This window comes from Heptranchias perlo, chromosome 18 (assembly GCF_035084215.1).
Source record: "Heptranchias perlo isolate sHepPer1 chromosome 18, sHepPer1.hap1, whole genome shotgun sequence".
NCBI lineage: Eukaryota > Metazoa > Chordata > Chondrichthyes > Hexanchiformes > Hexanchidae > Heptranchias > Heptranchias perlo.
In genome coordinates, this window is record NC_090342.1 from 52,535,879 (window position 1) to 52,824,236 (window position 288,358).

A 288,358-nucleotide genomic window follows, 5' to 3' on the forward strand; every position below is an offset into this window, starting at 1 on the left:
TACCCGCAGGAATCGTGTGCATCAAAACAATCTCACAAGCACCCAATAAATCGTTAACTAAATCCTTTCTGTTGGCAATTCTGTTAGGGATTTGGATCCAGGTTGGATTTCCCACCTTTCCCCAAAAGGTGAACTTTCCCTTTTCTAGATACTGCCCAGCATCTTCTGTTTTTTTTCTTACAGATTTTTCAACATTTGCAATTTGTTTCAATCTACTTTAATATCAGTTTTCAGCAAGTTAATACATAAATGCCAGTTTGCAGGTGTTTATATTTCTTGCGCATTATGCAATAGCCCCGCACTTTGGGCAGTGATTGACAGCGCGCAATGTTTTGCGGGAGATGTAGTTTCTTCTTCCGGCTGCGCCCAACGCGCGCGAGCAGTTGGGGGCGGGAGGACTACAACTCCCAGAGGGCCATGCGGGCACGGCGGCGGGCGGACTCTTCTGGCAGGCGGACGAGGCCGCGGCATTGAGGTAAGGATTTAGGGGGGCCGGCAGAAGAAGGGGGTGTGAAGACAAGCGGGGTGGGACATCACTACTTGTCATTAAACACTGGGCCCCCTCCCCCGCCCTCAAGAGGAGGAGTGGAGCCCCGCTGTTAATTCCTTGTTGCTAGGCTACAGTTCAGGTGAGTGATTCCCATTCCCACTCCTCTCCTCAAGGCACAGACCCTTGCTGGGCAATCAGGTTCCCCAGGCTCCGCTCCCTCACGCAGGTCAGTGTGATTCACATGGAAGCATCGGCAGTGAGTGAGGCTGGGCTATTCGACCACATAAGGCATCGCACCCAAACCCCACCTCACCCTGCCCTCACCGGGGCATCTACACCGGCGCACACTGCTAGTGGGGCTATTGGATTTGTGGTCAGGAACAGGGACCCTGGCTGACTGACTTTGCCCAGCTCTGTGCACCCAGGGACGTTGAGGCCAGTTGTTCAGAGGTGTTTGTCTTTGGGATGAGACTTCAAACCAAGGGTTTGTTCAGGGGGATGTTAAAGATCCCATAGCAGTACTCAAAGGGAGTTCTCCCAACATTCTGCCCTCAACTAAAACCACCAAAAACAAAATTTAACTGGTCCTGCATCTTATTTATGGGATCTTACTGTGTGCAACTAGTTCTTGATATGATAGTGCCTGCAATTCACATGGTAAAACTCTTTGAAATGTCTTGAAGATGTGGCCATGTCCTGTAATAAATACAGGTTTTCTTTTTTTTTCTTTCCATTTTTGTGCCTCAGCTGCTCTCCTGGTTGAGATCAGCTAACTCAATACGGACTGACGTGAACTGGGATCTTTGTGGTATGATTGTTCAGTTACAACACTTGGTGGTGCTTATCTCCATAGAGCTATCAAAAGAATATAGAAAATTGTTTCAGCCCGCATTTTCTCTGGGAATAGTGGAAATCTAAGGAAAGGAGAACATAGTGAAAGAAAAGAAATAACTTGGATTTTTATAGTGCTTTTTACATTCTCAGTACATCCCAAAATAATTTAACTTTGCTGTGTACTTAATGCTATTATACAGGTAAATGCAGAAGCCAATTTGAACGCAGCAATGTCCCACAAATAGCATTGAAATAAATGACCAGGTCATCTCTTCTTGGTGGTATTGGTTGAGGGATAAATATTGTCCAAGACACCAGGGAAAACTCCCTGCTCTTCTTTGAACAGTGCCAGGGCATCTTTTGCGTCCTGAGAATACGTCTCATCCGAAAGACGGCTACTCTGACAGTGCAGCACTCCCTCAGAACGGCACTGGAGTGTTAGCCTGGATTATGTGCTCGAGTCTCTGGAGTGGGGCTCGAACCCAAGACTTTCTGACTCAGAGTGCTACCACTGAGCAATACTTTAATAATTTAGGAAGTAATTTTTCTTTAAAAAAAAATAATTTTCTTTGCATCTCCCTGATAAAATAATACAATATAACATAATTCATTATGGAAAAGGCTGTTAGATATTTATAATAACAGGATAAGACGAACCTTGTACCAGCTAGACCACGTTGCTCATTAACTTTCCGTCCAAAGCTATAATCCCAATTGGCAGTGATGGGATGTGGGTCAGTGCCTGCGAATTCCCTGTACAGTGAACTTCTGATTTCAGTATGTCACTGCGAGCAGTTTTGTAGTGTAGGCCAGGCACATTTCCCACAGGAAAAAAAGGGATCAATAGTTCTATTAAATAGTTCCAAATTGATTAAAAAAAAATCTTTTTAAACGCTGTATGGAAGCTGGATTAAACTAGCTTTCTCCTATTATTCCACTGCTGGAGAGCATGGAAAGAAGAGGAAACAGCTTTGAATGCCAGCTGTGCCAACATCCCAAAGCCAGGCAGGCTGTGAATAGAAACCCAGAGGCACGTGGAATAGTGAGTCTGCCAGGGGCTACAGGTGAAGGAGAGGTGGGCCATAAACAGCCTCCAGAGTCCTATTATAACCATCAATGAGTTCAACTTTTAACAGATACATGAACGGTGAATATCATAAACATGACAGAGAAATGGAATGCAACGCAACTCAACACAGCACATAGAAGAAAAATTGACACAATTAACAGAAATTAGATCAAAAGCAAAATACTGCGGATGCTGGGAATCTGAAATAAAAACAGAAAATGCTGGAAAAGCTCAGCAAGTCAGGCAGCATCTGTGGAGAAACAGTTAACGTTTCAGGTCAAAGACCTTTCGTCAGAACTGGAAGATGTTAAAGAGTTAAAGTTTTTAAGCAAGTTCAGAGCAAGGGAAAGGTGTCGGGGGGAGGAAAGAACAAAAGGGAAGGTCAGTGATAGTGTGGAGGGCAGGAGTGATTAAATGACAAAAGGGATGATGATGCAAGACAAGGAGGGTGGTAATGGGACAAGTAAAGAAACAAAAGATGGGTCTAGAGGAGCTGTAAATGGCAACAGCAGCTGCCGTCCCACAAAAAAAAGAGAATAATTGCAGATTGGTTGATCGCTTTGCTGAACACCTCCGCTCAGTCCGCATGCATGACCCTGACCTGCCGGTCGCTTGCCATTTTAATTCTCTGTCCCACTCCCTCTCTGACCCCTCTGTCCTTGGCCTCTTACACTGTTCCAATGAAGCTCGAGGAACAGCACCTCATCTTTCGTTTAGCCACTTTACAACCTTCTGGACTCAACATTGATTTCAATAACTTCAGATCATAACCACTGTTCCCATTTTCCAATTTTTTTGTGACACAGCAGCTGCTGGTAATGGTTCTGGGAGGGGAGGGGGAGGAAAGTAGCCTGGGTTCTTGCTTCTGATCACTTCTGTTGTCCAATAGAAATTGCTGACTAACCACAGGTGAGGCGACGGTCACATCATTTTAGCCACATGCACTAATTTTAGTAAAAATATGCCTTACACACACACAATACTGGTCACCTGTCCCAATGAATTAGATAAAGAAGCAGTCTGTGCCTGCATGCAGCAAGACCTGGACAACATCCAGGCTTGGGCTGATAAGTGGCAAGTAACATTCATGCCAGATAAGTGCCAGGCAATGACCATCTCCAACAAGAGAGGGTCTAACCACCTCCCCATGACATTCAACGGCATTACTATCGCCGAATCCCCCACCATCAACATCCAGGGAGTCACCATTGACCAGAAACTTAACTGGACCAGCCACGTGAATACTGTGGCTACAAGAGCAGGTCAGAGGCTGGGTATTCTGCGGCGAATGACTCACCTCCTGACTCCCTAAAGCCTTTCCACCGTCTATAAGGCACAAGTCAGGAGTGTGATGGAATACTCTCCACTTGCCTGGATGAGTGCAGCTCCAACAACACTCGAGAAGCTCGACACCATCCAGGACAAAGCAGCCCGCTTGATTGGCACCCCATCCACCACCCTAAACATTCACTCCCTTCACCACCGGCGCACTGTGGCTGCAGTGTGTACCATCCACAGGATGCACTGCAGCAACTCGCCAAGGCTTCTTCGACAGCACCTCCCAAACCCGCGACCTCTACCACCTAGAAGGACAAGGGCAGCACTCACATGGGAACAACACCACCTGCATGTTCCCCTCCAAGTCACACACCATCCCGACTTGGAAATATATCATCGTTCCTTCATCGTCGCTGGCTCAAAATCCTGGAACTCCCTACCTAACAGCACTGTGGGAGAACCTTCACCACACTGACTGCAGCGGTTCAAGAAGGCGGCTCACCACCACCTTCTCAAGGGCAATTAGGGATGGGCAATAAATGCTGGCCTTGCCAGCGACGCCCACATCCCATGAACGAATTAAAAAAAAGTCTCCTTCTTTGGCTTGGAGTCAGTTTTTTTTTTCCGATTACGCTCCTATGAAGCACCTTGGGACATTTTAGTACATTAAAGGCACTATATAAATGCAAGTTGTTGTTGTAAATGGACTTTAAATGAGGATATTTACTTAACAAACATCTACCACCATTCAGTAAACAAGGAAGTAAAGCACACACAACGATCAATAAACACTCACATACTGCTTTTCATCTTACCAACGAAAGTACAAAAAGGTTAAAGTTCGCATGCATACACCATGTGAATATGAGTATTCAGATCACATGTCCAACGACGGTATCTATTACTCTTTATTTATTAATCAGAAATGCAATTAGCCACATCTGGATTCCTGATTAGTCACATGTGGCTAGTGGCAAATGTAGTTGACAACACTGGTCTTGGCTCATGCACACAGAAAGTGGCTGCTTGGTGGGATCCTGGAGGGACGCTGGTGTCTATGAAACTGTACCCCAGCGATAGCTGGTGCTGTCAACAGAGGGAGCGGAAAAATGGTAAAGAAAAACGAGAATTATTGTTGCTGAATCTGAGTAGCTTGCAAGTCAGCATAAGAGTAAAAGAATATACCTTGGTTAGACCACACATGGAGTACTGTGCACAGTTCTGGTCTCCATATTACAAAAAGGATATAGAAGCATTGGAGAAGGTGCAAAAGAGATTTACAAGAATGATACCAGAACTGAGCGGGTACAACTATCAGGAAAGACTGAACAGGCTAAGGTTCTTTTCTGTAGAAAAGAGAAGACTGAGAGGTGACCTGATAGAGGTCTTTAAAATTATGAAGGGGTTTGATTGGGTAGATGTAGAGAAGGTGTTTCCACTTGTGGGGGTGTCCAAAACAAGGGTCCATAAATATAAGATAGTCACTAATAAATTCAAAAAGGAATTTAGGAGAAACTTCTTTACCCAGAGAGTGGTGAGGATGTGGAACTCACTAACACATGGAGTGGTTGAGGTGAATAGCATTGATGGATTTAATGGGAAGCTATATAAGTACATGAGGGGGAAAGGATTAGAAGGATATGCATATAGGGTGAGATGAAGTAAGGTGAGATGAGGCTCGTTTGGAGCATAAACACCGGCGTAGACCATTTGGGCCGAATGGTCTGTTTATGTCCTGTTAATTCTATGTGAGATAATCCAGGTCCTCCAAAAACCCAGAGGGAGAAAACTAAACAAAATGGCTGAAACTCCAGAGGTGCATTTTGCATTCCATATAATATGTCTTTGTTGCTTCTTCATGCTTTTGGTCCCCTTCCTAGGATGGAGGGCCAGAAGTTGCACAAGAGAACCTTTGGATGACTCGTCCAACAACAACAACTTGCATTTATATAGCGCCTTTAAAGTAGTAAAACGTCCCAAAGCACTTCACAGGAGCATAATCAGACAAAAATTGACACTGAGCCAAAGAAGGAGACATTAAGGCAAGTCTTGGTCACAGATGTAGATTTAAAGGAGTGTCTTAAAGGAGGAGAGAGAGGTGGAGAGGAGTGGAGGTTTAAGGAGGGTATTCCAGAGTTAGGGCCTAGGCAGCTGAAAGCACAACCATCAATGATGGGGTGAAGGAAGAAGGAGGGGGATGGACAAGAGGCTGGAGTTGGAGGAACGCAGCGTTCTCGGAGGGGTGTAGGGCTGCAGGTGGTTACAGAGATAGGGAGGGGCGAGGCGTTGAAGAGATTTGAACACAAAGATGAGAATTTTAAAATTGAGGCATTCAGGGACCAGGAGCCAAAATAGGTCAGTGAGCACATGGTTGAACGGGACTTGGTGCGAGTTAGGATATGAGCTGCAGACTTTTGGATGAACTTAAGTTTATGGAGGGTGGAAGATGGGAGGCTGGCCAGGAGAACATTGGAAACTAGTCCACCCAGCTTTCCCCTTCACCAGGCAGCAGGACAGAAATAAGGAACATAAGAAATAGGAGCAGGAGTAGACCATACGGTCCCTCAAGTCTGCTTCGGCAATTATTAAGATCGTGGCTGATCTTCTACCTCAACTCTACTTTCCTGCCCTATCCCCATATCCCTTGATTCCCTTAGTGTCCAAAAGTCTGTCGATCTCAGTCTTGAATATACTCAACGACTGAGCATCCAGAGCCCTCTGGGGTAGAGAATTCCAAAGAGTCTCAACCCTCTGAGTGAAGACGTTTTTCCTCATCTCGGTCCTAAATGGCTGACCCCTTATCTTGAGATTATGACCCCTGGTTCTAGACTCTCTAGCCAGGAGAAACAGCCTCTCAGCATCTATCCAGTCAAGCCCTCTAAGAATTTTATACATTTCAATGAGATCACCTCTCATTCTTCTAAACTCCAGAGAATATAAGCCAATCTCTACTCAATCTCTCCTCATAGTACAACCCTGTCATCCCAGGAATCAATCTAGTGAACCTTTGTCGCACCTCCTCTAAGGCAAGTATATCCTTCCTTAGGTAAGGAGTCCAAAACTGTATACAATACTCCAGATGTGATCTCACCAGAGCTCTATATAATTGCAGCTCACCCTATAAAGACTCATCAGCACGAGTCTGTGTGCCACGGCAAATTGCGTAGGAACGTGCAGCTCATTGCAGTAAACTGTAACCTCCATGAGTAAGGCCACAGGTTCTGACGCAGGTTCTGTTCCAGTCAGTCACGTGTATCTGAATTCTGTGCTAAATTATCACATCTGCCTCAGCGGTTAACAGATGTGTTTTCACTAGGTGGAACAGCCAATTTCACCTTTTTAAATCAGTGTCTTCAGTTACAGGTGAATAACTAATCTCAGTGTAAATGCTTCAGATAGTGTGTAAAATTCTGAAGTGATTCAGCTAAAGTAATCGCACATCATTATTTCAAAGCAAACCTTGGGATACAGGCAACCCTTTCAAGGCCGCGTTTATTATTCAGCCCTAATTGTCCTGAGAAGTTGGTGGTGGACCTTCAAGTCATGATTGCTTGTACAACTAAAAGGGGCTTGCTAGGCTACCAAGAGTCAACCAGCAATGGGGACTAGAATCATGTTTAGGCTTCTTTCATTTCTGGTTCCAGCCTACAAACAACCAGATTTATTGAATTCAGATTCATAATTTACAGTGGTGGGATTTGAACTCTCAGTCCAGTATCATAACCTCTAGGCTGCCATACAAATACTGATGGTAGCTAAAGAAAACCCAGATTTAAAGTAAATCAAGGGAACAGGAATCCTCATTCACTGATTCTTCATTACAGCAGAGGGCACTCCACCCCCCAAAATATCAGTGTGGCTCTGTTGCCTTTGTGTCAGAAGGTTGTAGGTTCAAGCCCCACACTAGTCTGATGCCCCAGGGCAGTACTGAGGGACTGCTATTAGAGGTGACATCCTCTCGATGAGCCCTTAAGGCCCCATCTGCCAGTTCTGGTGGATGTTAAAGATTCCATTGCACTGCTCAAAGAATAGCAGGCAGTTCATGTGTCCTGGTCAATATTCCTTTCTCGATCAATAGCTGCAAAAAAAATAATAACTAGTCATTCATCTCCTCACTGTTCCTGGGACATCGCTGGCACAGAATTGCTGCTGTGTTTGCCTACATAGCAATCATAATGTTTCAAAAGTAGTTCATTGTGTGAAGCGCTCTGAGATAATTCAACCTGAAAAGGTGCCGGGTAAATGCAAGCATGTTATTTATTATAAATAGCAAAGTCCATGGAGCTCGCAGAGTGTGTTGCAGATGTGATGTCTAGGATGGAACATGGTCACATCTGAAATATATGAGTGAATATAATGGCCTGGATTTTCCTCTGAACGGCGCCCACTGCTCGATGGATTTGCACTTACCCATAAATCTTTCTTGTTTTTTTTCATGGCAAGTTCCTCTCAGGAGGCGCTGGATCCAAATGGCGCCCTCTACAGGGCATCTGGGACCTGTGTGAACAGGGCAAGCAACTGTCTATCCCCTTAACCAATCAGATTGAAGCATAGTCAATAAGCAACGCAGAACCAGGAAGTGTAAGTTGGAATAGTGAATTCAATGTCAAGTCAAGCATAGAAAGCAAAGTAAAGAGAGGGTAAGAAATATTGAATTTAGCAACAGAGATAAAAGAGACAGAAAGAATAAGTAAAAAAATAAAACTTAAAATTTTTTTTAAAAAAAATGTCCAACAACAATTAAAATCTGAAGGAATGAGACTCTACACTTGTTAAAGTTAACTTTCAGTGCCACAGAGGTTGTTTGGCAGTCATTAAGACTTACCACGCTGTTAAAAGTGTGCTTAGACTTAAATAACTTGACATAACTTTTTTTGGCGCGATTATTTTGTCTCCATCAGGATAGTGCAGGAACTTCACGCAGTTCCATTCATTTGAAAGGTGAGTCAGCCAGCGAGATGCCGTTCTCGCGGAGTTTACGGAGGAGCAGGGCATCTGGTAGAGCAGCTTCCAGATTTCTGTGTTTAACTGTGCATGTTCGGTCGCCGGAAATTCCTCTACCATTTGCACTGAAATAACGGTGAGCCCTTTTAGCCTTGCCGTTATTTTCAGAGCAAAATCCAGTCCAGTACAGTTTCCAAATAAAACTGTGCTTAATATAAGCAAATACATTTACATAGAAACACAAGAGAAAAGTGACCTGTCATACCAGACTGTTAGGCCCCCATATTAGAGTGGAGGCGGGATGGCAGCGGGGGGGCTGAGTGGGCGCGCGGGTAACCCGCCCAATAAAAAATGTCCATTCTCCTCGCGATCGCGATTCAATTGGTGCCACTTAACGTGGCTTCCAGTTTGTTGTCCGAAAGCTGAGCAGCATGCAGACTGTGCACCCGCAACACAGGCTGTCAGCTGGAGGAGCTCTATTTAAAGGGGCAGTCCTCCAATGGATGCTCCTGGAGCAAACACCCACACACCACAATGGAGCAGCAGAGGGGAAAGGCTGCTCCAAGATTCAGTGATGCCGCTCTCCAGTTGCTACTGGATGGGGTGAGGAGGAGGAGGGATGTCTTCTACCCGGCGGACGGGAGGAAGTGGCCTGCCTCTGCCACCAAGAAGGCCTGGCTTGAGATGGCAGAGGAGGTCACCAGCAGCAGCAACATCTCCCGCACCTGGATCCAGTGCAAGAAGCACTTCAATTACCTAACTAGGTCAGCCAAAGTGAGTACACTTATTGATTCTCCTACACTCCGTTTTCCACATCACCGCCCCCACCCCCCCAACTCATTCTGCACTGCCAACACTACCCTATCACATCACTCCTCACACCCACTTAAGGCTCATCCTCAACTTACCTGCACTTCCTCCCCTCCTCATTACTCACTCCACCACTACCACTCAACCCAATCCTCATACAATGTCATGGTGTCATGGCTTTGTCTCATACTCACCCTCTGATGCATCTCTTTCACGGTCAGCCTCACCCAAACCAATGCATTCATCAGTTGGCCACTTCACCATCACTCACACACACATATGTACTTTCTCCCCTTATAGGAGAAAAGAGCTCAGAATGCACGGGAGAGGACGAGGACTGGAGAGGGGCCGCAACAAATCGTCGTCCTCACAGAGGCAGAGCAGGAGGCGCTGGAGCTCAGCCGAACCCTCGAGTGCCTGTCTGTCAGGGACACAGAGACTGGCACCCGACAAATGTCTGATGACACAACTTCAACATTCATCATACACAATATGAATTGATGTTAACATGCCTTGCCATGTTGAACACCTCAGTATGCTCATCGCAACATGACACATCTGTGATGATGCTTAATATTGCCTTCTGTTCTCTTACAGGGCCTGTGACAGCAGAGAGTGATTCCTCAGAGGACCTGCCGGCCTCTGAGGGTGCATTGTCACATCTTAGCGAGCCATCCACCAGCGCAGATACTCACACCTCGGTGGGTCTTAATCCTCAGTTAGTTGAGTTGGCAGCTGGTGAGTTACCACACACGTGAGCACGAGCAGGCATTGGTGGCAGGGGCAGCTGCGGAGAGTCCACGTCGGTGGGAGCACTCCTCTCTAGGCTCTGCTCAGCTGGACGGAGATGCGGAACCAAGGGGGCCATCCTTTAAAAGGAGAATGATCAAGGGACAGCAGCACATTTGCGAAGTACTGGAACAGGTGCCACGCACACTCTCCACAATAGCGCAGAGGATGGAGGAGTCCAACTCCTGCATGAGTGGAATGGTGGCACAGGTACGGGAGGGAATCTCTTGAGATAGTGTCACAGGGACGTGACCGACTCTCTGAGATAGTGTCACAGGTAAGTCCGGGAATGTCTGCGATGGAGAGAAGGCTAGCCTCCATTGAGCTTCAAGCACGGCTCACAAATGAGTCCATTCAGGCCTTGACAATGGCTGTTTGGACTCAGGCTGAACAACATTCTGCTGCCTTAAACAGGCAGACAGATACACTAGCACTGGCCTTACAAGGCATCTCACATGTCCTCCAAACTGTTGTCCAGCAGAGTGGTAGGAATGATGGCAAAAGTGGGGACGCCACTCAAAGCGCTCACCCATTGCCCTCCTTTCAACCAATACCCACAATGCTGCCTCCTCTCTAGGTGGCCGAGTCTGTCCCTGCACAGGTGCAGATGGAGCAGTCTTTGGAGTGGCCCTCACAGGCTCCAAAACCCAGAGGGCGTAGGCCCAAAGCATCTAAGCAGTCAAGGCATAAACATGAGCAACAGCCACAGGGGATGTACCACGTAGAAGTAGTCGTAAGAGAAAGGCGAAGGTTTTGTGAGCACAAAGGCTATGCACAAGGGTGTTTGACAGACTGTCACGTTTTTCATTTATGTTTAGTTTTTGTTAAAGTGACATTAAATGTTATGATTGTCACCACTACTGCCACGTCTTGCCCATTCTTGACTGGCTTTTGTGGTAGTGCCCTTTCATGAGCTTCACCATGAATGGCGACACTTGATGCCACCCATTCGGTCTCTTTACAGTGGATGTATGTGTAGTTGCAGGATTGTTTTGTGCAGGGAGGGATGGGCGGCCTGGTGTGGCCGCTGCTCTTTCCAGGTGGTCTGAGGACTGGATTGTTCACACTTTCTGATATTAGGAGAACCGTTCACATATCTGATTCCCTGGCCTCACGAGCAGCCAGGTGAGCCGCTGCTCTGTCCATGGGTTCCTCCTCCTCCATGTGGGTGGCAGATGTGGATGGGGCCTCCTCAAGCAGCACCCCTCTCTGTCGTTGCCCTGTGTGCTCTTGTGCAGGTGCATGTGGTGCAGTACTGTGTTGTGGAGCTCCAAGTGGTGGAGGTGGATGCCGTGCCTGGCAAGGCTGGTGATGTTGCTCGTCCTCGAATGTAGTGGTGAATGCAGCCATGGCGCCCCCGGTCCTGACAGTGTGAGTTTGAGGGAGCGCGCAAAGTAGTTAAATATGCGTGAACAGAAGAATTTTGAGTGGAAAGTAAGAATTTTCAGTGAAAACACAAAGATTTCGCATCCAAAACTTTGTCTGAAAGAACTGAGTACCCTACTGCAACAGGTGACTTTCTCCCCATCTGTCAAAGAAGCATTTGAATGTCCCACTGACTGCTGAGAGAAACACGTCTGTTGCAACATGGAGTGTTTCCCACAGCATGGGAAAAACGCTGAGGATGCTTCAAAATCGCACCCTGCCTCAATGTGGAGAAAATTAAGTAGTTCAACTACTAAAACTATCTAAACAACTGTGTCAAGTATCATCCCGCCGGCTTTAATTGCCGGTGGGACGTCTGCATTTGGTAGTCGCGCGCGCACCCTGACGCGTCAGTGGGGAACCCGGAAATCCGTGGGTTGGAGCCGGGTTCCGAACCTGAACAGGATTTCCCTGATTTTCGGAGCCCCCCCACCCCAAGGCACCAGCAATTTCCCGGGAAAATTGAGCCCATTGTCTCTTTTCTCTCACTTGCCATCATATCTGCCCACCTAAACTTTTCTGGTGGAGATAAACAAATGTTGTTTTTATTTCCTCTTCAATTTACCCTGCCTCTCCCTCCCACTCTCGTTGACTCTGTTGCAAGGCTACAGTTCCACAAGTGGCAGCTACCCTTTGGCACCTTGTTCAAATGGTCATTATTCATGTGTGAGTCTCGACAGTGATTGCTGACAGACTATTCAACTATAGAGGCATCTCTGCCGAGCATGATCCCGTCCTCAACTGACACCCAGTTCCAAGAGGTCACTGGATGGTGATCAGCCCAGGGAACCCTTGCTGATTTTCCCTTCCCCAACCCAGGGCATGGAGGCATGTTGTAGAAGTTGGTACTATTGGCTTAGCTGGGATAAGCTAATAGTAGAGACTTGGAATGTAAAAAAATCCCATAATGCTGCAGATGATGGAAATCTGAAAAAACACAGAAAATGCTGTAAACGCTCAGCAAGTCAGGCAGCACCCCGAAAGAAAGGAAAACAGCAACGTTTCAGGTATAGCCCTTCATCAGTATCTGAAGATATTACACATGAGGAGCTTATAAGAGGGAATAGAGCAATGGAAAGGGAGAAAAAAAGAATGAGCTGTAAAGTGATTAGGTGAAGGACAGGAGATGGTTAACTGACAGAAGTGATGATAGCGAGAGACAAAAGGAGACATGATGAGAGAAATAAAAGACATACACGAGGCTCAGACTATGTGAATAGTTAAAGCAGGATAGCTAAATTGGAGATGGGGAGCATGAAAACCTGGCTCCAGTGGCCCAGGAGTCTGGTGGAAGAAAAAAGCAGGTCATCACCAGGGGAGAGATCACCATACTGCTCCTGCAGATGTGACTTCACAAGGTGGCCAGTTCATGTTCACATTATTCGTAAATGTCCTGAACAATGGATAAAACTGCATTTCCATGATGGATGCGAATATATGAAAAATGATGAACAGGAAAAGACCTACTGGTCCATCCAGCCTGTCCCCCACAATTGTGATGCCTCATGCATCACAATACAGACACTCCTCACCCCACCCGGACCCATGTAATCTCCTGGGAGAGACGAAAAACCAAATAAAAACCTAGGCCAATTATTGGAGGAGCGGTGGGGGGAAACAAATTGGAAAATTCCTCTCTGACCCCCTTAGTACGATTTAAACTAGTCCAGCAGACCAGCATGGCTCTGATTAATGTCACAAGGTTCCTACCTCTTATATAAGGTGATTTCCACCCGAGCCAGAAACAGGTCCAGCTCTTGCTTAAAGGAATTCAGTGAATCAACTGAATAAGGCTTTGCGTAAATTGGATTCCCTATTTTTATATAACGGGAAGGCATAAGAGAATTAGTCTCAGTGTGAAGTTATGTAGTTGTGTTATGACGGAAAACATGACAGCTATTTTGTGCCAACAACATCCCACAAACAGCCATGAGGTGAATGACTGTTTATAGATTGAGGTAAGGATACCAGAAGAACTCCCTACTCTTCCATATATTGCTATGGGAACATTAACATTTATCTGCACAGGCAGACTGTTTTAACATCTGGCCCAATGGAATAAGCAAAATAAAGTCTGCACGTTACTTTTTCAGGCTACCTTTAAGTGCAAGGGTCATAGTCAAAAGATCACGGATTCCTCCGTGCATTTCGTAGCTTAGTAAATGTACCCAATATTCCATCCCAGCTGTGATTGATTTATGACCGAGTTGGATTTAGAGCAGAGTTCAGAAAAACAACACAGATCAGTGGATTTGAGGAATTGGATGTAGAGGTTTCTTTTGATTTTGATCGATCTCTTTGCTGGCAATAACTGGATGTGGCTACTGACTATAGTTACACTCCTTGGCCTTGATGCATGACAACATTTCATAAGGACATAAGAAATAGGAGGAGTAGGCCATACGGCCCCTCAAGCCTGTTCCGCCATTCAATCAGATCATGGCTGATCTTCGACCTCAACTCCACTTTCCCACCCGATCCCCATATCTCTTGATTTTCCGAGAGTCCAAAAATCTATCCATCTCAGCCTTGAATATATGCAATGACTCAGCATCCACAGCCCTCTGGGGTAGAGAATTCCAAAGATTCACAACCCTCTGAGTGCAGAAATTCCTCCTCATCTCAGTCTTGAATGGCCGCCCCCTTACCCTGAGACTATGCCCCCTAGTTCTAGACTCTTTAGCCATGGGAAACAATCTCTCAGCAGCTACCCTGTCAAGCCCCCTCATAATCTTAAATGTTTCAATGAGATCACCTCTCATTCTTCTAAACTCTGGAGACTGTAGGCCCATTCTACTCAACCTCTCTTCATAGGACAACTCTCTCATCCCAGGAATTAACCTAGTGAACCTTCGTTGCACCACCCCTAAGGCAGTTATTTTTTTTTTATTCGTTCATGGGATGTGGGTGTCGCTGGTGAGACAACATACCATTTGCTTCCCTAATTGCCTGCTGTACCTGCGTTCTAACTTTTTGTGTTTCTTGAATGAGGACACCCAAGTCTCTCTGAACACCAACATTTAATAGTTTCACACCATTTAAAAAAATATTCTGCTTTCTATTCTTCCTACCAAAGTGAATAACCTCATATTTCCCCACATTATACTCCATCTGCCACCTTCTTGTCCACTCACTTAATCTGTCTGATTCCCTTTGCAGACTCTTTGTCCTCCTCACAGCTTACTTTCCCACCTCGTTTTGTATCGTCAGCAAACTTGGATACATTACACTTGGTCCCCTCATCAAAGTCATTGATATAGATTGTGAATAGCTGAGGCCCAAGTACCGATCTTAGCGGCATCACCAGTTACGGTCTGCCAACCTGAAAATGACCCATTTATCCCTACTCTGCCTTTTCTGTCCTTTAACCAATCCTCTATCCATGCTATTATATACTGCATCCACTGATTCCCCTTTCTCAACCCTGCTGGTTACATCCTCAAAAAACTAATAAATTTGTCAAACACGATTTCCCTTTTATAAAACCATGTTGACTCTGCCTAATCATATAATGATTTTCTAAGTGCCTTGTTACCACTTCTTTAATAACGGATTCCAGCATTTTCCTGACGACCGATGTCAGGCTACCTGGCCTGTAGTTCCCTGTTTTCTCCCTCCCTCCCTTCTTGAATAGCAGGGTAACATTTGCTACCTTCCAGTCCACTGGGACCGTTCCAGAATCTAGAGAATTTTGGAAGATTATAACCAATGCATCCACTATCTCTGCAGCCACCTCTTTTAGAACCCTAGGACGTAGGCCATCAGGTCCAGGGGATTTGTCGGCTTTTAGTCCCACTAGTTTGTCCAGTACTTTTTCTCTAGTGATATTAACCCCAGAGGGCTGTAGATGCTGAGTCGTAGAATATATTCAAGGCTGAGATAGACAGATTTCTGGGCTCCAGGGGAATCAAGGGATATGGGGATCGGGCAGGTAAGTGGAGTTGAGGTCAAAGATCAGCCATAATCTGATTGAACGGCGGAACAGGCTCGAGGGGCCATGTGGCCTACTCTTGCTCCTATTTTTTATGTTCTTATTAATTGTTTTAAGTTCTTCACTCTCATTAGTCCCTTGGTGCCCCACTATTTCTGGTATGCTTTTTGTGTCTTCTACTGTGAAGACAGATACAAAATTTTTTTTAACGCATCAGCCATTTCCTGATTCTCCATTATAATTTCTCTTGTCTCAGCCTCTAAGGGACTAACGTTTACTTTTGCTACTCTCTTCCTTTTTACATACTTGTAGAAGCTCTTACATTCGTTTTTATATTTCTTGCTAGTTTACTTTCAAATTCTATTTTCTCCCTTTTTATCAATTTTTTGGTCTTCCTTTGTTGGTTTCTAAAACTCTCCCAATCCCCAGGCTTATTACTCTTCTTGGCAACATTATAGGCCTCTTCTTTCAATCTAATACTCTCTTTAACTTCTTTAGTTAGCCATGGGTGGATCACTTTTCCCGTGGAGTTTTTATTTCTCAATGGAATGTATACTTGTTGAGAATATTGAAATATTTCTTTAAATATTTGCCATTGCTTTTCAACTGTCGAACCCTTTAATTTAATTTCCCAACCTACTTTTGACAACTTGCTCCTCATACCTTTGTAATTGGCTTTATTTAAGTTTATGACTCTAGTTTCTGACGTAAGTACTTTACTTTCAAACTCTGTGAAATTCTATGATCACTCTTCCCCAGAGGTTCTATTACTGTGAGATTACTAATTAACCCTATCTCATTACATAATACAAGAACAATTTCAAAGAACATAGCGAATATTACTACTGCAAGTAGTTATTTTCTCCTCTGCTCTTTTGAATGCGGTGACCCATGCTAGGGTATGGTTCACCCATGCAGAACACCCTCTTGTACCTCGCCCGACGTGCGAACTTAACGTGTATAACCTAGACTGTGAATATTGGCAGGCTATTCAACTGTGCAAGGCATCAACAACAACTTGCATTCTATAGCTCCCTTAACATAGTAAAACACTCCAAGGCGCTTCACTGGAGCATTATCAGACAAAATCTGACACCGAGCCACATAAAGAAATATTAGGACAGGTGACCAAAAGCTTGGTCAAAGAGGTAGGTTTTAAGGAGTGAGTTAAAAGGAGGGGAGAGACGTAGAGAGGAGGAGAGGTTTAGGAAGTGAATTCCAGAGCTTAGGGCCTAGGCAGCTGAAGGCACGGTCCCCAATGGTGGAGCGATTAAAATCGAGGATGCGCAAGAGGCCAGAATTGGAGGAACACAGATCTTGGCAGGTTGTAGGGCTGGAGGAGGTTACAGAATAAGGAGCGGTGAGGCCATTGATGGATTTGAACACAAGGATGAGAATTTTATAATTGAGGCATTGCTGGACTGGGAGCCAATGTAGGTCAGCGAACACAGGCTGTTGGGTGAATGGGACTTGGTGCGAGTTAGGATACGGGTAGCAGAGTTTTGGATGAGTTCAAGTTTATGGAGTGTTGTCAGTAGGAGGGCGGCCAGGAGAGCTTGGAATAGTCGAGTCATGCCTTATTTTGTTCAGGATCAGGAATTCTTGCTTGATTTTTTTTCCGTCCCTCACCTAGGGGTGCTGAGGCCAAGACTAGCACCACAACTAAACTGGAATTGAACCTGGTGCTTCTGGCCTGTGTTACCAACTGGCCATAGTGCAGGTTGATCAAGAAGTAATCGGCAGTTTATTCCCAAGAAATGCATTCAACAGAGCGTGTATATATAATGAGAAAAAAACTGCAACAGTAAACAGTCATCTAAAAATATTCCTCTCCCCTCATCAATTCTACCCTGACTTGTTCAACTTTCAGTCATTAGGATGGTTGAGCTCATTTTCGCAATCACAGTTAAGATGTGATGCATAATTCTACCCACTATATTTTTCCGATCACTGCATTGGCTCAACTGTGATGCCCAGTCTAAGCTTACATAGAATAGAAACTTACAGCACAGAAGGAGGCCATTTGGCCCATCGTGCTTGTTCTGGCTCTTTGAAAGAGCTATCAAATTAGTCCCTCACCCCCACTCTTTCGCCATAGCTCTGCAAATTTTTCCTTTTCAAGTATATATCCAATTCTCTTTTGAAAGTTACTGTTGAATTTGCTTGCACCACCCTTTCAGGCAGTGCATTCCAGATCATAATAACTCGCTGCATAAAAAAAATTCGCATCTCCCCTCTGGTTCTTTTGCCATTATCTTAAATCTGTGTCCTCTGGTTGCTGACCCTCCTACCATTGGAAACAGTTTCTCCCCATCTACTTTATCAAAAGTTTCATAATTTTGAATTCCTCTTTAAATCTCTCCTCAGCCTTCTCTGCTGTAAGGAGCACAATCCTAGCTTCTCTCGTCTCCACAGCTAACTGAAGTCCCTCATCCCTGGTATCATTCCAGTAAATCTCCTCTGCACCCTCTCCAATATAATAATTGCCTACATCTGAACAATGGACACCAAGGAATGTGCCTGTGGAGTACACGATGGAGAATTGTTTCCTTTAGGGGAGAAGGGGATACAAAAAAGCTCCTCCAATTTCTGAACGGGAGCAGTTTATTCAATTCTATTCTGCATAGTTAGCTGGTAAAACATTACTGCGCCTGTTTACTCTCCTGGCCAATTGACTGGCCCGCCAAAGAAAACGCCTTGTTGCAAGTTGCTCAAACAGTCCAGCGGTGGTGAGGTTCATTGCTCCTGTTCCTTTCAATGTTGTGCAGGGTTCAGATGGAAACACTGAAGATGGAATCTCTGGCAGACCTTCTGAGGTTTTCGGTTGACTCGATCGAGCTCACTGGGACGACGGTTTCTGTTGGGCTGTTTGTGCTCTTCCTTGGCCTTCTGTACTGGTAAGTGGTCTGAATGTTACGTCCGTTTTTCTTTACAAAAAAAGATGGTTCTAAAAGTAATTTTCATTACACTGTTGCTTTCTTGCCCATAAGAACTGGCTTTGGATATACCATATACCGCAAAAAAGCGTCAGTATCGTCTCGGAATCTGGTCGGCCGCCTGACCCTCAATTACACGGAGGCCACCTGTGCAGATAGTCTCGCACTGTAAGGAGGATGAGTGCAGTCTGATGTGAAACTGAATTTAAAGAGTCCCCCAGGTAGATGGCCTGGGATCTTCTCAAGTGTCGAACCGTACCCCCTAAACTACAATACTCAGTGTTTTTAATGATAGCAGAGTCACAGTCTGACTGGCGAGTGGAGCTCTGCATACGTGTATCTGTGCAGAAAGACAGAGGGTGTCTGGGCAGAGTGCAGAGTACCCGGCAGTGGAACTCCATCTGGTGCCCGAGTATCTAACTGTACGGACGCTAGTCTCACACCAGTCCTTGCAACGTGATGACACCTTCACATTATTACCCACAGTTTTTACCCTGTTCACTATTTGTTCACTTGTTTTATTTTCAATCTTCCACGCCCCCTCCCAAGGCACTGTGTAAGTAGCCATGAAGAGGTGGACAGAAGCATTCTATAGGGCTCAATGTTCCTCTCCCCTCCACTCCTATTAGGAAATGCTGCATCTCCATTCTGCATCTCTTACCTGAGAATGTGAGCTGAGATTGGGAGCTCACCACGTGTTGAACCATCAGTGTGAACTGGCCACAGGACATTATTTGGCACAGTGCATTGGTGCAGCAACCTGCTTTACCACCATATTTCCTGAGCATCTTTAGACATCACGATGACACCAAAAGTCATTGCACCCACTAGTACGTGGAAATCCATTTGAACATGTTAATAACTGTACTGTTTATTCATTTTTCATCACACTGTCTGGTTCAATAGCTCCTTTCATCCACTCCCCCTGCCTCCTCCTGTACTCAGTATACCAACCAATAGGGAATGGAATATTCAAGTAATTCCCAATTCCCCCTTTACTGGAGTACATTTCTACAGTTGAGCCCAGCTGTAAACTGTCAGAAAACTATTTGACTTTGGGAGCATCACATCGAGGCCAATTCTGTCCTTGCCTCACATCTACACACATGTGTTTTCTAACAAGGTTGGTTGCATTACGTAGAATTACATAGAATATACGGCACATAAACAGGCCATTTGGCTAACAGGTCCATGCCGGTGCTTATGCTCCACACGAGCCTCCTCCCTCCCTACTTCATCTCACCCTATCAGCATATCCTTCTATTCCTTTCTCCCTCATGTGTGTATCTAGCTTCCCCTTAAATGCATCTGTGCTATTCACTTCAATTACTCCTTGTGGTAGCGAGTTCCACGTTCAAACCACTTTCTGGGTAAAGAAGTTTCTCCTGAATTCCCTAATGGATTTATTAGTGACTATCTTATTTTTATGGCCCCTAGTTCTGGCCTCCCCTGCAAATGGAAACATCTCTCTGTCTACCCTATCATACCCTTTCATAATCTTAAAGATCTCTATCAGGTCACCCCTCAGTCTTTTTTCTAAAGAAAAGAGCCCCAACCTGTTCAATCTTTCCTGATAGATATAACCTCTCAGTTCTGGTATCATCCTAGTAAATCTTTTTTGCACCTTCTCCAATGCCTTTATATCCTTTTTATAATATGGAGACCAGAACTGTTCACAGTACTCCAAGTGTGGTCCAACTAAGGCTCTAGTTTAACATAACTTCTTTGCTTTTCAATTCTATCCCTCTAGAAATGAATCCCAGTGCTTGGTTTGCTATTTTTATGGCCTTATTAACCTGAGTCGCTACTTTTAGTGATTTGTGTATCTGTACCCTGAGATCCCTCTGCTCCTCTACCCCATTTAGACTCTTATTATCTAAGAAGTATGTGGCCCCCTTATTCTTCCTTAACAGTTGGAAGTGGAAAACCCTGACTGATTTTTTTCTTGTTCCGTAACCCAGGGATGCTGGGGCCAGTTGGGAGTCCTATCTGCTGCTGTAGTGCAAATCAGCCTACTGGGACAGAAATCGAACTTGAGACCTTCTGGTTTGTATGGCTTTGTGCTACACCCAGTGCCTTGTTCTCAGAAGGCCATCATGGAGCACTCAAGGCAGTTTAACTGTTAGATTGTTATCCATGAGTTTTTGGTTAACTCAGAAAGTGGAAATGCGTTGTGAAGCTAAAATGTTTGAAGGTTGTGGCAGTTGATGTGCCAGAGAGGCTTGAAAGTCCACATGTCAAGGGGTTTGTCTCTTGTACTTTCTTTCTTAACTGGCTCCGGATCCTGGTGGGCCTCCCAGTAAACAGTTTAAAAATAACTTGGGAGAAGCCTCTTCACACACATAATAGATGCCTGCACCCTGCCAGAATGGAGAAATGTTTGCTTATGCTCACGGTTTAAAGGGATGGCAAGGGTTTGTGAAGAAAAGAGGAAAGGGAGACAGTAATACAAAGCTGTATAGCAGAGAAGAGAGACCGAGAGAGAGAGAAACCAGGCGATGGTAAAAGAGAGTGAGAGAAATACATTAAAGGAAAAGTAAAATTAATATGTCAGCCCTGGCTCAGTAGGAGCACTCTGAAGATTGTGGGTTCATGCCCCACTCCAGAAACTTGAGCACAAAATCTAGGCTGACACTTCTGTACAGTTCTGAGGGAGTGCTGCACTCTTTCAGATGACACGTTAAACCGAAATCCCATTTGCCTGTTCAGGTGAACATAAAAGACCCCAAGGCACTATTCAGAGGGAGGAGTGAGTTCTCTTGATGGCCGAGTCAATTTTTATCCCTCAATCAACACTACCAAAAACAGATTATCTGGTTGTTTATCTCATTGCTGCTTTTTGTGCGCAAATTAGCTGCTCTATTTGCCTGCACAATAACAGGGACTCCGCTTCGAGTAACTCACTGCCTGTAAAGCGCTCTGGGACGTCCTGAGGCCCTGAAAAGTGTTGTATAAATGCGAGTTTTCTTTATTTTCAGTATAGTGCTGAACTCCTTCCTTTCCCGTAATATTATCCGGATTTTATTCACTCATCTAATGTCGGCGTCACTGGCAAGGCCAGCATTTATTGCCTATCCCTAATTGCCCTTGAGAAGGTGGTGGGTGAGCTGCCGTCTTGAACCGCTGCAGTCCGTGAGGTGAAGGTTCTCCCACAGTGATGTTAGGTAGAGAGTTCCAGGATTTTGACCCAGCGACGATGAAGGAACGGCGATATATTTCCAAGTCAGGATGGTGTGTGACTTGGAGGGGAACGTGCAGGTGGTGGTGTTCCCATGTGCCTGCTGCCCTTGTCCTTCTAGGTGGTAGAGGTCGCAGGTTTGGGAGGTGATGCCGAAGAAGCCTTGGCGAGTTGCTGCAGTGCATCCTGTAGATGGTACACACTGCAGCCACGGTGTGCTGTTGGTGAAGGGAGTGAATGATTAGAGTGGTGGATGGGGTGCTAATCAAGCAGGCTGCTTTGTCCTGGATGGTGTCGAGCTTCTTGAGTGTTGTTGGAGCTGCACTCATCCAGGCAAATGGAGAGTATTCCATCAAACTCCTGACTTGTGCCTTGTAGATGGTGGAAAGGTTTTGGGGAGTCAGGAAATGAGTCGCTCAAGGCAGAATACCTAGCCTCTGACCTGCTCTTGAAGCCACAGTATTTATGTGGCTGGTCCAGTTAAGTTTCTGGTCAGTGGTGACCCCCCCCCGGATGTCGATGGTGGGGGATTCGGCGATGGTAATGCCGTTGAATGTCAAGAGGTGGTGGTTAGACTCTCTCTTGTTGGAGATGGTCATTGCCTGGCACTTATCTGGCGTGAATGTTACTTGCCACTTATCAGCCCAAGCCTGGATGTTGTCCAGGTCTTGCTGCACGTGGGCACGGACTGCTTCATTATCTGAGGGGTCGCGAATGGAACTGTGCAATCGTCAACCATTTCTGACCTTCTGATGGAGGGAAGGTCATTGATGAAGCAGCTGAAGATGGTTGGGCCTAGGATACTGCCCTGAGGAACTCCTGCAGCAGTGTCCTGGGACTGAGATGATTGGCCTCCAACAACCACTGCCATCTTCTTTTGTGCTAGGTATGACTCCAGCCACTGGAGAGTTTTCCTCCTCATTCCCATTGACTTCAATTTTACTAGAGCTCCTTGGCAGTCACTCTCACCTCACCTCTGGAATTCAGCTCTTTTGTCCATGTTTGGACCAAGGCTGTAAGATCTGGAGCCGAGTGGTCCTGGCGGAACCCAAACTGAGCATCGGTGAGCAGGTTATTGGTGAGTAAGTGCTGCTTGATAGCACTGTCAACGACACCTTCCATCAGTTTGCTGATGATTGAGAGTAGACTGATGGGATGGTAATTGGCCGGATTGGATTTGTCCTGCTTGTTGTGGACAGGACATACCTGGACAATTTTCCACATTGTTGGGTATATGCCAGTGTTGTAGCTATACTGGAACTGTTTGGCTAGAGGCGTGGTTCCCCCATTTACATTACAGGATGGATATGGTGCAACACAATAAAATCGCACCTGTGCATTTACGACTTCACCGTACCAGCGAGGGTTTTCCCAGACACGAGCCTGTCCACAGACCGACCTCTCAATGTCGAGCAGCACCAGCAATTTACTTAGCACCTGAGATTACGTTGTCTGTTGAAGGCAATGCTGCAGTATAAATCATAAAGCACTGAAGGAAGCCATTCGGCCCATCGTCATGTGCCGGCTCTTTGAAAGAGCTATCCAATTAGTCCCACTCCCCGCTCTTTCCCCATAGCCCTGCAAATTTTTCCTTTTCAAGTAATTACCCAATTCCCGTTTCAAATTTACAATTGAATCTGCTTCCAACACCCTTTCAGGCAGTGCATTCCAGACCATAACAACTCGCTGCGTAAAAAAAATTCTCCTCATCTCCCTTCTGGTTCTTTTGCCAATTATCTTAAGTCTGTGTCCTCTGGTTACCGACCCCCCTGGCAGTGGAAACAGTTTCTCCTTATTTACTCTATCAAAACCCCTGATAATTTTGAAATGGGACATAAAATCCCCACCATACTTTGCAGTTACCAATGATTTTCCTGTATTTACAGATTTCAGATAAAAACGCCTCATTTAATTGTTCCCATCCTTCTCTTGGTGCACTGTGACAAGCTTATTGCAGAAAAGTAAATAAACTGAAGAAATACAAGGGGGAGGGAAAGAGAGCCTTATTTTCCATCACAGCTAACAGTCTGACTCTGTTGTTTCTCTGCAAAACTATATTAGATACACAAAGTACAGTGGAACCTCAACTCTCTGCTTTAATGGAGGCGACTCTTTCTCTCCCTCCTCGCACCACCACCTGATAATGGAATCAGGCCTTTAGTTGAGAGTTATGCTTTCAATGGTGTTGGTTGAGGGAGGAATCTTGTCCAGGATTCAGGAAGCACTCACTGCTCTTCGAAAAACACCAAGAGATCTTCAACATTCATCTCAACAGTGAGTGGAGCCTTGGTTTAACATCTCTTCCGAAAGACAACATCTCCAATAATGTAGCACGGCAATGAAGTGTCAGTCTAGATTGTGGCCCCAAATTTCCTCATGGGCTGCACGAGACTCTCACCATAACTCCAGCGATAGTTGTCGGGATGCCCCAGAAATAGACACCTGCCGACTCTGGGAGTTCCTGCTCAGCCTCGTAAAGGGCGCAACCTTCATCCCATACAAGGCCAATAATCCCAAAGGGGTGGAGGCTCCCCAAGCTGAAAGTCCCTACCTCCCTGCGCTGGCGTAGCACTGGAGGCGGTTACACCGAGACAGATGAGGCGTACTGGCCTCCAGAAGGGCCCCACTGGTGGGGGGAGAGGCAGGGGGTGGAGGGGGGCATTCAGGCCAGGGAAATTATGTTACAAACAGTAATTATCCACAATTGGGAGGATAAATTACTGAACAACAATTTTGATCTGCCCAACATTAGATCAGGAAGCTTGTATAATATGCTTAATTTAAGACGTGACCGTATTATTTGCGAGCTTGAATTCAAGACTGCTTTTAATTCAACAACAACATGCATTTATAAAGCACCTTTAACGTAGTAAAACGTTCCAAGTTGCTTATAGACACTGTGAGCTTGTTTTCTGATTTTTCAGGAGAGCTTGACTCATTTTTATTCTCACAAGTTGCAGGTTCAGTTGGATATTCTGCAAAGCAGACTCTCACTCCCAGAAAATACCCATCTGCAACAATAGTCTCCTCCTCCCCCCTCCCCCCGTACCTCTGGAATCGGAGAAACATGTCCCAGACTTGTGGAAAAAAATGTGGTCGGCACAGTGCTAGATGAAAGAAGTAGGTCTAAGAGGTATCCTGTCGAAACTGCAAGACAAACTACCTTTGGAAATACACAAATAAATGTATTGATATATTTCCATGGTGATGAAAATACACAGGGGAGGCAAAGGAAGCACAAACTGCACCAACCCTTTAGTCAAAAATATTTACAATATTCCCACTGTAGTTCTGAGCACCAGCATGTGACAGAAACTGGACGCAAGGTACAATCAGAGAAAATAAAACCCACCCCATAAGGTGCCAGCTCTCAGCTGGGATACACTCACACGCGTGCCAGTATGTTGCCCAGGTGGCTGTCAGGTTTCAATGGTTTCTCTCCCTGTTCCGAACATGCCCTTTGGAAAGAAATAAGTGACCCTCTTAGCAAGTCTCCTGTCAGTGACCATATAATATGAGACGTCAGTGATTTGGCTTTGGAGAGGTTGGTTTGACATAACAGACCTGGATACACTTCATGCAGCAAATCAGTGATTATATATTTTGGGACTGCTTTGAAATCAAATAGAACAGAACATCTGCTGCAACAGAGGCATCCACACGATTGCACACGGCTATTCAAACTGAATCCCCCACACAGAAAGAGAGGGCTCGAAGCTGTGTGTATTGTTGTTGAAGTCAGCGACTCTGGTCTGGCATCAGAAGATGATAGCAAAGAGAGTGGATAACCAAAAATAGCAACAATCGTCACGGGAGCTAGAATAATGCTCAGGAAGAGCAGTCATTCAGGAAGCAGCTCGGTACCTTGGGTTCTGATCAGTCTTAATCATACTATTTATAAACATCTGTTTCATACAGTCTAGTGAAGGGCATGATCCATATGTTTATCCCATTTGACTGCTGTGGGGGAATAGGACAAATTTAAATGGACAAATTGAGTGTAGAAGATTGAGGGGTGATCTGATCGAAGTGTTTAAAATGTTAAAGGGATTTGATAGGGTAGATACAGAGGAACTATTTCCTCTGGTGGGGGAATCAAGAACAAGGGGACATAACCTTAAGATTAAAACTAGACCGTTCAGAAGTGAAATTGGAAAACATTTTTTCACTCAAAGGATAGTGGAAATCTGGAACAATCTCCCCCTAAAGGCTGTGGATGCCGGGTCCGTTGGAACTTTCAAGACTGAGGGCGATAGATTTTTGTTAGGTATGGGTATGGAGCAATGGTGGGTAAATGGAGTTGAGGTGCAGATCAGCCATGATCTTATTGAATGGTGGAGCAGGCTCAAGGGGCTGAACGGCCTACTCCTGTCCCTATTTTCCTAATGGCTGTAGAGAGACTACTTAGAGAACTCTAATTCCCCACCCTGCTTCTCGTGAAGGTGCTGACTAATTTTTTTTGCAGGTGCCTGCACCTCACCCAGTCTTCATGCGTCTATACAGTGATTGTTGGCAGGCTATTCAATTACAGAGAGGATCAGAACTGAGCTACAACCTGTGGCTAACCGACAACTACATGTGCGTGTGTGCACTTTCCAGCGTGGGGCCACTGGATAGTGATTAGGAGTGGCCTGCCTCCTGCCCTAGCTAACTCAGCACAGCTGAGTATTGAACCTGAGCCTTAAATAATACATGTGATGACTTTCTCCACTCGCACGCTGAGGAGCTGGAACGATGGTTTGGATTGCAGTTTCTTAATAGATAGGCACCGTATAGCAGGCAAAGGAAAAGTTGTGGAGAAGGTAGTGTTAATGAATTTAGCACCTCTTGTTTTAATTCACTTGTCCTGATGTTAAGTAGCAGCACTCAGGAAGGAAACACTGGTTTCAAAGAAGGCAAAAATCAGCTAATTTGTCAGCTCTACTGAAAACTGTGCTTCCCATCCCAAGTGCCGACTCGAGTTCTACCCATTCAACACACTGCCGGTTGAGAGATACGGAAAGGCCTAGAGTCCAGCTTTGCCTACGTAAGCAGGTGCTGGGTGTCAAGGGACAAACACCAGAAAAAATTACTGCAACAAAAAAAAATGCGAATTTCAGAATTATTTATGAAGGATGCATGTTGAAAAGCAGGTGATTTAGAATCAATATTCCATCACCCCTCGTTTGACTACTGAAGCCTGACAAGTTACCAGATGTCCTCAATTACTGCTCAAAATTGTGCTCAAATTTGGAGTTCAAATGATGAGATTGTACACGTTGGGGGAGGGGAATGAAAAGCTCTACAATCAGTTCTTGAATATATATTAGGTTAACTTTCGAAAAACAACGACATCTGGAATAACAACTAGCTCTAATCAGTGATCGAATATTTTGCTCCCCATGCCATCTGTTGCTAACATTACTGTGACCCTGAATCATTATAACTTACTGGCATAGTCCAGTAGCCTGGATAATCCCACACTGTCTTTATCTGACAGAAAATGTTTCTCATTTAAGCCGTGGGGATATGCAGAAACCCCTTTCCAGTACTCTAAAATTCAGTACGTTTTTAAGCAGACTTATTTCTAAAGTGACTTGTGCTTTACCCTGTCCTCACACAGTTGCTGATCGTAATCACATATAAGGCCGATGAGGTGTTTCCCTTTTGTGTTTGGAAATGGCCACTTTTATAAGTCTAAATGAGAGAGAGACTTGCATTTCTCTAGTGCCTTTCACAACCTCAGGACATCCCAAAGCGCTTTACAGCCAATGAAGTATTTTTGAAGCGTAGTTACAACTGCAGTGTAGGAAATGCAGCAGCAAATTTGCGCACAGCAAGATTCCATAAACAGTAATGTGATAATGACCAGATAATCTGTTTTCAGTGATGTTGGTTGAGGGATAAATATTGGCCAGGACACAGGGGAGAACTCCCCTGCTCTTTTTCGAAATAGTGCCGTGGTATCTTTTACATCCACCTTGGAGGGCAGACATGGTCTTGGTTTAACGTCTCATCTGAAAGGTGGCACCTCCGACAGTGCAGCACTCCCTCAGTACTGCACCGAAGTGTCAGCCGAGATTATGTGCTCAAGGCTCTGGAGTGGAGCTCCAGAGGGGGTAGTTAAAATGGAGTGGGAGATTTACCCGCTGGCATCAGTTCATATCCTGCTGACTGTAATTTTAAATTGCATGTACCGCGGATACCTGTCCAAAGCTGGCGGGGTCCTTGTTTAAATATCATATCAGGTCCTGATGACATCATCGGAACCCGACTGCAATATTAACCCCAGACAGGTGTGAGGAATCCCTCGCGGCTTCCCCTCCAGGCCAAACATGCCGGGAACAGGAACCAGCAAAGTAAGTGTCGCTATACTAGGTTTAAACTAGAGTGGCAGGGGGATGGGAACCTGAGCGGGGAGTCAGAAGGGAATAAAGTTGAGAGCAGCAAGAGAGGGGAAGACCCAGGGGAAATCTACAATACAAATAGTACAAACAGTTGTTCAAGAACAAGTGAAAGGGAAAAGCGTAGAGCAGCGGAAAGAAAGTGTACTTTAGGCACGACAGATAAAATAAAAACTAGAAGGCGTAAGGCGATTAACCCAGCATCAAAGCTGTGGCAGGGGGTTGGGAACCTGAGCAGGGAGACAGAGGAAAGTGTGTCAGGAAGGGACAGAAGGTATGGAGTAAAAGATAAAGTGTTAAAAAAGGAAAAAGCAGGAACTAAGTGTCACAAAACATATTTGAAAGTTCTTTATCTGAATGCACGTAGCATTCGTAACAAAATGGACGAGTTAACGGCACAAATAACTACGTATGGGTATGATCTTGTGGCCATTACAGAAACAAGGCTGCAGGGTGACAACGACTGGGAATTAAATATGCCAGGGTATTTAACAATCAGGAAGGACAGGCAGGAAGGAAGGGAAGGTGGGGTGGCTATGTTAATAAAGGAAGGAATCACTGTAATACAGATAAATCATATTGGGACAAAGGATCAGGATAATGAAACAGTTTGGGTAGAGATAAGGAATAATAAGGGGAAAAAAACACTAGTGGGCGTAGTTTATAGGCCTCCTAATAGTTGCAACTCTGCTGGAAGAAGTATTAATCAGGAAATAGTCGGGGCATGTAATAAGGGAACAGCTATAATTATGGGGGATTTTAACTATCATATTAACTGGACAAATCAAATTGGGCAGGGCAGCCTTGAAGAAGAGTTTATTGAGTGTATTAGGGATGGATTTCTTGAGCAGTATGTAACTGATCCTACAAGGGAGCAAGCAACCTTGGACCTGGTCCTGTGTAATGAGCCAGGATTAATTAATAATGTCCTAGTTAAGGATCCCCTTGGAATGAGTGACCATAACATGGTTACATTCCATATCCAATTAGAGGGTGAGAAGGTTGGTTCTCAAACAAGCGTACTGAGCTTGAATAAAGGAGACTATGATGGTATGAGAGCGGAATTGATTAAAGTGGACTGGGAAAATAGATTAAAGGGTAAGACGGTACATGAGCAGTGGTGTTCATTTAAGGAGTTATTTTACAACTTTCAAAAAAATATATTCCACTGAGGAAAAAAGGGTGTAAAAGAAATGACAGCCATCCGTGGCTAAGTAAAGAAATTAAGGATAGTATCCGACTAAAAACAAGGACATATCAGGTAGCCAAACTTAGTGGGAGGATAGAAGATTGGGAAGTCTTCAAAAGACAGCAAAAAGTAACTAAAGGATTGATTAAGAAAGGGAAGTTCGATTATGAAAATAAATTAGCAAAAAATATAAAAACAGATAGCAAGAGTTTCTACAGTTATATAAAAAGAAAAAGGGTGCCTAAGGCAAACGTAGGTCCCTTAGAGGATGAGACCGGGAAATTAATGGTGGGAAACATGGAGATGGCAAAAATGCTGAACAAATATTTTGTTTCAGATTTTACGGTAGAGGACACTAAGAATATCCCAACACTGGACAAACAGGGGGCTCTGGGGGGGAGGAGCTAAATACGATTAAAATCACTAAGGAATTGGTACTCAGTAAATTAATGGGACTCAAGGCGGATAAATCCCCTGGGCCTGATGGCTTACATCCCAGGGTCTTGAGGGAAGTGGCAGTCGGGATTGTGGATGCTTTGGTAATAATTTTCCAAAATTCTCTGTACTCGGCAAAGGTCCCGGCAGATTGGAAAACTGTTAATGTAACACCCTTATTTAAAAAGGGTAGTAGGCAGAAGGCTGGAAATTATAGACCAGTTAGCCTAACATCTGTGGTGGGTAAAATTTTGGAGTCTATTATTAAGGAGACAGTAGCGGAACATTTGGATAAACATAATTTAATAGGACAAAGTCAGCATGGCTTTACGAAGGGGAAGTCATGTCTGACAAAATTGCTTGAGTTCTTTGAGGACATAACGATCAGGGTGGATAAAGGTGAACCAGTGGACGTAATGTATTTAGACTTCCAGAAGGCATTCGACAAGGTGCCACATAAAAGATTATTGCTCAAGATAAAGAATCACTGGATTGGGGGTAATATTCTGGCATGGGTGGAGGATTGGTTATCTAACAGGAAGCAGAGAGTTGGGATAAATGGTTCATTCTCGGACTGGCAACCAGTAGCCAGTGGTGTTCCGCAGGGGTCGGTGCTGGGTCCCCAACTCTTTACAATCTATATTAACGATTTGGAGGAGGGGACCGAGTGTAACATATCAAAGTTTGCAGATGATACAAAGATGGGAGGGAAAGTAGAGAATGAGGAGGACATAAAAAACCTACAAGGGGATATAGACAGGCTGGGTGAGTGGGCGGAGATTTGGCAGATGCAATACAATATTGGAAAATGTGAGGTTATGCACTTTGGCAGGAAAAATCAGGGAGCAAGTTATTATCTTAATGGCGAGAAACTGGAAAGTACTGCAATACAAAGGGATCTGGGGGTCCGAGTGCAAGAAAATCAAAAGGTTAGTATGCAGGTGCAGCAGGTGATCAAGAAGGCCAATGGAATGTTGGCTTTTATTGCTAGGGGGATAGAATATAAAAACAGGGAGGTATTGCTGCAGTTATATCAGGTATTGGTGAGACCGCACCTGGAATACTGCATACAGTTTTGGTGTCCATACTTAAGGAAAGGCATACTTGCTCTCGAGGCAGTACAAAGAAGGTTCACTCGGTTAATCCCGGGGATGAGGGGGTGGACATATGAGGAGAGGTTGAGTAGATTGGGACTCTACTCATTGGAGTTCAGAAGAATGAGAGGCGATCTTATTGAAACATATAAGATTGTGAAGGGGCTTGATCGGGTGGATGCGGTAAGGATGTTCCCAAGGATGGGTGAAACTAGAACTAGGGGGCATAATCTTAGAATAAGGGGCTGCTCTTTCAAAACTGAGATGAGGAGAAACTTCTTCACTCAGAGGGTAGTAGGTCTGTGGAATTTGCTGCCCCAGGAAGCTGTGGAAGCTACATCATTAAATAAATTTAAAACAGAAATCGACAGTTTCCTAGAAGTAAAGGGAATTAGGGGTTACGGGGAGCGGGCAGGAAATTGGACATGAATTTAGATTTGAGGTTAGGATCAGATCAGCCATGATCTTATTGAATGGCGGAGCAGGCTCGAGGGGCCGATTGGCCTACTCCTGCTCCTATTTCTTATGTTCTTATGTAAATTGTTTGAGTGTTTCCTTATGGGGCAGAGGTTCCCCTCCAGGTCCCACGAGGAAACCCCGGGCCTCCCCTGCCCCGGGCTTCCGTCCCCCTCTGAATTCCCAAATGCTATCCTTAAGTCTTGCCTTAGTGCCGGGGACCATTCGATTGGGTCCCTAGCTGCGGCGTCCTGCTACCCGATGTCACACTGTCTCCCACCAGCCAAGTAGGTCTTCCTGCTAGTTTCGGGCAGGAGATTGCGTCCGATTACACAGGGAGACTGTGTCTGATTATGCAGGTGAAGCCGGGGAGTTAAGATCTCAAGCTGCGAAGGGCCGGACGGATTCCCCTCCAGCTTGACCCCCTGGCTGCACCTATGCCGCTCATATTTCAAATCATCCTGACGCAGACTTGTCTCCTCTTTGGGATTTCAAACCGTCTCCTCTCATGGAATCTTCCAATTGCTTCCCCCCCTCCTCTGATTTAAACAGAACAGTCCCTGTTTACACTCATGGAAAAGGGTTACCAAGCCTTCCTGGATTTTGAATATCTGACCTCGGAAATTCAAGAGGGAACCGTCAGTCAAACACAAGCTGAACCAATCAAACAACATTGTTTAAGTTTGAATCATTTCCATTTCAAACCGATGTGGGATTAAACTTGCAACAGTGTATTGAGATCGGCTTGGTGCATTTCTTGGGCCTGAGCTAGCTGTTAAACTCCCAATGCACAATGACTGGGTATATTGAGGCAGTCTCCAACCCAAAGACTAGGCAACAGTACATATTTTTGGTCACCCAGGTTGATATAAGCGTCCTCATCGTTCCCGAAGTTCCAAATTGGCTCGGTCACTTCTGATAATGGCAGCTGGTGGTAGAATGTCAGGTGTTGACAGATCTTTTCCTGGCACAGGAGAAATTGTATGTGAGAACCGAATGAAGCGCAAGCGAAATCTCCATTCACATTGGCCATTCTATTCATGTTTTTAGACCCTACTTGTGATGTGAGTAGCTGGTGACCAGTTTTAATGTGGAAAATCTTCCCAATTTCATGTGTTATGTTATGACCAAAACCTCGTTTTCAATTTTGCATTTCATTCTATTGTTTATTGTTCTTGAAGCATAATCCACCGACCACTTATGTCTTTTCTCTGATTTCTGCAACAATATACCAGCAAGGACACACTGTATTTTAAAAATTTGTTCTCAGGCTGTTGGTGATTCCTAGTTGCCCTGAGAATGGTAGTGTTGGGCCTTCTTTTTGAACCGCTGCAGTCCTTGTGGTGAAGGTCCTCCCACAGTTGTCTTTGGTAGGGAATTCCAGGATTTTGGCCCAACAACGATGAAGGAACGGTAATATAATTCCAAATCAGAAGGTGTGTGAATTGGAGGGGAACTTGGAAATGATGGTGTTCCTACGACATTGCTGCCCACATCCTTATTGTGGAGATGCCGGTGATGGACTGGGGTTGACAAATGTAAAGAATCTTACCACACCAGGTTTTGGTCCAACAATTTTATTTGAAAATCACAAGCTTTCGGAGGCTTTCTCCTTCGTCCTTCCTCCACACACCTGACGAAGGGGAAAGCCTCCGAAAGCTTGTGATTTTCAAATAAAATTGTTGGACTATAACCTGGTGTTGTAAGATTCTTTACACATCCTTATTGGTGGCAGAGGTCACAGGGAAGTGAGGGGCTATCGAAATAACCATGATGAGTTGCAGCAGTGTGTCCTCCAAAGCGCTGGTGGTAGATGAGGTTAATATTGAGTGCAGTGGCAGGGGCACCAACCTTGCTTTGTCCTGGATGGTGTTGAACTTCTTGAGTTGTTGTGGCTGCACCCAACAAGGTGAGTGGAGAGTATTCCATCACACTCCTCATGAGCCTTGTGGATGGTGGAGAGGCTTTGAGCGGTCAGGAGGTGAGCCACTCATCGTGGAGTACGCAGTATCTGTTTGTAGCCCCGATATTGATATGACTTGTCCAGTTCAGCTCATGGTCAGTGGTGACCCCTAGGATGTTGATGGTAGGGGACTCGGCGATGGTGGTGCTGTTGAAGGTCAAGGGGAGATGGACATTACCTGCCACTTATGTGGGGAAAATGTTACTTACCATGTGTCAGCCCAAGCCTGGATGTTATCCAGGTACTGCTATAGACTAACAACGTCCACACCTGTCACAGATTTTTGGTTTATCAGTGGGCAGTTTTGACAATGACTTTGACGCTTGTATCGGTTACTGAAGTTCCCCCCACCCCATGCCGCTAACTGAACTGCATTTGCTTTCTCATTTGGCTGGTTTCTAACTGCCACTTATTGCCTTTTAACAACTTTGCCCTTGCATTGATTCTTCTGTTGCCTCCTTAACTGTAAGGTCAGGGTCAAGCTGAAGCCCTTCATCTCGCAGACCAGCTATAATGTGACCACAAATCATTTCACCATGTAATGCACCATATTTGGAATGCTTTGATTCCTGTGCACCACCACCAACCCCACATGCATCTTTCCACAGCTGCATTATAGTCCACAGCTGCATTATAGTCTCACTCAGCTTAAATGAGCAGAGAATATCTTTTGCTTCATTCTGTCACCTATACGAGTGAGCAGATCTGAATCTCCTCAGCCTTTTCACATCTATTGGATGCTTCTCCATAATCCTCAAGACTTGGAATAGGGTTTGTGAAATTCAATTTACTTAATTGTTTTTTTCTTATATTTGTTCTTGGGAAGTAGGGTAACATTTATTAGCATCGTCCTATAACCAGGAAATTCCAACGGGGCTCAAAAGTGATTTCCCCCTCCCAAAGTCAAATTTCTTATCAACACTCGCGTCTGAAGGATGGCCACACTTGGGTGAGGTAGTGGAGGACTCGTATAGAGCTGTAGCCCAGCAAGAATTGTTTTTGGGAGAGAAGGGGAGCAAATTGGCCAAAAAAATGCTGTGATACTTCCTTTAGTACTGCGTTATTCCTTACAGGTATTCGGTGTCACCATTCTCTGAGTTGGAAAGGATTGGAATCAAACACCCGAAGCCATCTCCTTTTGTAGGCAACATGTTCCTCTTCCAAAAGGTAAGATCCTAAGAGAAGCATTACACAAAGGTAACATTTGGGGTTGGGGGAGGGAAGAAGAACTTGAATGGAGGTGAATGTGATGGAACCCTATTGAGGTATACAAGATAGTAAGTGGATTAGAAAAAGTAAATCTGGTGCACTATGTCAAGTTAAACCACAACTGCAAGACAAGAGGAGATCGGCTCAAACTGGTAAAGGGCAAGTTCAGGAAACAGTTCACACAAAGAGTGATTAACATCTACCAGTAGGGTAGTGGAGGCAAAAACTCTGTAATCATTCAAGATGCAGTTAGATGCTGTGACGGGAGAGCCCTGGGTTTCTATGGAAGGATTAGCTAGATGGACCGATGATCTCCCGCATTCTGATTGAAATACCTCATTTGTACGCTTATTTCCATTGCACCAATGAGGTAACTGAGTCAGATTGTCTTTCTGTAGTTTTCTCCACCAACGATCTTCCAAATGAGGATATTTTTTGGTTTTCCAATAACTTGAAATTTTGCCAGTATTGATGCTTGGTTGTCCATACTCTGGCCAAATCAAATTCATTCTATGATTCCATTCTATGGTTCTATAACAGATGCAGCAAATTTGTAAACCAAAGTGAGGGGACAAGGCCCAAGTGCAGGACAACACTGAAGTCGAAAAGAGGAGATGGTGTGATTGATTAGGTGATACCAAACTTTAGTTTATAAGACAATAGACTGTAGGAGGAAAGTAAAACTAAGGAAAGTAAAGAGTTATACAGTTTGAAGTCCTGAGGAAGAATGATTTAAAGAAAGAAGCATTGCCAGGAGTCTTGATTTTACAACAGTGAGGGCCTAGAAAGGAGGAGAAGGAGCATGTAGGACAGCTTATTTGAGGCTTAGATTATGAATTTTGAAGTTAGATTACTTGTGGTGCCAGATTACACCAAGATAACACTGCCATACGACGGCTAATTTACAATATTCCACGATTTAAGAGAGCCCAGAAACAGTGTTACTCACTTTTCATTGCTGGAAGCTGAGATTTTAAGATTCTTATTGCCAGACGGCCGTTCTTTTTGCTGCGTGTTTCCCCGAGAGACTCTTTTCACGTTGAATCAGTGTTTCCAGCCAGTCCTGGTTGTTTTTAATCTGAAGCAACAGGCAATTGTTCTCAAAATTAACCTAATCAATAATCTCGTACGAATTCCAGAACAGTTTGCACTGTGTTAACTACCTATTTACCAAGTCAGGAGTCGTCTGTCTGTCTGTCTGAATTCACCGTGTAAAACCAGCTGTCACAGCACTCCCGAGCTCGCCATTTCAAGCCATTTAAGGATAATATATTAATGCACTTAAGAAACTGAGAAGAAATATTCCTTTGATTAAAATCTGATGTCAAGACATTTCTGTATATTCCCGAGCATTTTAAATTTATTTATTGTTTTTCGTCATTAAGAATCATTGGTAGATAACATAAGCCAAGGACTCTCAGTTCCTACACACTCCTTAACATTCTTATTTTAAGAGGAAGGGGAAGTACATTATGTCAAAAGCACTCCCCCATTTTAGAGAAAAATGCAAGAAATGTTGTTTGACTGTTTCAATAGAGTCAGTTTTCTTCAGGGAGATCAGGCACCCCTCCCCCCCCCCCAACTCCTCTAGGCCACATCGTGATGTCAGTGGTGGTGAATGTCCTGGGTTGGCTTCTTTGGAACTGACTCCAGACCAGGCCGAGAGTCGGCAGGACCCTGAGACAACTATCGGGTGGGTCCTCAGCGTGCCCAGGCTCTCAGGGTGACGTGTAGTGCGGGCCTCCGTCGTTTGCAACGGAGCCACTCGAGGACCAACATGGCCGCCTGGTGTCATGCGAGGCTGTCTGGCGGGGAGCATGGCCTTACCTCACTTGAACATCGTGCAGCTCAGGAAGTCAACACTTTTAAGGAAACGAAAAAGGTCAAACAGAATTATTGGGCTGAATTTTCACCCCTTCTGCTGACGAAAATGGGAGGCAACGACCGATCGCTCTGTTGCCGCTGGCGTCGTAACCACGACAATGATCACCGGGGCTTGCCGCTGGGCGGTCCAAGCGGCCTTCTCGGAATCAGGAGGTAGGCCCATTTGAAATGGCAATCAGGGTACCACGACGTCACTAGGGCCCCGATTGGCATTTTTGGTCTGCCCAGACTGTGCGCCGTGCAAGCTACGACCAACATCATCTGGCGGTGCGCCTGAAGGACACCTGAAATGTAAATACCTCTTTGTTTCTGTGGCTCCTTCTGGCCCCATAGGCCCAGGCCAGCCTGGGCCATTCTAGCTCCCCTTTCCTGGAGATAGTACCACCACCCACCCACCCCTCCCACAGGAACCGGATGGCCGGCTGGGGGAAATGCCCCCCCCCCCCCCCCCACCCCTCCCACATGCCCCCCCCCCCCACGATTGAGTTTAATTTTCTTTCTATAGAGTTGGGATGTTGCTTCCACATACTTTCCTGACTTTTTTTTGTTTCTGGTCTGCCAGGTGTCTGACATTTGTGGAAACACATCACCGTGTTTGAGAGTCTCTGAATAGAACTACTGAGAAATCCAGATGAGGAGAAATTCCATTTGCTCGATAGGGACTGTGCACTATTTCCTGTCGGGACGCACCTCAGCCCAGAGAACTTAAGCAGCTTGCATTGGTATAGTGCGTCTAACTTCCCAAGGCACTTAACATGAGAAGAACGGACCAAGCAGTTGAAGAAGTAGGAAAGCTGGTCAAATGCGCAATGAGAAAAGATAGTTTGAGGAGGATTTTGAAGGTGGGAAGATGCTAAAAGGTTTTTTTTGAGGGGAGGGGGCGGAAAGGAGGGCACGGGTTCCAGAGAGTAGGATCTCAGTGGCTAAAAGCCTTCACCACTAAGTGTCATCTAAACAATCCTTTACAAAACTAAATGCATTCAACACTCACTGAAACACTTCAAATAAAAGTGCGAAGCATTGCTCGCGATCGAAATCACGCTGTGGGTTCTTTGTGACCAGTGAGTTTAAAATCAGTAGGTTTCCACCATTGTTAAACGAGCAGGTAAAGGAATTTGACAAGGACACATTCTTCACTATAATTGTGACTTCAATTGCTTCGATTCCAAAGACTTCTTGTACTCAGTTTACAGTGAGCTTCATTCGTTCTTCCTACAGCCTACGGGTAGTGAATAAGAGTCCTTGGGTGTGAACACACTGACTTCCCAGATCAAGTTTAAAGCACAGAGAGGTAGAAATTGGTTTCGGCTTCTTTTTGGGCCACGAGATGGGTGAGGCTTTAGATTTGCGCACCAGAGGCCGGAGGCTCGTCCCAAATTGGGCCTTAACTCCAGTGAACGACGGAGGCCAATCGGGTGTCCAATGGCAGATCACTGGTGTGCTCCAGACCAATTCCGGCCCCCTCTGGTAGGTCCTGCAGTGGGGGGCAGGGGGGGGGGTGGGTGGGGGTGGGAAGGCTAATGGAAGGTGGGGGAGGCGAGTGCAGGCAGGCAGAGGCCCGCAGGTTTGCTCTAGAGCCAGGAACACTGCTGGTTTTAAAAACAACAAACTTACTGTTTTGTTGCCGGCCTCCAGTGTTCCCTTTAAGAACTGCTGGTTAGACCGCAGAGGAACCCGAAAAATTGAGTGGTACCGGCGTATGCTCCAAATTTAGGAGCGGGGGGATGTGGAACAGGGCTTTGGGCCCCTCATTAGCATATGATAGTGGCCTAATGCCTGTCTGAGGTGGCCGCAGGGATGCCTACATATCACCTGACTCAATATGGCATTAGATGTACTTCCGGCACCATTTTGGACATAGCCCCCCGGGAAATTGGTGCTTCCCCACCCTTGTTTTGCGCCCCCCAAAAACAGGCATAATGGGTCCAATTTCGCACCCAGACTATTCCAGCAGAGCAAAAGTTCAACAACATGAATTGGAACATGTAACAGAACAGCAATAAAAATGTTGCACGGTCATATTTCAGAATAATCACAAGATATTTCTTGTCTTCAGTACTTCTTTTCTTGACATAATTTAAAAGATTCCAGGGTTCAGATTTCCTGCGCGCCTTCTGATTGATTTTAAAACGTATTGCTGATTCATTGCTACCAGACCAATTCTTACACGTACTCAAGGCAAAGTTTATTGAGATACGATGGTTGTGGGAAAATGTAGCTTTGATTTACAAATCAATACATTTGCCCTAAGCAGCAGGTTATGCTGGGATGGACCTGGCATCTTAGCACATCATTGGGTATTTGAAATGCATCCTCTTTAACTATTCAAAGGACAGAATTTATTTTCCTTCCCTCGATAGCTCACTGGAACAGGAGGAGGCCATTAAGCCCCTCGAGCCTGTTCCGCCATACAATTAGATCATTGCTAGTCTGTTTCTTAACTCCATTAACCTGCCGTGGCCCCATATACCTTAATACCCTCACCTACAATAATCTGTCAACCTCAGTTTTGAAATTTTCATTTGACCCCCAGCATCACAGCTTTTTGGGGGAGAGAGTTCCAGATTTCCACTACCCTTTGTGTGAAGAAGTGCTTCCTGACATCACTCCTGAACGGCCTAGCTCTAATTTTAAGGTTATACCCCCTTGTTCTGGACTCCCCCACCAGACGAAATAGTTTCTCTCTATCTAACCAATCAAATCCTTTAATCATCTTAAACACCTCAATTAGATCACCCTGTAATCTTCTATATTGCAAGGGAATACAAGTCTAGTCTATGCAATCTGTCCTCATAGTTTAATCCTTCTGGCCCTGGTATCATTCTGGTGAACCCGCACTGCTCCCCCTCCAATATCCGTCTTGTGGTGCAGTGCCCAGAATTGAATGCTCAGTTGGTAAATACAGTGTGTAACTGAGCCATACCGACCAGATGGTCCCGGGTTTGATCCCTTTACCATGCTGAGTTAGCTGATCTCAGCCGGGATCACCAGTGTTACAGTTGACGTTCCCTGGGCTGGGGAGTGGGATAAAAAAAAAAAAAAATTGGCCAGTGCGTGGATGTTGGGTGTGGTCAGAATTGGGCCAGCCAGCCCGCCCGCCCTCCGGGAGAGTGAACAGTCAGCCTGAGTAACGGATAACTCGCAGCACATGGATCCATCCCGAGCAAGGAGCCAGCGACTCCAGGAAAGCAAAGGTAGAAACATTGACCTCGGTTTTCGGGGAGTGGGGGGGCAGGAAGGATGCGCACAAGTCTGGTAGCGGGAATGGCCCCATTTTAAATAAAACGTCCCAGAGTCCTGCCCGACATGTGTCCTCCTGGCAGACAGTGGGGCAGTTCCCCACCTCCGGCTTGATGATAATATTACATCGTGGCGCCGATGACGTTATCAGGCTGCGACGTTTTGCATCGTAAGTAGGCCCCCACCTGCTTTTAGCGGAAGCCTCATCGATGGCTGGAATCACCGCCGTAAATATCACGCCGGCCGGGAATGCAGCGGGCTGGAGGCGGTATTTTGATTTTCAAGATTTTAACTTCGCCCGACCCTTTCCTGCCCCTTGGGAGAGGGGAGTGGGGCGGGTTAAAATCGAGGCCATTGTCTGAAAAAGGAAGGAAAGAAGTAGAGTGACTCTGTCTGTTTTGGGCAGCTTAAATCTCTGCCCGTGAGCGACCAAAAAAAAAATTAATATCTCATTTTGCTGCCTCGGCAGCTGGTCCGTTCCTGCTGGTAGTTGGTTTGATTTAGTGTGCAATTGGCAGTTTGGGCTCGCCTTGCATCTCAATGAAAAGATCACTTTCTTGACGCCTCTTGAGCCAGACAGCATTCTCTTTGTTTGGCCCTTGCTGCCTGGCCTATATATAGCACATCAAGCTTTCCCCCCACCGTCTCTGTGTGCAAATTCCCAGGAATAGAGACCACGGATGTGTGGGGGCATTGTCCGCAGACGCTACAGGCCCAGGCTTTTTTTTTAGCTGCTCGTTGCCTGACAAGGCGGATTAAACCGTTTGTGGCAGTTTTCATTGTGTAACAGGTGACATTGCAGCTCTCCCTCCCTGCTCTCCCCTCGGTGAAGTGCATGGCACTCATTCCCTTTATACAAACCAGCGTTCTGTGCTACAATATGAAGCCATTACCACTGTGATACATTACCCAGAACAGTCTTAAGTGGTTTAGCAACCAGAGCTCTTGTCGCTTCTGCAAAAAAAAACACCTGCTGTCGAGCTTTCGCAATAAATTACGATAAAAGGAGCCTGAGACATTATGTGGTCAGTGCTCCTTGTGAAGACAGAATTTCATTTGTTCAAATCCCCGGGGTGTTATTTTCAAAATGATATTTCGATCTTTAAAATTCTTTACGGTCATTAAAATTATGAAGGGGTTCGATAGGGTAGACGTAGAGAAGATGTTTCCACTCGTGGGGGAGACCAAAACTAGCGGCCATAAATATAAGATAGTCACTAATAAATCCAATAGGGAATTCAGGAGAAACTTCTTTACCCAGAGAGTGGTTAGAATGTGGAACTTGCTACCACAAGGAATAGTTGAAGCGAATAGCATTTAAGGGAAGCTAGATAAGCACATGAGGGAGAAAGGAATAGAAGGATATGTTGATGGGGTTAGATGAAGAAAGGTGGGAGGAGGCTCGTGTCGAGCATAAACACTGGCACAGACCAGTTGGGCCGAATGGCCTGTTTCTGTGCTGTAAATTCTATTTAATTCTATGATCTGTACAGTGTGCTGGAAATACACGTACAGTACTTCATTCATATTTTGGATGACAAAAAAAATAAAAAAACCCCACATGGCTCATTTATTGGTACAACCCTGGAAAACCACTGTGGTTTGCTTGTACAAAAAAAAATGGATTATGCCAAATCCCACATTAAAAAACATCATCAGTTTTCTTTCACCTCCTTCGGGCTACATTAAGCAGGTAGCCCCAGTCATGGTTTGGCATTCAAAAATAAAAACAGCGGAGACGATGATCTGAGACTAAGCTGGTCAACAAGGCACTCGTACAGGAGTCAGTTCCTGACATCTCATGTACCAACACAGCAATGCTCTGTTTACGAGCCCGTGTAATTTGGATTTAAGAGTGTTTTTGTTTGGTGGGCACATCGAGTAGGTCTGGACGAAAGCCTGGACACAGGATCATTTCCAGTATTTTGTTGGCACTGTGCTACAACTAATGGCTAGCTGCCTGGCAACGCAGCACTAAAAAAAAACATTCACTGCACAAGATCTGTTTCCCAGCTTTCTCCCCCTCCTCTCCTGAAGGCAACGACTTCTGATTGGGGTATTGGCACACCTCCACTAATTTGCTCAACTGGCCATTCTTCACTTGTGCTCGCCCGGCTGTTTGACTGTGGAGGGTGTTACAGCTCAGCCCAACCTCGGTCTTGGTCGGTGTTCACACATCCACACTTTCCGGCATAAGAACATTAGGAACAGGAGTGGGCTATTCAGCCCCTCGAGCCTACCCCATCATTCAATTATATCGTGGCTGATCTATACCGCAACTCCATTTTACCACCTTTGCTCCATATCCCTTGATACCTTTACCTAACAAAAGTCTATCAATCTCAGTCCCGAAAGCTCCAATTGACCTACAGCATCCACAGCCTTTTGGGGGAGAGAGTTCCAGATTTCCACTACCCTTTTTGTGTGAAAAAGTGCTTCCTGATTTCCCTCCTAAATGGCCTGGCTCTAATTTTAAGATCATGCCCTCTTTTCCTAGATTCCCCCACCGTAGGAAATAGCTTCTCTGTATCTACTCTATCGAATCCTTTAAAGGCCTCGATCAGATCGCCCCAAAATCTTCTAAACTCAAGTGAATACAAGTCAAGTTTAAGCAAACTGTCCTCATAATTTAACCCTTTAAGCCCCTGTGTCATTCTGGTGAATCACTGCAAGCCTTTGAAGATCAATGAGACTTTATGGGATTTATGCATTAGTGTGCAACTCAGAATGCAAGCCCAGGAAGTTACAACTAGATTTAGTCATTTCAATATTCCTGACCCTACTTCACCACAGATTCTTAATCCTGAATATCTTTTAACCCATGTCCCATTAACTCTCCAAGTTCAAAATACCAAGCATCGATGGGTTTTCTGCCACTAATACATCAGCTCCCTTGGTGGACGAGCCACAAGTAGTCTCGTGTTTCAGCCCCCAGTCTGCCCCAAGTTAGCTGATGTCAGCTGGCTTAAAAGCTCTAATGTCCTTTAGTGAAGGAAACCTGCCATCGTTACCCAGTGCAGCCTGTATATAACTCCAGTCCCTCAGCAACCTGGTTGGCTTTTAACTGCCATTTGAAGTGGTCTAGCAAGCCACTTGGTTGTATCGAACTACTACAAAGAAGGCCCACCACCATCTTCTCAGGGGCATCTAGGGAGGGCCATGCCAGCGACGCCCACATCCCGAGAATAAATAATAAAAGAAAAGAAAAACTACAATTGGCCTTAGGGTAGGGAAGGGAAAATCAGCCAGATCTTGATTGCTAGCCATTGTCCTGGAGTGCAAGGAGGGGTGACTGTTACCTGCGGAACTGTATCCCTGCAACAGCCACCAATACCTTTAGGAGAGGATGAAGGGAGAAACTGGCAGGTTGTGTGCTTTTGACATTCTAGAGGGATAGAATTCAAAAGCAGAGAAGTTACGTTAAATTTATATAGAACTTTGGTCTGTACTCCATATTACAAAAAGGATATTGAGGCACTGGAGAAGAACTTACCAGAACTAAGAGGTTATATCTATCAGGAAAGACTGAACAGGCTGGGACTCTTTTCTCTAGAAAAGAGGAGACTGAGAGGTGACCTGATAGAAGTCTTAAAAATTATGAAGAGGTTTGATAGGGTAGGCGTAGAGAAGATGTTTCCACTTGTGGGGGAGTCCAAAACTAGGGGCCGTAAATTACATAGAAATTCACACTGCACACTGCACAGATCATAGAATGACATAGAATTTATAGCACAGAAACAGGCCATTTGGTCCAATGCGTCTATGCCTGTGTTTATGTTCCACACGAGCCTCCTCCCACCTTACTTCATCTCACCCTATCAGCATAATCTTCTATTCCTTTCTCCCTCATGCACTTATCTATCTTCCCCTTAGGGTTGAAGATATTTGGGAAAGGCACATTGTAACAAAGGCCACGGACTGAATTGGGATTTGACAGGATGTTAGACTAAATATAAGATAGTTACTAATAAATTCAATAAGACATTCAGGAGAAACTTCTTTACTCAGAGAACGGTGAGAATGTGGTACTCACTGCCACATGGAGTGGTTGAGGCGATTAACACATGGGGGAGAAAGGAATAGATGGTTATGCTGATAGAGTTAGATGAAGAGGGGTGGAAGGAGGCTCGTGTGGAACATAAACACCAGCATAGACCTGTTGGGTTGAATGATCTGTTTCTGTGCTATAAATTCTATCTAGTTCTATGTAACTCTTTGACAGTTACAGATGCTAAAAAAGACTTGATGCATTTTAGAAAACGTTCAGCTTCAGATACACGATACATGCACACTATGAATGACGAGATTCAGACACCAACAAGTTAGATCTCCTCTCCTGTGAGCCTGGATAGAGGCATGAGGGAGGGATGGGCTCCTTTTTCCCACAGTTTCTTATAGAAGCAGATCACGCACTGCACTTTGTGAGCTATACGTGCCTGCGAGACCTCCTGCACACCTTGTACTGTAATACAAAGTTAGTTTATTGCAATAAATGTTCAGTGCTTTTGGCGCACGGTTCATGGTGTGCTGGGAGAACTACACCGTCAAGGGATGGAGTATCCAGCGCCTGGAGCTCTTACCGGATTGCACCATTCGTTGACACCACAGCAGGACATCCTGCAATAAAGGGCGGCTCTTTTTCGAGGTGAGAGGCACCCTGAAAGAAAGAAAAGAAATAAAAACTGGCATTTAGATAGCACCTTTCATGTTCTTGAGACGTTCCAAACCACTTCACAGCTGATGAGATACTTTTGAAGTATAGTCACTGTCCTAATATAGGCAAACACAGCAGCCAATTTGTGAACAGTAAGATCCCACATACGAGATAACTGACTAGTTAATCTGTTTTGGTGGTGTCTGTTCAGGGAGGAGTATTGGCCAGGACAAGGAGACAACACCCTACTACTCTTTGAGGATGTGCCATGAGATCTTCTATGTCAACCTGAACTCGGTTTAACATCTCATCCAAAACACATCACCTCTGACCAGGCAGCACTCACTCAGTACTGCACTGAAGTGTCACTCTAGATTATGTGTTCAAGTTTCTGGAGTGGGGCTTGAACCCACGACCTTCTGAATCAGAGACGTGAGCGCGACCGTGAAGCCAAGCTGATGCTGAAATAAAGAGCTGCGCCAGAGTAGCATAGATGGAAGTGACAGAGGGTAAATGTTCTCTCTCCTGTGGCCTAAATGTAGCAAATGAGGAAGAAATTTTCCGAGCTATGCAAGGTTGCTAAGGTGAGCCTGCTAACCTGAGATTCCATTTTACATTGTTGACTTATGATACCCCTTTACTGAACTTCACCTTAAATTTGACGCACCATCACAGAGGGAGAATGCACTGCGCTTTGTCAACTGTTCATCTTTCTAAATGCACAGACATGCTTTTGCTTTTCCAGGGCACTATGTAATATTGTTATATCAACGTGCTAACTCTGTGGCCCATTAAATGTTGTAAACAGCAAGCCTCAAGTACACTGCCTGCACGAGATACTAGACTTCTGCACGTGCACATACTCACAGAATGTGGCGGGTGGATTGGCCACTTGGGTGATGAAAATCATCTTCCATATGTCCCTTGCTTGCAGGAGAAGGCTGCACATAACAAGAGGAAGTGGGTCGCCACAGCTGTGACCAACAGAGATTCTGGGTGCGGAAGCAACAGAGGGAGTGAGGGGAAGATGAGGTGAGAAGCTTCCCCTCCAAGCTCCTGGCTGGTATTCTTTGTTTTTGATCCACCGCTCATTCACTCCCTCATACCTAGGGAGACATTTCAGACCAACACACTGCAGTATTTTGCCATGTGAAGCTATAGATCAAGAGGCATCTTACTGAGAGCATTCTAAAATATGTTCTCTTGCTTCTCTAGGTGCCCAAGAGGACAAGCTGGCAAAACCCAAATTACAGCCCCTTATGTCACCCACTCCTACATTGACAAGCATCATTACAGATGCGCTCACTGGACAAGGCAGATGGGGGGGAGGGAATGTGTCAGTTAGTGAGTTGGAGCAACACAAAGCACAAATGAGAAGCAAATGCAGGGGGAATGGCAGGAGAGGCAAGCTGCTGGCCGGAGGACTAGCTCAAGGGCTCCTTCAGCTGCCGAGCCCAGGGATTTGAACCTGCCTATAATGGCACTTTGGTAGCTCAGCATTAGCACTTGATAGAGTAATTTGAGTGTGTGCCACATGGCCTGTACGGTTTGGAAGCATCTATGGAGGAGTCTGCATTTGCAGTGATGTAGTTCACTACGGAATATGCTGCTACTCCGGGACCCTGTAAAGCAAGTCCCTGTTGACTCATATTATACGCTGAGGCGTAGCTACCATCATGAATGTTATGAGAGTGGCTGTAGCAATCTTGGACTCTGCCTTGTCTGGATTCATCATGATGTGGAGATGCCGGTGATGGACTGGGGTTGACAATTGTAAACAATTTTACAACACCAAGTTATAGTCCAGCAATTTTATTTTAAATTCACAAGCTTTCGGAGACTTCCTCCTTGTGAATTTAAAATAAAATTGCTGGATTCATCATATTGGGGCATCTCATCGAGCTGGCTATAATGTAGGGCTTTACCAATCTCATTAATGTCCAGACTCTGAACAACAACTTGCCTTTATATAATGCCTTTGATGTAGAGCATGCCCCAGCATGCTTTACAGAGAAGGGAGAAAAAATGATGATAAAAGGATAAAAAAAGGAACTGATGCTGAGTCATAGGGGAGAGATGAGGTGGGGTGACCGAAAGCTTGGTCAAAAAGATTTTATTTTGGGACGGATTTTGAAGGTGGAGAGAGAAGTGCAGAGGCAGAGGGCTTTAGGAAGGGAGTTCTAGAGAATTAGGCCAAGACATCTGAAGTCTCTGCCACGAGTGATGGGACGAAGGGAGGGGAAGTGCACAAAAGACCAGAGTCAGTGGATCGAAGGGTAGGGTAGGGGATGCAAGGCTGGAGGGGTTGCAGAGGTAGGGTAGGGTGAGGTCATGGAGGAATTTGAAGACAAGGATGAGGTTTTTAAATTTAATGCTTTGGGGGACAGGGAGCTGACACAGGTCAGCGAGGGTGAGGGTGATGTCCAAATATGATGTGAGACAGGATACAGACAGCTGATATTTAGACAAGTTAGAGTTTATATGGGTGAAAGATGGAAGGCCATCAAGGAGGACATTGGAGAAATGAAGTCTTGAGGTGATGAGGATTTCACTGGCCAGGGGGGCTAGGGTAGAAGCAGAGGCAGGTAATGTGTAGGTGGGAGTAAGTGATCCTCGGTGATGGAAAGAACGTGGGGTTTGAAGCTCAGCTGTGGGTCAAACAGGACCTCTGGTTCAGCCTGAACAATTGGCCAGTTGGAGTCAATGGCAAGGGAGTAAAGTTTATGGGGTGACTAAAGATGATGGCTTCGGTCTTTCTGATTATCAGTTGCCTATGCTGAGGGAGTGCCCAGCACCAGAGGAATGGCAGCAACTGGCACAGATGGTAGAGATGTCTCTCAGTGTAATGCCGCAACTGTAATTCCCAGAGACCTCATTCAAATGATTAGAACCGTATCATATTACCTGCAGGCCCAAGCAGCCACCACCACATCAATTGCAGTTGTAGGACCATCTACTGACCCAGCACAACTAGGTAGTGGACCAGCTCCATCCCTAGAGGCAGACACTGACCCTTGGCAGATAACCACCTCACTTTCTCCTCCAGCTGAACGACCACTTAGAAGTAGCTCACTGTTAGGAAGTAGAAGGCACACACCATGTACTTAAACTAAGAGGAAGCACTAGAGCGAAACACATGGAACTGCACATGGTCAGGATTAATAAAAGTTGCGTTGACTGATACTGGAATGTGCTTCGACAGTTTTTTTTTCTGAGGCAAGCTGAGGTTGTTGGGGAGAAATGATGTGGTAACAGTATAGTTGTAGGAGGCTCCATGTAGCAGGGTTTGACAGAACCTCCTGCAAGCATGACTGCGAGACCTGAATAATGTGTTCCTTCCCAGTTGCCATGGTTCAGGACTTGGGTGATGGGAAGTGGAGAAACCAGAGGTCATAGTTCACATGGGAACCAATACTGTAGGCAGCCGTAGACTGGACAACCCACAAAGGGAATGTCAGGAGCTGAGAAAAAGATTGAAGAAAAGGATTCCAAGGTAACATTCTCTGGATCACTGCCCATGCCAAGCACTGGGCCTATTAGGGAGAGGCAGATTAGACAGGTCATTGCATGACTCGACACACGGGGTAGGAGGAAAACGTTCAAAGTTCTTGAGCTACTGGACCACCTCTAGAGCAAAGGAATGCTTTACAGTTAGGATCTTAATCTTAGTTGATGGGACAGCTGTGTCCATAGAGCTACACAGGCTCCTCACTGCAGATGACAGATCAGTACAGCTTTAAGGAGCTGTCAGAAAAGCTCCAAGAAGTTTCTCTACTTTCCTTTGTCCAACACAGCAATATAGCAGAGAAACAATGACTTGCAAAAAGATACACCAAAACCAACAATGTATCTTTAAGAGCAAGGAACCAAATGAAGGAAAGAGGGCTCCCCTGCAGCACCCATTTTACATGAGCACTTAAACCCATGGCAGTTCTGCTCAGGTGCTGCACTTACATTAAGAGGACCGTCCCTGAATTAGGGCCTTAAATATCCCGCACAACTGGTGCGCAGGCTCCAAGCGCTTAAAGCGTTTCCAGCTCAGCATCCATTAATCCGGGGAGCTAGCACCCAGTGCTTTCTGGCCCCTTCAAATGGATGTTCACAATCATCCTGACAGAACGATCTGGCCCCCCATCATAACATCCACGTGTGCAGATGCTTTCCAACGGTTTACTTTCCAACGCTATGCTCCAGTAGCAAAATTATCTGGGAGAAATCTGACCAAAACTCTCTGACATTATCAGCCGACAATCTGTCCAATTTAAACTGCTATTAAAATAAGAAGGAGGCAATACTTAGCAATGAATATCATCACTTCCAATCTTCCATAAAACCAAAGGGCGACAAGTAATCGGAAGAGGTGGAACTATCTCCCACTGCCCCCCTAATTGAGGAATTCTCCAAGATAAATTCTCATTGTGCCCATAATAAATCTGCACAATTAAAAATGCCTTTTAGAATTCCAGTTTAATAATTAATGCTTTAAAAATGAAGCAATTGATCACTGCCTCTCTGTACCTGGGTTAAAATAAAACAGATAATTTCCTAATGCTCAAGGAAGATTGGTCTCAAGGGTAGAATCGAATTACTAGATCCAGTTAAGCACTATGCAGCTTTTCAGGTAGAACTATTGATTTATTGTATTGATACACAGCATTGCCCACATTAGGTTCTTATTACACAGGAGCTGGCAACTCCTTATGATGCAAGCCTCATTATGAAAAGAAAGAATTTACATTTCTATAGCCCATTTCATGACCTCAGGTTGTCCCAAAGCGCTTTACAGCCAATGAAGTACCTTTTGAAGTGTAGTCACTTGTAACGTAGGAAACGCAGCAGCCAATTTGCGCACAGCAAGGTCCCACAAACAATGAGATAATGATCAAATCATCTGTTTTAGTGATGTTGGTTGAGGGATAAATATAGTCAAGGACACTGGGGAGAATTCCCTGCTCTTCTTCGAATAGTACCATGGGAGCTTTTACATCCACCTGAGAGGGTAAACGAGGTCTCGGATTAACGTCTCATCTGAAAGACAGCACCTCCAACAATGCAGGCACTCCCTCAGTACTGTACTGGAGTGTCAGCTTAGACTATAGGCTGAAATCTCTGGACTAAAGTCAAGCTTCCCTAGGAATCAATTCAGTAAATTACCTATCTCTATAATATATTGAGAACTGCCCTCCCAATGCTTCCAGACCATGGTACTGTCTTCCTTATCCCATGCTCCAGGAATTCCACACCCAGGATTCTCCCCAGTGTTCCAGATTCCATCAACCTCCCCAGAGCTCCGCAAACAGGAGCCTTGAGCAGTCCTGACAGACCGCGGTACTGTCTCTCAATGCTCCCCCCCCAGGAATCCCCTAGCAAATCCAAACCCTACACAATATCCTAAATACCCGCTTTGCAATACTGTTATAGCCCACAAACTCCCCCACTTCCTTCCTCCCCCTGGTCCACAAATTCATAGCGACCTCACATCCCCCCGCCTCACCATTGCTGCTAAACCCCGCATAACCACTGCCAATCTGCTACATGCTGCCTGCCATCTTCCTGTGAACCTGCAAATAAAATATGAGATAAAAATTAAGCATGTTGCAATGTAGCTATTACTTTATTATAAAAAAATGCGATACATTCTGTATCAAACTTCAGTGTCATTCAGATTCCAGGGTCAGACTTGATTGACTCACACCTTGGCGTGAAACTTGTTGATTGTCTCAAATCTCATATTCAACAAACCACATGCTCAGAAATGCAACCAAAATCGTTTCACAAAAGCAAAGCAGATCCTGAACCAATCAAATCGCTCAATTTTATTTTTCAAAATCCTTTCTGTCAGAACGAAATAATTACAAGACCGAGCAAACTCTACCATTTAATAAAAAACTGGGATTAGTCTTGGACTGCTCTCACAACGAGCTGGCAGACAGGATGGGTCAAATGGCCTTCTTCTGTGCTGCAAACGTGTATGGTTCCACATGATAAAGCCCAGCGTCACATTAGCCTTTTTGTTCACTTTTTGCAACTGCAAAGGTAGCTGTAAATCTCTTATGTACCTGCACCCCTAAATCACTTTATTGGTTTAATCCACCCCCACCATGCTGATCCATATAGACTCTACTCCCACCTGCTATTCTCATTCCAAAACGTGTGACCTCACATTTGGTTACATCGAGGTGCATCTGCAATTGTTCCACTCACTTGCTTAATGAGCTATGCAGTTTTCTGCTCACCATTCACGATGGCCTTGAAAATCTGCGTAGGGGAAGGTGGGTGTGGTGCATCGTCTTGCAAGTGCCAAGATGCACCTGCCCATGTTCTCCACCACTGACCCTGCCAAGGCTCATAGAGTTACGGGGTGATCAAGCAACATGCTTTCCTTTGGCTGGCTAGGGGTGTACCTGGGATGCCTCCACACAAAAGAGGCTGGAAAGTCTGACCAAAGAGTCCCAGGCTGGTGGGGATGATGCCAGGCCACCCCTCCTCCCCCATTCCCCAGCTCCTGGAAGAAAGCTGTTAGTGCCTGCCTACAGCTACCTTAACCTTCAGAGGTCCAGACTACAATCCTGGCCTGGACCCACAGGTGGGCCCCACCTCCGCCTGTGGTCAGGGAGGTACGCCTTATCTGACCAAGCGCAACTTCACCAGGCATACCCGCTGAAGGCTCAGGAGAATGGTGTCTCTGAATGTTTTTGCCCCCCCTCGCTCCCCCTTATAATGATGGCCATGCCTAACGGTGAAGTAGAGACTCTGACCCCTGGGGTAATGCCGGGAATTGGTTACACTAGGTTTTAGCCTAGCTTCTGGACATTCCAGCAGACTTCCACTAAGTTCTGGCAGAGCCAAATCTCCTAGCTTAGTATCAACTGTAAACTTGGATATACTGTACTCCAATGTGCTCATAGAGTGTAAAGCTGAGGAACACCACTTGTTGCTGCCTGCCAATCTAACAATGTCCCTCTTATCCTAACTTCGCCTCCTACAGCCAAATCAGTGTACTGCCCATGTCACCAGTTGCCTCTAGTTCCTCGTGCTTCAGTTTTAGCCAGTAATCTGTTGTGCACAACCTTATCAAATGTCTTTGAAAATCCATGCGTATGACATCCTATATATGACTTCTATATTTACCTCTTGTGACTTTTGGAAAACTCGATTAGCTTTTAAACACAACCTATCTTTCACAAAGCCATACCGAATCTCCCTAATCAGCTTAGACTTTTCCAAGTGCTCTGTTTATCTGCTCTTGATGCTGGATTTTAGCAATTTTCCCACCCTTGATGTCAAACTCTCTGGCCTATAATTACTTGGTTTGGCCCTTTCTCCTTTTTTTTCAATGGGGGTAATAATTTGCTTTCTTTCAGTGCTCTGGTACTGTCTTGAATCCAGTGAACTTTCAAAGATTGTAACTAATGCATCCCAAATTTTCTTGCCTATTTCTTTCAATATTCTCATATGAAACTTCTGGGCCGGAGTTTTGACCTATTTAAATCCCATTATTTTACACTACAATTTTTCTGTTTAATGCTTTTGAATTTCTCACCTTCTGGTTTCTAGTCTTCTCTGTACGTTAGTAACGTTAGAAAAATAGAACGTTAGCGCAGATTTCCTGATTTCCATCTCACTCCGGGTGTCACATTTTCTGATTGGCTCACATTCATATTCATCAGATAGCAACAAATCAGTAAGTAGGGAAGGTATTAAGTCCCAACCACGTATCAAACCAACAAATCAAGTGTAAGTGGTGAGGAAATCCTATCAATTGAATTACTGGAAAAAAAATCTGAACTTGGTTTGAGCTGCCATCTTGAATTTTTCTTCACCATAAAATTTACAGGTAAAAGTTAAAATTTGTAACTTAATAAACTTGTAAAAGATTAAGTAATTCTGAATAACATGCTTATCTTACTTACGCACTTTGCTGACTTGTATCGTAAATCCCTTTCTCCCACAGGCCTTCTGCTTGTACGGGAACCAACATTTAAATTACTAACAATTCCCTGGATGTTCAACTATTTACTTTAGCTTTCCTCCCTTTTGTTTACTTGCCAAAACGGCTCCCAATTGTGGATCCGCTATATTGTAGCTTGTATACAGTACTCTAGCATGCTTTGTCTGTGAAAAGCCCCAAAAGCCCATTTTAATCTGAAATAAATTTCTTTAAAAAAATGTCTTTGGCCAGATTCTTTCATCAGCAACTATTCCCCACCCTGCACCCCACAGGAATAAAACCGAGGATAAAACAACTATCTTCAGCTGCTTTATCAATGACCTCCCTCCAACATAAGGTCAGAGGTGGGGGCTGTTCACTGATAATTGCACTGTGTGCAGCTCCATTTGCAGTTCCTCAGATAATGAAGCAGTCCATGGCTGCACGTAGCAAGACCTGGACATCATCCAGGCTTGGGTTGATAAGTGGCAAGTGATATTCGCGCCACACAAGTGCCAAGCAATGACCATCTCCAACAATTACCTGAGGAAGGAGGAAGCCTCCGAAAGCTTGTAGATTTCAAATAAAAATCGTTGGACTATAACTTGGTGTTGTAAAATTGTTTACATCTCCAACAAGAGCGACCTAACCACCTTCCCATGACATTGAATAGCATTACTATCGCCGAATCCCCCACCATCAACATCCTGGAGTTTGCCATTTGACTGGAAACTCAACTGGACCAGCCACTTAAATGCCGTGGCTAGTAGAACAGGTCAGAGGCTGGGTATTCTGTGGCGAATGGCTCACCACCTGACTCCTACAAGGCACAAATCAGGAGTGTGATGGAATACTCCATCATAGGAATACTTTCCACTTGCCTGGATGGGTGTAACTGCAACAACACTCCTTGACATCATCCAGGACAAAGCAGTCCGCTTGATCGTTCATCAGCCTAAACATCCACTCCCTCCACCTCCATTGTGGCTGCAGTGTGTATTATCTACAGGATGCACTGCAGCAACTCACCAAGGCTTTTTTCACAGCACCTCCCAATCCCGCCAAGTAGAAGAACAAAAGAAGCAGGTGAATGGGAACATCTTCCCCTCCAAGTCACACACTGTCCTGACCTGGATGTATATCGCCGTTCCTTCATCGTCACTGGGTCAAAATCCTGGAACTCCCTACGCAACAGCACTGTGGGAGAACCTTCACCACACGGACTGCAGTGGTTTAAGAAGAAGGCCCACCACCACCTTCTCAAGGACAACAAAGGATGGGCAACAATTGTCAGCCTTGCCAGTGGCACCCACATCCCAAGATTGAATTTTTAAAAATTATTTATATAACTGGTATTCTATTTTCAGGAGGCAAAGAGAGAGCTCTTTGCAATTTCTTCCACTGGGGGCCATCCGCCATTACTGTGTTCACACCATTGCCAACCCACTTGCAATAGTGTAACCTGTGACTCACTGTGAGCAATGCCATGGGACTTCTGCTCGTAACATTATAAAAATGCTACACAATTCCTTTCTGGCACACCTTTTGGTGCCATACTTGGTATATGCACATTCCTTGCACTCGATTTATTGCCAAACTGCCAGACCAACATCCCAGTGCTGCTCAATTGCATGGTCCTTCCCATTGCTGCTAAACCCTCGCTACCCTACCCCCAACCTGGTTCATCTTGCTATGTGTCCTGGGCTTTAAAAAGTAAGAGTTGATAATACATTGTGCATTACGTGGCATATCCTGCAACTTGCTGTTAGCAACACACGAACCCTTGAAAAATGACGTGGAAACAAAGCAGAGGCCTGCTATTTACATAAATAAAAGTGGTGGCCGTATTCATTCTTTGTCTGTCACACTTGCATCTGATCAACTCAAATTCATAAAACAGCAAAAGGTCACAAATGGACAGGTGTGCAACGTAGGTAGATAGACTCCTTCCAAAGAAGTACTGCTAAGGATATCTGAAATCAAGTCAACCATGAGCAGTCAACAAAAGCTACCAAGAACAGAGAAGCTGAACCAATCAGATCACTCCAAATAACTTGTGAACTTGGTATGATCTGCCATCTTGAAATTCCCCCCAGTTGAAATTCTACCAGTAAAAGTAACATTTGCAAGAATCCCATTAAATAAAAAAATCTAAGTAACAATATAAAGTCAATTAATTGGGTTTTTCCTGAGCCTTCCGCTCGTCAATTAGAAGTTAAATTATCTGAAAAGAAGATGCCTTGCTCTTTAGAACTTTCTCTGTCAACAACTTTGTGTCACTGCCTCTGTTCCTTCCTCCAAAGCCCTTTATAACCCATCCTTCCAACTGTTTTCCCCCACCTAATTCCCCTGCTTGGCATTCTCCCCCTTCAGAAGCTCTGGAAACGAAGAACACTATAAACGAAAAGTGTTGCTGTATTTAATTTTTTTGAGGAGAACTTTGTGCTAACCCATGTGCATATTGCATCACTACAGATCAAGGAGAGAGAAAGGAGGACTCTAACATCCTGTCAAAGCCTAATTCGGTCCAAGGCCTTTGTTACAATGTGCCTTTCCCAACTATCTTCATCCCTAAGGGGAAGCTAGATAAGTACATGAGGGAGGAAGGAATAGAAGGATATGCTGATAGGGTGAGATGTAGTAAGGTGGGAGGAGGCTCGTGTGGAGCATAAACACTGGCATAGACCAGTTGGGCCGAATGGCCTGTTTCTGTGCTGCACATGTAATTCTATGTAACCTGCCCTAGATCAGATCACACACCATTGCAGAATGGAGACTCGGGCAAAATCGGAAGGGGCAAGGTAGAAAGAAAAGGGGAAATGGAAAATGAACTGGTTAGAGAAAAAGAGGGAAAGTAGAAAAGAACAAAAAAGAGAAATGAGAGAAGAGGAGTGAGTTAAAAAAAAACAAAGGATAAAGAAACTGAAAGGAAAAGCTGCAGCAAGAATCTTCACAAATATATTTTAAAACTGAACAAAATAGGATGTGTGCTACCAAACTACAATAGTGGCCAGAATTTGCAGAGTTTGGTCAAAATGCCGACTTCTGAATATCCACTACCCTATAATTCTGAAGTGTGTAGAACACAAAGAGACTGTGCCAGTGTAATGGAATTTTTAATGGCGTTCACGCAGTTACTTCAAGCCCATTGGCCATCCATCAGTGTCACGCTCAGAGCAGACTCTCGTGTTCTTTGCAGCTTGCCCTTTCAGGTTTTAACCACAATTAGTCCAACAGCTCTTTTCATGCAGACTGGATCCATTTCTTTTTATGTAGGGTACTTACTGTATCCTGGGTGTAATTTCTGTCTCTGCTCCATAAAGGAAATTGGAAGTTTTACGTACAGTTGAGTCAGTACAGAAATCTTACAGGAATAAGACCACTTTAACCACAGTGGACTAAACCGACATTTATATTATGCATGCAGATCACACCCTTTACCCTCACCTGTCCCCCATCGCTGCTGAAATGCTAATCTTTGTCTTCACCCTTTCCGTTGACTGACTCCCACAGCCTCAAGACCTTCCTCGCCTCCACAAGCTCCAACATATTCAGATTTCCATGTCCGGTATTCCCCTACCCCCAACCTTACCAAACTACACTCACTCCTCCTGCCTCAGTGAATTGAGTTTAAAGGCCCCATTCTCGATTTCAAATCTCTCCGGAGCCTTGCCACACCATAGCTCAGTCACCTCCTCCAGCCGCATGACCGCTGCAAACACCCTCTGCTGCTCGTTTCACATTCTCTTAACTGCACTATTAGTTCCCTTTATTTCAGCCACTATAGCTGCGCCCTTTCAAACTTTGTCCTTGATTTCAATTGTGGCTCAATTGGGTAGCACTCTTGCCCTTGTTGTCAGAAGTTTGTGGGTTCAAGTCCCATTCCAGAGACTTGAGCACAAAATCTAGGGTGATCCAGTGCAGTACTGAGGGAGTGCTGCACAGTCGGAGGTGCTGTCTTTTAGATGAGACGTTAAACTGAGGCCCCGTCTGCCCTTTGAGTTGGATGTAAAAGATTCCATGACACTATTTCGAAGAAGAGTAGGAGGGTTTTCCCCGGTGTCCTTGTCAATATTTATTCCTCAACCAGCACCACCAAAACAGATTATCTGGTCATTTATCTCATTGCTGTTTGTGGGACCTTGCTGTGCGCACATTTGCTGCCAAGTTTCCTACATTACATCAGTGACTACACTTCAAAAGTACTTCATTGGCTGTAAAGCGCTTTGAGACATCCTGAGGTTGTGAAAGGCGCTATATAAATGCAAGTCTTTTTTCTTTTCAGATCTCCCGCAACCTTTCCAGCACTTAACACTGAGTTCCAGAGGTGCCATTAACTGGGTTTAGTATATCCAGAGTAGGATTTTTAACTGCCTCTCCATCAGCTGATTTGTGATTGAAATCTATGCCATTGCTGAACAATACATTTCCCTTTCCTCCTCTTTTATCTGTTTCCCCTATGGCTCTTAAAAGGCAAGTTGTCACTGGGCTTATAGAAGCAAAAATGGAAAAGCAAATGGGAGCCTAAGAGAAAAGTGACTCATTTATCACCATTGACCAGGAGTTCTTGTCGAGGGCTTCCATAGTTACAGGAATAGATGCCAATTACGCACGATCGTTGAGGCAAAGTTCCCACTGCAATAACTCATAACTGGACAGAGCCGGGCAAAAATAGAGAAGCAATGGAATTGGTTTCCAAAATCACAGAACTGCCCACATGAGTTGGTGAGATCGCAAGGGGCTATTTTTTTATTCGTTCATGGGATGTGGGCGTCGCTGGCGAGGCCGGCATTTATTGCCCATCCCTAATTGCCCTTGAGAAGGCGGTGGTGAGGCGCCTTCTTGAACCGCTGCAGTCCATGTGGTGAAGGTTCTCCCACAGTGCTGTTAGGAAGGGAGTTCCAGGATTTTGACCCAGCGACGATGAAGGAACGGCGATATATTTCCAAGTCGGGATGGTGTGTGACTTGGAGGGGAACGTGCAGGTGGTGTTGTTCCCATGTGCCTGTTGCCCTTGTCCTTCTAGGTGGTAGAGGTCGCGGGTTTGGGAGGTGCTGTCGAAGAAGCCTTGGCGAGTTGCTGCAGTGCATCCTGTGGGTGGTACACACTGCAGCCACAGTGCGCCGGTGGTGAAGGGAGTGAATGTTTAGGGTGGTGGATGGGGTGCCAATCAAGCGGGCTGCTTTGTCCTGGATGGTGTCGAGCTTCTTGAGTGTTGTTGGAGCTGCACTCATCCAGGCAAGTGGAGAGTATTCCATCACACTCCTGACTTGTGCCTTGTAGATGGTGGAAAGGCTTTGGGGAGTCAGGAGGTGAGTCACTCGCCACAGAATACCCAGCCTCTGACCTGCTCTTGTAGCCACAGTATTCATATGGCTGGTCCAGTTGGTCAATGGTGACCCCCAGGATGTTGACTGTGGGGGATTCGGCGATGGTAATGCCGTTGAATGTCAAGGGGAGGTGGTTAGACTCTCTCTTGTTGGAGATGGTCATTGCCTGGCACTTGTCCAGCGCGAATGTTACTTGCCACTTATCAGCCAAGCCTGGATATTGTCCAGGTCTTGCTGCATGCGGGCTCGGACTGCTTCATTATTTGAGGGGTTGCGAATGGAACTGAACACTGTGCAATCATCAGCGAACATCCCCATTTCTATCCTTATGATGGAGGGAAGGTCATTGATGAAGTAGCTGAAGATGGTTGGGCCTAGGACACTGCCCTGAGAAACTCCTGCAGCAATGCCCTGGGGCTGAGATGATTGGCCTCCAACAACCACTACCATCTTACTTTGTGCTAGGTTTGAGTCCAGCCACTGGAGAGTTTTCCCCCTGATTCCCATTGACTTCAATTTTACTGGGGCTCCTTGGTGCCACACTCGGTCAAATGCTGCCTTGATGTCAAGGGCAGTCACTCTCACCAATCAAAGTTGAAAGTCAAATAACGTTCTCTATAGGAACAGGATTGAAGCAGGTCTGTGTCATCGCCATCCATGGATGCTCATGAGGAGTATGTGTATTCGTCAGTAACTGACTGAACCTGAGCAGCCTTCAATAAAATAAACTAGACCATGGGATAGCAAGTCAGAATGTTGACCCATTTACTACTCCAAATTAAATGGGCTGGGACTTCAGTACCTTAAATGGAGGTGCACTAGGAGCATTTCAAACAGATTTAAATAATAATATTAATCCTGAGAACACTAACTCTCCCAAGTAGAGTTTCATCTCTGAATCTGGAGGTTGTGGGTTCAAGCCCCACTACAGACTTCACGTGATCGTCACTGACCCTTCAGTGCAGTACCGACAGAGTGCTGCACTGCTGGAGGTGCCGTTTTTCAGATAAGCTGCTAAACCGAAGACCTGCCTGCTCGCTCAGTTGCTTGTAAAAGAGCCCATGACAATATTTAAAGAGCAGCAGTATTCTATTGGTGTCCTGGCCAATATTTACTCATCATCCAACACCGCCAAAAGCAGGTTAACTGGTCATTCATCTCATTGGGACCTTGCTGTGCGCAAATTGGCTTCCAGGTTAACAACAGTGACTACACTTCAAAAGTAATTCACTGGTTGCAAAGCACTTAGAGACATCTGAGGATGTGAAAGCACTGCATAATTGCAAAGTTCTTCTTTCTTTTCTCCCAATAATGCAATATAGAAGGGAACTGCCTGGTATAGTAAGATATATTTAAATAGAATAGAAATTAATCATTGGGACCTAGTTCAGTGTATGTACTGCTATGGTTTCGATTTTTGTTTCACACAGCAAAATATATACAAAATGGATGGTTCCAAAATGGCACCTAACTGGACAATTCTGTAACAGTACCATTTGTGTTCTTTTGTGAAATGTTCTTTCCTTCTCTCCAGAAGACATCAACTGGTGCTAGGAACATTCATACTGGCCCCATCAACCCCCTAGTACCTCAGTTAGTAGCAATTCTTCCTGCGTGAGCCTAGACAGCAAATGTCCAAATGGTATTTTACCATGGAGAGCATGAGAACTCAACCAAATCCTGTCCTCACACAACATCCACATATACATTCTGTCTGTCAGGGGTCACTCTGTCTGACAGGGGTCACTCTGTCTGACAGGGGTCACTCTGTGTGTCAGAGGTCACTCTGTCGGGTCACACTTTGTCAGGGGTCACTCTGTCAGAGGTCACACTGTCAGTCAGGGGTCACTGTCTGTCAGGGATCACTTTGTCTGACAGGGGTCACACTGTCAGTCAGGGGTCACTCTGTCTGTCAGGGGTCACACTGTCAGGGGTCATACTGTCAGTCAGGAGTCACTCTGTCTGTCAGGGATCACTCTGTCTGTCAGAGGTCACATTGTCAGTCAGAGGTCACTCTGTCTGTCAGAGATCACTGAATTATGATCCGGAGTGGGAACCCTGGCTGATTTCTCCGCTCACTAGCCTGGGGCAATGATTCTATTCATAGCACCTTAACTGCTGAGCTCAGCTAACTCCTCACAGTCCAGATATGGAACCTGGACCTCCTCTTACTTACACACTTTACCAACTGAATCGCTGGGAGAATTAGAAGTATTATTGTTAGGCTTGTTTTTATTGAGAATTTACATATTTATCTTATTTTTGTTTCCAAACAGGGCTTTTTTGAGGGTCACCAGGAATTGATCCGGAAGTATGGTCGAGTTTGTGGGTAAGCAGGCTATTATTGTAAAAAACTTTTATTACTAAACTGACGTGCCGTAGCTGGGAGGATGAGGGAGAGAAAAAGGAGGAACACTGATCAACATTGCAATGACTATCTCCAGTCTTCACTGGGTGGAATAATTGCTTTTATGGATGATGGAAACACAGCGGTAATTTGAAAGGCTCAGCGTCTCATTAACATTTTTTTGTTCCATTTCCTGTCTGGCGGCAGGCCAGGTTATCAATTTGGTTGGCGACCAGGAGGCAAAACCAGCGGAGGGATGCTGCAGCCGAGGACCCGAGGGGTCCCCGGCAATTGGGAGCTGGGAAAGTCGATGATCGCGGCAGGGTGGAGAGAGAGGCCATTGTTGCAGGGGGGAGAGAGCGAGTCCATCGGGGCTTGAGGGAGAGAGAGGGCATCGGGGCTTGGGGGGAGAGAGCGAGTCCATCGGGGCTTGAGGGAGAGAGAGAGAGAGAGAAAGGCCACCGGGGCTGGAGGGAGAGTGAGATCATTGGGGCTGGGGGGATGGCCATTGGGGCTGGAGGGAGAGGCCATCGCAGCTAGGGGAAGGGAGAAGCTGCAGTTGGCAGGGGTAAGGCTGAAGGCTTCCTTGAGGGGCTGGGGGGAGCATTCCTGATCCTCCTGGCCCACAAGGAGTGCTGAAAAAAGGCACTTACCATGTGGAGCCAGCAGCTCCTGTCTCCCTTTCACTGCTGGGTTTCCCCACCCCAGGGAAATCCGTGCAGTAGCAGTGAAGTTTAAATTGGGCTCCCAATTGCACTGTAGAAGCCTGATTTAAATACGTTCATGAAGAGTCCCGCTACTCGGATGCTCCAATATCCACCACAGTAAAAAAGGCGGTGGGCGCGTGCGCAGCATGTTGGGGATGCCTTCCCCATATTTAAGTCTTTAACGTCCACGCCCAACCCTCTCCTGCCTGTTGTGGGAACGTTAATATCGAGGCCATCATGTCTCCATGAATGAAAGTCATTAGAAAAAATCCCAGTTGATTTAAAGCACAATAGTTTTGTCTCACCTACGCCCTCCGCTCCTCCTCTATAAGGTGATGATTCCTTGCTGATTGTACACTGGTAACTGGTAGACGTGCATGTTATGTGTGAGCCTTGACGATGAATGTCATGAGGCTGGTTAGCCCTCAGGATCACAGCCTCGCCTGAGGTCCTCACAAACACACTTCCAGCATGGGTCACTGGATAACAATCGGGAACAGGAAATCTGGCTGACTTTCCCCTCCCTAGCCCAGGGGAGCTAAGACAGATTGTAATACCCAACCACCAGCCAAGCTGAGAACAGGTAATTCAGGGAACTGACCGTTGTTCATGGAGGAGCACCTTGAGCACAACTTAACCTTAAGCCATTTAACTGTGTAGTACTCATGTTTCTGAACTAAATGTCACCAGGCGCACACTGAATATACTTTTCTGTAGCAGATATGTTTCGGAAGAAATAAAGGACTTGCATTTCTATAGTGCCTTTCACTATGTCAAGATTTCCCATAGTGCTTCAGAGCTAATGAAATACTTTGGAAGTGTAGTCACTGTTGTAATGTAGGCAACCTGACAGCTAATTTGCGCACAGCAAGATCCCACAAACTGCAATGAAATAATGACCAGATAATCTGTTTTCGTGATGTTGGCTGAGGGATAAATATTGGTTAGGATACCTGGGGGAACTCCCTGCTCTTCTTCGAATTAGTACTGTGGGATCTTTTACATCACCTGAGAGGGCAGACGAGGCCCTCAGGTGTTTAATGTCTCATCCAAAAGTCAGTGCAGCACTCCCTCAGTACTGCACTGAAGTGTCAGCCTAGATTATTTGCTCAAGTCTGTGGAGTAGGGCTTGAGCCCACAATCTTCTGACTCAAAGGCAGGAGTGCTACCACTGAGCCAAGGCTAACACCCAAAAAGAAAGCACATAAGATATATCTAGTGGCGACGATAAAGTAAAGCAGAAGTTTTTGCTTAAACTACTGTCAGTTTGAAGATGTTGATCACTGCTCAGTTAAACACTTCTAAATTAATGAGGCTGAGTAGACTTGCCTGATTTATGAAAACTAAGTAGATGTATGAGATAGGTCTGGAGAATAGGTCATGACTCTTAGTAGAAGCAGGAATTTTTTTACCAATAAAAGCACCCACTGAGAGTGGGGAGAGAGTTTAAGGGAAATGTCTTTCTGCAGAGAGGTATTAGAACATGAAATACTTTCCCACAGGAAGTGTTTTGAGGCAGAGGCCATTGTATCTTTTAAGGGAATAGCAAATATTTGAAGCAGAGGATGATACAGGGCTATGGGAGAGAGAGCAGAGCAATGGGATTAGCTTTGGGTTGCTGTAGCAAAGAGCCAGCACAGGCACAATAGGCCAAATGGCCTCTTTCTGTGCTGTGAACTTCTGCGGCTGTGAGACTTGATAACAAACCTGTGGTGCTGAATTGCATTTTCATGGATATTTGCTCATGTTTATCATGGGCTGACAGTACCATAGAATAATACAGGAGTGGACAGTAACTATGACACACATAAATTTTAGATCTCCCAAGGTGAGGTCATTGGCCCTGCCTTTCTCCCGAGCGTGATCAGAATGTTGGAGCTTTTCATCTTGCTGTTGTCACTCACTGAGATTCAGACTGCTAAATTCTGAGCAGAGAGGTGTGATATAGTTTGTTCAATCCTGACAAAGTCTAGGCAATTTGGGATGCCACAGTCGATGTCAACGAACACACGGATACAGATGGTAAAATTGGCCAAGGTTCCTGCTCCTAATTGCTAGCCAGTAACCCTGGCATGAAAGTGGGCACTTGCAGATGTTGGGTCAGACTTGGCTATGATATATCCTTCAAGTCAATAAACTACCAACACTCACCTGATCCTGAAGAATAGCCACTTGGGTGAGGCCAACAGCAGGATTCACTAGAAAACAATCAGCAGCATGATAGCTTCCCCTCTTGCTATCCTAAGGTTGCTGAGGTCAATTGCTGCCTTTCGGGAGATTGAGTAACATGGTTTACCAGGGTTAAGAGTCCCAGAGCAGCTCTCTGCTTGGCTGGAATTCCCACCATTGAGTGTTTTCTATGGAGTTGCTCCAAGATGGTCCTGTAATGGATAGCACTGGAGCGATCTTGTAGCAAAGGAGATTTGACTCAAGGTTATATATAACGAAAGCTGAGCTCTGTCCTGGTGAAAATTCAATGTGTTTTTTACTAACTTCGATTATATATAGGGGAAATGTGAGTGACTTTGAACTAACAGGGTCAAAATGGAAATGGTCTTTCCTCACAAGACTACCAGCTGAAATTGGGACCAGGTTGTCTGTGAGAAAGCAGACTGGAATTGCTTGAGGTGATCAGCTAAAGAGTAGTTGATACACTGTCCCCACCAATTAGCAGTTCCTGGGTGTGTGGGGTCTACTCCAAGTGTGAAGTATTGCACCTCAAATAGCGTCATTTCAAAACATTCCATTGGGTCGTGAAACTGGTTCAGTTAACAGGTCGGTGCTCGTTGGCCACTTGGGCAATTGTAGGGTTGCCAACTCTCCAGGATTGTCCAGGAGTCTCCAGGAATTAAAGATTAATCTCCAGGACACTGCTGCGAACAACCCAGGAGAAAAATCTTAGGGACATTAAAAAAGACTGTGTGTGATTTTTTTCATTTTCTTTGAACATTTATTAGTTATAAAAATATTGGAGACGAGATAAAAAGGCTGTTTGACTGACAGTCAATTGGGTAATTAACAGCCTGTTTGCTTTCCAATTGGCGTGGGAAGGCGAACTGTGCGAGGATGGACATGTTGGGCGACCAATGGCGGGGCGGTTGAAGGCAGAAGGTCGTTTGATGAAATCTCCAGGAATACATCCAACCAGAGTTGGCGACCTCAGGCAGTTGGCCATCTCCGGTCTTCAGTCAGACCAAAAACATTACTAAGTCAGGATGGTGAGAAAAACTCGGAGCGGAAAGGCGTGCAATACTTAAAATACTCACGTAAAAACACTGAAAAAGGACAGCAAAAATCTGGAAATTATTTGTCGTGTTGGATGACACCCCATTTAATGCAACATTTAATTCGTAGCACAAGTGCTGCACCGCTATTCGGATCTGTTGGTCGAACTAGCTTCGGTGTATATTTCTTTCTTGTATTTGTACTTTAGCTTGAAATATGTGGTTGATCAAATGGTGCTTTTCCATCTATCAGTGAGATCAGGACACATCCGTTATAGCCCACCAGTAAAAAGATAGATAGTTGGCCCTGAGACAGGCTACGTCCCATTCACTGCATTATAACAACAACTTGCATTTATATAGTACCTTTAACGTGGTAAGACGTCCCAGGGTCCTCAAACAAAATTTGATACCGAGCCACATAAGGGGATATTAGGACAGGTGACCAAAAGCTTGGTCAGAGAAGTAGATTTTAAGCAGCATCTTAAAGGAGGAGAGAGAGGCGGAGAGGTTTAGGGAGGGAATTCCAGAGCTTAGGGTCCAGACGGCTGAAGGCACGGCCACCAATGGTGGAGCAATGAAAACAGGAGATGTTCTGCTTCAGTAGGGACATGCTGCTCCCCATAGAAGCTGCTTTTTGTGGTGAGCACAAGTGGAGTTCTGGGAGGGCAGCCCGCTTTGGAGGCAAGAAAACTGACTACAGGAAATATATTTTCTTCCATAAAAAGGAGACTAGTTTGAACAAAAACTAGACTTTCCCTTAAGTAGCTTTGTGACTACATGAAAGAAGCATACCATTAATCTCCACTCTCTACATTCTTTCTTGCTTCCTTGTTGATTCATTATGGCTTTGACTGTGTATTCACTGATACATGAGGTGATTTGTGTGGCAAGATAGGGCCTCTTTCCAGTTTCTTTTATTCTCTGCCGTTTCACTTTGCAACCCAGCTTAGAACTCAGAGATCTTATCCAGTGGAATAATAATTCAGTCCAGCTTAGCATTCCAGCCCAGATTTCCCAGCACGGAGACTAGAGGTGGATGCAGGGGGGAAGTATTGAATTCAACCGAAGGGTGACTTATCACTTGAAGTTGCTGTCTTCAATTAAGCAAGTGTTAGTCTGGCCATGAGATAAGATAAGGGTTTGGAAAATGGAAAAATAATTAATGGTCTCTGACATGTCACACTCCAATTCTGGCCCACCCCTTGCTGGTGGGTGATGATTTGGTATTCTTGGTGGTGATAGTGAAGTTATTCCCTCCTGACAGTAGGGGTATGCTCTGTGGTAAACAGCCTGAAATTTGGAGACTGTAGAGAGGGAGAAGAAGACCTGGCAAAAGCAACTTTATTCTACAGTTTTATGCGATAGGAAATGTGATTACTGGGAAAGCTGAGGACATTTAATACCCAGAGTGTTTAAATCATCCGAGTGTTTATTTGCTGTGCAAGAATATCAACATAGCACCAATCGTCTGCACTTATTGCAGGTTATCTTGAGGGGTCAAGAACAAGGGGCCGTAGATAAAGATTAAATGTGAGAGATTTAGAACGGAGGGCAGACAGTTGTGACACTGTGGAATTCACTTCCAGGGTTAGTGGTTGAGACAGAAACAGAAACATTCAAGATTAGATTGGCTAGGTGGTTGAAAGGATATGGGGTTGAAGGGATATGGGAACAGGGTGGGTAAATGTAATTAGAACTATTTGCTCACGTGGAGGGTAAACGCCCACAAGGACTGGTTGGGCCGAATGGCCCGTTTTCGTGTTGTAACTTCTGTGTATTTCTATATATCGTTTCTTCCTTTCCCCAGATGGGAAGCCTGCAACTTTTTTTTTATTCGTTCATGGGATGTGGGTGTCGCTGGAGAGGCCAGCATTTATTGCCCTTGAAAAGGTGGTGGTGAGCCGCCTTCTTGAACCGCTGCAGTCCGTGTGGTGAAGGTTCTCCCACAGTGCTGTTAGGAAGGGAGTTCCAGGATTTTGACCCAGCGACGATGAAGGAACGGCGATATATTTCCAAGTCGGGATGGTGTGTGACTTGGAGGGGAACGTGCAGGTGGTGTTGTTCCCATGTGCCTGCTGCTCTTGTCCTTCTAGGTGGTAGAGGTCGCAGGTTTGGGAGGTGCTGTCGAAGAAGCCTTGGCGAGTTGCTGCAGTGCATCCTGTGGATGATACACACTGCAGCCACAGTGCGCCAGTGGTGAAGGGAGTGAATGTTTAGGGTGATGGATGGGGTGCCAATCAAGCGGGCTGCTTTGTCCTGGATGGTGTCGAGCTTCTTAAATGTTGTTGGAGCTGCACTCATCCAGGCAAGTGGAGAGTATTCCATCACACTCCTGACTTGTGCCTTGTAGATGGTGGAAAGGCTTTGGAGAGTCAGGAGGTGAGTCACTTGCCGCAGAATACCCAGCCTTTGACCTGCTCTTGTAGCCACAGTATTTATTTGGCTGGTCCAGTTAAGTTTCTGGTCAATGGTGACCCCCAGGATGTTGACTGTGGGGGATTCAGCAATGGTAATACCGTTGAATGTCAAGGGGAGGTGGTTAGACTCTCTTTTGTTGGAGATGGTCATTGCCTGGCACTTGTCTGGTGCGAATGTTACTTGCCACTTATCAGCCCAAGCCTGGATGTTGCCCAGGTCTTGCTGCATGCGGGCACACACTGCTTCATTATCTGAGGGGTTGCGAATGGAACTGATCACTGTGCAATCATCAGCGAACATCCCCATTTCTATCCTTATGATGGAGGGAAGGTCATTGATGAAGCAGCTGAAGATGGTTGGGCCTTGGACACTGTCCTGAGGAACTCCTGCAGCAATGTCCTGGGGCTGAGATGATTGGCCTCCAACAACCACTACCATCTTCCTTTATGCTAGGTATGACTTCAGCCACTGGAAACCTTTCCCCCCGATTCCCATTGACTTTAATTTTACTAGGGCTCCTTGGTGCCACACTCGGTCAATTGTTTTAGAGCCTTCATCAACCAAAGGACTCGCGGTGCCCAAGTGGAGTGCTGCTCAACCAATTTTCCTTTGTCCTGACAGGCCCTATTCGAGCCGGTCGGAGTTCGAAGGAGCCCTGCTTTTAGAGCTGCGTCTGGCATCTGCACCTTGAGCAGGCGGGCTCTGGATGAAATCAGATGTGCGGAGTCCACTTTCTTTATATTATAGTATGCCGTTAAGACCACGTATCTGGAACATCAATATAAAAGCACCTTAAAAATCACTGTTCTATTATTAGATGTTGGCCTTGGCTCAGTGGGTAGCACTCTCGCCTTTGAGGCATAAGGGTGTGGTTCAAGTCCAATTTAAGAAACTTGAGCACATAATCCAGTACTGAGGGAGTGCTGCACTGTCTGCCCTGCTGTCTTTCGGATGAGATGTTAAACCGTGGCCACGTCTGCCCTCTCAGGTGGATGTAAAAGATCCCACGGCATTATTCAAAGAAGAGCAGGGGAGTTCTGCCTGGTGTCCTGGCCAACATTTATCCCTTAACCCACATCACTAAAAAACATATTAATCTCAGTGCTGTTTGTGTGACCTCGCTGTGCGTAATTTGGCTGCCACATTTCCCTACATTACAATAGTTACTGCACTTCAAAAGTACTCCATTGGCTGTAAAGCGCTTTGGGATATCTTGAGGTCGTGAAAGGGGCTATATAAATGCAAGTTCTTTCAATATTCAAAATCATCAGGCAACTTATAATTACATAGCTACAACACTGAGTGCTCCAACAGAGTCCACCCCCAGAGCTGACACAGACACACAGAACATGCTTACAACCCCATCTGAAACACACACACGCCATCTAGCGGCAGAAGACACGCATACAACATGAATGAAACAGAGCTCAAGCAATACTTTATGCAACACAGCATTGCAGAAACCACCTTAATTACACACAGGGCGAGAGAAGATGCCTTCAGAATAAACATGGGTTTCAGGGCCTGGCTGCTGAGACAAGGAAGAGAGTAATAAACTTTCAAAGCAGATATGTTTTTGTGTTACCTCTGTGATGGCAGCACAAACTCAACACAAAATGCTACAAATAGCCGAAGATTTCTCACCTGGGAAATGTTATTTATTTATTCATTCTTGGGATGTGGGCGTTGCTGGTACGGTCGGTATTTATTGCCCATCCCTCGTTCCCCCGAGTAGGTGGTGGTGGTGGGCCTTCCTTTTTGTCACAGACTGATTCAATCTAAGTGGCTTGTTAGGCCACTCAGAGGTCAGTTGAGAGTCAACAATGGTGGTGGGTAACTGGAGTCACGTATAGGCCAGACTAGGTAAGGACGGCAGGTTTCCTTCCCTATAGGACCAGCTGGGGTTTTACGACAATCTGACAGCTTCATGTCCTGTTTGACTGAGACCAGCTTTTTATTTCCACATTTCGTAAAAAAATTGAATTCATATTCTCAAACTGCCATGGTGGGATTTGAACTCCTGTTCTCTGGATTATTTCCCTCAAAGACCATGGCACAGCACCCCAACCAGAAATACAAGAGGCAGAAGATGACAGGCAAAGAGGTCTACCATTGCAGTGTGATAGTGAGTCATACAGGCAGAAAGGTTTCAGGTTCCATCCCCAGTGTGTGCAATTTGCTGATTCCCCTGCTACTGCCTATAAACTGCCGAGTGGATAATAAATCTCGGCCTCCCCCTGATATCCCCACCATCACAGAAGCCAGTCTTCAGCCAATTCGATTCACTCCACGTGATACCTAGAATTGGCTGAGTGCACTGGATACAGCAAAGGCTATGGGCCCCGACAACATCCCGGCTGTAGTGCTGAAGACTTGTGCTCCAGAACTAGCCGCGCCTCCAGCCAAGCTGTTCCAGTACAGCTACAACACTGGCATCTAACCGACAATGTGGAAAATTGCCAAGGTATGTCCTGTCCACAAAAAGCGGGACAAATCCAATCCGGCCAATTACCGTCCCATCAGTCTACTCTCAATCATCAGCAAAGTGATGGAAGGTGTCATCGACAGTGCTATCAAGCGGCACTTACTCACCAATAACCTGCTCACCGATGCTCAGTTTGGGTTCCACCAGGACCACTCGGCTCCAGACCTCATTACGGCCTTGGTCCAATGGTGGACAAAAGAGCCAAATTCCAGAGGTGAGGTGAGGTGAGGGTGACTGCCCTTGACATCAAGGCAGCATTTGACCGAATGTGGCACCAAGGAGCCCGAGTAAAATTCAAGTCAATGGGAATCGGGGAAAACTCTCCAGCAGTTGGAGTCATACCTAGCACAAAGGAAGATGGTAGTGGTTGTTGGAGGCCAATCATCTCATCCCCAGGACATTACTGCAGGAGTTCCTCAGGGCAGTGTCCTAGGCCCAACCACCTTCAGCTACTTCATCAATGACCTTCCCTCCATCATATGGTCAGAATTGGGGATGTTCGCTGTTCAGTTCCATTCGCAACCCCTCAGATAATGAAGCAGTGCATGCCCGCAAGCAGCAAGACCTGGACAACATCCAGGCTTGGGCTCATAAGTAGCAAGTATCATTCGCGCCAGACAAGTGCCAGGCAATGACCACCTCCAACAAGAGAGAGTCTAACCCCTTGACATTCAATGGCATTGCCATCGCCGAATCCCCCACCATCAACATCCTGGGGGTCACCATTGACCATAAACTTAACTGGACCAACCACATAAATTCTGTGGCTACAAGAGCAGGTCAGAGGCTGGGTATTCTGTGGCGAGTGACTCACCTCCTGATTTTCCAAAGTCTTTCCACCATCTACAAGGCACAAGTCAGGAGTGTGATGGAATACTCTCCACTTGCCTGGATGAGTGCAGCTCCAACAACATTTAAGAAGCTCAACACCATCCAGGACAAAGCAGCTCGCTTGATTAGCACCCCATCGACCGCCCTAAACATTCACTCCCTTCACCGCCAGCGCACAGTGGCTGCAGTGTGTACCATCCACAGGATGCAGTGCAGCAACTCGCCAAGGCTTCTTCGACAGCAGCTCCCAAACCCGCGACCTCTACCACCTAGAAGGACAAGGACAGCAGGCACATGGGAACAACAACATCTGCACGTTCCCCTCCAAGTCACACACCAACCAGACTTGGAAATATATCACCGTTCCTTCATCGTCACTGGGTCAAAATCCTGGAACTCCCTACCTAACAGCATTGTGGGAGAACCTTCACCACACGGACTGCAGCAGTTCAAGAAGGCGGCTCACCACCATCTTCTCAAGGGCAATTAGGGATGGGCAATAAATGCTGGCCTTGCCAGCAACGCCCACATCCCTTGAACGAATTAAAAAAAAACATCTATTCCTTTCTCCCTCATGTGTTTATCTAGCTTCCCCTGAAATGTATCTATGCTAGTCGCCTCAACTACTCCTTGTGGTAGCAATTCCACTTTCTAACCACTCTCCGGGTAAAGAAGTTTCTCCTGAATTCTTATTGGATTTATTAGTGACTATCTTATATTTATGGCCCCTAGTTTTGGTCTCCCCACAAGTGGAAACATTTTCTCTACGTCTACCCTATTGAACCTTTTCATAATTTTAAATACCTCTATCAGTCACCCCTCAGCCTTCTCCTTTCTAGAGAGAAGAGCCCCAGCCTTTTGAATCTTTCTTGATAGGTATAACCTCTCAGTTCTGGTCTCATTCTTGTAAAACTGTAGTACTGTACCCCAGCATGGATCGGGCGTTCAGGAGAGCACGTGGGCATACTGGAGGATTTTTTAAAAAATTAAACAGTACCAGCACAGATGGAAGGTGCAAAGAATGGCAAGAAGAATGCAAGCAAATCAAGGAATGCAGCAAAATAAAACATAGGAAGTTATGAGTTACCACAAATTCAAGCAGAAAAGTTCAAAGTTTGAAGAAACAACAGAGTAGGGTACTTCAAAAGGGAAGAGAATGGGCATTGAGAAAGTAGGATCGGGGACTAATAACAAAAGGTGATGAGGCAGACGTCACTCAAGAAAACTTGACCAAATGTCGCAAAAAGACTAAGCTGACAGCCCTACAGTGATTACATGAGGGTACAGAGGTGTTTGAAATAATCCTTTAAAAAAGACACATCATGTCTATCTTCTCTGTCTGATACCTGTGAAGATTGCCATGTACATTGAGTTTGGGCAGTCTCAATCCACTTCCTCAGGGGCGTGGGCCCATTACACAAATAGGATTCTCAATGGCACTAGATTGGGAATCTCATTCAGAGACTAGAAGAGGCTGTTTCAGGAAATGCTACACTAGAGGGATTCTTCTGTGGTTGGGGGAAGAGTGGAGAGAACTTTACCCTGCATCTAACCCTACTGTATCTGACCTACAAGCGCTCAATGCTGATGGTTTATATTCCCCTGGGACTATCGTCCCTCAACTATTTTTTAATATAAAACTCACATGGGAAAAATAAGGTAAAAATAAACTCACCAATAAGATTGCCACATACCTGGGCTGACTATTCTATTCAGTGTTACAGCAAATGTTAGTGTTTGAGTACAGGTACAGGCGGGTAATGTTGTGAGACGAGGCAAGACAAGTGGAGCCTCACAAAATTACCCCTTTATTATCTTATACCTTGTAAGCACCATGTGGATCATACCCATCATTTTAATATTTATATTTATGGGAGTGAGGATGGCACAGTGTAGCATTATTTGGAGCCATGGGTTTGTATCTGCAGTTCCCCCATTACAGTGATTGACTGACCTCAGCCGTTGTGTCGCAGTGAAGTGCACATAGTGTTACCACCTATTGCCAAGTCCAAACTCAGGCAGGGGCCCAGTACAGTCGTGAGATAACGACTTGAGTTCTGATGCTTGCTTTGTTGATAATGAAACTTAATGGGCTCACCCCTCCCCATCTTTCTAACCCTCTCCGGCTTTACAGACAACTCCCATCTGAACTCTCTGTTCTTCTGGTGTTCGTCTCTTTGTCTGTCCTTCCTTCTTTCACCCACCAGCGGCAGTTGTCCCTTCAGCTGCCTATGTTCCAAGCTCTGGAATTCCCTCCTTAAACCTCTCTGCTTCTGTACCTCTTTCCTCCTTTAAGATGCTCCTTAAAACCTACCTCTTTGACCAAGCTTTTGGCCACCCCTCCTAATCTCTCTTTCTTTGGCTCAGCGTCAATTTTAATTTCATACATCCCTGTAAAGCGTTTTGCTATGTGAAAGGCACTATATAAATGCAAGTAAATGTTGTAATCAAAAACTTGAAGAGTAATGCTTCCACATCTTAAGACACAGAAGGAAGAAAGAATGGACTTTCATTGTAAAATCTTGCATCCGGTTTACCACTTACGGACATAGGAAATTGACGGGCAGGAAACGACCAGCTGGTCCATCAAGTCTGCCCCACACCATGATGGCCAGACCATCATGACTAGACACTTCTTCCCTCCCCCTACCTCCCATCCTCACACCCACCGCCTCTCCTGGGAGAGGCAAAAAAACAGAAAAAAACCAGGGCCAATAAGGGAAAAAATACTCTGTAACATTTCTCTCCAACCCCCTCAGGCGATCGAAAACAGTCTAGGAGATCACATTGACCAAGTGTTATCTATAAAGACACTTACCTTCTATATGATGTGATCTCTGCCCCAGTCAGGAACCGGTCCAGCTCCCTCTTGAAGGAAGAGAGTCAGCACCCACCACACCAGCCGGCAACATATTCTAGAGGCTCACAATTCTCTGGGAAAAGAAGAACGGCCTAACATCCAGTCTATTCCTACTCTTCCATAGTTTAAACTTGTGTCCCCTGTAATTTGTAAATTCCCGGGTGGCCAACTCAAAAACCAGAGTTGGATCCCAATCTGCACAGGTGGCATTCTTAAATTCAGGGTGAAGTTTAAGGGCTTGCACATAGGGATGGAGAGAAAAGCAGTGGGCCAGCCAAACCAGGCTTGTTTAAGTCCGAGTGGCATGGTATATGACACAGGAGTCCACAGAGAGAAAGGGCAGTATATAAAACTCCCCTCTATTCACTTCAGTGATATTTACCCTGAAACTACAGCCAGAGATCCCCTGCAATGCACGAGGTGTGGTCAGGCTCCCAAGTTGGTGCCACTTTTAATACGCCCCAGGTCTCTCCCTATCTCCTTCAAAGCTGATCTGTACTTGGACTTCACACATCAAAACTGGCCTGTATAGACCGAGCTGAACCAAACCAAGAGATTACTCAAAGGGCAGCAGGCTCAGTGTTTGGGGCACTTCTCACAGGGCACATTGTCCTAAACTCAGCTCAGCGCCAACATTTCTAAACCATTCCCTAGGCTCTAACTTATAAAGGAGAGTTTTTATAGAAATTACAGCTCAGGAGGAGGCCATTCAGCCCCCAGTGCTGCTGCTCCCTCCTGTAACCCCATTCCCCCAGATCCTTTTATATTCCTCTTTTTTGCATATTTATCCCCTTCCCTTTTAAATTAAGTTTTAGTCCCTACCTCAATAACCACATGTGGTGAAGGATCCCACAGTTTAATAGCCTTCAGTTCAAGAACTTTCCTCCTCCTTTCCCCGTGGTTCGTCCAGTGAGAATCCTTGGTTTCCATTCCCTCGTTACCCAGTCACACACCACTGGTAACAGTCTTTCACTATTTACCCACAGTAAGGACCCCAGATTTCACTGACCCCTTTACTGGCTGCTCCCATTCCCAGTCTCCATCTTTCTCCACGAGCCCTATTCCCCAGTCTGCATCTCCCTCTGAGCCCCCATTGCCCAGTCTCCATCTCTCCCTGAGCCCCCATTCCCCAGTCTCCATCTCCACTGAACCCCCATTCCCCAGTCTCCATCTCTCCCTGAACCCCCATTCCCCAGTCTCCATCTCTCCCTGAGCCCCCATTCCCCAGTCTCCATCTCTTCCTGATTCCCATTCTCCAGGCTCCATCTCTCCCCAAGCCCCCATTCCCCAGTCTCCATCTCTCCCTGAACCCCCATTCCCCAGTCTCCATCTCTCCCTGAGCCCCCATTCCCCAGTCTCCATCTCTCCCTGAGCCCCCATTCCCCAGTCTCCATCTCTTCCTGATTCCCATTCTCCAGGCTCCATCTCTCCCCGAGCCCCCATTCCCCAGTCTCCATCTCTCCCTGAGCCCCCATTCCCCAGTCTCCATCTCTTCCTGATTCCCATTCTCCAGGCTCCATCTCTCCCCGAGCCCCCATTCCCCAGTCTCCATCTCTCCCTGAACCCCCATTCCCCAGTCTCCATCTCTCCCTGAGCCCCCATTCCCCAGTCTCCATCTCTCCCTGAGCCCCCATTCCCCAGTCTCCATCTCTTCCTGATTCCCATTCTCCAGGCTCCATCTCTCCCCGAGCCCCCATTCCCCAGTCTCCATCTCTCCCTGAGCCCCCATTCCCCAGTCTCCATCTCTTCCTGATTCCCCATTTCCCAGTCTCCATCTCTCCCTCAGCCCCAATTCTCCAGTCTCCATCTCTCCCTGAGCCCCAATTCCCCAGTCTCCATCTCTCCCTGATTCCCCATTCCCCAGTCTCCATCTCTCCCTGATTCCCCATTTCCCAGTCTCCATCTCTCCTTGAGCCCCAATTCCCCAGTCTTCATCTCTCCCTGAGTCCCATTCTCCGGTCTCCATCTCTCCCCGAGCCCTGATTCCCCAGTCTTCATCTCTCCCCTGAGCTTGCATTCCCCAGTCTCCATCTCTCCCTGATCCCTCATTCCCCAGTCTCCCTCTCTCCCCAAACCCCATTCCCCAGTCTCCATCTCTCTCCCGAGCCCCCATTCCCCAGTTTCTATCTCTCCTCAAGACCCCATTCCCCAGTCTCCATCTCTCCTCGAGACTCTATTCCACAGTCTTCATCTCTCCCCCGAGCCCCCATTCTCCAATCTCCATCTCTCCCCAAGCCCCCATTCCTCAACCTCCATCCCTCCCCGAGCCCCCAGTCTCCCCCTCTCCCCTGTAACTCTCGAGCCCTGATAGGATCCCCGATTCCGGGAAACTCCCGTAATTCCGGGAGGGTTGGGAACCCTACCCCCACCTAGCTCCCTTCAATGCTTGCAGCTCTGCTGTAGCCATTAACAGTGTCTTTTCTTACTGATTTATTTATAATTCTCGACAAGAAATCTGAAAGGGCAGTGCTTCTATTGTGCTATCAAAACGGTGTCACTGGAGGCCAGACAACTGTTTTTCTTATAAAATACCTTCCGAACTCTGTTTGATTTCAGCCGTGCAGTAGTACTGTGGTGTGTTTTATGATGATCCTTTGCAGCGTGACACAATAACATTCCAGTGCAAGTCTGGGCGCCACAATAATTCTGAAGTTGTGATGCAGGTGCTGTATCAGACAGAGACTGTTGTGTCACTTACGCGAGGAGTATAGATGTGATTGAGGCAACTATCACCACTGACAGTGGCTGAACATAGAGGCCGGCTGCAACTTCATCCTCATGATTTTCCCAACATGGTGGGTTTCCAACCTCAGCCAGCTATTTGGAGAGCCATCAAGTGGAAATGGGCACGGGGAATGCAGGAGATGAAGAATCTGCGCAGCGCTCACATTACTCCAATCGATAGGTTGCAGAAGATCATTGGCTGAGGAAAGAAAAAAGAACTTGCATTCCTATAGCACCTTTCACGACCTCAGGACAACCCAAAGCACTTTGCAGCCAATGAAGTACTTTTAAAGTGTTGTCACTGATGTAATGTAGGAAATGCAGCAGCCCATTTGCAAAGTCCCACAAACAGCAATGTGATAATGACCAGGCAATCTGTTTTAGTGATAAATATTGGCCAGGACACCAGTGAGAACTCCCCTGCTCTTTTTCAAAATAGCATCTTGGGATCTTTTACATCCACCTGAGAGGACAGGCAGGGCCTCGGTTTAACGTCTCATCTAAATGACAGCACCTCCAGCAGTGCAGTACTCCCTCAGTACTGCACTGGAGTGTCAGCCTAGGTTATGTGCTGCAAGTTTCTGGAGTGGGGCTTGAACCCACAACCTTCTGACTCAGAGGAGAGAGTGCTACCAACTTATCCAGGGCTGACACCTAAAGGAATGAACAAGGGAATGGCATTCTCATGGGGAAGCATGCTTGGAGAATGGGATAAACAGATGTTAGTGAAGTGAAAATGATGTGATGTAATGGAAAGGTGACTCACATGCTCTGAGATGAATGTTTTCAGGCACAACATACCTATGGGAGCTCTCCAGTGACATGCTTATTCATGGTAGGGCAATATCTACCTTTACCCTTTTATTTCCCACTCCCCTGAAGGCGTTGACTCCTTGCTCAGGTACGGTTCCAGACACGACCATTCTTCAAGTGTGAGTCTAGATCATGAGTGGCAGCAGGCTCTTTGACAATGGAGAGAGGGGGAGAGGGGACATTATGGCTGAGACCAGTGCTGTCGTCACCGATATCTACACGTGAACTTTCCAGTACGGGTTACTGGATAGCGATCAGGAGTAGGAGCTCTTGCTGATTTTAACCTCCTTCATCAATTCAGAGCATCTCAGCACAAACCTGAGAATTTCCTGATTTCTTACTTCCTTAACTAGCTGATGAGCAGCTTTTTTTTGTATGTTTTAAAGTTTTGAATAACAATAACAACAACTTGCAATTATATAGTGTCTTTGACGTAGTAAAACGTCCCAAGGTGCTTCACAGGAGCGTTATCAGACAAAAAATGACACCAAGTCAAAGAATGAGCTATTAGGTCAGGTGACCAAAAGTTTGGTAAAAGAGATAGGTTTTAGTTTAATATTCTCTTCCTTTGTGTTATTTTGTCATAGTATTTTTTTAATCTTTCTGACTCTTGCTCAAACGCACCAGCGACACAAAATATTTCTGTGTTTTTTCCCCCTTCCTCCTACAGCTCTGTCAGTATGACCAGGCCCTGTTCCAGTTACCCCATTTACCAGTTTATCAGCTACTACTGCTTACTCTATCAACAGGCCCCCATTGTCCGATACAGTTTCCACCCTGCTTCCAGTGTGGAGACTGGCATTATTGAACAATTGCCCTTTCTCTTCCTTGTTTTTGGGATTTTGGCATCAGGCTCATCATGCATTCAACAGCAAAATTCATTTTTCTGATGGTATAAAATGTTGTTCAACATGACTGAGCAGTGGGGTTGACTGATGCTAGATGAACTACATCTGAGTAATGATGAAGGATGTCCACCTTTCTTTGCCCCTCTTCAGATTTTGACTGTGCATTTCCAGCGATTTTCGTTTTTATGTCAGATTCCCAGCACTCGCTGGTTTGCTTTTTATCTGGTTAGCATTATGTTTTGTATGAAACTGTAATTTTCCTTTCATGCTCGACCAAACTAGTAAGGGTCAACACGACACAGGTCTGCTTTTTGGGAGAGTAGCACACTTAAGTAGATGTTAGGTTAAGATATTTCTTTCAGATGGTTTCATTCACCACAAAACCATTTCAGCCCTTTTTAAAAAAAATCATAAGTCTATATAAAAAGTCAAGGGCAAGAGAGCGGGACACAAATGGAGGTTAAAGAGTAAAAGAGAAGTAATGATTAGTTGATGGCAACTTTTGGTGTCCAAAAGCTTGTAAATTGTAGGAGGAAGGACTTAGAGAAGTATGAGTTAAAGTGGCAGACAATGCGATGAATCCTGATTTCAACACAAACTACCTCACTGTGAATTGCAGTATACATTCGTGAACACTCTTAATAATTCTGCTAATTAATTTTGTGTTTGGGTTGTTGTATTTTCTTAAATATCTGTTTGCTATGTTGGGCTGTTGAACCAGAATGGTATAATAGATGTTTACATAGATAAGTAAATCTGTTGGCACACGGGATAAAGCATAAAGGTTCTTTGAACTTCGAACAGAAGGCTGCTTGAAGATTACCGCGATGATTGATGGTCTCTGCGAAAGCATTGCCCATTTATAGCAAACAACAAGGAACGGATTTAGTCTGGGAGACGTGCAGCTCATGAATATTGAGACATCCCTTGTAGTCCCCAAAGATCCTTTATGCTTTTTGAAAGAGAGGTTTTTAAAGAAAAATTGCCATTTATTATTATAATATTTAATCCTGCTGCGGCGCTGCTCACAGACTAAATTTTTAAAGAATGGTCTCTTTTTTCCATGCAGTGGTCAGGCATGTGGGAGCAGTGCTATCTGTTCGTTATATTCTGACCATCAGATCAGGTGGGGTTTTTTTAGCAATGGGGTGAGTGTTCTCGCCACTCCTCTTGGCTCAGTCGGCAGCACTCTTGTCTTTGAGTCAGAAGGTTATGGGTTCAAATCCCACGCCACGAGACTTGAGCGTATAATCTAGGCTGATGCTCTAGTGCAATACAGTTGGAGGTGCTGTCCTTTGAATGAGACGTTAAACTGTCTGCCCTCTCGGGTGGATGTAAAAGATCCAATGGAACTATTCAAAGAAGAGCAGGGGAGTTTTCCCTGGTGTCCTGGCCAATATTTGTCCCCCAACCAACATCACTAAAATAGATTATCTAGTCAGTGGCACATTGCTGTCTGTGGGAGCTTGCTGTACCCAAATTGCCTGCCACGTTTCTTACATTACAACAGTGACTACACTTCAAAAAGTACTTAATTGGTTATAAAGTGCTTTGGGACTTCCTGAGGTTGGGAAAGGCGCAAGTTCTTTCTTTCTGTGTATCCACCAGCACAGAGTCTGGGAATCAGCCAGGTTGGGCTGTAGGCTAAAAGGATACAATGGAGTCTATGGTCCGGAGCCACTGCTGACCTGGTTGTTTAAATAATTTTTAAAAAGGTTACATGTTGTCAGCGTGCTCGTGCTTTTAGCTAGCTGTGCTGTGTTCTTCACATTGGGCGCTAGCCAAGTGGAGCTGTGGAGAGTAGGAGCATGGGTGGGTCTGTGCCATGTGCTAGTGGGAGATGGTGCATGTAGAGTCAAGGCCATTGAGGACAAGGCAGGGTTTGTTGGCCCTTGAGTGTTGGAGCAGTTGGAAGGTGGATAGATCATTTTATGGGTAAGTCTGCGATCTCTTGGTGAATTGCTGCATTTTGTAACGTGCTTATTATGTTAAAATTCTATGGGTATATAGTGGAGTAGGTGGAGGAAATGACATGGCGGTTTGGTAGCTGCCCATTCACCCCCATTGGGTGGGACTCTGTCACATCTCCCACTTCATTTGGGCCACAGCCCTGTAACTAACTATGTCAGACCAACCAGAAATGACCTTGCATACACATGGTTACTGCACACATAGAGACACACAAAAAAAACGATTGAATGGGTACACTGGCCTGCATTTACTGGTAAATATTACCTTGCAAAAAGTTAATACTGATTTTATTTTGTTACTGCCATTGACATTTACAATGTTTTCTGTAAAAGCTGAGCCTCGGGTGTAATTTCTGACCGGTCATTTAAATTGTTCACGACTGCCATGACAGACACGGTAAAGAATTTGACAGGGTAGATAGAGAGAAACTATTTCCTCTGGTGGGGGAGTCCAGAACAAGAGGGCATAAGCTTAAAATTAGAGCTAGGCCATTCAGGGGTGATGTCAGGAAGCACTTCTTCACACAAAGGGGAGTGGAAATCTGGAACTCTGTCCCCCCAAAAAGCTGTTGAGACTGGGGGTCGATTGAAAATTTCAAAACTGTGATTGATAAGATTTTTGTTAGGCAAAGGTATTAAGGGTTACGGAACCAAGGCGGGTAAATGGAGTTAAGATACAGATCAGCCATGATCTAATTAAATGGTGGAACAGGCTCGAAGGGCTGAGTGGCTGACTGCTGTTCCTATATTCTTAGTTCAAAGGATGAGTCAGCTAGTCATTTTGCACAGATACAAAATACATTTAAAAACTGGCAGTGCTGGAATTCCACGGCAGGTCAGTCAGTATATAAAAGAGAAAATATTTTGTTTGAGTACCCAGCTCTGAGGAAGGAAACACTTCTTTCTCTTTCAAATGCTGACAAATCCACGACGCACTTTCTGTTCTATGTCAGACTTCTTGCATTCCAGCTCTTCTTTAACTCAACTAAGTATGTGTTCCTTTCCATTGCCGAGTGGGGCGTGTATAATGGGTAGCTGGTCCGCAACTGCCTGTTTTGCACTGCCATTAAAGTTGAATTTTATCCCCATTGGTTGAGAGCCGACCGTACATGTGAAACGACAAGGAAGCTCATCAATCCGCGAGTTACCTCGGACCGCAGTTCTTTATTTATTCCACGGATGTGGGCGTCTCTGGCAAGGCCGGCATTAATTGCCGATCTCTAGTTGCCCTGAGTTTGATACAAACTGAATGGCTTGCTAGACCACTTCAGTGGGCAATTAATAGTCAACCAAGTTGGTGTGGGACTGGAGTCACATATAGGACAGACCGGGTAAGGATGGCGGGTTTCCTTCCCTCAAGAAAAGACCTTAGTGAACCAGTTGGTTTTTATGACAATCTGTCAGCTTCATGTTCACTTTTACTGATACCAGCTTTTTATTTACAGTTTTTTAAAAAACTAATTTCAAATTCTCAAACTGCCATGGTGGGATTGAACTCAGGTTCTCTGGATTTTTTTTATTCGTTCATGGGATGTGGGCATCGCTGGCAAGGCCAGCATTTATTGCCCATCCTTAATTGCCCTTGAGAAGGTGGTGGTGAGCCGCCTTCTTGAACCGCTGCAGTCCGTGTGGTGAAGGTTCTCCCACAGTGCTGTTAGGAAGGGAGTTCCAGGATTTTGACCCAATGACGATGAAGGAACGGCGATATATTTCCAAGTCAGGATGGTGTGTGACTTGGAGGGGAACGTGCAGGTGGTGTTGTTCCCATGTGCCTGCTGCCCTTGTCCTTCTAGGTGGTGGAGGTCGCGGGTTTGGGAGGTACTGTCAAAGAAGCTTTGGCGAGTTGCTGCAGTGCATCCTGTGGATGATACACACTGCAGCCACAGTGCGCCGGTGGTGAAGGGAGTGAATGTTTAGGGTGATGGATGGGGTGCCAATCAAGCGGGCTGCTCTGTCCTGGATGGTGTCGAGCTTCTTAAGTGTTGTTGGAGCTGCACTCATCCAGGTAAGTGGAGAGTATTGCATCACACTCCTGACTTGTGCCTTGTAGATGGTGGAAAGGCTTTGGGGAGTCAGGAGGTGAGTCACTCGCCACAGAATACCCAGCCTCTGACCTGCTTTTGTAGCCACAGTATTTATGTGGCTGGTCCAGTTAAGTTTCTGGTCAATGGTGACCCCCAGGATGTTGATGGTGGGGGATTCGGCGATGGTAATGTCGTTGAATGTCAAGGGGAGGTGGTTAGACTCTCTTTTGTTGGAGATGGTCATTGCCTGGCACTTGTCTGGCGCGAATGTTACTTGCCACTTATCAGCCCAAGCCTGGATGTTGCCCAAGTCTTGCTGCATGCGGGCACGGACTGCTTCATCATCTGAGGGGTTGCGAATGGAACTGAACACTGTGCAATCATCAGCGAACATCCCCATTTCTGACCTTCTGATGGAGGGAAGGGCATTGATGAAGCAGCTGAAGATGGTTGGGCCTAGGACACTGCCCCAAGGAACTCCTGCAGCAATGTCCTGGGGCTGAGATGATTGGCCTCCAACAGCCACTACCATCTTCCTTTGTGCTAGGTATGACTCCAGCCACTGGAGAGTTTTCCCCCTGATTCCCATTGACTTCAATTTTACTCGGGCTCCTTGGTACCACACTCGGTCAAATGCTGCCTTGATGTCAAGGGCAGTCACTCTCACCTCACCTCTGGAATTCAGCTCTTTTGTCCATGTTTGGACCAAGAGTGTAATGAGGTCTGGAGCCGAGTGGTCCTGGCAGAACCCAAACTGAGCATTGATGAGCAGGTCATTGGTGAGTAAGTGCCGCTTGATAGCACTGTCGAAGACAGCTTCCATCACTTTGCTGATGATTGAGAGTAGGCTGATGGGGTGGTAATTGGCCGGATTGGATTTGTCCTGCTTTTTGTGGACAGGACATACCTGGGCAATTTTTATTAGTCCAGTAACATAACCGCTACAGTTCCGTATCTTTCAGGGTATTTTGAAGTGTGACTCAATAGTGAAGTGACTATTTTAACAGCGGACAGCGAAAGTTGTACTGATTTTTCAGTGTGGAGGGCTGTGTTCCCGTGTTAGGAACTTGTACTTGTTTAGGGACTAAATCATCACAGAACCCAGGACAAACTTATTAGAATCTTTCACTCTCTCTTGTCTCAGTATCTGAGTGCCTGCTTTTGTGTAGAGCAGCTACAACTGCCTGCCCAGTGAGGGGCCAGTCTCCACTGGCCTGGCAAATAGCCAACTGATCCTGTGTCCTTTTGGACACCAGCAAAAACAAAGAATTGTCACGGAACTCTAGAAGTTTACAGCACAGAAGGAGGCCATTCTGCCCATCCTGTCTATACTGCCTCTTCGCTATAACAATCCAAAAGTAATCCCATTGCTCTGCCCTCTTCCATAGTCTGTATCTTCCTCTGCTTCATATATTTCCATTAGAAGATGCAGTGGTTTCTGTCTCAACCACTCCCTGTGGCAAGGCGTTCCAAGCTTCAGTGTAAGAAGTTTCTCCCAATCTCTCACACTTGTCATAGTCTCCCAGTCAAGGGAAATAGTCTTTTACTGTTCAGTCTATCAAAACCCTTCATAATTAGAAAAAAAAACAATTAAATCTCCTTTTAGCCTTCTCTGCTCCAGTGGAAATAGCTCCAGTATCTCATGTCTCTCCTCCAAACTAAAGGTTCCCAGCGCTGGCATCATCTTGGTGAATCTACGCTGTACGCTCTCTGTGTCCTTTCTGTAACGAGGAGCCCAAAACTGCACTCAGTACTCTAACCTAACCAATGTTTTGTACAAACTTATCATTGCATTTCCCCTTCTTTAAAATTAAACTGCATGTAAACTGAAATAAAGTTCAACAATATCCAAAGTAACGTACTTTGAAGTCACAATCCAATACATCAAACAATGCAAATATAAAAGTTGTTCATATGAAAAGCAATTTAACCAGTAAAGTCAAGCCGTCAGATGTTAAATCTCATCTCCGAGCTATACAGATCAGTAAGGTCCCGAGTTGATCCCCAGTCTGTGCTGAGTTAACTGATTTCACCTCAGGCAACATTGGGAGCACTGCAGCTGGTTTAAGTGGAGGGAAAGCTGGCCAGAGTTATAGGGGGGATTCTTACTGGAAGTCTGCGTTCAGACGTTAGGTGAGGAAAGGATCGCACTCCACTGTCATAGCCTGCCTACACTCAGCAACAAGGCTGACACATGCGTAAAGGAGAATTGGATGAGGTAACGGAGAATGACCACTGGCCATAGAAGCATACCCCGGCAAGGAATCAAACGCCTTCAGTAGAGGAAAGAAGCTGGAGGAGAAAAGGGGAGGCAATTAGCAAAGGAAAGCTATTAATGGAGGACGGAAGTCACATTTCTGATTAAACATTTTGCAGCAACATCTGATGTAAACTAAGCCGTTTCATTCATTTCCCATTTGAGGCAGAAAACAATTAGACCTTCCAAGTTAGGAAAAGATAACACTTGCAGTATTTGAGTTTCTTGAGAAAATCTGTTTAGTAATCAATTGGATAATTTGCCAGCGTAATGAGATCTAATTAGCTAATTCATTTATATGTTCTCTCTCCTTTTATATACCCTCAACATTTCATAAGAATAGTGATGGTTGCACTTCTTGTAGAATTTTAACTTGTAAAATTATGACTAATGGTATTTAATTAATTATGCACCATACTACCATGTACACGTTTTCCAGACAGGAACCATGCATTTGAGCTGTAGGGAAGTGCCTATTTTCCAATTAGCCTAATTTTCATTTCCACATGCCAACGAGGTCCATTAGTGTACTTGTGTAATGTGCTTTCTATTACAGCTATGTGAACCTTGCACATACAGAATAGCTGAGTCTTTATAACACCCAAATGGACCTCAAATAGACAGCCTTGGGACATTTTACTATGTTAAAGGCACTATTTAAGTGTAAGTAGTTGTTGTCTATTCCGATTTCTCTCATTACACAAAATTCTAAGTCACATCATATTGCGACCTTGTGGGTAAAGGCACCACCTGGTGATGCTGCACTGAGTTACACAGACCAGAAGGGACCAGGTTCCATTCCTGGTCCCTGTTGAGTTAACTAATCACAGCTGGGGCAACAGTGGGAGTGATTCAAATGGTCTCCGTGCTCCTGTACTTGAGAGGTGACCAGACAAAAGAATCAGCCAGAGTCCTTGCACCTGACTGTTATGCAGTGACCACTGCTGGAAATTGCCTACGTAGACGACAGACTGTGATTCCCTCCATAGTCGAACAGCCTGATACCATTTGGTGTCTGAGCTCACACACGTAGAATAGGAACTCAGGCGAAGTATCAGAGTGCTGGCTTCTGTGGAACCATCCCCAGTGCCTTCAGGAGAGAATGGGAGAAGGTTCTGGGGAAAAAATTATGGCAATTAAATGCTAGCATGATATTTAGGTGTATTGTATACTTACAGATATTCAACTGTACAGGTCTTCATGGGTTTTAATTCCAGGTTCGATCCCCATTCTGTGCTGAGTTAGCTGATCTCAGCAAGGATGGTAGCAGAGGCGCCATAGTTGGCCTCAGTGCCCCTGGTCTAGGGAGATGAAAAACCAGCCAAGCTACCATTCCCGCTGGAGTGTGTGTGTGTGTGTGTGTGTGTGTGTATAGGCAGTCAGGTTCAATAGCTTGCTGACACTCATATGAAGGTTGGCCATTTGAATGGTCACCCAGAGCCCGTTGAAGAAGAGTCTGTTAACAATCAGTGCCTTCAGGAGCGAAGGGGAAAAAACTAAAACAGAGCATCGCCTTGTTCACTCAAAAAGGTCTGTGCCTGCCACTGTTTTCATTTGCAAACCGTATCGTTTCAGCTCCTTAATTAAAAAAAAAACTGTTCTGTAAAGCGAATGCATGCTTTAATTTGCATGAAATGTCAACATGTCAGTGGATGGAACGACTTTCTGGATGAGCTGCTGTCTGAGCAGAATATGCAAAGAGTTGACAAGTAAACAATTGCTTCTTCCTATGGGATTATTTGTGTGACCAGATTACTATTCTATCACCTGCACTGTATAGCATCTGGAGTCTACATGAACCCACATTCCCTATGCCGCACAAAGGATGCCCGAACCCCAAGTGATATATGTATGTTTAACATTTAAATTTCTCCCTCATTTTCACACCTTCCCATTCCCGTACAAATCCTGCTTGCCGGGATTCTCAGTGCCATTCTCTAGCTGGACTGCAAGATTTTGTTAAATTAATTCTCAGGATGTGGACGTTGCTGGCAAAGCCGGCATTTATTGCCCATCCCTAGTTGCCCTTGAGAAGGTGATGGTGGGCCTCCTTCTTGAACCGCTGCTGTCCGTGTGGCGAAGGTACTCCCAAAGTGCTGGTAGGCAGGAAGTTCCAGGATTTTGACCCAGCGACGATGAAGGAATGGCGATATATTTCCAAGTCAGGACGGTCTGTGACTTGGAGGGGAACATGCGGGTGATGGTGTTCCCATGTGCCTGCTGCCCTTGTCCTTCTAGGTGGTGGAGGTTGCGGGTTTGGGAGGTGCTGTCGAAGAAGCCTTGGCGAGTTGCTGCAGTGCGTCTTGTGTAGGGTACTCCGTATTTCCTGTGATTCTTGGAACTGGACGAATAGTCAAGCAAAGAAAGTCACCCTCACTCACGGTAGTTTTGTTAATCAAAAGTAATTATTTAATGATGTCATAATTCATAAGAGCATTCATGAAGCAAAATCAAATCATCTATATGACTTTCCTCGATAAAATCCAGTTATACACTTAATAATTCGCAACATTATTATTTAATGACTTAACAATTCATACACACATCATGCAAATCATGTAATATATACAACCTTCAAACCAAGGATTTTACTCATCAAGGCAGCTCAGATGTGATCAGCTTCTTGTGTCTTGAGGTCTTTTCCTTGCGTGATGTCCGGCTGCAGTGTGCGTTCCTTGTGCCTATCGTGCGATGAAGAGACCGTTCTTCTCTCAAAGTCTTTTATATTGTTTTTACCAATAGGATGTAGGATTGGGGCGTGTCATTCTTTTTGTCCAATCGCTCCCTGTTGCTATGCCTCAATCATTAACATCCTTAATGATTGACAGTTTAGACTTTGATCATGTGACTGGAGACCCTTTGATGTAGAAAAGACCATGGCCCCGATTTTCGGAAGGCGGAGTGGGTGCATTGGGGGCGGGGGGACTCCTAAAATTGTAAAAATCTGGAGTGGGTTCGGAGCCCGGCGGGATGATGATTCACATACCTTGACAGATAGTTAAAGTACTTGAGATACCTGATTGAGTAGACATTTTGACAGGGGTGCAATTTTGAAGGATCCTCAGTGTCTTTCCCGTGCTGTGGGAAACACTCCCTGTGAGTGGGAGATGCAAATGATTATTTGACAGGTGGGGAGAAAACCTCATTTATTGCAGCAGGGCACTCTGTCACCTCAAAGTTTTGACTGCAAGACCTATGTGTTTCCACTCAAAATTCTTACTTTCCACCCAAAACTCTGCTGTGCAAACATTTACCTACTTTGCGGACCCCCTCAACCTCACACCGTCAGGATGGAGGGCACCATGGCTGCATTCATCACTTCATCCGAAGACGAGCAACATCTCCAGCCTCGCCAGGCACGGCATCCATCTCCGCCGTCTGGAGCACCACAACACAGTGCTGCGCCACAGGCACTTACACAAGAGCACGCAGGGCAACAACAGAGAGAGCGACGTCGCAGGAGGCACTACCCTCGCAACAGGGTCTACAGACCGAGGCTCATCTTCCTGGACCTCTCTGAGGAGCAGTGCATACGGAGGCTCAGAGTCAGTCGCCAGGTAGTCGCAGACATCTGCTGCCTCCTTCATGCCGAGCTGCTCCTGGCTGGGCCGAGCAGCATCTCCTTACCTGTCGCTGTCAAAGTCACCACTGCCCTCAACTTCTTCACCTCCGGATTATTCCAGGGTGCCACCGGGGACATTGCCGGGGTCTCTTAGTTGTCTGCACACAAGTACATAAGGCAGGTCACCAATGGCTTGTTTAGCAGGGCCTCGCTCTACGTCAACTTTCCCATGGACGACCTCAGCCAGACGGAGAGGGCAGTGGGATTCCACGCTGTGGCTGGCTTCCCACGGGTGCAGGGTGTAATCGATTGCACCCATTTAGCAATATGAGCACCTCCACACGAGCCAGGATTGTTCATCAACAGGAAGGGCTATCACTCCATCAACACTCAGCTTGTTTGTGACCACCGCCAGATACCCTGGCAGCTGCCATGATTCCTTCATCCTCCGGGAGTCCAACATCCTGCCCCTCTTCCACGAACCAAACACCCGCAAGGGCTGGCTCCTGGGGCACAAGGATACCCCCTTCACACATGGCTCATGACACCTCTGAGGAACCCCACCACTGAGCAACAGCGTCGATATAACGACAGCCACATCGCTACCAGGTCTACAATTGAGCATGCTGTAGAGCTGCTCAAGATGCGCTTCAAGTGCCTTGATCATTCTGGGGGAGCACTTCAATACGCACCAGACAGAGTGGGACGCATTATAGTCGTGTGTTGAGCCCTGCACAACATGGCCCAACAGAGAGGTGTGCCGCTTGAGGAGGCCCCATCCACATCTGCCACCCACATTGAGGAGGAGGAGTAGGAGGAGGAGGAGGCGGCGCAACCCATGGGCAGAACAGCAGCTCACCTGGCTGCTCATGAGGCCAGGGAGTCACTGATATGTGAACGGTTCTCCTAACATCAGACAGTGTGAAGAGTCCAGTCCTCACCACCTGGATCAAGCAGCACCCACACCAGCCCCCACCCCTCCCCCTCCCTGCACAAAACAGTCCTGCAATTACACATACACCCACTGTAGAGTGACCCAATGGGTGTCATCAAGTGCCGGCGTTCATGGTGAACCTCGTGAAAGGGCCTTATTACAGAAGCCAGTCAAGAATGGCCAAGATGTGGCAGTAGCGGTGACAATCATAATATTTAATGTGCGTTTAACAAAAAGCAAACATAAATAAAAAACATGACCAACCATCAAACACCCTTGTGCACCCCCTTTGTGCTTACAAAACCTTTGCCTTTCGCTTCCGATTACTTCTACGTGTTGCATCCCCTGTGGCTGCAGCAGAGGTAGTGGCAGGTTGCTCTTGTTCATGTCCTGACCGATTAGATGCTTTGGGCCTATGCCCTCTGGGTTTCGGTGCCCGTGAGGGCCTCTCCAAAGACTGCTCCACCTGCACCTGTGCAGGGGCAGACTCGGCCACCTGGAGAGGAGCCAGCATTGTGGGTACTGATTGAGAGGGGGGCAATGGGTGAGACATGGGGGCGCTTTGAGTGGCGTCCCCACTTCCATGTCCCCTTTCGCCATCATCCCTCCCCTGGGCCAGGCCCACACCACTCCTACCACTCTGCTAGATGATAGTTTGGAGGACATGTGTGAAGCCTTGTAAGGCCAGTGCTAGAGTATCTGCCTGCATGTTTAAGGCGGTAGAATGTTGTTCACCCTGAGTCCAAACGATCGTTGTCAGGGCCTGAATGGACGCATCTGTGAGCTGTGCTTGAAGCTCCATGGAGGCTAGCCTTCCCTCCATCGCAGACTTTCCTGCACTTTCTCGCAACACTATCTCAGAGATGCCCTCACGTCTCTGTGACAGTATCTCAGAGATGCCCTCCCTTACCTGTGCCACCATTCCACTCATGCAGGAGTTGGACTCCTCCATCCTCTGCGCGATTGTGGAGAGTGCGCGTGGCACCTGTTCCAGCACCTCGCAAATGTGCTACTGCCCCTCGATCATTCTCCTTTTAATGGATGGCCCCCAGGGTTCAGCATCTGTGTGCAGCTGAGCAGAGCCTGGAGAAGAGTGCTCCTACTGACACGGACTCTCCACAGCTGTCCCTGCCACCAGTGTCTGCTCGTGTGGTAACTCACCATGTGCGACCCCAACTAACTGTAGACGGGGACCCACCGAGGTGTGTGTATCTGCGCTGGTGGATGGCTCACTCAGATGTGATGGTGCCCCCTTAGAGGACGGCAGGTCCTCTGAGGAATCGCCCCCCCGCCGTCACAGCGGTCGCTGAAGGCCCTGAAAGAGAACAGAAGGCAGTCGCCCCCCCCCTGCTGCCATCCCACCTCCCTGCTAATATCGGGGCCCATGTGCTCGAACCGTGGGATGTAAAAGGTCCCTTTACTACCTCTTTTTATTACTTTCCATGCAGAGATAACTCCTTTCACTTCTATACACAGACATTCTTAATGGTCCTGACAGCTCCAATTTTAATTGCTTCACTGGTTTCAAATCCATTCTTATACCATTTGACCATGTGCTGGTTGGAATACTATTTGACGTTTTACAAATCCCAGTTCTTTGAACAGATTACCAGATAGGAATGAGAGGCCCATCCCTTTTCACACCTATCATTGATTTCCAAATCCGAAGCCTTTGATGTATGCCCTTGTTGTCATCTCTTACATTACACCCTGCTAGGTTGAAAAGCTTGTGTTTCCAAAAGCCAATGTGCTTTGAAAGCCTGACAACGCTTTAAGCTCAATATTATCCATCTAGCTTATTTATTTAATAATCTAGATATCTATCTGCAGTACAATGTCTTCGATCCTGAAACTTATACTTCTCCAATGCTAGTGTCACTGAGGGAGAAACAGGATTTGCAAGAACACAGTTTACTACATTACTGTGTTTCAGGTTTTCAAATGTCTTTGTTTAAAAGGGGCACAGTTAACCCTTTCTTTCAAATGTCTTTTGTTAAAATGGTTTAGAACCCACAATTGTGGATAGTACACACTACATCAACAGTACGCTGTTGGTGGAGGGAGTGGGTGTTTAATGTGTCTATAGCCCATGTCTGTAAGTTTTAGCCAGGATAAAGCTACCCAAAGTATGACTGGTAAAGGCATTGCTTGGTGTGGTTCTGAGCCATAAGGAACAGAAGGTCTCCGGTACATGTTACCAGGCTGGCAGAGCCCCAAGAGCAGTGCACGTGCGTACCTCTACGTCAGTACAGCTTAGGAAAGAGTGGAGAGAAAATTAATTTTAATAAAGGGGCTGTGGGAGTGGGGGAGAAAGAATCACGTTGTTTTATCACGATTTGTAATTTGTTTCCTGTTGTATGTATATTTCACACACATCTGACTGCATAAATAGCTGAAGTGGCAAAAAGATTTGCCTGAAAATTGCAATCTATTCTCAAGAAATGTATGTTTCAGATACTACTTTGGTCGGCAAGCCGCCATTCTGATTGCTGAGCCTGAAATGCTGAAGCAGATTATGGTGAAGGACTTCAGCAACTTTGTCAACAGACTGGTAAGAGATTCTGAACCCGTCTACACCGTTACTGTAAACTAACAAGTCACATGCCCAATGTGGTTCAGAATTTAAGACCCAACTTTAAAACTTGGAACAACTCAAAGGGCTTTGCCGACTTTGTTTTTAACTGCCATGCCGCGCCACAACCTTTTGCTTTCACCTTAAAGTTCAAACGTAAGCTCGACATACAGTCGCGTGTAACTCTGAATTACACGGAGCATCTCTTCCAATATCAATTTTTGGGACCCCCTTCCCAATACAAGCTGTCCGACTCACCAGTTTCCCCGGTATTCAGCAGGAGCCTGACGTGAGAGATCGTGAATCCCCCTCGTACTTGCATTGCGCTGGTAATTCCAGACTCTGTCTCTTGGGGCACGTTTAATAATTCTGACTTAGTCGGAATATTACATCGCCACTGAGGAGCTTGTTACAGCATTCATTGTGCAAGCTGAACGCAGTTCTTGTTTAATTAGCTGAACAAGGGTAACTGTAGCACTGTTTGCTTGATAGCCCAGAGGTTGCAGGATCTGACTGAAGTTAAATCGCTTTCCCTCACAGCTTGCAAAACAGTGGTGAATGTGCCCAAGTGTACTTTCTGTATTTATAACTACTGTTTTTCTCCTCATATTTACAATAATATTGATCTGGAGAATTAATGTTAGAAAGTGGGATGCACACACCAAGTAAGGGGCATCTGTATAGGGATCAAGAGCAGGAACCATAGCTCACGTTCTCTTCCCTTACAGGCTTGATAGCACCTGTGCAGCCTGCTCTGACTATCCATCCCACCCCCAAGGCCATTCAGACCCTCAAGCATGTAAAACTACTGCAGAAGTAGGCACAATGGTTCCATCAATGTACCTCCTCAGGGTAAATGTCAAGTTGAGAAATGTCCTCCCAACTGCAGCAGCTTATAAACCAGAGCATGATTTTTCTCCTTAAATAATTTTCAGTAAACCAATCTTCCACCTTGACTGCTAAATGTGAAATGTTTGACTCTTTTCCTGTTTGGGTTTGTATTCTTGTCATGAATTTTTTTTAATGCAGAAAAAAGAACTGGAAAAAATAAGAAAGTACAGAACAAAAAAAGAAAGAATAGGCTGTTCCGACCACAGATTTTAACGCAATCTCAGACACAGTCAAGATGAGAATTGGCCATTTTGCCCATTGAAGCTGATCTCACTAGTACTCTCCCATTATCGCCTTCAGTTGCATTTTCCATATCACTAATGTTTTTGTATCTACAGCCCACCCAGAAGATTATTCCAAACATTCACCCTGAGTAAAGAATGTCCTGCAAACTTCTCGCTGCCTCCAAAGGATGTCTAACTTCAGAACACCTGACCAACCTGACATCTTGCAATATACGTACTTCACTTGCTGAGCTCCTCCATGTGATATTTCCATAGTTTTGGCAGCACACAAAATGTTATGTTCCCGAGAAATCTGGAAATAAAATGAAAAGCCGGTGTCAGTAAAAGTGACCGTGAAGCTGTCAAATTGTCGTAAAAACCCAATTGGTTCACTAATGTCCTTTAAGGAAGGAAACCTGCCTTTCTTACCCGGTCTGGCCTATATATGACTCCAGTCCCACACCAAGGTGGTTGACTCAACTAGCCCTCTTGCTAGGCTTAACTACAACTGCCTAGCAAGAACTGCAGTTGTATCAAACCGCTCCTCAGCATTTCAAGAAAGCGGCCCACCACAATCTTCTCAGGGCAACTAGGGACAGAAATAAATGCCGGTCTTGCCAGTGACGCCCACATCCCAAGAATGAATAATAATTTTTTTAAAATGTCCTATTGACTATTATCTTAATGGCAAAATTTAACCTAACCTCCTTGAAGGACCAATTTGAACAGACATAAAATAGGGTCTGAAAATTCATCAGGCTTTAAAGGTCAGGAGAACTTTGGAACGGAAAGGAGGCTGAGATGAAAGTCATCTTCCTTCCAAATGAAATGCTTCAGGGAACCTTTATTGGAAATTTCAGTCATTTGTTTACCAATATTCTCTAACAAACATTCTAAACCATCCACTTCTGTACTGTAGGTAAACACAGCTGCAATATTGTAATTGTACACAACCAAAAGCACTTCTCTTGTACGCAGTGCATAGAATCATAGAATGATTACAGCACAGAAGGAGGCCATTCGGCCCGTCGAGTCTGTGCCGGCTCTCTGCAATCCAGCTAGTCCCACTCCCGCAACCTATCCCCGTAGCCCTGCAAATATTTTCCCTTAAAGTACTTATCCAATTCCCTTTTGAAAGCCACGATTGAATCTGTCTCCGCCACCCCCTCGAACAGTGCATTCCAGATCACAAACACTCGCTGTATAAAAAGGTTTTTTCTCATATCGCTTTGGTTCTTCTGCCAATCACCATAAATCTATGTCCTCTGGTTCTTGACCCCTCCGCCCAATGGGAACAGTTTCTCTCCATCTACTCTGTCCATTAAAGTTTTGACTGCAGGGCCTTAGACTGTCAAAAGCAACTCCTTTTTTTCCCCTCACGGCGGTTGGAGAGCTTTCAACCACATCTGTCCATTCTGAGCATGTGCAGTTTGCAAGAATTTCCCAGCATGCCATATGTGCATCAAAAGGAGTAGAAGATTGGGTGGGTGTGTCTTCTCATCCTATGTGGATGAGAGTTTCTTTGTTTTTTCCAAAAGGCTTTCAAAGAAACTGGAAATTGAAATGTCAACTTTTTATTTCAGGCAAATCTAGCATTTATTTAGATCTAGTAATAAACAACACCCACGAACAGTAGCATGGGGTACAGCCACACCTATGATCATGATTTCTTGGTTAATGTTTAGAAAGGGAAACAAAGACTGTTGTCTACTATTGTTGAAAATTCATTTTTAAAAGATGTGTTTTCTCATTTTTGAGACAAGGATTTGTATATAAATATATATTTAAAAAACTTGGAAACTGCATAAACAACAAGCTTTGGAGTATTTTATGTCAATTGCTTATTGAAATTTATGGTAGATATCAGCAACCTCCAATACTACAAGTCTGTGCCTGCACCTGCCACTCCCCCAACCACACGCTACAAAAATGCTTTAAAATGCTCATCAGTCCTGCTGGACCTGAGGAACCCCCACACTTTTATCTTCTGGAATCTTTTCTCAGTGTTCACAAACCTCTAGACTGCACTTTCAGTACTGCCTGATCCCAGAGCCATCCCAATGCTCCCAAACCACAAGACTTCCCTTCCTAATACCCCATTCTAGATTAAGTGACATCACTGTGTGTGGCCAACCTTAGTTCTAAAGCTTTGTCTAAAAGAATTATTTACAGTGCAACAGGTGTAGCGAAGTGAGTCAGCGAGCAGCCCCTTCACACCTGGGATCTGGTTTTGAGCAAAAAGTGTGCACGTGTGAACATCAAGCGAGGACAAGGTCGGGCTCGTATGTGAGGCCCACCATGGTTAAATAACCAACCAACATTCATTGAAATGCCACTTGAGCGAGATCTCGGGGTTGGGGGGGGTGGACAGGGGGCCAACAGGCACCTGTGGACTTGGCCCCTACTAGGAGTCTTGACCTTCAGGAGAAGAGCAGATTGTAAGAAAAAAGATTTTGCCAGCGGTGCTGTACATTGGCCAATGCACTATGTGCTCTTAAAGATAGCCTCGATAATTCTGAGACGCTTAACTGACGATAAATAATGTGTCTATTTTTTAGAAAATAAATGTTATCAACAAGCCACTAAGCGACAGCCTTTTGTTCCTACAAGATGGAGATTGGAAAAATGTTCGCAGTCTTCTGACACCAACTTTCAGTACTGCAAAAATGAAAGAGGTGAGAAGTAGTCAAAATCTATTTTTATAACTCGATCATTACCTCATTGCATTTCAAACTTTTTTTTAAAAATTACCTTTTTTGTGTGAATTTTATTGCTCATTAAGGTAACAGATGTTAGTACAAAAGATTTCAACTCTTTCCATTTCAGGCACCAAATGAGTATGATTGTGCCGTGGTTATGTTACTGGTCTAGTAATCCAGAGGCCAGGACTAACAATCCAGAGAACATGAGTTCATACCCCAGTGTGGTAGTTTGAGAATTTGAATTCAGTTTAAAAAATCTGGAAATGAAAAGCTGGTATCAGTACAAGTGACCTTGAGGCTGTCAGATTGTCATAAAATCCCAACTAGTTCACTGATGTCCATTACGGAAACTTGCCGTCCTTACCTGGTCTGGCTTATATGTGATGCTAGTCCCACATCAAAATGGTTCATTCTTAACGGCCCTTAGCAAGCCACTCAGTTATACTAGTGATGGGCAATAAATGCCAGCCTTGCCAACAATGCCCACATCCCGAAAATGAATTGGAAAAAAAAACCATGTCAGCATCAAGCACTCCCAGGTCAGTTGGTTACAGAGTAAAGCTCCCTATAAAGCCCAACCATGTGTTTCACCTCCAGTCTCAGAAGTGCACCCTTTCTTTCATTTCGGAGAGAGATTGCTAGTTATTGCAGAGCAAGGAGAAGTTGGATGCTGTCGCACTATTCAATCTTCCTAAACAATCTCAAAGTACAGGCCAAAACAATGGAATTAGGTTAAAATCAAACTGTGCCAACATTGTTTCAAGACAAGATGACATACACAGATATGCACAACATATACCTCTTAGAAACATCTCTAAGCTTCTGAATTGCTTTTGAAGTTCAGTGACTGTTGTTATATAAGCAAACATGGCATCCATTTGGCACACAGCAAGATTTCACAAACTTCAATGAGCTGAATAGACAGTTAATGTGGTGGTGTGACTAGCTACTTCTGGTATCCATGGCAACTGGAAAGATGAGCTAACCAAACTTCCACTGACATCTTTGTACGCGAGAACAAAAAGGTGTGTCAAATCTCAAACTTTCCAAATTGCTCCTGCGATAAAGCCAAAATGCAAAGAAGCAGCCACATCCAAACTTAAGCCAGACTTTAGGTTATTAGCTGGTCTCCCATGGCACTGCTCACAATGAAATGGAAGTTACGCTCTTGCAAGGGAAAGATGCTGGGGTGTGTAAGTGGGGGAGGGGTCCACATTTCCATTGAAAGGATTTAGAAAGAAATTTGTAAAAGAAACAGTGAAGTAAATGATTTTTTTTATTAGTTCATGGGAATAAATACATTGTTTTTTCCATACCCACTGCAGATACATAAATAAATTTGTTCCCTTCATATACCACAGTTACATAAATAAATCTGCATGCAGCATGGGGGAAGCAGCTCTTTCCTTCTGTATAGTGTGTGAATTTTTATATCGAAGGCCATGAATTATATTAAACTTACAAAAGAAAATAATTTGCTTCTTTACCAAATACCTCTGGACAGTACTGAAAAGGTTCTGCATAAATTTTAAAAATTAAGTTCAGGACATTTATTTGGAACTTCCCTCCATACTTAAGTGATACAAGTCCTTCCAGACTTTTTCCACTATTAATTGTTTTGTTTTTTGGTTGCTTTTGAATTCAGAGATAAACATAAATATAAAGAAATGCAGCTGGTGTGACTATTAGAAAATTAAAAGATGAAACAATGCCAAATTTCAAAGTGCAAGTGTGTAGAATCTTAAAGCACAGCCTTTCAGCCCATCACTCCTGCGCTGGCTCATTGAAAGGTCTTTGAAAATGCTGTATTTTCTAAGTAATCAACCACTTGAAGAAAACAGCCTACATTGTTTCTTACCTAAGAAAAAAATTGAGTTCATGTTTTACTTTGTTTTGTTTTATATATATAAAAACAGCTTTTGGTTCCTTTCATTGCTCCGAGAAATTTATTTCCCTGGGGGTTTTCATCCTCCGTATCAATGTTTGATACACAAAAGCTGAGGATGGGGCAAGGCTTACAAAGAGCCAGTCATGGTGTGCTCTGTGAACGGCCATTCTTGACATTAATCGTAAAATATTTTTCGGAGTTGTCGGCACTGATGCGTACTGGAGATCGTACCTTGTTGATTCTTTTCAGCTGACGGTGATTGTCTAGGAAGCCCCATAAACTCAAACCCTCAGAGAGCTACAAGCCTGCTGTGAAAAATGTTTTTAGACATATTTTAAATGGAGAACCTGTTTTTGTATTGCTAAGTTTGATGAAAAAAAAATTACAAATTCACCAGGATATTATGCCTTTATGTTTCAAGTCTTATTTTCAATGCTAAGTTTCTTATTTTAGTTAGATTCCAAATTGTGCTCAAAAGGATTTAAAACAAAATATTTGGCGTTACTTCATTGGTTTATCTTTTGTATCGGTAGCTATTGCCGACTTCTTATTTGTTCTTTTCTTACTTTTTTAAGTAGCCTTTCAATGTACCTGCTTTTGGTTGGTACATTCGCAACCTGCTCAATTGTGATTTATTGCAGTTTTATGAATATGACATTTGAGCCAATTAGAAGCAAGTGTGCCACATAGGTTGCATAGCAAGTGGCATCTGAGGTATGACGGATACAGATCAAAAGATTTATATCAGCACATTGGTGGCTGGCCTCATAAGTTATTCCAGATACACGTCCCCATCAGAAGAAAGAATAATCTTGTATTTCTACTGCGCCTTTCATGACCTCAGGAAGTCCTAAACTGCTTTATAGCCAATTAAATATTTCTGTAATGTAGTCACTGTTGTAATGTAGGAAACACGGCAGCTAATTTGTGCACAGCAAGGTCTCACAAACAGCAATGTGATAATGAAAAGATAATCTGTTCTAGTGATGTTGGTTGAGGGAGAAATATTAGCCAGGACGCCGGAACTCCCCTGCTGCTCTTCAAAACAGTGTTATGGGATCTTTTACATCCACCTGAGAGGGCAGGTGCGGCCTCAGTATCATTTATCATCTGAAAGACGGCACCTCCGACAGTGCAGCACTCCCTCAGTACTGCACTGGGTGTGTCAGCCTGGATTATAAGCTTTCAAATAACCTCAATCAAAAAATCTAGGTTGGTTCCTTTCGGAAAGAAAGGGACAGAATTGGGGGAGGAAAGTTACCTGGATTTTCTCAAAAAAGTGCATGTATTTTAAATGATGTACAATTTGATGACATCTAATATACTAACTGCCATTTATAGTAACACTATACTTCACACTTGCTGTTGAGCCAGAAGTCTTCCAACATAGCTTCTCACAGCAAGAGTACAGCTACTTTAATATTCGCTGAACTCACTGGCTGTATTTCCACTGAGCCAAGAGAAATTCTTTTTTTTGAAAGCTGCCATTTGATAAACATCTTTGTTCTTTTCCATACTTCCGCAGCGAAGGTTACCGATTTCATTTACATGGCTGGCAGCAGCATTTGGACAATGAAGCTATCATCTTTTCATAAAGTGTGCAAGGGCGGGGGGAGGGTGCGGGGGGGAAGAAATTCCTTGTCAAAGTCTGCCTGCCGTTTAAAGCTTGGCATCTATTAAAGTGATGAAGGACACTGGAGTCATTATGAGAAGCACCATTCCTCACTCACGTGTCAGAGGAGATTAACATTTTTATATAGATAGCGTTCATATTAAAAACCCTTGGAGGGAAAATATCATGAGGCTCGTCACGTTATCCAAGCAGACTGTTCTTATGTCAGTGCTTCAGCACCGAGGCAGCCAGCAGTTTCCTGGCAACCATGTGGAACTAGTTGGTCAGTTATTCATTTACAGCCTGCCATTCCCAGACTGCAATTAGAAAAATGCTGAATGCAAGCCAGCTCACGAGTCTGAAAAAAATAACCATCCTAGCTTCTTGCAAGTGTTAAAGACAATCCAAGTTAACAAGGGGGTTTATTACACGGGAACACGATGCTGGCAATAACTCCAACCACGGGCTTCACTTGCTATGAAAGTAGTGGTTTGCCTGCCACATAACTGCAGATAAATGCCTTATCGGCAGTTCGCATATTGCACCAGGGCCAAGCAGAATAAGCTCCTGGCTTTTATCCTGTTTTAGAACAACACAAGGTCAGAGCTGTCCAGAGTATAGCCCACAGGCCACACGCAGCCCTTGTGCCCTGGCTGTCAGGGCTGCTAAGCCCCAGGGGCTCACTCGCCTGTAGTCCGTTCTTGACCCAGGACAGCAAATCCAAACAGTTAGTTTCTAACTTAACCTACAGCCCCTTTTACGTGTTTTTAATTATTCAAAATTAGATTTTAATATAAGTTTGTAATTTCGCAGTGGGGGGAGGGGAGTCCTTTTTTTGTGTTCCTTAAATTTGATGTTTTATATTGTAGCTTGTAACACGTGGCTTGTGACGGTCCATTTTTTGCAACAACTGGTCCACAAAGGTAAAAGTTTTGAACTTCCCAGTCTTCCATAAGAACATAAAAAAAAGGAGCAGGAGAAGGCCATACGGCCCCTCGAGCCTGCTCCACTATTCACTACGATGATGGATGATCTTCAACCTCAACTCCACTTTCCCTCCCTATCCCCAAATCCCGTGATTCCCTCAGAGTCCAAAAATTTATCGATCTCAATCTTGAATATCCTCAATGACTAAGCATCCACAGCATTCTGGGGTAGAGAATTCCAAAGATTCACAACCCTCCTCATCTCAGTCCTAAATGTCTGACCCCTTTTCCTGAGACTATGCCCCCTAGTTCTAGACTCTCCAGCCAGGGGAAATAGCCTCTCAGCATCTACCCTTTCAAGCCGTCTCAGAATCTAATATGTTTCAATGAGATCACCTCTCATTCTTCTAAACTCCAGAGAGTATAGGCCCATTCTGCTCAATCTCTTCTCACAGGACAAGCCTCTCATCCCAGGAATCAATCGAGTGAACCTTTGTTGCACCGCTTCTAAGGTAAGTATATCCTTCCTTAAGTAAGGAGACCAAAACTGTACACTGTACTCCAGGTGTAGTCTCACCAAAGCCTTGTACAATTGCAGCAAGATTTCCTTACCCTTGTACTGCAACCCCCTTGCAATAAAGGCCAACATACCATTAGCCTTCCTAATTGCCTGCTGTACCTGTACTTTTTGTGTTTCCTGTACGAGGACACCCAAGTCTCTCTGAACACCAACATTTAATAGTTTCTCACCATTTAAAAAATATTCTGTTTTTCTATTCTTCCTACCAAAGTGAATAACCTCACATTTCCCCACATTATACTCCATCTGCCATCTTCTTGCCCATTCACTTAACTTGTCTGTATCCCTTTGCAGACTCTGTGTCCTCCTCACAGCTTGCTTTCCCACCTAGCTTTGTATCATCAGCAAACTTGGATACATTACACTCGATCCCTTCATCTAAGTCATTAATATAGATTGTAAATAGCTGAGGCACAAGCACAGATCCTTGCGGCACCCCACTAGTTACAGCCTGCCAACCTGAAAATGACCCGTTTATTCCTACTCTCTGATTTCTGTCTATTAACCAATTCTCTTTCCATGCGAATATATTACCCCCAACCCAATGAGTCCATATCTTGTGTAACAACCGTTTGCGTGGCACCTTATCGAATGCCTTTTGAAAATCGAAATATACGACATCCGCTGGTTCCCCTTTATCCACCCTGCTAGTTACACACTCAAAAAACTCTAATAGATTTGTCAAGCACGGTTTCCCTTTCATAAAACCATGTTGACTCTGCCTAATCATATTATGATTTTCTAAGTGCCCCGTTATCACTTTCTTAATAATGGATTCAAGCATTTTCCCAAAGACTGATGTCAGGCTAACTGGCCTGTATTTCCCTGGATTTTCTCTCCCTCCTTTCTTGAATAGCGCTGTTACATTTGCTACCTTCCAATCCACTGGGACTGTACTAAAATCTACGGAATTTTGGAAGATCACAACCAATGCATCCACTATCTCTGCAGCCACCTCTTTTAGAACCCTAGGATATAGGCCATCAGGTCCAGGGGATTTGATGGCTTTTAGTTCCATTAATTTCTCCAATGCTTTTTCTTTACTAATATTAATTACTTTTAAGTTCCTCACTTTCATTAGACGTTTAATTCTTCACTATTTCTGGTATGCTTTTTGTGTCTTCTACTGTGAAGACAGAATCAAAATATTTCTTTGATGTCTCTTCCATTTCCTTATTCCCCATTATAATTTCTCCTATCTCAGCCTCTAAGGGACCCACATTTACTTTTGCTACTCTCTTCCTTTTTACATAATTGTAGAAGCTCTTACTATCTTTTTATATTGCTAGTTTACCCTCATATTCTATTTTTTCTCCTTACCCATTTTTTGGTCATCCTTTGCTGGTTTCTAACACTCTCCTAATCCTCAGGCTTACTACACTTCTTGGCAACATTGTAAGCCTCTTCTTTTAACTGTCTTGAATGCATTCCATGAACTCGTCCTCCATACTACTTTTGCCAATTTGATTTGCCCAGTCTATACGAAGATTAAAGTCCCCCACGATTATTGCATTACCTTTGTTATAAGCTCCTCTTATTTCTTGATTAATACTCTGTGCACACAAACAGTTGTTAGGGAGCCTATAAACTACTCCCACCTGTGTTTTCTGCCCCTTGTTATTTCTTATCTCCACCCAGACTGATCCTACTTCCTGATCTTCCGATCCAAGATCCTTTCTCACCACTGTCTTTATGTCATCCTTTATTATTAGGGCTGACCCCCCTCCTTTTCCATTTTGTCTGTCTTTTCAAAACGTCATGTACCCTGGAATATTTAATTCCCAATCTTTGTCACCTTGCAACCAAATCTCTGTAACGTCTACTAGATCGAATCCATTTATCTCTATTTGTGCCATTAATTTGTCTATCTTGTTAGGAATGCTTCATTTATACAGATAAAGTGCCTTCAATTTTAACTTTTTACTATTTTTCCCTGATTTGATCTTATTCACTGTTGCACCATTACTGTTAATCTCTCTGTCCCTTCCTGAGACACTCTGCTTATCTTTACCCAAATCGCTACACTGCTCTATGGCCTTGACATTTCTCTTTAGATTTATAAATTTACACTTACCTGAACCCTCCCTCCCCCACCTTTTAGTTTAAAGCCCTATCCACCTCCCTAGTTATTCTATTCGCCAGTACACTGGTCCCATCCCTTCCGTCAAAAGCCTTTTCAAAACCTGCCTCGTTAATCATGCTTAAAATTAAGTGGAGCCTGTCCCAAAGGATCAGCTCCCTCTTTTCCCAGTACTGGTGCCAGTGCCCAATGAATTGAAACCCCCGTCTCCCACACCACTCTTTGAGCCACGCATTTACCTCACTGATCTGTTTGACCCTATGCCAATTTGCACGTGCCTCAGGTAGTAATCCAGAGATTATTACCTTTCAGGTTCGGCTTATTGGACCCTAGCTCCTCAAACTCCCTCAGCAGAACCTCATTTCTAGTTCTACCTATGTCGTTGGTTCCTACGTGGACCATGACAACTGTATCCTCCCGATTATTCCCCCTTCTTTTACTACATGTTCCCCAACCTGCGTCTGGACCGTTGCCAATACTGGCGTTTATACAGTCACCAGGATAAGATCAGAAGTGGCTGAGGTTGGTTTGCCCTCTGATCATCCCCTCTTCTGATGAGGAAATGCCTCAACTTCATTCTGTACTTTCACCGGCTTGAGATCACAAGCTTGACTTCAACAGTGTTAAAAGATCCTGTCAGACTATGTGAAGAAAAGCAAGCAGTTCTCAAAGCTTCCTGGCTAATATTTCTTCCATGACTAACACCACCAAGAAACAGATGAACCGGGTGTTCATCTCATTGCTGCTTGTGGAACGTTGCTGTATTTCCCGACCTGACAATGGTAACTGCACTCCAAAAGTCATTTATTTTATGTAGCAAACTACATTATTAATTTTACTTTAAAAGTTCTGCAATTCGCTTGGACCATCTTTATGTAGCAGCTTTAACATAATACAATATTCTAAAGCACTTCACAAAGGCAAAAATAGCCAGACAGCGAGCAGCATTGGGACAAGAGTTAGAGGTGGTGGCCAAAGGCATGATTAACGAGGCAGGTTTTGAGAAGATTTTTGACGGAAGGGAGTAAGGTAGCAAGGTGGAGTGGGTTTAGAAAGAGCATTCCGAAGAACAGGAATAAGATGGCTGAAGGCTCTGCAGCTGAAGGTGGCACAGAGGAAAGCGGGATGCAAAGGAGGCCAAAGCCGAAGAGTGGAGGACGTGTGCTGGTACATGGGGTTGGAGGAGGATATAGAGGTGGGAGGCGGGGGGGGGGGGGGCGGGGGTGCGGTCAAGGTGGGCAATGTCATGGAGGGACCAGTATATGAGGACAAGGATTTTGAAATCGATGCATTGGACGAGCCAATGAAGCTTGGTGAGGACAGAGTTAACAGTGCAAGTGTGACTCAGTATGGGATAGTATTCGGGACAGCAGAGTTTTGGACGAGTTCAATTTTGAAGGGCACAACTTAGGAAGCTGGCAAGGAGTACCCGAGTTTGGAGGTGACAAGAGCCTGGATAAGCATTTCGGTGGCAGTGGGGGTGAGGCAGAGGTAGAGGTTGGTGATGCTCCATAGGTGGAAATAGGTGGTCTTGATGGTGGTTATGATGTAGGGTTTGAAGCTTAGCTCTGGGTCAAACAAGATACCACAGCTGTGCATTGTTGGGCTCAGACTGAGGGAGGTAGTTGGGGGTGTCTCAGGTGCAGAGTTTTTGGCGGGAACAGCAACATTTGGGAAGAAACGCTTCACTACGATTAAAGAACTCATCTTGCGGCTGCTTCAGTACAAGTGGTGTCATGAGGACGTGAAAAACTGCATGCAACTAATATTCCAGTGTGCCCATCAGTGCCCAAATTTGGTCTTTTTGGTGCTTTGCTTGGGTAGAATGTTTAAATCCAGTTGATTGTGGTGTCACCCAGTGATTGTTGTACATTTTGACAGCAGAACTTAACTCAACAAAGCAATTCTAACTGCCCAAGGACTTCTCCATGGTTTGGGACGGGAGACCTTGGTAAACCTGAGCTCATCCAAAACTCTGCTGCCTGTATCCTAACTCACACCAAGTTCTGTTCACGTATCACCCTTGTGCTCGCTGACCTACATTGGCTCCCGGTCAGGCAACGACTCGATTTTAAAATTCTCATCCTTGTTTTCAAATTTCTCCATGGCTTCACCTCTCCCTATCTTTCTAACCTCCTCCAGCCCCACAACCTTCAGAGATTCCTGCGCTCCTTCAATTCTGGCTTCTTGCGCATCCCCGATTATCATCGTTCCATTGGCGGCTGTGCCTTCAACTGCCTAGTCCTAAGCTCTGGAATTCCCTCCCTAAAGCTCTCTACCTCTCTTGCCTCCTTTAAATCGCTCCTTAAAAACTACCTCTTTGACAAAGGTTTATCCTAATATTTCCTTATGTGGATCGGTGTCAAATTTTGTTTGTAACGCTCCTATGAAGCGTCTTGGGGCGTTTTGCTATGTTAAAGGTGCTATATAAATGCAAGTTGTTGTTGTTAGTTTGAAAAAGTCCTCTACATGGTTGGCACATTGCAAATGTTCAGTGCCGTCAGGATCTTAACAGAAATTATGGGGAAACATTAGGTGGATTTCAGGCACAAGATCCCTCTCTGAGCAAAGAAGAGCAGGGTTGTAACAAAACTTGCCATTCCTAGCAACAACTCCAGGATGTTGAATTGCAGTGTTCTCAATTTCTACTGCAAAATATTTGTGCCAGATAACAGTCCTAAAGTTGGATTAACCAAATACACAAATGTTTTAGCCCATTCATCAAATGGAATGAGCTACTATTAACTGAACATGGACTGCAACTGTATTTTTAAATCATCATTATTTTAGATAGCACATATGTTGCCTGCCTTGTCTCAGTGGTATTCCTCTTGCCTCCAAGTCAGAGGTTCTGGGTTTAAGTCTCACTCCAGAGACTTGAGCACAAAATCCAGGCTGACACTCCATTGCAGTACTGAGGCAGTACTGCACTATCGGAGGTGCCGTCTTTCGGATGAGACGTTAAACTGAGGCCCCGTCTGCCCTCTCAGGTGGACGTAAAAGGTCTCATGGTACTATTTGAAGAAGAGTGGAGGAGTTCTCCCTGGTGTCCTGGCCAATATTTATCCCTCAACTACTAAAACAGATTACCTGGTCATTATCACATTGCTGTTTGTGGGACCTTGCTGTGCACAATTTGGCTGCCGTGTTTCCTACATTACAACAGAGAATACACTTTAAACAGTACTTCATTGGCTGTAAAGTACTGTGAGACGTCCTGGGACAATGAAAGGCGCTATAGAAATGCAAGTCTTTTTTTCTACTTTCCTGTAATCTGCTGCCAAAACCGAATTGATAATACAATTTTATAAGTCACGCATTTACCTAAGCCACATCGCGTCTACTATATTGAATGTGTGCATGAAGAGAACGACTGGCATTGAGATTAAGGGAAAGAAAAGTCAAGGGGCATTACTTGGTATTCATTGTATTTTGGAGACAATAAATGCATTGATAAAAATACTCGAGACGTTTTTTAAAAAATGTCGACTCTTCACCTCCAACAGAGCCCTGCCAAGTAGGGTTTCCGTGCTGCCAGGCCACTCCAGGATACTACTGATGGGAGGTGCCCCGAAGTGGAAAGCAATGGTGGGAGCCACTTAGGACTGAGATTATAATTGACCCAGAGTCGCCCAACCTTCTAATACCTCTGTAACATCCTCCAGCCCTGTGTACCAGCACACGCCCTCCGCTCTTCCGACTTTGGCCTAATTTACATCCACCTTCCTCTGTCACCCTCAGCTGCAAAGCCTTCAGCTACATTATTCTTGTATTTCGGAATGCTCTTTCTAAATCCCCTCCACCTTGCTACCTCTCCATTCCATCAAAAACCTTTGCTAAACCTGCCTCGTTAATCGTGTTTGGCCACCATCCCTAACTCTTGTCCCAACACTGCTCGCTATATGGTTATTTTTGTCTTTGTGAAGTGCTTCAGAACGTTGTATTATGTTCAAGGTGGGAGTATGAAAAAACATTTCCATACGGTATTAATAGTAATAGCAAAGGTTTTGTAAATATGTCAAGAGAAAGAAAGCTGTAAAAGAGGTGGGCTTAATGAAGGAGGGAATCTAACAGGACTTGATAGAAACAGAAAAATTGTAATGGATAAAGTAACTGGATTGAAACCAAACCTTCAATGGATCCCACGCAAAAGTATTAAGAAAAATAGGAGAGGAAATTGGGATCCATTAGTTATAATATTCCAAAGCTTGATTGATTCATGGATTAAATCAGCGACTTTACACCATTATTCAAAAAGGGAGGAAGGGACAAACTAAATAACTACAGGCCAGTAGTTTAATGTCAGCAGTGGCAAAAATAACTGGGATCCATTATGAGGATCACAGTAAGTGAGCACTTGTAATAAGTTGAATCGGGAGACTCACCACGTTTTTGTGAAAAGTAAGTCATGACCAAAGATTTCTTTGGTAGAGCCACTGGGGGTTAAATTGGTTAATGCCCGAAAACGGGCGTAGGCATCGCATTGCGTGATTAACCCACGCCTGGTCGACCCGTTGCAGGTAGGACGAGACATTCAGGCCACCACAGAACTTACCTCGTGCATACGAAAAATCCAGGCCTTGTCACTACGATTCTACGACATTCGCACTTTCCACCAGCAGGGGGAGGCTGAATCTTTTAAAGGCAGACTGGGCGCAAAATTGGGCCATGTAGCGCCCGTTGTTTCAGCGCTTCACGGCCCCTCCGACATCCAAGATGTTTCCTGCGTGACGTGCGCCAGACGCCATCTTGGTATAGGAGTTAGCGCATATGCTAATCCCGAACGCTGGAAGCATGTAAAGTAGGGAGAAAATGGCTGCAATTAGTGTGCAACCCTGATTTAAAGTGATACACACAATTTTGGACCTTAACGCTCAACTCAACGCACAGTCTTATCCCTGACCATCTAAACGTTTCTTACAGTGCCTGAAGGACCTCCACCAGTGCTATTTAAAGGGCCATGCAGGTGTTGCAGGTTAGTTGCTGGATTATTGCTTCTGGCTGCTGGAGGAGTAGGAAGTGTTTTTTAAAGCTCCCTATTCTTATTGAGAGTTCCTACACTACTTATGAGATTGCTTTGGCAGATATTGCCTTACGGGTTGGAAAGTTGCAACCCTGGTGGAACAACATTCTTGCCAACCATGGGCGGTTTGCTAGGGCTCCCGTTGGGCATTGAGCATGACTGAGAGCATGCAGAGAGGCCACGCCCAGCAGGTCAAGCTGCGAGGAGACGGAGGACGAGGAGGCGCAGGGCACTGAACAGGAGGCCCTACCCAATGAGGGCTTTCAGGGATCAATTCTCTTACCTCAACATGACCGAGGAGGATTGCATCCGACGCCTGACGTTCACCAAGGAAGCCGTGACCGAGATCTGTCAACTGGTGCGGCCACTACTGCAGCCTCAGAGCAGGGCGAGGACAGCATTGCCTGTGGCTGTGAAGGTCACCGTGATGCTGAATTTCTACGGCTCAGGAGCATTTCAGGCCTCTGCTGGTGACATGTGTAACATCTCGCAGTATGCAGTGCACTGCTGCATAAGGGAGGTCACAGATGCAGTGTACCACATGAGGAACAGGTTCATCACCTTCCCTCTCGACAGAGACAATCAGAACGAGTGAGCACGGGGGTTCGCCCGTATTGCTGGCTTCCCCATGGTGCAGGGTGCCATGGACTGCACACATATTGCCCTGTGTGCTCCGCATATCAACTCGGCTATCTTCCTCAACCGAAAGGGCTTCCACTCCCTCAACGTGCAACCTGTGTGCGACCACATGCATCGCATCTTGGAGATCGATGCCCGCTACCCTGGGAGCAGTCACGACGCCTTCGTCATGTGGCAGTCCAACGTGCCAGCTATCTTTCACCCGACTCGGCAAATCAAAGGCTGGCTACTGGGTGACAAGGGCTATCCCCTCACGATGTGGCTCACGTGCACAGCAGGCCTGTAATGAGAGCCATGCTGCCACACGCAACATCGTGGAGCACACCATAGGCCTCCTCAAACAACGCTTCCACTGCCTAGACTGGTCTGGAGGAGCCCTGCAGTACTCCCCTGGGCGGGTGGGCAGATTCGTGGTGGTCTGCTGCATGCTGCACAACCTCACCATCATGAGGGACCAGCCTTTGCCGCCAATGACTGCAGATGATTCTGAGCCAGAGGTGGAGGAGAAGGCTGAGAAGGAAGAGGCGGAGGAGCAGGAGGAGGAAGAGGCTGAGGAGCAGCAGGAGGAGGGGGAGGAGCCGGAAGAGGAGGTGGAGGAAGACACAAGGTTGCAGCAGGAACTACATGTCTTGTCTGCAAGGGCTGTGTGTGCTCACCTGATCCGTGCCAGCTATCAATAATTGGAACTACATCCCCCAACTCACCAACAGTCCTACATTCCCACCTTTCCCCTCCCAAAAGACAATCAAATCACCCTCCATCAGATTACACATTGGTGTTCTTCTCAGCTCATTGCATGAATAAAAACCACCACCAAATGCCAAATCAAACTCTCATTTAGGAATTAATAAATGAAAATATGCAAACATAACAGAATTATTCACCCTTGTGCATTCCCTTAGTGCCTGTTGTCCATGTGCCTTTACCTATCCTAGTGCTCCTACGAGGTGCTTCCCCTGTGGCTGGAGCATAGGTGGTGGAAGGCTGCTGGCTTTCAGTGGAGGAACGTCCAGATGTCCTTGGAAGACGACCTCGAGCAGCTCTGGGCTTGGAGGGCCTGGCTTCAGACTGCACCTTCTCAGCATGGGCTGCAGCAGTCTGGCCTGGCTGGCCGACAGGCAACAACAGGGGTACTGGTGGAGTGGCAGGGGTGGGAGCAGGAATACTGTCGTCCTGAGAGAGGACAGCAGGCCCCACTGCCACTCTCCTGGGGTGGTGCCTCAGCACTCCTGGTGATTGGCTGGAGAAGGGATTGCCGGATTGCTGTGTTGCCCTGGAAGCCCGTTCCACAGTGGTCCCCAGAGCCACGATAGCAGCAGTCTGAGCTTCCAATGCAGCAGTCAGACCTTGGACGGCAGATGTTTGTGCTGCAATGGATGCTGTGACATCAGCCATCAGACGCTGCACCATGGTGGATTCCACAGGTGCGCTGATGGAGGTGACCACCCGTTCCATGTTGGAAAGGATGGGCTCTAAGCTCTGCGCAAAGCCCTGCGCCAAGTTGGAGCTGGACTCCTCCATGCCCCTTCTCATTATGCGCAGGCTTTCTGGCAGGCTTTCCAGTGCCCCAAGCATTTGTTGGTGTACGCCCATCAACTGTCTTCTGTAGCCTGGCCCGTCGAAATCCTCACCTGACTCCTCTGCAGCAGAACTAATGAGCGACCTCGCCCTCTGGCGAGTTGGCTCCTGTGGTATCCATTTCCTCCGCCCCGGCTACTGCGCATTATCAACTTACACGTCAGAGCCGGTCACAAGGATCACTAAGTCACGATAGGTCTCAAAACATTGAAGGCTAGCCCAAGATATGTGCACCATGCAAGTTGTCCTTCTAGGAGCACTTTATCAAACGTGGATAAAACTCCATTTCATTGTGGGTTCGTGCATTTAGAATGTCAACCTGGATACTGCAATTAGAAATACAACGTAGGCTCTTCGGCTGGGTTTGTTCTCTAGTCCATCAGCATGTCTTTATCCATTGATTTAAAGTCGTTGGGCCTGTATATATCAAAGAGATACTGCGGTAGACTTGACGAATGAGCACCCCTGCAAGGAGCTTCGTGTGTCAGGAGTGTACATCGGGTATTTGAACGTGGTCAGTGTGCCCCACCTTATTTTCCATCTATACCAAAAGGCTGGAGTATGGGACCTAGCTCTGTTTGAGTCTAATTTTTTTAAAATTCATTCGTGGGACGTTGGACGTGGGCGTCGCTGGCAAGGCCAGCATTTATTGCCCATCCCTAATTGCCCTTGAGAAGGTGGTGATGAGCCGCCTTCTTGAACCGCTGCAGTCCATGTGGTGAAGGTTCTCCCACAGTGCTGTTAGATAGGGAGTTCCAGGATTTTGACCCAGTGACGATGAAGGAACGGCGATATATTTCCAAGTCGGGATGGTGTGTGACTTGGAGGGGAACGTGCAGGTGATGTTGTTCCCATGTGCCTGCTGCCCTTGTCCTTCTAGGTGACAGAGGTCGCGAGTTTGGGAAGTGCTATCGAAGAAATCCTTTGGATGGTGCACACTGCAGCCACAGTGCGCCGGTGGTGAAGGGAGTGAATGTTTAGGGTGGTGGATGAGGTACCAATCAAGCGGGCTGCTTTGTCCTGAATGGTGTCCAATTGGAAATTGCTATGTCGATTCTCTTCCCTAAGGGGAACATTCTTAACTGGGACCAAATAAACATGAGAAGATGGTACCACATTTGCTAAGGAGCAACTGGGGTAATTTTGATCTGACACCATAATCCAAACGTATCTGTATAAGAGGTGGAATTGGAAACTGCTGTGTTCAGATTGACATTTTGTGTGCACGGAACCGTAAATCCGTCCACATCTCAACAACTGGTGGAGTTTTATCCTTCTCCCTTGCTCATGTTGGAGTCGTTGGAATTTTATGTGATTGGAATAATATTGGAGAGCAGAAGTCAGTGTCACAAAAAGACCAGCCTAGCTTTGGTATCATTCTTCAGAATGAATTTATGAATGGGAAAGATGAGAAGACTTAGGGAGCTTCCAATATTATTGAAGACTCATTCTTCCCAAGATCTCAAAACAATGGACTTCCTTATTCCTCAGGCTTTCTTTCTTCCTTTAATCTTTATGCTTTTTAAACCCAAACTTGATACCACCAAACCAGTACATCCTGATTCATCTCATCTTCTCTTCTATTCTTTTAAACATGGTGGTGTCCTACGCAATGGACCTCAAATCTCCATCTGGGCTCCTCAATAAGAAAAAAGACTAAAATCCATTTAGAAGTATTTATAGAAAGATGCCAGGAATATTATGCAACTGCTGGAAGGATTTGATTACTCCGTTTTTGAAGTAATGATGGAACATATCCAGTCCCAGTTTGTACCAATTAGCTCAACTAGCACCTGCCAAGTGCCTTGGGAGATGTGGGTTTGGCAAGATCACCGCTACTGGTAAACTTAAAGAATTCGCTCGGATCCCTCTGACAACATATTGCTATCAGATGTTTGGAAATAATAAATGAACTCAACAGAGGAGAGTGCATTGGACACTGATGATAATCAGATCGCAGTGTGCAGTGAATTCAGTTCAACTTTTAACTCCAGTTACTCACAGTTCTTGGGTTGTGTTCAGAATAGAAGAAACCCAAACTGAGCTGCCCAGTAACTCAAAATGGAAATTGGGAAAGGGTAGTCCGCAACTACAGCTTTGAGATAAACTGTGTGATATCTTTATTGATGAGGAAAGTAGACCGCGCACTATGTTGGTTTCGATAATGTTCATTGTTCCTATAAGGGAGTGAGGTCCATTAGAAAGGAGGAGTTGGAATCTTTTTTTTATAGGGCCTCTCTGTTCCTTAGGATGTCCCAGCTAATGAGCTACTTTTGCAGTGTAACCACTGTTGTTTTGTTGGCAGCCATTTTGCACATAGCAAGGTCCAACAAACAGCAATGAGATAAATGATCAGTTAATCTGCTTTTGGTGGTGGTTGAGGGAAAAATGTTGGACAAAACATTAGAACTCCTCGACTCTTCTTCAAATAGTGCCATGACATTTTTACGTTCGTCCAAGTAGGCAGACAGGCCTTGGTTTAAAATCTCATCTGAAAGATGACACCTGTGACAGTGCAGCGTTCCCTCAGTACTGCACTGAAATGTCAGCCTAGATTATGTGCTCAAGTCCTGCAGCGGGGCTTGAAGCTGTAACCTTCTGACTTCGGGTGTAACATTGCTACCACTGAGCCAAGTTGACACTTCAGCTCTCTTCAATAATGTATAATATGGAATGGGTAGCAGTAGATAGGCTTTTAGATACACACAGGCTTTAAAACATGTGTCAGATTGCTGAGAAATATTTATTGAGCCGACAAATGAGAAACATTGACGGAGCCTGTTTACCTGAAGAGGAGACTATGGCTGCTGCTTGGGTGATGCAAACGCTTGTCAACAAACATCAGAATATCAACTAATTCCTCATTCAGTCTCCTGTTACCCAGTGTATACAGGATTTAGAGAATCTCACAATTGCTGACTGTCAAAGAATATGCTGATTAGTTTCACAAGTAGGTTCCATGCTTTTGACACCATATTCAAGCAGCTGGTATTTTGTCACAATTTTTTTTTATTCGTTCATGGGATGTGGGCGTCGCTGGCGAGGCCGGCATTTATTGCCCATCCCTAATTGCCCTTGAGAAGGTGATGGTGAGCCGCCTTCTTGAACCGCTGCAGTCCGTGTGGTGAAGGTTCTCCCACAGTGCTGTTAGGAAGGGAGTTCCAGGATTTTGACCCAGCGACGATGAAGCAACGGCGATATATTTCCAAGTCGGGATGGTGTGTGATTTGGGGGGTAATTTGCGGGTGGTGTTGTTCCCATGTGCCTGTTGCCCTTGTCCTTCTAGGTGGTAGAGGTCGCGGGTTTGGGAGGTGCTGTTGAAGAAGCCTTGGCGAGTTGCTGCAGTGCATCCTGTGGATGGTACACACTGCAGCCACAGTGCACCGGTGGTGAAGGGAGTGAATGTTTAGGGTGGTGGATGGGGTGCCAATCAAGCGGGCTGCTTTGTCCTGGATGGTGTCAAGCTTCTTGAGTGTTGTTGGAGCTGCACTCATCCAGGTAAGTGGAGAGTATTCCATCACACTCCTGACTTGTGCCTTGTAGATTGTGGAAAGGCTTTGGGGAGTCAGGAGGTGAGTCACTCGCCGCAGAATACCCAGCCTCTGACCTGCTCTTGTAGCCACAGTATTTATATGGCTGGTCCAGTTAAGTTTCTGGTCAATGGTGACCCCCAGGATGTTGATGGTGGGGGATTTGGCGATGGTAATGCCATTGAATGTTAGGGGTGGTGGTTAGATTCTCTCTCGTTGGAGATGGTCATTGCCTGGCACTTGTCTGGCGCGAATGTTACTTGCCACTTATGAGCCCAAGCCTGGATGTTGTCTAGGTCTTGCTGCATGCAGGCGCGGACTGCTTCATTAACAGTTGAAGATGGTTGGACCTAGGACGCTGCCCTGAGGAACTCCTGCAGCAATGTCCTGGGGCTGAGATGATTGGCCTCCATCAGCCACTACCATCTTTGTGCTAGATTTGACTCCAGCCACTGGAGAAATTTCCCCCTGATTCCCATTAACTTCAATTTTACTAGGGCTCTTTGGTGCCACACTCGCTGAAATGCTGCCTTGATGTCAAGGGCAGTCTTTCTCACCTCACCTGTTGGACCATGTTTGGACCAAGGCTGTAATGAGTTCTGGAGCCGAGTGGTCCTGGCGGAACCCAGACTGAGCATCGGTGAGCAGGTTATTGGTGAGTAAGTACTGTTTGATAGCACTGTTGACGACACCTTCCATCACTTTGCTGATGATTGAGAGTAAACTGATGGGGCGGTAATTGGCCGGATTGGATTGTCCTGCTTTTTGTGGACATGATATACCTGGGCAATTTTTCATGTTGTCGGGTAGATACCAGTGTTGTAGCTGTACTGGAACAGTTTGGCTAAAGGCGCGGCTAGTTCTGCTAGTCTTCAGCACTACAGCCGGGATGTTGTCGGGGCCCATAGCCTTTGCTGTATCCAGTGCACTCAGCCGTTTCTTGATATCACGTGGAGTGAATCGAATTGGCTGACGACTGGCTTCTGTAATGGTGGGGCTATTGGGAGGAGGCCGAGATGGACCATCCACTCGGCACTTCTAGCTGAAGATGGTTGAAAACGCTTCAGCCTTGTCTTTTGCACTCACATGCTGGACTCTGCCATCATTGAGGATGGGGATGTTTACAGAGCCTCCTCATCCCGTTAGTTGTTTAATTGTACACCACCATTCACGACTGCAGAGCTTTGATCTGATCCGTTAGTTGTGGAATCGCTTACCTCTGTCTCTTGCATGTTGCTTCTGCTGTTTAGCATGCATGTAGTCCTGAGTTGTAGCTGCACCTGCACCAGGTTGGCACCTCATTTTTAGGTACGCCTGGCATGCTCTTCTACACTCCTCATTAAATCAGGCTTGATCCCCTGGCTTGTTGGTAATGGTAGAGTGAGGAATATGCCGGGCCACGAGGTTACAGATTGTGCTTGAATACAATTCTGATGCTGCTGATGGCCCACAGCACCTTACGGATGCCCAGTTTTGAGCTTCCAGGTCTGTTCTGAATCTATCCCATTTAGCACAGTGACAGTGCCACACAACACATTGGATGGTGTCCTCAATGCAAAGACGGGACTTCATCTCCACGGTAGTCACTCCTACCAATACTGTTATGGACAGATGCATCTGCGACAGGTAGATTGGTGAGGATGAGGTCAAGTAGGTTTTTCCCTCATCACCTGCCGCAGGCCCGGTCTGGCAGCTGTGCCCTTCAGGGCTCGGCCAGCTCGGTCAGTAGTGGTGCTACCGAGCCACTCTTGGTGATGGGCATTGAAGTCCCCCACCCAGATTACATTCTGTGCCCTTGCTACCCTCAGTGCTTCCTCCAAGTGGTGCTCAACATGGAGGAGGACTGATGCGTCAGCTGAGGGAGGACGGTAGGTGGTAATCAGTAGGAAGTTTCCTTGCCCATGTTTGACCTGAGATTTCATGGGGTCCGGAGTCAATGTTGAGGACTCCCAGGGCCACTCCCTCCTGATTGCATATCACTGTACTGCCACCTCTGGTCGGTCTGTCCTGCCGGTGGGACAGGACATACCCAGGGATGGTGATGGAAGAGTCTGGGACATTGGCTGAAAGGTATGATTCTGTGAGTATGGCTGTTGCTTGACTAGTCTGTGGGACAGCTCTCCCAATTTTGGCACAGTTCCCCAGATGTTAGTGAGGAGGACTTTGCAGGCTTGGTTTGCCTTTGTCGTGTCTGATGCCGGGTGGTCCGTCTGCTTTTTTAATTCTTATTATGACTTTTTGTAGCGAGATTGCACAACTGAGTGTCTTCCTAGGCCATTTCAGAGGGCAATTAAGAATCAATCAAATTTCTGTGGGTCTGGAGTCTCATATAGGCTAGATTGGGTAAGGACAGCAGGTTTCCTTCCACTAAAGTACTTTAGTGAACCAGATGGGTTTTTATGGCCACCATTACCGATACTAGTTTCTTTAATTCCAGATTTTATTTAATTAATTGAATTTAAATTCCCCAGCTGCCATGGCGGGATTTGAACTCCTCACCCTGGACTTATTAGTCCAGGCCTCTAGGATTACTGGTCTAGTAACATAACCACTGCGCTACCGCACCCAACAGAGTTAATGGTTAATTTATCAATGGGATTCAGGGAGGTCAACACATTCTCTCAACTTGCTAAGTAGGTGGTGGAGAGGTGGAGCTGGGTGTTGTCAGTGTGCAGGTGGAAGCTGACCCAATCCCATAGAGGACACCCAGCTCTACCTCTACACCACCTGTTTGAACCCCTCCACTGCCCCTAGGTTGTCAGACTGGTGGTCCAACATCCAGTCCCGGATGATCCGCAATTTCCATCATCTTCGGCTCCCATCACAAACTCCGTACCCTTGCAACTGATTCCACCCCCCTCCCTGGTCACCTCCAGACTTGACTATTCCAATGATTTCCTGGCTGGCCTCATATTCTCCACCCTCCATAACCTTCTGTTCATTCTAAAACTCTGTTGTCCGTATCCTATCCTGCACCAATTCCCTCTCACTCATCACCCCATCTTTGCTGACTTACATTGGCTCCCCGTCTGCAACGCTTTCAATTTAAAATTCTCATCCTTGTGTTTAAATCCCTTCATAGTCTTGCCCCTCCCTATCTCTGTAACCCCCTGCAGCACTACAACCCCCCCCCCCGCCTTTCCCAGGACTCTGTTCCTCCAACTTTGGCCTCTTGTGCATTGCCCCTCCCTTGATTCCACCATTGGCAGCCGTGCCTTCAGCCATCTAGGTCCTTCGCTCTGGAATTCTCTGCTTAAATCTCTCCGCTGCTCCACCTCCTCCTCCTCCTTTAAGACCCTCCATTTTTGACCAAGCTTTTGGTCACCCCTCATAATATCTCCATCTTTGGCTTGGAGTCATTTTTCTATGTTAAAGGCACCATATAAATGCAAGTTATTGTTGTTGTTGCAAGTAGCAATCAGTCATACTGCCTTCTCTGTTGATATTGCATAATTATTTCCCCCTCACGTTTTTGCCTTCCTCTCTTGAAGGACATCAGCAGCCCGCCAGTACTTGCTCACTGTTCCTGTATGAACTCGGGCAGTGTCAACAGGCTGACACTTCAGCTGTGGAGGGCATCACAGCCAATGCTGTTCTCATCCAACGTCAACACACACAATTTCTAGTGGGGGTTGGCGGTGGTGGGGGGGGTCACTGTATACCAGAGTATCACAGCCAATCCACGCCATTTCTAGTGGGGGGTTGGGGGTATCCAATCAGGAGCTGGAACTGGCGCAGCGGCACTGAGGTCGACTGGGGCACAGCAGCTAACTCAGCACAGATCAGGAGCCGAACCTGGGACTTTCTGCACTGTGTGACTTGTTGTAACACCATTTATCCAATAGGCTATCAGGAGACTTGTAATGCATCATTTGAAGAACCGGTAAGGGAAGAAGAAAGTTAAATCGATAGAAAATTAATCAGCTCTCCACCAACAGCTGAATTAGTAAGGGCAGCTCTGAGTGTAGAATTGAGCCTCGTTGGCCAGGAAGCCCCAGTATTTAATCATTTGTGCTGAGTTAATCGATCTTTGTTAGTGGTGTCATCCTTGAGCTATACAACGAAAATAATTGAGGGTTCCCTACTTTTGACCGGTACCCCATGACTTCTTCTGGAAAGTGCATATATGGATGTTAGCTGAGGACTGGATTGGGCAGGGTTGGGATGTCCACCCAATCCGCTGTCCCACCGACATTCACTGTCCAGACTCAAGTGAAGAATGGCTGCTTGGGGGAGAAACCATCTGAACCAGCAAGAGTCAGTGCCTTCAGGAGAAAATTAAAAAGAAAAATGGTGTGCATGTGTCTGCACACGCCTATGGCATGTGCACGTACTTTGAAGATACAGTAGAGCAGGAGACTCTCGTCTCTCAATGGAACGGTGATTGGAAGGACATAGATAATCACAGAGATAGGTGCACTGCATAGCTGGGATCACGTTGGAAGTGTGTGAACTCTTCTTTCGTGGGGAAGATCAGGGGGAAGCAGCATTGATATAGTACATCTGAATTGGGAACTTAGCTGAGAAATGGAGGGAATGTAACAGTAAGGCGTGAAGGACTATTTATATTTCACTGGCATAAGGTTGCCTGATAGCTTACGAGTGAAGAACTCACAGTTGTACAATCGATCGTCACCTGTACCATATAGACACAGCTTATCAATTGTCCACACATTGCACATTCTGTTTTAAAAGATCTTTTTCTTAAATGAGTGTTTTGGTATACCATGGTTTAGAATGCAGCAGATTAAAGGATTATAGTCCCACCGTAAGGTGGGTTTCATCTCCTGTTCCAGAGCTGCCTTTGAATTGATCCCTCAGTAACTATAAAACATAGTTCCCACTATTGTTTCCTACTATTGCTTTCTTTCCCTTCGCCTGTGTCTCACTCAATTACAGCACCGAGGTTCGAGGAACATCCTGTTCCCAGGCTACTCATCTATAGTATATGGAGGTGTGTGATGAAAACCTCTCAGCTCACCTCCACTCTCAGCTTCCTGATGGGCCAGCTAGAGATGAGTCAACTTAGAGAAACTGAAACTGCTGCAACATTTTTTTTAAAAACTCTGATTTCAATAGAACACTTTGCACAAATGCATTTCTCTAAAGTCCAAGAAACAAATTTAAACAAGTTTGGATGACTGAAAACTTCCTCTGGGACTGTGAACTTGTGTTTTATGGGGCCAAATCTTCCTGGAAAAATAACGCGTGTTCACGACGCATGCCGTCACTAATGCGCAAATCGGCCAGCAAATCCGGTAGATTAAGAGATGTGCTGTGAATTGCGAATCTCCAGAACTTGCTGGTTGATTTACGTGTCTCCGCCTTTTGCTTCACATAAACAGCATCGCGCCCTTAGCCTCCCCATTATTTTTAAGAAGTTGCTGGATTTGTACATTAATTACTCATTAAACACGCCGTAGAAAGTTAGGGCTCATAATTAATAGTGTAAATACCCTTTTAACGACATGGTAATTGTTAATGCAATGCCAATCAGTCTCTCCAGCCCAAAAAGGGGACAGTTTGAACAGTTGAGTCTCATTCCTGCATGAAGTAAATTGTTGTTAGAGAATTTAAAAATGTCAAATTTTAAATTGTTAATTTTTTTTCTTACTTTCCCTTTGTTTCTTTTTTCTCTCTTAATCCTATCTTTCTTTCCTTTTTAATTCTCTTTCTGTACCTGATTTGACTCTAAGTGACCCTCCTTCTCCGTCGTTCCTCTGTTTCTTTCCCAATCCTTAAATCTCATTGGTTAAGGAGATAGACTGTTGGTCACTCACTAAGGTCCCAGATGCCCTGTTTCCCTCACCACACCGTTATCAGCTCGCACTTCCAGCAAGTTTACGGCGCAAAAAGATTTCGAGCTGAAGGGTGCAGGAAAAAGTCTAACTAACGGCGCAAGCTCTTGATGCCCCACTCCAGCAAGATCTGGCCCCTCGTAATTTTGAACCTCTCTTTCAAACCTCCCTTTAACCTTCTCTGCTCCAAGGAGAACAATCCCAGCTTCTCTAGTCTCTCCAAATAACTGAAGTCCCTTATAACAGTATGGTTAAAGATTGAAAGTCTGGTCTCTGATGGCCCAGTTGTGCCACCATCCGACTACCTGCACTGCTATTTTATTTTTAACATCGCTCACCTCTAGTGTACCGGGGTACTATGACTTCTTCACTGGCCACCTTCCTTCTTTTCTTTTCAAAATAGATTTTGCCTGAATAGACTATGGGGGGAGGGAGGAGAGAAAAGCATGAGCCGTTTAAAAGAATACATCACCTTGTGAAGGAGCAAGTAAGAGTACCAATCTTAACGAATGGTGCTTTATGCTGTCTTGTGGAAGGAAAGAGCAACTTAATGCTCATGAACATGACAAATTAATTGACTACGGGTAAAGGTTGCTGAGTTTTTGATCCAACAGAGGTGGCAGTGGCAATTCACCATGGCCTGCTTGGCAGGTAAAGTTTTGAGGTGGTGCAGTGCTTTGCCCAGACTCCCAGGGAGAGGACTAATGTTTTCCTCCATGGTGCCATAAACGTTTGGGTCACAACCTTCACAGAAGCGTTGTGTATTTTCCTTGTGCATGGAAAATTTACACAGTGTATGGAGATGTTGGCATGCTCCTACACTTGTCCAAATTAATTTCACATGGGACTGTTACTGTCAGCAGAAGATGCTTTCAGCTCGTCAGTCTGGGCTGGATTTGAACTCGGGTACCCAGAGGGCTTTTGTCATATTTGCTCTACTGCTTCTTAAGGAAACTTAAAACATATCACATGATGCATAAGAATAAACATGGGTACTTTATAATGCAGGAAAGGTTGGACCATATCAGCAAATTCAGGAAGGGATGAATGCGATGTTTGGAGTACTGCATTGAGGAGGTGGAGCTTCCCCCTTGTATTCATGACCCAATGGTTCATGACCCAATCCATCCTTTCTCTAGAGGTCATAACATTTTAAAGAAGAAGAAAGTACTTGCATTTATTTAGTACCTTTCGCACCCTCAGGACATCCCAAAGCACTTTACAGTCATAAAGTACTTTTGAAGTGTAGTCACTGTTGTAATGTAGGAAACGCGGCAGCCAAAGTTGCACACAACAACATTAGCTCTACAGCTGCTTAAAGAAACTTAACACATGTCACATGTTGCATAGGAATAAACAGGAATTGCAATGTGATAAGGGACAGTGGCAGCATGGATACAAAATTGTCTAGGGGACAGAAAGCAGAGAGTAGTGGTGAACGGTTGTTTTTCAGATTGTGGTGCTCCCCAGGGGTCAGTATTAGGACCACTACTCTTTTTGATATATATTAATGACCTGGACTATACAGGGAATAATTTCAAAGTTTGCAGATGGCACAAAACTCGGGACTGTATTAAACAATGTGGAGGATAGTAACAGACTTCAGGAGGACAGACAGACTGGTGAAATGGGCAGATGAAATTTAGTACATTTGGAATCAATTTGGTAGGAAGAATGAGGAGAGGCAATATACAGTAAATGAAACAATTTTAAAGGGGGTGCAGAAACAAAGAGACCTGGGAGTGTTTGTACACAAATCTTTGAAGGTAGCAGGACAAGTTGAGAAGGCTGTTAAAAAAGCATATGGGATCCTAGGCTTTATTAATAGAGGCACAGAGTATAAAAGCAAGGAAGTTATACTAAGCCTTTAAAAAACACTAGTTAGGCCTCAGCTGGAATACTGTGTTCAATTCTGGGCATCACACTTTAGGAAGGATGGCAAGGCCATAGAAAGGGTGCAGAAGAGATTTACTAGAATGGTACCAGGGATGAGGGACTTCAGTTATGTGGAGAGACAGGAGAAGCTGGGGTTGTTCTCCTTAGAGCAGAGAAGTTAAGAGAAGATTTGATAGAGGTGTTCAAAAATCGTGAATGGTTTTGATGGAGTAAATAAGGAAAAACAATTTTGGTCTCCTTACCTAATGAAGGATATACTTGCCTTAGAGGCGGTGCAACGAAGGTTCACTAGATTGATTCCTGGGATGAGAGGGTTGTCCAATGAGGAGAGATTGAATGGAATGGACCTATACTCTCTGGAGTTTAGAAGAATGGGAGGTGATCTCATCGAAACATATAAGATTCTGAGAGGACTTGACATGGTAGATGCTGAGAGATTGTTTCCCCTGGCTGAAGAGTCTAGAACTAGGGGGGCATAGTCGCAGGATAAGGGGTCGGCCATTTAGGACTGAGATGAGGAGGAATTTCTTCACTCGGAGGGTTGTGAATCTTTGGAATTCTCTACCCCAAGGGTTGTGGATGCTTAGTCATTGAGTATATTCAAGGCTGAGAAAAATAGATTTTTGGACTCTAGGGGAATCAATGGATATGGGGATTGGACGGGAAAGTGGAGTTGAGGTCGAAGATCAGCCATGATCTTATTGAATGATAGAGCAGGCTTGAGGGGCCATATGGCCTACTGCTGCTCCTATTTCTTATGTTCTTATGTTTCCAGTGGCAGAAGGGTTGGTAACCAGAGGACAGAGATTTAAGGTGATTGGCAAAAGAACCAGAGGCAACATGAGGAAAATTTTTTTCGCAGAGAGTTGTATCGATCTGGAATGCCCTGCCTGAAAGGTGGAAGCAGATTCAATAATAACTTTCAAAAAGGAATTGGATAAATACTTGAAGGGAAAAAACTTACAGGGCTATGGGGAAAGAGCGGGGGAACGGGACTAATTGGATAGTTCTTTCAAAGAGCTGCGGCAGGCATGATGGGTCGAATGACTTCCTTCTGTGCTTTAACATACTCTGATAATCTGTTTTTTTAGCGGTGTTGATTGAGGCATAAATATTGGCCAGTACACCGGGGAGAAGTTCCCTGCTCTGCTTCAAAATAGTGCTACGGGATCGTTTACATCCACCTGAGAGTTTAACATCTCTCCTGAAAGACGGCATCTCTGACAATGCAGGACTCCCTCAGTACTACACTCAAGTGTCAGCCTGGACTATTTTAATTTATTTCACACTCAACCACAAGAGAAATCTCTGGAGTGGGGCTTGAACCCATGACCACCTGACTCAGAGGCAAGAGTGCTACCCACTGAGCCACGACTACAAACTGGGTGAAGCTTAGAAGGGTTGTGATGACTGGGCTACTGGGCACTTCCCCTGAGAATGCAGGGCTTGGAATCACACTGGAAGATTTGTATTACACTTAGTGATGCTGGTGTGGTGGAAATTGGCTCAGTGTTTAACACTGTTGATCTTTCTCTTGTGGTTGAGTGTGAAATAAATTAAAATTGTATCGGTGAAAGGAGAAAGAAATCCAGGAAAGTATTTGGGAAAAGTAAAACTCCTGAGTGTTTTAAGCACCTCAGCTTGTGACCTCTGTTTTTTTCAGGGTTGAGGGACCACTTATTGCCTCTTCCATGCTACATTTACTGTTCCAGCCCTGCAGACATACTTTATACAGCAATAGATGCACTCCCATAATTACATGAGCTATTTTCTTTTCAGATGTGTCCATTAATTAACCAGGCTACTGACACGTTAATGGAAAATCTGAAGAGTCATGCAGACTCTGGCGACGGCTTTGAAATCCATCGGTAAGCACCAAGCACAAAACAACACTGTTGGACTGTGAATGTCAACATCCCTGAAGGTCAGGCATCAAAGACAGGCAGAGTCTGACTGAAAACACACAGGCTTGTTCTATCATGGGGAAGAAGCCATCATCTGCAAAAGCCAGAATCACCCCACATTATTTGCAAAAAAAAACTAATCGTAGAGACAAAAAAGGATCTGTAAGCATCCAGGATTGAAGGGAAAGGTTGGGGATAGGCACATCTTCAGCAGCTTTGTTCGATTACCTGTGGGAGCCAGGAAGAAATGTTGCATAATATATCAAGTAAATTATGCAAATACACAGCAAATTTCTTCTTTGGCAGCACCTCCTAAACCCGCGACCTCCACCACCTAAAAGGACAAGGGCAGCTGGTGCAAGGGAATACCGTCACCTCCAAGTTCCCGCCCACACACCATATTGACTTGGACATTTATCACATATGTCACTGTTCCCTCATCGTCACTGGGTCAAAATCCTGGAACTCCCCACCTAAGAGCACTGTGGGAGCAGCGTCACCACACGGACTGCAGTGGTTCAAGAAGGCGGCTCACCATTACCTTCCCAAGGGCAACTAGGGATGGGCAATAAATGCCAGACTTGCTAACGACGCCCACATCTTTAGAATGAATTTTTAAAAAGGGGCAGAATCTATGATAGTGCACGCACATCAGTGACTAGATAATCAGCAGCTGCAAGTCTGCAATTTCCCAAAAATGCACGCTGCCCGTTGAGAGTGCTGGTTCACCCTGTCGCCCTTGGTTCTGCTGGAGGTAAGAAAGAAGCAACAAGGTTTAATGGGCCAATGTCCCTGGAAAGAAAAACTAGGCAGTAATACCATATTTAGATCATCACCAACTGTACAACAAGGCAAAGATTCAAGTTCAGAATCAAGGTGAACTAATTTGCAAACCAGCTGGTGAGAATATGGTATGGATTGTTGGGGGAAGCAGGAAGGTGGATAGGGTCAGTGAATTCCAGAAGGGACTGGATAGTTATTTGGCAGAGGGACAAGAGGAGGACTGAATGGTATTTTTGGGCTGTCCGGATGGGCTGTGATAGTTATTTTGTTCTTAGGTAAATGACGTTCACTTCATGATTTATTTTCTTTACTCTTAACTTAAGAGTTCCTAAGATTTCACATAGTCGCCTGTTTTCCTTACTCCTTGTAGCAAAAACTTCTGCTACTAGTTTGGAGTGGCCCACAATCTTGAAGTTTCTGCATCTACTCTACGTCCACATTGAATTGGACAGTCTTAGGCTGGAGAGAGGCATATTTAGACGATGAAGCTAGTCTGGTGTAAAAATGAAAAAGTCTGGAACCCATCCAGGAATTTGTGGTGTATAAAATGACCTCAGACCACCCTGGATCATTCTCCACCCTGCAAAGCCAGAACAGAGCAAACAAAACAAGTTTGTATTTTCAGATGTAAATAGCTTCCCAGTTTCTGCCTGCCGACTCTCCCATCCGGATCCTCCCTCGTGAGATTGCCACTGAGCAAGTAATTCTTGCCATTCCTCTCGTTTCCTCCCGCTGGACAGTGTGGTTTTGATAGAGGGATTTCACTATAAGGAAGGAAAGAACTTGCATTTCTATAGCGCCTTTCATGTCCTCAGGATGTCCCAAAGCGCTTTACAGCCAATGAGGTACTTTTAGGAAATGTAGTCACTATTGTAAAGTAGGAAATGTGGCAGCTGATTTGCGCACAGCGAGGTCCCACAAACAGCAATGTGATAATGACCAGATAATCTGTTTTAGTGATGTTGGTTGAGGGATAAATATTGGCCAAGACACCAGAGAGAACTCCCCTGCTCTTCTTTGAATGGTGGGATCTTTTATGTCCATCTGAGAGGGCAGATGGGGCTACGGTTTAGCGTCTCTTCCGAATGACAGCACCTCCGACAGTGCAGCACTCCCTCAGTACAGCACTGAAGTATCAACCTAGATTATGGGCTCAAGCCTCTGGAGTATGACTGCTGGGCCTGCCCCATCTCCATAGCATTCTCTCACTCTCCAGTGAGAAGCCACTTGGTTGTCCTGCAGCCTATGTGAAAGATGCAGCTTGTTGTTTAACTTACGTGGTTCTTCAAGGGTTTCCACGGCTCTTCCAATGAAGTTACGGCAGGTGGGTGGGAGAACTCTGGTAGACATTCACCCCCTTTATGCTTTGGTGCAAGTTGATGCCTCGGATGCCTGAGGCTTACGAGTGAAAATCTTAACTCCTAGGATTTGTTCAATACTTATAGCTCTGATTAAAAGGTGATGCAATGATTTCCAGAATGATTTGAGGACAACCTCTGCAACCTTATTTAAGAGTGTTAATAAAACCACTTGTTTGATAGATCTGATTTGATAAATCAGCAACTTCAGTCATCCAGCTGTTTCAAATACAAAGAACAAGAGAGGGGCCAGTTCTGGATTTAGTTTTAGGAAATGAGGCTGGGCAGGTGGAAGGAGCATCAGTTGGAGAGCATTTTGATGGTAGTGATCATAATTCAGTTAGTTTTAGCATAGTTATGGAAAAGGACAAAGATAGAACAGGAGTTAAACTTCTCAATTGGGAATGGCGAATTTTACTAAGCTGAGAAATGATTTAGCAAAAGTGTATTGGAAACAGCAACTTGAAGGTAAATCAATGTCAGAGCAGTGGGAGGCAATCAAGGGGTGCAGAGTAAACATGTTCCCACAAAGAAAAAGGGTGGGGCTGCCAAATCTAGAGCCCCTGGATGTCAAGGAGCATACGGGGTAAGATAAGGCAGAAAAGGAAAGCTTATGTCAGACACCGAGAACTCAATACTACAGAAAGCCTAGAGGAGTATAGAAAGTGCAGGGGTGAAATTAAAAAGAAAATTTGGAAACCAAAGAGAGGGCATGAAAAGATATTGGCAAGGAAAACCCAAAGATGTTTTATAAATACATAAAGAGCAAGAGGATAACTAAGGAAAGAGTAGGGCCTATTAGAGACCAAAAAGGTAACCTATGTCTGCAGGCAGAAGATGTTGGTATGGTTCTTAATGAATACTTTGCATCTGTCTTCACAAAAGAGAGGGATGATGCAGACATTGTAGTTAAGGAGGAGGAATGTGAAATATTGGATGGGATAAACTTCGTGAGAGAGGAAGTATTAAGGGGATTAACATCTTTGAAAGTAGAAAAATCACCAGGGCTGGATGAAATGTATCCCAGGCTGTTAAAAGAAGCAAGAGAGGAAATAGCGGAGGCTCTGACCATCATTTTCCAATCCTCACTGGTGCCGGAGGATTGGAGGACTGCTAACGTTTACCATTGTTTAAAAAGGGAGTGAGAGATAATTACAGGCCAGTCAGTCTGACCTCGGTAGTGGGCAAATTATTGGAATCAATTCTGAGGGACAGGATAAACCGTCATTTAGAAAGGCACAGAGTAATCAAGTACAATCAGCATGATTTGTTAAGGGAAGGTCGTGTCTGACACTAACTTGATTGAATTTTTTGAGGAGGTAACAAGGAGGGTCGATGAGGGTAATGCATTTGATGTAGTGTACATGGATTCTAGCAAGGCTTTTGACAAGGGATCCAAGGGAGAGTGGCAAGTTGGATCCAAAATTGGCTCAGTGGCAGGAACCAAAGGGTAATGGTCAACGGATGTTTTTGTGACTGGAAGGCTGTTTCCAGTGGGGTTCTGCAGGACTCAGTACTAGGTCTCTTGCATTTTGTGATATATATTAATGATTTGGACTCAAATGTCGGGGGCATGATTAAGAAATTTGCAGATGATATAAAAATGGGCCATGTGGTTGATAATGAGGAGGAAAGCTGTAGACTGCAGGAAGATATCAATGGACTGGTCAGCTGGGCAGAAAAGTGGCAAATGGAATTCAATCTGGAGAAGTGTGAGGTGATGCATTTGGGGAGGGCAAACAAGGCAAGGGAATACACAATAAATGGGAGGATACTGAGAGGCGTAGAGGAAGTGAGGGACCTTTGAGTGCATGTCCACAGATCCTTGAAGATAGCAGGACAGGTAGATAAAGTGGTTAAGAAGGCATGTGGAATATTTTCCTTTTTTAGCCGAGGCATAGAATATAAGAGCAGGGAGGTTATGCTGGAACTGTATAAAACATTGGTTAGGCCACAGCTTGAGTACTGCGTACAGTTCTGGTCACCACATTACAGGAAGGATGTAATTGCACTAGAGAGGGTACAGAGGAGATTTACGAGGATGTTGCCAGGATTGGAGAATTTTAGCTCTGAGGAAAGATTGGATAGGGTGGGGTTGTTCTCTTTGTAACAGAGGAGGCTGAGGGGAGATTTCATTGAGGTGTGCAAAATTATGAGGGGCCTAGTTAGAGCGGATAGGAAGGACCTATTTCCCTTAGCAGAGAGATCAATAACCAGAGGGCATAGATTTAAATTGATTGGTAGAAGGATTAGAGGGGAGCTGAGGAAAATTTTTTTCACCCAGAGGGTGGTGGGGGTCTGGAACTCACTGCCTGAAAGGGTGGTAGAGGCAGAAACCCTCAACTCATTTAAAAAGTAGCTGGATGTGCACCTGAAGTGCCGTGACCTACAAGGCTACAGACCAAGTGCTGGAAAGTGGGATTAGGCTACGTGGCACATTTTCGGCCCGCGAGAACACGATGGGCCGAATGGCCTCCTTCTGTGCCGTAAATTTTCTATGAATTCTATGATCTACTTGATAGAGGGTTCACGCCTGCAGAATACATGGATCGATGTGAAGTTTGGTTCCTGAAGTTCCCTTCTAGATACCAGTGTAAAAAGCCACGTTGTTTCCAATGTAACTGAACAAAACAAAGATGGCCAAGTGCAACTGCTCATCATGTAGAAAAAGATCATTCATAAGAACAACTTTTAGGAACGGGAAACGGCCATTAAGCCCAAATAAGCCTGTCCCATTTCCATAAATTACCTCAGCTATTTGCATTCTCATCATACTTCTCAATGTCTTCTTTTTCCTCTTCAACCCATTTATAGTGTCTGCTTCAGTGACCTCCCTCGACAACTTATCTGACAACTCTATTTGCCTGTGGGGCAACAGAGATCTGCCTGACTTCTCTTCTTTCTCCATCTGCAAATTTTTTACGTTGGGATGACCCTGGCATTTGAACCCTTCACCATTGTGATCAAGTCCTTTCATAAACTTCAGTTAGGTTATCTCAACCTCTGTTCTTTCCTAAACAAGCCGAACTCCTTTAACCTTACCTTCCAAATTGAATTCTTGATACCCAGCTTCATCTTCAACGTTCACCTCTTCACATTCTCGCCAGTAATAATATCATTCCTCAGAGCCGTTGACCAGAGCTGTACACAGTACTTCAAAAGGGTTATATTTGTCATCAATGCTATTTGGTTAGGATTTTTTGATTTTTTTTTTTATTCGTTCACGGGATGCGGGCGTCGCTGGCAAGGCCGGCATTTATTGCCCATCCCTAATTGCCCTTGAGAAGGTGGTGGTGAGCCGCCTTCTTGAACCGCTGCAGTCCGTGTGGTGACGGTTCTCCCACAGTGCTGTTAGGAAGGGAGTTCCAGGATTTTGACCCAGCGACAATGAAGGAACGGCGATATATGTTTTGTGGACTTTGTATAGTCAGGGGAGGGGGATGAACTTCACCAGCTTTGTGCAGATAAGACGAAAGATGTTTTTGTTTATCGTGAGGCACTTACATGACATGGTTTGTAACTATGCAGCATAGTGGTTTGTGGACTTTTGTGTCTTGTCCAGTATGGAGTCGTCCGTTGGAGTCGTCCATTGGAAGGAAGGTCATGGGTTCAACTCTCGCTCCAGGGACTTGAGCACAAAATCTAGGTTGCCACTCCAGTGCAGTACTGAGAGAGTGCTGACAGAGGCGTTGACTTTCGGATGAAACGTTAAACGGAGGCCCTGTCTGCCCTCTCAGGGTGACGCAAAAGATCCCATGGCACTGTTTTGAAGAAGAGCAGAGGAGTTCTCCCTGGTGACCTGGTCAATATTCATCCCTTAAACAACATCACTAAACAGATTATCTGATTATTACCTAATTGCTGTTTGTGGGATCTTCCTGTGCTCATATTGGCTGCGGCGTTTCCTACATTACAACAGTAGCTACACTTCAAAAATAGATTCATTGGCTGTAAAGCGCTTTGGGATGTCTGAGGTCATAAAAGGCGCTAATAAAGTGCAAGCTTTTCCCCTTTCTAATGTCAGGTCTTGGTTCCTGTTTTTCTGATGTCTGCTAGCAATAGTGGTGTTGCTTTTGGCCATACTTTTGGTTTCTTTCTTTGGTTTAATCCTGGCACTCCCCCTCCCCCATCTTCCATTGCCAGTGTGTCTCAAGTAGACAGACGACACAGTTTGCAGGTGTGGGCTCATATTTCTGGATGTAAACACTGTTAAATGTGAGTGACAGGGGCCCAGTGATGAGGTCAGCCATTTTGACAGTGAGTTGGGGTTGAGGCAGATATTTGGAAGGTTGGTTTCGTGGCACCCGTCCAATTTCGGGGCTTCATGTAGGATGATAACAGTACCTAGTCCTATGGATAATATTGGTTCTATCTCCCAACAGGTACTATGGCTGTTTTTCCATGGACGTTGTTGCCAGTGTCGCATTTGGTACACAGGTGGACTCCCAGAAGAATCCAGGAGACCCATTCGTCAAACACGCAAAGATGATCTTTGACGTAAACTTCTTCAAGCCACTTATTTTCCTCAGCAGTAAGTCTCACCAGTTTTATTGTTCTCCTCGTGATCAATCCTTTCAGCCCTATTTATTAGGTACAGTAGTGTAGTAGTCATATTACTGGACTAGTAAACTAAAAAAACGCAAGTTCAAATCCCACCATGCCAGACTGAGAACTGAATTCAGTTTAAAAATCTTGAAATAAAATTCTGGTATCTATAAAGGTGACCATGAAGCTGTCGGATTGTCATAAAAACCCAACTGGTTCACTGATGTCCTTTAGAAAAGGAAACCTGGCATCCTCACTCGGTCTGGCCTATATGTGACTCCAGTCCCATACCAACATGCCCTGCCCTGTAAATTCCTTATGAGAGCAAAATCGAGTCTATTCCTTTTAGATATTCTGTTGGCTTTCAAGGCATCTTATATGGGTGCAGGGAAATCCCAATGAACCTTCTTAAGAACGACTGACCTCAGTGAGATTCCTTTATAGTTTGCAGGCTCAATGGAATTTCCTTTCTTCTGGAAAGGAATCACATCTGTGCTCTGGAACACAAAGGGTATGTGTACCTCAAGCAGAATCCTATCACCGACCTGAGAATGGCAGTTCCAAGGCAAGCCTGTGGTTCCTGGCACTGTACTCCAAGACTATCACAGTCTCTTCTTCCCAGCCCCTGCCCCTCCCTCACATTCCGCCTAGAGAAGCTTTTTGGAGTTTGGCATGAATACCATCCACATCTGCCCGATCATTAGTTAGGGGATGCAGTATGGAGTCCATCTCCTTCCACTGAAATGGTTGATGAAGGCCATTTATCTGTCCAGAACACTCCAATAGCTTTTCCAGCCTATTGGGACAGACACCAATTCAGTTCAGTGCTCTCTCTCTAGATCTGGAGGATGCTCTCAGGGGCTTGTTAAGGGAGCAGGCCAGCACAAAATGCATCTGGATATTGTGACACTATGGATTTAGATTGAGATTGTAAACTTTGTTCTGGTATCCCAGTAAAGCCTCTCGTGTTTAGGCTGCTGCTCATTGCAGCCACAAGAATTCTACTGCTCACAGTTTCTAGTGACATTTAGTGACAGGCCCTATTGTCATTGTTTCTAAGCAGTTACGAACAATTCCTGTTGATATTGAAATAAAAAATGACAGTGCCTTAAGGCTGCATTGCTCTCCTACAGTATTGTAAATATCCACAAGGGCCGATAATGCGAACCACAGACGCCAAAGTACAGCTGGGTAACAGGACCAGGCATTACCCGGTGCTGAGGGCTGAGGTCTGAGGCCTATTCAGGGCCCGTTGCGTTCATTACCCTATAATGAGCGCCAACTACATAGTCGGTGCAAAGAGCCTGCACAGGTAACGTGGACAAGGATCATTAAGGCCCCATTTTTCCCCCCTTTCTGTTTACTTCCCTCCTCTCCTGAAGACGAGGACTCGCATTGGATTCAGTACCCATGGTACCATAGTCCAGCAGAGTCAATACCTTCAGGGAGTTGGGGGGGGGGTGGAAACATGGGGGAAGAAACACCTGGTGTATGATGTACAATGAAAATTCTTCTGTTTTCTATTTCAGTAATGTTCCCCTCCATCATGCTGCCCATTCGGAAAATTCTGCCCGGTACATCCCAGAGCCAGGTGAATGTCTTCTTCACCAGAGTGATTAAAGATATTATAGCACAGAGGGATCAGCAGCCTCCGGATGAGGTAATGTCCCAACTTTCGCTCCCATCATCTGCTCGAATATTTTTTCAGAATCCTCTCTTCATGTGATCTCGCAGCCATTGCTAACCATTCCCATTACTATTGAACTTCAGTTAAGAGAGAGCTGGCCAGTGCAATGTCCCGTCCTTTCACCTTTTTGTCTTGGGTTCAAAATCATTTCACACCAATGGAATGAAATGCTCCTCTTTCTGCTGGTTTGAGGTTTGGGCATTCTCAATGCCTTGCACAGTGGTGAGGGACCTGCAGAATAAAGCTACCTCTAATTTAAAATGAGTTCTCACTCAGAAACCACAGGATGGATGGTGTGAGAATGGAAAAGTGGCGCACTTAAGCATAGGCTGGGGAATGGGAAGGGGACGGAGGGAGGTGAGATCTCCTCTTCTGAGATTGGCACTGAGGCACATTGTTGGGGCAGAGTCGAGGTAGGTTTAGACTACATCTGACTGTGCTGTAGTTGTCCTTGGTATGATTGATGCTGTCACTGGGTGTCTGAAGTGGAAAATGTTCCATTCCCAGCACCTTGCTAAGCAGGAAATAAAAATTCACACCAAATTTCTTCAAAAAAACTTTCCAAGTTAATTTTTGAGAACGGATGGAGAGGATTGTAATTTCCTTCTGTACTGTTCTTGTCTCATTTTTTTGTAACAATTCCTGTTGATATTGAAATAAAAAATGACAGTGCCTTAAGGCTGCATTGCTCTCCTACAGTATTGTAAATATCCACAAGGGCCGATAATGCGAACCACAGACCCCAAAGTACAGCTGGGTAACAGGACCAGGCATTACCCGGTGCTGAGGGCTGAGGCCTGAGGCCTATTCAGGGCCCATTGCATTCATTACCCTATAATGAGTGCCAACTACATAGTCGGTGCAAAGAGCCTGCACAGGTAACGTGGACAAGGATCATTAAGGCCCCATTTCTTATGTGAATGAGGCTTGCTCCCCCATGAGTGCCACAGAAGTGCATCGGTCACTCAGCCCCTGTTCCGAACAGGCTTGGGCAAGGAAGAAGGACCAAGGGGTTAAAGGTTAATTTTTTGCCTAGTTGACCATGACCTTCTAAAAGAGCCAAACTCCCCATTATGGGCCCCTTATGCCTATGTAAACATGAACGGAAGAGAATGATAAGCTGTACAAGCTGCAGGTGTTGAAAATCCCACCCTTGGTACTCGCCCTGTGTGCCAATGTACACACATTGAGAGGGCCATAAAAAAACAGCTTGGGAGCTGACCTTACATTATCGGTCGAGGTCAGCTCTGTCAGGCAGGGTGCCTGAGGGATAGTGGGCCTGGTGGCACTGTGCCGACACCCTCATTCTCGCATTTAAATCACATCATCAAACTACCTCAAAGCGCTTCAAGCAGTAAATTACTTTTGGAGTGCAGCAACTTATGACCCACAAACAGCCAGGCGATGAATGGTGTTGGTTGAGGGAGGAAAGCTAGCCTGGATACTAGGAGAACATTTCTTCAAATGGTGCCGTAGGATCTTTGACTTCAACCAGAATAGGCCTCAGTTTAATGTCTCACCTGAAAAAATCGTCATGATTTTTTTTGTAAGCCATAATGCTTGCCATCTGTTTAATCTGAGGAGTGAATGAATGCCAGGCATAGATGGCAATGCATTGTGAGACACCTGCTTGCATGCACATGCAGATTAGGCAGAATCCATACCTACAATCAGTGCAGACATATAGCACAAGATACAGGGTCCTCGGAATATAGGAACAGGAGTAGGTCATTCAGCCCCTTGAGCCTGTTCTGCCATTCAATTAGATCATGGCTGATCTGTATCTTAACTCCATTTACCCACCTTGGTTCCATAACCCTTAACACCCTTGCCGAACAAAAATCTATCAATCTCAGGTTTGAAATTTTCAATTGACCCCCAGCTTCAACAGCTTTTTGGGGAAGAGAGTTCCAAATTTCCACTACCCTTTGTGTGAAGAAGTGCTTCCTGACATCACCCCTGAACGGCCTAGCTCTAATTTTAAGATTATGCCCCCTTGTTCTGGACTCCCCCACCAGAGGAAACAATTTCTCTCTATCTAACTTACCAGATCCTTTAATCATTTTAAACACCTCAATTATATCACCACTTAATCTTCTATACTCAAGGGAACACAAACCTAGCCTATGCAACCTGTCCTCATAATTTAACCCTTTTCGGCCTGGTATAATTTTGGTGAATCAGCACTGCACCCCCTCCAAAGCCAAGATATCCTTCCTGAGGTACGGTGCATAGAACTGAATGCTGTACTCCAGATGGAGTCTGACCAGAGCTTTATATAATTGTAGCATAACTTCCACTCCTTTGTATTCCAGCCCTCTTGAGATAAAGGCCAACATTCCATTAGCCTTTTAAATTATTTTTTGTACCTGTCCACTAGCTTTTAGTGATTTCTGTACTTGGACCCCTAAATCTCTCTGCTCCCCTACAGTTCCTAGCTTCTCACCATTTAGAAAATACTCTGATTTATCTTTCCTAGGTCCAAAGTGGATGACCTCAAACTTCCCCATGTTGAACTCCACCTGCCATAGTTTTGGTACTTAATCCATCAATGTCCCTTTGCAACTTTCTGCTCCCATCTTCTCTACTCCCTAACAGCACTGTGGGAGAACCTTCACCACACGGACTGCAGCGGTTCAAGAAGGCAGCTCACCACCAACTTCTCAAGGCCAATTAGGGATGGGCAATAAATGCTGGCCTTGCCAGCGATGCCCACATCCCATGAATGAATATAAAGGCCGGTCAGTCTTACCTCAGTGGTGGGCAAACTATTAGAATCAATCAATATTGAGAGATAGGATAAACTGTCACTTGGAAAGGCATGGTTTAATCAGGGATAGTCAGCATTGATTTGTTCAGGGAAGGACATGCCTTACAAATCTGAATGAATTCTTTGAGGAAGTGACAAGGAGGATTGATAAGGGTAATGCAGTGGATGTTGTCTACATGGATTTTAGTAAGGCATTTTACAAGGTCCCACATGGCAGACTGGTCAGAAAGGTAAAAGCCAATGGGATACAGGGAAATGTGGCGAATTGGATCCAAAATTGGTTCAGTAACAGGAAACAAAGGGTAAAAGTCGATGGATGTCTTTGCGAATGGAAATCCATTTCCAGTGGAGTGCCACAAGGCTCAGTGTTGGGTCCCTTGCTGTTTGTGGTATATATTGATTTGGATTTGAATGTAGGGGGCATGATTGGCAAATTTGCAGACAACACAAAAATTGGGTTTGTAGTTGATAGTGAAGAGGATAGCTGTAGACTCCAAGAAGATATCAGTGGTTTGGTGGAGTGGGCTGAAAAGTGGCAAATGGAGTTCAACCCGGGGAAGTGTGAGGTAATGCACTTAGGGAGGGCAAACAGTAAAAGGGAATATGTAGTAAACGGGAATATATTGAGAGGGGTAGAGGAAGTGAGAGACCTTGGAGTGCATGTGCACAGGTCCCTGAAGGTGGCAGTACAGGTTGATAAGGTTGTGAAGAAGGCATACGGAATGCTCTCCGTTATTAGCCGAGGTATAGAATACAAAAGTAGGGGATGTATTGATGGAACTGTATAAAACGCTGGTAAGGCCACAGCTGGAGTATTGTGTGCAGTTCTGGTCACCACATTACAGGAAGGACGTAATTGCTCTGGAGCGAGTGCAGAGAAGATTTACAAGAATGTTGCCAGGGCTTGAAAATTGCAGCTACGAGGAGAGATTGGATAGGCTGAGGTTGTTTTCCTTGGAGCAGAGGAGGCTGAGGGGAGACTTGATTGAGATGTACAAAATTATGAGGGGCCTAGATAGAGTAGACAAGAAGTACCTGTTTCCCGTAGCAGAGAGTTCAAGAACTAGAGGACATAGATTTAAGATGATTGGCGGAAGGATTAGAGGGGACATGAGGAAAAACTTTTTTACCCAGAGGGTGGTGGGTGTATGGAATTCGCTGCCCGAATTGGTGATAGAGGCAAGGACCCTCAACGCTTTTAAAAAGTACCTGGAACTGCACCTAAAGTGCTGTTAGCTGCAGGGCTACGGACCTGGTGCTGGAAGGTGGGATTAGAATGGGCACCTGGTTGTTCTTTGAGCCGGTGTGGACACGATGGGCCGAATGGCCCCCTTCTGTGCTGTATCTTTTCTATGGTTCTAAAAAAAAACTTGCTGTGCCACCTAACTTAGTTCAGTCAGAGTGCCCACAGATTAGTGCTGACTAGAAAAGAGAAGACTGTGGGGTGACCTGAAAGAGGCCTTTAAGATTATGAAAGGGTTCGATAGGGTAGACGTAGAGAAAATGTTTCCACTTGTGGGGGAGACCAGAACTAGGGGCCATAAATATAAGGTAGTCACTAATAAATCCAGTAGGGAAATTCAGGAGAAACTTCTTTACCCAGAGAGTGGTAAGAATGTGGAACTCGCTACCACAAGAAGTAATTGAGGCAAATAGCATAGATGCATTTCAGGGGAAGCTAGACAAGCAGATGAGAGAGAAAGAAATAGAAGGATATGCAGATAGGGTTAGATGAAGTAGGGAGAGCGGGGCTCATGTGGAGCATAAACACCAGCATTGACCAGTTGGGCCGAATGGCTTGTTTCTGTGCTGTGCATTCGATGTAATTCTATATACATCACAAAATGTCAGAATGCCCCCAGATTACCCTGGCAGCACAGTTTATCTCCAGTAAAAGCAGAGCGCTGTGCACTACAGCAGTATGTTGTCTCCATTTTCCACTCCATCAACAGATAAAGCAAGATGTTGAATTCCATGTTGATTTCTGTTGGGAATTGGTTTCCACTTTGGTGTAGGTGCCGACTGCAAGAGTGTTGCAAGAAGCCGTCTTTTCTCTTTGTTTATGTTTTGCTTATTTAAGGTGAGGGATGTCATTGCCGGGAAATGGAGGACTTTCCATCGTTTGCATCAAGCACTCCCAGGTCAGCTGTAGCACTCAGATATCAAGTGAGCCTGCATCCCCTTTGCCCCCAACAATGTTCCTCAGCCCCAGCCCCAGAAGAGCACCCCCTACTGTACAGTGTGTCATTTTTATATTTCTTACACAAGCCATCCCTGTGCCAGCAGTGGCTCAGTGGTAACACTCTCACCTCTGAGTCAGAAGGTTGTGGATTCAAAGTCCCACTCCAGAGACTTGAGCACAAAATGCAGGCTGACACTCCAGTGCAGTAGTGAGGGAGTGCTGCACTGTTGGCAGTGCCATCTTTCGGATGAGATGTTAAATTAAGGCCCTGTCTGCCTTCAACCAATGCCTAAAAACAGATTATCTGGTCATTATCTTATTGCTGTTAGTGGGACCTTGCTGTGTGCAAATTGGCTGCCGCATTTCCTATATCATAACAGTGACTACACTTCAAAAGTATTTCATTGGCTGTAAAGTGCTTTGGGACATTCTGAGGTTGTGAAATGTGCTATATAAATTAAAGTTCTTTCTTTTCTGAGTTTGATTGTCAATTTAGTGTTAATAAATGCTCAATCACGGGCAGTCCTGTGGTCCCAGGCCCACCAGAAAATAGGTTGAGACCTCCCAAATCTGTTTCTTATAGGACCCTTACAACTGGCAGACCAGGGACCAGAAATACATCCCAAAATGTTGGCAAATTCTAGTCTCCAGTGCAATATTTCCTCCATCTAAAATTGACGCAACAACCACATCATGTATTTATATATACAAAACATCCTAAGGCACTTCACAGAGTAGTAATATGAGAAATGCACATATGGAGGCCATTTGGCCTGCTGCATTGGTGCTGGCTCCCTGAAAAGGGCAGAGAAAAGGGACTAAGTGCACCATCATTGTGGCAGTTTAGGCAGGGAAGTGATGGGAAGCCTTTGGTGAGTGTACTACCCATTTAGACCCATTTCACTGCCCTTTCCCCATACCCTTTTAATTTTTTCTTTTTGAATAGAGCAGGAGGGAGCAGAGCAGGGCCTAGAAAGGCTGAAGGCAGAATGAGAGCTGGGGGTCCAGGTCCAGAGTGGAGGCCAAAGTGTGCAGAAACGTGATTGCAGAGGAAAATCTTTAATCACATGTACTTAACCAGGTTATCAGTGTTGGAGATTCAGGCATAGTAAGGAAGCATTATCAGGGTAAGGGAAAGGGAGGGAGAGGAGGTGACCAATATTACAGAGGGCCTAAGCAGAGTTAGAGGAAGCCTTCAGTAAAGAAGACCGACTGCAGCATCCCAATTGATTCCCCAGAGGAGATTAGCTGACTCAGCACATATTGGGAATCAAACCTGCTAACAAACACAAGCTCATCCTTCTTTGGCCATCACTGCTTTTATGATGGGTCCCAGATATGCTTGCTGCAGCTGTTTCTATAGAATTGTTAGAAGATGGCCAACAAAGGAACATCCCAAATACGTAACACTGGCCATGTTGTTACCCATGAGACCAGCAGGGCAGCTATTGGTTTTCTACATTGTTTCCTTCACACTTCACTCTGGAACATGAACTGTAACTTTTAGTGCCAGGTTACGGCTGATAGTACAATAGTACTTTCCTGGGCATTGCTCACTTGTGGTGTTTCTCAAGTATTTGAACCCCCATGTCTGATATGGGAAAGAAAGCTGAAGAGAATGAAACATTGGCTGCATCTCACAGCCACATTCTACAGATCAACAGATTTCTCATAGGTAATAATAGTTTTGAGTATCTCAAGTATGTCTGTTGATGGGGAGACCAGTGTATGGAATATAATTTGTCAAAACCCACGAGCTCCACCACTCAGAAGGACAAGGGCAGCGGGTGCATGGGAACACCATCACCTCCAAGTTCCCCTCACACCATCCCGACTTGGACATATATCGGCCATTCCTTCATTGTCATTGGGTCAAAATCCTGGAACTCCCTACCGAACAGCACTGTGGGAGAACCTTCACCACACGGACTGCAGCGGTTCAAGAAGAACAAGCATAGAAACATAGAAAATAGGAACAGGAGTAGGCCATTTGGCCCTTCGAGCCTGCTCCACCATTCTTTATGATCATGGCTGATCCTCTATCTCAATACCATATTCTCGCTCTCTCCCCATACCCCTTGATGCCTTTTGTGTCTAGAAATCTATCTAGCTCCTTCTTAAATATATATATAAAAAGAAGGCCCACCACCATCTCAAGGACAACTAGGGATGGGCAACAAATGCCGGCTTTTCCAGTGATGCCCACATCCCAAGAATGAATATTTAAAAAATCACCTTTTATCTGTGGAACAGAAGAGTTGATCAGCACCTGCCTTTTAAAGACAGTACTGTTGAGAAGGCGCATGGCTTTAAGTTCTGTGAAAGCAGCACATGGCTTGTAATGAACTTTTCTGTTGAAACCCAAGTTTCCTGAAACAGAATCTGGATTGACAGAACGTAATATCTTTGTAGTCACTTCTATCCCGAAGGAAAGATCCACCGCCAAGCACCATTTGGATCAAAGTCAACAATCTGTAGCTCAGCAAAGTCAGGCTGTTATTCTTAGTCATTCATCTCCTCTCTGCCTGGACTTCTTCTCGTGCCCTCTTGTCATCGCAGCGTGTTTCCCATTCAATGAACTATGTCTATTGGTACACGACGTAGAGGAAGGTGAATAACCTGAATTGAGAGCCCCGAGCAGAACTAAATCACTTGACCGGGTTATGTAACATTGAGTATTAGATATCTTCTTTCTCCCCCCACACCCTTGCCCCACGGGTTCCCCATCATCATCTTCAAGAAAACTGTGACACCAGGTCTCAGGTTTTCACCATTGACATCTGGCTTCCAATAGGGTGCCTGAAGGAATGGAATTTCTGAAGGTTTTTTTTTCCCCAGATATACCAAAAGTGAATTAACAAATGCGTTTTGTAAAACATGCTTTGCTGAGTGAAAATCCTGCATCAACAATTAAAGGTTTGATCGAACCGGGCAAGGCTAGTTAAACAGCTCCCGAGGAGTTTAACAGTCGACTTCTGGATTGAAAGACAGAGTACGGAGTTATGAGCAGGAATCCTCATGCTGAGGCATCAACGAATCAAACAGAGAAGATAGACACCTTTACTGTGATCCAGGTGGGGAAAGGACAAAGGAATGGGTCCAAGTGAATAACTCTTTTAGAGAACCAGCACAGGTACAGTGGGTCAAATGGCCTCCTGCGCTGTCAAATTCTATGATGCTGCGAGAGGTGCAAGTTGTTGTAGACAGTATGAGGTTGGGCTGCGACGCCCTCCACAGTCAAGTAGTCTTCCAACACCTATAGAGTGGGCTCACAAATAAAGAATGACTGCTTGGATGAGGTACCAGAAGAGAACAGTACACCATTACAAATTAGAAACTGGAGGGGGCAGGAGAAAATAAAATCAATATCTCCAGTTTAGAGTGCACTGTGGAAGTGACATTTTTAATACTGATTTAATAAACATTCTATTATTGAGGCAATTTCGCATTTTAAAGTGATGAATATTTTAGGGTTTAAAAGGTTGCTAAGTGCTCATTATCAGTTCTATCTCATTGATATCACCTTCTGATAATTTCACGAAAGATGCGGTCTTAGTTTATATTTGATGATAATTTTTCTTAAAAGGGAACTTTATCATTCCAAATTACCACACAATCCTAAGAAGCGAGATCTGAATATATATAAAATATATATGAAATGATTCTGTGTCTTCACCTTCTCTCCTGAAGGTGCCAACTGTTACTGGAGTGCTGGGCAAAAGGGGACTGGTCATTCACTACTTGCCCATGTGGCTATTCTTCACTGTGCGCCTAGATAGTGAGTGTGAGCACAACCACACTGGGGGGAGGGGAGAGGCGGGGAGGGGAGGAGCGGAACAAACCCAATCCTGTCCACGTGCAATCTCCGTGGCTAGGTTATGACTTGGGGGCCAGTTTTCCTCTCCTTGCCCCAGCGGTGCCAAGGCCAGTCCTAAGATCAGCTAACTCAGCCGAGACCAGGGATTGAAGTCAAGATTTCAGCTACTCACTGGATTAACCCCCTCAACCAACAGGGACCTCTAGATCTGACTTTCTAATGTTGTAATGCTCGAATTTTTGGTTGAAATACATGACAGTGGAACAATCCCCCTCTCCCCCCACCCAGTGCCATTTCAAATAACACATCCCTGGCTCATTAGCAGATGGAGAGAGCCAAGTCCACTACTGTGTAAACTTGGTGAAGTACATCACTGCACACGGGGTAAATGTCAGCAGTTCCTTATCAGAAACATCAATTAAAATGGAACATTTTAATCTCTCCAGCCTGTCACCCTCTAAACCTTAACATCAGCTCTGCAGCTAGCGACAGAACTGACTTTTTTTATGCGTTCATGGGATGTGGGCATTGCTGGCAAGGCCAGCATTTATTGCCCATCCCTAATTGCCCTTGCTGAAACTTTGCTGAGAGTCTATCTGTATTGGCGTTTAAATCCATCTTGATCTCACATCGAATCACAGCATTAGAGTCATAGAGTCATAGAGTTATACAGCACGGATAGAGGCCCGTCGGCCCATCGTGTCCGCGCCGGCCATCAAGCCCAGTCTAATCTAATCCCATATTCCAGCATTTGGTCCGTAGCCTTGTATGCTATGGCATTTCAAGTGCTCATCCAAATGCTTCTTGAATGTTGTGAGGGTTCCTGCCTCCACAACCCTCTCAGGCAGTGAGTTCCAGACTCCAACCACCCTCTGGGTGAAAAAGTTCTTTCTCAAATCCCCTCTAAACCTCCCGCCTTTTACCTTGAATCTATGCCCCCTTGTTATAGAACCCTCAACGAAGGGAAAAAGCTCCTTCGTATCCATCCTATCTATGCCCCTCATAATTTTGTACACCTCAATCATGTCCCCCCTCAGCCTCCTCTGCTCCAAGGAAAACAAACCCAATCTTCCCAGTCTCTCTTCATAGCTGAAGCGCTCCAGCCCTGGTAACATCCTGGTGAATCTCCTCTGCACCCTCTCCAAAGCGATCACATCCTTCCTGTAGTGCGGCGACCAGAACTGCACACAGTACTCCAGCTGTGGCCTAACCAGTGTTTTATACAGCTCCATCATAACCTCCTTGCTCTTATATTCTATGCCTCGGCTAATAAAGGCAAGTATCCCATATGCCTTCTTTACCACCTTATCTACCTGTTCCGCCGCCTTCAGGGATCTGTGAACTTACACACCAAGATCCCTCTGACCCTCTGTCTTGCCTAGGGTCTTCCCATTCATTGTGTATTCCCTTGCCTTGTTAGTCCCTCCAAAGTGCATCACCTCGCACTTTTCCGGGTTAAATTCCATTTGCCACTGTTCCGCCCATCTGACCAACCCATCTATATCGTCCTGCAGACTGAGGCTATCCTCCTTGCTATTTACCACCCTACCAATTTTTGTGTCATCAGCGAACTTACTGATCATACCTTTTACATTCATATCCAAGTCATTAATGTAGACCACAAACAGCAAGGGCCCCAGCACAGATCCCTGTGGTACCCCACTGGCCACAGGCTTCTGTTTCCCCGCACAAAGTAACTTACAGCCGAGTTTGCAGGTTTTCACAGAGAAACGGAGAGAATCGGAGAAAACCTTCCCAAAGCACTCCTTTAAAAAAAAATCCTGGAGAATCCCATAATAAAAACAGAATTTGACTAATCCAGTCACCAAAAAATCAATGGGACTATTTTTTTATAAAATGAATGAAATTGCATAATTCCTAAAACATTGGTGAAAATCGCAGAGTCCCATGTGATAAAAAAGGAATTTGACTTATTCAGTCACTCCAAGATGGTGACCCTGTTTATAACCCCTCTTTAAAATCGAGAGACAGGACCAGGCAGAATCGCCATCATACCCTAGCTGTAATACTGTGTGCAATATTTACCAAGACTGAACCAGATATATACTTTCCCCTCAAGCTATCACTTAACCACTAAATACAGAAGACTTCTTAACACACGTCTAAGTTGATGTGATGAAACAGCAATTTTTATTCTTCTCCAATCTCGAAGCCACCAATTTCTGGTGATGTTCCACAGTTCCCCCCCTTTACCCACGAACCCATCCTCCATGCACGAATCTAAACAGTAAAAGTTAGCAGGCTGCTTCTCTGCGGAGGACATCATTAGGCGAGCCCAATCCTGCCCTTACCCGACATTCGCACACATGCTTTTTCCAGCAGGAATTATCGGATAATGATGAGAGGTGGGAAGGGCAGCCGAAGCCCTATCGTTGTGTCCCCAATTGCCATCCCAGCACAGCTCTGTTACATTAGGGCAGACCGAGAATGGAGCCTGCGACCTTCTGGTCTTCATGACTTGGTGCTACATTGGGTGCCGTGTTCACTCACCAAGTCATTGGACCCGTGGAGCGGTAACTTAAAGAGGAGTGCTCAACTGTCAGATATAACAGAGAAACTACCAATGCTTAAAGTCTGCAATAGGAAATGCTAGTCCGCCGGGTGGGAAAAATATAGAATTACATAGAATTTACAGCATAGAAAAAGGCCATTCGGCCCAACTGGTGTGTGCCGGTGTTTATGCTCCACACGAGCATCCTCCCATCTTACTTCATCTAACACTATCAGTATATACTTATACATAAACATAATTTAATAGGACAAAGTCAGCATGGCTTTACGAAGGGGAAGTCACGTCTGACAAATTTGCTTGAGTTCTTTGAGGATATAACGTACAGAGTGGATAAAGGGGAACCAGTGGATGTAATGTATTTAGACTTCCAGAAGGCATCGACAAGGTGCCACATAAAAGATTATTGCTCAAGATAAAGAATCACTGGATTGGGGGTAATATTCTGGCATGGCTGGAGGATTGGTTATCTAACAGGAAGCAGAGAGTTGGGATAAATGGTTCATTCTCGGACTGGCAACCAGTAGCCAGTGGTGTTCCGCAGGGGTCGGTGCTGGGTCCCCAACTCTTTACAATCTATATTAACGATTTGGAGGAGGGGACCGAGTGTAACATATCAAAGTTTGCAGATGATACAAAGATGGGAGGGAAAGTAGAGAGTGAGGAGGACATAAAAAACCTACAAGGGGATATAGACAGGCTGGGTGAGTGGGCGGAGATTTGGCAGATGCAATACAATATTGGAAAATGTGAGGTTGTGCACTTTGGCAGGAAAAATCGGAGAGCAAGTTATTATCTCAATGGCGAGAAACTGGAAAGTACTGCAGTACAAAGGGATCTGGGGGTCCTAGTGCAAGAAAATCAAAAGGTTAGTATGCAGGTGCAGCAGGTGATCAAGAAGGCCAATGGAATGTTGGCTTTTATTGCTAGGGGGATAGAATATAAAAACAGGGAGGTATTGCTGCAGTTATATAAGGTATTAGTGAGACCGCACCTGGAATACTGCATACAGTTTTGGTGTCCATACTTAAGAAAAGACATACTTGCTCTCGAGGCAGTACAAAGAAGGTTCACTCGGTTAATCCCGGGGATGAGGGGGCGGACATATGAGGAGAGGTTGAGTAGATTGGGACTCTACTCATTGGAGTTCAGAAGAATGAGAGGCGATCTTATTGAAACATATAAGATTGTGAAGGGGCTTGATCGGGTGGATGCGGTAAGGATGTTCCCAAGGATGGGTGAAACTAGAACGAGGGGGCATAATCTTAGAATTAGGGGCTGCTCTTTCAAAACTGAGATGAGGAGAAACTTCTTCACTCAGAGGGTGGTAGGTCTGTGGAATTTGCTGCCCCAGGAAGCTGTGGAAGCTACATCATTAAATAAATTTAAAACAGAAATAGACAGTTTCCTAGAAGTAAAGGAAATTAGGGGTTACGGGGAGCGGGCAGGAAATTGGACATGAATTTAGATTTGAGGTTAGGACCAGATCAGCCATGATCTGATTGAATGGCGGAGCAGGCTCGAGGGGCCGATTGGCCTACTCCTGCTCCTATTTCTTATGTTCTTATGTCCTTTCTCCCTCAAGTGTTTATCTAGCTTCCCTATAAATGCATCTAAGCTATTCGCCTCAACTACTCCATGTGGTAGAAAGTTCCACATTCTAACTACTCTGAGTAGAGAAGTTTCTCCTGAATTCCTATTGGATTTATTAGTGACTATCTTATATTAATGACCCCTAGTTTTGGACTCCCCCACAAGTGGAAACATCTCTATGTCTACCCTTTTGGAACCCCTTCGTAATTTTAAAGACCTCTATTTTCTAGGTTAAGGTTTCAAGTGGAGACCCTTCATCAGAACTCTTTATGGGTGTCTATCCTGACATGTTAACCTGTCTTTTTTTCTTTGCAGATGATGATGGGCCTGCTGTGCATTTCCAACATTTCCCGTTTTGCAGATCTGTCCATTCAAGCGTGCCAACTTTCCCAGCAGGGTGACTGCTCACGGTGTTGCACTGTGCAAAGTGTGCAGTTGTGCTCACAAGTGCTTGTGTTTTACAGAGACGCAGAGATTTCCTGCAGCTCATGCTTGATGCCCGCGGAGCCACCAATTACACCACCGTGGAGAAGTTCGACATCGTCAATTCCGATGGTCACGTCGAGGAGTCACCCAAGACACAGAATGCAAAGTATGCGGCCACGACAAACCCACCCAAGGTCCAGAAGAGGGTCCTCACTCTGGATAAAATCTTGGGGCAGGCGTTCATTTTCTTTGCAGCAGGATATGAAACCACCAGCAATACTCTGGCCTTCACTTCTTACCTGCTTGCCGTCCATCCCGAGAGCCAGGAGTTGCTGCTGAAGGAAGTGGATGAATTCCTCGAGACTCAGGTAAGTTTGACTTTTAGGTCAGACTTTTAGCTGCTTCAAATCCCTCCATGACCTCACCCCTCCCTGTCTCCGTCACCTCCTCCAGTCCTACAACCCCCCCCCCCCCCACCACCGAGAACTCTGCGCTCCTCCAATTCTGTCCTCTTGTGCATCCCTGATTTTAATCGCTTCACCATTGTTGGCCGTGCCTTCTGCTGCCTAGGCCCAAAGCTCTGAAATTCCCTCCCTAAACCTCTTCGTCTCTCTACCTCTCTCCCCTCCTTTAGGACGCTTCTTAAAACCTACCTCTTTGACCAAGCTTTTGGTCACCTGTCCTAATATCTCCTTATATGGCTCAGTGTCAAATTTTGTCTGATTACGCTCCTGTTAACTGCCTTGGGACATTTTTCTACGTTAAAGGCACCATATAAATGCAAGTTGTTGCTGCTGTGTTGGATTTTGGTTTCCACTTCCCCCCTTCTGTTCTGAAGAAGCCGACCCTGGCTGAGGTACTGTTTCACGGGCGTCGACAGCCTTCCAGTACCTCATCCAAGTGCCCATTCTTCAGTTGTGAACCTAAGCAGTGACCGTCAGGAGGCTATTTAACCCAGCGGTGGCAGTGCCCGTCCCAGTTTGGCATCTCCCAGCTCCTCAACCTGCATTACACTGAAAGTCCTCTGCTCCAACCAACTCTACTTCTCTGAGTCCCAAATTGCTATTGGTTTTTGCTATTTACTTATAAATAATAATGTAAAATCAAAATATTGTATAATAAATGACAGAATGTATGATTTCAAACTGTATTCAGTCTTCACGGTCTGATCCAATTATCCCACGCCCTTTAACCCAGCCTCACCTGAAGACCACGCTTAGCCTTGACTGCCCATGCGCAGTCTCACAGGATATCAACTAGCAGTAATATAAAATCAAACTATCATATAAAAATAAGGATAAAATATGTGACTTTAAAATGGAGACTGAATCTTTACACCGTGGTCAAGTTACCCCCCCCCATAACCTCGCTTCATCTGAAGACTACAACTAGTCTCGATTCCCCTGTATGCAACAGCACGGGAGATTGACTAATAGGTTCTTTATCAATAAAGTGTCTAATTAGATGTTTGCTGTGTCTCAATGGCAGCACTCTTGCCTCTGTGTTGTGGGTTCAAGCCTCACTCCAGAGACTTGAGCACGTAATCTAGGCTGACACTCCAGTGCAGTACTGAGGGAGTGCTGCACTGTCAGAGGTGCCGTCTTTCGGATGAGACGTTAAACCGAGGCCCTGTCTGCCTTTTAGGTGGATATAAAAGATTCCATGGCGCTAATCGAAGAAGAGCAGGGGTGTTTTCTCCGGTGTCCTGGCCAATATTTATCTCCCAACCAACATCACCAAAAACAGATTATCTGGTCATCATCACATTGCTGTTTGTGGGATCTTGTTGTGCGCAAATTGGCTGCTGCATTTCCCTACATTACAACAGTGACCACATTTCAAATAGTACTTCATTGGCTGTGAAGTGCTTTGTAACATCCTGAGGTCATGAAAGGCGTATATAAATACGTCTTTCTTCCTAACTGGAGGGAGCTCTACAGATATGTACTCTAGCGGTGCCAGTTAAAAAGGTGGCACTTTGAGAAGTCTGCCAGTATATACTTCCCAAATTGTGTTTTTCTTACTGTTACAAGTAGTTCACACAACAACTTGCATTTATATTGCACCTTTAACATAGTAAAACGTCCCAAGGCGCTTCACAGGAGCGTTATCAGACAAGATTTGACACCGAGCCACATAAGGAGACATTAGGACAGGTGATCAAAAGCTTGGGCAAAGAGGTAGGTTTTAAGGAGCGTCTTAAAGGAGAAGAGAGAAGTAGAGAGGCGGAGAGGTTTAGGGAGGGAATTCCAGAGCTTAGGGTCCTAGGCAGCTGAAGGCATGGCCGTCAATGACGAGGTGAAGGGAGTGTGGGGATGGACAAGAGGCCAGGATTGGAGTAATCAGCACTGTCTGTTGCATGTTACATATTGTTGTTTGTTTATTACTTACCTCCTGCAGTATTGTACATCTGCCCCCGGGCTTGCTGCATACCTCCACAGGTCTTTCCTTCCTCATATAGTCTTCTAAGGTTTAAAGCCCATGCTTGTCATCACTTAAAGATTGCTTCTTGATTTAGCTCATCTTCCCTTCTACTCTTTTCAGCCTCAGTGGCATCCTGCACCAAGCGTCTTGTCCCTTCAACATGGAATTATCAATTTAAGAATTGCTGAATGGCTACTGAAACCCAAGTGATGGACTGGCCTCCTGTAACCAGTTCCACATCTGGTACTATTAAAATATTGAACCAAATTACTATTTTGGAACTCTTATCTAAAAGCAAACAACACATCTTGGTAACAGAAATAATTCTCTTGCTGAAATTCACTTAAGATATTTGTTTTATTGTCCCAGTACCATTGGAGTGATGATTAACAAAAAAAAGCTACAGCCATTCAGACCAGAAGGTCGCAGTTTCACCTCCTAGTTTCTGATGAGGTAGCTAATCTCAGGTGGGGAACCTGTTGATGTACTATGGGGAGAAGAGAGGTGAGGGGAAAGAAAAGAATCAGCCAGAGCTTCAGCGCTTGATCGCTATATAATAGTGCACATGTGCAGATGTTGGTCACGCACAGGATCATGCTCAGCTATGATGCCCTCTGCAGTTGAATAGCCTGCTGACAATCACCATTTAGCTCAGTTCCTTGAGGGCCCAGAGGGCTGTCCTTGCCTGTGAAACCTTAATCCTAGCAGGAGTCAGCATTCTTTAGGAGGAGGAAATGAAGAGAATATATTAAAAATCTCCCCCCTCCCCCCCAGAAAATAAGAAAGTAAGTGTCAAGGCAAAGAATAGAGAGAAATCTTTCTTTGGACAGTAACCAAATGTCTTCATATGCAGCATATCATCAATGATTACTCACAGTAATGCCACTTTAATAACGTACTATCTTTGCCTTGGGAAATTTGGTATCTGGAAAGACCACTCTTCAATCCTCGAGGTCTGGCTCAATTAGAGCCCCGAGAGCTTGGAGCTTTGGAGCTTTTGTATCTAAAAGTAATTGGAAGTTAATCTGATGATGGGGGTAGGGTTGCCAACCCTCCAGGATTGACCTAGAGCCTCCAGGAATTAAAGATTAATCCCCTGGACACGGCTGCTACCAACCCAGGAGAAAAATTACAGGGGTATTAAAAAAAATGTGCATTTTTTTCATTTTCGTTGAACATTTTTGTTTTAGTTATAAAAATGTTGGAAATGGGATAAAAGGCTGTTTGTCTGGGTGGGGTGGTTGAAGGCGGGAGGTCATTTGAGGAAACCTCCAGGGATATGTCGAACCAGAGTTGGTAACCCTAGATGGGGGTGGGGGGGAAGGAGGGGAGTGGGGTGGTCATAAACATTCCATTTTAGCAGATGAGACACTTTAGAAAATTATCTTCCAATGAACGGCATAGATTTGTTTTTAGTGACTTGGACGTTCATTTCAATTCAGGTTGATTCAGCAGACTTCCTTGCAATAATATATGACGGCAGCTATTAATGTCTCTGGGTGTGACACGTATTTAGAGTTAACATGCAAGCTTACAACAGCTGAGTGGTAATTGGATAATGGAATGCATCAGAGATAGCAGCTCTTTAATTTTCAGAGGGAAACGAGTTTGGAGCCAGACTCAGTGAAGCAGTTAAGAGAGACAAGGGGTAGAATCAAATACCAGGGGAACACAAACTAACAATTGTGAGTAAGAAGGGACATGTGTTAGGCACAAAGAGTAGGAAGTTACAGGGATGGTCACTGAGGTGGGTTTACTTAGGTACGTTTCTGGAGAGAGAGGAGAGTTTAAATTCTCATCCTCGTGTTCAAATCTCTCCATGGCCTCGCCCCTCCCTAACTCTGTAACCTCTCCATCCCTACAACCCTCCAAGAATTCTGCGTTCCTCCAATTCTGGCCTCTTGTGCATGCCGGACTTCCTTCGCTTCACCATTGGTGGCCGTGCCTTCAGCCGTCTTGGCCCTAAGCTCTGGAATTCCCTAAAATGGAATAACCTCTCTGCCTCTCTCTCTGCTCCTTTAAGACACTCCTTAAAACCTATCGCTTTGACAAAACTTTTAGTCACCCCCTCCTAATATCTCATTCTTTGGCTCGGTGTCAATTTTTGTCTGATTACACTCCTGTGAAGCGCCCTGGAATGTTTTCCTACCGTTAAAGGGTGTATATAATTGCAAGTTGTAGTTGAGAGTGAGGGATCACGACAGAAGGCAGGTAATTGGAGATTGAGCTATCAAAAAGGGACAGGTTTATGGCCGCTGCCCTTAAAAATCCCTATAAATTTCACCCGTCTCCAAGCGTTCAGAAAGAGGAAACTCCATCCCAAGTGTATCAGTGCATCAATAAGCAAATAATTTGGAGTGCATGCAAAACAAAATACCCGAAACCAAGACTTCATAAAGGAATAGAATTTCATTTAGTACCTTTACCTGTTATGCCCTTTATAAAGTGGCATACAGCAACAATCCCTGAGAGCAGATTGGGAGCATCACTCTGCAATACCAACCCCTGTCCATTCAGTTATTCCAATATAATACCTCTTTTAAAACAGTACTGAAGTACTGTCTGCTAAACTCTGAACAGAACTTGCAATAAGAAATATAAAGCAGGGCAGCATCAAGAAGACCAAGCGGTTTCATACTGGGATAATTCAGGTTAGTGGCTTGAGATCAACTGGCAAACCTAGTTTGGAAAATATCTCACCAGATCAGTGAATAGCATTCACCTCTGCCGAGGCAGCCTACTCCAGAGTCCCTTACTCGTATCAAGCTAACGCCTTTCAACTCAGGCAGGCCCCATTTCAACTTTTATTTTCGGTTCTGTCAAATGGACCGGAACCCGTAGACAATGTTTTGAAGAAGGAGGAATCCCTGTCGTTTTCTTACTTTGGAGCCTACCATGAGCAACCTTTCATATTGCAAATGAAGAACTTGTTTTGACATCACCTTTTCCTCTAATTTCCCACACCGCCTTCTCCCTTCTCTCCTGAAGATGCCATGTGTTGTTCCAAGGGCACTAGCACCTCACTTGAGTGGCCATTCTTCAACATGTAAACCTAGACAATTGAAAATTCAGCATGGACACGGTTATCACCATTAAAGCCCAGTCCCACCCTGACCCAATGTCAATGAACGAGCACTTCCAGCAGGAGCCAATCGGTACCAAACAGGAGCAATCAATCCGGCTAATTTCTCCCCTCCCCAGATCAGAGACACTGAGGACACCTGAAGCAACCACACCACTGTCCGGGCCGAGATCAGCAAGCTCAGACCATGAGCTGAAATCTCACCGCATTGCGTTGCTCATTACTCCATGCAGTGTCCACTCACTAAGTACACTGCTTCCTGAAAGAGGCCGTCTTGTCTCAGCAGTCATTTGGGTCGATTTGGACACTGCACAGAAACTCATGGAACTGTAATCGTAATGACTGTTACCAATGTGTCTTCTTCCTTCTGATTGGAATAGCTTTGTAGAATGGTTGCCACTAGTAAACAACATGCACTGATCCCATCCTCACCTACAGGCACCTTGGGGTAAATTTTAACCCCCAAGAACGGGTGGGTTGGGGGCAGGTGGGCAGAAAAAATATTTTGTTTTCAGTGTGGGAGCGCATCCCGGCTCCAACGCGCCTATGTCGGGGTTTGACCCAGACTCGTTAGGATGCGCGCGCACTTCTGACACCCGGAAGTCCTGCCAGCACTTAAAGCCGGCAGGTCGATATTTAAAGGGCCAATTTAGGTATTTAAACCATTTAATCCGATTAACTTTTTGTGTATTGAGTTACACAAGCCATTTTAACTTCTCTGAAACACGCCATGGAAACAGAGGCAAGTTGCAGCCGACCCTCATTTGGACCTTAAAGCAGTGATTGACACGTGTGAATGAAAGGTGAGTTTTTGCAGCAGGGCAATCAGTTCTCTCAGACAAACCTTTGGCTGGGAGTTCTTTGTGTTCAGTCTGAGATTTCTTTGTTCACACTCAGATTTCTTGTGTTCAGACATATTTACCTACATTTTGGACCCCCTCAAACTGACATCATCAGGATGGGGAGCACAGTGGATTTATTCCACAGTGTTTCTAAGGAGGAGGCACATCACCATCTGCAGCAGGCAAGACATGCAGTTCAGGGAGCTGCAGCTGCACAAGACAGAGATGCGCCACAAGGACCTGCAGAAGAGCAGTGAGGGGACCAACAGAAGGGCCGAGGTGGCAGGAGGCACTACCCGCGTGAGAGGGTTTAGAGGCAGAGGCTGAGGTTCCTGGACCTCTCTGAGGAGCAGCGCCTACACAGGCTCAGATTGAGTCGGCAGGTGGTCGCAGACATCTGCACGCTCCTTCATGCAGAGCTGCTCCCGGCTGGGCCTGGTGGCCACGCATTGTCTGTCGCCACTGCCCTCAATTTCTTCAGCCCTAGATCCTTCCAGGGCGCCAAAGGTGACATCTCCAGGATCTCTCAGTCGTTTGCACATAAGTGTGGATTCTCTTGTATATTTCTGTGACCACTGTACATGCACTACAACTTCTCCAGATATGCAAACCAAACAGATGACAATTAGACAAACAGAGAGAGCTATTCCTGATAGCTGAGCTAGTATAGGAAGCTTGCAGTTGAGTCACTCAGAACAGTAGGTCTTCCAAGTTTGATTCCCAGGGTCACCTGGGGAACTGGTTGGGATGCTACAGCTAGCCTCAGCATCCCTAGGATTAGCCTGGTTCCCACTCTTGATTGTTATTCAGCTGGATAGGGAGAGAGGGCAGGATCGGACTGAAGAATGGCTACTTGGGTGAGGTATCCAAGGGAGGCCAGAACCTGTGGGACCAGATGCCAGCAGGACTCAGTACCTTCGAGAGTCGGGGGGTGGGAGGGTGCGGGGATGAGGGCAGGGTGAACTACTTAAAAACATTTCATACTTCCCTATACTGGAGAGGCAGCAGATCAGGATGGGTGTCTGAGCAGTCAGAGTCTGTTATCACCAACCCCAATCCAGTCTCATTGTACCTCCAAACAATGAACATCTTCACAAACATGCTACACCTGCCCTCTGCAGAGTTTGCTGTTCTCCAAGGCCAGTAATAAAGTAGCACTCCATGGCACACATTCATGGATCCACAAGTCCAACCTGCGGCATTGGTGATTGAAGTATAAATCATACCGTCCAACATTCGGAATGGCTACTACAACCAGCTGTTACATACAGGGGGATGGAAGGAAACCGGCAACAACTCAGGCAAGTAATGAATTCGCCAGTTCCACCACCTTCTCGAGGGCAATTAGGGATGGGCAATAAATGCTGGCCTTGCCAGCGACGCCCACATCCCGTGAACGAATAAAAAAAAAAGCCTGCAAACCCAGATAGACAAGTATCCTGAAAAACTAACGTGGCAATTGAAAAACGTTTGACAAAGAAGTTGCGATTTTCAATTTGAAAATGCAATTACTCCCCCATTGTTTCAACTGAGCTTTACATAGAATCTGCAGCACATTCGTCCCAATTGGTCTATGTCAGTGATTATACTTCACATGAGCCTCCTTCCACTCTAATTCCTCTTCCAACCCTGCCCCCGTATCCCTCTATTCCCTTCTCCCTCAAGTATGCATCAAACCTTCCCTTAAATACATCAATGCTATCTCATTCTCACCACTCTCTGTGTAAAGAAATTGGTCTGAAATTCTTCATTTGATCTGTTGGTGGCTTTCTTATATTTATGCCCCCTTGTTCTGGTCTTTCCCACACGTGAAAACAATTTCTCCATATCCACCCTATCGAACCCCTTCATAATTTTAAAGACATCTATTGGGTCTCGTCTCAGCCTTAGTCTCTCAGATGAGAAATTACCAATTTGCTTCCCTGTCCGTGTTGAGGAAGATGGAAAAGTGTTAAGCTTTAGAACTATTATTCCAGATTAGGACAAGTATCATGGTATTTTACATTTTTTTGACTGTATCATTTTGCTAAGTGTTTACTTCCCAAATGTCTTCCTTTTAAAGATATTTTGAATCCCTCTCCCCTAGTGAAATTCCTCTCAGAGGAATAGCTGAAATTTGAAACCTTACTCACCGTGTTGGGATTCATACAGATCTACCAGATAGTCTGTGCGCACTTGTATACGTGTTTCAAAACATTACCAACGCCTTGCATCGATTTCTCACTAGTAATCAACATGGTACTGATATTTCTAACAGGCTGCAAAAGTTGTTACTACTGTTGATAGCTGGAGTATCTCTGGCAGCTCGTAAACAGGATATTACACTGAACGTCTAATTAAATTATCAAGAAATATAAAAAAACAAAATTAAATTATCAAGGAATATAAAAAGAAATAAATGCACATCCATGCATAGTAAAAGAAGTTAGGGAAGAGATAGCAGAGGCACTATTACACATATAGAAAAATTCATTAGAAAAGGGAATATTGCCAGAGGACTGGCGGACAGCTAATGTGATTCCTATATTGAAAAGGGAGACAGAACAAGTCCAGGGAACAATAGACCAATTAGCTTGACGTCAGTGGTAGGAAAGATAATGGAATCTTTGCTCAAAGATGTAATAGAAAAACATCTAGAAACTGAAAATATAATAAAGAATAGTCAGCACGGATTTCAAAAGAGAAGGTCATGCCTGACCAACCTTAGTGAATTCTTTGAAGAAGTAACAGAAAAAATAGACAAGGGTAATGCAGTAGATGTAATATATTTTCAAAAGACCTTCGATAAGGTACCACATAGTAGACACATGACTAAGGTCAGAGCATGTGGAGTCAGGGGACAAGTAGCAGAATGGATGGTAAGCTGGTTACAAAACAGAAAACAGAGAGTAGGGGTTACAGGTAGTTACTCAGACTGGCAAAAGGTGGGAAGTGATGTTCCACAATAGATCGGTGCTGGGACCACTGTTGTTCACCATTTACATAAACGATTTGGACTCTGGAATCGGAAGTACAATTTCAAAATTTGTGGACAACCCCAAATTGGGGGGTTTAGTTAATACTGAGGAGGAGTACGACAAAATACAGGAAGATATTAATAAACTTGCAGAATGGGCATGTAATTGGCAAATGAATTTTGATATAGATAAGTGTGAGGTGGTACATTTTGGCAGGAAGAATAAGGAGGCCGCATACTCCTTGGAAAATAAGAGTCTAAATGGGGTAGAGGAGCAGAGCAATCTGGGGGTACAGATACACAAATCACTAAAAGTGGCGATAGAGGTTAATAAGAGCCATAAAAAAAGCAAACAAAGCACCGGGGTCCATTTCTAGAGGGATAGAATTGAAAAGCAGAGAAGTTACGTTCAACTTGTATAGAGCCTTACTTAGACCACACTTGGAGTATTGGGAACAGTTCTGGTCTCCATATTATAAAAAGGATATAGAGGCACTGGAGAAGGTGCAAAAAAGATTTACTAGGATGATACCAGAACTGAGAGGTTATATCTATCAGGAAAGATTGAACATGCTGGAACACTTTTTTTTAGAAAAGAGAAGACTGAGGGGTAACCTGATAGAGGTCTTTAAGATTATGAAAGCATTTGATAGGGTAGATGTAGAGAAGATGTTTCCACTTGCAGGAGAGACCAGAACTAGGGGCCATTATTATAAGATAGTCACTAATAAATCCAATAGGGAATTCAGGAAAAACTTCTTTATCCAGAGAGAAACTAATGTGGCAGGGGGATGGGAACCAATGCAGGAAGTCAGTGGGAAGTAAAGTGGTGACAGAAACAAAAGGCAGTAAGGGAGAGTGTACAAAACATGACCGGACAGATGGTGTGAGAAAGCAGGGCAAAGACCAAGGGAAGTCTAGATTAAACTGCATTTATTTCAATGCAAGAAGTCTGATGGGCAAGGCAGATGAACTCAGGGCATGGATGGGTACATGGGACTGAGATGTTATAGCTATTACTGAAACATGGCTAAGGGAGGGGCAGGACTGGCAGCTCAATGTTCCAGGGTACAGATGCTATAGGAAAGATAGAGCAGGAGGTAAGAGAGGAGGGGGAGTTGCGTTCTTGATTAGGGAGAACATCACGTCAGTAGTGAGAGGATATATCCGAGGGTTCGCCCACTGAGTCGATATGGGTAGAACTGAAAAATAAGATGTGATTGTACTACAGACCCCCAAATAGTCAATGGGAAATTGAGGAGCAAATATGTAAGGAGATTACAGACAGCTGCAAGAAAAATAGGGTGGTAATAGTAGGGGACTTTAACTTTCCCAACATTGACTGGGACAGCCATAGCATTAGGGGCTTGGATGGAGAGAAATTGGTTGAGTGTATTCAGGAGGAATTTCTCATTCAGTATGTGGATGGCCCGACTAGAGAGGGGGCAAAACTTGACCTCCTCTTGGGAAATAAGGAAGGGCAGGTGACAGAAGTGTTAGTGAGGGATCACTTTGGGACCAGTGATCATAATTCCATTAGTTTTAAGATAGCTATGGAGAATGATAGGTCTGGCCCAAAAGTTAAAATTCTAAATTGGGGAAAGGCCAATTTTGATGGTATTAGACAGGAACTTTCAGAAGTTGATTGGGAGAGTCTGTTGGCAGGCAAAGGGACGTCTGGTAAGTGGGAGGCTTTCAAAAGTGTGTTAACCAGAGTTCAGGGTAAGCACATTCCTTATAAAGTGAAGGGCAAGGCTGGTAGAAGTAGGGAACCTTGGATGACTCGGGAGATTGTTGCCCTAGTCAAAAAGAAGAAGGAGGCATATGACATGCATTGGCAGCTGGGATCAAGTGGATCCCTTGAAGAGTATAGAGATTGCCGGAGTAGAGTTAAGAGAGAAATCAGGAGGGCAAAAAGGGGACATGAGATTGCTTTGGCAGATAAGGCAAAGGAGAATCCAAAGAGCTTCTACAAATACATAAAGGGCAAAAGAGTAACTAGGGAGAGAGTAGGGCCTCTTAAGGATCAACAAGGTCATCTATGTGCGGAACCACAAGAGATGGGTGAGATCCTAAATGAATATTTCACATTGGTATTTATGGTTGAGAAAGGCATGGATGTTAGGGAACTTGGGGAAATAAATAGTGATGTCTTGAGGAGTGTACATATTACAGAGAGGGAGGTGCTGGAAGTCTTAACGCGCATCAAGGTAGATAAATCTCCGGGACCTGATGAAATGTATCCCAGGACGTTATGGGAGGTTAGGGAGGAAATTGCAGGTCCCCTAGCAGAGATATTTGAATCATCGACAGCTACAGGTGAGGTGCCTGAAGATTGGAGGGTAGCAAATGTTGTGCCTTTGTTTAAGAAGGGCAGCAGGGAAAAGCCTGGGAACTACAGACACCGGTGAGCCTGACATCTGTAGTGGGTAAGTTGTTAGAGGGTATTCTGAGAGACAGGATCTACAGGCATTTGGAGAGGCAGGGACTAATTAGGAACAGTCAGCATGGTTTTGTGAGAGGAAAATCATGTCTCACGAATTTGATTGAGTTTTTTGAAGGGCTAACCAAGAAGATAGATGAGGGATGTGCAGTAGACGTGGTCTACATGGACTTTAGCAAAGCCTTTGACAAGGTACCGCATGGTAGGTTGTTACATAAGGTTAAATCTCATGGGATCCAAGGTGAAGTAGCCAATTGGATACAAAATTGGATTGACGACAGAAGACAGAGGGTTGTTGTAGAGGGTTGTTTTTCAAACTGGAGGCCTGTGACCAGCGGTGTGCCTCAGGGATTGGTGCTGGGTCCGCTGTTATTTGTTATTTATATTAATGATTTGGATGAGAATTTAGGAGGCATGGTTAGTAAGTTTGCAGATGACACCAAGATTGGTGGCATTGTGGACAGTGAAGAAGGTTATCTAGGATTGCAACGGGATCTTGATAAATTGGGTCAGTGGGTCGATGAATGGCAGATGGAGTTTAATTTAGATAAATGTGAGGTGATGCATTTTGGTAGATCGAATTGGGCCAGGACCTACTCCGTTAATGGTAGGGCGTTGGGGAGAGTTATAGAACAAAGAGATCTAGGAGTACAGGTTCATAACTCCTTGAAAGTGGAGTCACAGGTGGATAGGGTGGTGAAGAAGGCATTCGGCATGCTTGGTTTCATTGGTCAGAACATTGAATACAGGAGTTGGGATGTCTTGTTGAAGTTGTACAAGACATTAGTAAGGCCACACTTGGAATACTGTGTACAGTTCTGGTCACCCTATTATAGAAAGGATATTATTAAACTAGAAAGAGTGCAGAAAAGATTTACTAGGATGCTACCGGGACTTGATGGTTTGACTTATAGGGAGAGGTTGGATAGACTGAGACTTTTTTCCCTGGAGAGTAGGAGGTTTAGGGGTGATCTTATAGAAGTCTATAAAATAATGAGGGGCATAGATAAGGTAGATAGTCAAAATCTTTTCTCAAAGGTCTATAACAAGGGGGCATAGATTTAAGGTGAGAGGGGAGAGATACAAAAGGGTCCAGAAGGGCAATTTTTTCACTCAAAGGGTGGTGAGTGTCTGGAACGAGCTGCCAGAGGCAGTAGTAGAGGCGGGTACAATTTTGTCTTTTAAAAAGCATTTGGACAGTTACATGGGTAAGATGGGTATAGAGGGATATGGGCCAAGTGCAGGCAATTGGGACTAGCTTAGTGGTATAAACTGGGCGACATGGACATGTTGGGCCGAAGGGCCTGTTTCCATGTTGTAAACTTCTATGATTCTATGGTTAGAATGTGGAACTCGCTACCACAAGGAGTGATCGAGGCGACTAATATAGATGCATTTAAGGGGAAGCTAGATAAGCAGGTGAGAGAGAAAGAAATAGAAGGATATGCTGATAGGGTTAGATGAAGTACGGTGGGAGGAGGCTCGTGTACAGCATAAACACTGGCATGGACCTGTTGGGCCGAATGGCCTGCTTCTGTGCTGTACATTCTGTGTAATTCTATGTAATGTTGGATTGGAAGCTGCTTAATTAGAAAGCATCTCGTTAAACTGGAATTTAACCTCTTAAATTGTAAATCAATTCTGACAATTTGTTCCCCAATTATTTCCTGTGACTGTGCTGCTTCTTGCAGGAGTATAGTTCCTCAGCTACCTATTGCCCTCCAATAGCTCAGCAAAGTGGCCATTCTTCATACATGAGGCTGAACGGTGACTGTTGGCTTGCTGCTGGATCATGCAGGACATCACAGTGAGTGTTGGTGTCCTCCATCATCAAACACCAGGCCAACACTCACTGTGGTGTCCTCCATCATCAGACACCAGGCCAACACTCACTGTGGTGTCCTCCGTTATCAGACACCAGGCCAACACTCACTGTGGTGTCCTCCGTTATCAGACACCAGGCCAACACTCACTGTGGTGTCCTCCGTTATCAGACACCAGGCCAACACTCACTGTGGTGTCCTCCATCATCAGACACCAGGCCAACACTCACTGTGGTGTCCTCCATCATCAGACACCAGGCCAACACTCACTGTGGTGTCCTCCATTATCAGACACCAGGCCAACACTCTCTGTGATATCCTCCATCATCAGACACCAGGCCAACACTCTCTGTGATATCCTCCATCATCAAACACCAGGCCAATACTCACTGTGGAGTCCTCCATCATCAAACAGCCCAATCTTGTCCTCAGCCATGGTACAAATGAGTGCACTTTCCAGCAGGAATCATTGGATTATTTCCTCTGCCTCTAATCTTGGGGTGGATTGAGACTAGTTATAGTACCCTGACTCCTGCCCCATCTGAGACTATCCAAGTCAGTACAGAGCAGGCATCAAATCCAAGACTTTCTGGTCTATATAGCCTAGTACCACTGACCCACTAAGCAATCAGGGGAGCTATCACTTTTAACATTTATTTTTAAGGAATTTTTCTTTTCAAGGTGAGGAATGTTAGTGCTGGGGAATGGAACACTCTTTCCAAATCGGGCACTCAGTGACAGCAGCAAGCAGTAATACAGTTAGATGCTGAATAAAGCTTTGCCACAACAATATTCTCATTCCTACTGCATCAGTGTGACCTTTTTCTATTTCTGTTTCCTACACCAGCCATCCTGGACATAACAGCACATGAGGAGGCCACTCAGCTCATCATGCCTGTCCCAGTGCTATCTGTTCAACTGGAGCTCTCAACTCTAATCCCATATCCCTACTCTTTCCTTAATCCTGTTCTATTCTACCTTTAAAAATAATTATCCAGTTCTCCTTTAAATGATATTATATTCTCCTCTTCAACAGCCACTTTTGGTAAAGCTGTTTGTGTTCTAATAACCCTCTGTGTGGAAAAACAATTCTGTGTTCTGCTTCTGATTATCCTGAGTCAAACAATTTTTCAAACCAGTAGAAATAATATTTAACTATTCACCTTCTCTAAGCTTTTCAGTACCTTGAAAATCTTTATCAAATCTCCCCTTAACCTTCTCTAGTCCAAAGGAATGAGGCCCAGGCCCCAACAACCTGCAGGCCGCAATCCCGGCAACCATCACATTGCGTCGGTCAGTGGGAGGACACCTTACTTGCATTGGTGCCACACCACAATGGGCACATCGCTGGTGCCCGCCAGCCATTGAGCGGTGCTCAGCCCAATCCCCCACCACCCCATTCAGCTCCCTGTGTAAAGGGGTTGATCCAGAATTATTTCTTTAAAAAAAATCCTTTCTTCAGGGGTTCAGGCCAGTTCTGGCGTCATTGGCCACGTGAGGGGGTGAGTGGAGGTTCCGTCCCTTAGAAGGCCAAACTGGGAACTCCTAGAGTCAGCAAGGGCCCAATGTATCTGGGACTCCACCCTTTTCTGGTTCTTGTGAAAACTCCAACCTTTTGAGGCTTTCTTCACAACTATAAATGCTCATTCTCGTGAATCTTCACTGTACCCTTTCCATAGCTCTAATATCCTTCCTATAACGAGGTGCTAGAACTTCACACAATACTTCACTGTGGCCTAATCAGTGAATTTTACAAATTCAACTTCCTTGCTTTATCTTCATTGCTCCCATGTAAAAACACAGAAACCCACTTGTCTTCTTAATGGTCTTTAATTGCACACCCAACATGAAAGATCTACCTCCCCTAGATCTCTTCTGCTCTTCTCACCTATCTGAGTGAAATTGCTAATTTATGTCACATTAGGGTCACCTTCCGTACCCCCATGCTCACAAGAAACCGGTTGGAGACTGCCCAAACTCATTTCATTTGAGACTCTCGCAGAGTGTAAGAGAGACTTTAATCCAATGAATCTGTCAAGATTTTGAACCCAGGTAGATGGGGTGAGTGGCCAGTGGTTAACTCATTCTTCCACGATGTCCCTACTAGGCTATTTATTTCAACCTATTAAACTTGGATCAGTCTTTTCATCCAAACAACAATAATGAGAAGCCAGACCAACGCAACTGTGTGTAAATATAGTGAATACATTAACAAAAACAGACTGACTTTACAGTGAGCATTATCAATGATATTTTCATCTGATCATCCAGAAACATGGCTCAGAATGCACTGCACATCAGATGCACATCATTTATTCATGTGCATCTGCTGGCCTCTAGTCACTACTATTAATGCTCGATTGGAGAGCACAAAATCCATTGAGGATCTCACCTGGTGTGTTTATATTGTGACTTACAAAGGGACTATTCCCTTTTTAATTGTTTCAGTTCCCGATCTTCAGCTGCTTTCGTTGTACAAATTCAACACTTCGACCAGCTTGTCCAGTCTCCACATACCGTAAATCGAGTGTATCCGAGGGCTCCGGCATAGGGTTGGAGTCATTGTGTCTCTTCCTTTAATAGAACAGTTCCTAGCATCCCAGTCATTGTGTCTCTTCCTTTAATAGAACAGTTCCTAGCATCCCAGTGCTCAGTTTCTCAGGGGCTTTCTTGTTTAAAACCCCTCCCATTTTCAGCACCAGTCAGCTTCCATTGGTCCTGCCATTGGAGTAAATGAATGTTTGCAGTTAACATATTGTGCTAAGTTGCTCACCAGCGCCTTGATTTGATTTACTGTCTCTTTCAGTACCAAGTCCTGATTGAAAAAAATGCACAGATTGAAGCAAAAGAGAGATACCAAAAAGCAGCTGTAAAATGATAATATAATTGTGGTTTGACAAATAAATGCAAGCTCTTGGTTTGATGAGAAGGAACTTTTAAGTTACAATGTCTTGGCCTTCTGAAAATTGACATGTTGGAAACTGCCTTTCCACATCTAAGTGACCTGATAAAGACAAATGATTTGAAAGAAATTTGGGCCCTAAATATGGCCTCAGGCTGTAACTCAACATATCCCTGAAATGCTTATCTTGTAACATATTGCAAGCAACACAAATCCTTTTTTTCCCCAGCAACTTTATAAATCTGTTTCATTGAACACTAAAAACCTAAGTTACTGAGGTACCGTGCCAAGTGCAAGGCTAGCTGATTGGGATCTAGATTCATGCATGGAGCAGAAAGGTGAGAAAAGGCCATCAGGCCCATTAGGAACTTAGGAATTGCAAGACGAAAAAAGACCAAGGTCCACCGAGTTCCCCTTCTACCATCCTGGTAGCCGCTATGATACTACGATAATGGAGTTGTTGACTAATCATGGCAATCAATCTCTATCAATTAGTCTACAACAGACCCAGACATGAGGTGAGGAAAACCCCCAGTGGTGGAGAGCTTTGGGAACCAGAGGTCCAAAGTCACCTGTTGCTCCCAAACATGTTACACTTACCACATGTCATGTCTCAAGTTACTCATATACTGAATCCCAAAATGTTATTTTCTGAAAGAAATCTTATCTAATGGTCATTCTCTCCATTAGACGATTCCCTACCTTCCCTAACTGCCAGTAATGCTAACTCACAGGGGAGGCAAAACAACAAGGAATAAAAAACTTTTGGCCAATCTGAAGAAAAAATCTAGGAAATTCCTCCCTGACTCTAGAAGGCAATGGCCCACTTGGCCATTGTTAGTGTGCGAGGGTCCACAGACTGTTTGACTGTGAGGGGACTGAGCCCAATATTGTCCTCACCCGATGTCCAAACCCACGCACTGTCCAAGAGGAATCATTGGATAGTGATCAGGAGAAGGACCCCTGGCAGAATTCCTTCTCCCCCCTCAGCCCATGGGCAAAGAACCCAGCGTTTGCCCCCAGCTGAGATCAGATAACTCAGCACAAATCAGCTATTGAACGGGGCAGTTCTGGGTTAGTACTACACCAGGTAATGAATGTCCTTACAACTAGGCCATAAGGGAGACTAGAGTTTTGTTTGAATATTTTATCAGAGGTTCAGGCTTAGATATCGAATGCCTCAAGTTGCATTGAATATAGGTTCTTGTGGAATAATGATATCATGTTTCAAGATTTTCGGCGATTTAACCTAGGGGGAATTTTGGCTAATTTATATTAAGAAGTTGCTATCAAGTTAAATTTGGCTCATTAGGGGCTAAATTCTCAGAACATACGTATTCTGGGTATGTGAATTAGAGCCAGTGAAAGCATCTACCCAGGATGGTGATTCTCTCATACCACATCAGGCTGAATGAGGTTCATTAACACATTCCAGAGATGAAATTGGGTATAATATGTTGGATTGGCCTCATTCATTTGAGCTAATGAGGAATCGTAGGAGGCCAGACAATGTGTTTGCCATGACCTGTGCACCAAAGCAGAGTGGGAGGGGTCTCTGATTTGATTGGCAGCTCAACTGGCCAATCCTCAGACACAGAGGGCTGGGGGACGGTCAGAAGTCAAGTTTTTGGGATAAGCTGACACACAGCAAGGAGACACAGAAGGTAAGAACTCTCTTCTTAAATTTAACGCCAACTTGTTTCAGAGAGAAAGAAAGAACTTGCATTTATATAGCGCCTTTTCATGACCGCGGGATGTCCCAAAACACTTTACAGCCAATTAAGTACTTCTGAAGTGTAGTCACTATTGTAATGTAGGAAACGCGGTAGCCAGGTTGCACACAGCAAGGTCCCACAAACAGCAATGTACTAATGACCAGATAATCTAGTTTATTGACGTTGGGCAAGGGATAAATATTGGCCAGGACATCGGGAGAACTCCCCTGCTCTTCTTCAAATAGTGCCGTGGGATCTTTTATGTCCAACTGGGAGAGCAGACGGGGCCTCGGTTTAAAGTCTCATCTGAAAGATGGCACCTTTGACAGTGCAGCACTCCCACCCGAGGGTCCGAGAATTGCTAGTCAGAATTTTGCCTTCTAAGATGGATAATGTGACATTCTTTGTTAGTTTCTATATCACAAAGAGCGTTATGAAATAAGTTCAATTTCACTGTGAACATTATTCTATTAGTTCCCATATTATATGTAAAATAAATCAGCCTGCAGGTTTACAATTAGCCTCCTTTTGCTGAAGAATTCAGCAGTCCACCCTCAGGAAGATATGAGAAATGCATGTGGGGACATTACGAGATTACAGTATCCATTTAACAAAACGAGGAGAGCCCTTGTTACATCCCTGTGTCACATTATCATGTGAATAGATTCTGCGCAGTAAAGGTGAATTGGTTGCAGTGGACATGGGATCCAGTTACAGGAGACTCTAGTGACACCGATCCTGAGAGGATATCTAGTGTAGACCTGGAATTTGTAACAAAAGGTTCAAGAAAAATGGTGTTGTCCATTAACTCATCATTGTCATCTTTCAGACCACCCCTGATTATAACAATGTGCAGAAGTTACAATATCTGGACATGGTGATCTCAGAGGCTCTACGCATGTATCCGCCTGGAGTCAGGTAAAAAAAAAAATTACAGTTCACAAAATTTGAAGAGATCAGTGTGAGAAAGGGGTAAAACCTTTCTCCTAAAAAAAAGTTATTAAAAGATGGGTAGCGTTTTGTTTTAAATTGAAACATTTCCATTGAATTTTGTACCAGCAGGACTTTCCTTGGCTGGTTAGGGCAGTGAGTGGCTGAGCCAAGTATATCATTAAGGTCCCAGCTTGATTCCCATAGTGAATAATAAACCACAGTTCATTCCTAAAGGAATTATTAAAGATGAGGATTTCACGTGGCACACGGCACTGTAACTTTTTTTTAAAGCTCAGTAACCTGCAGATTTGGACCTTACCTTTAGCAGTTTTAATGACATCTCCCCCATCTAGTTTAAATCCCTTCCTTTCCATTCCAATCACCAACTCCCAAAGGCACTGACTGTTGCTGGGATCTGATTCTACTGCCACTAGCAGCCCCTCTGGTACCTCGTCCAAGTAACCATTCCTCAGGTGAGCGTCAGTAGGGTATTGAGCCTTAAAGGGCATCGCAGCTGAGTATAGTCCAGTCTTCACTTGATTCAAGAAGGAAATTGCTCACTTTTTTCATGCACAAAGCAAATGATGAACTTTTTAGATCCAAAGCACTCGGCTTAGAATCATGCAGCACAGAAGGAGGTCATTCGGCCCATCGTGCCTACGCCGGCTCTTTGAAAGAGCTATCCAATTAGTCTCATTTCCCCGTAGCCCTGCAATTTTTTTCCTTTCAAGTACTTAACCAGTTCCCTTTTGAAAGCCACGATTGAATCTGCCTCCACCATCCCCTCGGGCAGTGCATTCCAGATCATAACCACTCGCTGCGTAAAAAAGTTTTTCCTCATGTCACCTTTGGTTATCTTGCCAATCACCTTTAAATCTGTGTCCTCTGGTTCTTGACCCCTCTACCAATGGGAACAGTTTCTCTCTATCTATTTTGTCTAGACCCTTCATGATTTTGAACACCTCTATCAAATCTCTTTGCAACCGTCTGTGTTCCAAGGAGAACAACCCCAGCTTCTCCAGTCTATCCACGTAACTTAAATCCCTCATCGCTGGAATCATTGAAGTAAATCTTTTCTGTACCCTCTCCAAGAAACATAGAAAATAGGAGCAGGACTAGGCCATTCGGCCCTTCGAACCTGTACCACCATTCACTATGATCATGGCTGATCCTCTATCTCAATACCATATTTCTGCTCTCTCCCCATTCCCCTTGATGCCTTCTGTGTCTAGAAATCTATTTAGCTCCTTCTTAAATATATTCAGTGACCTCCTCTCCACAGCCTTCTGTGTTAGAGAATTCCACCCTCTGAGTGAAGAAATTTCTCCTCATCTCAGTTCTAAATGTCCTACCCCATGTCCTGAGACTGTGACCCCTCGTTCCGGACCCCCCAGCCAAGGGAAACATCCTCCCTGCATCCAGCCCTGTCTAGCCCTGTCAGAATTTTATATGTTTCAATGAGATCCCCTCTCATTCTTCTAAACTCAAGTGAATATAGGCCGAGTCGACCCAAGTTCTCCTCATACAACAGTCCTGCCATCCCAGGAATCAGTCTGGTGAACCTTCGCTGCACTCTCTTTATGGCAAGTATATCCTTTCTTAGGTAAGGAGACCAAAACTGGACACAATACTCCAGGTGTGGTCTCACCAAGGCCCTTTATAACTGCAGTAAGTCATCTTTGCTCCTGTACTCAAATCCTCTTGCAATGAAGGCCAACATACCATTTGCCTTCCTAACTGCTTGCTGCACCTGCATGTTTGCTTTCAGTGACTGTGTACAAGGACACCCAAGTCCCTTTGTACATCAATATTCCCCAATCTATCACCATTTAAATAATACTCTGCCTTTCTGTTTTTCCTTCCAAAGTGGATAACTTCACATTTATCCGCACTATACTGCATCTACCATGTATTTGCCCACTCACTCAACTTGTCTAAATCGCCTTGAACCCCTTTGCATCCTCCTCACAACTCATGATCCCACCTAGTCAGCAAACTTGGAAATATTACATTTGGTTCCCTCATCCAGATCATTGATATATATTGTGAATAGCTGGGGCCCAAGCACTGATCCCTGTGGTACCCCACTAGTCACTGCCTGCCACCCCGAAAAAGACCCATTTATTCCTACTCTCTGTTTCCTGTCTGTTAACCAATTTTCAATTCATGCCAGTATATTACCCACAATCCCATGTGCTTTAATATTGCACACTAACCTCTTATGTGGCACTTTATCAAAGGCCTTCTGAAAATCCAAATAAATCACATCCACTGGTTCTCCCTTATGTATTCTACCAGTTACATCCTCAAAAAACTCCAGTAGGTTTGTCAAACATGATTTCCCTTTCATAAATCCATGTTGACTTTGTCTAATCCCGTTGATATTTCCTAAGTGTCCTGTTATCACATCCTTTATAATAGACTCTAGCATTTTCCCTACTACTGATGTCTGTCGTTCCCTGTTTTCTCTCTCCCTCCTTTTTTAAATAGTGGGGTTACATTTGCCACCCTCCAATCTGCAGGAACTGTTCCATAATCTATAGAATTTTAGAAGATGACAACTAATGCATCCATTTCCATGGCTACCTCTTTTAGTACTCTGGGATGCAGATTATCAGGCCCTGGGGATTTGTCAGCTTTCAGACCCATTAATTTCTTCAGCACTATTTTTTTTACTAATACTAATTTCCTTTAATTCCTCCTTCTCACTAGTCCCTTGGTTCCCTTGCATTTCTGGGAAGTTATTTGTGTTCTCTTCCGCGAAGAAAGACAGACCAAAGTATTTGTTTAATTGCTCTGCCATTTCCTTGTTCCCCATTATAAATTCTCCCATTTCTGACAGTAAGGGACCTACATTTGTCTTCACTAATCTTTTTCTTTTTACATACTTGTAGAAGCTTTTACAGTCCACTTTTATGTTCCTTGCAAGTTTACTCTCATACTCTATTTTTCCCTTAATCAATTTCTTGGTCCTTTTTTGCTGAATTCTAAACTGCTCACATTCCTCAGGCTTGCTACTTTTTCTGGCAACTTTATATGACTCCTCTTTGGATCTAATACTATTCTTAATTTCTTTTGTTAGCCATGGTTGGGCCGCTTTTCCTTTTGTTTTTTTGCACCTGAAAGGAATGTATAATTGTTGCAATTCATGCATTCATTCCTTAAATGTTAGCCATTGCCCATCCACCATCATGCCTTTTAATGAAGCTTCCCAATCTATCATAGCCAACTCACTCCTCGTACCATCGTAGTTTCCTTTGTTTAGATTTAGGACCCTAGTTTCGGATTGGACTACTTCACTTTCCATCTTAATGAAGAATTCTATCATGTTATGGTCACTCTTCCCTAAAGGACCCTGCACAACAAGATTACTAATTAACCCCTTCTCATTGCACAATCCCCAATCTAGGATAGCCTATTCCCTGGTTGGCTCCTCAACGTACTGGTCTAAAAAACCATCTCGTACACACTCCAGGAATTCATCCTCCACAGTATTATTGCTAATTTGGTTTGGCCAGTCTATATGTAGATTGAAGTCACTAAGGCCTTCACATCTTTCCTAAAGTGCGGTGTCCAGAACTGGACATAGTAGTCCAGTTGTGGTCGAACCGGTATTTTATAATGGTTCATCATGACTTCCTTGCTTTTGTACTCTATGCCTCTATTTATAAAGCTCAGGATCCCATATGCTTTTTTAGCCGTTTTCTCAACCTGCCCTGCCACCTTCAATGATTTGTGCACATATGCCCCCAGATCTCTCTATTCCTGTACCACTTTGAGAATTGTGCCCTCTAGTTTATATTGCCTCTCTGTCACGTGTCCGCCCATTCCACCAGCCTGCCTATATCCTCTTGAAGTCTATCACTATCCTCTTCACTGTTCACTACACTTCCAAGTTTTGCATCATCTGCAAATTTTGAAATTGTGCCCTGTACACCCAAGTCCAAGTCATTAATATATATCAAGAAAAGCAGTGGTTCCAGTACCGACCCCTGGGAAACACCACTGTATACCTCCCTCCAGTCCGATAAACAGCCGTTCACCACTACTCTCTGCTTCCTGTTACTTAGCCAATTTTGTATCCATGCTGCTATTGCCCCCTTTATTCCATGGGCTTCAATCTTGATAACAAGCCTATTATGCGGCACTTTATCAAATGTCTTTTGAAAGTCCATATACACCACATCAACCGCATTGCCCCATCGACCCTTGCTGTTACCTCATCAAAAAACTCTATGAAGTTAATTAAACATGATTTATGTTTAACAAATCCGTGCTGGCTTTCCCTAATCAATCCACACTTATCCAAGTGACTGCTAATTCTGTCCTGGATTATCGTTTCTAAAAGTTTCCCCACCACTGAGGTTAAACTGACTGGCCTGTAGTTGCTGGGTTTATCCTTACACCCTTTTTTGAACAAGGGTGTAACATTTGCAATTCTCCAGTCCTCTGGCACCCCCACTCCATATCTACCGATGTTTGGAAGATTATGGCCAGTACCTCCGCAATTTCCACCCTTACTTCCCTCAGTAACCTAGCATGCATACCATCCGGACTGGGTAACTTATCTACTTTAAGTACAGCTAGCCTTTCTAGTACCTCCTTTTAATCAATTTTTAGCTCATCCAGTATCTCAACTATATCTTCCTTTATTAGACTCTGGCAGCATCTTCTTCCTTGGTAAAGACAGATGCAAAGTACTCATTTAGTACTTCGGCCATCCCCTCTGCCTCCATGAGTAGATCTCCTTTTTGGACCCTGATCGGCCCCACCCCTCCTCTTACTACTCGTTTACTGTTTACATGCCTGTAGAAGACTTTTGGATTCCCTTTTATGTTGGCCGCCAGTCTATTCTCATACTCTCACTTTGCCCCTCTTATTTCCTTTTTCGCTTCCTCTCTGAACTTTCTATATTCAACCTGGTTCTCACTTGTGTTATCAACCTGACATCTGTCATATGCCCCTTTTTTCTGCTTCATCTTACTCTCTATCTCTTTTGTCATCTAGGGAGCTCTGGCTTTAATTGCCCTGCCTTTCTCTCTTGTGGGAATGTACCTAGACTGTACCTGAACCATCACCTCTTTAAAGGCTACCCATTGTTCAATTACAGTTTTGCCTGCCAATCTTTGATTCCATTTTACCCGGGTCAGATCTGTTCTTATCCCACTGAAATTGGCCCTCCTCCAATTGAGTGTTTTTACTTTAGAGTGATCCATGTCCTTTTCCTTAGCTATTCTAAACCTTATGATCCCTAAATTTTCCCCCACTGACACTTGCTCCACTTGGCCCGCCTCATTTACTAGGATGCTACCGGGACTTGATGGTTTGACCTATAGGGAGAGGTTAGACAGACTGGGACTTTTTTCCCTGGAGAGTAGGAGGTTAAGGGGTGATCTTATAGAAGTCTATAAAATAATGAGGGGCATAGATAAGGTAGATAGTCAAAATCTTTTCCCAAAGGTAGGGGAGTCTATAACGAGGGGGCATAGATTTAAGGTGAGAGGGGAGAGATACAAAAGGGTCCAGAGGGGCAATTTTTTCACTCAAAGGGTGGTGAGTGTCTGGAACGAGCTGCCAGAGGCAGTAGTAGAGGCAGGTACAATTTTGTCTTTTAAAAAGCATTTGGACCGTTACATGGGTAAGATGGGTATAGAGGGATATGGGCCAAGTGCAGGAAATTGGGACTAGCTTAGTGGTATAAACTGGGCGACATGGACATGTTGGGCCGAGGGGCCTGTTTCCATGTTGTAACTTCTATGATTCTATGATTCCCCAGAACCAAGTCCAGCAATGCCTCCTTCCTCGTTGAGCCGGAAACTTACTGGTCAAGAAAGTTCTCCTGAACACACTTCAAAAATTCCTCCCCCTCTTTGCCCCTTATTCTTATTACTGTTCCTGTGTATATTAGGATAGTTGAAATCCCCCGTTATCATTATTCTGTGGCTTTTCCTCCTCTCTATAAATTACCTGCAAATTTGCTCCTCTATATCCTTCCCACTAGTTGGTGGCCTATAGAATACACTCAGTAGTGTAACAGCACCTCTATTGTTTCTTAACTCTAACCAAGTAGATTCTGTCCTTGACCCATCCAGGACATCCTCTCTCTCCAGCACTGCAATATTCTCCTTAATACTGCCACACCCCCTCCTTTCTTCCCTTCCCTATCCTTCCTCAACAACTTGTGTCCAGGAATATTTAGTACCAGTCCTGCCCTTTTTTGAGCCAGGTCTCTGTTATCACCACAACATCATGTTCCCATGTGTCTGCAGCTCACCAACCTCGTTTAACAAGCTTTGTGCATTTACACATATGCACTGTAAACCTATCTTAGTCTTTCTTGTACTCTCTCTTAATCTGGTCCCATCTAATACAGTTCTATTTCTTGCTCTCGTGATATCTTTCTCTCCCAATCCTTTGTGCATCTTGTTTCTCCTTTCCAATGCTACATTCTGATGCCCATCCCCCTGCCAAATTAGTTTAAACTCTCCCCCACAGCATAAGCGAACCTCCCCACAAGGACACTGGTCCCAGCTCCGTTGAGGTGCAACCCATCCGGCCTGAACAGGTCCCACCTCCCCCAGAACTGGTCCCAATGCCCCAGGAATCTAAAGCCCTTCCTCCTGCACCATCTCTCCGGCCATGCATTCATCTGCTTTGTCCTCCTATTTCAATGCTCGCTAGCACGTGGCACCGGGAGTAATCCGGAGATTATTACCTTTGAGGTCCTGCTTCTTAATCTCTTTCCTAACTCCTTGAAATTTGCCTGCAGGACCTCAACCCTCTTTCTACCTTTGTCGTTGTTACCGATATGGACCACGATCTCTGGCTGTTCACCCTCCCTCTCCAGAATGTTCTGCAGCTGCTCGGTGACATCCTTGACCCTGGCACCAAGGAAGCAACATACCATCCTGGAATCACGTCTGTGGCCGCAGAAATGCCTGTCTGCTCTCCAACTATAGAATCCCCTATCACTATCGCTCTCCTCCCCCCATGTACAGCTGAGCTATCCTTGGTGCTATGGTCTTGGCTCTGGCTGCACTCCCCAGAGCAACCCTCTCCCTCACCAATATTACTGGTTAGAGAGTGAGATGCCCTCAGGGGACTCCTGCACGACCTGCCTGGTCCTCCTTGCCTGTCTGGTGGTCACCCAGTCCCTCTCTACCTGCACTCCTTTAAGCTGCGGGGTGACCACCTCCTGAAACGTGCTATCCACATAGCTCTCAGCCTCGCCGATGCACTGCAGTGATGCCAGCTGTTGCTCAGGCTCCAAAACCCGGAGCTTGAGCTCCTCCAGCTGACGACACTTCCTGCACCTGTGGCCGTCCAGGACACTGGAAGCGTTCTGGAGTTCCCACATGGCACAGGATTGCATTCCACTGAGGTGCCCTGCCATGCCTCGATTTATTATATTATTAACTAAACTTAACTGGATATAAACTAAAGACTTAAAAAAAAACTCACCAGCTACTCACCAAACAGCTCCTTCCCTTGTGCTAATGTCACTTTCTTTTTCCTCTCTCACCCTGACGCTCATGCTGCAGCTCTGGCTCTCCTCTCCTCTGTTCTGCTGCCTCAACTGATCTCAAGCCTCCGACTCCCACCTTTTTATGGGACGCTCCCTCTCCTCTGTTCTGCTCCCGCCTCTTGTCTCTCCAAATAACTGAAATCCCTTATAACAGTATGGTTAAAGGTTGAAAGGCTGGTCTCCGATTGGCCAGTAGCATCACCCAATGTAGTACCAAACAAGACGGACCAGGAGGGTCAAGGTTCGATTCCTGGCCTAATGGAGCTGGAGGGAAAGAAAATTCAGCCAAGGTTCCCGCTGCTGATTTCTATCCTGTGATCCCTGTTAGAAAATGCCTGTGTGTATCTGGTGACCATGTACCCATACCAGGCAACAGTGCCTTCAGGAAAGGAGAGGAGAAAACAGGGCAAGATGGCGAGAGCTGGAAGCCATTAGGGTTTGTCTTTCTGGGAGGGAACAGTGGAGGGAGAAGGCCACGACTGACAAAAATTATTGTATATGTTGACTGGAGATGAATTAACTAGCGCTTGTGTTGATCTAATGCAGGTTTGGCCGCATCTGTGGAAAGGACTGTTTGGTGAATGGGCAGTTAATTCCAAGGGGGATGACTGTAGAGGTTCCCGTTGGTGCCCTTCATTATGACCCCAAATACTGGCCGGAACCGGAGAAATTTAAACCAGAGAGGTACGTAATACTGAAAAGTTGCACTGCCCCATATTGTACCAACAACAGGGCCAAAAATACTGTCATAAAAAATTTAACTGTGACAGTAAAGGCATAAATGTCATCTGCTTTAATCTTCTGTTCATTAACCCAGCCGGTTATGTGTTATCTCCACATGTCCAGTCACAATGTTACTACCTTATCCGGAAATATTGCTGAATTACAGAATGTCACAGCATTCAGCTTCAAGGCTGGTCGGGATTACACACGGTCTATCCGCAAAGCCACGGCCACTTGAGTTCTCCTGTGACAAGACGTCACGAGTACAGTGAAACCTACAGTCACGGCCATCTCCACGGAGTGGAAACCTCAAAATAAAGAACTTGCATTTATAGAGTGCCTTTCATGACCTCAGGATGTCCCAAACCTCTTCACAGCCAATGAAGTCCTTTTGAAGTGTAGTCACTGTTATACTGAGGGAAACACGACATCTAATATGCACACAGTAAGCTCCCACAAACAGCAATGAGATAATCTGTTTTTAGGTGTTGGTTGAGGGATAATTCTTGGCTAGGACACTGGGGAGAACTCCTCTGTTCTTCTTCAAAATAGTGCCATGGGTTCTTTTACGTCCACTTGGGAGGGCAGAGGGGACCTTGCTTTAACATCTCATTCAAATGACGGCACCTCCGACAGTGCAGCAGTCCCTCAGTACTGCGTTGATAGCATCAGCCTGGATTATATACTCAAGTCTCTGAAGGGGGACTTAAACCCACAACCTTCTAACTCAGAGGCAAGAGTGCTACCACTGAGCCACAGCTGACACAAAGGGGGTGAATATTTTGAAACAAAAGTTTTCTGCAGTGAGCTCCATGAGGTAGATCTTGTCTTTGTGCGATAGTGTAAAGTGGGCGAGAGCGAGTCGGCAGCCCGTTTTACATCTCCCAATTTTTATTTCCATCTGTACCGTCCTGTTTTACACTATCGCCCAAAGTCAAGATCTTGTATCTGGGCTGAGTAAAACTTAATTGCACCAAGTTATTATTGAAGGGACTGAGATTTTATTTTATAAATCTCCACATCGATAATCTTGCTATCTCAAAAGGAAAGGTAAAATTGAAGTGAAAAAATTAAAAAACCCATCTCTGGTTTGCTTACAGAGAGCGAATGAAAGAATGCAAGCTAGAAGATTTGAACGTTGGAATATTTGCTGCATTGAAGAATAAATGGTTAAAGCTTCAGACTTTCCACTTGTTTATGGCAAAGAAGCAAAATAAGAATAAATGGTTAATAGCCAAAAGGAATGTTTCAGCTGCAGGAAAGCAAACATGAATATCAGTAGAGCAGTCTACAGGGAGTAAATGTACTCCTTGTTTAACATTTATGCAGTAGTGTGGTCTAATCATGTATCCTCTGGGGAAAGATATACTCGTAATCTGTCCAGCTCTTTTACAACATCCATTCTTTCCCTTTTATCAGTCCTGTCATTTTTCAATGCCTATGTTGTTTTAAAATAAAAGAAAAAACATTTTCCTTCCTCAGTGTTTAGTTCCATTACCATTGATGGATGCTTTTGCTAAGTTGCACTGGGGCATGGGGCCAAAAAATGATGCGAAGATGGCAGTGTTGCCCACATCCCAAGAACAAATAAAATAGAAAATTCTAATCCCTTACCATTTTTAAAATTTGAGGAGACAATTGGGCCGGATCTTGCTGGAGTGGGGCATCAAGGGCGTGCGCTGATAGTTAGACTTTTTCCTGCACCCTTCAGCTCGAAATCTTTTTGCGTTGTAAACTTGCTGGAAGTGCGAGCTGATAACGGCGTAGTGAGGGAAACAGGGTGTCTGGGACCTTGGTGAATGGCGGGACCAAGTCTGTCTCCTTTCCCAATGAGATTTAAGGATTGGGAAAGAAACAGAGGAACAACAGAGAAGGAGGAATTAGAGAATGAGAGTCAAATCAGGTACAGAAAGAGGGAAAGAAAGATTAGATTTAAGAGAGAGAGAAAAAAAGAGACAGAAAGGAAAAGTAAGAAAAAATTTTAAAATGTAAAATTTGATTATTTTTAAAATCTCTAACAACAATTTACTACATGCAAAGATGAGTCTCAGCAGTTTAAATTGTTTGATTTCTGGGCCAAAGAGGTTAATTGGCATTGCATTTACAATTATCACGTTGTTAAAAAGGTACTGACACTGTTAAGTTCCAGCCCTAACTTTCTGTAGCAAGTTTTATGGGCAATTAATGTGCAAATCCAGCAAATTCTTTAAAATAATAGGGAGGCTAAGGGCGAAATGCTCCTCAGTCTCTCAGCCCCACCATTGGCGCCTGGTCTTTCAGTCACTATGTTGCTCTCTCCTGGAATTCTTTCCTCAAATCGCTTCACCTTGCTACCTCATTCTCTGCCTTCAGAAAACTTGTAGAATCCTACTCTCTAATTGTGCTTCATTCTCCCCTTCTCCCACCCGAAACAATCCTGCTGCTTGGTGCCCCTTTCCTCCTGGTTAAACTTTCAGTGCCCAGGGAACGAGTTCATTTCAAGGGCATCCCCTGAGCAGTGAGTTGGGAGTCCCCTGCACATTGTGACCTTGTCCTTGCCTCCAAGGTGGTCTGAATTCACTTCATCCGCCGGCATATTTCCGAAGATTAGTTTCTGGTACATGCAAAATATTACAGGGAAAAGCAGGATGAGAAGAGTCACTGTCATTCTTTAAGTTTAGGTACATTCCTTACTTGTACTTCACACCACCTTCTCTTAAGTGTCAACTGTGGCTCAGTTGGTAGTGCTGTTGCCTCTGAGTCAGTAAGTTATAGGTTCAAGCTCCATTCCAGAGACTTGAGCACATAATCTAGGTATTGATCTAATGATCTTTGGTAAACACTGCAGAGATTCAAGTACCAGGTCCAGATCATGGAAAATTCAGCTTATTCAAATTAGTGCCTGAAATTAGCAGTTTTTACAACTAAATTGAACATGGGCTTAAATGGGTGTTCAGAATCACGTTCGCAACTTGTTAGAGGAATTTCTAATGCTGCACTCGCTCAGTCACAGTCGGGCACTCTGAGCTAAAGAACCTTGGGACCCAAGATTAGTTCTCATCAAAAGAAGTCTAAACTCAAAGCAGTTCTGCTTTCATCATGTTATACTTCACACATCTCCCCTTTATGGATTAAGTTCATGTCATATTCTCTTTAATGTGTTTTATCATCAGATTCACTCCAGAGATGAAGGCAGAGCGCCATCCTTTTGTGTATCTGCCCTTTGGCGCGGGACCCAGAAGCTGCATTGGAATGAGACTGGCGCTGTTGGAAACCAAGATTGTACTGGTGAGGGTTCTGTCAAAGTACCGTTTCCAGACCTGCCCCGAAACACAGGTATGTAAGACTTAGCTCTGTCTTATTATATAACTGGGCCGTGTTGATTAAACAGTATAGTGACAAGCTTGGAGCTCTTGTGCGAGTTCTAGAAGCAGAGTCTTCGCTTATAGATTTATTAGAGGAAATGATACTCACAAACAACACACATGGCGTGAGGATTGTGAGCAAAAGAACTGCAGGATGATGCAGTGGGTTGGACACTGACCTTTCACCCTGGGACGATGAACTGTAGGATATGGGGACTGGGTGGTGCAGTGGGTTAGGCACTGACCTTTCACCCTGGGACTATGAACTGTAGGATATGGGGACTGGGTGGTGCAGTGGGTTAGATACTGACCTTTCTCCCTGGGACTATGAACTGTAGGATATGGGGACTGGGTGGTGCAGTGGGTTAGATACTGACCTTTCACCCTGGGACTATGAACTGTAGGATATGGGGACTGGGTGGTGCAGTGGGTTAGATACTGACCTTTCACCCTGGGACTGAATCCAAGACCAGCCCAGAATGAAGGATAAAAGACTTTTCTTTTCCGCTGCCAGTAAGGATGAAACTGATTTGGAGAGAGTGCGACCTCAATTTAGTTCCCACTGGGCTGGGCCTCACTGCACAAAGCTGCCAATAATTGGCTATCTCACTGAGAGAGACCACAGGACAGCTGGTGTGGGAACTCTCACCCCAGTGCAGGAGGGATGATGTCCTGAGGTTGGGGCAGAAGCACATTGTTTGGGGGGGGGGGGTGTGGGCAGAGGTGGAATCAGTTTTACCCTGCGTCTAACTGTGCTGTACCTAACTTGGCAGTGCTTGATGCTAACACTGAGTGCCTGAAATGGGTGTCAGCACCAATATGCCTCACCATAAAATGTACAGAAAAAAGCACTTAAAATAGAACACAGGGAACGAATAATTCTAGTAAAAGTTCGGATAAATTCCTTCTGCTTGATTACTGTAGTAACAGCAAGGTTTAAGAAATCTCAAATTTTCAGCATAGAATAAATTATTAACAATAGTTTTATCTTTACACAGAATTACATAGAATGTACAGCACAGAAACAAGCCATTCAGCTCAACTGGTCTATGCCGGTGTTTATGCTCCACATGAACCTCCTCCCTCCCTACTTCATCTAACCCTATCAGCATAATTTATTCCTTTCTCCCTCGTGTTTATCTAGCTTCCCCTTAAATGCATCTATGCTAGTCCCTTCAACTACTCCTTGTGGTAGCGAGTTCCACATTCGAACCACTCTCTGGGTAAATAGTTTCTCCTGAATTCCCTATTGGATTTATTAGTGACTATCTTATATTTATGGCCCCTACTTCTGGTCTCCCCCACAAGTGGAAATATCTTTTCTACGTCTACCCTATCAAACCCTTTCATAATCTTAAAGACCTCTATCAGATCACCCCTCAGTTTTTTCTTTTCTAGAGAAAAGAGCCCCAGCCTGTTCAATCTTTCCTGATAGGTATAACCTCTTAGTTCTGGTATCATCCTAGTAAATCTTTTTTGCACTTTCTCCAATGCCTCTATATCCTTTTTATATTTTGGAGACTAGAACTGTTCACAGTACTCCAAGTATGGTCTAACCAAGGTTCTATAACATAGTTTAACATAACTTCTCTGCTTTTCAATTCTATCCCTCTGGAAATGAACCTCAGTGCTTTGTTTGCATTTTAATGGCCTTATTAACCTGCATCGCTACTTTTAGTGATTTGTGTATCTGTATTTCTGGAAAAAAAAACTTATTTCAAATTGCTTGCCTAGCATAAAATATGAACAGCTTTATCAACCTTGGTTTATTGTGTTTATAAATAACAGTCAGCAACTGCAAGAGGAATTGCAAATCTCACGATATCCTGGGAGATGTCACAGTGTGTGGATCTCTTTACAGGTTCTCCCACACGTTAGAGGTGGGGAGTTAGGAGGGAGGATGACTGTTCTGATGCATACCCCCCGACTGTTACTGCCAAGCTTGTCACAAGATCCATCAGCAGATATATAGTTTTCTGCAGATGCATGGAGATACACATGAATAATTCATAATCAACATACTGTGCGACTGTATTGAAATTATATCCTTGTTTTCAAAGGAATATATGCCTTCTGCATTGCTTCTTAACCTGATGAAGATATAAAGAACAATCATAAATTTGGCAGGGGAAATCTTTCTCTCTGCTCCTATCTTTTTCTCTCAGCTTCGAGTGGAGGGCGAGAGAACCGGAGCGAGTTGCTCAGGATCACTGGCATGGGCAAATCCGAGATTGCCATCCTCGTGCCCTCATTCGCCAGTCTCTCACCAAATCAACAAGCTGGCTTGAATTTGGGCCTACCAAGTTGGCACGGTCGTAGGCTAAATAATAGCGATAACTACCAAGTGGTGAAAAGGGGATCCGTATTCTAGTTCAGAAATAGTAAGCAGATAAAGATCAGCCCCCTTGGCCTCCTCTCAGTGCACAGCCTTACAGCTTATCTGCATTACACTCTTTGACCCTTAAATGAGTTACAGCTCCTCCCAAGTTTGTTGTGACTCTCAATAACATGTAGGTTCCCACGTGAAAAGGGCCCCAGGTAGAGCACATCATTGATAACATCTGTTTGCAAAATGCTCTCTGTATTCCATTAGTTGTAGGGATATTTTCTAGCTAGCTGCTCGTGATTGTTATCTTACTTGGGACCATTGCCCGAGTTACAGGTTAAGTCAGCAAAACCTGGAGAACGGCGAGAGAGACCTGCTCCCTCGGGTTTAACCATTTGCGAGCGTCACAAGGTGACTTTCTGTCCAGCAGGTCACCCATTGAAAGAAGCAAGGCGGAGGACCATGCCTGTCTGTAACCTGTTCAAACATAGGGTGGAATTCTTCTACCAGTTACCTTCGGTAAAATAGCCAGGGAGGAAATGAGGAGAAATTTATTTTATGCAGCGAGTTGTATTGATCTGGAATGCACTGCCTGGTGGAAGTAGATTAAATAGTAACTTTTGAGAAGGAATTTGAATATATACTTGAAAAGGAAGCATTTGCAGGGCTATGGGGAAAGAGCAGGGGAGTGGGAATAATTGGATATCTCTTTCAAAGAGCCAGCACAGGCACAATAGGCTAAATGGCCGTCTTCTGTGCTGAATGATTCTATATTTGCCTAGTATCTTAATAATTCTGTGAGTTTCACATGGTCCTCTGGAGAGGGTCAAAACTGGGTTATAGCACCAGACGAGGCGGAGTATCAGTCTGATCAGTCATCACTTGCTGTTCTTTTCAGATTCCAGTGCAGATAAAATCATTGGGAACTCTTGGACCTAAAGAGGGAGTGATCCTTAAAGTTGTACCAAGGAAGAATTAAACTCGCAGGCGCAGCCGATCACCTCGGCAGCCCAACATAACCGATGAAGCTGACTCATTTTCAAGACTTCTTAACAATTAACGGAAGTGTGCGTGCAGACTATATACCCGAGATTTTGGACTCGATGTAAATGGGAGATGTAAGTGGGCCTTATCATGGAGTGGTAACTTGCTTAGTCCTCAATTGGTGCTGCCTTGAGCTGATTTAGGTTAGTTTCAGAACATAATTCACGAATCATAATGGCAGCACTGTGATTAAAGATTATACTAACAGAAAATAACGAGCCTCGGAACAAACTGGTGACAGCAGACTGGAGCAAATCTAATTTAATGTTATAAAATGCAACATAATAACAGATGTTCAATGTGATTATCTAATACTAAAATAAATTCCTCTTCCTTTGTACCCTGCCTTAGACCACTTGAATTCTTATTGGCTAAAATGGATCTACCACTTTCTGAGTCAAGGAGGTCAATTTTCAGATGGCCAAGCAGGTGTGTTCGTGGCGGGGGGGCTCCTAAAATCGGGGATTCCCAGAGCGGGTCCGGAGCCTGGCTCCAACCCGCCCACTTCCGGGTTCACCAATGACACGCTTAGATGCGCGCGCAGCCCCCGCATGTGGGACTCCCGCCGGCAATTAAAGCCACGGGATCCCACTTAAAGCAATTATTTACATAGTTCAGGTCGTTAGCAGACCTGATTGGGAGGATATTTTAGGAGGGGTGGGATTTTCATGTCAACAGAGCGTGTTTCCCGTGCTGGGGGAAACACTCCCAGTTGAAACGGACGTGTTGCAGCCACCAGCCTGTGGGAGCTGCAACAGTCCATTTGACAGGTGCGGGGGAGACCCTCACTCATTGCAGGAGGCCATTCTGTCACTTTGGATAAAGTTTGGCCTGTACCGTTCTCATAACACTAAAATTCAACAACTTGGAACCTTAACCCCGGTGTGCAGACACATTTACCTACCTTGCGGACCCCCTCAAACGTACATCTTACAAATGGGGGCCGCCATAGCTGCAGTCATGACCTCATCGGAGGACGAACAACATCACCAGCTTCGCCAGCCACGCCGTTCACCTCAGACACGTGGAGCTCCACAACAGAGTGATGTGACACATCCACCTGCACAGCAGGAGGGAGGGCAACCGCAGAGAGAGATGCGTCGCAGAGGGCACTACCCTCGCCACAAGGTCCACAGACCGAGGCTCAGCTTCCTGGACCTCTCTGAGGAGCAGTGCATACGGAGGCTCAGAGTCAGTCGCCAGGTAGCCGCGGACATCTGCAGCCTCCTTCATGACGAGCTGCTCCCGAATGGACCAAGCAGCATCTTCTTACCTGTCGCTATCAAAGTCATCACTGCCCTCAACTTCTTCGCCTCCGGATCCTTCCGGGGTGCCACGAGGGACATCGCCGGGGTGTCTCAGTCATCTGCACACAAGTGCATAAGGCAGGTCAACGACGGCTTGTTCTGCAGGGCCTTGCACTATATCAACTTCCCCATGGATGACCTCAGCCAGACGGAGAGGGCAGTGGGATTCCACGCTGTGGCTAGCTTCCCATGGGTGCAGGGTGTAATCGATTGCACCCATATAGCAATACAAGCACCTCCACATGAGCCAGGACTGTTCATCAACAGCAAGAGCTATCACTCCATGAACACTCAGTTCATCTGTGACCACCGCAAGAGATTCCTTCACGTGTGCGCCAGATACCCTGGCAGCTGCCACAATTCCTTCATCCTCTGGGAGTCCAAAGTCCCGCCCCTCTTCCACGCACCAAACACCCGTAAGGGCTGGCTCCTGGGGGACAAGGATACCCCCTGCACACGTGGCTTATGACACCTCTGAGGAACCCCACCACCGAGCCACAGTGTCGATATAACGACAGCCACATCGCTACCAGGTCTACAATTGAGCATTCTATAGAGCTGCTCAAGATATGCTTCAGGTACCTTGATCATTCTGGGGGAGCGCTTCAATATGCACCACACAGAGTGGGACGCATTATAGTCGTCTGTTGTGCCCTGCACAACGTGGCTCAACAGAGAGGGGTGTTGTTGGAGGAGGCCTCATCCACATCTCCCACCCATATTGAGGAGGAGGAGGAAGAGGCCGAGGAGGAGGAGCAACCCATGGGCAGAACAGCGGCTCACCTGGCTGCTCGTGAGGCCAGGGAGTCACTGATATGTGAACGGTTCTCCTAACATCAGACAGTGTGAAGAGTCCAGTCCTCACCACCTGGATCGAGCAGCGGCCACACCAGCCCCCTCCCCCGCCCCCTGCACAAAACAATGGTGCAACTACACATACACCCACTGTAGGGTGACCCAATGGGTGGCATCAAGTGTGCGTGTTCATGGTGAACCTCATGAAAGGGACTTATTGCACAAGCCAGTCAAAAATGGGCAAGACGTGGCAGTGGTGGTGATAATAAGATTTATTGTGAATGTGAAAGAAAACAAATATAAATAAAAAACATGACAAATCGTCAAACACCCTTGTGCATACCCTTTGTGCTTACAAAACCTTCGCCTTACGCTTCCTACTACTCCTACGTGGTGCTTTCCCTGTGGCTGGAGCAGAGTTGGTAGCAGGTTGCTCTTGTTCATGCCCTGACCGATTAGATACTTTGGGCCGACGCCCTCTGGGTTTTGGTGCCCGTGAGGACCCCTCCAAAGACTGCTCCACCTGCACCTGTGCAGGGGCAGACTCGACCACCTGGAGAGACGGCAGCATTGCGGGTAGTGGTTGAGAGGGGGGCAATGGGTGAGACGTGGAAGCGTTTTGAGTGGCGTCCCCACTTCCATGTCCCCTTTCACCATCATCCCTCGCCTGGGCCTTCTGGCATCTCTTCTCCTATCAAGGCAAAACACAGAGAGGCGTGATTGAGTGATGGTTGCATGGTGACCCGCTGTATGCATTGGTGTGGGTGGGGGTGACCGTGAGGGAGATGCATGGGAGGGTGCGTGTGAGACATAGCCATGAGATTGTATGAGGATTGGGTTGTGTGGTAGTGTTCGAATGGGAACTGGGGCGGTGAGTAAGTGCAGGCAAGGTGAGGATGATGGTTGAGTGGATGTGAGGAGTGATGCGAGAGCGTTGTGGTGGCAGTGCAGAAGGAGTTGTGTGGTGGTGGAGGTGATGTGGAAGACGGAGTGTGGGAGAATGCGTAAGTATACTCACTTTGGCTGACCTGGTTAGGTCATTAAAGCGCTTCCTGCACTGGACCCAGGTTCGGGAAATGTTACTGCTGCTGCTGGTGACCTCCTCTACCACCTCGAGCCAGGCTTTCTTGGTGGCAGAGGCAGGCCACTTCCTCCCGTACTCTGGGAAAAGCATTTCCCTTCTCCTCCTGACCCCATCGAGCAGCACCTGGAGTGAGGAGTGTCTGAGAACCTTGCCTCTGGGCTGCTCCATGCTGCCAGTTTGGTTCTTTGCTGCAGGAGGAGCATTGGAGGACTGCCCTTTTAAATCGGGCTCCTCCTACTGACAGCCTGTGATGCGGGTGTGCAGGTCTGGAACGGGAAACCCGGAACCACGCGTAAGTACCTTCAATTAGGCTGCGATCGCGTGCGGAGCACCCCGATTTCACTGGGCGCGTTACCCACACGCTCAGTCGACCCCCCGCTGCCAACCCGCCTCCCTCCTAATATCGGGCCCAAGGTTTCTGATCTTTTCCTTTGTGTATTTTGTTAAGCCATGGGGTCCAATCTTAAAATATTTTTTAAAAACTTGCATTTCTATCGCGCCTTTCATGACTTCAGGACATCCCAAGTCACTTTACAGCCAATGTAGTACTTTTGAAGTGTACTCACTGTTGCAATGTAAGAAACATTACAACGATGACTATATTTCAAAAGTGATTCATTGGCTGTGAAGCACTTTAGGACGTCTTGAGGTCGTGAAAGTTGAGATATAAATGCAAGTTTTTTTTTCTCCACTGATTCGCTAATTTTGGCCGAATCCCAGGTGTGATATTTTTCAGTCATGGCCGTGTGCCAGAGGCACAGGTGTGGCTCAAAGTTTAAAAACAAAAGCAGAAGGGAACCAATCACGTTGCATTACGGGTCAGTCTCTCAAGAGGTTTGCGGGCATTCCTCCATTTCAATGAAAACTCAAAGCTGCTTCCTCCCCCGGACTGCGAAATAGACCGAACCACAAGATGCTGTATCAGCTTCCTAGCATCGTACTGCACAGAAGGAGGCCATTCGGCCCATTGTGCCTGCTCTTTGAAAGAGCTATCCAATTAGTTCCACTCCCCTGCTCCTTCCCCACAGCCCTGCAAATTTTTCCCTTCATGTATTTATCCAATTCCCTTTTGAAAGTTACTATTGAATCTGCTTCCACCACCCTTTCAGGCAGTGCATTCCAGATCATCACAACTCACTGCGTAAAAAAAATCCTCATCTCCCCCCTGGTTCTTTTGCCAATTATCTTAATTGGAGTTTACTCCTCCACCAATCTAAACATATAGGAGTGAAGTTCAGAGATCCCAAAAATCACCTCAGGATTAATGTGTCTTGCTTGACCCCCTTCTCAGACGTCAACACAAATACACCTTGGCTTGCCACCTTCAGTACAATTATTTTGCCCCTGTGTCAGACCAAAGTAGCCTTGAGCACTCTTAGAATTGGATGTTGAATGACACATGTGCAAGAGCCAGCTCTTTAAAAAAAAACTTTATAGCCTCAAAACTCATTATGAAGGAGGACTACATCCAAATGAAAAGATTTAAAATCTAGTTGAAATCTCGAAACACTAACTGGAGGAAATCTTGTTTTATATTACAAAATGCGATCACGGTTACAGTTCAGGCCTCGACACAGAATCAGGAGGCAAATGTCCTCTCTGGGCTTGAAACAGTGGAACCAAGGTTCACTCTCAAAGGCACCATTGCGGCCCTGTTATTGAGCGACTGGTACACCTCTGCCAACCCTACAGCCAGCAAGAAATACCGAAAGCCTTCCCAATATTAATCTTTTGTCTTTCCAAGTTTAAATCCTACCAAAAAATACCAGTGACATAAAAAAAATCTTTTTGCCTAACACAATCTGCATAAATTCAAACTAAATTAGAGAACCAAAAGATTTTCTGATTTTACTGCGCACACCCCCCAGCACAAATAATAACTTACTTCCACTCCATTGGGTGATCTGGTTCATCTCTCCAAGTCAAGGTGTTATACAAAGCTTTGTGTCTTCTCCCCCCAAGAAATCCAAAGGCAACCAAACTCTTGGGAGGCCATTCCACACAATTGTTTTCTTTTAGAGATTTTGTTTCCAGGGTCATGACATTTTTTTAAAAGCACCAAAGCTGAGACATTTGTTGCAGAAATTTGATAACATTTTGTCTTTGTAATCTTTCAGGAACAATTGCATTGGCCATTTCAATAGCACAGTAAAAGTTCAAGGGCTTCCATTCTCCTGACTATTATAGCAACTACCTAGTTTCAAATTGACTGCCCAGTGTAGTTCTGGCCCTACTGAGCGTGCCAGCACGTCTTAAAGCAGCAACGCATTGGATTATGACTTAAAGCAGAACGACTCCAGGTCACACCTTGGAAACGTTACAAATACGAGATTTATCCAGTGGGAACAATTTCAGGAACTTTAAAATCTCAAACATCTTGACAGTCATTTCCAATACTGCTGTACGACATTTCAATCCCTCTCACGGCTGTTTGTACAAAATTCTACATTGAGTATTATGGTTCTGACGACTAGAACTCTGTGATTGTTCCAGCCTACTGGAGCAATTGAGGACCACCTGGGGATCGAGGCCAGAAGATTTGGCCATTAGTTGGTTTTAGAGCAGCCTCCTTTGGAAGGGAGCTGTGGGGCCACCAACATGTATCTTCTAGGAGGGGAAAACCCAATACCACCAGCCCCATCCGCAGCCCAGGACTCGTCGCCCAGAATTTCTGGCCTTTTGGGTGTGGGGGTTGGGAAGCCTAACCCCAGATGCGCCACTAGCCCACCCAAGGCATTTGAATCACAGAACCTCCCCCTGCTCACCGCTAACTAGTAGTGGTGCCTGCAGTACCGTGTCAAGCTCTAATTCTTTTCACAACTTTTCTGGTCTCTGTGCTTTCGTCAGGCTTTGTGTTCCTCCTTCCTTCTCCTGTAGTAACCATCACCTTGTGGGCGGTCCATCAGAACCCAACAACCAGCCCCTTCCCGTGCACCAGTTTCATGTTCACATCATGCACACACAATTATCGGGCGTCCCAGTCCTGTCGGCAGAGGATTTGTTCGTAGCTTCATTAAGTGTAATTTGACAAAAATGATGTGTTTTGGTCCATAGTTTACAGGTAGATTACAAAGCAGTGGGGGAAAAAATTTGATAAGGGCCGTTTTTGGACGTGGGTAGCGTGATATGCTATTACCCCGCGCCCAATGGCCCCTGCGCAGGCAGGACGCAAGTTTGGACCCACGGGAGGACTCACCTGCAACCAGCGTTCCATTCTGGGTCTTGCACGTGGAATCAATGCAATTTGTACTTTCCATCACCAGAGGGAGCTCAATCTCTTAAAGGGAGGATGTTTCTTAGAAATTTCTTAAAGGTAGCTGGTACCTGTTACTTGCTGAAAATAACAGTCTACTGTCTGCATGGAGTCTGAACAGAGATCAGACATCGCACGTGTAAAACATAGATGCAGGTCCCATCCCTGTGTTTACACACTTATGAGTTATGTTAAAACATTGAATAAAGGTTGCGCACTACTAAATCCCACATCCTCCAATCTGCATGGCAGACCTCACCAATCTGCCGATCTGAGGTTGGTACCAGGCCTGCGAGAATGCATGCAACGAGGTTCTCTGCTGATGCACTAGAGACCTTGGGTGCAAGAGGTGGACAGAAGGAGGGACATCCTATATCCGCAGGGGGGGGCGGGGGGCAAGAGGCCCTCCAGACATGTACTCAAAAGGCAGTGGGAGGCAGCGGGGGACAAAGTCACTGCCAGGCGCACAGCATCATGAACATGGATGCAGTGCAGGAAGAAGTTCATTGCTTTGATACGAGTGGTCAAGGTGAGTGAGGTCAACTGTCAAGTGGCGTCTCCTACCAACTGCACCATGCACTACACCCCCATCCCCCACATACCAATAAACTCTTTCCATCAGTACTCAACTCTTCCAATTAGATGCTTCCTCTCACCCTTACACATTACCACTGTTGCAAGCCGCCCACCCACAACTCACAGGCCACACACACTGGCAGCTATTCAACCATGACAGACACATCACCCAGACACATGTCCCGCTTTTTTGCAGGAGAAGGTGGCGCATATCAAGAGGCAGCAAGTGGCCGTGGCATTTAGCCCGTCGAGCCTGTTCCACCATTCAGTGAGATCATGGTGGACCTGTGACCTAACTCCATATACCCGCCTTAGCCCATATCCCTTAATACCCTTGGTTGAGCTAGCATCAACTGCCGTCTGTAGAATAGCGTTCCAAATGTCTCCCAGCCTTTGCGTGTAGCAGCATTTCCTAACTTCACTCCTGCACGTCCTGGCTCTAAATGTTAGACTATGTCCCTGCGTCCTAGTACTGAAGTCTAGGAGACCTCCAAAAACAGTTACAAATGTCTCGGCAGCCAGAAGCAATAATCCAGCCACTAATCTGTAAATCCTGCATGGTGCCTTTAAATAGCGCCTGTGAGGGGTCCTCCGGGCACTCTAAGACACGTTCAGACTGTGCGTTGAGCTGAGCGTTAAGTCCCAAAATGGTGTTGATCACTTTAAATCAGCGTTGCACACTGAAGCCATTTTCTCCCTACTTTACATGATTCCAGCTGCACCTGCTCAAACTCCTATACCAAAATGGCGTCTGGCGCACATCATGCAGGAAACTTGCGTGCGTATCCAAGACGCCATCTTGGATGTCGGAGAGGCCGTGTAGCGCCGAAACAACGGGCGCTACACGGCCCAAATTTAGCACCCAGTCTCTTTTAACAGAACCACCACCAACAAAATGACACCTTCCACTGCATGCTGGGAAATTGGCACTGTTTCCTCTCCGACCTTAGCTGAAACTTATCAGAGCCTAGGAACAGGAGCAGGCCATTCAGCCCCTCAAGCCTGTTCCACCATTCAATTCAATTAGATTATGGCTGACCTGTATCCCAACTCCATGGTCCCTCCTTTACTCCATATCATTTGATATCTATTGATCCATATCTATTGATCTCGGTCTTAAAAATTTCAGTTGACACCCAGCATCCCCCGCCTTTCAGGGGAAAGAGTTCCAGAAGGAATTCAGTCAAAAAGCTGTTGTTTTCTAACATCATGCCTCACAAAATAATTGACTCTCACGCTTGAAACAGGTATCACCAGGTGAGTTCATCGACATCACAATCTATTTAGTTCAGCCCTAGTTTAGACAGCCCTCATCCACCCCTCCAGCTGGCTTTTTGTACATGTGATAAGTAACTAAAGTCCGTTGTGTGAATGATTTGCTTTAGTCTGGAAAATTGGCTTCTCAAAGAGCTAGACTATGTATCAAAGGGGATGAGGGATATAAGGTTTGGACATTTCTGATATTCTAGTTAGTTATGAGTTTGATTCAGTTGTCAAGGCAAGGTGCTAACTCTGTATGCGGGAACATCTACATAATTCCAAATTTCTTAACAACTGTTAGGATGCGAGTACAGCTAAGTTGCCAAGAACAGTCTATGATCCATTAGCTGAACTGCTTTCAAAGGAATTCCACCGACTGGTTTGACTACTCAACTCTTTCACGGTCTGGTTCCAAACTGCTCTGTGATTGAGTCGCCGACTTTACTGCTACTATATATATTTTTTTAAATGTACACGTGAATAAATCCATTTGGTAACTCAGTCTGACGTGACTGATATAAATCAGCCCCCGACAAGGGTGTGCAGTGGAAACCTACACATGAATCCAGAGACACCAAACTGGTGGATTGTGTGCAGTTTTGGTCTCCTTATCTAAGGAAGGATATACTTGCCTTAGAGGTGGTGCAACAAAGGTTCACTAGATTGATTCCTGGGATGAGAGGGTTGTCCTATGAGGAGAGATTGAATAGAATGGGCCTATATTCTCTGGAGTTTAGAAGAATAAGAGGTGATCTCATTGAAACGTATAAAATTCTTAGAGGGCTTGACAGGGCAGATGCTGAGAGGCTGTTTCCCCTGGCTGGAGAGTCTAGAACTAGGGGGGCATAGTCTCAGGATAAGGGGTCGGCCATGAGGAAAACTTTCTTCACTCAGAGGGTTGTGAATCTTTGGAATTCTCTATCTCAGAGGGCGGTGGATGCTCCGTCGTTGAGTATATTCGAGACTGAGAGCGACAGATTTTTGGACACTAAGGGAATCAAGATATTGGGATTGGGCGAGAAAGTGAAGTTCAGGTATAAGATCAGCCATGATCTTATTGAATGGCGGCGCAAGCTCGAGGGGCTGTACGGCCTACTCCTCTCTCTATTTTTTAAGTTCTTATTGTTTGGGCAGTGCAAGTTATTTCATGATTCGGATCATGGGGAGCAAGAGTACTGCAGCAGATGTTTGTGTTTGGCGCGAGAAAAGTATCTGGTAAGATCCCAAAATGTAACAGCTGCTACACTTCGTCCATCTGACTTGGGACAATATCCAGAACTGCCATGTTCAACGTACCAAGCCCAGTTCCACCTTGCCTTCCTCCAGCCTTCTCCAACTCACTTGACTCTGAGATAATGGGTTGCCCTCGCCAAGCATATGTTTTCCATCTAGCGGCTGTGTCCTCCATCTCACCCTCCATTATATTTTCCTTCTCCATCTCATCATTTAGCCGTTCGTGCTACCTGTAACAGAAAGAATATAGAACAGGAGACCAGAATTTGCCATTTTAGGATGTGTTTCTGGTCCCTGGTTTGCCAGTTGTGTGGGCCCGACAAGAAACAGGTTTGGGAAGTCTCAACCTATTTCCTGGTGGGCCTGGGACTGTCCCTGATTGAGCAATTATTGACAATTTCACTCAGAAAAGCCCACACTGAGAAAACATTTGATGCACACACTAAGAAAACATTCCACCATTCTCTGTAACTGTCGAGCTTTGCTTTGATAAAAAGAAAGACTTGTATTTATATAGCGCTCTTCACAACCTCAGGATGTCCCAAAGCGCTTCACAGCCAATTATGTATTTTTTTGACGTGTAGTCATTGTTATGATGTGGGGGAATATGCGGAACTATGGGAACAGGAGAAACCATGGGAAATATGGGAACACGGGGAACTATGAGGACACGGAAAAATGGGAACACGGGGAACAGGGGGAACCATGGGAAATATGGGAACACGAGGAACCATGGGAACATGGGGAACTATTGGAACATGGGGAACCATGGGAATGGGGAACTATTGGAACACGGGGAACTATTGGAAGACTGGGAACTATGGGAACTCGGGGAACTATCGGAACACGGGAACTATCGGAACAAGGGGAACTATTGGAACACAGGGAAACTATTGGAACACGGAGAACTATTGGAACACGAGGAACTATTGGAACACACGGAACTATTGAAACTATTGGAACACGGGAAAATATTGGAACTATTGGATCACAGGGAATTATTGGAACATGGGGAACTATTGGAAGACTGGGAATTATGGGAAAACAGGGAAATGTTGGAACATGGGGAACTATGGGGAATTATTGGAACACAGGGAACTATGGAAACATGGGGAACTATTGGAACTATTGGAACACAGGGAACTATTGGAACACGGGGAACTATTGGAACAATTGGAACACGGGGAGCTATGGAAACACGGGGACTATTGGAACTTTTGGAACACAGGGAACTGTTGAAACATGGGAAAAATTGGAATTATTGGAACTATTGAAACTACTGGAACACGGGGTAATATTGGACATTTGGAACACGGGGAACTATTGGAACAGGGGGAACTATGGGAACACTGGGAAATATTGGAACACAGGGAACTTTTGGAACTATTGGAACATGGGGAACTATTCGAACACTGGGAACAATTGGAACACGGGGAAATATTGGAACACAGGGAACTACGGGGAGCTATTGGAACACGGGGAACTATTGGAACAATTGGAACACGGGGAGCTATGGAAACACGGGGACTATTGGAACTTTTGGAACACAGGGAACTGTTGAAACATGGGAAAAATTGGAATTATTGGAACTATTGAAACTACTGGAACACGGGGTAATATTGGACATTTGGAACACGGGGAACTATTGGAACAGGGGGAACTATGGGAACACTGGGAAATATTGGAACACAGGGAACTTTTGGAACTATTGGAACATGGGGAACTATTCGAACACTGGGAACAATTGGAACACGGGGAAATATTGGAACACAGGGAACTACGGGGAGCTATTGGAACACGGGGAACTATGGAAACACGGGGAACTATTGGATCCCGGAACTATTGGAACTATTGGAACACGGGGAACTATTGGAACTATTATAACTACTGGAACATAGGGAACTACTGGAACACGGGGAAATATTGGAACAATTGGAATACGGGAAACTATTGGAACACGGGGAACTATTGGAACTATTGAAACTACTGGAACACGGGGAACTATTCGAACACGGGGAACTATTCGAACACGAGATTCAATTGGAACACAGGGAAACAATTGGAACAGGGATTTAGGGAACACAGGGAACTATTGGAAAACAGGGACTATAGAACTATTGGAACACAGGGAACTATTGGAACACATGGAACTATGGGAACATGGGGAACCATGGGAACGGGGAACTATTGGATCACGGGGAACAATTAGAAGACTGGGAACCATGGGAAAATGGGGAACTATTGGAACACGGGGAACTGTGACGACACAGGGAACTATTGGTACACGGGGAACTGTTAGAACTATTGGAACCTCGGGAGCAATTGGAACGCTGGGAACTATTGGAACACGGGGAATGATTGGAACTCGGGGAAGTTTGGAACACGCGGTACTATTGGAAACCGGGGAACATTTGAACACGGGGAACCATTGGAAGACTGGGAACTATGGGAAAATGGGGAACTATTGCAACACGGAGAATTATGGGAACACTGGGAACTATTGGAAGACTGGGAACTACCGGAACATGGGGAACTATTTGGACATGGGGAACTTTGGGAACTATGGGGAACTATTGGAACACTGGGTACTATTTGAACATGGGGAACTATTGGAACATGGGGAACTATGGGAACTATGGGAACATTTGGAACATTGGGAACTATTGGATCATGGGGAACTATTGGAACATGGGGAACTATTGGAACACGGGGAACCATGGGAATGGGGAACTATTGGAACACAGGGAACTATTGGAACACGGGGAACCATGGGAATGGGGAACTATTGGATCACGGGGAACTATTGGAACACGGGTAACTATTGGAACACGGGGAACCATGGGAATGGGGAACTATTGGAACACAGGGAACTATTGGAACATGGGGAACCATGGGAATGGGGAACTATTGGAACACAGGGAACTATTGGAACGTTGGGAACTATTGGAAAACTGGATACTATTTGATTATGGGGAACTATTGGAACATCGGGAACTATGGGAACTATTGGAACATGGGGAAATATTGGAACACAGGGAACTATTGAAACATGGGAACAATTGGAACTATTGGAACTATTGAAACCACTGGAACATGGGGAAACATTGGAACTATTGGAACACGGGGAACTCCTGGAATACGGGGAAATATTGGAACAATTGGAACACGGGGAGCTATGGAAACAGGGGGACTATTGGAACTTTTGGAACACAGGAACAAAGGAACATAGGAACAGGAGTAGCCAATTCAGCCCCTCGTGCCTGCTCTGCCATTTGATAAAATCATGGCTGATCTGTGATCTAACTCCATATACCTGCCTTTGGCCCATAATCCCTTAATACCTTTGGTTGCCAAAAAGCTGTCTATCTCAGATTTAAATTTAGCAATTGAGCTAGTATCAATTGCCGTTTGCGAAAGAGAGTTCCAAACTTCTACAACCCTTTGTGTATAGAAATGTTTTCTAATCTCGCTCCTGAAAGGTCTGGCTCTAATTTTTAGACTGTGGCCCCTACTCCTAGAATCCCCAACCAGCGGAAATAGTTTCTCTCTATCCACCCTATCTGTTCCCCTTAATATCTGATAAACTTCGATCAGATCACCCCTTAACCTTCGAAACTCCAGAGAATACAACCCCAATTTGTGTAATCTCTCCTCGTAACTTAACCCTTGAAGTCCGGGTATCATTCTAGTAAACCTACGCTGCACTCCCTCCAAGGCCAATATGTCCTTCCGAAGGTGCGGTGCCCAGAACTGCTCACAGTACTCCAGGTGCGGTCTAACCTGGGTTTTGTATAGCTGCAGCATAACTTCTGCCCCCTTGTACTCCAGTCCTCTTGATATAAAGGCCAGCATTCCATTTGCCTTATTGATTATTTTCTGCACCTGTTCATGACACTTCAATGATCTATGTACCTGAATCCCAAAGTCCCTTTGGACAGCCACTGTTTTTAACTTTTTACCATTTAGAAAGTACCCTGTTCTATCCTTTTTTGATCCAAAGTGGATGACCTCACATTTGTCTACATTGAATTCCATTTGCCACAGTTTTGCCCATTCACCTAATCTATCAATATCGCTTTGTAATTTTATGTTTCCATCCACACTGCTTACAATGCCACCAATCTTTGTGTCATCGGCAAACTTAGATATGAGACTTTCTATGCTTTCATCTAAGTTGTTAATAAATATTGTGAATAATTGAGGCCCCAAGACAGATCCCTGCGGGACTCCACTAGTCACATCCTGCCAATGTGAGTACCTTCCCATTATCCCTACTCTCTGTCACCTTTCGCTCAGCCAACTTCTTAACCAAGTCCGTACTTTTCCCTCAATTCCATGGGCTTCTATCTCAGCTAACAGTCTCTTATGTGGGACCTTATCAAATGCCTTCTGGAAGTCCATATAAATAACATCCATTGACATTCCCCTGTCCACTACTCTAGTCACCTCTTCAAAAAATTCAATCAGGTTTGTCAGGCACGACCTACCTTTCACAAATCCATGCTGGCTCTCTCTGATTAACTAAAAATTCTCGAAGTGTTCAGTCACCCTATCCTTAATTATAGACTCCAGCATTTTCCCCACAACAGATGTAAGGCTAACTGGTCTATAATTCCCCGGTTTCCCTCTCTCCTTTCTTAAAAAGCGAAGTGACGTGCAATTTTCCAATCTAGAGGGACAGTTCCTGAATTTAGAGAACTTTGAAAGATTATAGTTATGGCATCCGCAGTGTGCTCACCTACTTCCTTTAAAACCCTGGGATGGAAACCATCTGGTCCTGGGGATTTGTCACTCTTTAGTGCTATTATTTTCTTCATTACTGTTGCTTTACCTATGTTAATTTTATTGAGTCCCTGTCCCCGATTCAATATTAGTTTTCTTGGGATTTCCGGCATGCTATCCTCTTTTTCTACTGTAAATACTGATGCAAAGTAATTATTCAACATGACCGCCATTGTCAATGATAATATCCCCACTTTCAGTTTTTAAGGGGCCAATACTGCTCCTGACCACCCTCTTTTTCCTAATATAACTATAAAAGTTCTTTGTATTGGTTTTGATATCCCTTGCGAGTTTCTTTTCATACTCTCTTTTTGTAGCCCTTACTATCTGTTTTGTGACCCTTTGTTGATCTTTGTATCTTTCCCATTTGCCAGGATCTGTGCCATTTTTTGCCTTTTTGTATGCCCTTTCCTTATGTCTTTAGTTGTCCATGGCTGTTTTTTTTGGCAAGTGGAGTTCTTGCCTCTCAGGTGTATAAACTGATTCTGTATCACGTTAAATGTTTCTTTAAACATTTCCCACTGATCATCAGTCGTTTTACCCATTAACAGATTTGCCCAGTTTACTGTGGACAGTCTCTGTCTCATCCCATTGAAGTCGGCCTTGCCCAAGTCTAGAATCTTAGCAGCTGATTCACTTTTTTCCCTTTCAAACACTACATTGAACTCAATCATGTTATGATCACTATTGGATAGATGTTCACGCACAGTTAAGCCGTTAACTAAATCTGGTTCATTACTCATTACTAAATCTAGTATGGCTTGCCCCCTTGTTGCCTCTAGGACATACTGCTGCAGAAAACTATCCCCAACAGGGAACTGTTGAAACACGGGAAAAATTGGAACTATTGGAACTATTGAAACTACTGGAACGCGGGGAAATATTGGAACTATTGGAACATGGGGAACTATTGGAACACGGGGAACTATTGGAACACGGGGAACGATGGAACACAGGGAACTACTGGAACACGGGGAACTATTGGAACACAGGGAACTATTGGCACAGGGGGAACTTTTGGAGCACGGGGAACTATTGGAGCACGGGGAAATATTGGAATACTGGGAACCATGGGAACGGGGAACTATTGGAACACGGGGAACAATTGGAAGGCTGGGAACTATGGGAACAGGGGGAACAATTTGAACACGGAGAACTATGGGAGCACTGGGAACGATTGGAACACGGGGAACAATTGGAGAATGGGGAATTATTTGAACCAAGGGAACTATGGGGAAACTATTGGAACATAGGGAACTACTGGAACACAGGGAACTACTGGAACACGGGAAACTATTTGAACGCGGAGACTATGGGAGCACTGGGAACTATTGGAACACGGGGAACTATTGGAACACGGGGAACTATGGGAACACTGGGAACTATTGGAACACGGGGAACTATTTGAACATGGAGTACTCTGGGAACACGGGGAACTATTGGAACACGGGGAACTATGGGAACACTGGGAACTATTGGAACACGGGGAACTATTTGAATACGGGGAACTATGGGAACACGGGGAACTATTGGAACACAGGGAACTATGGGAACACTGGGAACTATTGGAACACAGGGAACTATGGGAACACTGGGAACTATTGGAACACGGGGAACTATTTGAACACGGAGAACTATGGGAACACGGGGAACTATGGGAACACGGGGAACTATTGGAACACGGGGAACTATTTGAACACGGAGAACTATGGGAACACGGGGAACTATGGGAACACGGGGAACTATTGGAACACAGGGAACTATGGGAACACTGGGAACTATTGGAACACGGGGAACTATTTGAACACGGAGAACTATGGGAACACGGGGAACTATGGGAACACGGGGAACTATTTGAACACGGGAAATATTGGAACATGGTGAACTATGGGAACTATGGGAACACGGGGAAATATTGGAACTATTGGAACAAGGGGAGCGATGGAAACACGGGGACTATTGGAACTTTTGGAAAACAGGGAACTGTTGAAACATGGGAACAATTGGAATTATTGGAACTATTAAAACTACTGGAAAACGGGGAAATATTGAAAATTTGGAACACGGGAAACTATTGGTACACAGGGAACGATTGGAACACGGGGAACTATGGGAACACAGGGAACTATGGGAAAACAGGGAACTATTGGGACACGGGGAACTATAGGAACACGGGGAACCATGGGAATGGGGAACTATTTGAACACAGGGAACAACTGGAAGACTGGGAACTATGGGAACATGGAGAACTATTGGAACATGGAGAACAATGGTAACACAGGGAACTATTGGAACATGGGGATCTATTGGAACACAGGGAACTATGGAAACACGGGGAACTATTGGAACACGGGGAACTATTGGAACATGGGGAACTATTAGAACACGGGGAACTATTGGAACACGGGGAACTATTGGAACACAGGGAACTATTAGAACACGGGGAACTATTGGAACATGGGGAACTATGGGGATCTATTGGAACACAGGGAACTATGGAAACACGGGGAACTATTGGAACTATTGGAACATGGGGAACTATTGGAACTATTTGAACGACTGGAACACGGGGAACTATTGGAACACAGGGAACTATTAGAACACGGGGAACTATTGGAACACAGGGAACTATTAGAACACGGGGAACTATTGGAACACGGGGAACTATTAGAACACAGGGAACTAGTAGAACACGGGGAACTATTAGAACACGGGGAACTATTAGAACACGGGGAACTATTGGAACATGGGGAACTATTAGAACACGGGGAACTATTGGAACACGGGGAACTATTGGAACACAGGGAACTATTAGAACACGGGGAACTATTGGAACATGGGGAACTATGGGGATCTATTGGAACATGGGGAACTATTGGAACACAGGGAACTATTAGAACACGGGGAACTATTGGAACACAGGGAACTATTAGAACACGGGGAACTATTGGAACACGGGGAACTATTAGAACACAGGGAACTAGTAGAACACGGGGAACTATTGGAACACGGGGAACTATTAGAACACGGGGAACTATTGGAACACAGGGAACTATTAGAACACGGGGAACTATTGGAACACGGGGAACTATTAGAACACAGGGAACTAGTAGAACACGGGGAACTATTGGAACACGGGGAACTATTAGAACACGGGGAACTATTGGAACACGGGGAACTATTGGAACTATTTGAACTACTGGAACACGGGGAACTATTGGAACACAGGGAACTATTAGAACACGGGGAACTATTGGAACACGGGGAACTATTAGAACACAGGGAACTAGTAGAACACGGGGAACTATTGGAACACGGGGAACTATTAGAACACGGGGAACTATTGGAACACGGGGAACTATTGGAACATGGGGAACTATTAGAACACGGGGAACTATTGGAACACGGGGAACTATTGGAACACAGGGAACTATTAGAACACAGGGAACTATGGAAACACGGGGAACTATTGGAACTATTGGAACACAGGGAACTATTAGAACACAGGGAACTATGGAAACACGGGGAACTATTGGAACTATTAGAACATGGAGAACTATTGGAACACAGGGAACTATTAGAACACGGGGAACTATTGGAACACAGGGAACTATTGGAACACGGGGAACTATTGGAACACGGGGAACTATTGGAACACAGGGAACTAGTAGAACACGGGGAACTATTGAAACATGGGGAACTATTGGAACATGGGGAACTATTGGAACACGGGGAACTATTAGAACATGGGGAACTGTTGGAACACGGGGAACTATTGGAACACGGGGAACTATTGGAACACAGGGAACTATTAGAACACGGGGAACTATTGGAACACGGGGAACTGTTGGAACACGGGGAACTATTAGAACACGGGGAACTGTTGGAACACGGGGAACTATTGGAACACGGGGAACTATTGGAACACGGGGAACTGTTGGAACACGGGGAACTCTAGGAACACGGGGAACTATTGGAACACAGGGAACTATTAGAACACGGGGAACTATTGGAACACGGGGAACTGTTGGAACACGGGGAACTGTTAGAACACGGGGAACTATTGGAACATGGGGAACTGTTGGAACACGGGGAACTATTGGAACACGGGGAACTATTGGAACATGGGGAACTGTTGGAACACGGGGAACTATTGGAACACGGGGAACTATTAGAACACGGGGAACTATTGGAACATGGGGAACTGTTGGAACACGGGGAACTATTGGAACACGGGGAACTATTGGAACATGGGGAACTGTTGGAACACGGGGAACTCTAGGAACACGGGGAACTATTGGAACACAGGGAACTATTAGAACACGGGGAACTATTGGAACACGGGGAACTGTTGGAACACGGGGAACTGTTAGAACACGGGGAACTGTTGGAACACGGGGAACTATTGGAACACGGGGAACTATTGGAACACGGGGAACTGTTGGAACACGGGGAACTCCTGGAACACGGGGAACTATTGGAACACGGGGAACTATTGGAACACGGGGAACTATTGGAACACGGGGAACTATTGGAACATGGGGAACTATTGGAACACGGGGAACTATTGGAACATGGGGAACTATTGGAACACGGGGAACTATTAGAACACGGGGAACTATTGGAACACGGGGAACTATTGGAACACGGGGAACTATTGGAACACGGGGAACTATTAGAACACGGGGAACTATTGGAACACGGGGAACTATTGGAACACGGGGAACTATTAGAACACGGGGAACTGTTGGAACACGGGGAACTATTGGAACACGGGGAACTATTGGAACACGGGGAACTATTAGAACACGGGGAACTGTTGGAACACGGGGAACTGTTGGAACACGGGGAACTATTGGAACACGGGGAACTATTGGAACACGGAGAACTATTAGAACACGGGGAACTGTTGGAACACGGGGAACTGTTGGAACACGGGGAACTATTGGAACACGGAGAACTATTAGAACACGGGGAACTATTGGAACACGGGGAACTATTGGAACACGGGGAACTGTTGGAACACGGGGAACTGTTGGAACACGGGGAACTATTAGAACACGGGGAACTATTAGAACACGGGGAACTATTGGAACACGGGGAACTGTTGGAACACGGGGAACTAGGGAAACACGGGAAACTATTGGAACACGGGGAACTATTAGAACACGGGGAACTATTGGAACCCCGGGAGCATTTGGAACGTGGGGAATTATTGCAACTCGGGGAACTATTGGAACACGGGGAATTATTGGAACATGGGGAGCTATTGGAACACGGGGAACTATTGGAACATGGGGAGCTATTGGAACACGGGGAACTATTGGAACATTGGGAACTATTGGAACATGGGGAACTATTTGAATATGGGGAACTATGGGAACTGTGGGGAACTATTGGAAAACTGGATAATATTTGATTATGGGGAACTATTGGAACATCGGGAACTATGGGAACACTGGGAACTATTAGAACACGGGGATTTATTGGAACATGGGGAGCTGTGGGGAACTATTGGAACACAGGGAACTATGGAAACACGGGGAACTATTGGAACACAGGGAACTATGGAAACACAGGAAACTATTGGAACACGGGGAACTAGGGAAACACGGGAAACTATTGGAACACGGGGAACTATTGGAACACGGGGAACTTGGGAAACACGTGGAACTATTGGAACACAGGGAACTGTTGGAACTATTGGAACACGGGAAACTATTGGAACTATTGGAACTACTGGAACATGGGGAACTCCTGGAATACGGGGAAATATTGGAACTATTGGAACACGGGGAACTATTGGAACTTGGGGAACGATGGAAACACTGGGGACTATTGGAATATTGGGAACTATTGGAATACGGGGAACTATTGGTACACAGGTAAGCATTGGAACAGGGGGAACTATTGGAACACGGGGAAGTATTGGAACTTTTGGAACAAAGGGAACTATTGGAACATGGAGAACTATTGGCATACGGGGAACTATGGGAACACGGGGAACTACTGGAACATGGGGAACTATTGGAACTATTGGAACATGGTGAACTATTGGCACACGGGGAACTGTTGGAATATGGGGAACCATGGGAATGGGGAACTATTAGAACACAGGGAACAATTGGAAGACTGGGAACTATGGGAACACAGGGAACTATTGGAACACGGAGAACTATGGGAACACGGGGAACAATTTGAGCATGAGGAACTATTTGAACATAGCGATCTATGGGAACTATGGGGAACTATTGGAACACTGAGAACTTTTTGAACATGGGGAACCATTGGAACATGGGGAACTATGGGAGCAATGGGAACACTGGGAACTGTTGGAACACTGGGAACTATTGGAACTACTGGAACATGGGGAACCACTGGAACACGGGGAAATATTGGAACAATTGGAACAAGGGGAGCTATGGAAACATGGGGACTATTGGAACTTTTGGAACACAGGAATAATTGGAATTATTGAAACTATTGAAACTACTGGAAGACGGGGAATTATTGGAAATTTGGAACACGGGGAACTATTGGTACACGGGAACTATGGAAACACAGGGAACTATTGGAACTATTGGAACATGTGTATCACGGGGAACTAGTGGAACACAGGGAACTATTTGAACTATTTGAACACAGGGAACGAGTGAAACACAGGCAATTATTGGAACTATTGGAACACGGGGAACACGGGGAACTATTGGAATATGGGGAAACTATTGGAACTATTGGAACATGGTGAACTATTGGCACACGGGGAACTTTTGGAATACGGGGAACTACTGGAACATGTGGAACTATTGGAACTATTGGAACATGGAGAACTATTGGCACACGGGAACTTTTGGAGCACGCGGATCTATTGGAACACTGGGAACTATTGGAATACAGGGAACCATGGGAATGGGGAACTATGGGAACATGGGGAACAATTGGAGCACGGGGAACTATTTGAACATAAGGAACTATGGGAACTATGGGGAACTATTGGAACACTGAGAACTTTTTGAACATAGGGAACCATTGGAACATGGGGAGCTATGGGAACTATGGGAACACTGCGAAATATTGTATCACGGGGAACTATTGGAACACTGGGAACTATTGGAACATGGGGAACTATGGGAACACTGGGAACTATTGCAACTATTGGAACACGAGGTAATATTGGAAATTTGGAACATGGGGAACTATTGGTACACGGGGAACTATTGGAACACGGGATCTATTGGAACACGGGGAACTATTGGATCTATTGGAATACGGGTAACAGGAGGAGCTATTGGAACTCGGCGAACTAATAGAACATGGGGAACTATTGGAATTGTTGGAGCATAGGGAACTATTGGAACAAGGGAACAATTGTAAATATTGGAACACAGGGAACTACTGGAAAACAGGGAAATATTGGAACTATTCAAACATGGGGAACCATTGAAACACAGGGAACTAGGGAAACACGGGGAACTATTGGAACTTTTGGCACAGAGGGAACTGTTGGAACAGGGGGAACTATGGGAACTGTTGGAGCACAGGGAACTGTTGGAACAGAGGCAACTATTGGAACACGGGGAACTATTGGAACTAGTGAAACACGGGGAACTATTGGAATGCGGGGAACAGTTGGAACACGGGGAATCTGTTGGAACATGGGGAACTATGGGAACACAGGGAACTATTGGCACAAGGGGAACTATTGGAACAAAGGGAATTATTGGAACACAAGGAACTATTGGAACTATTGAAACATGGAGAACTGTTGGCACACAGGGAACTATGGGAACACAGGGAACTATTGAAACATTGGGAACCGTTGGAACTATTAGGACCCTGGGAGCAATTGGAACGCGGGGAACTATTGGAACTCGGGGAAACTATTGGAAGACAGGGAACTATTGGAACACGGGGAACTATGGGAACACGGGGAATTATTGGAACACGGGGAACTATGGGAACAAGGGCAACTATGGGAACACGGGGAAACCATTGGAACTCGGGGAACTATTGGAACACGGGGAATTATTGGAACACTGGGAAATATGGGAACATGGGGAACTATTGGAACACGGGGAACTTTTGGAGTACGGGGAACTATTGGAAAATGGGGCTCTATGGGAACCTGGGGAATTATGGTAATTAGAAATTATGGGAATTCTGGGAACTATGGGAACCCAGGGAACAATTGGAACACGGGGAACTATTGGAACACAGGGAACTATTGGAACTATTGGAACATGGAGAACTATTGGAATATGGGGAACTATGGGAACATGGGGAACAATTGGAGCACGGGGAACGATGTGAACATAAGGAACTATGGGACCTATGGGGAACTATTGGAACACTGAGAACTTTTTGAACATGGGGAACCATTGGAACACGGGGAACTATGGGAACTATGGGAACACTGGGAACTGTTGGAACACTGGGAACTATTGGAGCATGGGGAACTATTTGAACATGAGGAACTATGGGAACTATGGGAATATGGCAAACTATTGGAACACAAGGAACTTTTTGAACATGAGGAACTATTGGAACATGAGGAACTATGGGAACTATGGGAACACGCCGAACTATTGGAACACAAGGAACTATTGGAACATGGGGAACAATTGGAACATGGGGATCTATTGGAACACGGGGAACTCCTGGAACACAGGGAACTATTGGGACTATTGGAACACAGGAACACGGGGAACTATTGGAACATGGAGAACTATTGGAACATGGGGAACTATGGGAACACAGGGAACTTTTGGCACACGGGGAACTATTGGAACTATTGGAACCACGGGAGCATTTGGAACGCGGGAATTATTGCAACTCGGGGAATTATTGGAACACGGGGAACTATTGGAACACGGGGAACTATTGGAACACGGGGAGCTATGTGAATATTCGGAACTATTAGAACATGGGGATATATTGGAACATGGGGAACTATTGGAACACGGAACTATTGGAACTATTGGAACTATTGGAACATGGGGAACTATTGTAACTATTGGAACTACTGAAACATAGGGAACTCATGGAATACGGGGAAATATTGGAACTATTGGAACACAGGGAACTATGGGGAAATATTGGAACACGGGGAACTGTTGGAACTATATGAACACGGGGAACTATGGAAACACGGGGATCAATGGAACTTTTGGAACACAGGGAACTGTTGAAACACAGGAGCATGGAACATGGGGAACTATGGGGAACTATTGGAACACAGGGAACTATGGAAACACGGGGAACTATTGGAACACAGGGAACTATTGGAACACAGGGAACTATTGGAACTATTGGAACATGGGGAACTATTGGAACTATTGAAACTACTGGAACACGGGGAAATATTGGAACTATTGGAACACGGGGAACTATTGGAACACGGGGAGTTATTGGAACACGGGGAACTATTCGAACACGGGGAACTATTGGAACTATTGGTACACAGGTAAGCATTGGAACGGGGAAACTATTGGAACAAGGGCAAGTATTGGAAGTATTGGAACGCAGGGAACTATTGGAACATGGAGAACTATTGGCACACGGGGAACCTTTGGAACAGGGGGAACAATGGGAATGGGGAACTATTGGAACACGGGAAACGAGTGAAACACAGGGACCTATTGGAACTATTGGAACACGGGGAACACGGAGAACTATTGGAACACGGGGAATTATTGGAACACGGGGAACTATTGCAACACGGGAAACTATTGGAACTATTGGAACACAGGGAACTATTGGAACACGGGGAACAATTGGAACACGGGGAACTACTGGAACTTTTGGAACATGGAGAACTATTGGAACACAGGGAACTATGGGAACACAGGAAGTACTGGCACACGGGGATCTATTGGAACAAAGGGAACTATTGGAACATGGAGAATTATTGGCACATGGGGAACTATTGGAACATGGGGAACCGTTGGAACTATTGGAACATGGGGAACTATTGGAACATGGGGAACTATTGGAACATGGGGAACCGTTGGAACTATTGGAACACGGGGAACTATTGGAACATGGGGAACTATTGGAACATGGGGAACCGTTGGAACTATTGGAACATGGGGAACTATTGGAACATGGGGAACTATTGGAACACGGGGAGCTATGTGAATATTCGGAACTATTAGAACATGGGGATATATTGGAACATGGGGAACTATTGGAACACGGAACTATTGGAACTATTGGAACTATTGGAACATGGGGAACTATTGTAACTATTGGAACTACTGAAACATAGGGAACTCATGGAATACGGGGAAATATTGGAACTATTGGAACACAGGGAACTATGGGGAAATATTGGAACACGGGGAACTGTTGGAACTATATGAACACGGGGAACTATGGAAACACGGGGATCAATGGAACTTTTGGAACACAGGAAACTGTTGAAACACAGGAGCATGGAACATGGGGAACTATGGGGAACTATTGGAACACAGGGAACTATGGAAACACGGGGAACTATTGGAACACAGGGAACTATTGGAACACAGGGAACTATTGGAACTATTGGAACATGGGGAACTATTGGAACTATTGAAACTACTGGAACACGGGGAAATATTGGAACTATTGGAACACGGGGAACTATTGGAACACGGGGAGTTATTGGAACACGGGGAACTATTCGAACACGGGGAACTATTGGAACTATTGGTACACAGGTAAGCATTGGAACGGGGAAACTATTGGAACAAGGGCAAGTATTGGAAGTATTGGAACGCAGGGAACTATTGGAACATGGAGAACTATTGGCACACGGGGAACCTTTGGAACACGGGGAACAATGGGAATGGGGAACTATTGGAACACGGGAAACGAGTGAAACACAGGGACCTATTGGAACTATTGGAACACGGGGAACACGGAGAACTATTGGAACACGGGGAATTATTGGAACACGGGGAACTATTGCAACACGGGAAACTATTGGAACTATTGGAACACAGGGAACTATTGGAACACGGGGAACAATTGGAACACGGGGAACTACTGGAACTTTTGGAACATGGAGAACTATTGGAACACAGGGAACTATGGGAACACAGGAAGTACTGGCACACGGGGATCTATTGGAACAAAGGGAACTATTGGAACATGGAGAATTATTGGCACATGGGGAACTATTGGAACATGGGGAACCGTTGGAACTATTGGAACATGGGGAACTATTGGAACATGGGGAACTATTGGAACATGGGGAACCGTTGGAACTATTGGAACACGGGGAACTATTGGAACATGGGGAACTATTGGAACATGGGGAACCGTTGGAACTATTGGAACATGGGGAACTATTGGAACATGGGGAACCGTTGGAACTATTGGAACATGGGGAACTATTGGAACATGGGGAACCGTTGGAACTATTGGAACATGGGGAACCATTGGAACTATTGGAACATGGGGAACCGTTGGAACTATTGGAACATGGGGAACCGTTGGAACTGTTGGAACATGGGGAACTATTGGAACATGGGGAACTATTGGAACATGGGGAATTATTGGAACATGGGGAACCGTTGGAACTGTTGGAACATGGGGAACCGTTGGAACATGGGGAACCGTTGGAACTGTTGGAACATGGGGAACTATTGGAACATGGGGAACCGTTGGAACTATTGGAACATGGGGAACTATTGGAACATGGGGAACTATTGGAACATGGGGAATTATTGGAACATGGGGAACCGTTGGAACTGTTGGAACATGGGGAACCGTTGGAACATGGGGAACCGTTGGAACTGTTGGAACATGGGGAACCGTTGGAACTATTGGAACATGGGGAACTATTGGAACATGGGGAACTATTGGAACATGGGGAACCGTTGGAACTGTTGGAACATGGAGAACCGTTGGAACTATTGGAACATGGGGAACTATTGGAACATGGGGAACTATTGGAACATGGGGAATTATTGGAACATGGGGAACCGTTGGAACTGTTGGAACATGGGGAACCGTTGGAACTATTGGAACATGGGGAACTATTGGAACATGGGGAAGTATTGGAACATGGGGAACTATTGGAACATGGGGAACCGTTGGAACTGTTGGAACATGGGGAACCGTTGGAACTATTGGAACCCTGGGAGCACTTGGAACGCGGGGAACTATTGGAACACGGGGAACTTTTGGAGTACGGGGAACTATTGGAAAATGGGGCTCTATGGGAACCTGGGGAATTATGGTAATTAGAAATTATGGGAATTCTGGGAACTATGGGAACCCAGGGAACAATTGGAACACGGGGAACTATTGGAACACGGGGAACTATTGGAACTATTGGAACATGGAGAACTATTGGAATACGGGGAACTATGGGAACATGGGGAACAATTGGAGCACGGGGAACGATGTGAACATAAGGAACTATGGGACCTATGGGGAACTATTGGAACACTGAGAACTTTTTGAACATGGGGAACCATTGGAACACGGGGAACTATGGGAATTATGGGAACACTGGGAACTATTGGATCACGGGGAACTATTTGAACATGAGGAACTATGGGAACTATGGGAATACGGCAAACTATTGGAACACAAGGAACTTTTTGAACATGAGGAACTATTGGAACATGAGGAACTATGGGAACTATGGGAACACGGCGAACTATTGGAACACAAGGAACTTTTTGAACATGAGGAACGATTAGAACACGGGAAACTATTGGAACTATTGGAACACAGGGAACTATTGGAACACAGGGAACTATTGGAACATGGAGAACTATTGGAACATGGGGAACTATGGGAACACAGGGAACTTTTGGCACACGGGGAACTATTGGAACTATTGGAACCACGGGAGCATTTGGAACGCGGGGAATTATTGCAACTCGGGGAATTATTGGAACACGGGGAGCTATTGGAACACGGGGAACTATTGGAACACGGGGAGCTATGCGAATATTCGGAACTATTAGAACACGGGGATATATTGGAACATGGGGAACTATTGGAACACGGAACTATTGGAACTATTGGAACTATTAGAACATGGGGAACTATTGTAACTATTGGAACTACTGAAACATAGGGAACTCATGGAATACGGGGAAATATTGGAACTATTGGAACACAGGGAACTATGGAAACACGGGGAACTATTGGAACACAGGGAACTATGGGGAAATATTGGAACACAGGGAACTGTTGGAACTATATGAACACGGGGAACTATGGAAACACGGGGACCAATGGAACTTTTGGAACACAGGAAACTGTTGAAACACAGGAGCATGGAACATGGGGAACTATGGGGAACTATTGGAACACAGGGAACTATGGAAACACGGGGAACTATTGGAACACAGGGAACTATTGGAACACAGGGAACTATTGGAACTATTGGAACATGGGGAACTACTGGAACTATTGAAACTACTGGAACACGGGGAAATATTGGAACTATTGGAATACGGGGAACTATTGGAACACGGGGAGTTATTGGAACATGGGGAACTATTCGAACACGGGGAACTATTGGAACTATTGGTACACAGGTAAGCATTGGAACGGGGAAACTATTGAAACAAGGGCAAGTATTGGAAGTATTGGAACGCAGGGAACTATTGGAACATGGAGAACTATTGGCACACGGGGAACCTTTGGAACACGGGGAACAATGGGAATGGGGAACTATTGGAACACGGGAAACGAGTGAAACACAGGGACCTATTGGAACTATTGGAACACGGGGAACACGGAGAACTATTGGAACATGGGGAATTATTGGAACACGGGGAACTATTGCAACACGGGGAACTATTGGAACTATTGGAACACAGGGAACTATTGGAACACGGGGAACTATTGGAACACGGGGAACTGTTGGAACACGGGGAACTATTGGAAAACGGGGAATTATTGGAACACGGGGAACTGTTGGAACACGGGGAACTGTTGGAACTATTGGAACCCCGGGAGCATTTGGAACGCGGGGAATTATTGGAACACGGGGGAGTTTGGAACACGGGGAACTTTTGGAGCATGGGGTCCTATTGCAACACGGGGAACCATGGGAACACTGGGAACTATTAGAACACTAGGAACTGTGGGAACACGGGGAACTAATGGATCACGGGGAACTATTGGAACTATTGGAACAGGGGAACTCCTGGAATGCGGAGAAATATTGGAACAATTGGAACACGGGGATCTTTTGGAACACGGGGAACTATTTGAACAAAGGGAACCATGGGGAACTATTGGAATACTGAGAACTTTTTGAACATGGGGAGCTATGGAAACTATGGGAACACTGGGAACTGTTGGAACATGTGGAACTATGGGAACTATGGGAACACTGGGAACTGTTGGAACACTGGGAACTATTGGAACATGGTGAACTGTGGGAACTATGGGAACACGAGGAACTACTGGAACACGGGGAAATATTGGACCAATTGGAACAAGGGGAGCTATGGTAACACGGGGACTATTGGAACTTTTGGAACACAGAGAGCTGTTGAAACACAGGAACAATTGGAATTATTGGAACTGTTGAAACTACTGGAACACGGGGTAATATTGGAAATTTGGAACATGGGGAACAATTGGTACATGGGGAACTATTTGAACACAGGGAATGAGTGAAACACAGGGAACTATTGGAACTATTGGAACACGGGGAACACGGGGAACTATTGGAACACGGGGAACTACTGGAACTATTGGAACACGGGGAACTACTGGAACTATTGGAACACAGGGAACTATTGGAACAATTGGAACAAGGGGAGCTATGGAAACATAGGGATAATTGGAACTTTTGGAAAACAGGGAACTGTTGAAACATGGGAACAATTGGAATTATTGGAACTATTGAAACTATTGGAACACGGGGTAATATTGGAAATTTGGAACACGGGGAACTATTGGAACACGGGGAACTATTGGAACACGGGGAACTACTGGAACATAGGGAACTACTGGAACTATTGGAACACGGGAAACTATTGGAACTATTGGAACACAAAGAACTATTGGAACACAGGGAACTATTGGAACTATTGGAACACAAGGAACTATTGGAACATGGGGAACTACTGGAACTTTTGGAACATGGAGAACTACTGGCACGCGGGGAACTATTGGAACACGGGAAACTATTGGAACTATTGGAACACAAGGAACTATTGGAACACAGGGAACTATTGGAACTTTTGGAACATGGAGAACTACTGGCACGCGGGGAACTATTGGAACACAGGGAACTATTGGAACAAGGGGAGCTATGGAAACATAGGGACAATTGGAACTTTTGGAACACAGGGAACAGTTGAAACACGGGAACAATTGGAATTATTGGAACTATTGAAACTATTGTAACACGGGGTAATATTGGAAATTTGGAACACGGGGAACTATTGGAACACGGGGAACTATTGGAACACGGGGAACACGGGGAACTACTGGAACACAGGGAACTACTGGAACTATTGGAACACGGGAAACTATTGGAACTATTGGAACACAGGGAACTATTGGAACTATTGGAACACAGGGAACTATTGGAACTATTGGAACACAGGGAACTATTGGAACATGGGGAACTATTGGAACACGGGGAACTATTGGAACACAGGGAACTCTTGGAACTATTGGAACACTGGGAACTATTGGAACTATTGGAACACAGGGAACTATTGGAACTATTGGAACACAGGGAACTATTGGAACACAGGGAACTATTGGAACACAGGGAACTATTGGAACTATTGGAACACAGGGAACTATTGGAACTATTGGAACACAGGGAACTACTGGAACTATTGGAACACGGGAAACTATTGGAACTATTGGAACACAGGGAACTATTGGAACATGGGGAACTATTGGAACACGGGGAACTATTGGAACACAGGGAACTATTGGAACTATTGGAACACTGGGAACTATTGGAACTATTGGAACACAGGGAACTATTGGAACTATTGGAACACAGGGAACTATTGGAACACAGGGAACTATTGGAACACAGGGAACTATTGGAACTATTGGAACACGGGGAGCTATGGGACTTAGGAATTATGGGATTTCTGGGAAATATGGGAACATGGGCAACTATTGGATCTGTTGGAGCACAGGGAACACAGGGAACTACTGGAACACGGGAAACTATTGGAACACAAGGAACTATTGGAACACAGGGAACTATTGGAACTTTTGGAACATGGAGAACTACTGGCACGCGGGGAACTATTGGAACACAGGGAACTATTGGAACAAGGGGAGCTATGGAAACATAGGGACAATTGGAACACAGGGAACAGTTGAAACACGGGAACAATTGGAATTATTGGAACTATTGAAACTATTGTAACACGGGGTAATATTGGAAATTTGGAACACGGGGAACTATTGGAACACGGGGAACTATTGGAACACGGGGAACACGGGGAACTACTGGAACACAGGGAACTATTGGAACTATTGGAACACAGGGAACTATTGGAACTATTGGAACACAGGGAACTATTGGAACATGGGGAACTATTGGAACACGGGGAACTATTGGAACACAGGGAACTCTTGGAACTATTGGAACACTGGGAACTATTGGAACTATTGGAACACAGGGAACTATTGGAACTATTGGAACACAGGGAACTATTGGAACACAGGGAACTATTGGAACACAGGGAACTATTGGAACTATTGGAACACGGGGAGCTATGGGACTTAGGAATTATGGGATTTCTGGGAAATATGGGAACATGGGCAACTATTGGATCTGTTGGAGCACAGGGAACACAGGGAACTACTGGAACACGGGAAACTATTGGAACACAAGGAACTATTGGAACACAGGGAACTATTGGAACTTTTGGAACATGGAGAACTACTGGCACGCGGGGAACTATTGGAACACAGGGAACTATTGGAACAAGGGGAGCTATGGAAACATAGGGACAATTGGAACACAGGGAACAGTTGAAACACGGGAACAATTGGAATTATTGGAACTATTGAAACTATTGTAACACGGGGTAATATTGGAAATTTGGAACACGGGGAACTATTGGAACACGGGGAACTATTGGAACACGGGGAACACGGGGAACTACTGGAACACAGGGAACTATTGGAACTATTGGAACACAGGGAACTATTGGAACTATTGGAACACAGGGAACTATTGGAACTATTGGAACACAGGGAACTATTGGAACATGGGGAACTATTGGAACACGGGGAACTATTGGAACACAGGGAACTCTTGGAACTATTGGAACACTGGGAACTATTGGAACTATTGGAACACAGGGAACTATTGGAACTATTGGAACACAGGGAACTATTGGAACATGGGGAACTATTGGAACACGGGGAACTATTGGAACTATTGGAACACAGGGAACTATTGGAACATGGGGAACTATTGGAACACAGGGAACTCTTGGAACTATTGGAACACTGGGAACTATTGGAACTATTGGAACACAGGGAACTATTGGAACTATTGGAACACAGGGAACTATTGGAACTATTGGAACACAGGGAACTCTTGGAACTATTGGAACACTGGGAACTATTGGAACTATTGGAACACAGGGAACTATTGGAACTATTGGAACACAGGGAACTATTGGAACATGGGGAACTATTGGAACATGGGGAACTATTGGAACACAGGGAACTCTTGGAACTATTGGAACACTGGGAACTATTGGAACTATTGGAACACAGGGAACTATTGGAACTATTGGAACACAGGGAACTATTGGAACACAGGGAACTATTGGAACACAGGGAACTATTGGAACTATTGGAACACAGGGAACTATTGGAACTATTGGAACACAGGGAACTACTGGAACTATTGGAACACGGGAAACTATTGGAACTATTGGAACACAGGGAACTATTGGAACATGGGGAACTATTGGAACACGGGGAACTATTGGAACACAGGGAACTATTGGAACTATTGGAACACTGGGAACTATTGGAACTATTGGAACACAGGGAACTATTGGAACTATTGGAACACAGGGAACTATTGGAACACAGGGAACTATTGGAACACAGGGAACTATTGGAACTATTGGAACACAGGGAACTATTGGAACACAGGGAACTATTGGAACTATTGGAACACAGGGAACTATTGGAACTATTGGAACACAGGGAACTATTGGAACACAGGGAACTATTGGAACTATTGGAACACAGGGAACTATTGGAACACAGGGAACTATTGGAACACAGGGAACTATTGGAACTATTGGAACACAGGGAACTATTGGAACACAGGGAACTATTGGAACACAGGGAACTATTGGAACACAGGGAACTATTGGAACATGGGGAACTATTGGAACACAGGGAACTATTGGAACTATTGGAACACAGGGAACTATTGGAACTATTGGAACACAGGGAACTATTGGAACATGGGGAACTATTGGAACACAGGGAACTATTGGAACACAGGGAACTATTGGAACACGGGGAACTATTGGAACATGGGGAACTATTGGAACACAGGGAACTATTGGAACATGGGGAACTATTGGAACACAGGGAACTATTGGAACACAGGGAACTATTGGAACTATTGGAACATGGGGAACTATTGGAACTTTTGGAACACAGGGAACTATTGGAACTTTTGGAACATGGAGAACTACTGACACGCGGGGAACTATTGGAACACAGGGAACTATTGGAACAATTGGAACAAGGGGAGCTATGGAAACATAGGGACTATTGGAACTTTTGGAACACAGGGAACTGTTGAAACACGGGAACAATTGGAATTATTGGAACTATTGAAACTATTGGAACACGGGGAACTATTGGAACACAGGGAACTATTGGAACACGGGGAGCTATGGGACTTAGGAATTATGGGATTTCTGGGAACTATGGGAACATGGGCAACTATTGGATCTGTTGGAGCACAGGGAACACAGGGAACTATTGGAACACGGGGAAATATTGGAACACGGGGAAATATTGGAACATGGGGAAACTACTGGAACACGGGGAAATATTGGAACACGGGGAAATATTGGAACACGGGGAAACTATTGGAACATGCGGAAATATTGGAACACGGGGAAACTATTGGAACATGGGGAAATATTGGAACACGGGGAAACTATTGGAACATGGGGAAATATTGGAACATGGGGAAACTACTGGAACACGGGGAAATATTGGAACACGGGGAAGTATTGGAACACGGGGAAATATTGGAACACGGGGAAACTATTGGAACATGCGGAAATATTGGAACACGGGGAAATATTGGAACACGGGGAAATATTGGAACACGGGGAAATATTGGAACACGGGGAAACTATTGGAACATGCGGAAATATTGGAACATGGGGAACTATTGGAACACGGAGAAATATTGGAAGATGGGGAAACTATTGAAACACGGGGAAACTATTGGAACACGGGGAAATATTGGAACATGGGGAAACTATTGGAACACGGGGAAACTATTGGAACACGTGGAAATATTGGAACATGGGGAAACTACTGGAACATGGGGAAATATTGGAACACGGGGAAATATTGGAACACGGGGAAATATTGGAACATGGGGAAACTATTGGAACACGGGGAAACTATTGGAACACGGGGAAATATTGGAACACGGGGAACTATTGGAATACGGGGAAATATTGGAACATGGAGGAACTATTGGAATACGGGGAAATATTGGAACATGGGGAACTATTGGAAGATGGGGAAACTATTGGAAGATGGGGAAACTATTGGAACACGGGGAAACTATTCGAACACGGGGAACTATTGGAAGATTGGGAAACTATTGGAACACGGGGAACTATTGGAACACGGGGAACTATTGGAAGATTGGGAAACTATTGGAACACGGGGAACTATTGGAACACGGGGAACTATTGGAACACGGGGAAACTATTGGAGCACGGGGAACTATTGGAACATGGGGAAACTATTGGAACATGGGGAAACTATTGGAACATGGGGAAATATTGGAACACGGGGAAATATTGGAACACGGGAAAACTATTGGAACACGGGGAAACTATTGGAACATGGGGAAATATTGGAACACGGGGAAATATTGGAACACGGGGAAATATTGGAACACGGGGAAACTATTGGAACATGCGGAAATATTGGAACATGGGGAAACTATTGGAACACGGGGAAATATTGGAACATGGGGAATCTATTGGAACATGGGGAAATATTGGAACATGGGGAAATATTGGAACATGGGGAACTATTGGAACACGGAGAAATATTGGAAGATGGGGAAACTATTGAAACACGGGGAAACTATTGGAACACGGGGAAATATTGGAACATGGGGAAACTATTGGAACACGGGGAAATATTGGAACATGGGGAAACTATTGGAAGACGGGGAAATATTGGAAGACGGGGAAACTATTGGAACACGGGGAAACTATTGGAACATGGGGAAACTATTGGAACACGGGGAAACTATTGGAACACGGGGAAACTATTGGAACATGGGGAAACTATTGGAACACGGGGAAACTATTTGAACACGGGGAAATATTGGAACATGGGGAAACTACTGGAACACGGGGAAATATTGGAACATGGGGAAACTACTGGAACACGGGGAAATATTGGAACATGGGGAAACTATTGGAACATGGGGAAATATTGGAACATGGGGAACTATTGGAACACGGGGAAACTATTGGAACACGGGGAAATATTGGAACATGGGGAACTATTGGAACACGGGGAAATATTGGAAGATGGGGAAACTATTGGAACACGGGGAAACTATTGGAACATGGGGAAACTATTGGAACATGGGGAAACTATTGGAACATGGGGAAATATTGGAACATGGGAAAACTATTGGAACACGGGGAAATATTGGAACACGGGGAAACTATTGGAACACGGGGAAATATTGGAACACGGGTAAACTATTGGAACACGGGGAAACTATTGGAACATGGGGAAATATTGGAACATGGGGAAACTATGGGAACACGGGGAAATATTGGAACACGGGGAAATATTGGAACATGGGGAAACTATTGGAACACAGGGAACTATTGGAACACGGGGAAATATTGGAACACGGGGAAACTATTGGAACATGGGGAAACTATTGGAACACGGGGAAACTATTGGAACACGGGGAAACTATTGGAACATGGGGAAACTATTGGAACATGGGGAAATATTGGAACCATTGGAACTATTGGATCACAGGGAAATATTGGGACGTGGGGAACTATTGGAACTATTGTAACACGGGGAGCTATTGGAAGATGGGGAAATATTGGAACACGTGGAACTATTGGAACACGGGGAACTATTGGAACACGGGGAACTATTGGAACATGGGGAAACTATTGGAACATGGGGAAATATTGGAACACGGGGAAACTATTGGAACATGGGGAAATATTGGAACACGGGGAAACTATTGGAACACGGGGAAATATTGGAACACGGGGAAACTATTGGAACACGGGGAACTATTGGAACCATTGGAACTATTGGATCACAGGGAAATATTGGGACGTGGGGAACTATTGGAACTATTGTAACACGGGGAGCTATTGGAAGATGGGGAACAGGGGAACATGGAGAACTATTCGATCTGGGGCAACTATGGGAACACAGGGAAATATTGGAACAGGTGAGACTATGGGAATAGGGGGAACTATTGTGCACGGGGAACTATGGGAACACAGGGAAACTATTGGAACACGGGGAAATATTGGAACTATTGGAACATGGCGGAATATTGGAACACGGGGAACTATGGAAACACGGGGAACACAGGGAACTATTGGAACACGGCGAACTATTGGAACACGGGAAAATATTGGAACTATTGGAACACGGGGAAATATTGGAAGACAGGGAACGATGGGAATTATAGGGAACTATTGGAACACGGGGAACTATGGAAACACAGGGAAACTATTGGAACACAGGGAACTATGCGAACTATAGGGATCTATGGAAACATGGGGAACAATGGAAACACGGGAAACCATGGAAACACGGGGAACTATGGGAACATGGGGAACTATGGGAACACATAGCAACATAGGAAAATAGTAGGCCATTCAGCCCCTCGTGCCTGCTCTGCCATTTGATAAGATCATGGCTGATCAGTGATCTAACTCTATATACCTGCCTTTGGCCCATATCCCTTAATACCTTTGGTTGCCAAAAAGCTGTCTATCTCAGCTTTAAATTTAGCAATTGAGCTAGCAATTGAACTATGGGAACACGGGGAACTATGGGAACATTGGGAGCTATTGGAACACGGGGAACCATTGGAACATGGGGAAACATGGGAACATGGGGAAATATGGGAACATGGGGAGATATAGGAACACTGGGAACTATTGGAACAAAAGGAAATATTGGAAGACGGGGAAATATTGGAAGATGGGAAACAATGGAAACACGGGAAATAGGGCGAACACGGGGAACTTTTGATGCGCCGGGAAATATTGGAACACAGCGAACATTGGAACACGGGGATCTATTAGAACATAGGCGAACACTGGAACACGAGGAAACTATTGGAGCACGGAGAACTATGGGAACACAGGGAAATATTGGAAGACAGGGAACTATGGGAACATGGGGAAATATTGGAACAGGTGAGACTATGGGAATACGGGGAACTATTGTGCACAGGGAACTATGGGAACACAGGGAAACTATTAGAACATGGGGAAATATGGGAACTATTGGAACACGGCGGAATATTGGAACATGGGGAACTATTGGAACATGGGGAACTATTGGAACACGGGGAAATATGGGATGGTGGGGAAATATTGGAAGACTGGGAGCCATGGGAACACGGGGATCCGTTGGACCACATAGAATTATTGGATCACTATTGGAACGCGGGGAACTATTGGAACAAGGTGAACTCTTGGAACACAGGGAACTATGGGAACATGGGGAAATATGGGAACATGGTGAAATATAGGAATTATGGGAAATATGGGAACATGGGGAACTATTGGAACACGGAGAATTATCGGAACACGGAGAACTATGGGAACACGGGGAACTATGGGAACGTGGGAGCTATTGGATCGTGGGGAACTATGGGAACACTGTCAAACTATTGGAACACGGGGAAATATTGGAAGACGGGGAACTATTGGAACATGGAGAACTATGAGAACACGCCATTCAATTAGATCATCGATGATCTGTACCTCACCTCCATTTATCCACCTTTGGTCCATATCCCTTGATATCCAACAAAAATCTAGCGATCTCAGTCTTGAAAGCTCCAATTGACCCCCAGATCCACAGCCTTTGGGGGAGAATGATCCAGATTTTCACCACTCTTTGTGTGAAAAAGTTCTTCCTGATCTCCTGAATGGCCTAGCTCCAATTTTAAGATTGTGTCCCCTTATTCTGGACTCCCCCACCAGAGGATAGTTATGGGCCTTTGAACTGCAGCACCAGCTCATTAGATTGTCATTTCAAATAACTTATTTATGAGTTGAGATTTATCACGGTGTTGTGCATTATGAAGTTTTTACCTCCAGGTCATTAGCTTAACCCAATTCTGGTTGACTTCGAGTTGAGAAAGCTCATTGAAGACCCAAAGCCTATAGTTCAGGACACCACGATTAAAATAAATACAGACCAAAGCTTGTAGTTTGGGGGAGAAAGGGAAAGAAGAGGTCTATCGTTTTGAGGTGCTGAGAAAGAATCAATCAAAGTCTCGATTTCAACCGAGAGAAAGTGCGGGGAGGTGGAAGACCAGCATCACCATCTGCTGGTAGACATATGGTACTGCACCAAACAAAAACTGACTGGCTGGTTGAAATTAAAAAGGGCCCTCCACTAAAGGGAATGAAATTTTATACTTCTCACTCATCCCAAATGTCACTTCAGCGATGTGCTTGCCATTTTTAGACCCTAGGCCACCACGCACATTTATTTCCTCTCCTCTCCTGAAGCCATAACTCAGACCGAGGTACCGTTCCGCGAGGGCTGGCAATCGTCTGATAGCTTCCCCCCCTCCCCGAGTGGTTGTCCTTCACACCCAAGTCTGGACGGTGGGTGACGGCAAATTGTCCCACATGGCGCCTCGCAGTCGAGCCGATTGCCTTTCTCCTCCAGGGAGTCTCAAACAGCTTCCTTCCAGTCTCAGGCCTGGTCCTGTCCCCAGATTCAAGCTCAGTTTACACTGTAACTGCAACTTCACTGCTAAGTGAAAATGCCTTGCACTGATGTGTTGTAAGTGTGCCCTGAGTCAGCCACGCCTGAGTGTGCACGGGGGGGGGGTCACTAAATTACTGTTGTAGTATAAGTACGCCCTGAGTGTGCACAGTGGGGGGTTTACTGATACCCCAAGACAGATTAAGTGTAAAAGACCTGTACTGTAACCGGCTCACTATTAAACACCACAACTTTTAGTCGTCCTGTGAATATACTTCCACATGAGCTCATTAAAGAGGAGAACTGAAAGAAATGAAGCCTCTATCGTGTGTCTCAGAGTAACGTCACATGCTTACCAGTCTTCTCCATTCAGTGACCAATCTAGATGTGTGCAGAATGATGGTTCTAGTACTGGATCGAAGATCTAAACCCATCCCAAACCAATCCTGGGCACTGGTCAACAAAATAATCTTACTTTTTCAGGTCATTGAAAAATATTGGAAGCAAGGTTAAATCTACAAATCACAGAAATTACAACACAGAAGGAGGCCATTCAGTCCATCACACCTGTGCTGGTGCTATCTTTTCAATAACAACAACAACTTGCATTTATTTAGCATCTTTAATGTGGTGAAACATCCCAAGATGCTTCACAGGAGGATTATCAAACAGAATTTGACATAAAGCACACAAGGATACATTAGGACAGGCGACCAGAAATTTTGACAAAGAGGTAGGTTTTAAGGAGCAACTTAAAGGAGGAGAGAGAGGCGGAGAGGTTTAGGAAGCAATTTCCAGAGCTTGGGGTCGAGGCAGCTGAAGGCACGGCTGTCAATAGTAGGGTGAAAGAAATCGGGATTCACAAGAGGCCAGAGTTGGAGGAACGTGGAGATCTTACGGTTGTAAGCCTAGAGGAGGTTACAGAGATAGGGAGGGGCGAGGCCATGGAGGGATTTTAACACAAGGATGAGAATTTTAAATTCGAGCCATTGGTGGACTGGGATCTAATGTAGGTCAGCAAGCAGAGGGGTGATGGGTGAACGGGATGGTGCGACTTAGGATACGGGGAGAAGAGTTAGAACATAAGAAATAAGAAATAGGAGCAGCAGTAGGCCATACAGCCCCCTGAGCCTGCTCCGCCATTCAATAAGATCATGGCTGATCTTTGGCCTCATCTCCACTTTCCCACCCGATCCACACATCCCTTGATTCCCCTAGAGTCCAAAAATCTATCTCAGCCTTGAATATATTCAATAACTCAGTTTCCACAGTCCTTGGGGGTAGAGAATTCCAAAGATTCACAACCCTCTGCATGAGGAAATTCCTCCTCATCTCAGTCTTACATGGCTGACTCCATATCCTGCGACTATGCCCCTTAGTTCTAGACTCGCCAGCCAGGGGAAACAATCTCTAGGCATCTACCCTATCAAGCCCCCTCAGAATCTTACATGTTTCAATGAGATCACCTCTCATTCTTCTAAGCTCCAGAGAGTGTAAGCCCATTCTACTCAATCTCTCCTCATAGGACAACCCTCTCATCCCAGGAATCAATCCAGTGAACCTTCGTTTTGGATGAACTAAAGTTTACGGAGGATGGAAGATGGGAGGCCGGCCAGGAGAGAATTGGAATAATTCAACTGGAGCTATCAACTCCGCTCCCACTCTCACTCCCCTGCCGTCATATGGCAAGGGAATGGGATTAGAGCCGAAGGCAAAACATCCCATCAACTCCGGAGTGACCCAGTGTCTGGGTTGTTAAATTGGTCATCGCCAGTAGCGAGTGATGGGTTCGTAACAAACCTGCAGCCCAATTCCACAATGGGCACGGTGTAAAACGGGCTGCCGATTCGCTGCCAGCCCATTTCACACTACTGGCGAAGACCAATTTCACCCCCTCTCTCTTCCATTTTCTCCCCATCTCATTGAAAAACAGGGATGAAGGGCTGACGGGATACAGTGCAGGACATCGAGGTGTAAAAGAGTAGAAGGGAAGCGGAAGTAAGTTAAGAATAACCGAAGTTTATAACATTGGAGCAAATTCGGCCCATTGACTCTGCACCGGCTCCTTTATGCTGGAGTAATTCAAAACTAATCCCATTGGACTCACCTCTTCCCTGATGCAATTATTGGGTCATACTAAGCTTGCGTTTTAAACTGACCCTCGGTGTAGACCGGAGCCCTGGCTCTGAATTCTGGGTTGACATCCAGCGGGATACTTGTGTCCAGTGGGTTTGGGTGGCCCCTTGCCATTGTACGGGGTTGTGGGAGCCCATAAAACCCTCCCTGTATAGGACTAACCACCCTTATCGGCTGGTGTAAAGATGGTTATGGCCATGGAGGGAGCATTCATGTCGTAGCCTGACAGATTGTTAATCAGCCTGTGAATCCTTCCACTACTTCACACTATTATCTCCAAGGGAAGAGTGTGAAGATATAAAAACAACAACTGACCCACAATCAGAAGTTCACACTTCAAAAGGCGATATCAAATTTGACAAGGCCAGGGATTACAGTCTCACTAAACCAACAAATAAATACTGGAAATTCATTTTAAGCAGTAACATAAAATTAAGCTGGAAAGGACGATTTGATGAGGCATGAAACCATTCTCCACTCCAGCCCACGCCAGCTTTCCTCCTGTTCTGATGGTGGCGTTGCAGGCTGGGTAGATTTCCACAGACCCTGGCAGTCTCTGCCACTTCCCCTTTGTGCCCATACTGAAACCTAAACAGTGCCAACAGGTCATTGACAGCGTATGGTGTGGGGAAGAGCCGTCATCAAAGCTGAATCCAATTCTGTTCTCACGTGCATTCACGTTCCAGCAGGGATCATCGGGCTGTGATCTGGAGCAGGCCCCTGGCAGGTCTTTCCCCTCTATCACCTTCCCTGAAAAGGAAAAATTAGCAGGGCTATGGGGAAAGAGCAGGAGAGTAGGACTAATTGGACAGCTCTTTCAAAGAGCCGGCACAGGCACAATGGGCCGAATGGCGACCTTCTGTGCTGTATGATTCTATGATTCTATGATCATCTCCAGTCCCCAGGTCCAATCCTGGTACTGCCCACTGCCACCCCAGATGAGATTTTCCTGCTCCCCTGCGGCTCACAGAATGAGGCAGCAGTGGGGCACCATCCCAAACAACACCTGGAGGACCGAGCCCAGATTGAACCGATTCAGGAGGGATCTCCCTGCAAACTGCGGGGAGAGATGCAGCCAGAGACAAAAAACAAAGGTCATACAAACAGCCGTGTACAGGTCAGCACATGCTCCCCTCCCCCACCCGCCCTGAAGGTGCTGACTCCCGGGGCATGATTTTAACTTGGAGCTGGGAACTCAGCGGGCGGGTGGATTTGCGCGGGGGGAACCTGGAAGTCAAGTGAGCGCGTTTAAATCCGCGATCGCAACTCGATTGCAGTTAATTATCTTTGTTTCCGGGTTTCGTGTCTCCAAGCTGTGCAGCGGGCCTACTGTGCACCCGAATGATGCAATTTAAAGCCCAATATTTAAAGGGCCAGCCCAAGAATGGATTTTGAAGGAGAAAAGAGAAATGGAGTCCAGGAAAGCAAAGGCTGTCCCTAGATTTAATGGTGCCTCCCTGGATGTGCTGCTGGCTGCAGTGAGAGCCAGGAGGGAGGTAATGCTTCCAATGGATGGCAGGAAGAAACTTGGCTCTGTAACCAAAAATGCTTGGCCGCAGGTGGCAGAACAGGTAGGTAGTAGGAGCACGGTGTCCAGGTCTTGGGTTCAGTGCAAGAAGTGTTTTAATGACCTGACCGGGTCAGGAAAAGTGAGTACAGTTGCTGATTCACCTACATCCTGTTTTGTTCAACACCAAACCCCCTCCCCCCCCACCCCTGTCTGTGTTGGCACACCTCCCTCTTCACATGACTCCTCACACCCACTTGTGCAAATGTGCCTTATTAGTGGAATGGTGGTGCAAGTAAGTGTGAGAATGTCTGCGACAGCCTCCATTGAGCTTCAAGCACGGCTCTCAAATAAGTCCATGAAGGCCATGACAACGGCCGTGCGGACTCTGGACGCCTTAAACACGCAGGCAGATACGTTAGCCTTGGCCTAACAATGCGGCACATTTGCTCACCAGCCTGCTGTCCAGCAGTGTGGTGGGAGTCATGTTGTGCTAGCCCGGGAGAGGGATGATGGCGAAAGGGGACATGGAAGTGGGGACTCCACTCAAAGCGCTCCCATGTCTCACCCCCCGCCTCCCCCAACCAGTCCTCTCCATCACCACGACCGCCTACTTCCACCTCCATAACATTGCCCATCTCCGCCCCTGCCTCAGCTCATCTGCTGCTGAAAAGAAAAGAAACCCTCATCCATGCATTTGTTACCTTCAGACTTGACTATTCCAATGCTCTGCTGGCTGGCCTCAAATCTTCCACCCTCCATAAACTTGTGGTCATCCAAAACTCTGCTGCCCATATCCTAACTCACACCAAGTTGACCCATTGCCTCAGTGCTCGCTGACCTACATTGGCTCTCGGTCCAGCAACACCTCAAATTTAAAATTCTCATCCTTGTTTCAAATCCCTCCATTGCCTCGCCCCTCCCTATCTCTGTAACCTCCTCCAGCCCTAAACCCTCCGAGATCTCTGTGCTCCTTGAATTCTGGCCTCTTGTGCATCCCCGACTTTTACTACGTTAAAGATCCAAAATTGGCTCAGTGGCAGGAAGCAAAGGGTAATGGTCGACGGGTGTTTTTGTGACTGGAAGGCTGTTTCCAGTGGGGTTCTGCAGGACTCAGTACAAGGACCCTTGCTTTTTGTGATACATATTAATAATTTGGACTTGAATGTGGGGGGCATGATTAAGAAGTTTGCAGATGATACGATAATTGACCGTGTGGTTGATAGTGAGGTGGAAAGCTGTAGACTGCAGGAAGATATCAATGGACTCGTCAGGTGGGCAGAAAAGTGGCAAATGGAATTCAATCCGGAGAAGTGTGAGGTAATACATTTAGAGAGGCAAATAAGGCAAGAGAATACACAATAAATGGGAGGATACTGAGAGGTGTAGAGGAACAAAGGGACCTTGGAGTGCATGTCCACAGATCCCTGAAGGTAGCAGGACAGATAGATAAGGTGATTAAAAAGGCATATGGGATACTTTCCTTTATTAGCCGAGGCATAGAATATAAGAGCAGGGAGGTTATGCTGGAACTGTATAAAACATTGGTTAGGCCACAGCTTGAGTATTGCGTACAGTCTGGTCACCACATGACAGGAAAGAGGTAATTGCACTAGAGAGGGTACAGAGGAGATTTACAGGATGTTGCCAGGACTGGAGAATTTTAGCTATGAGGAAAGATTGGATAGGCTGGGGTTGTTTTCTTCAGAACAGAGGAGGCAGAGGGGAGATTTCATTGAGGTGTACAAAATAATGAGGGGCCTAGTTAGAGTGGATAGGAAGGACCTATTTCCCTTAGCAGGGAGGTCAATAACCAGGGGCATAGATTTAAAGTGATTGGTAGATGGATTAGAGGGGAGCTGAGGAAAATGTTTTCCCCCAGAGGGTGATGGGGGTCTGGAACTCACTGCCTGAAAGGGTGGTAGAGGCAGAAACCCTCAACTCATTTAAAAAGCACCTGGATGTGCACCTGAAGTGCCGTGACCTACAGGGCTACGAACCAAGTGCTGGAAAGTGGGATTAGGCTGGGTGGCTCATTTTCGGCCGGCGCGGACATGATGGGCCAAATGGCCTCTTTCTATGCCGTAAATTTTCTCTGATTTTATGACTCTAAGATGCTTTATAAATGCAAGTTGTTGTTGAAGGGGTGGCACCTTGGCTGTGGATGTTGAAAGGTGGCGTGATAGGTGTCATGTCCAAATAAACACTCATCTTCTATGTTGCTATCTGAGGAAGGTCACATGTGTCTTCGAGCCAATCTTTTCATTCCTTTAGCCTTGGCTCAGTGGTAGCACGCTCACCTCCAAATCAGAGTGTTATGGGTTCATAATCCCACTCCAGGGACATAAGCACATAATGCTTGGCTGACACTCTGAGGGAATGCTGTGGTGTCTTTTGGAGGAGATGTTAAACCAAGGCTGTCTGCCCTCTCAGGTGGATGTAAAAGATCCCAAGGCACTATTCAAAGAAGAGCAAGGGAGTTCTTCTAGGTGTCCTGGCCAATATTTATCCCTCACTAAAACAGATGATCTTGTCGCTGTTTGTGGGACCTTGGTGTACGCAAACAGGGGCTACACTTCAAATTGTGACATCCTGAGGGCATATAAGGCGCTATGTAAATGCAAGTCTTTCTTTCTTTACTATTCTGGGATGATTGGCAGGTAATTCTGGATCACACTGCTTCGGAATTTAGATGGATTAACAGCATGAAGTCTGTGAAACTCGCCGTCGATCGACGGTTCATCTCGATGTCTGCCATATAATCGTAGTCCTGCTGACAAAACTCCACCATCGGGCCAGCCATTCACCTGTTACAACATAACATGGGATAGCACAGGGTCACATGCTGTAGCGTTACGAATGTCACTGACCGCGATGGAAAGTGAGCGTCAATCCCATCAGATCAACTAATCCCCAAACCCAGCGGAAACTAATATTTGACAACGGCCAAGAAAACTGAGGCGGCAAATTCATGTTGATTTTGCCGAGCCGGAGTTGTGGAAATTGGATTCTCATTTGAAATATCTTAAAGTGGTTCCGACGTCATCAACAGGTGCAACAGTGACGATTGACGCCTTATGTTATTTGTTTGCCCGATATACTTGAAAAAGAAAAATTTGCAGAGCTTTGGGGAAAGAGCGGGGGGAGTGGGAAGAATTAGGTAGCTCTTTCACAGAGCCAGCACAGGCACGATGTGCCGAATGGCCTCCTTCTGTGCTCTCTGATTCTATGATATGGACTTGCTGTAGAGCTTATCTCTGACAATGGACCACCTTTTCAGTCTTACGGTTTCTCTCAATTTTTGAATAAGAATGGTCGGTCTTATATTACTTCTCCACCCGGACACCTGCAGTCAAATGGGGGAGTCGAGAGGGCTATACATACATTCAGAACTTCTCCAAAGAAAGTGTTGCAAGATCCTGGGATCATGCGTCAGAACTGAGCTGTGTTTCTTTTGAGTTACGACACCTGCTGGGCCCTTCACAGGAAGGGAGTTAAGCACTCGTTTTAATATTTTTTAAACCTGACCCAGAAACATCAGAGTTGAGAAGGAAACTTCACAAATATTGGATCGCTAACTTCTAAGGGTAGGAGAAAGAGCTTTGATTTCTGAGGGAATGTGAAAAAATGGAGTGTTAGCGTGGACTGAAGATTGGAGCTGTTACATTTTTAGTTTTGGTGGATGATTTATTGTGGAAACATCATAAAGATAATTCATGACAGCGGCATTGATCGACTGTCTTTGATGTAGCAAATGATACAGGCCTTGGAGAGGGTGCAGAGGAGATTTACCAGAACGATACCAGGGATGAGGGACTTCAGTTATGTGGAGAGATTGGAGAAGCTGGGATTGTTCTCCTTGAAGCAGAAAAGCTTATGTGGAGATTTAATAGAGGTGTTCAAAATTATGAGGGGTTTTGATAGAGTAAATAAGGAGAAACTGATTCCACTGGCAGGAGGGTCAGTAACCAGAGGACACATATTTAAGATAATTGGCAAAAGAACCAGAGGTGAGATGAGGAGAATCTTTTTTACGCAGCGAGTTGTTATGATCTGGAATGCGCTGCCTGAAAATGTGGTGGAAGCAGATTCAAAAGTAACTTTCAAAACTGAATTGGATAAATACTTGAAGGGGAGAAATTTGCAGGACTATGGGGAAAGAGCAGGGGAGTGGGACCAATTGGAAGCTCTTTCAAAGAGCCGGCACAGGCACGATGGGCTGAATGGCCTCCGTCTGTGTGTAGGGGGTGGTGGTGTGTGTCAGCTTCACCTCTGACTTCTGAGCGGTTCAAATCGCTCCCACTCCCTGGGTTCTAGACCTTGGACTTATTTGGGGGTTGTGACAAAGTGCAGCAGACAACTGGTTTTGGTGCAAGAAGCTTTGATCTTTATTCAAGAGAGGAAATACAACACAACAATCTTAACACTTTAATAAAATGGGGAACACTTCGATACACACGAGGGAAATTACAGTAGAAAGATACCTCACCCCTCCCAATCCCGCTTTACTCGCTAAGTTGGGCTCTAAAGGACCAGAGATGATGCTCACCAAACGAATCCTTGACAGTTGAGCTGGTTCGTGATTTCGGGGTTCGCTGTATGTGTTGGTTGGTGTCTGCAGTACCCCGGACGCGGTAGAGGACTTCAACTGCGTAGCTGGTCAGTCTTTGCGAGTCCGCTGATGCGGTAGGGTGCGTCTTAGATCTATCGGGTGAGTACCCACTTTTCTTCGTAAAGTGATAGGATTTAGAGTCTTTTGAGTAGAAAACTCACCCAGGGGTAAGTCAGGAATAGATTGTAGAGTGGAAACTTTGCGGATCTTCGGTTTTCTCCCGAGTTGGTTCTCTTTGGTCGCGGTGGCCCAATATTACCCGGTTGGTTGGTGGTAATATTCGGTTGGTTGTTTCGTAAGGCCCTTGTTGCTGCGAGGTGTCCGATGGTTACTGGGGCTGTTGCTCTGGTTTCTTCTTGTGTGTCAGCCTGCTTCTAGAGCTGGTGACCTTCTCTGTTGAACTTCTTTCTGTTGCCCCCTCGCCTTGTTGAACTGTTGTCTCCCGAGCTGTCGAACTCCTGGCTGAACTGAACTTCTTGAGAAAATGGGCCTTCAATTATTAAATTGAAGCCTCCTTATCTGCGCGCCAAATCTGACCCGGTTTATTGTAAGATTTTGGCTGGCTCGTTAAGAGTATCTTGTTTATGAATGTGTGAAGTGGTTTCGGGATGGTTTCATGAGTTCTTGAGCTCTTGCTTGATTGTAGTCATTGTGCTCAGGTTTCGAGTTTCCTGACTAGGCCTGAGATTTCTATGGAGTGGGGTGATTGGATTTGTTTTATGCATGTTTTGGATGGGTCCTGTAATTTGGGTGGGGACTGCTCTTCCGTGGGTCTATTGTCTGAATGTAAATGTCTGGTAGGGGCTGAGTGAGGTCTCACAGTACCCCAGACAGTTTGATTAACTCCAATACTCAAACCTTCTATTACAGAGCTTGATCCCAACTCCGTTGCAGCCTTTTTTTCCTTTACAAACCCAAACATGCCTTTTTAGAATACCAAATCTTGGTTTTTGACCTTGAATCACCCTCAGTTAGGCCCAATATTTCATCACCCTGAAATAGTTAGAAAAGAGTCCAAAGTCCTTTTATTTAGGGTTTTTCTCCAAGTTTTGGGGGATCTGTGAATTTTGAGAATCTTACAGTAAGATTCTATGATAATGTTGAGTGTGACCTACCACCAACGCCTATTCCACCTAAGGAAGTAGCTGTTACAGCCCCTCAGAAAGTTTCAGATGTTTTGTCTATTCCCACATGTAACAGGCCAGCCATCTCCCAGGACATTCTTTGCACTCTTGATTCTGGTGTGAAGTCTCCACAACAGCCTCCGAAGAAAGTTGTGAATCTGGACAGTGTTGTAACCGAACATCTACTGTCCCTGTTGTTAGTCCCGACTCCCCCATTGTCAATCCTACTCGAAGGTATCCACAAAGGTCAGGGAAACCTCCAAATCCTTTGGACCTGTACTTTGTTAGTGGTTTGCATTCTGGTCCTAGTGTTAGCATCACTCATCTTTCCTGCGTATTATTTTTTCTTCTCACGTTATTGTAAGATGTCGTTGCTGAATTTCTTTGCTTTATGCTTTTAAATCTGTTAACTAGGCTCACTCTTGGCTATGGTTATTTTCACCTTGTAATTCACCTTGTAATTCTGAGGGGGAAAGTGGTATGATTGGTATAGCACATAGTTAACTGAACACTAGGTGGCCCACTGATGGAGTCTGCCCATTGTAGCAAATACAAGTCTTCTCTTGTATTTGATGGCATACTCTGGAGGATGTGGAAATAAACCAGCTAGTTATTACTATGGGTGGTTATTCGGACATAGCAATAGGGTGTAGAGTGAATGCCCGAGGGTCGGTGTCAGAGGGTCAATGTTAGAGAGTTAGTGTCAGAGGGTCAGTGTCAGAGGGTCAGTGTCAGAGGGTCAATGTTGGAGAGTCAGTGTCAGAGGGTCAGTGTCAGAGGGTCAATGTTAGAGAGTTAGTGTCAGAGGATCAATGTTGAAGAGTCAGTGTCAGAGGGTCAGTATCAAAGGGTTAGTGTCAGAGGATCAATGTTAGAAAGTTAGTGTCAGAGAGTCAGTGTCAGAGGGTCAATGTTAGAAAGTTAGTGTCAGAGAGTCAGTGTCAGAGGGTCAATGTTGAAGAGTCAGTGTCAGAGGGTCAGTATCAAAGGGTTAGTGTCAGAGGATCAATGTTAGAAAGTTAGTGTCAGAGGGTCAGTATCAGAGGGTCAGTGTCAGAGGGTCAGTGTCAGAGGGTCAGTGTCAGAGGATCAATGTTGGAGAGTCAGTGTCAGAGGTCAGTATCAGAGGGTCAGTGTCAGAGGATCAGTATCAGAGGGTCAGTATCAGAGGGTCAGTATCAGAGGGTCAGTGTCAGATGGTCAGTGTCAGAGGATCAATGTTAGAAAGTTAGTGTCAGAGAGTCAGTGTCAGAGAGTCAGTGTCAGAGGGTCAGTGTCAAATGATCAATGTTGGAGAGTCAGTATCAGAGGGTCAGTGTCAGAGGGTCAGTGTCAGAGGATCAATGTTGGAGAGTCAGTATCAGAGGGTCAGTGTCAGAGGGTCAGTGTCAGAGGGTCAATGTTAGAAAGTTAGTGTCAGAGAGTCAGTGTCAGAGGGTTAATGATAGGGAGTGGGTATCAGAGGGTCAATGTCAGAGGGTCAATGTCAAAGGGTCGGTGTCAAAGGGTCAATATCAAAGGGTCAGTGTCAAAGGGTCAATGTCAGAGGGTCAATGTCAAAGAATCAGTGTCAAAGGGTCGGTGTCAAAGGGTCAATATCAAAGGGTCAATGTCAAAGGGTCAATGTCAAAGAGTCAGTGTCAAAGGGTCGGTGTCAAAGAGTCAGTGTCAAAGGGTCGGTGTCAAAGGGTCAATATCAAAGGGTCAGTGTCAAAGGGTCAATGTCAGAGGGTCAATGTCAGAGGGTCAATGTCAAAGGGTCAGTGTCAAAGGGTCAATGTCAGAGGGTCAATGTCAGAGGGTCAGTGTCAAAGGGTCGGTGTCAAAGGGTCAATGTCAAAGGGTCAGTGTCAAAGGGTCAGTGTCAAAGGGTCAATGTCAAAGGGTCGGTGTCAAAGGGTCAATGTCAGAGGGTCAGTGTCAAAGGGTCAGTGTCAAAGGGTCAATGTCAAAGGGTCAGTGTCAAAGGGTCAATGTCAGAGGGTCAATGTCAAAGAGTCAGTGTCAAAGGGTCGGTGTCAAAGGGTCAATATCAAAGGGTCAGTGTCAAAGGGTCAATGTCAGAGGGTCAATGTCAGAGGGTCAATGTCAATGGGTCAGTGTCAAAGGGTCAATGTCAGAGGGTCAATGTCAAAGAGTCAGTGTCAAAGGGTCGGTGTCAAAGGGTCAATGTCAAAGGGTCAGTGTCAAAGGGTCAGTGTCAAAGGGTCAATGTCAAAGGGTCGGTGTCAAAGGGTCAATGTCAGAGGGTCAATGTCAAAGAGTCAGTGTCAAAGGGTCGGTGTCAAAGGGTCAATATCAAAGGGTCAGTGTCAAAGGGTCAATGTCAGAGGGTCAATGTCAGAGGGTCAATGTCAAAGGGTCAGTGTCAAAGGGTCAATGTCAGAGGGTCAATGTCAGAGGGTCAGTGTCAAAGGGTCGGTGTCAAAGGGTCAATGTCAAAGGGTCAGTGTCAAAGGGTCAGTGTCAAAGGGTCAATGTCAAAGGGTCGGTGTCAAAGGGTCAATGTCAGAGGGTCAGTGTCAGAGGGTCAGTGTCAGAGGGTCAGTATACCCCAACGTTCTGCGAGGATGAAAAGGACATTTTTTTGGTTCCCTAAATCTTTTCACTTTCCAAACTTTCTCCTTCACTTGGGTACTGTTTGACTGTTAGTGACCTGAATTAGTTGGGTTTTTACACTAACACATGGCCTGTTCTCACTGTTTAGTGACCTGAATCAGTTGGGTTTTTGCACTAAGTGTCAAGTAGTGAGAACCACTCCTGTGCTAGTGCAAAACCCCAATTGATTCAGGTCACTAAAAGGTCAAACAGTGTGAACCTGTCACATAATAGTGTAAAATCCCAACTAATTCAGGGCACTAACACGTGACACTCGTGTTTGCCCCTTAGTGACCTGAATCAGTTGGGTTTTTGCACTAGCACGTGAGTGGTTCTCACTACTTGACTCTTAGTGCCCTGAATTAGTTGGGATTTTATGGGATCATATGACCAGTTCACACTGCTTGTTTCTTAGTGACCCCTGAAATGGCCTAGTAAGCCACAACCAGTATGATATGACCTAGGCAATAAACGCAGCCTGAGAACAAGTAATTCGGAAGAGGGAAGAAAATAAAGTGAATCTGGATGCAGCTCCATGTTTGTTTTCCCTCCATCAAGGAAGAGACAAAATGCACCTTTCACCTGCTTACCTTTTCACCCATCTTATCCTCTTTGTAATAACGCTTTATAATATAATTACTCTCAGCCCACTTTTTATCACTCATCAGTTTACTGATTACATTAACAAGCCATAAACTTTGTCATACAATGACAGGTACTTTTTTTTCCAATTTTGCGTCTGATGAGTTTATTGACACTGCACACAATAAAACAGTAAAAGCAATCTCACAGAAAGCAGACTGAAGACTCAAAGACTGAAAAGCAGTAGCAAAACAAAAGAAAATGCAGGTCAGTCAGTATCTGAACAGAGAACAGACAAGTTAACCTTTCAACTGTGGCCCTTCATCAGAACTGGGAGGCCACATTTACCCCGACACACAGCTGTGGCTCAGTGGTAGCACTCTTACCTCTAAACCTATGGGTTCAAGTCCCACTCTAGAGACTTGGCCATATAATCTAGGCTGGCACTTCAGTGCAGTACTGAGGGTATGCTGCACTATCAGAGGCATTGTTTCTTTTGGACAAGACGTTAATCCAGTTCCATTCACAACCCCTCAGATAATGAAGCAGTCCGATCCTGCACGCAGCAAGACCTGGACTACATCCAAGTTTGGGCTGATAAGTGGCAAGTAACATTCGTGCCAGATAAGTGCCAGGCAATGACCATCTCCAACAAGAGAGAGTCTAACCACCTCCCCTTGACATTCAGCGACATTACCATCGCCGAGTCCCCCACCATCAACATCCTGGGGGTCACCATTGACCAGAAACTAAACTGGACCAGTCACATAAATACTGTGGCTACAAGAGCAGGTCAGAGGCTGGGTATTCTGCGGCGAGTGACTCACCTCCTGACTCCCCAGAGCCTTTCCATCATCTACAAGGCACAAGTCAGGGAGTGTGATGGAATACTCTCCACTTGCCTGGATGAGTGCAGCTCCAACAACACTCAAGAAGCTCGACAGCATCCAGGACAAAGCAGCCCGCTTGATTGGCACCCCATCCACCACCCTAAACATTCACTCCCTTCACCACCGGCGCACTGTGGCTGCAGTGTGTACCATCCACAGGATGCACTGCAGCAACTCGCCAAGGATTCTTCGACAGCACCTCACAAACTCGCGACTTCTACCACCTAGAAGGACAAGGGCAGCAGATGCATGGGAACAACACCACCTGCACTTTCCCCTCCAAGTCACACACCATCCCTACTTGGAAATATATCATCATCCCTGGGTCAAAATTCTGGAACTCCCTACCTAATAGCACTGTGGGAAAACCTTCACCACACGGACTGCAGCAGCTCAAGAAGGCGGCTCACCACCACCTTCTCAAGGGCAATTAGGGATGAGCAATAAATGCTGGCCTCGCCAGCGACGCCCACATCCCATGAATGAATTTTTAAAAAGTCCGAGGCTCCGTCTGCCCTCACAGGTGGGTGTAAGAGATCCCACGGCAGCATTAGAGGAAGAGCAGGGAAGTTCTCCCCAGTGTTCTGCCCAATATTTATCGCTTAACCAACATCACTAAAAAATAGATTATCTGGCTATTTACTTCATTGCTGTTTGTGGGATCTTGCTGTGCACAAATTGGCTGCCACGTTTCCCTATATTACAACAGTGACTACACTTCAAAAGTACTTCATTGGCTGTAAAGCCCTTTGAGACGTCCTGATGAAAGGTGCTATATAAATGCAAATTCTTTCTTTCAGGGGATCAGGGAGGGAATGTTGCAATACTTTTCAATTTACCCAATGCGCCTTGCCGATTTAAACATGCTGGGGTGTTGAGTAGGCTGGAGAAACAAGAGGGGGATAAAAAGAGATGGAACAGAAGGTGGAAGAAGCTGGACTAGGTAAAACCCATGTGGGAGGTCTGAAGTTTCATTTCCACTGCTCCATCTCTCTCAAGTTCCATGTTTTGTACTTTCATTTTCCGCTCTTGCCAACCCCAGTGCATTATGCGGGTCATCTCACATAGACTCAAATGCAGGAGATCTCCTAAACATAATTTTATTGACATGGCTTTCAGGAACTTTCTAGCTTTTAGCTGGGCCGTGAAAACTCTACAACTATATACTGACCCGAACTGGATTTTAACTCACTTCCTCTATAGCTGCAGTGACTCGATAATAAGAACGGAAGGCTACAAATTTAAGGTAATTGCCAAAAGAAATAAAGGGGAGGTTAGAAAAAGAATTCTTTATGTAGAGCACGGTTAGAAGGTGGAATTATCTGTCACAAAATGTTGTTGGAGCAGAGTCCTCCATCAATTGGGCCCCATGATGGGCCGAATGGCCTCCTTCTGTGCCGTAAATTTTCTATGTCTCTTATTCTGTTCGAAGGGAATTAGATGGTTATCTGAAAAAAGAGGTATATCGGAGGATGTTATAAACGAAGAGAGTGGGATTAGACTAAGTGGCTCACATAGAGAAAACAATGACCCAGATTTGAAAGGACGAGTGGCCTATTTGTGCTGGAACATTCGAGGACTCAGCACTTTCTCTGCTAGCCTTTATTTACATTACACATGACTACAGTACCTTACCCTGTGGTATTCTCAATCCCCATCCACGTATCTTCCACACCCATTATTGTTATCTCAATGTCGGTCTTGGCTCAGTGGTAGCACTCTCGCCTCCGAGACAGAAGGTCGTGGATTTAAGTCCCACTCCAGAGACTTGAGCCTGTAACCTAGCCTGACCCTCCAGTGTAGTACTGAGAGAGTGCTGTACTGTTGGAGGTGCCGTCAGTACAGCGGCAACATTTGTGTCCTTTATAGAGAGACTTTAATAAGGAAACAACATGGAGGCTGCAAGTTGTGGAGGTTTGATGTTCTACTTCACAGGGGTCATTCTGAAAAGTTCCGCTGACCGGTGGAGCTTTGCTAGCGGAAAGACTGGGTTGGGGAAATTGGGACTATAATGTTACAGCCCCACGTTTCCCACCAACTGAGGTGCACATCTGATTGCAGAGCTTCGCAAAACTCCCACTCATGTTTCATCTGCGCTCACTTCACAACTAGTTGATGGCGTTGTCTCTGGTTACACGTTAAAGTACAGCAAGTAGCTCACCAATTAGATGGAATGGACAATCTCAGAATATTCTTAAAAGGAACATTACCAACAAGTTGGTTATTACACCTTCCGTCTTATACTCCATCTAGTAGATACACCCTGACAGAAGACTTTACAGCCTGCTGAGGTCGAGTGATAGGCTCTGTATTTGGATATTGTTGTCAGGATCGCTGAGAGTCTGGGATGGAGAATGTTGCACGGTTGCTAGGGCATCCATTGAACACATGTGCCTCTTGACCTACGCTCCCCGTGAGGTAGGAGTGAATGAATTTTTCAAATGCGATGCGATATTCAGGCTTTTAAAACTCAAATTTAGTATCACCTACTCATTATTTCCTGATTGACCTTTGAAGGTGGCAGGACAAGTTGAGAAAGCTGTTAAAAAAATATGGGATCCGTAGCTTTATAAATAGAGGATAGTGTACAAAAGCAAGTTATGTTAAACCTTTATAAAACATTGGTTAAGCCTCAGCTAGTGTATTGAGTTCAATTCTGGGCACCGCATTTTAGGAAGGACGTTAAAGCCTTAGAGAGGGTGCAGATGAGATTTACCAGATGGGTACCAGGGATGAGCGACTTCAGTTATGTGGAGAGATTGGAGAAGCTGGGATTGTTCTCCTTAGAGTAGAGAAGGTTGAGGGGAGATTTAATAGAGATGTTCAAAATTATGAGGGGTTTTGATAAATTAGATAGGGAGAAACTGTTTCCAGTGGCAAGAGGGACGGTAACCAGAGGTTACAGATTTGTGATTAGTGGCAAAAGAACCAGAGGGGAGATGAGGAGAATTTGTTTTACGCAGCGAGTTGTTATGATCTGGAATGCACTGCCTGAAAGGGTGGTGGGAGCAGATTCAACAGTAACTTTCAAAAGGGAATTGAATATATACTTGAAAAGAGCCGGCACAGGCACGATGGACCAAATGGCCTTAATCTGTGCTGTCTGATTCTATGACCTCATCTTTTCTTCAATCTTGGTGTGCCGTGGGTCTTGGTCCTTCACTTAAAGGTCTCAATACCAAAAACCCCCCGTGTGCCGCTCGTGAGCTTTTAAGTTGGATCCTCAAACTGGGCATCTTTTCAGATTAACTGTTGACTGGAACCTCAAAATGCTAGATCGCGGCCCTGAAATTCCGTGGGCATTCCAGCGGTCCCCTGCCGTAACTCCGAGGGCTGGGAGGCAGTGGGGGGAAAGAGACTGCCAGAGCCCTTAGAGAATTTCAGGGCCCAGATCTTTTCTTTCTCCACACTTGATCTCACCTTGCTTAGGTCTGGAGGGCCTGAGGCATCACTCAGTTCCTTGACTACACAAAAGACTCAGCTCAATGACCAGCTAACACCAGATACAATTCACACAAATCGTGTCAGCTGGTGTTCAATTTTCACCCATCACTGTGTTTTCCACACGGTGCCCGAGTGAACAGCTGGGCCAAGAACCAACTCAGCTCAACAAGGCACCGAAATGAGAGCAGCACTGAGATTTAAACTTCACATGGTGAACAAATGCACCTTACAAATCTAGCTTATTTTACAGCTCTCTGGGATTTCTCCTAGTTTTAAAAACACTGACTATAAAACTACACTCCGTCTGTGAAGCTTAATTTTTTAATCTTTAAGTAAAATGAATATAAGATGTTTTCTCAGCTTCTAACTGGAATATAACATGATGGACAAAGACACACTGCAAGACAACCAATTCTCACCTCTCAAAACACAGCTTCCTGCTGCTGTGATTCCAGTCTCGCTAGGTCACATCTGACTTCAATTAACTACTGGAATTCCAACTTCTTTCTTAAAGGTAGAGTCTTAATTACGAACCCTAAGTAAAAGAAAGGCTTGTATTTATATCTCGGTTTAACATCACATCTGAAAGACAGCACCTCCGACAGTGTAGCACTCCCTCATTAATACACTGGGAGTGTCGGCCTGGATTATGTGCACAAGTCTTTGGAGTGGGGCTTAAACCCACAATCTTCGGACTCAGAGGTGAGAGTGCTACCAATTGAGCCACGACTGACACTTCCATTTAACTATCTGTGTAGGTATTCCGGGACCAGCGTACTGACACCAGGACTCGATGGTCGTGCCCCGCACCACAAGCGTTTTGGCTGTTGGCCACACCAATTGGGCACTCTCTCCTGTAGTGTCCCTTTAATTAAAGTGAAGCTTCTCATTCACTGCCTTGGAAAAGTGCGTCAACAGAGCTGTTGCTATGGAGCAGCAGCACGTATGCGAAAGGATGAGGATAGTCCAACGTGGGGACTGCTGGGATTTTTACCTTTGCGCATAGGCCGGAGTTTTCTGTTTCTGCCCTCGCCAGTCCACAATGTCCCATCACCTTCACAGAAAACCGCGAGCTCACGGGCACTGAATCGAGAGACCCTTCCCTCCCCCGCCCCCCACCCCCAGCCATAAAGGTAAAAATTCAAATTGTGGGTGCGTATTCAGCACCTCTGTCCGACTTGTTGCACACAATCGTTCCCACCCGGACGCCCAGGTTCTTTGGGGTTGTCAGATGATCTCGGCCAGTTCCCCACTTGCCCCGCGGCCTGTCTGTGGGAGCGCGTGTGATCAGAGTGGGAAATTGAAACATGCTTGTTAAATGAATTCTTCGGATCTTAACCCAAGTCAGAACACATCAGTTCATGGAAACACAAGTCTTCCAAAAGCAATCGCTTGGGCAATCGCGATGGCACCAAGGGTCCGACAGGAAATGAAAATATTTGATATCCTATATCCTATGTTTACTGGCGGCAGACTCCGTACAATTTTAACATAACCTGCTCGCCGGGAAACTGACGGAACCGGGGGCAATGCTGGTTTTACACCCTGCCTGATTTCACTCTCCTAGGTCAACGGAGAGTGATACTGGCCAAGGGTAAAACTGGTCTTTCACCCGATCCCTTGGGTTTCAAACCCGGTGAGTTAGGTTAAAATCACCCCCAGTGTCTCAATACGTTCTTTGCAGAATGAAAAGTATAGACTAGGTTAAAGACTCAGAAGGAAATAAATAATTTCCAAAGGTTAACAGCTATTAAAGGCCCCATCTGCCCTCTCAGCTGAACGTGAAAAATCCCACGGCACTATTTGAAGCAGAGCAGGGGAATTCTCCCCGGTTTCTTGTCCAATATTCTTCCCTTATCCGACCTCACCATATGCAGATTAACTGGTCATTCATCTCATTGCTACTTATGGTCTGTTTTGAGAGCAGAGCAATTGCTGGGTTTTCCTACATTAACACTATACTTAAAATAATTGTATGGAGTGTTGATGTGCTAAGATAAGACACTATGGGCGCTAAATTGGGCCGTGTAGCGCCCGTTGTTTCGGCGATACACGGCCTCTCCGACATCCAAGATGGCGTTTTAGAAGCGCACACATTTTTCCAGCGTGACGTGCGTCAGACGCCATCTTGGAATAGGAGTTTGCGCAGGCGCAGATAATGAATGCTGGAATCATGTAAAGTAGGGAGAAAATGGCTTCAATCAGTGTGCAACGCTGATTTAAAGTGATAGACACCATTTTGGAACTTAAAGCTCAACTCAGCACACAGTCTTAACCCCGACCATCTGAATGTGTCTTAGAGTGCCTGGAGGACCCCCCCACTGGCACTGTTTAACGGGACCATGCAGGATTTACAGGTTAGTGGCTGGATTATTACTTCTGGCTGCCGAGACATTTGTAACTGTTTTTGGAGGTCTCCTATACTTGAATACTAGGACTGGGGGGCATAGCCTAGCATTTAGAGCCAGGACGTGCAGGAGTGAAGTTAGGAAATGCTTCTACATGAAAAGGTTGTGAGAAGTTTGGGAAGCTCTTCTGCAAATGGCAGTTGATTCTAGCTCAATTGTGAATTCTAAATCTGAGATTGATAGATTTCTGTGAACCAAGGGTGTTAAGGGATATGGGGCTAAGACGGGTGTATGGAATTAGGTCACAGGTCCACCATGATCTCATTGAATGGCAGAATAGGCTCGAGGGGCTAAATGTCACTGCCAATTGCTGCCTACTGATATGCGCCACCTTCTCCTGCAAGAAAGCGGGACGTGTGTCTGGGCAATGTGACTGTAATGGTTGAATAGCTGCCAGTGTGTGTGGCCTGTGAGTTGTGGGTCGGCGGCTTGCAACAGTGGTAAGGTGTGAGGGTGAGAGGAAGCATCTGATTGGAAGAGTTGAGTGCAGATGGAAAGTGTTTGTTGGTAGGTGGGTGTTGGGGGTGTAGTGCGTGGTGCAGTTGGTAGGAGACGCCACATGACAGTTGACCTCACTCACATTGACCACTCATGTAAAAGCATTGAACTTCTTCCTGCACTGCATCCATGTTCATGATGCTGTGCGCCTGGCATTGGCTTCGTCCCCTGCTGTCTCCCACTGCCTTTTGAGTATATGTCTGGAGGGCCTCCTGCTCCTCCCCACCCCCCCCCCCCCCAACCGTGGATACAGGATGTCGGTCCTTCTGTCCATCTCTTGCACCAAGGCCTCTGGTGCATCAGCAGAGAACCTTGGTGCATGCACTCTCACAGGCCTGGTACCAACTCAGATCGGCAGATTGGTGAGGTCTGCCATGCAGATTAGAGGATGTGGGATTTAGTGGTGCGCAATCTTTATTCAATGCTTTAACATAACTCATCAGTGTGTAAACATAGGGATGGGACCTACATCTGTGTTTTACGTGTGCGATGTCTGATCTCCGTTCAGACTCTGTGCAGACAGCAGGCTGTTATATTCAGAAAATAACAGGTACCAGGTACCTTTAAGAGATTTCAACCTACAGCCTGCCTTTAAGAGATTGGAGCTCCCCCTGCTGGTGGAAAGTGTGAATTCCATGGAATCCTCGTTCAACGCTGATTTCCAACACAGATTGTAGGTGAGTCCTTGGGTCTGACGAAAATCTCGTCCTGCCTGCGCAGGGAGGATTGTGCTACTCCAGCCCAAAAACAGGCCCTATCCAATTTTTCCCCCTATATATATGCAGCTATCTTCACACAAAGGGAACTGCCAATATAGTGCCATTGCTATCAATTCATAGAATCATACAGCACAGAAGGAGGTCATTCGGCCCATCGTGCCTGTGCCGGGTCTTTGAAAGAGCTATCCAATTAGTTCTACTCCCCTCGCTCTTTCCCCATATCTCTGCAAATCTTTCCTTTTTTAAGCTTTTATCTAATTCCCTTTTGAAAGTTATTATTGAATCTGCTTCCACCGCTCTTTCAGGCAGTGCATTCCAGATCATAACAACTCGCTGCGTAAAAAAATTTCTCCTCATCTCCCCTCTGGATCTTTTGCCAATTACCTTAAATCTGTGTCCTCTGGTTACTGACCCTCCTGATCAATGGAAACAGTTTCTCTTTATTTACTCTATCAAAATGCCTCATGATTTTGAACACCTCAATTAAATCTCTCCTTAACCTTCTCTGCTCTAAGGAGAACAATCCTAACAATTGGTCTTCAATCAAAATGCAATACCTGAGGACCCATGTGATCACTTGATTATTAAAAAGAGGTCTTACAGGCCAATTAAACTGCACATTTTGCATCAATATGAAGTGGTTTCAGCAATAAATTAATACTAAATCTGCAGTAAAAATCAGGAGTGAAGTTGCTGAACTGAGGGTGTTTCTTTTCTTATAATTTTATTTTATTCATTCTCAGGATTTGGAAGTCATTGGCGAGGCCGGCATTTATTGGCCATCCCTGGTTGCCCTTGAGAAGGTGGTGGTGGTGAGCCTTCTTCTACCGCTGGTAGCAGTTTGATACAACTGAGTGACTCGCTAGGCCAATTCAGAACGCAGTTAAGAGTCAACCATGCTGGCGTGGGACTGGAGTCACTTTTAGACCAGACTGGTTAAGGACAGCAGGTTTTCTTCCCTAAAGGACTTTAGTGAACCATTTGGGTTTTTATGACAATCTGACAGCTTCATGGTCACTTTTACTGATACCAGCTTTTTATTTCCAGATTTTTAAAATTGAATTCAAATTCAAAAACTGCCATAGTGGAATTTGTACTCACATTCTCTGGATTATTAGTCCAGGAATCCGGATTACTAGTCCAACAATATAACCACTACACTATTGTATCCCTGTACCCCTTGCAGAACTCTGAGGTACAGAGGGATCTGGGTGTTCTAGTACATGAATCACAAAAAGTTAGTATGCAGGTACAGCAAGTGATTAGGAAGGCAAATGGAATGTTGTCATTTATTGCAAGGGGAATGGAATATAAAAGTAGAGATGTTGTGCTACAGTTGTACAGGGCATTGGTGAGACCACATCTAGACATAATTGCTTTAGAGGCGGTTCAGAGAAGGTTCACTCGACTGATTCCTGGGATGAGGGGGTTATATTATGAGGAAAGATTGGACAAGTTGGGCCTGTATACATTGGAGTTTAGAAGAATGAGAGGTGATCTTATTGAAACAGATAAGATCCTGAGGGGACTTGAAGGGGGAGATGCTGAGAGGATGTTTCCCCTTGTGGGAGAGACTAGAACTAGGGGCCACAGTTTAAACATAAGGGGTCTCCCATTCAACATGGAGATGAGGAGAAATTTTTTCTCTCAGAGGGTCGTGAGTCTGTGGAACTCCCTTCCCCAGAGAGCGGGGTAGGCAGGGTCATTGAATATTTTTAAGGCTGAGTTAGATAGATTCCTGATTAACAAGGGAGTCAAAGGTTATAGTAGGTAGACGGGAAAGTAGGGTTGAGGTCACATTCAGATCAGCCGTGATCTTATCAAATGGCGGAGCAGGGTCAAGGGGCCAAATCCTGTGGGGTCTGGACTAACACTGTGTTGACTTTAGACCAGCTGTGTTTCAACTGCACCTGATTTGAAGTCAAGTTTTTAAAAAGTTCCTGGGTGTTCCCTTGGGCCTCCTTCATTTTTATCCTTTCTCATACCTGCAGATTGCTGACTGCCTCATTGGCTCTTTGCCAGCATTAAAATTTAATTGGCATTTGGACATCTGGTGACAGAATTACTCAGATCTGGCGGTATAACTTGGGTGCACCAGCTTCACATCGCTCTAATGAAGTACCAGACTCAAGCTGGTATTGACCATATATCTGCACCCTAATTATAATGGTAGAAAGGCCTTTTTAGCTACACCAAGAACACAGAGGGGCGATCAACAGCTGAATCAGGTGGCCGGGAAGGACGGATGAGGTCAGGGTACTTGATTCATTTAGGGAAGAGTAATAGGGAAACTGTAAAGAAAGACTTGCATTTCTCTATCGCCTTTCACAACCTCGGGACGTCTCAAAGCGCTTTACAGCTAACAAGGTACTTTTTTAAGTGCAGTCGCTGTTGTAATGTAGGAAACGCAGCAGCCAATTTGGGCACAGCAAGATCCCACAAACAGCAATGAGATAATGACCAGATCATCTGTTTTTAGTAATGTTGGTTGAGGGATAAATATTGCCCAGGACACCAGGGAGAACTCCCCAGCTCTTCTTCAAATAGTGCCATGGGATCTATTAAGTCCACCCGAGGGGGCAAACAGGGCCTCGGTTTAACATCTAATCCGAAAGGTGGCACCTCCGACAGTGCAGCACTCCCTCAGTACTGCACTGGAATGTCAGCCTAGATTATGTGCTCAAATCTCATGGAGTGGACTTGAACTCACGACCTATCTGACACAGAGGCGAGAGTGCTACCAACTGAGCCAAGGATGACACTGTAGGCGAGGTATTATGGGAGAATGTGGTGAAATCGATTGACACGTGAACCGAGCTTGTATCATTACCATTGAACCATTGTCACAGTGGAGCATTCACACAGATATGATTACTGCCATCACAGGAGACAGTTGGTATCACGACTCCTTCCAGTCTGATTTCGTAACATCTTCTGGCTGCGGAATCATCATCAGATAAGGAGGATCTGTGAGGAACAATTACTTTTTGAAGTGTTATAAAAAGCAGCTATCTGATGAGGTTCTATAAAATAATCAGTCTGGTTATTGATTGCTGCGAGTATCAGACAGTTCCCTGAAAACTCTAGGGATGAACAAGGTCGTCTCAAAGTCATGGTGAAATGTTCTGTTTGCATAACGCCCGCGTTGGTTTAAAGTACACCTTGGGCTGTGCCAATGGGATCGATAGGGTGGCACACACAGTACCAGCTGCTCCAGTAACCCAACTGTTTGACTAATGTCCTTCAGGGAAGGAAACCTGCCGTCCTTACCCGGTCTGGCCCATATTTGACTCCAGTCCCACACCAATGTGGTTAACTCTTAACTGTCCTCTGGAGTGGCCTAGCAAGTCACTCAGTTGTATGAAGCCACTATCAGGGCAACTAGAGATGGGCAATAAATGCCAGACTTGCCAGCAATGCCCACATCCTAAGAATGATTTTTTTTTAAATCCTCAGAAAGAAGCCATCCAAAATGGCTGGCAGGAATTAACTGCGGGGTGGCTCTTGATTGTGTTGGAATGCTTTCTTTCCTTCAGTACCATGCAAAGCACAACATGCTGCCCCGGAAGTGCTTCTAAAGAACTATAAACATTAGTCGGGCATTCATATACCATGATGTGGCCTTCGGGATCTGCTTGTACAGTTTCTTTTGTGGAGAGGAGCCTTCACCATCACTATGCCTGGAAAAGTGAGATACTTGCACCTCTCTCTGCCAGCAGGAGGGCACAAAGCATTTCTCGGGCAGCCTGACCTACATATGTGGGCCCTCCTCTTCTTCCAAACGCATCATTTGTGAGAATTCCCATTGGGAAACCCACTGATGCCAGTTAGGGGAGCTGGGGGGGGGGGGGTGGTGGAATAAATAAATAATTAGGAACAACTAGCACAAAGGCTCATGAAAGTCTAAATGCCAACAGGGATAGGAAAAAAGAAAATCAATTCTGAAAAGGGCCAGGAAACAACCATAAAACACTTACCTGTTAAATTCAGGGTCCTTTAAATGACCTCATGCCCTAAGGAACCGCTCCTAACAACCCTGGATGTCAGATTTGCTGCACATGCTGTGGACTTGGTGCGCAAGCCTTCCACGCCCCCTTTGTAATATTAAAATGAAGCTTGTGCTTGCTTTGGACAGGAGCTCCCATTGCTCACCCCCGGCCATAACAGCTTACCAGCTGAAAGAGTAGGTGACCTTGGTGCAGTAACTTCCGGGTCGTGGAGGTTGGCTTCAGGTCTCCTTTACAGCAGGTAGCACAGGTCTGTAAAGAAAGAATGAACATGCATTCATACAGTGTCTTTCACAACCTCAGGACATCCCAAAGTGCTTCACAGTCAATTAAGTGCTTTTCGAAGTGTGGTCACTATTGTAACGTAGAGAACGTGGCAGCCAATTTGCGGACAGAGAGCTCCCACAAACAGCAATGAGATAAAATGATCAGATCATCTGTTTTTAGCTGTTGGTCGGGACACCGGGAGAACACCCCTGCACTTCTTCGAATAGTACTGTGGGATCTTTTACATCCACCTGAGAGGGCAGGCAGCGCCTCGGTTTAACATCCCCGACTATGCAGCACTCCCTCAGTACTGCACTGAAATCATGTACCTTTAAGATCTGCCATCCACACCAGTGATGATGTTGCTGACCTTCGATGCCCACTTTCAATAGGTGAACTTAATGCTTCGATCTGAAAGCTCATTAACATAAAATGCGCATGTACAATGAAGCCTTGTGAGAGCAATGGATGCTGCTGGGAAACGTGAATCAGAAAATAGTGTAATGCACAGTATTATGAGGGACATGGTCCTTTGACAAAGTCCCCAGTCTCTGCCGGCTAAACTGTTCCCACCGATCGGGAAATCTATTCTTCTAAATCATGACAGCATTAAAAAAATAGCTGCATATAGTGTCACCACAAGTTCCAGCCAGAATGGAGATGATTGGGTGATTCTCCCACAAACTATGCATGGGCTTTTGGACGCCAACTTGCTGCAATGGGGAGCCGAAAAAAGTGCAGTGTCCTCTCCCGGGCATCTGTGAGCTGTGTGAACAGGACAAGGAACTGTGCATCCCCTTAACCAATCAGATTGAGGAATCGTTAATGAGTGGCACAGATACAGAACCAGGAAGTGTCAGTTAGAATAGTAAATACAATGTAAAATCAGTTACAGAAAGCAAAATAAAGAGAGGGTAAGGAATATTGAATCAAAAGACAGAGCTAAAAGAAAAAAGAAAAATGGAAAAATGAACAATTAAAATGTGAAGGAATGAGACTCCACACTTGTAAAAGTAAATGTTCAGTGCCAGAGAGGTTGCTTGGTAGTTGTTAAGAGATACCACGCCATCAAAATTTTGGTTAGACTAAAAAAACTTTTCGGGCGGAAATAATTTGTTCCCAACTGGGCAGGGGAGCAACTTTGCACCGTGGCAGCCATTTGAGCGGTGAGCCAGCCGGCGAGATCTCCTTCCTACGAAGCTTCTGGATGAGCTGGGGATCTGGTAAAGAAACTTCCGGATTTCTGCGTATAACTGCGCATGTGTGGTCACCAGAAGTTCCTCTACCGTTTGTACTGAAATAACGATGAGTCCTGATAGCCTCGCCGTCATTTTTAGAGCAAATTCAGGGCCAAGATTTTTTGAAGCATGATGACGCATTACCTTCCTTTCCAAGGATAGCCAGTTAATGTGGTCGCAGTACCCCATGAATGTCATGGCTAGATTCTGAGAGAGGCCCAGGTAGATTTATTATCCAATTAATCTCCCGTCTCATGGAATATCTTGCCCTGAACTCCCTATTCCTGACCAATCTCTCGTCAAAACTTTCCTGTGTTAGTTTAATATCCTCCTGTGTACTTTTCCAGTGTGTCACCAAAACCTCAAGCGGATTAAAAAAAATTATAGGAGCTTTGCCTCAAAATTGCTGTCCTATTTTTGCTGAATAATGAATACTGTGTTTATCGGAGTTCATTTATACTGAGAAAGGATTTTGATACTGGGCCATAAACAGCTCAGTACTTGTGAGTTTATGTGCATGAACAACAACAACAACAACAACAACAACAACGTGCATTACTACATAATATAAAATGTCCCAAGGCGCTTCACAGAAGTGTTATCAGACAAAATTAGACACCGAGCTACATAAGGACAGGTCAAGGTGGTAGGTTTTACGCTGCGTCTAATAGGAAGAGAGAGAGGCAGAGAGGGGAAAAGGTTTAGGGAAGGAATTCTGGAGCTTGGGGCCTAGACAGCTGAAGGCACAGCTGCCAATGGAGAGGCAAAGGAAATCGGGGATTGCACAAGAGGCTAGAATTGAAGGAACGCAGAGTTCTCGGAGGGTGGGAGAGCTGGAGGAGGTTACAGGGATAGGGGAGGGACGAGGCCTTGGAGGGATTTGAACACAAGGATGAGAATTTTAAATCGAGGCGTTGCTGGACAGGGCAGTGAGCACAGGGGTGATGGGTGAACCGGACAACGGTAACAAGAAGCATTTATGTAGAGTCTTTAACATAGAAAAGCATCCCAAGCCACTTCACAGAGGTATAATCAGACAAAAATGGATGTGGAGCCTAAGGAGATATTAGGAGGGGGGGAGGAGTCGAAGGGGTAGGTTTTAAGGAGCGTCTTAAAGGAGGAGAGAGGGTGAGGAGGGTTTTGGGAGGTATCTGGGAGACCTGTTGCTTCTATCTATCACCCCTCCAGTTTATAAGCCTCCTTTAGATGGGGACTGAAAGCTGTGAAGTTGGCTCATGTCAATTGACCTTGTAGCTCAATTATTTTCTCCTCTGTTGCCTCAAGGTTATAGCATGTCATGCTTCACACAATTGTCTGTTATGCAGGTTGGTATAAATCACCAATTTAGATAAGGTAATTTATTACCTTGCTAAAACATTTATCAAAACTTTATTGGTATATTTAGAGGGCACAATTTAACATAGAGATTAGGATTGCTGAATGAGACCAATCAAAGGTAGGAACCTTCAAATGAGAGAGGATTTAAACACAGTCAGAAATCGTCAAACGAGACACAAATTTAAACAGAGATAGGAATTGCCAAACATGATGTGATGTAAACTGAGATAAGAGATAACAAACGTGACACAATTTTAAACTGAGAAAGGAATCAGAAAACACAACATAATTTAAACAGAATGAACCTTCACTTTGTATAACTAACCATGGCTGTGTACCTGCAGTTATATTTGAGGTAGTTGAGCTCATCCAAAATGCTGCTGCTCGTATCGTAACTCGCACCAAGTCCCCTTCGCCCATCACCCCTGTGCTCGCTGACCTACATTGGCTCCCGGTCCAGCAACGCCTCGATTTTAAAACTCTCATCCTCGTTTTCAAATCCCTCCATGGCCTCGCCCCTCCCTATCTCTGTAACCTCCTCCAGCCCTACAACGCTCCGAAATTTCTGCGCTCCTCCAATTATGGCCACTTACACATCTCTGATTTTAATCTCTGCACCATTGGTGGCCTTGCCTTTAGTTGCCTCGGCCCGAAGCTCTGGAACCCCCTCGCTAAACCTCTCTGCCTCTCTACCTCTTTCTCCTCCTTTAAGACGCTCCTTAAAACTTACCTCATTAATCAAGCTTTTGGATACCTGTCCTAATATCTCCTCACATGTCTCGATGTCAAGTTTTGCTTGCTAATGCTCCTATGAAGCGCCTTGGGACGTTTTACTACATTAAAGGCGTTATGTGAATGCATGTTGTTGTTGTTGTTGTTGTTGTTGTTGTCGTCGTCGTCGTCGCTGTAGTAGTTGTTGTTGTTGACACCACAGTTCTTTAACTTTTTCCGTTCCCTGTTCCGTTTTCAGCCTCCTATAGTTTGTGTTCATCTGTTACTCTGCCATTTTTCACCTCGAAGGTCAGATCAGTGCTCGTGTCCCCAATTTCCTCCTGAAAGCACCAATTCATCTGCACACTAGTATCTCTATTCTCAGTTCCATGGCGCCAGGAATCGCCAGCACCTCACTACAGTGGCTGCTCTTCAAGTATGAGACTCGGCGGCTTAAGTGTTGTGGGCTCTTCAACTGCAGCGGGCATCGCAGATGATCCCAATCATGTCCCGAATTGTAATTGGGAGGTGGGGCCCTGGCTCAGATTTTCTCTACGCCCCCGCCCCAGCCCAGGGGGCAATTGTAGGGCCCCGACAGTTGCCTGAGCCAAGGCCAGCTGGACCCCTGGAGACTTGGAGCTGAATAAGAACATAAGAACATAAGAAATAGGAGCAGGAGTAGGCCAATCGGCCCCTCGAGCCTGCTCCGCCATTCAATAAAATCATGGCTGATCTGATCCTAACCTCAAATCTAAATTCATGTCCAATTTCCTGCCCGCTCCCCGTAACCCCTAATTCCCTTTACTTCTAGGAAACTGTCTATTTCTGTTTTAAATTTATTTAATGATGTAGCTTCCACAGCTTCCTGGGGCAGCAAATTCCACAGACCTACTAACCTCTGAATGAAGAAGTTTCTCCTCATCTCAGTTTTGAAAGAGCAGCCCCTAATTCTAAGATTATGCCCCCTAGTTCTAGTTTCACCCATCCTTGGGAACATCCTTACCGCATCCACCCGATCAAGCCCCTTCACAATCTTATATGTTTCAATAAGATCGCCTCTCATTCTTCTGAACTCCAATGAGTAGAGTCCCAATCTACTCAACCTCTCCTCATATGTCCGCCCCCTCATCCCCGGGATTAACCGAGTGAACCTTCTTTGTACTGCCTCGAAAGCAAGTATGTCTTTTCTTAAGTATGGACACCAAAACTGTATGCAGTATTCCAGGTGCGGTCTCACCAATACCTTATATAACTGCAGCAATACCTCCCTGTTTTTATATTCTATCCCCCTAGCAATAAAAGCCAACTTTCCATTGGCCTTCTTGATCACCTGCTGCACCTGCAAACTAACTTTTTGATTTTCTTGCACTAGGACCCCCAGATTCCTTTGTACTGCAGTACTTTCCAGTTTCTCGCCATTAAGATAATAACTTGCTCTCTGATTTTTCCTGCCAAAGTGCATAACCTCACATTTTCCAATATTGTATTGCATCTGCCAAATCTCCGCCCACTCACCCAGCCTGTCTATATCCCCTTGTAGGTTTTTTATGTCCTCCTCACTCTCTACTTTCCCTCCCATCTTTGTATCATCTGCAAACTTTGATATGTTACACTCGGTCCCCTCCTCCAAATCGTTAATATAGATTGTAAAGAGTTGGGGACCCAGCACCGACCCCTGCGGAACACCACTGGCTACTGGTTGCCAGTCCGAGAATGAACCATTTATCCCAACTCTCTACTTCCTGTTAGATAACCAATCCTCCACCCATGCCAGAATATTACCCCCAATCCAGTGATTCTTTATCTTGAATCTGGGACCTCTGGTCTGAAAGGCTTTGTAATAGAGTCAGGGGAGCTGTCACCTACTATGTCATCAGGGGATCTACAGTAGAAAGAAAAAAAAGAAAGAACTTGCACTCTCTCCTCTGAGTCAGAAGGTCGTGGGTTCAAGTCCCACTCCAGAGACTTGAGCACATAATCCAGGCTGACACTACAGTGCAGCACTGAGGGAGCGCTGCACTGTCAGAGGTGCTGTCTTTTGGATGAGACTTTAAACCGAGGCCCCGTCTGCCCTCTCAGGTTGGTGTAAAAGATCCCAAGGCACTATTCGAAGAAGAGCAGGGGAGTTCTCCCTGATGTCCTGGCCAATATTTATCCCTCAACCATCATCACTGAAACAGATTATCTGGTCACTATCACATTTCTGTTTATGGGATCTTGCTGTGTGCAAATTGGCTGCCCTGTTTCCTACATTACACCAGTAACTACACTTCAAAAGTATTTAATTTTCTGTAAAGCGCTTTAGAACTTCCTGAGGATGTGAAAGGTTCTATGTACGTGCAAGTCTTCCCTTTTTTCTTTTATATGAAGTCCAAAGGCTGCCATTTGGACTCCTCTACTTTGAAGCATTTGAGTTCTCCATAATTCACTTCTTGTGGTGCAGCCAAAACATTTGTGCTTGCCGCTTCTATTACAGAGCAGGCCGTGTTCCAAAAGCGCATTTAAATGTCCGGTCCATTTACCTTGCTGAAATAATTGTACCAAGTTATAGATACATCGAAAACCCGTGCAAACAAGACTTAACATACCTCCCCCATCACCACTAAAAAACAGATTACCTGGTCATTCGTCTCATTGCTGTTTCTGTGCGATCTTGCTTTGCGCAAAATGGCTGCCACATTTCCCCACATGATGGCGGTCACTGCACTTCTAAGTAATTCATTGTATGTGAAGTGCTGAGGGATGTTACTGAGAGACGTGCTTTGGACCTACGTAAATGCAACTCAGTTTCCTGTACGTCATTGTCTGTATTTAGACACACAAAGTATCAGCCTCACTCTTGTGCTGTGACATGAATATAATGTTTCCGAATTCTGATAATAATGACCGTGAGGTTATAGTGATGGAAAATATCATGTTTGCTGGGCTGTGCTTATATTACTTATGAAAGCCACCTAAAACCTCACATTTTTCATTGAAAGTAAGTTACTATCTCTAAGCTGGAGTCCTTACAACAGACGATGACTGTCCTGCTGCATATTTCTATTTTGCTTCAGATTTCCAGTGTTTATTTTATATGAACTTGTGAAGTGGATGTTTGGTCTCACTGGGAAAGATTGACCTGGTGTCCCCTAATTAGCATCAACTCCTCCACAAGTAGACTTTACCATTCACTAAATACCAGGGGGGTGGGGGGTGACATGAGTGCTGGTGGAACCAAACAAGCATATTTAGGAGCACTTTTTGTTTGTTTAATAGGGAAGTATGATTCTTAAATTGAAGTGGCTTAAAATAGCGACAAGTGTACTAAGATGATGACCACTGAACTTTGAACTGAGACTGACCCTTATAGCCCCAGGAGGTTCTAATATTAAGTAACCACCTGCTTAATGACCAGAGGTTAATAGGAGACATGGGTAGAAAGGGTTAAACTTTTCAGCACAGAATGAAACACAGCATATCACTGGCAGAAAGGTTCTCTCTCTACTGGAGCACTAAAGAGAGTGAGAAGGCCTCAAATGAAATAAAAACCTGCATCTTTATCATGGCATGGACTATGACAGAGAGAAAGAGACTGTTTGGCTCTGGCCTCATGAGAACTTAGCTGGTGATCTTGAGAGAGGAAGATAGGGAGATTGGGGTCTAAATTCCTTGGTGCCCCAAACTGGGTGCGATTCCGGCGGTGCGCAGTGCCTGGGTGGAAAGGCCCGAGGAACAAATTAAATTTGTTCTCAGGCCGCATCAGAATAAATCAGGTGATCTGCAGGCGCCAATCAGGCACTCCAACACAGCCTGCCTGTCAGAGCCTTAGGAATTTCGGTTCCTGCTGAGGCCCATTGGTAAGTCTTGGGGGGTGGTGGAGAGGCAATCGGGAGGGGACTGAGGGTGGGCTGAGGGTGAGCTGGTGGCAGCCCGCAATTGTTTTGTGCACTCCTGTTCCTTCCGACTGCACAAAATACTAAACATTTTCAACCTTTTTGGGCCTTTTTTGAACGGCTGCTCAAGACCCAGAAATGCCAGTCGGAGCTTACACATCGCAAGGTCCAACTAGAGCAAACAAAATGACGAGTCCGGGTCTGAAAGCCCAGTGCTGCCCAAAAAAGGCCATAATCAATATAGCAGTGGCCCAAACTCTCATATAGATCGGGCTTGAGTCTCTGCCCTGCTGAATTTAGCCAGGTTAAGGGAGTTAGAAACAAAGATGATTGTAGGTTGGCCCATTTTCACCCATTGTAACACTGATCTGTAGCTGCATCTGTGTAAAATATTGGCCCAGAATTTGCTGTAGCAGGGCAAAGTTTAGTGTCCACCTTTAGTTAGACTTGCCTGTTTAATCTCCATGATACTTTGAACAGCAAGTTTCTGGAAGTGGGAGATGGAACCAGCATGATGCCCTCGACAGGGCATCTGGGATCTGTGTGAACAGGGCAAGCAACTGGGTATCTTCTTAACCAATCAGATTGAAGGATTGTGGAATGAACAATGCAAGGACTGAGAAGGAAGTGTAAGATAGAGTGGGTGAATTCAATGTCAAATCAGGTACAGAAAAAGAAATAAAGAGGGGGAAAGAAAGATTAGATTGAGAGAGAGAAAATAGTGACAGAAAGAAAAAGTTTTAAATGATTAATTTAATTTTAATTTTAAAAAAAATCTCCAACAACAATTAAACCTGAAGGAATGAGACTCCACACTTGTAATAGTTAGTTTTCAGTGCCAGAGAGGTTGACTGGCAGTAATTAACACATCACATCGTTATAAGGGTACTCAGACTTGAATTGGACTTGACTTAATCTAACTTTCTGTGGTGAGTTTAGTTCGTGTGTACCGCACAAATACAACAACTTCACGCCGTCCAACGGGGAGTCAGAGAGCGAGATGCCGTTTTCACAGCACTAACGGTGGAGCGGTGCATCTCAGACAGCAACATTTGGATTTCCACGTTTAATCGCATCTCTGCTCCTTGCCCGAAGTTGCTTAAATAATGGGGAGCGCCATTAGCCTCACCGTTATTTTGACAGCAAATTCTGGGTCAATATCTTTTTAATTAGAGTTTAGAATCAGCCCAGTGCTGAGTGATACAGAATCATGGTGAAACTTCAATTACATGGAACAGGAAAGGAATACGATAACAGAAATGGGGAGTGATACTGATCTTTTAATTTAATGGAAAAAGCGCCTGTTAGTGACACGTTAGAATTCCCAACCATCAGGCGTGGTTGTAAATATTATTTTAAGTGTATGCTAAAGGCCTATTGCATATACTGTAGACTTAATAAGCCTATGAATGCCTGACCTCAATGTTTCAAGAACCTTATTAGTTCTGAGGAATAGATCAGAAATAAAAACCATCCTCCAACACCCCATCCTGTTGCCAATTATATATTTTATTAAACCTGCCCCTGAAGTACTTCCAGTCCCCGCTCAAAAAAAATTGGATCTTAAATACAACAACTTTATTTCAGTTCTGATCAAACAGATTTAATCAAACATCAAGAACAGATTAACACTATAAGCACAGGTAGCGTCGACAACGGCCGACTAAACAAGTGAGCAGAGGATTCAAAACAATGTACATCCACTCTGGTTAACCCTCCACACGTACTCATAGATAATGGACAGGCCCATTCATCTAGTTCACCCTGTTTGTTCCACAGTCCGTAATCAATCAGCTCGATCGTGGCCTCTACCCAACCCCACTTCATCTTCCCCTCAGCAATAGGTAAACCAAGCAACTCCCAACCTTACATTGTTCATCCTCAGACAGCTGCCCTCTTTTGACATTTCCTGCATCCTGTTGTGAATATAAAGCACTTTCAGGTGGTGAGAATGACACAGCGTCAACAGTACAAGAACGGGACTGGGGAGAAAAGATCACATTCGAATATTATTCTTCCTTTGGTAACCGGGCCAGAATCGAGCTCAGACAGAGGCATTCAATGGAGTTCTTCTTCTTCCTCAGATAGGGGATTGGAATTATCAGTCATGTGTATTAAAAAAAATGTTGTTCTGAAACTGTGTCTGTTATGGCAGCCAGAGAGAGAGAGAGAGAGGGAGAGAGAAGAATAGTGTCTGTACTGCCTGATGGAGGGCACAGTGTGTAAGAACAACAAGAGTTAATGCAGGAAATGAAGAGGCTCTTCGTTCTTGTCATCAATGGTGAAATGGGCTCCGGAGGAACTTCAGTCCAGTTCACAGCACAAATCAACAAGGCTCGAGTGGTCTCACCCTGAGCCAGTCATGGGTCCTGAGTTCAGAGTGCACCAACCCTCCCTCCCCAACAGCTCCAGTGAGGATGGCTTTCTCGAGATTCTCAGGGCAGTGCTGGGGAATCCCTGTCCCCTTGGCTTTGAGCTCTTCTTGCCGCTGTTGGGTGCAGCCTCTTGCCGAGCATTAACAGGTATGTACAACACAAAACACCATGTCACTTCAAGGTGAGGCTCCATAACTCTTCCCACATTTTGCCGGCCTCCTGGATTCTGCTGGGTGCGTGTTATAGTCTATTGCGGTTAATTTTGGTTGTTTCTCCTCAGCCCCATGCAGGTCATGTCCCATTGTGACTGAGTGGAGATGGGTACATGATATGGTGAAACCCACAAGAAATGAGGCTGGTGCTTTGACATGGCCATGGTATCAACTGCGGGCAGCGGAGCCAATGCTAAAGAGTACGGCACCAGCATCGATGTCAAAGACTCTGGTACGAGGGGGTAGCAGCTGGACAGCAATGGAGCCATTGATGCTTCCTTTGTTACCATGCTTGAACACTGCAAAGAAATACAAGCACAAGTTTCAAATATCTTGTGGTGTAAATAAAGAGAATTCCAAACTCCAATTATTGATTGAACTTTGCATCCTAAGAGTCAAAAAAGAAACAACAAACTGTTCATGTTTCAGAGCTGGAGAAAGGCTCCAGCTGGATTATGAGGAGCCCGTACTGCCAGCTGTCTGATTCCTCACCCAAGTGGCCAAATGTCAAGTATGAGTTAGGACTGCGAGGATATACAGGCCAAGCTGGTCCTGTCCCTCAACAAAGAACCAGACTTCTCACAAAGGGGTCATTAGTTGACAATCAGGAGTAATGCTCTCCTGGCCAGCCTCCCATCTTCCACCCTCAGTAAACATGAGCTCATCCAAAACTCTGCTGCCCGTATCCTAACTCACGCCAAGTCTCGTTCACCCATCACCCCTGTGCTCGCTGATCTACATTGGCTCCTGGTCTGGGAACACCTTGATCTTAAAATTCTTATCCTTGTTTTCAAATCCCTCCATGACCTCACCCCTCCCTATCTCTGTAACCTCCTCCAGCCCTACAACCCTCCGAGATATCTGTGCTCCTCCAATTTTGGCCTCTTGTGCATCCCTGATTTCCATCACTCCACCATTGGCGGCCATGCTTTCAGCTGCCTAGGCCCTAAGCTCTAGAATTCCCTCCCTAAACATCTCCATCTCTTTACCTCACTCTCCTCCTTTGATGCATCTTAAAACCTACCTCTTTGACCGAGCAACTGTCCTAGTATCTCCTACATGGCTTTGAGTCAAATTTTGTCTGATAACAGTCCTGTGCCCATTGGGACATTTTACTACGTTAAAGGTGCTATAGAAATGCAAGTTGTTGTTGCTGTTGTCGAATACAGGGCATCTGAGGCCAACTCAGCACTCACGAGGATCGTACCTGCGATCTTCCTGCTCTGTACGGCTCAGCTACACAGTGGCTTTGCCATTAGAAAAGCTCATACTGCAATTGAATGCTTCATTACATGGAAACAATGGCTTCGATATTAATCCCCCCACGACGGGTGTGAGAGGGTCCGGGGGGGGGATTAGAAATAAAAAAACGGGGAACGTATCCCCAACCCACCTTGTACGCCGTTTTTACAGCGCTGGGTTTTGTGGTGTCCGATAGGCAGGACACTTCATTAACATATTTAAATTGGGCTCCCACAGTACAATTGGGCATCCGATATAAATTTTACAGATGCTGCACGGATTTCCCAGGGGTCAGGAAACCTGGCAGCAAAAGGGGGGTGGGAGCTTCTGGGGGGGGGGTGGGGGGGGGACTCCACAAAGTAAGTGCCTTTTCCAGCACTCCTTGTGTGTCCTGGCCTCCTGGCCCCTCAAGGAAGCCTTCGGCCTTCCCTCCAACCACCCCAGCCCAAGCCCCGATTGCCTCTCTCTCCATACCCCGACCGCTGGCCTTCCCCCCACCCGATTGCCGGGGACCCTCCCCAAGGGATCCTGGCTGCGGCCCCCTGCTACTGGTTATCATGCCCAGCAGCCGGCCAGACTGTAAATTTGACCGGTTGTCGGGTGGGAAACGGAAGAAAAAAATGTTAATGAGGCCAGGACCTGCACGTCCCCAGTCTAGCAGGGTTCTTCGGCCATTTACGGCCTGCCCTGCAACCTCCCCATAAACATCGAGGTTGATATTTCAGTGAGTGAGTGGTCAATCTATAGAACAGGCTCCCTAGGGAGACACTGGAAGCAGTTAGTATCGATTCACTCAAATGCAAATTGGATAGATTACTTTCAGAAAATAACATTTTGGGATTCAGTATATGAGTAACTTGAGACATGACATGTGGTGAGTGTAACATGCTTGGGAGAAACAGGTGACTTTGGACCTCTGGTTCCCAAAGCTCTTCATCACTGGAGTTTCCCTCACCTCATGTCTGGGTCTGTCGTAGACTAATTGATAGAGATTGATTGCCATGATTAGTCAACAACTCCATTATTGTATCATGTGACTACCAGGATGGTAGAAGGTGAACTAGATGGCCTTTGACCTTTTCTCGTCTAGGAATTCTTATGTTCCTATGTACTCACCGTGGTTTGAGATTTGGGAGCAGGAACCACGTCTACCTCAGTGAGATGTTGCAATCCGCCAAAATTCCCCAGTTTCTCATACTTCCTCCATTTTGCTCGCCGGTTTTGGAACCAAATCTACTTGAGAGAAATGAACAGCACTTAGAAATTAACAGTTCCTTCCGCTGGCATTGGATATGTTTTGGACCACAGAGCCTGCTGTGCTTGAAAGTAAGGAGCCAGTTTGGCTCAGTGGGGAGTACTTTTACCCCCTGTCCCCTCCCCCCCACCCCCGAGTCAGAAGGTCGTGGGTTCAAGCCCCACTGCAGGACCTAAGCACATAACCTAGTCCGTCTTTTGAATGAGATGACAAATCGAGGCTCCGTCTGCTTGAAAAAGATCCCATGGCACTTCTTTGAAGAAGAACAGGGAGTTCTCCAGATATCCCAGCCTCCCTCGACCAACAACACCAAAACAGATCATCTGGAAGATTACTTTAGGAATGGCGTGAAGGCCTTAGAGAGGGTGCAGAGGAGATTTACTAGAATGGTTCCAGGGATGAGGGACTTCAGTTATGTGGATAGACTGGAGAAACTGGGGTTGTTCTCCTTGGATCAGAGAAGGTTGAGAGGAGATTTGATAGAGATATTCGAAATCATGAGGGGTCCAGACAGAGTAGATAGAGAGAAACTGTTCCTATTGGTGGAAGGGTCGAGAACCAGAGGACACAGATTTAAGGTGATTGGCAAAAGAACCAAAGGCGACATGAGGAAAAACTTTTTATGCAGCAAGTGGTTATAATCTGGAATGTGCTGCCTGAAAGGGTGGTGGAGGCAGATTCAATCGTGGCTTTCAAAAGGGAATTGAAGGGAAAAAATTTGCAGGGCTACGGGGAAAGGGCGGGGGAGTGGGACTAACTGGATTGCTCTTGCAGAGAGCCGGCATGGGGTCGACGGGCCGAATGGCTTCCTTGTGTCCTGTAACCATTCTGTGATTCTATGGTCATTCATCTCATTTAGGACCTTGCTGAGCACAAATTGGCTGCCGCGTTTTCCTACACTACAACAGTAATCATACTTCAAAAGTAACTCATTGGCTGTCAAGCTCTTTTGGGGCATCCTGAGGCTGTGAAAGGTGCAGTACAAAATGCAATCTTTCTGATCTAAAACTTTAGGACACGAGCTGTTAGAAGTGGAATCATTTTGTAACTGGGTGCATGGAAAGACATTGTGTGTCTCTTACAATACTCTTTCCCTACCTCTGCTCTGCCACCACTCTCCCCTGCATCAAAAGCCTCATCAAAACTTGTCTCTCTGACCGAGCCTTTGATCACCTCCCCTACCTCTTTCTCCCATCAGTGCTGGGAGTCCAAACTCTGCTTTTGTGAAATGCTTTGGGATGTTAATGCTGGTATCCAAATGCAAGTCGATTTTAAGAACATAAGAAATAGGAGCAAGAGTAGGCTATACGGCACCTCGAGTCTGCTCCGTCATTCAATAAGATCATGGCTAATATACTACCTCAACTCCACTTTCCTGTCCCATCCCCATATCTCTGATTACCTTAGTGTCCAAATATCCATCGATCTCAGTCTTGAATATACTCAACGACTGAGCATCCACAGCCTTCTGGGGTAGAGAATTCCAAAGATTCACAACCCTCTGAGTGAAGAAAGTTTTCCTCATCTCGGTCCTAAATGGCCAACCCCTGATCTTGAGACTATGGCCCCTAGTTCAGCCGGGGTAAACGGCCTCTCAGCATCTACCCTGTCAAGTCCTCTAGCAATTTCAATTAGATCACCTCTCATTCTTCTAAACTCCAGAGAGTATAGGCCCATTCTACTCAATCTCTCCTCATTGGACAACCCATTCATCCCAGGAATCAATCTAATGAATCTTCGTTGCACCCCCTCTAAGGCAAATGTATCCTTCCTTAGTTTCTTCCTTCTTGGTTTCTGTCCATTAACCAATCCTCAATCCATGCTAATATTTACCCCCAATCCCATGAGCCCTAATCTTTTGTAACAATCTCTTGTGTGGCACCTTATCAAACGCCTTTTCAAAATCCAAATATACCACATCCACTGGTTTCCCTTCGTCTACCCTGCTAGTTACACCCTAATAAAACTCTAATAGATTTGTCAAACACGATTTCCCTTTCATAAAACCGCACTGACTCTGCCTAATCATATTACAATTTTCTAAGTGCCCTGTTACAACGTCCTTAATAATTGCTTATCTTTTAATCTAATTTTCCAATCAGCCTTAGCCAACTTGCCCCTCATACCAATGTTATTGGCTTTGTTTAAATTTAGGACCCTGGTTTCGGACTTAACTACATCACTCTCAAACTCAATATGAAATTCTATCATATTATGATCACTCTCCCCTAGAGGATCCTTTACTATGAGATTATCAATTAACCCTGTCTCATTACACAACACTAGATCTAAAATAACCTGTTCCCTGGTTGGTTCCTCGTCATATTGTTCTAGAAAACTCTCTAGAATGCATTCCATGAACTCGTCCTCCAAACTACTTTTGCCAATTTGATTTGCCCAGTCTATATGAAGATTAAAGTCCCCCACGATTATTGCATTACCCTTGTTACATTCTCCTCTAATTTCCTGATTTATGCTCTGTCCAACACTGTAACTACTATTGGGGGGCTTATAAACTACCCGTGGGATACACCACTGTACACCTCCATCCAGTCCAAAAAACAGCTGTTCACGACTACTCTCTGCTTCCTGTTACTTAGCCAATTTTGTATCCATGCTGTTATTGCCCCCTTTATTCCATAGGTTTCAATCTTGATGACAAGCCTATGATACAGCATTTAATCAAACGCATTTTGAAAGTCCGTATGCACCACATCAACTGCATTGCCCTCATCGACCTCTCTGTTAACCTCATCAAAAAACTCTATCAGGTTAGTTAAACATGATTTGCCTTTAACAAATCCATGCTGGCTTTCCCTAATTAATCCACACTTGTCCAAGTGACTGTTAATTCTGTCCCGGATTATCGTTTCTAAAAGTTTCCCCACCACTGAGGTTAAACTGACTGGCCTATAGTTGCTGAGTTTATCCTTACACTCTTTTTTGAACAAGGGTGCAACATTTGCAATTCTCCAGTCCTCTGGCACCACCCCCATATCTAAGGATGTTTGGAAGATTATGGCCAGTACCTCTGCAATTTCCACCCTTACTTCCCTCAGCACCCAGGATGAATCCCATCTGGACCATGTGACTTATCTACTTTAAGTACAGTTAGCCTTTCTAGTACCTCGTCTTTATGAATTTTTAGCCAATCCAGTATCTCAACTATATCTTCCTTTACTGAGACTCTGGCAGCATCTTCTTCCTTGGTAAAGACAGATGCAAAGTACTCATTTAGTATCTCGACCATGCCCTCAGCCTCCATGAGTAGATCTCCTTTTTGGCCCCTGATCGCCCCCACCCCTCCTCTTACTACCCGTTTACTGTTTACATGCCTATAGAAGACTTTTGGATTCCCTTTAATGTTTGCTTTTTTCATTTTTCACTTCCCCTCTGAAATTTCTATATTAGCTTGGCCTAGCCACTTGTGTTATCAACCTGACATTGCTGCTTCATCTTACTCTGCATCTCTTTTGTCATCCAGGGAGCTCTGGCTGTAGTTGCCCTACCTTTTTCCCTTGTGGGAATGTACCTAGACTGTACCTGAACCATCTCCTCCTTAAAGGCCGTCCTTTTGTTCAATTACAGTTTTGCCTGCCAATCTTTGATTCCAATTTACGGGCCAGATCTGTTCTCATCCACTGAAATTGGCCCTCCTCCAATTGAGTATTTTTACTTTAGAGCGGTCCATGTCCTTTTACTTAGCTATTCTAAACCTTATGATACTATGATCGCTGTTCCCTAACTGTTCCCCCACTGACACTTGCTCCACTTGGCCCATCTCATTCTCCAGAACCAAGTCCAGCAATGCCTCCTTCCTCATTGGGACGGAAACGTACTGGTCAAGAAAGTTCTCCTGAACACACTTCAAAAATTCCTCCCCCTGTTTGCCCTTATATTATTACTAACCCAGTCTATATTAGGATAGTTGAAGTCCCCAGTTATCACTACTCTATAGCTTTTGCACCTCTCTGTAATTTCCCTGCAAATTTACTCCTCTATCTCCTTCCCACTAGTTGGTGGCCTATAGAATACACCCAGTAGTGTAATGGCACCTCTATTGTTTCTTAACTCTAACCAAATAGATTCTGTCCTTGACCCCTCCAGGACATCCTCTCTTTCTCCAGTACTGCAATATTCTCCTTAATCAATATTGCCACCCCCCCCTCCTTTCTTCCCTTCCCTATCTTTCCTGAACACCTTGTATCCAGGAATATTTAGTACCCAATCCTGCCAGGTCTCTGTTATCGCCACAACATCATATTCCCATGTGGCTAATTGCGTCTGCAGCTCACCAACCTTGTTTAACACACTTTGTGCGTTTACACACATGCACTGTAAACCTTTCTTAGACTTTCTTGTACTCTCTCTTAGTCTGGTCCCATATACTACCGTACTATTTCTTGCTCTAGTGATATTTTTCTCTCCCAATCCTTTGTACATCTTATTTCTCCTTTCCAATGCTACATTCTGGTGCCCATCCCTCTGCCAAATTAGTTTAAACTCCTCCCCTCCCCCCACAGCATTAGCGAACCTCCCCCGAGGACATCGGTCCCAGCTCGTTGAGGTGCAACCCGTCTGGCCTGTACAGCTCATACCTCCCCCAGAACTGGTCCCAATGCCCCAGGAATCTAAAGCCGTCCCTCCTGCACCATACCTCATACAAGACGTAGATGTACCTGTAACAATAATCAGGGTCAATTTGGTCTCCAGAACTAGTTTCGATTGCCTAAGGGGCTCGGAGAGGAATTTTCCAGATTTTCTCTCCTTCAATTTGGCCTGGGTTTTTACTTGGTTCCTTACCTCGCTCAGGAGATAACATGGTTCCGGGTGGGGTGAGGGAGTTTATGTATTATGATGCACAAGTTATCACATCTGTGTGGGACAGGCTGGGTGGAGCTGTTGGTGTTTTCCTGTCCATCATTTTTTGTTGGTTATTATACGTTCTATTCAAGTTTTTAACCACCAGCCCATCTATGATACTCTACTTCAATATACATTTCAAAATCTGGTATCCTAATACATTAGTTGCATTGTAAATCTGTTCCCCTACATTCATACTGTGATATATTAAGTGAACTGCAATCAATGATATTGTATTTGCTTCAAACAACAGATTTATGATTTGATATTTTATAGTATCATTGATTTGGTATTTTAGAGTATTGTATTACCCGGCTCACTAATTAACACTCCTTTCTCTATATTTTTGTTTTGAGTGTGCTTTGATTGCTGTGTAACTGATCTGAAGGTGTTTTTCAATCTGCTTCAGGGAGAATTTGGCTCTTAAAATACGATTCAAGGCATAAAAGGAAGGCTGCAACGTGCCTCGGTTGGTGAAGTCTGGTCCACACAGATCGGGAGGCCCCAGACTCGATCAGGTGTACTGACTTGTCAGACCTCATGGCGGCGGTAGGAGCGATTCAATTGGCCTCAGTGCTCCTGGGTTAAAGAAGGGAAAACCAGCCCCGAGGTCCTGCTCCTGAGGTGAGCAGAAAATTGGGCAGGGATCCCCAATGCCGGATTCCTGCCCACTTCCGCCCCCATTCAGCGACATCCTTATCGCCGGGTAGCAGAAGTGCCCACCCAAATATGGCCCACCCAAACATGATAGTGACGGACCAATGACGTGTGACACTTCCTGTCATTATCGTCAGGAACGCTGAGACAGAACAGGCGCCCAGTGCTCCTCGGCGAGGCACAATGCTGCAGATGCTTAAAAGGGTCAAAGCTGGGCCAGCAGCCGAGGGAAGGTGGATCACCAGCTCTACATCCTCAGACTTCATCAGAGGCTGCAGAACTTTCTTCCGCTTCAAGACAACCTGCTCCGTGCAGCAGCAGCCATTCACCTCCTCCATCCTCCCCCCACCCCACCACCCTGACCAGTGGTGAGCCCCGGGAATACCGCCCCGAGCCCACTGAGAGAAGACTGACCCCGGAAACCTGACCAGGGTCAGTGGTGGGCCCCACTTCCAGTGGCTCTGGAATGGACACTCTTGAACACTATCTAGATTCACACATGTAAAATGGCCACTTGGGGGAGGCAGCACGTGATTGATCGAGACCCGTGGAACCGTACCCAACGGAGCGGCTGCTCGGTCAGGAGAGGAGGGCAGAAAACTGATGGGGAAAAAATGCAATAGAACCAAAGCGGCTCAAGGGTAATAATTCTTCAAGTGACCGTCCTTTCCCATGGGTGGCCTTCCCCTTTAACTAAGAGTTGATCTTGCCCAAAGTTAAAAATAACCAGCGTGTTCAGGGAATTCTTGCATTTGGCAACATAATCTGAGGAGTTTCCCTTTTGTGTCTATTGTAAAGAAAGACATTTTTATGGAACTAAATCCAAAGGTCGTGACACTCTCGGCGTGATGATGAAATTCGTTTCCACGTTATTTTAGTTGAGTTTGTTTTAAACGAGTTAACGGTGCTATAAAAATCACAGACAAACGAATTTAAGAGTAACGCACCAAGTGTGCAGTCAATAATATCACACAAAGAGATTTCAAGGCTGAAATCTCCATCAATACCAACTATTAATTTGTTGTAAGCTGTCAGAATCTTCTGATAACAGGTCATAAATAACTGCAGCGTCTGATATATCATTTATTACCCAATCAAACAAATCAGAACTGTTTGATATGTAATCAGTGCAGAGAATTACAGAGGGCAGGGAATTACTTAAGACATAGGCAATTGACTGTTGACTAATGATCTAACACCCTAAGGGTCAGATTCCCAGCACGTTATTGTATTGGAGGCGATAACCTGATTAAATAATTGGAGTTTGTGGGACCTTGCTGTGCATACATTGGCTGCTGCATTTGTCTACATAACGACAGTGACTGCACTTCAAATACAATTCATTGGTTGTGAAGTGCTTTGGGACGTGATCAGATGCTATATAAAGGCAAGTCTTTTCTTTTCCAATTGCTTGGACCTGGGCTGAGATCAGTTAATTGATCACAGACTGGGAGCTTTAGGTGTCAGCCATGGCTCATTGCTAACACCCTCACCTCTGAATCAGAATGTTGTGGGTTCAAGTTCCACTCCAGAGGCTTGAGCACATAATCTAGGCTGATATTTCAGTGCAGTGATGAGAGAGTGCTGCATTGTTGGAGATGCCGTCTTTCGGATGAGACGTTAAACCGAGGGCTCGCCTGCCCTCTCAAGTGGACGTAAAAGATCCCATGACACTGTTTGAAGAAGAGCAGGGGAGTTCTCCCTGGTGCCTTGGCCAATATTTATCCCTCAACCAACATCGCTAAAAAACAGATTATCTGGTCATTATCACATTGCTGTTTGTGGGATCTTGCTGTGCGCAAATTGGCTGCCGTGTTTCCTACATTACAACAGTGACTACACTTCAAAAAGTACTTCATTGGCTGTAAATCGCTTTGGGGTTATGAAAGTTACTATAGAAATGCAAGTCTTTCTTTCCTGTCTGTAGAAAAAGTCACGTCTTCAATAGAGTTTGGATTTGATTGCTAAAGAACAAATTGTAAAATCTGTCTTGTGCTCCTCAGCAATGGTTAAAAAAAAACCACGTGCATTAAGTGCACGAGGCGTGATTCCAGCTTTGATATCGGCCCCCTCTGGCATTGGACCTTAGTTGGAATGGCTCTCCAGGTTACACAGTGGGGATGGTAGGAAGTTGGGACTACACAATCAGCCAGGGATCCCATTCCCAGTAAGTCTTGCAGGACGTGCGCTCATGGAAGTCACTGAGGAGAGGGAACAGGAGTAGGCCAGTCTGTTCCTCAAGCCTGTTCTGCCGTTCAGTTAGATCATGGCTGATCTGTACCTTAATTCCATTTACCTGCCTTTGCGCCATATCAACAACAACAACAACTTGCATTTATATAGCACCTCCAACGTAGTAAAATGTCCCAAGGTGCTTCACAGGAGCTATTATCAAAAACAAATTTGACACTGAGCCACATAAGGAGATATTAGGACAGGTGACCAAAAGCTTGGTTGAAGAGGTAGGTTTTAAGGAGTGACTTAAAGGAGGAGAGAGAGGGAGAGAGGTTTAGGGAATGAATTCCAGAGTGTGTGCCTAGGTAGCTGAAGGTACGGCCGCCAATGGTGGGGCGAAGAAAATCGGGGATGTATAAAACCCTCACCTAAGAAAAATCTCTGGATCTCAGTTTTGAGAGGGATTGGCTGTGAGGTTCTGTATGATCCTCGATACTCACTGTCCAGGGCCACAACGGAGCAATGGGTGCTTGGGCCAGCAATCGGCCGGTGTGCGGTGCCCATGGAACCCTCTCCCAGCACAAGTCAGTATCTCCGGGAGATGAAGGAAAAGAGCTGGGGATAAGGAAAGGCAGGAAGTCTGCTCACCTGGACCCTGGCTTCGGGCAGGTTAATCTTTGCTGCGAGTTGATCCCGTGTGTAAACGTCGGGGTAGTGCGTGATCAGAAAGATCTTCTCCAGCTCACGGAGCTGCTCTGTGGTGAAGGTCGTCCGTATTCTTCGCTTCGATTTCCTTTCATCTGGAGGTAGCCAAAAAAAAAAGACGAGCTCGATTACTGCAAAGGCCCAGCATTTTCAGAACGATAATCCCCCGTCATATAATCCTGCATGTGGTAGTTCAGTCCATTTCAGGTCGTCAATGTTAGCACCAGGCGTTCATGGGTCAGAAATAGCCCAAGAGTCAGTTTTCATTGTTTAGTATCTAGCTAACTGGTCCCCTTTTTAAATAATGGGCAACAGGCACCATGAAGCTGTCTCATCACCGCAGTAAGAAGCATATGAAGTAAAGATGAGCAGCTATCTCAAGGCCTTCATGCCGAAGGGAGCCTTTTATACCACAGCTGCTTATTTTGAGACAGCTGCTTCCCTACCAGGATAGCCTGAAATGGATCACACCTCATATCTACCCGCTGTCACCATCTTGTAACGGAAAACTTGCCTACATTGTCTGAGGATTTATTTTAAATTATTTGTTCTCAGGATGTGGGCAAGGCCGGCATTTATTGTCCATCCCTAATTGCCCTTGAGGAGATGGTGGTGAGCCTCCTTCTTGAACCGCTACAGTCCGTGTGGTGAAGGTTCTCCCACAGTGCTGTTAGGTAGGGAGTTCCAGGATTTTGACCCAGCGACGATGAAGGAACGGCGATATATTTCCACGTCAGGATGGTGTGTGACTTGGAAGAGAACATGGGGGTGATGGTGTTCCCATGACATTACTGCTCTTGTCCTTCATAGTGGTTGAGGTCACAGGGGAGGAAGATGGTGTCAAACTAAGCTTGGTGAGTTGCTGCAATGGACCCTGCAGATAGTACATACTGCAGTGATAGTGCTCTGGTAATGGAGGGGGTGGATATTAAGTCCAATAGCAATGGCACGGATCAAGTGAACCGTTCTGTCCTGAATGGTGTCAGACTTCTTGAGTGTTGTCGCTGCTGGACCTATCCAGGTTAGTGATGAGTATTTAATTACACTCCTGACTTGAGTCCTGCTGATGGTAGAGAGGGGTTGAGAGGTCAGGAGGTGAGTCACTTGTCATAGAGCACTCAGTCTCCGCCCTGCTCTTGTAACCCTGGTGCTGATATGGCTAATGAATGGTTACCCCTCCTCACTCCCCAAGATATTAATGGTGGGGAACCTGGCAATGATGTTGATGTTTAGAGAGGTGGTTGGACTTTCTCATGTTGGAGATAGTCATTACCTGACACTTATTTGGGGCAAATCTTACCTGCCACATCAGCCCAAGCCTGGATATTATCCATGTCCTGCTATATGCTGGCATGGGCTGCTTCATTAACAGATCATTCTGTTCTGATAGGGTTCTGCCTGCTAGAGGTGAGCCATCTCTCTTTTAAGCTATCACCCACACTCCAGACTGTAGGCCTTCCTGAAGACTTGTGTACTTTATCTACAGGTTCTCAAGCTAAAAGGACAAAGGGAAACTTAGCAGAAGCAGCAGCCATGGCTTCCATTTGAAAAATTCCAGTGTCCGGTCCTCACTACAATCAAAGGGTTTATAATAGAAAGATTTGAAACACAATAGATCCCACATCTCTCACACCGAATGAAACAGCTCTGAAAGGCTTTGGACGATCTCCCTCCTGAGCTCCCTTTGTGCCAACTGGGGGAATTTTGGGGTTTGCTAGTTGTGAACTGGACTAACAACACTGCACGGTTGCAAGAATGTTTCGTCCCACCTTCTCCTGTGGTGATATACTGTAGACAGTAAGTTAGGCCGACCAACCCACACACGGGGCGTGAAACTGGTCTTGTGCTAAAGTGCAAAATGGGCGATGACGAATTGGCAGCCCTTTTCTCTTTTCCATTGAAGTCACGATCAATTTCCCCCACAATGATTCCGATAATTGATCGAAGCAGCTTAATCAGCGAAAAATTAGACAGAGAGCTGGATTGGGGCCTGCTGTGTGTTGGTTTCGCTGGCAGTAGGGAAGGCTTGTGTTCTGATATGCGTGAAGGGTGGTGAGACCGTTTTGGATGTCTTCCAGACTGGACTCAACCAGGTAGGCTGACCCCCCCCACCGTGAGAACCAGAGGACGATTAGATTCAAACTCCCTGGGCACACTGAAGGCTGTCTATCCAGCGCTATGCCAATGGTGCAGGCGACTCAACCAACACCTTCATTCAAGTGACAACGGGAGCCATTTGTGCTGCCCTTTGAGATGTCAAGAAGGCCTCTGTGTATGAAAGAAAGAGACATCTGTCAGAAGCAGAGCAACCTGCGTCAGGGCTGCCTCACAGTCACATGATTTTTAAAAAAAATTATTCATTCTCAGGATGTGGGCATTGCTGGCAAGGCTGACATTTATTGCCCATCCCTAGTGCAACTGAGAGGCTTGCTAGGCCACTTCAGAGGGCAGTTAAGAATCAATCACTTTGGTGTGGGTCTGGAGTCATGTAAAAGCCAGACTGGGTAAGGACGGCAGGTTTCCTTCCCTAAAGGGTATTAGTGAACCAGTTGAGTTTTTACAACAATCCAGTAACTTCCTGGTCACTTTTTTGTTTTAACTGATAGCAGCTTTTTATTTCCATTTAAAAAAAAACTGAATTCAAATTGTCAACTGCTATGGTGGGATTTGAACTCATATTCTCTGGATTACTAGTCCACCAACTTAATCACTACACTTCCGTACCCATATGGAATCTAATGCATCTGTTCCCTCCCAAGGTCATGGCAACACAGGTAGTGCTTGCAGAACTCAATACCAATCAACTGGAACACCCACCTTGGAGATGCCCATGGACCTCATGGGCAACACAAAGGGTCCATCACACGTACATTCTTGCACTCATTAAGAGATCGCAGTTGTTACATACATAAGGAGATAGTGAGTACATCTTATAATTAGGGGTTATGGGGAGCGGGCAGGAAATTGGACATGAAGCTGAGTTCGGATCGGTCAATGCCCTGTGGGTGGCGGAGAGGGCCCAGGGGCTATGTGGCCGGGTCCTGCTCCGACTTCTTGTGTTCTTTAGATTTGTGGTTGGGATCAGATCAGCCATGATCTTGTTGAATGGCGGAGCAGGCTCGAGGGGCCGATTGGCCTACTCCTGCTCCAATTTCTTATGTTCTTATGTTCTAAAGGAACATGTATCAGAGCCACATAGAGACAAATTGGGAGACATAAAGGAACAAGAGGAGATACAGCAAAGGACAAACTGACACAGGGAGTGAGAACAAAAGTCAAGGACAAATAGGGAGACATCACAATGAGTAAAGTGAGTATAATAAGAAAGAGTAGGACACAGACAGAAAGTCAGAAATAACAAAGAGCAGGAAATAACCAGAGTTCACAGAGACACACAATTTTGGTTTTAATTTCCCGTTTGAGTAATACCAGGGGAGATCAATTAGTGAGAAATATCATTAGGCCGAGTAAACCTGTTCCTTTTCCATAGATCCCTCTGACCTACCCGTGTGCTCAACATATCCTCTAGAGATGTACCCAATTGCCTGTTGCACCCACTCATACTGTCTGCTTCAATGTCCTTCCCTGCTAACTTGCTCGACAGCTTGATTACCCTTTGGGTGACAAAACTTCTCCTGACTTCCCTTCTTACTCCAAACCTCCTGGCTTTTGTTTTGCTCGTGAGACCCCACTCACCATAGAAGGAGCTGTCCACCGTGGTGTCACATTCACTCGACTCCTCCCCACAGTCCCCGTCCTCCCTCAGGTTCTCCTCACAATGGGTTTCCAAAATGGCGACACTTCTCCTTGAGTTACTTTGCCCACTCTGTTGAGGCAATGGTGTAAACGCGGTCTTCAGTGCCTCCCTCAGTAGCTCCCGAGCAGATTTCTGTTTCTCCTCCTGATCTGAAAGGAACCAACAGAAATTACGCCGGGAAATCTAAAAGGAGGGAGAGTCCACAGCAATTAAAGTGCCACATCAAAACCCAAAGACTGCTGCATTGAATGTTGCTATGAATTATTGATCTCATACAAAGGGAGACTTGGGTGCCACTAAGTACTGTTTGGTGTTTAAAATGATAAAAGGATTGGATAGATTAGATACATTTCCACTGGTGGGGGAATCCAGAACAAGGGGGCACACTTTTAAAATTAGAGCTAGGCCATTCAAGAGTGAAATCAGGAAGCACTTTTTCACACAAAGAGTAGTGGAAATGTGGAACACTCTCCCCCAAAAGGTTGTGGATGCTGGGTCAATTGCAATTTTCTAGACTAAGATCGACAGAGTTTTATTAGCTAAGGGTATCAAGGAATCAAAGGCGGGTAAATGGAGTTGAGGTACAGATCAGCCATGATCTAATTGAACAGGCTCGAGGGGCTAAATGGCCTACTCCTGTTCCTATAGACATTCCACCTCTAGGTGGATTCAGGCCAAGGTCAATGCAATGACATTTTCCTTTCTCCCTCTCTTGTCTTTTCCCTTTTGTGCAAGAGTCAAAAATCAAACAAGTCTGGGTATCATTAACCCCGTTCCCAATGGATGGAAGTTGACAGGATAAAGCAGCCCAGAGTTCATGACTAATTGGCATCATCAACAAGGGATAAACGGTTCAGAAAATGGAAATATCGGACTGGTATTGCGAAGGTGAGAACTCTTCAGGGAGGATGGAGGCAACCTAGAGGAAACTCTCATTTTCATTGGTCTTCGTTTTACAATTTTGATGGTCAACATGTAACATGTCCAATTGCCCAAAAATCAAGCTCCACTTTACTAATTGATCCACTAATTTGTAAATGCTTTTAAAATGTGCTCGTGGTTTACAGAACGATGGGAAACGAGAGTAAAGTTACAGGGCTGTCATCAAGGGTTCAGTTGATATAAGAATGACCAGCTGTTCCCCCTCTTCCCTGGAAGCTGCTGACCAGTTACTGGGATGTGGCCACAGACAGTGCGTGCTGGGGGGTTACTTCAACATAGAACGACCTGTCCGAGCCCAGGGTGCTGACGACCTTCCCGACCCAGAGGAGGTGAGAATTGTCTGTAGAGATTGAGGATTCAATCTAGAAAACCCAGAAAGTCAATCTGTCTTTCAAAAATGTTTCATGTGCAGTGAAAATACATTAGGCAAAAAATCTGTTTCACAGATAGAGATCGACTCGTAGTGGAGTATAATACCAGGGCAATGAAAAGAGGGACCTTCGAACAATGGTTTATTACAAACTACACCAAGCATGTACCTCATACTGATTAAATCCCAGTTACACCGAGTACAGATACCCTCGTACTGATTAAATCCCAGTTACACCGAGTACAGATACCCTCGTACTGATTAAATCCCAGTTACACTGAGTACAGATACCCTCATACTGTTTAAATCCCACTTACACCGAGTACAGATCCCCTCGTATTGTTTAAATCCCACTTACACCGAGTACAGATCCCCTCGTATTGTTTAAATCCCAGTTACACCGAGTACAGATACCCTCGTACTGATTAAATCCCAGTTACACCGAGTACAGATACCCTCGTACTGATTAAATCCCAGTTACACTGAGTACAGATACCCACGTACTGAATAAATCCCAGTTACACCGAGTACAGATACCCTCGTACTGATTAAATCCCAGTTACACCGAGTACAGATACCCTCGTACTGATTAAATCCCAGTTACACTGAGTACAGATACCCACGTACTGAATAAATCCCAGTTACACCGAGTACAGATACCCTCACACTGTTTAAATCCCAGTCACACCGAGTACAGATCCCCTCGTATTGTTTAAATCCCAGTTACACCGAGTACAGATACCCTCGTACTGATTAAATCCCAGTTACACTGAGTACAGATCCCCTCGTATTGTTTAAATCCCACTTACACCGAGTACAGATCCCCTCGTATTGTTTAAATCCCAGTTACACCGAGTACAGATACCCTCGTACTGATTAAATCCCAGTTACACCGAGTACAGATACCCTCGTACTGATTAAATCCCAGTTACACTGAGTACAGATACCCACGTACTGAATAAATCCCAGTTACACCGAGTACAGATACCCTCGTACTGATTAAATCCCAGTTACACCGAGTACAGATACCCTCGTACTGATTAAATCCCAGTTACACTGAGTACAGATACCCACGTACTGAATAAATCCCAGTTACACCGAGTACAGATACCCTCACACTGTTTAAATCCCAGTTACACCGAGTACAGATCCCCTCACACTGTTTAAATCCCAGTTACACCGAGTACAGATACCCTCGTAATGTTTGAATCCCAGTTACACCGAGTACAGATACCCTCGTACTGTTTAAATCCCAGTTACACCGAGTGCAGATACCCTCGTAATGTTTGAATCCCAGTTACACCGAGTACAGATCCCCTCACACTGTTTAAATCCCAGTTACACCGAGTACAGATACCCTCACACTGTTTAAATCCCAGTTACACCGAGTACAGATACCCTCGTAATGTTTGAATCCCAGTTACACCGAGTACAGATACCCTCGTACTGTTTAAATCCCAGTTACACCGAGTGCAGATACCCTCGTAATGTTTGAATCCCAGTTACACCGAGTACAGATCCCCTCACACTGTTTAAATCCCAGTTACACCGAGTGCAGATACCCTCGTACTGTTTAAATCCCAGTTACACCGAGTGCAGATACCCTCGTACTGTTTAAATTCCAGTTACACCGAGTACAGATACCCTCGTACTGTTTAAATCCCAGTTACACCGAGTACAGATCCCCTCACACTGTTTAAATCCCAGTTACACCGAGTACAGATCCCCTCGTACTGTTTAAATCCCAGTTACACCGAGTGCAGATACCCTCGTACTGTTTAAATTCCAGTTACACCGAGTACAGATACCCTCGTACTGTTTAAATCCCAGTTACACCGAGTGCAGATACCCTCGTACTGTTTAAATCCCAGTTACACCGAGTACAGATACCCTCGTACTGTTTAAATCCCAGTTACACCGAGTACAGATCCCCTCACACTGTTTAAATCCCAGTTATACCGAGTACAGATACCCTCATACTGTTTAAATCCCAGTTACACCGAGTACAGATCCCCTCACACTGTTTAAATCCCAGTTACACCGAGTGCAGATCCCCCCACACTGTTTAAATCCCAGTTACACCGAGTACAGATCCCCTCGTACTGATTAAATCCCAGTTACACCGAGTACAGATACCCTCGTACTGATTAAATCCCAGTTACACCGAGTGCAGATCCCCTCGTACTGTTTAAATCCCAGTTACACCGAGTACAGATCCCCTCGTACTGTTTAAATCCCAGTTACACCGAGTGCAGATCCCCTCGTACTGTTTAAATCCCAGTTACACTGAGTACAGATACCCTCACACTGTTTAAATCCCAGTTACACCGAGTACAGATACCCTCGTACTGTTTAAATCCCAGTTACACCGAATACAGATACCCTCACACTGTTTAAATCCCAGTTACACCGAGTGCAGATCCCCTCGTACTGTTTAAATCCCAGTTACACCGAGTACAGATACCCTCACACTGTTTAAATCCCAGTTACACCGAGTACAGATACCCTCACACTGTTTAAATCCCAGTTACACCGAGTGCAGATCCCCTCACACTGTTTAAATCTGTTTCTGCCCTTATCATTTCCCTTGTGAAATGCTGGATGTGGCAGGGCAAGCAGAGGGCTGGAGAGGGCCCAGAAGGAATTTTCCATTGCAATCTCCTGGACTGAAGCCTGGGAAAATCAAGGCCAAGGTATTGATCTCTCTTGGACTGAGTCTATTATTATTATTGTTTTCAGAGTATTGATGCTTCTGTGTAATATCTGACTGAGCTTTTCTCTGAAGATGAGTGTCATTTCCTGGCCTTTGGCTAAGACGGCAAATAATGGTAAGCATTACTAGTTAGTGTGTATTAGTTGACCCCATGGTAAGCATCTCTAGTTAGTGTGTATTAGTTGACCCCATGGTAAGCATCTCTAGTTAGTGTGTATTAGTTGACCCCATAGTAAGCATCTCTAGTTAGTGTGTATTAGTTGACCCCATGGTAAGCATCTCTAGTTAGTGTGTATTAGTTGACCCCATGGTAAGCATCTCTAGTTGGTGTGTATTAGTTGACCCCATGGTAAGCATTACTAGTTAGTGTGTATTAGTTGACCCCATGGTAAGCATCTCTAGTTAGTGTGTATTAGTTGACCCCATGGTAAGCATCTCTAGTTAGTGTGTATTAGTTGACCCCATGGTAAGCATCTCTAGTTAGTGTGTATTAGTTGACCCCATGGTAAGCATCTCTAGTTAGTGTGTATTAGTTGACCCCATGGTAAGCATCTCTAGTTAGTGTGTATTAGTTGACCCCATGGTAAGCATCTCTAGTTAGTGTGTATTAGTTGACCCCATGGTAAGCATCTCTAGTTAGTGTGTATTAGTTGACCCCATGGTAAGCATCTCTAGTTAGTGTGTATTAGTTGACCCCAGAAAGGGTGCAGGGTGTCTCATTGGAGACTTCGTCCTCTTATGAAAATGGCCTCTCCACCATAAGCTCATAGTAGAAGTGTTGGGAGCAATCCTAAACTCTAACAGCCCATCTCTCCACATATAACGTTGAAGTACCCACTGAAGACCAATAACCTCCTCCCTCCCACCTCACTGCTTGAGTTCTGTTGCAGAAATGCCATCTCAGTCCTGAATGGAGTGTGTTATCGTTAGATTAGATTTAATATAATTAATTCTGTAAATAGTTCTCGTGCAATCCCATTACTGCACAGGCCTATCATGAACCAAGACATGATTGCTGGCATCGTTGAAAACTCCATCAATATTAAGGGGCTCTGGAAGTCCAACCCTCGGGAATGAAACCCTGGTAAGAAGTTCCATTGTGTGCAGTGCGTTTTTTCAACATTTTCTTTCCCTTTCACTTGTCAAGGTGCTGATTTTCAACGGGTTTCCATAGGAACGGGCAGCCCTCCTGCACCTCGACCTGGTAGTCACACTCAACAAATTTTCCTCCTCAAGTTACGTTGGTTCACGGATCAGGAAAAGAACATCAGGGGCGAAGGATCAGGTGTGGGTCCCTACGGTTCATCTCTCCCCTTCCTAGCTTAGCGGCACTGAGCCCAATTGTAGTGGGGCAACTGCCACCCTGGTTGAGCTCAGCACAGTCCAGGCATCAAGCCTTGGCCACTGTCTCAGGCTGAGCCAGACTTTGCGCAACCTCGGTGTTCTATCTGAACTGGAGATGAGCATTTAACCTCATATCCTCTCCATTACCAAGGCCACTTACTTCCACCTCCGTAACATCGCCCGTCTCCACCCTTCCCTTAGTCCATCTGCTGCTGAAATGCTCACCCATGCTTTTGTTACCTCTAGACTTGACTATTCCAATGCTCTCCTGGCCGGCCTCCCATCTTCCACCCTCCATAAATTGGAGCTCATCCAAAACTCTGCTGCCCATATCCTAACGCGCACCAAGTCCCGTTCACCCATCATCTCTGTGCTTGCTGACCTACATTGGCTCCCCGTCCAGCAATGCCTCAATTTTAAAATTCTCATCCTTGTGTTCAAATCCCTACACAGCCTCGCCCCTTCCTATCTCTGTAACCTCCTCCAGCTTTACAACCCTCCGAGTTCTCTGCATTGCTCCAACTTGCGCATCCCCCCCTTCCTTCGCCCCACCATTGGCGGCCGTGCCTTCAGCTGTCTAGGCCCCAAGCTTTGGAAATCTCACGCTAAACCTCTCCGCCCCTCCATCTCTCTCTCCTCCTTTTAAGATGCTCCTTAAAACCTATCTCTTTGACTAAACTTTTGGCCACCTGTCCTAATGTCTCCCAATGATTTGGATGAGGAGACCAAATGTAATACTTCCAAATTTGCTGATGACACAAAACTAGGTGGGAATGTGAGCTGTGAGGAGGATGCAAAGAGGCTTCAAGGGGATATAGACAGGCTAAGTGAGTGTTCAAGAACAGGGCAGATGGAATATAATGTGGAAAAATGTGAGGTTATCCACTTTGGAAGGAAAAACAGAAATGCAGAGTATTTGTTAAATGGTGAGAGATTGGGAAATGTTGATGATCAAAAGGACCTGGGTGTCCTTGTACATGAGTCACTGAAAGCTAACATGCAGGTGCAGCAAGCAATTAGGAAGGCAAGTGGTATGTTGGCCTTTATTACAAGAGGATTTGAGTACAGGAGTAAAGATGTCTTACTGCAATTATAAAGGGCCTTGGTGAGACCGCACCTGGAGTATTGTGTACAATTTTGATCTCCTTACCTAAGAAAGGATATACTTGCCAAAGAGGGAGTGCAACGAAGGTTCACCAGACTGATTCCTGGGATGGCGGGATTGTTGTATGAGGAGAGATTGAGTAGACTAGGCCTGTATTCTCTAGAGTTTAGAAGAATGAGAGGTGATCTCATTGAAACATATAAAATTCTTACAGGGCTCGACAGGGTAGATGCAAGGAGGATGTTTCCCCTGTCTGGGGAGTCTAGAACCAGGGGTCACAGTTTCAGAATAAGGGGTGGACTATTTAGGACTGAGATGAGGAGAAATTTTTTCACTGAGGGTGGTGAATCTTTGGAATTCTCTTCCTCGGAGGGCTGTGGAGGCTCAGTCATTGAGTACATTCAAAACAAAGATCAATAGATTTCTAGATATTAAAGGCATCAAGGGATATGGGGATGATGCAGGAAAATGGCGTTGAGGTAGAAGATCAGCCATGATCTTGTTGAATGGCGGAGCAGGCTCGAGGGGCCGGATGGCCTACTCCTGCCTTATTTCTTATGTTTTTATGTTCTTTGGCTCAGTGTCAATATTTGTCTGATTAGGCTCCTGTGAAGCGCCTTGGGATGTTTTACTACATTAAACGCGGTATAAATAGTAAACAGTGAGGAGGATAGTGATAGACTTCAAGAGAATATAGACAGGCTGGTGGAATGGGCAGACACGTGGCAGATGAAATTTAATGCAGAAAAATGCGAAGTGATACATTTCGGTAAGAAGAATGAGGAGAGGCAATATAAACTAGAGGGCACAACTCTAAAAGGGGTACAGGAACAGAGAGATCTGGAGGTATATGTGCACAAATCGTTGAAGGTAGCAGAGCAGGTTGAGAAAGCGGTTAAAAAAGCATACGGGATCCTGGGCTTTATAAATAGAGGCATAGAGTACGAAGCCTGTGAACCTGCGGAATTCTCTACCACTGAAGCTGTGGAGGCCAAGTCACTGAATATATTTAAGAAGGAGCTAGATAGATTTCTAGACACAAAAGGCATTGAGGGGTATGGAGAGAGAGCGGGAATATGGTATTGAGATAAAGGATCAGCCATGATCATATTGAATGGCGGAGCAGGCTTGAAGGGCCGAATGGCCTACTCCTGCTCCTATTTTCTATGTTTCTATGTAAAAGTATGGAAGTCCTGATGAATCTTCACAAAACATTGGTTCGGCCACAACTGGAGTGTTATGTCCAGTTCTGGGCACCGCACTTCAAGAAAGATGTGATGGCCTTAGAAAGGGTGCAGAAGAGATTTACTAGAATGATTCCAGGGATGAGGGACTTTAGTTACGTGGATAGACTGGAGAAGCTGGGGTTGTTCTTCTTGGACAGAGACGGTTGAAAGGAGATTTGATAGAGGTATTCAAAGTCATGAAGGGTCTAGACAGAATAGATAGAGAGAAACTGTTCTCATTGGCCAAAGGGTCAAGGATCAGAGGGCATAGATTTAAAGTGATTGGCAAAAGAACCAAAGGTGACATGAGGAAAAACTTCTTACACAGCGAGTGGTTATGATCTGGAATGCACTGCCTGAGGGGGTGGTGGAGGCAGATTCAATCATGGGCTTCAAAAGGGAACTGGATAAGTATTTGAAAGGAAAAAATTTGCAGGGCTACGGGGAAAGTGTGGGAGAGTGGGACTAGCTGGATTGCTTTTGCATAGAGGCGGCGCAGACTCGATGGGCCGAATGGCCTCCTTCCGTGCTGTAACCTTCCTATGATTCTAAATGCAAGTTGTTGTTGTTGGTCTGCCTGCCTCAGTGTTACATCATACTGTGCCTTGACCACAGAGCGAATAAGCCCTGCATTCTGCACTGATACCCACGTTGCAGGTTTATTGATTGCAATGCAATCAGTGGACATTTATCAAACAATGTTTCAGGGAAAAGCCCAGTTGGCACAGATCACAGGCCAGCTGATGTGATGTAATCTGCTTCGAAGTTGCTCTTTTATATAAAAATTTAACCCTTAACACACACACACTTTCTGTGACACACAAGTGATTCACCTGAACAAAGCAGCTTCAAACACATTCCACTCACATTGAAAGACTCTTCCTCGTTAACCAATCTTCTCCCCCCCCCCCCCCCCACCCCCACCTCATCTTTTTCTCAAAACAAGAAGAGTCTTTAGTTTCTTTATTTTTTATTCATCCTCAGGATGTGGCTGTCGCTGGCAAGGCTGGCATTTATTGCCCACTCTAGTTGCCCTGTACAATTGAGGGTCTTGCTCGACCACTTCAGAGGACAGTTAAGAGTCAACCACGTTGGTGTCACATAGTCTAGACCATAGAAAAGAATGGCAGGTTTCCTTCCCTAAAGGACTTTAGTGAACCAGTTCGGTTTTTACGACAATCCGGCAGCTTCATGGTCACTTTTTATTTCCAGGTTTTTTAAACTGAATTCAAATTCTCAAATGGCCGTAGTGGGATTAGAACTGAAGTTTCCCAGATTATTAGTCCAAGCCTCTGGATTATTAGACCAATAAAAAATCCACCACACTACTGTACCCAAGGTATCTCATTGAGGTTGGTCCACTTTATCTGTTGCAACAGGGCCATCATTAGACAATTGGGCTCTATACTGAACTATACTTTGTTATGACCTTACAATAGCCTCCCTTTGTGAGTGGTTTTCCCCCTGCTCCCATGTTACTGCACCGTGTAATAGTTCCCTGGAACCAAGAGGATAGGCCAGTAGCTCGCTCCCAACTCTGGGCCCTCTTCTGTGGAGCTGGCAGTGAAACACTTGTCCCTGAGGTGTATGTTGTGGCTCACATTGGAAGCTCTTTGCCCGGTCTATGCCATAGGACCAGGAGGAGGCCAGTCAGCCCCTCGAGCCTGAACTCCCATTCAATTAAATCATGGCTGATCTGTACCTCAACTCCATTTGCCCGCCGTAGTTCCCTATCACTTGATACCCTCACCCAACGAAAATCGATCAATCTCAGTCTTGACAATTTTGATTGTCCCTCCAGTGTTTTGGGAGAGAGAGTTCCAGATTTCCACCACCCTTTGTGTGAAAAAGTGCTTTCTGATTTCACTCCTGAACGACCTAGCTCTAATTTTAAGATTATGTCCCCTTTTTCTTGATTCCCCCACCAGAGGAAACAGTTTCTCTGTATCTACCCTATTGAATCCCTTAACCATTTTAAACACCTTGATCAGATCAACCCTCAGTCTTCTATACTCCAGGGAATTCAAGCCTAGTTTCTGCAACCTGTCCTCATAATTTAACCCTCTAATCCCTGATTTGACAGATAGAAGCCCACATATAACACTCTCCAGCACAACTTGATGATGCTCTGACTCACTGCTCCGTCTTTACACATTTTTACAAATTAAAAATCTACAAATCCAATCAACACAATCCCCCCTCCACCCACCGTCCCTCCCGAATTTTCTCCCCTCTCTCCCGAAGGTGCTGACTCTGGCTAGGCTGCAGTTCCATAGACCCTTCTGGTCAAAGTGGGCATTAGGGTTAGGGTTAGGGCGAGTGAGCACAGTGAGTGCCAACCATGGGGGGCATCACAGCCTGTCCTAACCCTGTCCTGACCTGACGTGCGCACATTTTTAAGCAGAGCAGCACTGTATAGCAATAAAGTGTCAGATCTCAGTCTGAATTTTGCTTTGCTCCCTGGGTTGGGGGCACTGCCGAACATTTGCTGTGCCCTCCAGCCACTCTGGCGCAGACCGGGGAGTGGGTGGGTGAGAAGGTGGTTGAACCTGGGACTTGTGGTCTATCGAAACAAAAGATTCCAACAAGCACCGGGGTTGATCTGAGTTCCAGGAATCACGGTATTTAATCTGCCCTGGTGTTTACCCTTTACATTCGAACAACTGTCCCCAACCCCTGCCTTACCTGATGTGCTGCGCCTGTGCTGATCCTCTGGTTGCCTGGATACTCTCTCGTTGGGCAGGCTGCTTCTCCCGGCATCCGGCCTCTCCCGCTCCCAGCCTCTCTGACTAGGCCGGCTCAAGATTTCTTCCACCGAGTGAGCCAGGGCAGGCCTGTCTATGCTTCTCGGATCCCTGCCGCTGCTCATTTTCCCACCACCCCCCCACCCCTCAAAAAAAACAACACTCCGAAGAAGCAAACTAATGATTCTCCACCCCTTTTTATTCCCTCACCAGTTTGTGGCTCTGGTTTATTTTCCTTTTAATCCAACTTAAGTTCTTCTCCAAGTCTCGAGAGCTTTTATTTTGTCCTTGCTGCCTTTTCCCCCCTCCCAAAGCAGCTGTCCCACTATTGTTTTACTTGCTTTTTTTTTTCTAAATTATATTTACTGTTCCTACACAATCCTTTTGGCCGTTTGTCCAATGAATGAGCAGTTTAGTGGACTATCATGCCTTATGATCATTAATGAGGCCTGGCTTGGATTACAGTGTAACCAGTGTTCAATAAAACTGCCTGATAACATTGTGGCCCATAAACCCAGCAGGCCTTGCTGCCTCTCAGAATATCATTAACTAGCTGAAGCTGTGCTTCCACCTGTAGCCTGGGACCAAGGCCTTTGTACTCGAAAGCTGCCCCCACCCCCCCACTCCACCCAACCCCGGGTGCTTCGCTTAAGGTTAGTTTTTAACGGCCTTGAACTCTTCTTGCATCCGGTTTCACCCGTGACTGGGATGGGCAGAACTGTTGCTATAGACGCCGTCAGGCATGCCGTTACCCAGAGACGGGCTGTGGAGAAGATTAAAGGCCAGCTCAAAAAATTCAGATCCATAAACGTGCGTAGCATCAAATCGACTACGCGATATGCCGCTACCCTGGACTGCCCGTCCAGCGCCAAGAGGGAAGTGCTGTTCCTGCAGGAGTGCGGGATCCCTCACCTCAGCAACTATCAACAGTGGTCATGCATGAGGATCCACGGGCAGTCGATGTGGCCGGGAGGCAATGATAGTCGTTTCCCGGGCCTGGGGATTCTGCTGCGAGGAGGTCAATTCACCATCTCCGAGGCTAAGGAGGTGGTGGGGGGCCGCCTGCTAGCAGCAGACGTTCTGCGCAAGATCGCCCCGCTCCGACTGATCAATGTGTACGCCCCACCCCTCGGGAGCGAGTGGATGGAGTTCGTCCAGCATCTCCCAATACTGCTGGTGACCTCCAGACCGATCGTTCTTCTTCTGCGGCTGCGGCTGGACGATCCAGCAGAGGAGGCGGGATACTGGACACCATGTCCAAACTCCCGATAGAGGCGGTGAAAGACGCAAAGCTTCGCGATAACTTCAGCAACCCTGAAGACGGAGCGCCACAGAGATACACCTGGTCCAGGCCAGGCGGGTCTGTCCATTCCAGGATAGACTTCCTCAAGGTCAGATCCACTGACGTCCAGCTGGTGTTCTTCTCTGTTCACTGCCTCCTACTGGCCAACTGTCAATCGCAGGAGGACTAAAGGACGGGCAGGGGGATATGGAAGCTGAATGTGAGACTGTTGACCCCGGAGAACATCGAGGAACTAAAGAGGGATTACACAGGTTAGAGGACCGTGAAACCCCTCTTCGACTCCACGTTGCACTGGTGGGAAGTGATCAAGACTAACTTCAAGAGGTTCTTCATCCTCAAAGGTGTTCAGAAGGCGAGAGAGAGACAGAGGGAAGTGTCACAACTCCAGAAAAGAATGCAGGATCTGCTCCAGCTGCAGTCGATGGGGGAGGAACTCCGAGAGGTGAAGGTCCAGCGAGACTCGCACTTCACCTCCGAGGCCTCAAAAACCATCTTCCGGTCCAGAGTCTGCTTCGTGGAGCAGGGCGAGAAGTGCTCGCGCTTCTTCTTCCAGAAGCTGCACAGAGAAACCTCTGTGATCAGAGGCCTGAAAGAGGATGACGGCTCGCTGACGTCCTCGCAGGCCGACATACTGAGGATCATCAAATCCTTTTATGCCGGGCTGTACGACGCAAAGCCCACAGACAGCACGGCTTCCCAGTCCTTCCTGTCCTCTACCACGGAAGTCTTAGAGGACAGCGAGCGGGAGAGCAAGGATCGGCCACTGACCTTGGACGAACTGACAAAGGCCGTCCAGTCCTTCGAGAAGAGTAGAACCCTCGGAAGTGACGGCTTACCGGTCGAGTTGTACTCGGCTCTGTGGGATGGATAGGCCCAGACCTACTGGAAGTGTACGGGGGTTTGCTTCTGGCAGGCAGCATGTCAGAGTCCATGAGGAAAGGCATCATCACCCTCATCTACAAACGGAAGGGGGAGAGGGAAGAAATCAAAAATTGGTGACCCATCTCCTTGGAAATGTCAACTATAAGATTCTGTTTAAGGCGATCGCCGGCAGGCTCAAGTCTGCTCTGGAGCGGGTGATCCACCCGGATCAGACCTGTGCTGTACCCCGCAGGAAGATCTCTGATAGTCTTGCGCTGCTCAGGGATACGATCGTCTACAGGCAGGACAGTGGGGTGAACACCAGTCTCATCAGCCTGGACCAGGAGGAGGCCTTTGACAGAATATCCCACACGTACATGATGGACGTGCTCTCCAAAATGGGTTTCAGGGAGGGAATCCGCGAGTGGATCCGACTGCTCCACACGGACATCCTTAGCACAGTCCTAATCAACGGGTGGGAGTCAGAGAGCTTTCCGATCAGATCCGGAGTCAGGCAGGGCTGTCTTCTCTCCGCAGTCTTGTTCGTATGTTGTATCGAGATGTTTGCTGCTTCCATCAGAAAGGATGCAGGTATCGGGGGGGGTAATGATCCCAGGCAGCGGAGGCTCTCAGGTTAAGGCCTTCCTGAATATGGATGACATTACCGTCTTCCTGCTCCGACCAGCAGTTGGTCCACACACTGATGGGCACCTGCGACCGTTTCGAGCTGGCCTCAGGGGCCAGAGTGAACCAAAATAAAAGCAAGGCCACGTTCTTTGGTAGGTGGGAGACCTGATCCTTTGTCCCCTTCACTGTCAGGTCCGACTACCTGAAGGTGCTGGGGATCTGGTTCGGGGGGCCCCTGGCCTACACAAAGAACTGAGAGAAGCGGATCGCCACGGCCAAACAGGAGCTTGGTATGTGGGTGGGGCGATCCCTCTCCATAACCATCAGGAACCTGGTGATAAGGTGTGAGATACTCACGGTGTTGCTCTACATGGTCAGGGTCTGGCCCATTTCCCGCAACTCCGCCGTCACAGTCACCCGAGCTATCTTTGTCTGGAGGTCCAAGGTAGAACGCGTCCACAGGACCACCATGTACAAGACCCCAGACAAAGGGTGGAAGAGCATCCCCAACGTCGCTCTGACCCTGATGGCCACCTTTGTGTGTGGCTGCCTCAGGATATGTGTAGAGCCCCAGTATGCAAACACCAAGTGTCACTACGTGCTAGGTTTCTACCTGTCCAACATACTGAGAAGGCTGGGTCTGGCCACGCTGGCGGTGCAGGTGCAGGACGTCCCGTCCAGCTGGACCATCCCCCCCCTACTTGTCCCAGGTGGAGAAGTTCCTGAGAAGGATCCCCATCAATCACAAGGCCATCAGACAGTGGTCGAGATGATACGTTCTCAGAGTCCTGCAAGGAACGGAGAGGGTGGACTCGATCGGTTTCTTCCCCGACCAGATGGTCGATGCCATTTGGCAGAATGTCTCGTCGCCAGAACTGACCAACAGGCACCAGGATGTAGCCTGGATGGTGGTGAGAAAGGCCCTCCCAGTGCGGTCCTTCCAACACGCACGGAACCTCAGTGCCACCGCGAGCTGCCCTTGTGGCTGTGGTGGGGAGGAGATCATCGCCCACCTCCTGATGGGCTGCCCCTTTGTGCAGAGAGTGTGGAGAGAGATGCGTTGGTATCTGTCCTGGTTCATCCCAAACAGTTCGGTAACACAGGACACTGCTCTGCGGACTGTTCCCCAGGACGCACACTGAGACAGATATCACCTGCACCTGGAAGACCATCAACTCGGTTAACGAGGCCCTTTGGTCTGCCCGAAACTTGCTGGTCTTCCAGCTGATGGAGCTATCCACAACCAAGTGTTGCCGACTGGCACACTCCAAGATCCAGGAATACGTGCCGCGGGACGCACTGAGGCGAGGTGCGACCTACGCAAAGGCTCTATGGGGAAAGGCCACCGTTTAGAACCCTCCCGCCATTGTATACCGAAGGGCTGGAATCAGGGAAAAACCGCCTCGGGCAGAATGTAAAATGATAAATGAACGTAACGAAATGTTCTGGTAATCGGTAACGACTGTCATGCAAAGAGACACCCTAGAGTGCCATGAACTGTATTTACAATGTATGGTGTGAAACTATTGATTGTACTGGGATCGTTGAATTGTACTGTACGTACCATTGGAAATTGTATGACCTGTATTGTATTGTTTGAAGCGTGACTTGAATTGCATTTACAAATTTATGAATAAAGTTTATATTGAAATATAAAACAAAAATTCAGCTTAGGGCCATAATTCCGCAGCATAAACAGTACCTGTCAATCAGAGGAGGAGCCTGGAATGGAAAGGTGGGTGGGCCCCGACCGATGGTGGATGGCCAATGACCAAAAGGTCTGATGTCAGGCCAAGTCATTTCTATTATATCATACAAATAATTCAAGTCGCCACTTTGTTTTATATGCTGCTCCATCTTAATCATCCTGTCGAACACCAGTGTTGAAACAGTTTAAAGAGAGATTCCCTGTGTCCATTTGCCTGTCCATTTTGGCTGCAGCTCCGAACCCGAGCCCATTACTTCAATCTCCATTTTTCTTTCTCTTCTCTTTACCCCTCTTGGGCCTTTAATTCCTTTAAGATGCTACTTAAGACCTACCCCTTTGACTAAACTTTTGGTCACCTGTCCTAATGTCTCCTTCTTTGGCTCAGTGTCAAATTTTTTGTCTGATTACACCCCTATGAAAAGAAAGAAATAAAGAAAGACTTGCATTTATATAGAGCCTTTCACAACCGCAGGGCGTCCCAAAGCGCTTTACAGCCAATGAAATACGTTTGAAGTGTAGTCACTGTTGTAACGTAGGAAACGCAGCAGCCAATTTACGCACAGCAAGATCCCACAAACAGCAATGTGATAGTGACCAAATAATCTGTTTTAGTGATGCTGGTTGAGGGATAAATATTGGACATTGGGGAGAACTCCCCTGCTCTTCTTCAAATAGTGCCATTGGATTTTCTACATCCACCATAGAGGGCCTCAGTTTAATGTCTCATCCGAAAGACCGCACCTCTGGACAGTGCAGCACTCCCTCAGTACTGCACTGGAGTGTGGGCCTAGATTATGTGATCAAGTCTCAGGAGTGGGACTTGAACCCACGATCTTCTGATTTGGGGCAGAATCTCAACGCCTCTTCTGTCTGGCGGTGGGGTTCACCTCAACCCACCCCAGTGGCAAGCCGCTGATCCCAGACAATTTTCTGGGGTCAGCATCAGCAAAATAATCTGGATGGATTCCCAGGGGGATTCCTGCCCACCCCTGGAGGGGGTGGTGGGACAGGAACTACTGGAGAATTCTCCCCCCTCTCTAACCCAGGGCCACCTCTGCACAGACAGCACTCCCCGGATCTGCCCCCGTCTGGTCTGCATGCCTCAGTCAGCCGCTGGGCAGTGCCATCACCCACTGATCCATCAAGGCTCGCTGCAACTATACGACAGAAACAACACCGGGCTCTTTCAATTCTTCTCCATCGCAAAATAAAAACACAATGGTCTACAGAACAGTTCTTCACGAAGGATAACTGCCTTCTAAAGAAAAGGAAATAAAGAGCTTGTATTTATATAGCACCTTTCACGACCTCAAGATGTCCCAAAGCGCTTTGCAGCCAATTAAATACTTTTGAAGTGTGGCCACTGTTGTAATGTAGGAAATGCAGCAGCCAATTTGCGCACAGCAAGATCCCTATAATGAATTAATTTGTGGTTAATGGTTAATTTTTTTCCACTCAGCCCAGCAGAATTAGCAACCGCTAGTCTCAAGCGCACACGTTCTAGATAAACAGTAAATGAACGTCCCCTTGATTAACTGAACTGTTAAATGAATGATTCCAATTTCCTGAAGTCTTGAGTATTTGAACTGACTTGATGTGTCGAAACTGCCAGTTACAGCTGTACTAATTTGACTCCCTGAGGCAATCTGATAAAACCAGTCGACATCATTTCGACCTTAATTCTCTCCTTGTTTTTTGTTCTTTAAAATTCGGCTGCAACATGGACAAACTAATCATCACAACAGATGCCAGCACCTCACCCATACAAGAGATGCAAACCTTCAGGAGGTTGTTTTTGTGTAATGGAATACTCTGGAGAAAAAACAACAAACAACAACTTGTATTTCTATAGCACCTTTAACATAGTAAAACATCCCAAGGCGCTTCACAGGAGTGATTATCAGACAAAAAATTGACACTCAACCACATAAGGAGATATTAGGCAGGTGACCAAAAGCTTGGTCAAAGAGGTAGGTTTTAAGGAGCATCTTAAAGGAGGAGAGAGAGGTGGAGAGACGGAGAGGTTTAGGGCGGGAATTCCAGAGCTTAGGGTCTAGACAGCTGAAGGCACGGCCGCCAAGGGTGGAGCAATGAAAATTGGGGATGCTCAAGAGGCCAGAATTGGAGGAGCGCAGAGATCTCAGAGGGTTGTAGGGCTGGAGGAGGTTACAGAGATAGGGAGGGGTGAGGGCCATGGAGGGATTGAATATGAACAAACAGAGAAAGAGAAAGTTACGAAGCGAAGACTGAGTCAGCACTACAAACACAATTCCCTTCCACTCCAGGATTTAATATTCAGACAGGATTTATCACAGTAAATGTGAGCAAACACTGAGGGAATCAGGTCTCTTTGAAGATAATATCATTTTCTTTTATTGTTAGAGTCATAGAGTCATAGAGTTATACAGCACGGATAGAGGCCCTTCGGCCCATCGTGTCCGCGCCGGCCATCAGCGCGGGTTATCTCAGGTCAGGCAGTAATGAGATCAAAAGAATCTCCAGGAAGATTGACGATCAACAACAGAACTGACGGGCAGATTCAATCTGTTTACAGTGTGCTGAATTTCACAACAGAGTGAGGGATGTCACACCCAGAGCACTGCCCTAGACCCTGAGAGTTGGGCCTGTACCCTGAGTGAGAGATAAAGAAAGACTTGAAAGACTTGCATTTATACAGCACCTTTCATGACCTCAGGATGTCTCAAAGCGCTTTACAACCAATGAAGTACTTTTTTGCAGTGTAACTACTGTCGTAATGTAAGAAACGCGGCAGCCAATTTACGCACAGCAAGCTCCCACAAACAGCAATGTGATAATGACCAGATAATCGGTTTTTAGTGGTGTTGATTGGAGATGTCACACTCTGAGCAATGCCCTAGACCCTGAGAGACCGGCCTGTACCCAGAGTGAGGGCTGTCCCACCCTGAGCTCTGCCGGGGAACCTGACAGACACTGCGCTGCTCAGAGTGGAATTTTAGTGCCTTACAGGGTTGACTCCAAGTGCAGTTGGGAGAGAACCTGAGGTGTAAGTGACCAGCGTCAGAACATCAACATCAGATTGGCGGTGGTTTTTATTGGTGCCCTCAATGTAAAGACAAACCTGCTGATGTTGACACTTGCATTGGGTCTGCCATTAAGACTCCAGGTTAGGAAGAAGAAAGGAAACCAGAAATCTTACTCCTGACTACTATCTGGTAACCCCTGGTGAAAATATGGATGTATGATTGGGCTTGTCTGTGCTCTATCATGTGGATGAATAGCCTACCTTGACTCAAAGTCTAGGCTTACACATGAAGAATGGCTGCATGAGTAAGGTACTGATGAACATCGGTTCAAAGCCTTCAGGAGAAGAGAAAATTGGTTGAGAAAAATATCCTACCAGCCTATTTGTACCAAGTCCAAGGGCAGAGATATTGGATGCCAGCTGTGCCTGACTGTGCCAGGATAATCGTGATAATTTCAGCTTATGCTGGATTCAACTTCGAATTCAGCTTTCAAGATGCAAAAGTCACAGGACTGAAGAACGTAGACACAACCCAGATCCCAGCAGAGAAGACTTGCACATCCAGTACCACAAGGGTAAGCCCTTGCAGCCCTTGGGGAAAATTACATCCATCAAATGCCAGACCACTGCCAATCAAGACAGATTACTCCCCACTTGGAATCATAAGCTTTTCCATGCAATGCAAAATGGATGTCTATTCCAAAAAACTCCACCTTTTCTCACCTGGCCAGCCAGAGACAACCTGACAGATCTCCAGCCTCCGAGGGGTCTCCAAGGGGCTCAGACAGGACAGTCGAGTTTTTGAGCAGGATGTCCAGAAATGAGAAGATGGAAATTGAACACCAAAAGTTTGGTTTAATGAATTCAAACTCCATTCTTTTCCCCCCACCTGTATCTCCTGATCTGGAGCCATTACTTCTTGAATTTATAATGGTTTTCGCTGAATTTTCAATGCCAGCAAAACAAATCTCAGAACACCAAGCCACAGTCCCACCTTCTGCCCCATTCTGCCCCTACGCCACACACTGTCTGGTTCTGAAATTGGCAACAGGTGTCTGTTGCCATTATAGCACAAGTCTCTCTGCCGACCAGAGAGACTTGTGCTATAATGTAAAACCAGGCAAGTATGATCTAGTGTTACATCAACTGGGGGAAGAGGCAGGAGGGGAAATCTACTTGATTTATTCCAATGCTCTCCTGGCCCAGGTCCCACCTTCCACCCTCCATAAACTTGACCTCATCCAAAACTCTGCTCCCCATCTAACTCGCATCAAGTCACGTTCACTCATCACCCCTGTGCTCGCTGACATTTTTTTTATTCGTTCACGGGATGTGGGCATCGCTGGAAAGGCCAGCAATTATTGCCCATTCCTAATTGCCCTTGAGAAGGTGGTGGTGAGCCGCCTTCTTGAACCACTGCAGTCCGTGTGGTGAAGGTTCTCCCACAGTGTTGTTAGGAAGGGAGTTCCAGGATTTTGACCCAGCGAGGATGAAGGAACGGCGATATATTTCCAAGTCGGGATGGTGTGTGACTTGGAGAGGAACGTGCAGGTGGTGTTTGTTCCCATGTGTCTGCTGCCCTTCTCCTTCCAGGTGGTAGAGGTCACGGGTTTGAGAGGTGCTGTCGAAGAAGCCTTGGCGAGTTGCTGCAGTGCATCCTGTGGATGGTACACACTGCAGCCACAGTGCGCCGGTGGTGGAGCGAATGAATGTTTAGGGTGGTGGATGGGGTGCCAATTAAGCGGGTTGCTTTGTCCTGGATGGTGTCGAGCTTCTTGAATGTTGTTGGAGCTGCACTCATCCAGGCAAGTGGAGAGTATTCCATCACACTCCTGACTTGTGCCTTGTAGATGGTGGAAAGACTTTGGAGAGTCGGGAGGTGAGTCACTCGCTGCAGAATACCCAGCCTTTGACCTGCTCTTGTAGCCACAGTATTTATGTGGCTGGTCCAGTTAAGTTTCTGGTCAATGGTGACCCCCAGGATGTTGTTGGTGGGGGATTCGATGATGGTAATGCAAGCGAATGTCAAAGAGAGATAGTTAGAATCTCTCTTGTTGGAGATGGTCATTGCCTGGCACTTGTCTGGCACGAAAGTTACTTGCCACTTATGAACCCAAACCTGGATGTTGTCTAGGTCTTGCTGCATGCAGGCACAGGCAGCTTCATTATCTGAGGGGTTGCGAATGGAACTGAACACTGTGCAATCATCAGCGAACATCCCCATTTCTGACCTTACGATGGAGGGAAGGGCATTAATGAAGCAGTTGATGATGGTTGAGCCTAGGACACTGCCCTGAGGAACTCCTGCAGCAGTGTTCTTGGGCTGAGATGATTGGCTTCCAACAACCACTACCATCTTCCTTTGTGCCAGCTATGACTCCAGCCACTGGAGAGTTTTCCCCCTGATTCCCATTGACTTTTTACTGGGGCTCCTTGGTGCCACACTCGGTCAAATGCTGCCTTGATGTCAAGGGCAGTCACTCTCACCTCACCTCTAGAATTCAGCTCTTTTGTCCATGACTGGACCAAGGCTGTAATGAGGTCTGGAGCCGAGTGGTCCTGGTGGAACCCAAACAGAGCATCGGTGAGCAGATTATTGGTGAGTAAGTGGTGCTTGATAGCACTGTCGACGACACCTTCCATCACATTGCTGATGATTGAGAGTAGACTGATGGGGCGTTAATTGGCCGGATTGGATTTGTCCTGCTTTTTGTGGACAGGACATACCTGGGCAATTTTGCACATTGTCGGGTAAATGCCAGTGTTGTAGCTGTACTGGAACAGCTTGGCTAGAGGCGCAGCTAGTTCTGGAGCACAAGTCTTCAGCACTACAGCTGGGATGTTGTCGGGACCCATAGCCTTTGCTGTATCCAGTGCACTCAGCTGTTTCTTGATATCACGTGGATTGAATCGAATTGGCTGAAGACTGGCTTCTGTGATGGTGGGGATATCGGGAGGAAGCCGAGATGGATCATCCACTCGGCACTTCTGGCTGAAGATGGTTGCAAACGCTTCAGCCTTGTCTTTTGCACTCACGTGCTGGACTCCGCCATCATTGAGAATGGGGATGTTTGCAGAGCCTCCTCCTTCCGTTAGTTGTTTAATTGTCCACCACCATTCATGACTGGATGTGGTAGGACTGCAGAGCTTTGATCTGATCCGTTGGTTGTGGAATCGCTTAGCTCTGTCTATAGCATGTTGCTTCTGCTGTTTAGCATGCATGTATTCCTGAGTTGTAGCTTCACCAGGTTGGCACCTCATTTTTAGGTATGCCTGGTGCTGCTCCTGGCATGCTCTTCTACACTCCTCATTGAACCAGGGTTGATCCCCTGGCTTGTTGGTAATGGTAGAGCGAGGAATATGCCAGGCCATGAGGTTACAGATTGTGCTGGAATACAATTCTGCTGCTGCTGATGGCCCACAGCGCCTCTTGGATGTCCAGTTTTGAGCTGCTAGATCTGTTCTGAATCTATCTCATTTAGCACGGTGGTAGTGCCACACAACACGTTGGATGGTGTCCTCGGTGTGAAGACGGGACTTTGTCTCCACAAAGACTATGCGGTGGTCATTCCTACCAATACTGTCATGGACAGATGCATCTGCGACAGGTAGATTGGTGAGGATGAGGTCAAGTAGGTTTGTCCCTCATGTCCCCCACCCAGAGTACATTCTGTGCCCTTGCTACCCTCAGTGCTTCCTCCAAGTGGTGTTCAACATGGAGGAGGACTGATTCATCAGCTGAGGGAGGCCGGTAGGTGGTAATCAGCAGGAGGTTTCCTTGCCCATGTTTGACCTGATGTCATGAGATTTCATGGGGTCCAGAGTCAATGTTGAGGACTCCCAGGGCCACTCCCTCCTGACTATATATCATTGTACCGCCACCTCTGGTGGGTCTGTCCTGCCAGTGGGACAGGATATACCCAGGGATGGTGATGGAAGAGTCTGGGACATTGGCTGAAAGTTATGATTCTGTGAGTGTGGCTATGTCAGGCTGTTGCTTGACTAGTCTGTGGGACAGCTCTTCCAATTTTGGCACAAGTCCCCAGATGCTAATGAGGAGGACTTTGTAGGGTCGACTGGGCTTGGTTTGCCTTTGTCGTGTCCGGTGCCTAGTGGTTTGATGCCAGGTGGTTCATCCGGTTTTGTTCTTATTGTGACTTTTTGTAGCGAGATTGTACAACTGAGTGGCTTGCCAGGCCATTTCAGAGGGTGATTATGAATCAACCACATTGCTGTGGGTCTGGAGTCACATGTAGACCAGACCGGGTAAGGATGGTAGGTTTCCTTCCCTTAAGGACGTTAGTGAACCAAATGGGTTTTTACGACAATCGTTAGTTTCATGGCCACCATTACTGATACTAGTTTTTTTTTATTCCAGGTTTTATTTAATTAATTGAATTTAAATTCCTCACCTACCATGACGGGATTTGAACTCATGACTCCGGACTACATTGGCTCCCGGTCCAGCAGTGCCTCTATTTTAAAATTCTCATCCTCGTGTTCAAATCCCTCCATGGCCTTGTCCCTCCCTATCTCTGTAACCTCCCCTGCGTTCCCCCAACTCTGGCCTCTTGTCCATCCCCTATTTTCTTCGCTCCATCATTGGCGGCCGTGCCTTCAGCTGCCTGGGGCCCTGAGCTCTGGTATTCCCTCCCCAAACCTCTCTATCTCTCTCTCCTCCTTTCAGACATTCCTTAAAACCTACCTCGTTGACCAAGCTTTTGGTCCTAAAATCTCCTTCTTTAGCTCGGTGTCACTTGTTTGTCTGATAACGCTCCTGTGAAGCGCCTTGGGACGTTTTAGTATGTTAAATGCAAGTTGTTGTTTTTGTTGAAATACAATAGGACTCTGACTATGCCTGCACAAATCAAAACTGGAGTCCATTGTTGCCCTGGGAGACGTGTTTCCATTTCTGGAATGTTGCCAGCACACAAGCCTTTCATTAGAAAGAGTGCAAGGAGTTAATTCAATATTCCCCACCAATGGTACGGCTTTGTGCTGGACTATCATTTCCACAGTCAACTGGCAATTCTCCCATAGTGGCCATTGTTCAATTGAGAAACACCACAGGCTACGTGGGTACACAGGGCGTCATAGCCAAGTGAGATCTCGACCTCGCCTGACCTCTGCACACGTGCCCCTTCCGGCATGGTCGGCTAGTTCGCAATGGTTGGCTAGTTAGCGATGGTCGGCTAGTTAGCGATGGTCGGCTAGCTGATCTTGCCTCCAGCGCTGGTCCTTGAAGCAGTTTATAACTCCCTTACTGCTATCCTGGCTGAGGTCAGGTGAGTCAGTTCAACTCGGATCTTCCTTGTTCAGGTAGTGCAGTTGGAAGAGGGGGTGCTTTTGCCCATTGAGTCACAGAGGAGCCCCCTCCCCTGTCCAGCATTCAACTTGAAACATTTAATGTCCACCCTGTGCTTGCTAGCCTAAGTTGGCTCCCGATCCCTGAATGCCTCCGTTTTAAAATTCTTACCCTCGTGTTCAAATCCCTCCCTGGCCTCTCCCCTCCCTATCTCTGTGACCTCCTCCAGCCCTACAACCCTCCGAGAACTCTGCGTTCCTCCAACTTTGGCCTTTTATGCATCCCCGACGTCCTTCGCCCCACCATTGGCGGCCATGCCTTCGGTCATCTAGGTCCTAAGTTCTGGAATTCC

General features: G+C 45.4%; 1 protein-coding gene across 3 annotated transcripts; it reads left to right on the forward strand.

Moving 5' to 3' along the window:
* The first annotated feature begins 370 nt into the window (after window positions 1–370).
* On the forward strand, window positions 371–177,419 carry tbxas1 (thromboxane A synthase 1 (platelet)). Of its 3 annotated transcripts, none has more exons than XM_067999917.1 (14): window positions 371–475; window positions 18,339–18,467; window positions 34,278–34,371; window positions 59,728–59,780; window positions 89,913–90,009; window positions 93,704–93,820; window positions 121,177–121,265; window positions 127,825–127,973; window positions 129,517–129,647; window positions 143,031–143,360; window positions 162,009–162,097; window positions 170,184–170,321; window positions 173,513–173,675; window positions 176,929–177,419. In XM_067999917.1, exons 2-14 carry the CDS (start codon window positions 18,346–18,348, stop codon window positions 177,007–177,009), a joined length of 1,653 nt encoding a protein of 550 aa, XP_067856018.1. In that variant the 5' UTR covers window positions 371–475; window positions 18,339–18,345; the 3' UTR covers window positions 177,010–177,419. The 3 variants fall into 3 exon arrangements, with proteins under 3 accessions (XP_067856018.1, XP_067856020.1, XP_067856019.1); XM_067999919.1 differs by lacking the exon at window positions 176,929–177,419 and adding an exon at window positions 171,461–171,529 and having other exon boundaries at window positions 173,513–173,600; XM_067999918.1 differs by lacking the exon at window positions 371–475 and adding an exon at window positions 531–629.
* The last annotated feature ends 110,939 nt before the right edge of the window (window positions 177,420–288,358 follow it).

Excerpts from the sequence above, each read along its gene's own strand:
- tbxas1 (XM_067999917.1), top strand. The coding sequence starts at position 18,346 with ATGGAAACACTGAAGATGGAATCTCTGGCAGACCTTCTGAGGTTTTCG. Across the intron at positions 127,974-129,516 it reads GCCACTTATTTTCCTCAGCA|TAATGTTCCCCTCCATCATG; the intron begins GTAAGTCTCACC and ends TTTCTATTTCAG. Across the intron at positions 173,676-176,928 it reads AGACCTGCCCCGAAACACAG|ATTCCAGTGCAGATAAAATC; the intron begins GTATGTAAGACT and ends TGTTCTTTTCAG.